The 250,506-nt window shown below is 43.4% G+C and overlaps 2 protein-coding genes across 3 annotated transcripts in view; both read right to left on the bottom strand.

Annotated features, from left to right (window-relative positions):
* Window positions 1-18,281: 18,281 nt before the first annotated feature.
* LOC134347340 (pleckstrin homology domain-containing family H member 1-like) lies at window positions 18,282-164,771 on the bottom strand. Its single transcript, XM_063049736.1, has 6 exons — window positions 164,672-164,771; window positions 26,064-26,176; window positions 23,903-24,079; window positions 23,444-23,541; window positions 19,802-19,979; window positions 18,282-18,693 (listed from the first exon to the last, which is right to left on the bottom strand). Exons 1-6 carry the CDS (start codon window positions 164,769-164,771, stop codon window positions 18,433-18,435), a joined length of 927 nt encoding a protein of 308 aa, XP_062905806.1. The 3' UTR covers window positions 18,282-18,432.
* A 72,838-nt stretch (window positions 164,772-237,609) lies between these two features.
* Window positions 237,610-250,506, bottom strand: part of lingo2 (leucine rich repeat and Ig domain containing 2) — a 798,988-nt gene continuing 786,091 nt past the window's right edge. For both annotated transcript variants that reach the window (XM_063047646.1, XM_063047647.1), the window contains one exon: window positions 237,610-239,954. In XM_063047646.1, coding sequence (XP_062903716.1) covers window positions 238,101-239,954 — 1,854 coding nt within the window. In that variant the 3' untranslated portion in view covers window positions 237,610-238,100. The remainder of the gene's footprint in view (window positions 239,955-250,506) is intronic.

The raw sequence follows: 250,506 nt of genomic DNA, 5'->3' as shown, positions 1-250,506 counted from the left end.
GTGTTTGGGTATGGAGTGAGTGTTTGTCCGTGTTTGGGTATGGAGTGAGTGTGTGTCCGTGTTTGGCTATGGAGTGAGTGTCTGTGTCTGGGTATGGAGTGAGTGTGTGTCTGTGTTTGGGTATGGAGTGAGTGTGTGTCTGTGTTTGGGTATGGAGTGAGTGTGTGTGTGTTTGGGTAAGGAGTGAGTGTGTGTGTGTTTAGGTATGGAGTGAGTGTGTGTCTGTGTTTGGGTATGGAGTGAGTGTGTGTGTGTTTGGGTAAGGAGTGAGTGTGTGTGTGTTTGGGTAAGGAGTGAGTGTGTGTGTGTTTGGGTATGGAGTGAGTGTGTGTGTTTGGGTATGGAGTGAGTGTGTGTGTGTTTGGGTATGGAGTGAGTGTGTGTGTTTGGGTATGGAGTGAGTGTGTGTGTGTTTGGGTATGGAGTGAGTGTGTGTCTGTGTTTGGGTATGGAGTGTGTGTGTGTGTGTGTGTTTGGGTATGGAGTAAGTGTGTGTGTGTTTGGGTATGGAGTGAGTGTGTGTGTGTGTTTGGGTATGAAGTGAGTGTGTGTGTTTGGGTATGCAGTGAGTGTGTGTGTTTGGGTATGGAGTGAGTGTGTGTCTGTGTTTGGGTATGGAGTGAGTGTGTGTTTGGGTATGGAGCGAGTGTGTGTCCGTGTTTGGGTATGGAGCGAGTGTTTGTCCGTGTTTGGCTATGGAGTGAGTGTCTGTGTCTGGGTATGGAGCGAGTGTGTGTCTGTGTTTGGGTGTGGAGTGAGTGTGTGTGTGTTTGGGTAAGGAGTGAGTGTGTGTCTGTGTTTGGGTATGGAGTGAGTGTGTGTCTGTGTTTGGGTATGGAGTGAGTGTGTGTGTGTTTGGGTAAGGAGTGAGTGTGTGTGTGTTTGGGTAAGGAGTGAGTGTGTGTGTGTTTGGGTATGGAGTGAGTGTGTGTGTGTTTGGGTATGGAGTGAGTGTGTGTCTGTGTTTGGGTATGGAGTGAGTGTGTGTGTGTTTGGGTAAGGAGTGAGTGTGTGTGTGTTTGGGTAAGGAGTGAGTGTGTGTTTGGGTATGGAGTGAGTGTGTGTGTGTTTGGGTATGGAGTGAGTGTGTGTCTGTGTTTGGGTATGGAGTGTGTGTGTGTGTGTTTGGGTATGGAGTAAGTGTGTGTGTGTTTGGGTATGGAGTGAGTGTGTGTGTGTTTGGGTATGGAGTGAGTGTGTGTGTTTGGGTATGCAGTGAGTGTGTGTCTGTGTTTGGGTATGGAGTGAGTGTGTGTCTGTGTTTGGGTATGGAGTAAGTGTGTGTGTGTTTGGGTATGGAGTGAGTGTGTGTGTGTTTCGGTATGGAGTGAGTGTGTGTGTTTGGGTATGCAGTGAGTGTGTGTCTGTGTTTGGGTATGGAGTGAGTGTGTGTCTGTGTTTGGGTATGGAGTGAGTGTGTGTCTGTGTTTGGGTATGGAGTGAGTGTGTGTGTGTTTGGGTATGGAGTGAGTGTGTGTTTGGGTATGGAGCGAGTGTGTGTCCGTGTTTGGCTATGGAGTGAGTGTCTGTGTCTGGGTATGGAGCGAGTGTGTGTCTGTGTTTGGGTATGGAGTGAGTGTGTGTGTGTTTGGGTAAGGAGCGAGTGTGTGTCTGTGTTTGGGTATGGAGTGAGTGTGTGTCTGTGTTTGGGTATGGAGTGAGTGTGTGTGTGTTTGGGTAAGGAGTGAGTGTGTGTGTGTTTGGGTAAGGAGTGAGTGTGTGTGTGTTTGGGTATGGAGTGAGTGTGTGTGTTTGGGTATGGAGTGAGTGTGTGTGTGTTTGGGTATGGAGTGGTGTATGGAGTAAGTGTGTGTGTGTGTTTGGGTATGGAGTGAGTGTGTGTGTGTTTGGGTATGGAGTGAGTGTGTGTGTTTGGGTATGGAGTGAGTGTGTGTCTGTGTTTGGGTATGGAGTGAGTGTGTGTTTGGGTATGGAGCGAGTGTGTGTCCGTGTTTGGGTATGGAGCGAGTGTGTGTCCGTGTTTGGCTATGGAGTGAGTGTCTGTGTCTGGGTATGGAGCGAGTGTGTGTCTGTGTTTGGGTATGGTGTGAGTGTGTGTGTGTTTGGGTAAGGAGTGAGTGTGTGTCTGTGTTTGGGTATGGAGTGAGTGTGTGTCTGTGTTTGGGTATGGAGTGAGTGTGTGTGTGTTTGGGTATGGAGTGAGTGTGTGTGTTTGGGTATGGAGTGAGTGTGTGTCTGTGTTTGGGTATGGAGTGAGTGTGTGTTTGTGTTTGGGTACGGAGTGAGTGTGTGTGTGTTTGGGTACGGAGCGAGTGTGTGTCTGTGTTTGGGTACGGAGCGAGTGTGTGTCTGTGTTTCGGTACGGAGTGAGTGTGTGTTTGGGTATGGAGCGAGTGTGTGTGTGTGTTTGGCTATGGAGTGAGTGTGTGTGTGTGGGTATGGAGCGAGTGTGTGTCTGTGTTTGGGTATGGAGTGAGTGTGTGTGTGTTTGGGTAAGGAGTGAGTGTGTGTCTGTGTTTGGGTATGGAGTGAGTGTGTGTCTGTGTTTGGGTATGGAGTGAGTGTGTGTGTTTGGGTATGGAGTGAGTGTGTGTGTGTCTGTGTTTGGAGTGGAGTGTGTGTGTGTTTGGGTATGGAGTGAGTGTGTGTTTGGGTATGGAGTGAGTGTGTGTTTGGGTATGGAGCGAGTGTGTGTCCGTGTTTGGGTATGGAGCGAGTGTGTGTCCGTGTTTGGGTATGGAGCGAGTGTGTGTCCGTGTTTGGCTATGGAGTGAGTGTCTGTGTCTGGGTATGGAGCGAGTGTGTGTCTGTGTTTGGGTATGGAGTAAGTGTGTGTGTGTTTGGGTAAGGAGTGAGTGTGTGTCTGTGTTTCGGTATGGAGTGAGTGTGTGTCTGTGTTTGGGTATGGAGTGAGTGGCTGTGTGTTTGGGTATGGAGTGAGTGTGTGTGTTTGGGTATGGAGTGCGTGTGTGTCTGTGTTTGGGTATGGAGTGAGTGTGTGTGTGTTTGGGTATGGAGTGAGTGTGTGTTTGGGTAGGAGCAAGTGTGTGTCCGTGTTTGGGTATGGAGTGAGTGTGTGTCTGTGTTTGGGTATGGAGTGAGTGTGTGTGTGTGTTTGGGTATGGAGTGAGTGTGTGTGTGTTTGGGTATGGAGTGAGTGTGTGTCTGTGTTTGGGTATGGAGTGAGTGTGTGTGTGTTTGTGTACGGAGCGAGTGTGTGTCTGTGTTTGGGTACGGAGTGAGTGTGTGTTTGGGTATGGAGCGAGTGTGTGTCTGTGTTTGGGTATGGAGTGAGTGTGTGTGTGTTTGGGTATGGAGTGAGGGTCTGAGTGTGTGTCTGTGTTTGGGTATGGAGTGAGTGTGTGTCTGTGTTTGGGTACGGAGTGAGTGTCTGTGTTTGGGTACGGAGTGAGTGTGTGTCTGTCTTTGGGTACGGAGTGAGTGTGTGTCCGTGTTTGGGTATGGAGCGAGTGTGTGTCCGTGTTTGGCTATGGAGTGAGTGTGTGTCTGTGTTTGGGTATGGAGTGAGTGTGTGTCTGTGTTTGGGTATGGAGTGAGTGTGTGTTTGTGTGTTGGGTATGGAGTGAGTGTGTGTCTGAGTGTGTGTTTGGGTATGGAGTGAGTGTGTGTTGTTTGGGTATGGAGTGAGCGTGTGTGTGTTTGGTATGGAGTGAGTGTGTGTCCGTGTTTGGGTATGGAGTGAGTGTGTGTCTGTGTTTGGGTATGGAGTGAGTGTGTGTTTGTGTTTGGGTATGGAGTGAGTGTGTGTGTTTTGGGTATGGAGTGAGTGTGTGTGTGTTTGGGTATGGAGTGAGTGTGTGTTTGGGTATGGAGTGAGTGTGTGTTTTGGGTATGGAGCGAGTGTGTGTCTGTGTTTGGGTATGGAGTGAGTGTGTGTGTGTGTTTGGGTATGGAGTGAGTGTGTGTGTGTGTTGGGTATGGAGTGAGTGTGTATCCGTGTTTGGGTATGGAGTGAGTGTGTGTCTGTGTTTGGGTATGGAGTGAGTGTCTGTGTTTGGGTACGGAGCGAGTGTGTGTCTGTGTTTGGGTATGGAGTGAGTGTGTGTGTGTTTGGGTACGGAGTGAGTGTTTGGGGGTATGGAGTGAGTGTGTGTTTGGGTACGGAGCGAGTGTGTGTCCGTGTTTGGGTATGGAGTGAGTGTGTGTCCGTGTTTGGGTATGGAGTGAGTGTGTGTCCGTGTTTGGGTATGGAGTGAGTGTGTGTCCGTGTTTGGGTATGGAGTGAGTGTCTGTGTTTGGGTATGGAGCGAGTGTGTGTCTGTGTTTGGGTATGGAGTGAGTGTGTGTGTGTTTGGGTAAGGAGTGAGTGTGTGTCTGTGTTTGGGTATGGAGTGAGTGTGTGTCTGTGTTTGGGTATGGAGTGAGTGTCTGTGTTTGGGTACGGAGCGAGTGTGTGTCTGTGTTTGGGTACGGAGTGAGTGTGTGTCCGTGTTTGGGTACGGAGTGAGTGTGTGTCCGTGTTTGGGTATGGAGTGAGTGTGTGTCCGTGTTTGGGTATGGAGCGAGTGTGTGTCCGTGTTTGGCTATGGAGTGAGTGTGTGTGTGTTTGGGTATGGAGCGAGTGTGTGTCTGTGTTTGGGTATGGAGTGAGTGTGTGTGTGTTTGGGTAAGGAGTGAGTGTGTGTCTGTGTTTGGGTATGGAGTGAGTGTGTGTCTGTGTTTGGGTATGGAGTGAGTGTGTGTGTGTTGGGTATGGAGTGTGTGTGTGTGTTTGGGTATGGAGTGAGTGTGTGTCTGTGTTTGGGTATGGAGTGAGTGTGTGTCTGTGTTTGGGTAGTGAGTGTGTGTGTGTTTGGGTACGGAGCGAGTGTGTGTCTGTGTTTGGGTATGGAGCGAGTGTGTGTCTGTGTTTGGGTATGGAGCGAGTGTGTGTGTGTTTGGGCATGGAGTTTGTGTCTGTGTTTGGGTATGGAGCGAGTGTGTGGCCGTGTTTGGGTATGGAGCGAGTGTGTGTCTGTGTTTGGCTATGGAGTGAGTGTCTGTGTCTGGGTATGGAGCGAGTGTGTGTCTGTGTTTGGGTATGGAGTGAGTGTGTGTGTGTTTGGGTAAGGAGTGAGTGTGTGTCTGTGTTTGGGTATGGAGTGAGTGTGTGTCTGTGTTTGGGTATGGAGTGAGTGTGTGTCTGTGTTTGGGTATGGAGTGAGTGTGTGTGTTTGGGTATGGAGTGAGTGTGTGTCTGTGTTTGGGTATGGAGTGAGTGTGTGTTTGGGTATGGAGTGAGTGTGTGTTTGGGTATGGAGCGAGTGTGTGTCCGTGTTTGGGTATGGAGCGAGTGTGTGTCCGTGTTTGGGTATGGAGCGAGTGTGTGTCCGTGTTTGGCTATGGAGTGAGTGTCTGTGTCTGGGTATGGAGCGAGTGTGTGTCTGTGTTTGGGTATGGAGTGAGTGTGTGTGTGTTTGGGTAAGGAGTGAGTGTGTGTCTGTGTTTGGGTATGGAGTGAGTGTGTGTCTGTGTTTGGGTATGGAGTGAGTGTGTGTGTGTTTGGGTATGGAGTGAGTGTGTGTCTGTGTTTGGGTATGGAGTGAGTGTGTGTCTGTGTTTGGGTATGGAGTGAGTGTGTGTCTGTGTATGGGTATGGAGTGAGTGTGTGTCTGTGTTTGGGTATGGAGTGAGTGTGTGTCCGTGTTTGGGTATGGAGCGAGTGTGTGTCTGTGTTTGGGTATGGAGCGAGTGTGTGTGTGTGTTTGGGTATGGAGTGAGTGTGTGTGTGTTTGGGTAAGGAGTGAGTGTGTGTCTGTGTTTGGGTATGGAGTGAGTGTGTGTCTGTGTTTGGGTATGGAGTGAGTGTGTGTCTGTGTTTGGGTATGGAGTGAGTGTGTGTGTTTGGGTATGGAGTGAGTGTGTGTCTGTGTTTGGGTATGGAGTGAGTGTGTGTGTGTTTGGGTATGGAGTGAGTGTGTGTGTGTTGGGTATGGAGTGAGTGTGTGTCTGTGTTTGGGTATGGAGCGAGTGTGTGTCTGTGTTTGGGTATGGAGCGAGTGTGTGTGTGTGTTTGGGCATGGAGTTGTGTGTCTGTGTTTGGGTATGGAGCGAGTGTGTGGCCGTGTTTGGGTATGGAGCGAGTGTGTGTCTGTGTTTGGCTATGGAGTGAGTGTCTGTCGTGTTTGGGTATGGAGCGAGTGTGTGTCTGTGTTTGGGTATGGAGTGAGTGTGTGTCTGTGTTTGGGTATGGAGTGAGTGTGTGTGTGTTTGGGTATGGAGTGAGTGTGTGTCTGTGTTTGGGTATGGAGTGAGTGTGTGTCTGTGTTTGGGTATGGAGTGAGTGTGTGTGTTTGGGTATGGAGTGAGTGTGTGTCTGTGTTTGGGTATGGAGTGAGTGTGTGTTGTTTGGGTATGGAGTGGTGTGTGTTTGGGTATGGAGCGAGTGTGTGTCCGTGTTTGGGTATGGAGCGAGTGTGTGTCCGTGTTTGGGTATGGAGCGAGTGTGTGTCCGTGTTTGGCTATGGAGTGAGTGTCTGTGTCTGGGTATGGAGCGAGTGTGTGTCTGTGTTTGGGTATGGAGTGAGTGTGTGTGTGTTTGGGTAAGGAGTGAGTGTGTGTCTGTGTTTGGGTATGGAGTGAGTGTGTGTCTGTGTTTGGGTATGGAGTGAGTGTGTGTCCGTGTTTGGGTATGGAGTGAGTGTGTGTCTGTGTTTGGGTATGGAGTGAGTGTGTGTCTGTGTTTGGGTATGGAGTGAGTGTGTGTCTGTGTTTGGGTATGGAGTGAGTGTGTGTCTGTGTTTGGGTATGGAGTGAGTGTGTGTCTGTGTTTGGGTATGGAGTGAGTGTGTGTGTGTTTGGGTATGGAGTGAGTGTGTGTGTGTTTCGGTATGGAGTGAGTGTGTGTGTGTTGGGTATGGAGTGAGTGTGTGTCTGTGTTTGGGTATGGAGTGAGTGTGTGTCTGTGTTTGGGTATGGAGTGAGTGTGTGTCTGTGTTTGGGTATGGAGTGAGTGTGTGTGTGTTTGGGTATGGAGCGAGTGTGTGTCTGTGTTTGGGTATGGAGTGAGTGTGTGTGTGTTTGGGTATGGAGTGAGTGTGTGTCTGTGTTTGTGTATGGAGTGAGTGTGTGTCTGTGTTTGGGTATGGAGTGAGGAGTGTGTGTGTGTTTGGGTATGGAGTGAGTGTGTGTGTGTTTGGGTATGGAGTGAGTGTGTGTCTGTGTTTGAGGTGTGTGTGTTTGGTATGGAGTGAGTGTGTGTCTGTGTTTGGGTAGTGTCTGTGTTTGGGTATGGAGCGAGTGTGTGTCTGTGTTTGGGTTTGAGTGTGTGTGTGTGTTTGTTTTTGTTTGGAGTGAGTGTGTGTGTGTGTTTGGGTATGGAGTGAGTGTGTGTCTGTGTTTGGGTATGGAGTGAGTGTGTGTCTGTGTTTGGGTATGGAGGAGTGTGTGTTGTGTTTGGGTATGGAGTGAGGAGTGTGTGTCCGTGTTTGGGTATGGAGTGAGTGTGTGTCTGTGTTTGGGTATGGAGTGAGTGTGTGTCTGTGTTTGGGTATGGAGCGAGTGTGTGTCTGTGTTTGGGTATGGAGTGAGTGTGTGTCTGTGTTTGGGTACGGAGTGAGTGTGTGTCGTGTTTGGGTACGGAGTGAGTGTGTGTTTGGGTATGGAGCGAGTGTGTGTCTGTGTTTGGGTATGGAGCGAGTGTGTGTCTGTGTTTGGGTATGGAGCGAGTGTGTGTCCGTGTTTGGGTATGGAGTGTGTGTCCGTGTTTGGGTATGGAGTGAGTGTCTGTGTCTGGGTATGGAGCGAGTGTGTGTCTGTGTTTGGGTATGGAGTGAGTGTGTGTGTGTGGGTAGGAGTGGGTATGGAGGAGTGAGTGTGTGTCTGTGTTTGGGTATGGAGTGAGTGTGTGTCGTGTTTGGGTATGGAGTGAGTGTGTCTGTTTGGGTATGGAGTGAGTGTGTGTTTGGGTATGAGTGTGTGTCGTGTTTGGGTAGGAGGATGGAGTGAGTGTGTGTCCGTGTTTGGGTATGGAGTGAGTGTGTGTCTGTGTTTGGGTATGGAGTGAGTGTGTGTCTGTGTTTGGGTATGGAGTGAGTGTGTGTCTGTGTTTGGGTATGGAGTGAGTGTGTGTCTGTGTTTGGGTATGGAGTGAGTGTGTGTCTGTGTTTGGGTATGGAGTGAGTGTGTGTGTGTGTTTGGGTATGGAGTGAGTGTGTGTCTGTGTTTGGGTATGGAGTGAGTGTGTGTCTGTGTTTGGGTATGGAGTGAGTGTGTGTGTGTTTGGGTATGCAGTAAATCTGTGTTTGGGTATGGAGCGAGTGTGTGTCCGTGTTTGGGTATGGAGTGAGTGTGTGTCTGTGTTTGGGTATGGAGTGAGTGTGTGTCTGTGTTTGGGTATGGAGTGAGTGTGTGTGTGTTTGGGTAAGGAGTGAGTGTGTGTCTGTGTTTGGGTATGGAGTGAGTGTGTGTCTGTGTTTGGGTATGGAGTGAGTGTGTGTCTGTGTTTGGGTATGGAGTGAGTGTGTGTGTTTGGGTATGGAGTGAGTGTGTGTCTGTGTTTGGGTATGGAGTGAGTGTGTGTCTGTGTTTGGGTATGGAGTGAGTGTGTGTCTGTGTTTGGGTATGGAGTGAGTGTGTGTGTGTTTGGGTATGGAGTGAGTGTGTGTCTGTGTTTGGGTATGGAGCGAGTGTGTGTCTGTGTTTGGGTATGGAGCGAGTGTGTGTGTGTGTTTGGGTATGGAGTGAGTGTGTGTGTGTTTGGGTATGGAGTGAGTGTGTGTGTTTGGGTATGGAGCGAGTGTGTGTCTGTGTTTGGCTATGGAGTGAGTGTCTGTGTCTGGGTATGGAGCGAGTGTGTGTCTGTGTTTGGGTATGGAGTGAGTGTGTGTGTGTTTGGGTAAGGAGTGAGTGTGTGTCTGTGTTTGGGTATGGAGTGAGTGTGTGTCTGTGTTTGGGTATGGAGTGAGTGTGTGTCTGGGTATGGAGTGAGTGTGTGTGTGTTTGGGTATGGAGTGAGTGTGTGTCTGTGTTTGGGTATGGAGTGAGTGTGTGTCTGTGTTTGGGTATGGAGCGAGTGTGTGTCCGTGTTTGGCTATGGAGTGAGTGTCTGTGTCTGGGTATGGAGCGAGTGTGTGTCTGTGTTTGGGTATGGAGTGAGTGTGTGTGTGTTTGGGTATGGAGTGAGTGTGTGTCTGTGTTTGGGTATGGAGTGAGTGTGTGTCTGTGTTTGGGTATGGAGTGAGTGTGTGTCTGTGTTTGGGTATGGAGTGAGTGTGTGTCTGTGTTTGGGTATGGAGTGAGTGTGTGTCTGTGTTTGGGTATGGAGTGAGTGTGTGTCTGTGTTTGGGTATGGAGTGAGTGTGTGTCTGTGTTTGGGTATGGAGTGAGTGTGTGTGTGTTTGGGTATGGAGTGAGTGTGTGTGTGTTTGGGTATGGAGTGAGTGTGTGTGTGTGTTTGGGTATGGAGTGAGTGTGTGTCTGTGTTTGGGTATGGAGTGAGTGTGTGTGTTTGGGTATGGAGTGAGTGTGTGTGTGTTTGGGTATGGAGTGAGTGTGTGTGTGTTTGGGTATGGAGTGAGTGTGTGTCTGTGTTTGGGTATGGAGTGAGTGTGTGTCTGTGTTTGGGTATGGAGTGAGTGTGTGTTGTGTTTGGGTATGGAGTGAGTGTGTGTCTGTGTTTGGGTATGGAGTGAGTGTGTGTCTGTGTTTGGGTATGGAGTGAGTGTGTGTCTGTGTTTGGGTATGGAGTGAGTGTCTGTGTTTGGGTATGGAGTGAGTGTGTGTGTGTGTTTGGGTATGGAGTGAGTGTGTGTCTGTGTTTGGGTATGGAGTGAGTGTGTGTGTGTTTGGGTATGGAGCGAGTGTGTGTCTGTGTTTGGGTATGGAGTGAGTGTGTGTCTGTGTTTGGGTATGGAGTGAGTGTGTGTGTGTTTGGGTATGGAGTGAGTGTGTGTCTGTGTTTGGGTATGGAGTGAGTGTGTGTCTGTGTTTGGGTATGGAGTGAGTGTGTGTCTGTGTTTGGGTATGGAGTGAGTGTCTGTGTTTGGGTATGGAGTGAGTGTGTGTCTGTGTTTGGGTATGGAGTGAGTGTGTGTCTGTGTTTGGGTATGGAGTGAGTGTGTGTGTGTTTGGGTATGGAGTGAGTGTGTGTCTGTGTTTGGGTATGGAGTGAGTGTGTGTTTGGGTACGGAGTGAGTGTGTGTCCGTGTTTGGGTATGGAGTGAGTGTGTGTCCGTGTTTGGGTATGGAGTGAGTGTGTGTCCGTGTTTGGGTACGGAGTGAGTGTCTGTGTTTGGGTACGGAGTGAGTGTGTGTCCGTGTTTGGGTATGGAGCGAGTGTGTGTCTGTGTTTGGGTATGGAGTGAGTGTGTGTGTGTTTGGGTATGGAGTGAGTGTGTGTCTGTGTTTGGGTATGGAGTGAGTGTGTGTCTGTGTTTGGGTATGGAGTGAGTGTGTGTGTGTTTGGGTATGGAGTGAGTGTGTGTGTGTTTGGGTATGGAGTGAGTGTGTGTCTGTGTTTGGGTATGGAGTGAGTGTGTGTCCGTGTTTGGGTATGGAGTGAGTGTGTGTGTGTTTGGGTATGGAGCGAGTGTGTGTCTGTGTTTGGGTACGGAGTGAGTGTGTGTGTGTGTTTGGGTAAGGAGTGAGTGTGTGTCTGTGTTTGGGTATGGAGTGAGTGTGTGTCTGTGTTTGGGTATGGAGTGAGTGTGTGTGTTTGGGTATGGAGTGAGTGTATGGAGTGAGTGTGTGTCTGTGTTTGGGTATGGAGTGAGTGTGTGTCTGTGTTGGAGTGAGGTGTGTGTGTTTGGGTATGGAGTGAGTGTGTGTCTGTGTTTGGGTATGGAGTGAGTGTGTGTCTGTGTTTGGGTATGGAGTGAGTGTGTGGTGTTTGGGTATGGAGTGAGTGTGTGTCTGTGTTTGGGTATGGAGTGAGTGTGTGTCGTGTTTGGGTACGGAGCGAGTGTGTGTGTGTTTGGGTACGGAGCGAGTGTGTGTCCGTGTTTGGGTATGGAGCGAGTGTGTGTCCGTGTTTGGGTATGGAGCGAGTGTGTGTCCGTGTTTGGGTATGGAGTGAGTGTCTGTGTTTGGGTACGGAGCGAGTGTGTGTCTGTGTTTGGGTACGGAGTGAGTGTGTGTCCGTGTTTGGGTATGGAGCGAGTGTGTGTCTGTGTTTGGGTATGGAGTGAGTGTGTGTGTGTGTTTGTGTATGGTGTGAGTGTGTGTGTGTGTTTGGGTATGGAGTGAGTGTGTGTCTGTGTTTGGGTATGGAGTGAGTGTGTGTGTGTTTGGGTATGGAGGAGTGTGTGTCTGTGTTTGGGTATGGAGTGAGTGTGTGTCGTGTTTGGGTATGGAGTGAGTGTGTGTGTGTTTGGGTATGGAGTGAGTGTGTGTGTGTGTTGGGTATGGAGTGAGTGTGTGTGTGTTTGGGTATGGAGTGAGTGTGTGTGTGTTTGGGTATGGAGTGAGTGTGTGTCTGTGTTTGGGTATGGAGTGAGTGTGTGTCTGTGTTTGGGTATGGAGTGAGTGTGTGTGTGTTTGGGTATGGAGTGAGTGTGTGTCTGTGTTTGGGTATGGAGTGAGTGTGTGTGTGTTTGGGTAAGGAGTGAGTGTGTGTGTGTTTGGGTATGGAGTGAGTGTGTGTCTGTGTTTGGGTATGGAGTGAGTGTGTGTGTGTGTGGGTATGGAGTGAGTGTGTGTCTGTGTTTGGGTATGGAGTGAGTGTGTGTTTGGGTATGGAGTGAGTGTGTGTGTGTTTGGGTATGGAGCGAGTGTGTGTCTGTGTTTGGGTATGGAGTGAGTGTGTGTGTGTTTGGGTATGGAGTGAGTGTGTGTGTGTTTGGGTATGGAGTGAGTGTGTGTGTGTTTGGGTATGGAGTGAGTGTGTGTGTGTGTTTGGGTATGGAGTGAGTGTGTGTGTGTTTGGGTATGGAGTGAGTGTGTGTCTGTGTTTGGGTATGGAGTGAGTGTGTGTGTGTTTGGGTATGGAGTGAGTGTGTGTGTGTTTGGGTATGGAGTGAGTGTCTGTGTTTGGGTATGGAGTGAGTGTGTGTCTGTGTTTGGGTATGGAGTGAGTGTGTGTGTGTGTTTGGGTATGGAGTGAGTGTGTGTCTGTGTTTGGGTATGGAGTGAGTGTGTGTGTGTGTTTGGGTATGGAGTGAGTGTGTGTGTGTTTGGGTATGGAGTGAGTGTGTGTCTGTGTTTGGGTATGGAGTGAGTGTGTGTCTGTGTTTGGGTATGGAGTGAGTGTGTGTCTGTGTTTGGGTATGGAGTGAGTGTGTGTCTGTGTTTGGGTATGGAGTGAGTGTGTGTTTGGGTATGGAGTGAGTGTGTGTTTGGGTATGGAGTGAGTGTGTGTCTGTGTTTGGGTATGGAGTGAGTGTGTGTCTGTGTTTGGGTATGGAGTGAGTGTGTGTGTGTTTGGGTATGGAGAGAGTGTGTGTCTGTGTTTGGGTATGGAGCGAGGTTGGGTATGGAGCGAGTGTGTGTGTGTGTTTGGGTATGCAGTGAGTGTGTGTGTGTTTGGGTATGGAGTGAGTGTGTGTCTGTGTTTGGGTATGGAGTGAGTGTGTGTGTGTTTGGGTACGGAGCGAGTGTGTGTCTGTGTTTGGGTATGGAGTGTGTGTCTGTGTTTGGGTATGGAGCGAGTGTGTGTCTGTGTTTGGGTATGGAGTGAGTGTGTGTCTGTGTTTGGGTATGGAGTGAGTGTGTGTTTGGGTATGGAGTGAGTGTGTGTGTTTGGGTATGGAGTGAGTGTGTGTCTGTGTTTGGGTATGGAGCGAGTGTGTGTCCGTGTTTGGGTATGGAGCGAGTGTGTGTCCGTGTTTGGCTATGGAGTGAGTGTGTGTCTGTGTTTGGAGCGAGTGTGTGTCTGTGTTTGGGTACGGAGTGAGTGTGTGTCGGTGTTTGGGTACGGAGTGAGTGTGTGTCTGTGTTTGGGTACGGAGTGTGTGTGTGTTTGGGTATGGAGTGAGTGTGTGTTTGGGTACGGAGCGAGTGTGTGTCCATGTTTGGGTACGGAGCGAGTGTGTGTCCGTGTTTGGGTATGGAGCGAGTGTGTGTCCGTGTTTGGCTATGGAGTGAGTGTGTGTCTGTGTTTGGGTATGGAGTGAGTGTGTGTGTGTTTGGGTAAGGAGTGAGTGTGTGTGTGTTTGGGTATGGAGTGAGTGTGTGTGTTTGGGTATGGAGTGAGTGAGTGTGTGTGTTTGGGTATGGAGTGAGTGTGTGTGTTTGGGTATGGAGTGAGTGTGTGTGTGTTTGGGTAAGGAGTGAGTGTGTGTCTGTGTTTGGGTATGGAGTGAGTGTGTGTGTGTTTGGGTATGGAGTGAGTGTGTGTGTGTTTGGGTATGGAGTGAGTGTGTGTGTGTTTGGGTATGGAGTGAGTGTGTGTGTTTGGGTATGGAGTGAGTGTGTGTCTGTGTTTGGGTATGGAGTGAGTGTGTGTTTGGGTATGGAGCAAGTGTGTGTCCGTGTTTGGGTATGGAGCGAGTGTGTGTCTGTGTTTGGGTATGGAGCGAGTGTGTGTGTGTGTTTGGGTATGGAGTGACTGTGTGTGTGTTTGGGTATGGAGTGAGTGTGTGTGTGTTTGGGTATGGAGTGAGTGTGTGTCTGTGTTTGGGTATGGAGTGAGTGTGTGTGTGTTTGGGTACGGAGCGAGTGTGTGTCTGTGTTTGGGTACGGAGTGAATGTGTGTTTGGGTATGGAGCGAGTGTGTGTCCGTGTTTGGGTATGGAGTGAGTGTGTGTCTGTGTTTGGGTATGGAGTGAGTGTCTGTGTTTGGGTACGGAGCGAGTGTGTGTCTGTGTTTGGGTACGGAGTGAGTGTGTGTCCGTGTTTGGGTATGGAGTGAGTGTGTGTGTGTGTTTGGGTACGGAGTGAGTGTCTGTGTTTGGGTACGGAGTGAGTGTGTGTTTGCGTACGGAGCGAGTGTGTGTCCATGTTTGCGTACGGAGCGAGTGTGTGTCCATGTTTGGGTACGGAGCGAGTGTGTGTCCATGTTTGGGTATGGAGTGAGTGTGTGTGTGTTTGGGTATGGAGTGAGTGTGTGTGTTTGGGTATGGAGTGAGTGTGTGTGTGTTTGGGTATGGAGTGAGTGTGTGTTTGGGTATGGAGTGAGTGTGTGTGTGTTTGGGTATGGAGTGAGTGTGTGTCTGTGTTTGGGTATGGAGTGAGTGTGTGTTTGGGTATGGAGTGAGTGTGTGTGTGTTTGGGTATGGAGTGAGTGTGTGTGTGTTTGGGTATGGAGTGAGTGTGTGTCTGTGTTTGGGTATGGAGTGAGTGTGTGTGTGTTTGGGTATGGAGTGAGTGTGTGTTTGGGTATGGAGCGAGTGTGTGTCTGTGTTTGGGTATGGAGCGAGTGTGTGTCTGTGTTTGGGTATGGAGCGAGTGTGTGTGTGTGTTTGGGCATGGATGAGTGGAGTTGGGTGTGTCTGTGTTTGGGTATGGAGCGAGTGTGTGTCCGTGTTTGGGTATGGAGTGAGTGTGTGTGTGTTTGGGTATGGAGTGAGTGTGTGTGTTTGGGTATGGAGTGAGTGTGTGTGTGTTTGGGTATGGAGTGAGTGTGTGTGTGTTTGGGTATGGAGTGAGTGTGTGTCTGTGTTTGGGTATGGAGTGAGTGTGTGTCTGTGTTTGGGTATGGAGTGAGTGTGTGTTTGGGTATGGAGCAAGTGTGTGTCCGTGTTTGGGTATGGAGCGAGTGTGTGTCTGTGTTTGGGTATGGAGCGAGTGTGTGTGTGTGTTTGGGTATGGAGTGAGTGTGTGTGTGTTTGGGTATGGAGTGAGTGCGTGTCTGTGTTTGGGTATGGAGTGAGTGTGTGTGTGTTTGGGTAAGGAGTGAGTGTGTGTGTGTTTGGGTATGGAGTGAGTGTGTGTGTTTGGGTATGGAGTGAGTGTGTGTGTGGGTATGGAGTGTGTGTGTGTTTGGGTATGGAGTGAGTGTGTGTGTGTTTGGGTATGGAGTGAGTGTGTGTGTGTGTTTGGGTATGGAGTGAGTGTGTGTCTGTGTTTGGGTATGGAGTGAGTGTGTGTCTGTGTTTGGGTATGGAGTGAGTGTGTGTGTTTGGGTATGGAGTGAGTGTGTGTGTGTGTGTGTGGAGTGAGTGTGTGTGTGTTTGGGTATGGAGTGAGTGTGTGTGTGTTTGGGTATGGAGTGAGTGTGTGTGTGTTTGGGTATGGAGTGAGTGTGTGTGTTTGGGTATGGAGTGAGTGTGTGTGTTTGGGTATGGAGTGAGTGTGTGTCTGTGTTTGGGTATGGAGTGAGTGTGTGTTTGGGTATGGAGCGAGTGTGTGTGTGTTTGGGTATGGAGTGAGTGTGTGTTTGGGTATGGAGTAAGTGTGTGTGTGTTTGGGTATGGAGTGAGTGTGTGTGTGTTTGGGTATGGAGTGAGTGTGTGTGTTTGGGTATGCAGTGAGTGTGTGTGTTTGGGTATGGAGTGAGTGTGTGTCTGTGTTTGGGTATGGAGTGAGTGTGTGTTTGGGTATGGAGCGAGTGTGTGTCCGTGTTTGGGTATGGAGCGAGTGTGTGTCCGTGTTTGGCTATGGAGTGAGTGTCTGTGTCTGGGTATGGAGCGAGTGTGTGTCTGTGTTTGGGTATGGAGTGAGTGTGTGTGTGTTTGGGTAAGGAGTGAGTGTGTGTCTGTGTTTGGGTATGGAGTGAGTGTGTGTCTGTGTTTGGGTATGGAGTGAGTGTGTGTGTGTTTGGGTATGGAGTGAGTGTGTGTGTTTGGGTATGGAGTGAGTGTGTGTCTGTGTTTGGGTATGGAGTGAGTGTGTGTTTGGGTATGGAGCAAGTGTGTGTCCGTGTTTGGGTATGGAGCGAGTGTGTGTCTGTGTTTGGGTATGGAGCGAGTGTGTGTGTGTGTTTGGGTATGGAGTGAGTGTGTGTGTGTTTGGGTATGGAGTGAGTGTGGGTCTGTGATTGGGTATGGAGTGAGTGTGTGTGTTTGGGTACGGAGTGAGTGTGTGTGTTTGGGTACGGAGCGAGTGTGTGTCTGTGTTTGGGTACGGAGTGAGTGTGTGTTTGGGTATGGAGCGAGTGTGTGTCCGTGTTTGGGTATGGAGTGAGTGTGTGTCTGTGTTTGGGTATGGAGTGAGTGTCTGTGTTTGGGTACGGAGCGAGTGTGTGTCTGTGTTTGGGTACGGAGTGAGTGTGTGTCCGTGTTTGGGTACGGAGTGAGTGTCTGTGTTTGGGTACGGAGTGAGTGTGTGTTTGGGTACGGAGCGAGTGTGTGTCCATGTTTGGGTACGGAGCGAGTGTGTGTCCATGTTTGGGTATGGAGCGAGTGTGTGTCCGTGTTTGGGTATGGAGCGAGTGTGTGTCCGTGTTTGGCTATGGAGTGAGTCTCTGTGTCTGGGTATGGAGCGAGTGTGTGTCTGTGTTTGGGTATGGAGTGAGTGTGTGTGTGTTTGTGTAAGGAGTGAGTGTGTGTCTGTGTTTGGGTATGGAGTGAGTGTATGTCTGTGTTTGGGTATGGAGTGAGTGTGTGTCTGTGTTTGGGTATGGAGTGAGTGTGTGTGTTTGGGTATGGAGTGAGTGTGTGTCTGTGTTTGGGTATGGAGTGAGTGTGTGTCTGTGTTTGGGTACGGAGTGAGTGTGTGTGTGTTTGGGTACGGAGCGAGTGTGTGTCTGTGTTTGGGTATGGAGCGAGTGTGTGTCTGTGTTTGGGTATGGAGCGAGTGTGTGTGTGTGTTTGGGCATGGAGTTTGTGTCTGTGTTTGGGTATGGAGCGAGTGTGTGTCCGTGTTTGGGTATGGAGCGAGTGTGTGTCCGTGTTTGGCTATGGAGTGAGTGTCTGTGTCTGGGTATGGAGCGAGTGTGTGTCTGTGTTTGGGTATGGAGTGAGTGTGTGTGTGTTTGGGTAAGGAGTGAGTGTGTGTCTGTGTTTGGGTATGGAGTGAGTGTGTGTCTGTGTTTGGGTATGGAGTGAGTGTGTGTTTGGGTATGGAGCATGTGTGTGTCCGTGTTTGGGTATGGAGCGAGTGTGTGTCTGTGTTTGGGTATGGAGCGAGTGTGTGTGTGTGTTTGGGTATGGAGTGAGTGTGTGTGTGTTTGGGTATGGAGTTGAGTGCGTGTCTGTGTTTGGGTATGGAGTGAGTGTGTGTGTGTTTGGGTAAGGAGTGAGTGTGTGTGTGTTTGGGTATGGAGTGAGTGTGTGTGTTTGGGTATGGAGTGAGTGTGTGTGTGTTTGGGTATGGAGTGAGTGTGTGTTTGGGTATGGAGTGAGTGTGTGTTTGGGTATGGAGTGAGTGTGTGTGTGTTTGGGTATGGAGTGAGTGTGTGTCTGTGTTTGGGTATGGAGTGTGTGTGTGTGTGTTTGGGTATGGAGTGAGTGTGTGTGTGTTTGGGTATGGAGTGAGTGTGTGTGTTTGGGTATGGAGTGAGTGTGTGTGTTTGGGTATGGAGTGAGTGTGTGTCTGTGTTTGGGTATGGAGTGAGTGTGTGTCCGTGTTTGGGTATGGAGTGAGTGTGTGTCTGTGTTTGGGTATGGAGTGAGTGTGTGTTTGGGTATGGAGTGAGTGTGTGTTTGGGTATGGAGCAAGTGTGTGTCCGTGTTTGAGTATGGAGTGAGTGTGTGTGTGTGTTTGGGCATGGAGTTTGTGTCTGTGTTTGGGTATGGAGCGAGTGTGTGTCTGTGTTTGGGTATGGAGCGAGTGTGTGTGTGTTTGGGTATGGAGCGAGTGTGTGTGTTTGGGTATGGAGCGAGTGTCTGTGTCTGGGTATGGAGCGAGTGTGTGTGTGTTTGGGTATGGAGCGAGTGTGTGTGTGTTTGGGTATGGAGCGAGTGTGTGTGTTTGGGTATGGAGCGAGTGTCTGTGTCTGGGTATGGAGCGAGTGTGTGTGTGTTTGGGTATGGAGTGAGTGTGTGTGTTTGGGTATGGAGTGAGTGTGTGTGTGTTTGGGTATGGAGTGAGTGTGTGTGTGTTTGGGTATGGAGCGAGAGTGTGTCTGTGTTTGGGTATGGAGTGAGTGTGTGTGTGTTTGGGCATGGAGTGTGTGTCTGTGTTTGGGTATGGAGTGAGTGTGTGTCTCTGTTTGGGTATGGAGTGAGTGTGTGTCTGTGTTTGGGTATGGAGTGAGTGTGTGTGTTTGGGCATGGAGTGAGTGTGTGTGTTTGGGTATGGAGTGAGTGTGTGTGTGTTTGGGCATGGAGTGTGTGTCTGTGTTTGGGTATGGAGTGAGTGTGTGTTTGTGTTTGGGTATGGAGTGAGTGTGTGTCTGTGTTTGGGTATGGAGTGAGTGTGTGTGTTTGGGTATGGAGTGAGTGTGTGTGTTTGGGTATGGAGTGAGTGTGTGTGTTTGGGTACGGAGTGAGTGTGTGTCTGTGTTTGGGTATGGAGTGAGTGTGTGTGTTTGGGTATGGAGCGAGAGTGTGTCTGTGTTTGGGTATGGAGCGAGTGTGTGTCTGTGTTTGTGTATGAAGCGAGAGTGTGTCTGTGTTTGGGTATCAAAGTTGCTGGTGAACGCAGCAGGCCAGGCAGCATCTCTAGGAAGAGGTGCAGTCGACGTTTCGGGCTGGAAACCTTCGTCAGGACTGTTCATCGACTGATCGTTTCCACGGATGCTGCTCGACCTGCTGAGTTCCTCCAGCGCGTTGTGAGTGTTGCTTTGACCCCAGCATCTGCAGAGTATTTTGTGTTTACCTTCACTGTGTCTTGTAGACAGTGCTCCAGATCCTTTCCAGAGGGGTCATCTGTGAAGAGCGCAAATCCCGACTGCGATGCTTTCCGCATTCCTATCTCCTGGTTCAACGTGTTCAGGAATTCCTCCACAGTGGTGGAACCGTCAAACCCCACGACCTGGATGGAAGACAGCAGGTGAGGAGGGGAGGCTATGGTTTGAACTCCCCCACCATGCGTACAGGCACACACCACCTCAACACTGGGAGCACATCTGGGGAGTACGTCACCCCAACATCGAGACCCCACAAAGCAGCTGACAGCTCGGGATGAACCAGCCGCTGAGGCACTCTCAAGGCGGACAGTGCGTCCACTTTCTCATTGGCAATCTTGTCCTAACTTCCAAAAGAAAACTCAAGCCTCTCAAATGGAACCAGATTACTCAATGAAGTCCTCAGACCTAATTCTAACCTTGACTGAACTGCCCAGCATCAAAGGTCTGCAGTACACTGTAATTTACTCCTTCAGAGACGGTCAGAATCTGACTGAAGTAGAGTCTCAGCCATTTTCCTCCCTTCCTTTAACCTGCTCATTTTCTCTGTGCAAGGGCTTTGTGACTGAATGGCACAGACACAGGCTGCCTTGTCTATTGAAAATCCCAAAGTAATGACGTGAGGCTGTAGGGGCAAGTGAAAATTCAATCCTCCCACTCCCCAAGGTACGAGCAACGTCTCTGACAATGAGCTGGCTGCTTTGCTACGGGAGGCGGCACAGAGGCACTGTAGTACAGGTGCTGCCTCTCACCTTCAGAGACCCGGTCCCGTCCTGTCGTCCGGTACTGTCCGCCTGGAGTCTGCACATTGTCAGTAGCCCCTGGTTTACAAGCCAGTCGCAGAAACTTGGTGGTGGTGGTGGGGGGGGGCGGGGTTGATGGGACTGTGGGGTGGACCAAGTGGGATTAGTGTAGGAGTAATGGGTGGTTGATGGTCAGTACAGACTCAATGGGTTGAAGGGCCTATTTCAATGCTTTATATGACTCTTCAGTGCAATGCATTTGTTATTACAGGATTCACTCTCTAATTCTGTTATTTTATTTGTTAATAGCTCATTAAGTGTATCACATTATCAGCAGTATTTATGCTAAGTACAGCTTGTTACACTTCAGCAAAAACGTTCTGAAATCTTTGCGAACGTTGACTTATTAAGGGGGTTCAGGAATGAAGCAGGGGAGCTGCTGACGAGTGACTGTCACACCTCATTGGAGCTGCATGCACCCACCACTACTAACCTGGTAAGTTCCATTCATGAAGTGGACAGGGATACTGAATGGCAGAGAGTGGTGATAAGGGTTTCGAAGGAGGATCGACATTGTCTCCATCCGCGACGGCTTGGCCTCACGGTCCCCGTTCTGCAGTGTGCGTTCCAATGACCTCTGGCAGTAGATGGAGTATTTGCCAATCTCTGTCCTGAGGAGGGAAGGGAGAGAGACCAGTGCCAAGAGATTACTGCGTGGAGCTCTGTCCAGAAGTCTCCTCCAATAACTGCAGTTACCAAATGATCCCAAGGTATTCCTTCAACAGCACGGTATCTCCTCCTTGAAAGAGGTAGATCAGAATGGGATGAAGGTGGTGGCTAACACCCAATACCTCTCTTGGAATAGGGCTCAGATCCTCCCCAGATCAAGGGGTGACTGTCCCGTCTCTTTGTCACCAACCTTTTGCATCCCAGTGAGGGTTTAAGAGCTTCAACGCAATGCCCAACCAAAATGGGTTCAAAATACCAGCCTCGATTTGAGCACAGTTCAGATTACCCCTCCCAACAAACTGGAGGTTGTATTTTTTGGAGGCCCAGAAAAGGGCAGAGTAGTGACTGGCTTTGGATAGGGCAGAACCCCTTCTGTGTCCAACTGAATGCACGTGGATCAGGGCAGAACGGTCTTAATTATTCACTTCTGACATGTGGACGTTACTGGCAAGACCAGACTTAGTTACTTAGCATTTAAAGATTGCATGGATGAACTACAACAATTGTTCATCCCAGTTTGGCAAAAGAATAAATCAAGGAAGGTAGTGCACCCGTGGCTGACAAGAGAAATTAGGGATAGTATCAATTCCAAAGAAGAAGCATACAAATTAGCCAGAAAAAGTGGCTCACCTGAGGACTGGGAGAAATTCAGAGTTCGGCAGAGGAGGACAAAGGGCTTAATTAGGAAGGGGAAAAAAGATTATGAGAGAAAACTGGCAGGGAACATAAAAACTGACTGTAAAAGCTTTTATAGATATGTAAAAAGGAAAAGACTGGTAAAGACAAATGTAGGTCCCCTACAGACAGAAACAGGTGAATTGATTATGGGGAGCAAGGACAAGGCAGACCAATTGAATAATTACTTTGGTTCTGTCTTCACTAAGGAGGACATAAATAATCTTCCAGAAATAGTAGGGGACAGAGGGTCCAGTGAGATGGAGGAACTGAGCGAAATACATGTTAGTACGGAAGTGCTGTTAGGTAAATTGAAGGGATTGAAGGCAGATAAATCCCCAGGGCCAGATGGTCTGCATCCCAGAGTGCTTAAGGAAGTAGCCCAAGAAATAGTGGATGCATTAGTGATAATTTTTCAAAACTCTTTAGATTCTGGACTAGTTCCTGAGGATTGGAGGGTGGCTAATGTAACCCCACTTTTTAAAAAAGGAGGGAGAGAGAAACCGGGGAATTATAGACCGGTTAGCCAAACGTCGGTGGTGGGGAAACTGCTGGAGTCAGTTATCAAAGATGTGATAACAGCACATTTGGAAAGCGGTGAAATCATCGGACAAAGTCAGCATGGATTTGTGAAAGGAAAATCATGTCTGACGAATCTCATAGAATTTTTTGAGGATGTAACTAGTAGAGTGGATAGGGGAGAACCAGTGGATGTGGTATATTTGGATTTTCAAAAGGCTTTTGACAAGGTCCCACACAGGAGATTAGTGTGCAAACTTAAAGCACACGGTATTGGGGGTAAGGTATTGATGTGGATAGAGAATTGGTTAGCAGACAGGAAGCAAAGAGTGGGAATAAACGGGACCTTTTCAGAATGGCAGGTGGTGACTAGTGGGGTACCGCAAGGCTCAGTGCTGGGACCCCAGTTGTTTACAATATATATTAATGACTTGGATGAGGGAATTAAATGCAGCATCTCCAAGTTTGCGGATGACACGAAGCTGGGTGGCAGTGTTAGCAGTGAGGAGGATGCTAAGAGGATGCAGGGTGACTTGGATAGGTTGGGGGAGTGGGCAAATTCATGGCAGATGCAATTTAATGTGGGTAAATGTGAAGTTATCCACTTTGGTGGCAAAAGTAGGAAAACAGATTATTATCTGAATGGTGGCCGATTAGGAAAAGGGGAGGTGCAACGAGACCTGGGTGTCATTATACACCAGTCATTGAAAGTGGGCATGCAGGTACAGCAGGCGGTGAAAAAGGCGAATGGTATGCTGGCATTTATAGCGAGAGGATTCGAGTACAGGAGCAGGGAGGTACTACTGCAGTTGTACAAGGCCTTGGTGAGACCACACCTGGAGTATTGTGTGCAGTTTTGGTCCCCTAATCTGAGGAAAGACATCCTTGCCATAGAGGGAGTACGAAGAAGGTTCACCAGATTGGGATGGCAGGACTTTCATATGAAGAAAGACTGGATGAACTGGGCTTATACTCGTTGGAATTTAGAAGATTGACGGGGGATCTGATTGAAACGTATAAAATTCTAAAGGGATTGGACAGGCTAGATGCAGGAAGATTGTTCCCGATGTTGGGGAAGTCCAGAATGAGGGGTCACAGTTTGAGGATAAAGGGGAAGCCTTTTAGGACCGAGATTAGGAAAAACTTCTTCACACAGAGAGTGGTGAATCTGTGGAATTCTCTGCCACAGGAAACAGTTGAGGCCAGTTCATTGACTATATTTAAGAGGGAGTTAGATATGGCCCTTGTGGCTACGGGGATCAGGGGGTATGGAGGGAAGGCTGGGGCAGGGTTCTGAGTTGGATGATCAGCCATGATCATAATAAATGGCGGTGCAGGCTCGAAGGGCCGAATGGCCTACTCCTGCACCTATTTTCTATGTTTCTATGTTTATGTTTAACTCCCGGAGACTTGGGAAGGTCATGATAAACCTTTCTCTTGCAAGGCTTTAAGGAATATACGCAGCCCAGAAACAGGCCATTGCTCCCGCACCACTTGATAAAACTGAGCAGCAGTTGGTTAGGCTTCTTCATTAGGGCAATTAAAGACAACCGTGATGCTGAGGTGTGGCTAGTCATAGGGTGCCTGGATTACCACCCCAGTAGCAGAACTGCTGCAGGACTGAGTTGTGTGTTATTGCCACTGAATGCACTGGTGCTTTCAATGAAGGAACACTAGTGATAGACCCGAGTTGGTGTCCTTATTGAATGTGTGGAACGCTGAGGTGAATTCCAAACTAAGCCTGGAAACCAGTGGTCTTGGTCAAGTTGCTGAGAAATGCAAGGTACACTTCGAAAGAAAATAGGAAGCAGAACAGGCCATTCAGCCCCTCGAGCCTGTCCTATGCTGACCTCAACTCTTCTTCTGCATCAGTTCCCCAAATCCCTCAATTCCTTCATCTTTCAAATAATTTTCTATCTCCACCTTAAATGTATCTACTGAGCTGCAACCTTGGGGCTGAGAATTCCAGAGCTTCACTATCGGAGAGGCAGCAATATCCCATTCTGTAGGGACGGTAGGACACAGGCATTGGAAAAGACCTTGCACATCCTTTCCTCCCTCACCGCCAGACAGTGGCAGACAACCTGTGGGAGAACAACACTTCAAAGGTATACCACGATGTTAGAAAGAGCCAACTCCACAGCACTGGGAAGCGGCTCTTGCATTTGAATCCCACCCTGCAGCTTTGCTCCCACCTTTGCAGGTCTCCTACCTGGGGTCCGCGTTGCGCTGGAGGTGAAGCTTGAGATACCACAGGAAGTGATGCTGGGGTAGGAAAAGAGCGACACACAGCGCCAGGAGCTGCCAGCACTGGACAGGGAGCAAGAAGCCATAATCATAGAGAGTCCATTGAATACTGGGCAAAAGCTACAACCTATACTGAGGCTCAGCTCAATGACATAAATTCAACAAAAAATAGCTAATAGATATCAGGGATCTCTGAGTGATGAGTGAATTCAATAATAGTGAAGATTTCCAGAATGTATGAAGTATTTTCCCACCATGTTATCTTCAATCTCATCTCACAAATGTTGACTACTGTACTGAAACGCCCAGTAAAACTCCATCCTTCAGTAGGGAAACTTTAACGCCAGATGCGGCAGCATAAAGCCAGCTCAGATAGCAATCTGTGAGGTGTCGATGAGTCTCGGCTTGCCGCGAGCGTGGTTACCTGTATGAGGGAGAAGTTGTGTGACTGCCTGTTGCTGGTCTGCTTGATGAACTGACAGTAGATTTCGTTCTGTAGCTCGGTGTGCGTCAGGCAAACCTGAAGTGCGTTCTGAGCCAACGACACGTGGTAGTCAATTGAAGGTGCTTCCACCAGCACGTTGATGAACAACTGGCATGACTGGGGAAAGAGTACAAGTGAGGTGAGGGACATTAATCAGTTCCCCGAGCACCACAACTGACCGGGAACAGAGACGTGGATGAACACGTCTGATCAAAGAACAACAACTCAACCACACTGGCGTAAGCAACCGCGGCCGGGTGAGGCTGACGAACCCCAGCTGGGTGCGTGAGTCATGCAGTTGACAACATTTGGATTGAGTGCCAACTGTGCATCAGACACAGACAGCCTTGCCAGGTGTACGCAGGGTTTACGAAACAGAGGCAACTCACGTTCATAACCATCACCCCTGCTTATCTTGGACACTTTGATGGTATGAAAAGCTTCCATCTGCCCCTGTCAACTCAGCAGAGAAGCTCAGTTAGGTATGAGATCGTGGGTTGTGAGATGGGGTAGGTGTGTGTTGCTAGCGTGGCAGGGTGAGAGGCGTGGAATGTCACTCAAAAGCGCCACATCTTTTTTGGCTGCCCCAGAGCTTCAGGACGGTGCAGGTACAAATTTGAGAAATATGCAAGCTGGCAGCTGGGAAGTTGTTCAATTAACTTGCACTACAGATACAAAAGCCAAAGAGCACGAACCTCCAGAATCATGGGAAGTTTCTGTCCCAGTTATCAGACTCCTGAATGGAGCTCTCATACACCAAGAGATGAACTTTCGATCTATCTTGCTGCGGCTTCTGCACTTTGTCTGTCTGGACTGAACTTTCGTTGTAACTGTTCTATTTTATTCTGCTTTTTAAAAAGATCTTTTATGATCTTGATAAGATTATGTTTGGTATAATCTGTTGGGGTGGCATGCAAAACAAAAGTTTTTCTACTGTATCTCGATACATTCAGCAGGAGGAGGAGGGAGGAGAAGATGGCAGTGCGAAGCAGCGCGCGCGGCCGTTCTGAATGATATCGTATGTGTAACTAGGGGCCGCGCACAATCCGGATTTGATGGGGGACAGCCGTGAAGCGCAGAGGAACATCTGGAGCAACTTCTGAAATGCCTGCTTTGCTGCGGCTGCTACTGTGTGATCGAGAATCTCTGGAGACGAAGTCCCCAAATCCTCAGCTTTGTGTATTGCCTGTTGCAGGGGCCGGGGTCGAAGTGCTCGGCAGAGATGGTGCTCGGTGTCAAATAGGTGGTCGGAGGCTCGGAGTTTTTCGGATGGACTCAGAGTTGGACTGTGGTCGGATGCTTCCGGGATGCTGCACCGGCAAGTTGGCGGCGCTGGAGGTTTACCGTCTGCGTGAGATGAAGGGACTTTCGAGAGACTCTGAGACTTTTACTGTGCCGTGGTCTGTTCTTATTAAATTACAGTATTGCTTTGCACTGTTGTAACTACATGTTATAATTATGTGGTTTTTGTTAGTTTTTAAGTCGGTTTGTCATGTGTTTTTCGTGATATCATTCTAGAAAAACATTGTATCATTTCTTAATGCATGCATTACTAAATGACAATAAAAGGGGACTGCGTGTCCTCATAATCATAATAATAGAACAAACCAGGTCTCTCTCTGCATCTCTTCCCTCCAACCTATCAGAAAAATCCCAGAGAAAGGGAGGAGAGTGGAGAATCACAAACAAGAGCTACACACAGAAGGTGCTGGAGGAACTCAGCAGACCAGGCTGCCTCTATGGGAAAAGGTACAGTCGACGTTTCGGGCCGAGAGTGGAGAATCGAAGGGTTCACTGACTGGATGAAGTGATAGACGGGGCTCGGGACTGCCCAGGAGGCCAAGTCGGGTGGGCAGCTGTTTGTCAGGAGGAGGTTAAGGACACAGGAGGGATATAGCCACAAAGACATTTGAAACTGGAGGTGATGGGGTTCTGAGGCCAACACAACTCAACAAGGGAAAGCTTGGAAGGGCATGTGAGGCAGTCACACTACACGTACTGTTCAACAAAATAAAGTATTTTGAGTGAGAAAGCTTTAGTGCTTTGCATCCTGTTAATGCCCCACGCCAATAAGAGCTAACACAGAGTACCGAGCTTTTACCTTAAAGAGTTTCAGTGCTTCTGTCTGCAGAGCGTTGGAGGGGAGGGTGGTAAGGGCATTGAGGATGCTGTCTTTACTGCAGCACAGGACTGGGTGCTTCCAGATGGGCGAGTCTGCAGGAAACAAAGCAAGAGGCAGCTGTCACGTGGTCCCTGCATTCTGAAAGCACACGGCTGCTCAGGGTCTACAGCATTCTAGGAGAGTCCAGATTCATCGTGGGGGGCTGGGGTTCTCTTTGCTTCACCAAGTTGCTGTCCAAAGGGTACTGTGTGGTTATCACCCAATATTGGCACCAAGGCTCTTCCCGCCCACCCCACCCCTACTCTGGATAGTGCCCAGACCTGGAAGGTTTGCCACCGTCTGGGGCCCCTCCTGCACTAAGTGCTCAAGTATAATTCCTGCTAAGACCAACAGGTCAACCTGTTGGATAGGGCTGGCCCCCCCAGACTGCCAGTTGTTGCGATGGAGACGGATGCTGGAGGAATAGAAGAGCCAGAGTGAATTCCAGACGATGTGAAACGATCCACTCCACTTCCGCTGAAAAGCACAATATTGGAGAAACAGGCCGTTCGGCCCTATGGCCACTGATGGTATTTATGCTCCTCAACCTTCTCAGCACATCTTCCCTTCCATTTCCATTTCATCTGCATACTCAACAGGCCCACAAATTCATCTCCAGTGTTTAATGAGCGTGAAGTAAACGGGGTCACTGTGAGTTTAAAGGGAGAGTGGGAAACGGGATCTCAGTAAGTTGAAAGGGAGAGTGGGAAACGGGGTCTCTGTGGGTTTAAAGGGAGAGTGGGAAACGGTGTCTCGCTGGGTTTAACGGGAGAGTGGGAAACGGGGTCCCGGTGCGTTTAAAGGGAGAGTGGGAAACGGGGTCTCAGTGAGTTTAAAGGGAGAGTGGGAAACGGAGTCTTGCTGAGTTTAAAGGAAGAGTGGGAAATGGGGTCTCAGTGAGTTCAAGGGAGTGTGAAACTGGGTCTCGGTGCGTTTAAAGGGAAAGTGGGAAACAGGGTCTCAGTGAGTTTAACGGGAGAGTGGGAAACGGGGTCTCAATGAGTTTAAAGGGAGAGTGGGAAACGGTGTCTCGATGGGTTTAACGGGACAGTGGGAAGCGGGGTCTCAGTGAGTTTAAAGGGAGAGTGGGAAACGGGGTCACTGTGAGTTTAAAGGAGGAGTGGGAAACGGGGTCTCAGTGAGTTTAAAGGGAGTGTGAAACTGGGTCTCGGTGCGTTTAACGGGAGAGTGGGAAACGGGGTCTCAGTGAGTTTAAAGGGAGTGTGAAACTGGGTCTCGGTGAGTTTAAAGGAAGAGTGGGAAATGGGGTCTCAGTGAGTTTAAAGAGAGAGTGGGAAACAGGGTCCCGGTGCGTTTAAAGGGAGAGTGGGAAACAGGGTCTCAGTGAGTTTAAAGGGAGAGTGGGAAACGGGGTCCCGGTGAGTTTAGAGGGAGAGTGGGAAACGGGGTCTCAATGAGTTTAAAGGAAGAGTGGGAAATGGGGTCTCAGTGAGTTCAAGGGAGTGTGAAACTGGGTCTCGGTGCGTTTAAAGGGAGAGTGGGAAACGGGGTCTCAGTGAGTTTAACGGGAGAGTGGGAAACGGGGTCTCAATGAGTTTAAAGGGAGAGTGGGAAACGGTGTCTCGATGGGTTTAACGGGACAGTGGGAAGCGGGGTCTCAGTGAGTTTAAAGGGAGAGTGGGAAACGGGGTCACTGTGAGTTTAAAGGAGGAGTGGGAAACGGGGTCTCAGTGAGTTTAAAGGGAGTGTGAAACTGGGTCTCGGTGCGTTTAACGGGAGAGTGGGAAACGGGGTCTCAGTGAGTTTAAAGGGAGTGTGAAACTGGGTCTCGGTGAGTTTAAAGGAAGAGTGGGAAATGGGGTCTCAGTGAGTTTAAGGGAGTGTGAAACTGGGTCTCGGTGCGTTTAAAGGGAGAGTGGGAAACAGGGTCTCAGTGAGTTTAAAGGGAGAGTGGGAAACGGGGTCCCGGTGAGTTTAAAGGGAGAGTGGGAAAAAGGGTCTCAATGAGTTTAAAGGGAGAGTGGGAAACGGTGTCTCGATGGGTTTAACGGGACAGTGGGAAGCGGGGTTTCAGTGAGTTTAAAGGGAGAGTGGATAACGGGGTCTCAGTGAGTTTAAAGGGAGAGTGGGAAACGGGGTCTCAGTGAGTTTAAAGGGAGAGTGGGAAACGGGGTCTCTGTGGGTTTAAAGGGAGAGTGGGAAACGGGGTCTCTGTGGGTTTAAAGGGAGAGTGGGAAATGGGGTCTCTGTGAGTTTAAAGGGAGAGTGGGAAACGGGGTCTCAGTGAGTTTAAAGGAAGAGTGGGAAATGGGGTCTCAGTGAGTTCAAGGGAGTGTGAAACTGGGTCTCGGTGCGTTTGAAGGGAAAGTGGGAAACAGGGTCCCAGTGAGTTTAACGGGAGAGTGAGAAACGGGGTCCTGGTGTGTTTAAAGGGAGAGTGGGAAACGGGGTCTCTGTGGGTTTCAAGGGAGAGTGGGAAACGGGGTCACTGTGAGTTTAAAGGGAGAGTGGGAAATGGGATCTCTGTGGGTTTAAAGGGAGAGTGGGAAACGGGGTCTCCGTGGGTTTAAAGGGAGAGTGGGAAACGGGGTCTCTGTGAGTTTAAAGGGAGAGTGGGAAACGGGGTCTCAGTGAGTTTAAAGGGAGAGTGGGAAACGGGGTCCCGGTGTGTTTAAAGAGAGAGTGTGAAACGGGGTCTCTGTGGGTTTAACGGGAGAGTGGGAAACGGGGTCTCAGTGAGTTTAAAGGGAGAGTGGGAAACGGGGTCTCGCTGAGTTTAAAGGGAGAGTGGGAAACGGGGTCCCGGTGCGTTTAAAGGGAGAGTGGGAAACGGGGTCTCGGTGAGTTTAAAGGGAGAGTGTGAAACGGTGTCTCTGTGGGTTTAACGGGAGATTGGGAAATGGGGTCCCGGTGAGTTTAAAGGGAGAGTGGGAAACGGTGTCTCAGTGGGTTTAAAGGGAGAGTGGGAAACGGGATTCCGGTGAGTTTAAAGAGAGAGTGGGAAACTGGGTCTCGGTGAGTTTAGAGGGAGAGTGGGAAACGGGGTTTCAGTGAGTTTAAAGGGAGAGTGGGAAACGGTGTCTCGGTGGGTTTAACGGGAGAGTGGGAAACGGGGACCCGGTGAGTTTAAAGGCAGAGTGGGAAACGGTGTCTTGGTGGGTTTAAAGGGAGAGTGGGAAACGGTGTCTTGGTGGGTTTAAAGGGAGAGTGGGAAACGGTGTCTTGGTGGGTTTAAAGGGAGAGTGGGAAACGGTGTCTTGGTGGGTTTAAAGGGAGAGTGGGAAACGGTGTCTTGGTGGGTTTAAAGGGAGAGTGGGAAACGGTGTCTCGGTGCGTTTAAAGGGAGAGTGGGAAACAGGCACCCGGTGAGTTTAAAGGGAGAGTGGGAAACAGGGTCTCTGTGGGTTTAACGGAAGAGTGGGAAACGGGGACCCGGTGAGTTTAAAGGGAGAGTGGGAAACGGGGTCTCGGTGAGTTTAGAGGGAGAGTGGGAAACGGTGTCCGGGTGGGTTTAAAGGGAGCGTGGGAAACGGGGTGTTAGTGGGTTTAAAGAGAGAGTGTGAAACAGGATCCCGGTGGGTTTAAAGGGAGAGTGGGAAACGGGATCACTGTGAGTTTAACGGGAGAATGGGAAACGGGGTCTCAATGAGTTTAAAGGGAGAGTGGGAAACGGGGTCTCGATGGGTTTAAAGGGAGAGTGGGAAACGGGGTCTCAGTGAGTTTAAAGGGAGAGTGGGAAACGGGGTCTCAGTGAGTTTAAAGGGAGAGTGGGAAACGGGGTCCCGGTGGGTTTAAAGGGAGAGTGGGAAACGGGGTCTCGGTGAGTTTAAAGGGAGAGTGGGAAACGGGGTCTCAATGAGTTTAAAGGGAGAGTGGGAAACGGGGTCTCTGTGAGTTTAAAGGGAGAGTGGGAAACGGGGTCTCGGTGAGTTTAAAGGGAGAGTGGGAAACGGGGTCTCGGTGGGTTTAAAGGGAGAGTGGGAAACGGGGTCTCGGTGAGTTTAAAGGGAGAGTGGGAAACGGTGTCTCGGTGGGTTTAAAGGGAGAGTGGGAAACGGGGTCCCGGTGAGTTTAAAGGGAGAGTGTGAAACTGGGTCTCGGTGAGTTTAGAGGGAGAGTGGGAAACGGGGTTTCAGTGAGTTTAAAGGGAGAGTGGGAAACGGTGTCTCGGTGGGTTTAACGGGAGAGTGGGAAACGGGGACCCGGTGAGTTTAAAGAGAGACTGGGAAACGGGGTCTTGGTGGGTTTAAAGGGAGAGTGGGAAACGGGGTCTCGGTGAGTTTAAAGGGAGAGTAGGAAACGGTCTCGGTGTGTTTAAAGAGAGAGTGTGAAACGGGGTCTCGGTGAGTTTAAAGGGAGAGTGGGAAACGGGGTCTCGGTGAGTTTAAAGGGAGAGTGGGAAACGGGGTGTTGGTGGGTTTAAAGGGAGAGTGGGAAACGGGGTCCCGGTGAGTTTAAAGGGAGAGTGGGAAACGGGGTCTCGGTGAGTTTAAAGGGAGAGTGGGAAACGGTGTCTCGGTGAGTTTAAAGGGAGAGTGGGAAACGGGGTCCGGGTGAGTTTAAAAGGAGAGTGGGAAACGGGGTCCGGGTGAGTTTAAAGGGAGAGTGGGAAACGGGTTCTCTGTGGGTTTAAAGAGAGAGTGGCAAACGGGGTCCGGGTGAGTTTAAAGGGAGAGTGGGAAACGGGGTCTCGGTGAGTTTAAAGGGAGAGTGGGAAACGGGGTCTCGGTGAGTTTAAAGGGAGAGTGGGAAACGGGGTCTCGGTGAGTTTAAAGGGAGAGTGGGAAACGGGGTCTCGGTGAGTTTAAAGGGAGAGTGGGAAACGGGGTCTCTGTGGGTTTAAAGGGAGAGTGGGAAACGGGGTCTCGGTGAGTTTAAAGGGAGAGTGGGAAACGGGGTCTCGGTGAGTTTAAAGGGAGAGTGGGAAACGGGGTCTCGGTGGGTTTAAAGGGAGAGTGGGAAACGGGGTCTCGGTGAGTTTAAAGGGAGAGTGGGAAACGGGGTCTCGGTGAGTTTAAAGGGAGAGTGGGAAACGGGGTCTCTGTGGGTTTAAAGGGAGAGTGGGAAACGGGGTCTCGGTGAGTTTAAAGGGAGAGTGGGAAACGGGGTCCGGGTGAGTTTAAAGGGAGAGTGGGAAACGGGGTCCCGGTGAGTTTAAAGGGAGAGTGGGAAACGGGGTCTCTGTGGGTTTAAAGGGAGAGTGGGAAACGGGGTCCCGGTGAGTTTAAAGGGAGAGTGGGAAACGGGGTCTCTGGTGGGTTTAAAGGGAGAGTGGGAAACGGGGTCCCGGTGAGTTTAAAGGGAGAGTGGGAAACAGGGTCTCGGTGGGTTTAAAGGGAGAGTGGGAAACGGGGTCTCAATGAGTTTAAAGGGAGAGTGGGAAACGGGGTCTTGGTGGGTTTAAAGGGAGAGTGGGAAACGGGGTCCCGGTGAGTTTAAAGAAGAGTGGGAAACGGTGTCTCGGTGGGTTTAAAGGGAGAGTGGGAAACGGGGTCCCGGTGAGTTTAAAGGGAGAGTGGGAAACGGGGTCTCGGTGAGTTTAGAGGGAGAGTGGGAAACGGGGTCTCTCGGTGAGTTTAAAGGGAGAGTGGGAAACGGGGTCTCCGGTGAGTTTAAAGGGAGAGTGGGAAACGGGGTCTCGGTGAGTTTAAAGGGAGAGTGGGAAACGGGGTCTCGGTGGTTTAAAGGGAGAGTGGGAAACGGGGTCTCGGTGAGTTTAAAGGGAGAGTGGGAAACGGGGTCTCGGTGAGTTTAAAGGGAGAGTGGGAAACGGGGTCTCGGTGAGTTTAAAGGGAGAGTGGGAAACGGGGTCTCGGTGAGTTTAAAGGGAGAGTGGGAAACGGGGTCTCGGTGAGTTTAAAGGGAGAGTGGGAAACGGGGTCTCGGTGAGTTTAAAGGGAGAGTGGGAAACGGGGTCTCGGTGAGTTTAAAGGGAGAGTGGGAAACGGGGTCTCGGTGAGTTTAAAGGGAGAGTGGGAAACGGGGTCTCGGTGAGTTTAAAGGGAGAGTGGGAAACGGGGTCCCGGTGAGTTTAAAGGGAGAGTGGGAAACGGGGTCTCGGTGAGTTTAAAGGGAGAGTGGGAAACGGGGTCTCAGTGAGTTTAAAGGGAGAGTGGGAAACGGGGTCTCGGTGGGTTTAAAGGGAGAGTGGGAAACGGGGTCTCGGTGAGTTTAAAGGGAGAGTGGGAAACGGGGTCTCGGTGAGTTTAAAGGGAGAGTGGGAAACGGGGTCTCGGTGGGTTTAAAGGGAGAGTGGGAAACGGGGTCTCTGTGAGTTTAAAGGGAGAGTGGGAAACGGGGTCTCGGTGAGTTTAAGGGAGAGTGGGAAACGGGGTCGAGTTTAAAGGGAAGTGGAAACGGGGTCTCGTGAGTTTAAAGGGAGAGTGGGAAACGGGGTCGTGAAAGGGAGAGTGGGAAACGGGGTCTCGGTGAGTTTAAAGGGAGAGTGGGAAACGGGGTCTCCGTGGGTTTAAAGGGAGAGTGGGAAACGGGGTCTCGGTGAGTTTAAAGGGAGAGTGGGAAACGGGGTCTCGGTGAGTTTAAAGGGAGAGTGGGAAACGGGGTCTCTGTGGGTTTAAAGGGAGAGTGGGAAACGGGGTCCCTGTGGGTTTAAAGGGAGAGTGGGAAACGGGGTCCCGGTGAGTTTAAAGGGAGAGTGGGAAACGGGGTCTCGGTGAGTTTAAAGGGAGAGTGGGAAACGGGGTCTCGGTGAGTTTAAAGGGAGAGTGGGAAACGGGGTCTCGGTGGTTTAAAGGGAGAGTGGGAAACGGGGTCTCGGTGAGTTTAAAGGGAGAGTGGGAAACGGGGTCTCGGTGGTTTAAAGGGAGAGTGGGAAACGGGGTCTCGGTGAGTTTAAAGGGAGAGTGGGAAACGGGGTCTCGGTGAGTTTAAAGGGAGAGTGGGAAACGGGGTCTCGGTGGGTTTAAAGGGAGAGTGGGAAACGGGGTCCGGTGAGTTTAAAGGGAGAGTGGGAAACGGGGTCTCGGTGAGTTTAAAGGGAGAGTGGGAAACGGGGTCTCGGTGAGTTTAAAGGGAGAGTGGGAAACGGGGTCTCGGTGAGTTTAAAGGGAGAGTGGGAAACGGGGTCTCGGTGGTTTAAAGGGAGAGTGGGAAACGGGGTCTCGGTGAGTTTAAAGGGAGAGTGGGAAACGGGGTCTCGGTGGGTTTAAAGGGAGAGTGGGAAACGGGGTCTCGGTGGTTTAAAGGGAGAGTGGGAAACGGGGTCTCGGTGAGTTTAAAGGGAGAGTGGGAAACGGTGTCTCGGTGGGTTTAAAGGGAGAGTGGGAAACGGGGTCCCGGTGAGTTTAAAGGGAGAGTGGGAAACGGGGTCTCGGTGAGTTTAAAGGGAGAGTGGGAAACGGGGTCCCGGTGAGTTTAAAGGGAGAGTGGGAAACGGGGTCCCGGTGAGTTTAAAGGGAGAGTGGGAAACGGGGTCTCGGTGAGTTTAAAGGGAGAGTGTGAAACGGGGTCTCGGTGAGTTTAAAGGGAGAGTGGGAAACGGGGTCTCAGTGAGTTTAAAGGGAGAGTGGGAAACGGGGTCTCGGTGGGTTTAAAGGGAGAGTGTGAAACGGGGTCTCGGTGGGTTTAAAGGGAGAGTGGGAAACGGGGTCTCGGTGAGTTTAAAGGGAGAGTGGGAAACGGGGTCTCTGTGGGTTTAAAGGGAGAGTGGGAAACGGGGTCCCGGTGAGTTTAAAGGGAGAGTGGGAAACGGGGTCTCGGTGAGTTTAAAGGGAGAGTGGGAAACGGGGTCTCGGTGAGTTTAAAGGAAGAGTGGGAAACGGGGTCTCAGTGAGTTTAAAGGGAGAGTGGATAACGGGGTCTCAGCGAGTTTAAAGGGAGAGTGGGAAACGGGGTCCCGGTGAGTTTAAAGGGAGAGTGGGAAACGGGGTCTCGGTGAGTTTAAAGGGAGAGTGGGAAACGGGGTCTCGGTGAGTTTAAAGGGAGAGTGGGAAACGGGGTCTCTGTGGGTTTAAAGGGAGAGTGGGAAACGGGGTCTCGGTGAGTTTAAAGGGAGAGTGGGAAACGGGGTCTCGGTGGGTTTAAAGGGAGAGTGGGAAACGGGGTCCCGGTGAGTTTAAAGGGAGAGTGGGAAACTGGGTCTCGGTGAGTTTAGAGGGAGAGTGGGAAACGGGGTCCCGGTGAGTTTAAAGGGAGAGTGGGAAACGGTGTCTCTGTGGGTTTAAAGGGAGAGTGGGAAACGGGGTCTCGGTGAGTTTAAAGGGAGAGTGGGAAACGGGGTCTCAGTGAGTTTAAAGGGAGAGTGGGAAACGGGGTCTCGGTGAGTTTAAAGGGAGAGTGGGAAACGGGGTCTCGGTGAGTTTAAAGGGAGAGTGGGAAACGGGGTCTCGGTGAGTTTAAAGGGAGAGTGGGAAACGGGGTCTCGGTGGGTTTAAAGGGAGAGTGGGAAACGGGGTCTCGGTGGGTTTAAAGGGAGAGTGGGAAACGGGGTCTCGGTGAGTTTAAAGGGAGAGTGGGAAACGGTGTCTCGGTGGGTTTAAAGAGAGAGTGGGAAACGGGGTCCCGGTGAGTTTAAAGGGAGAGTGGGAAACGGGGTCTCGGTGAGTTTAAAGGGAGAGTGGGAAACGGGGTCTCGGTGAGTTTAAAGGGAGAGTGGGAAACGGGGTCTCGGTGAGTTTAAAGGGAGAGTGGGAAACGGGGTCTCGGTGAGTTTAAAGGGAGAGTGGGAAACGGGGTCTCGGTGAGTTTAAAGGGAGAGTGGGAAACGGGGTCTCGGTGAGTTTAAAGGGAGAGTGGGAAACGGGGTCTCGGTGAGTTTAAAGGGAGAGTGGGAAACGGGGTCTCGGTGAGTTTAAAGGGAGAGTGGGAAACGGGGTCTCGGTGAGTTTAAAGGGAGAGTGGGAAACGGGGTCTCGGTGAGTTTAAAGGGAGAGTGGGAAACGGGGTCTCGGTGGTTTAAAGGGAGAGTGGGAAACGGGGTCTCGTGAGTTTAAAGGGAGAGTGGGAAACGGGGTCTCGGTGAGTTTAAAGGGAGAGTGGGAAACGGGGTCTCGTGAGTTTAAAGGGAGAGTGGGAAACCGGGTCCCAGTGGGTTTAAAGGGAGAGTGGGAGACGGGGTCTTGGAGTGTTTAAAGGGGGAGTGGGAAATGGGGTCCCGGCAGTTTAAAGGGAGAGTGGGAAACGGGGTCTCGGTGAGTTTAAAGGGAGAGTGGGAAACGGGGTCTCGGTGAGTTTAAAGGGAGAGTGGGAAACGGGGTCTCGGTGAGTTTAAAGGGAGAGTGGGAAACGGGGTCTCGGTGAGTTTAAAGGGAGAGTGGGAAACGGGGTCTCGTGAGTTTAAAGGGAGAGTGGGAAACGGGGTCTTGGTGAGTTTAAAGGGAGAGTGGGAAACGGGGTCTCGGTGAGTTTAAAGGGAGAGTGGGAAACGGGGTCTCGGTGAGTTTAAAGGGAGAGTGGGAAACGGGGTCTCGGTGAGTTTAAAGGGAGAGTGGGAAACGGGGTCTCGGTGAGTTTAAAGAGAGAGTGGGAAACGGGGTGTCTGTGGGTTTAAAGAGAGAGTGTGAAACAGGGTCTCAGTGAGTTTAAAGGGAGAGTGGGAAACGGGGTCTCGGTGAGTTTAAAGGGAGAGTGGGAAACGGGGTCTCGGTGGGTTTAAAGGGAGAGTGGGAAACGGGGTCTCGGTGAGTTTAAAGGGAGAGTGGGAAACGGGGTCTCGGTGGGTTTAAAGGGAGAGTGGGAAACGGGGTCTCGGTGAGTTTAAAGGGAGGAGAGTGGGAAACGGGGTCTCGGTGAGTTTAAAGGGAGAGTGGGAAACGGGGTCCCGGTGAGTTTAAAGAGAGAGTGGGAAACGGTGTCTCGGTGGGTTTAAAGGGAGAGTGGGAAACGGGGTCCCGGTGAGTTTAAAGGGAGAGTGGGAAACGGGGTCTCGGTGAGTTTAAAGGGAGAGTGGGAAACGGGGTCTCGGTGAGTTTAAAGGGAGAGTGGGAAACGGGGTCTCAGTGAGTTTAAAGGGAGAGTGGGAAACGGGGTCTCGGTGAGTTTAAAGGGAGAGTGGGAAACGGGGTCTCTGTGGGTTTAAAGGGAGAGTGTGAAACGGGGTCTCGGTGAGTTTAAAGGGAGAGTGTGAAACTGGGTCTCGGTGAGTTTAGAGGGAGAGTGTGAAACTGGGTCTCGGTGAGTTTAGAGGGAGAGTGGGAAACGGGGTCTCAGTGAGTTTAAAGGGAGAGTGGGAAACGGTGTCTCGGTGGGTTTAAAGGGAGAGTGGGAAACGGGGTCTCGGTGAGTTTAAAGGGAGAGTGGGAAACGGGGTCTCGGTGAGTTTAAAGGGAGAGTGGGAAACGGGGTCTCGGTGAGTTTAAAGGGAGAGTGGGAAACGGGGTCTCGGTGAGTTTAAAGGGAGAGTGGGAAACGGGGTCTGGTGAGTTTAAAGGGAGAGTGGGAAACGGGGTCTCGGTGAGTTTAAAGGGAGAGTGGGAAACGGGGTCTCGGTGAGTTTAAAGGGAGAGTGGGAAACGGGGTCTCGGTGAGTTTAAAGGGAGAGTGGGAAACGGGGTCTCGGTGAGTTTAAAGGGAGAGTGGGAAACGGGGTCTCGGTGAGTTTAAAGGGAGAGTGGGAAACGGGGTCCCGTGAGTTTAAAGGGAGAGTGTGAAACTGGGTCTCGGTGAGTTTAAAGGGAGAGTGGGAAACGGGGTCTCGGTGAGTTTAAAGGGAGAGTGGGAAACGGGGTCTCGGTGAGTTTAAAGGGAGAGTGGGAAACGGTGTCTCGGTGGGTTTAAAGGGAGAGTGGGAAACGGGGTCCCGGTGAGTTTAAAGGGAGAGTGTGAAACTGGGTCTCGGTGAGTTTAGAGGGAGAGTGGGAAACGGGGTCTCGGTGAGTTTAAAGGGAGAGTGGGAAACGGGGTCTCGGTGAGTTTAAAGGGAGAGTGGGAAACGGGGTCTCGGTGAGTTTAAAGGGAGAGTGGGAAACGGGGTCTCGGTGAGTTTAAAGGGAGAGTGGGAAACGGGGTCTCGGTGAGTTTAAAGGGAGAGTGGGAAACGGGGTCTCGGTGGTTTAAAGGGAGAGTGGGAAACGGGGTCTCGGTGAGTTTAAAGGGAGAGTGTGAAACGGGGTCTCGGTGAGTTTAAAGGGAGAGTGGGAAACGGGGTCCCGGTGAGTTTAAAGGGAGAGTGGGAAACGGGGTCTCTGTGGGTTTAAAGGGAGAGTGGGAAACGGGGTCTCGGTGAGTTTAAAGGGAGAGTAGGAAACGGTCTCGGTGTGTTTAAAGGGAGAGTGGGAAACGGGGTCTCGGTGAGTTTAAAGGGAGAGTGGGAAACGGGGTCTCGGTGAGTTTAAAGGGAGAGTGGGAAACGGGGTCTCGGTGAGTTTAAAGGGAGAGTGGGAAACGGGGTCTCGGTGGGTTTAAAGGGAGAGTGGGAAACGGGGTCTCGGTGAGTTTAAAGGGAGAGTGGGAAACCAGGTCTCTGTGGGTTTAAAGGGAGAGTGGGAAACGGGGTCCCGGTGCATTTAAAGGGAGAGTGGGAAACGGGGTGTTGGTGGGTTTAAAGAGAGAGTGTGAAACGGGATCCCGGTGGGTTTAAAGGGAGAGTGAGAAACGGGGTCTCGGTGAGTTTAAAGGGAGAGTGGGAAACGGGGTCTCTGTGAGTTTAAAGGGAGAGTGGGAAACGGGGTCCCGGTGGGTTTAAAGGGAGAGTGGGAAACGGGGTCTCTGTGAGTTTAGAGGGAGAGTGGGAAACGGGGTCCCGGTGGGTTTAAAGGGAGAGTGGGAAACCGGGTCTCTGTGGGTTTAAAGGGAGAGTGGGAAACGGGGTCCCGGTGAGTTTAAAGGGAGAGTGGGAAACGGGGTCTCTGTGGGTTTAAAGGGAGAGTGGGAAACGGGGTCTCGGTGAGTTTAAAGGGAGAGTGGGAAACGGGGTCTCGGTGAGTTTAAAGGGAGAGTGGGAAACGGGGTCTCGGTGAGTTTAAAGGGAGAGTGGGAAACGGGGTCTCGGTGAGTTTAAGGGAGAGTGGGAAACGGGAGTGGGTGGTTTAAAGGGAGAGTGGGAAACGGGGTCTCGGTGGGTTTAAAGGGAGAGTGGGAAACGGGGTCTCGGTGAGTTTAAAGGGAGAGTGGGAAACGGGGTCTCGGTGGGTTTAAAGGGAGAGTGGGAAACGGGGTCTCGGTGGTTTAAAGGGAGAGTGGGAAACGGGGTCTCGGTGAGTTTAAAGGGAGAGTGGGAAACGGGGTCTCGGTGAGTTTAAAGGGAGAGTGGGAAACGGGGTCTCGGTGAGTTTAAAGGGAGAGTGGGAAACGGGGTCTCCGGTGAGTTTAAAGGGAGAGTGGGAAACGGGGTCTCGGTGAGTTTAAAGGGAGAGTGGGAAACGGGGTCTCGGTGGGTTTAAAGGGAGAGTGGGAAACGGGGTCTCGGTGAGTTTAAAGGGAGAGTGGGAAACGGGGTCTCGGTGAGTTTAAAGGGAGAGTGGGAAACGGGGTCTCGGTGAGTTTAAAGGGAGAGTGGGAAACGGGGTCTCGGTGAGTTTAAAGGGAGAGTGGGAAACGGGGTCTCGGTGAGTTTAAAGGGAGAGTGGGAAACGGGGTCTCGGTGTGTTGTTTAAGGAGAGTGGGAAACGGGGTCTCGGTGAGTTTAAAGGGAGAGTGGGAAACGGGGTCTCGGTGAGTTTAAAGGGAGAGTGGGAAACGGGGTCTCGGTGAGTTTAAAGGGAGAGTGGGAAACGGGGTCTCGGTGAGTTTAAAGGGAGAGTGGGAAACGGGGTTTCAGTGAGTTTAAAGGGAGAGTGGGAAACGGTGTCTCGGTGGGTTTAAAGGGAGAGTGGGAAACGGGGACCCGGTGAGTTTAAAGGGAGAGTGTGAAACTGGGTCTCGGTGAGTTTAGAGGGAGAGTGTGAAACTGGGTCTCGGTGAGTTTAGAGGGAGAGTGGGAAACGGGGTCTCGGTGAGTTCAAAGGGAGAGTGGGAAACGGGGTCCCGGTGAGTTTAAAGGAAGAGTGGGAAACGGTGTCTCGGTGAGTTTAAAGGGAGAGTGGGAAATGGGGTCCCGGTGAGTTTAAAGGGAGAGTGGGAAACGGGGTCCCGGTGAGTTTAAAGGGAGAGTGGGAAACGGGGTCTCGGTGAGTTTAAAGAGAGAGTGGGAAACGGGGTGTCTGTGAGTTTAAAGGGAGAGTGGGAAACGGGGTCTCGGTGTGTTTAAAGGGAGAGTGGGAAACGGGGTCTCTGTGGGTTTAAAGGGAGAGTGGGAAACGGGGTCCCGGTGAGTTTAAAGGGAGAGTGGGAAACGGGGTCCCGGTGAGTTTAAAGGGAGAGTGGGAAACGGGGTCTCGGTGGGTTTAAAGGGAGAGTGGGAAACGGGGTCTCAATGAGTTTAAAGGGAGAGTGGGAAACGGGGTCTCGGTGAGTTTAAAGGGAGAGTGGGAAACGGGGTCTCGGTGAGTTTAAAGGGAGAGTGGGAAACGGGGTCTCGGTGGGTTTAAAGGGAGAGTGGGAAACGGGGTCTCGGTGAGTTTAAAGGGAGAGTGGGAAACGGGGTCTCGGTGGGTTTAAAGGGAGAGTGGGAAACTGGGTCTCGGTGGTTTTAAAGGGAGAGTGGGAAACGGGGTCTCTGTGGGTTTAAAGGGAGAGTGGGAAACGGGGTCCCGGTGAGTTTAAAGGGAGAGTGGGAAACGGGGTCTCGGTGTGTTTAAAGGGAGAGTGGGAAACGGGGTCTCGGTGCGTTTAAAGGGAGAGTGGGAAACGGGGTCTCGGTGTTTAAAGGGAGAGTGGGAAACGGGAGTGGTTTAAAGGGAGAGTGGGAAACGGGGTCGGTGGGTTTAAAGGGAGAGTGGGAAACGGGGTCTCGGTGGTTTAAAGGGAGAGTGGGAAACGGGGTCTCGGTGAGTTTAAAGGGAGAGTGGGAAACGGGGTCTCGGTGAGTTTAAAGGGAGAGTGGGAAACGGGGTCTCGGTGAGTTTAAAGGGAGAGTGGGAAACGGGGTCTCGGTGAGTTTAAAGGGAGAGTGGGAAACGGGGTCTCGGTGAGTTTAAAGGGAGAGTGGGAAACGGGGTCTCGGTGAGTTTAAAGGGAGAGTGGGAAACGGGGTCTCGGTGAGTTTAAAGGGAGAGTGGGAAACGGGGTCTCGGTGAGTTTAAAGGGAGAGTGGGAAACGGTGTATCGGTGAGTTTAAAGGGAGAGTGGGAAACGGGGTCCGGGTGAGTTTAAAAGGAGAGTGGGAAACGGGGTCCGGGTGAGTTTAAAGGGAGAGTGGGAAACGGTGTCTCAGTGGGTTTAAAGGGAGAGTGGGAAACGGGGTCTCGGTGAGTTTAAAGGGAGAGTGGGAAACGGGGTCTCGGTGGTTTAAAGGGAGAGTGGGAAACGGGATCTCGGTGAGTTTAAAGGGAGAGTGGGAAACGGGGTCTCGGTGAGTTTAAAGGGAGAGTGGGAAACGGGGTCTCGGTGAGTTTAAAGGGAGAGTGGGAAACGGGGTCTCGGTGAGTTTAAAGGGAGAGTGGGAAACGGGGTCCCGGTGAGTTTAAAGGGAGAGTGGGAAACTGGGTCTCGGTGAGTTTAGAGGGAGAGTGGGAAACGGGGTTTCAGTGAGTTTAAAGGGAGAGTAGGAAACGGTGTCTCGGTGTGTTTAAAGGGAGAGTGTGAAATGGGGTCTCTGTGGGTTTAACGGGAGAGTGGGAAACGGGGTCCCGGTGAGTTTAAAGGGAGAGTGGGAAACGGGGTCTCGGTGAGTTTAAAGGGAGAGTGGGAAACGGGGTCTCGGTGAGTTTAAAGGGAGAGTGGGAAACGGGGTCTGGTGTGAGTGGGAAACGGGGTCTCGGTGAGTTTAAGGGAGAGTGGGAAACGGGGTCTCGGTGGTTTAAAGGGAGAGTGGGAAACGGGGTCTCGGTGAGTTTAAAGGGAGAGTGGGAAACGGGGTCTCGGTGGGTTTAAAGGGAGAGTGGGAAACGGGGTCTCGGTGTGTTTAAAGGGAGAGTGGGAAACGGGGTCTCGGTGGTGAGTTTAAAGGGAGAGTGGGAAACGGGGTCTCGGTGGTTTAAAGGGAGAGTGGGAAACGGGGTCTCGGTGAGTTTAAAGGGAGAGTGGGAAACGGGGTCTCTGTGGGTTTAAAGAGAGAGTGGCAAACGGGGTCCGGGTGAGTTTAAAGGGAGAGTGGGAAACGGGGTCTTGGTGCGTTTAAAGGGAGAGTGGGAAACGGGGTCTCGTGAGTTTAAAGGGAGAGTGGGAAACGGGGTCTCGGTGGTTTAAAGGGAGAGTGGGAAACGGGGTCTCGGTGGTTTAAAGGGAGAGTGGGAAACGGGGTCTCGGTGAGTTTAAAGGGAGAGTGGGAAACGGGGTCTCGGTGAGTTTAAAGGGAGAGTGGGAAACGGGGTCTCGGTGGTTTAAAGGGAGAGTGGGAAACGGGGTCTCGGTGAGTTTAAAGGGAGAGTGGGAAACGGGGTCTCGGTGGTTTAAAGGGAGAGTGGGAAACGGGGTCTCGGTGAGTTTAAAGGGAGAGTGGGAAACGGGGTCTCGGTGGTTTAAAGGGAGAGTGGGAAACGGGGTCTCGGTGTGTTTTTAAAGGGAGAGTGGGAAACGGGGTCTCGGTGTGTAAAGGGAGAGTGGGAAACGGGGTCTCGGTGAGTTTAAAGAGAGACTGGGAAACGGGGTGTTGGTGGGTTTAAAGGGAGAGTGAGAAACGGGGTCCCGGTGAGTTTAAATGAAGAGTGGGAAACGGGGTCTCGGTGAGTTTAAAGGGAGAGTGGGAAACGGGGTCTCGGTGAGTTTAAAGGGAGAGTGGGAAACGGGGTCTCGGTGGGTTTAAAGGGAGAGTGGGAAACGGGGTCTCGGTGAGTTTAAAGGGAGAGTGGGAAACGGGGTCTCGGTGGTTTAAAGGGAGAGTGGGAAACGGGGTCTCGGTGAGTTTAAAGGGAGAGTGGGAAACGGGGTCTCGGTGGTTTAAAGGGAGAGTGGGAAACGGGGTCTCGGTGAGTTTAAAGGGAGAGTGGGAAACGGGGTCTCGGTGAGTTTAAAGGGAGAGTGGGAAACGGGGTCTCGGTGAGTTTAAAGGGAGAGTGGGAAACGGGGTCTCGGTGAGTTTAAAGGGAGAGTGGGAAACGGGGTCCCGGTGAGTTTAAAGGGAGAGTGGGAAACGGGGTCTCTGTGGGTTTAAAGGGAGAGTGGGAAACGGGGTCTCTGTGGGTTTAAAGGGAGAGTGGGAAACGGGGTCCCGGTGGGTTTAAAGGGAGAGTGGGAAACGGGGTCCCGGTGAGTTTAAAGGGAGAGTGGGAAACGGGGTCTCTGTGGGTTTAAAGGGAGAGTGGGAAACGGGGTCCCGGTGAGTTTAAAGGGAGAGTGGGAAACGGGGTCTCGGTGAGTTTAAAGGGAGAGTGGGAAACGGGGTCTCTGTGGGTTTAAAGGGAGAGTGGGAAACGGGGTCTCAGTGAGTTTAAAGGGAGAGTGGGAAACGGGGTCTCGGTGAGTTTAAAGGGAGAGTGGGAAACGGGGTCTCGGTGAGTTTAAAGAGAGAGTGGGAAACGGGGTGTCTGTGGGTTTAAAGAGAGAGTGTGAAACAGGGTCTCAGTGAGTTTAAAGGGAGAGTGGGAAACGGGGTCTCGATGAGTTTAAAGAGAGACTGGGAAACGGGGTCTCAATGAGTTTAAACGGAGAGTGGGAAACGGGGCCTCAGTGAGTTTAAAGAGAGAGTGGAAAACGGGGTCTCTGTGAGTTTAAAGGGAGAGTGGGAAACGGGGTCTCTGTGGGTTTAAAGGGAGAGTGGGAAACGGGGTCTCGGTCGGTTTAAAGGGAGAGTGGGAAACGGGGTCTCGGTGAGTTTAAAGGGAGAGTAGGAAACGGTGTCTCGGTGTGTTTAAGGGAGAGTGGGAAACGGGGTCTGGTGAGTTTAAAGGGAGAGTGGGAAACGGGGGTCTCGGTGAGTTTAAAGGGAGAGTGGGAAACGGGGTCTCGGTGGTTTAAAGGGAGAGTGGGAAACGGGAAGCTCGGTGAGTTTAAAGGGAGAGTGGGAAACGGGGTCTGGTGGGTTTAAAGGGAGAGTGGGAAACGGGGTCTCCGGTGAGTTTAAAGGGAGAGTGGGAAACGGGGTCTCGGTGAGTTTAAAGGGAGAGTGGGAAACGGGTCTGTGGTTTAAAGGGAGAGTGGGAAACGGGACTCTCTGGTGAGTTTAAAGGGAGAGTGGGAAACGGGGTCTCGGTGAGTTTAAAGGGAGAGTGGGAAACGGGGTCTCGGTGAGTTTAAAGGGAGAGTGGGAAACGGGGTCTCTGTGGGTTTAAAGGGAGAGTGGGAAACGGGGTCCCGGTGAGTTTAAAGGGAGAGTGGGAAACGGGGTCTCGGTGAGTTTAAAGAGAGAGTGGGAAACGGGGTGTCTGTGGGTTTAAAGAGAGAGTGTGAAACAGGGTCTCAGTGAGTTTAAAGGGAGAGTGGGAAACGGGGTCTCGGTGAGTTTAAAGGGAGAGTGGGAAACGGGGTCTCGGTGAGTTTAAAGGGAGAGTGGGAAACGGGGTCTGGTGTTTAAAGGGAGAGTGGGAAACGGGGTCTGGTGTTTAAAGGGAGAGTGGGAAACGGGAGTCTGGTGAGTTTAAAGGGAGAGTGGGAAACGGGGTCTGGTGTGGTTTAAAGGGAGAGTGGGAAACGGGAGTCTGGTGAGTTTAAAGGGAGAGTGGGAAACGGGGTCTCGGTGGATTAAGGGAGAGTGGGAAACGGGGAGTCTGGTGAGTTTAAAGGGAGAGTGGGAAACGGGGTCTCGGTGGGTTTAAAGGGAGAGTGGGAAACGGGAGGCCGGTGTGTTTAAAGGGAGAGTGGGAAACGGGGTCTGGTGAGTTTAGAAGGGAGAGTGGGAAACGGGAAGCTCGGTGAGTTTAAAGGGAGAGTGGGAAACGGGGTCTCGGTGTGGTTTAAAGGGAGAGTGGGAAACGGGGTCTGGTGAGTTTAAAGGGAGAGTGGGAAACGGGGTCTCGGTGGTTTAAAGGGAGAGTGGGAAACGGGGCCTGGTGTGAGTTTAAAGGGAGAGTGGGAAACGGGTCTGGTGGTTTAAAGAGGAGAGTGGGAAACGGGAGCTGGTGGGTTTAAAGGGAGAGTGGGAAACGGGCTCGGTGGTTTAAAGGGAGAGTGGGAAACGGGTCCGGTGGTTTAAAGGGAGAGTGGGAAACGGGGCTGGTGGTTTATAAGGGAGAGTGGGAAACGGGTCTGGTGGTTTAAAGGGAGAGTGGGAAACGGGGTGAGTTTAGGATGGTGAGTTTATTAAAGGGAGAGTGGGAAACGGGGTCTGGTGTGTTTAAGGGAGAGTGGGAAACGGGGTCCGGGTGAGTTTAAAGGGAGAGTGGGAAACGGGGTCTCGGTGGAGTTTAAAGGGAGAGTGGGAAATGATGTCTCTGTGAGTTTAAAGGGAGAGTGGGAAACGGGAGTCTGGTGAGTTTAAAGGGAGAGTGGGAAACGGGAGTCTCGGTGTGTTTAAAGGGAGAGTGGGAAACGGGGTCTCGGTGTTTAAAGGGAGAGTGGGAAACGGGAGGCTGGTGTGTTTAAAGGGAGAGTGGGAAACGGGGTCTCGGTGGTTTAAGTAAGGCGGAGAGTGGGAAACGGGGAACTCGGTGAGTTTAAAGGGAGAGTGGGAAACGGGGTCTCGGTGAGTTTAAAGGGAGAGTGGGAAACGGGGTCTGGTGTGTTTAAAGGGAGAGTGGGAAACGGGAGTCTGGTGTTTAAAGGGAGAGTGGGAAACGGGGTCTGGTGAGTTTAAAGGGAGAGTGGGAAACGGGAGCTCGGTGTGTTTAAAGGGAGAGTGGGAAACGGGGTCTGGTGTGTTTAAAGGGAGAGTGGGAAACGGGGTCCGTGGTGTTTAAAGGGAGAGTGGGAAACGGGAGTCTCGGTGGTTTAAAGGGAGAGTGGGAAACGGGAGGTCGGTGGTAAAGGGAGAGTGGGAAACGGGAGCTGGTGGGTTTAAAGGGAGAGTGGGAAACGGGGTCTGGTGAGTTTAAAGGGAGAGTGTGAAACTGGGTCTCGGTGAGTTTAGAGGGAGAGTGTGAAACTGAGTCTCGGTGAGTTTAGAGGGAGTGTGGGAAACGGGGTCTCAGTGAGTTTAAAGGGAGAGTGGGAAACGGGAGGCTGGTGTGTTTAAAGGGAGAGTGGGAAACGGGGTCTCGGTGTTTAAAGGGAGAGTGGGAAACGGGAGTCTCGGTGTGTTTAAAGGGAGAGTGGGAAACGGGGTCTCGTGTGGTTTAAAGGGAGAGTGGGAAACGGGAGTCTGGTGGTTTAAAGGGAGAGTGGGAAACGGGGTCTGGTGTTTAAAGGGAGAGTGGGAAACGGGGTCTGGTGTTTAAAGGGAGAGTGGGAAACGGGAGTCTGGTGTGTTTAAAGGGAGAGTGGGAAACGGGGTCTGGTGTGTTTAAAGGGAGAGTGGGAAACGGGAGGGGTGTGTTTAAAGGGAGAGTGGGAAACGGGAGTCTCGGTGAGTTTAAAGGGAGAGTGGGAAACGGGGTCTGGTGAGTTTAAAGGGAGAGTGGGAAACGGGGTCTGGTGTGTTTAAAGGGAGAGTGGGAAACGGGAGGCTGGTGGGTTTAAAGGGAGAGTGGGAAACGGGAGTCTGGTGTGTTTAAAGGGAGAGTGGGAAACGGGAGTCTGGTGTGTTAAAGGGAGAGTGGGAAACGGGAGTCTGGTGTGAGTTTAAGGGAGAGTGGGAAACGGGAGTCTGGTGTGTTTAAAGGGAGAGTGGGAAACGGGAGGCTGGTGTGTTTAAAGGGAGAGTGGGAAACGGGAGTCTGGTGTGTTTAAAGGGAGAGTGGGAAACGGGGTCTGGTGTTTAAAGGGAGAGTGGGAAACGGGAGTCTGGTGTGTTTAAAGGGAGAGTGGGAAACGGGAGTCTGGTGTGTTTAAAGGGAGAGTGGGAAACGGGAGTCTGGTGTGTTTAAAGGGAGAGTGGGAAACGGGAGGGTGGTGAGTTTAAAGGGAGAGTGGGAAACGGGGTCTGGTGGTTAAGGGAGAGTGGGAAACGGGGTGAGTTTAAAGGAGAGTGGGAAACGGTCTCGTGAGTTTAAGGAGAGTGGGAAACGGGGTCCGGTGGTTTAAAGGGAGAGTGGGAAACGGGGTCTCGGTGGTTTAAAGGGAGAGTGGGAAACGGGAGTCTCGGTGTGTAAGGGAGAGTGGGAAACGGGACGGGGTCTCGGTGGTTAGGGAGAGTGGGAAACGGGGTCGTGAGTTTAAAGGGAGAGTGGGAAACGGGGTCTCGGTGTTTAAAGGGAGAGTGGGAAACGGGGTCTGGTGTTTAAAGGGAGAGTGGGAAACGGGGTCTGGTGGTTTAAAGGGAGAGTGGGAAACGGGAGTCTGGTGTTTAAAGGGAGAGTGGGAAACGGGGCTGGTGGTTAGGGAGAGTGGGAAACGGGAGGGTGGTTAGGGAGAGTGGGAAACGGGAGGCTGGTGTGTATGAAGGGAGAGTGGGAAACGGGAGGCTGGTGTGGAATGAGGGAGAGTGGGAAACGGGAGGCTGGTGTGTATGAGGGAGAGTGGGAAACGGGAGCTGGTGTGTTTAAGGGAGAGTGGGAAACGGGGTGGTTTAGGGAGAGTGGGAAACGGGAAGCTGGTGTGTTTAAAGGGAGAGTGGGAAACGGGAGGCTGGTGTGTTAAAGGGAGAGTGGGAAACGGGAGGCTGGTGTGTTTGAAGGGAGAGTGGGAAACGGGAGGCTGGTGTGATGAGGGAGAGTGGGAAACGGGAGCTGGTGGTATAAGGGAGAGTGGGAAACGGGAGGCTGGTGTGTATGAAGGGAGAGTGGGAAACGGGAGGCTGGTGTGGATGAGGGAGAGTGGGAAACGGGAGCTGGTGTGTATGAAGGGAGAGTGGGAAACGGGAGGCTGGTGTGTATGAAGGGAGAGTGGGAAACGGGAGGCTGGTGTGGATGAGGGAGAGTGGGAAACGGGAAGCTGGTGTGTATGAAGGGAGAGTGGGAAACGGGAGGCTGGTGTGTATAAAGGGAGAGTGGGAAACGGGAGGCTGGTGTGTATGAGGGAGAGTGGGAAACGGGAGGCTGGTGTGTATGAAGGGAGAGTGGGAAACGGGAGGCTGGTGTGTATGAGGGAGAGTGGGAAACGGGAGGCTGGTGTGTATAAAGGGAGAGTGGGAAACGGGAGGCTGGTGTGTATGAGGGAGAGTGGGAAACGGGAGGCTGGTGTGTATGAGGGAGAGTGGGAAACGGGAGGGTGGTTAAAGGGAGAGTGGGAAACTGGTGTGTGGGAAACGGGGTCTGGTGGTTAAGGGAGAGTGGGAAACGGGAGCTGGTGAAAGGGAGAGTGGGAAACGGGTTGGGTTAAGGGAGAGTGGGAAACGGGAGGCTGGTGTGTTGAGGGAGAGTGGGAAACGGGGCTGGTGGTTAGGGAGAGTGGGAAACGGGAGGCTGGTGTGTATGAGGGAGAGTGGAGAGTGGGAAACGGGAGGCTGGTGTGTTAGGAGATGAAACGGGAGAGTGGGAAACGGGAGGCTGGTGTGTATAAAGGGAGAGTGGGAAACGGGAGGCTGGTGTGGGATGAGGGAGAGTGGGAAACGGGAGGCTGGTGTGTTGAGGGAGAGTGGGAAACGGGAAGGGAGAGTGGGAAACGGGAGGCTGGTGTGTATGAGGGAGAGTGGGAAACGGGAGGCTGGTGTGTATGAAGGGAGAGTGGGAAACGGGAGGCTGGTGTGTGGGAAACGGGAGCTGGTGGTTAGGGAGAGTGGGAAACGGGAGGCTGGTGTGTATGAGGGAGAGTGGGAAACGGGAGTGGTGTGTATAAGGAGAGTGGGAAACGGGAGGCTGGTGTGGATGAGGGAGAGTGGGAAACGGGAGGCTGGTGTGTATGAGGGAGAGTGGGAAACGGGAGGCTGGTGTGATGAGGGAGAGTGGGAAACGGGAGGCTGGTGTGTTGAAGGGAGAGTGGGAAACGGGAGGCTGGTGTGGATGAGGGAGAGTGGGAAACGGGAGGCTGGTGTGTATAAAGGAGAGTGGAAACGGGAGGCTGGTGTGTTAGGAGAGTGGGAAACGGGAGGCTGGTGTGGATGAGGGAGAGTGGGAAACGGGAGGCTGGTGTGGATGTAAAGGGAGAGTGGGAAACGGGAGGCTGGTGTGTATAAAGGGAGAGTGGGAAACGGGAGGCTGGTGTGTTTAAGGAGAGTGGAAACGGGAGTGGTGTAAACAGAGTGGGAAACGGGTGGTGTTATAAAGGGAGAGTGGGAAACAGGAAACTGGTGGTTTATAACTGGAGAGTGGGAAACAGGAAACTGGTGTTTATAAATGGAGAGTGGGAAACGGGAAACTGGTGTGTATAAGGAGAGTGGGAAACGGGAACTGGTGGTTTAAAGGGAGAGTGGGAAACAGGGTCCTGGTGGGTTTAAAGGGAGAGTGGGAAATGGGGTCTCTGTAGATTTAAAGGGAGAGTGGGAAACGGAAGGGAGGTGGGATGAGGGAGAGTGGGAAACGGGGCTGGGTGATAGGGAGAGTGGGAAACGGGAGGCTGGTGTTTATGAAGGGAGAGTGGGAAACGGGAACGTGGTGTGTATGAGGGAGAGTGGGAAACGGGAGGCTGGTGTGTATGAGGGAGAGTGGGAAACGGGAGGCTGGTGTGTATGAGGGAGAGTGGGAAACGGGAGGCTGGTGTGTATGAGGGAGAGTGGGAAACGGGAGGCTGGTGTGTATGAGGGAGAGTGGGAAACGGGAAGCTGGTGTGGATGAGGGAGAGTGGGAAACGGGAGGCTGGTGTGTATGAGGGAGAGTGGGAAACGGGAGGCTGGTGTATATAAAGGGTGAGTGGGAAACGGGAGGCTGGTGTGTATGAGGGAGAGTGGGAAACGGGAAGCTGGTGTGGATGAGGGAGAGTGGGAAACGGGAGGCTGGTGTGGATGAGGGAGAGTGGGAAACGGGAAGCTGGTGTGGATGAGGGAGAGTGGGAAACGGGAGGCTGGTGTGGATGAGGGAGAGTGGGAAACGGGAAGCTGGTGTGTATGAGGGAGAGTGGGAAACGGGAAGCTGGTGTGGATGAGGGAGAGTGGGAAACGGGAGGCTGGTGTGTATGAAGGGAGAGTGGGAAACGGGAACGTGGTGTGTATGAGGGAGAGTGGGAAACGGGAGGTTGGTGTGTATGAGGGAGAGTGGGAAACGGGAGGCTGGTGTGTATGAGGGAGACTGGGAAACGGGAGGCTGGTGTGTATAAAGGGAGAGTGGGAAACGGGAGGCTGGTGTGTATAAAGGGAGAGTGGGAAACGGGAGGCTGGTGTGTATAAAGGGAGAGTGGGAAACGGGAAGCTGGTGTGTATGAGGGAGAGTGGGAAACGGGAGGCTGGTGTGTATGAGGGAGAGTGGGAAACGGGAGGCTGGTGTGTATGAGGGAGAGTGGGAAACGGGAAGCTGGTGTGGATGAGGGAGAGTGGGAAACGGGAGGCTGGTGTGGATGAGGGAGAGTGGGAAACGGGAGGCTGGTGTGGATGAGGGAGAATGGGAAACGGGAGGCTGGTGTGGATGAGGGAGAGTGGGAAACGGGAGGCTGGTGTGTATGAGGGAGAGTGGGAAACGGGAAGCTGGTGTGGATGAGGGAGAGTGGGAAACGGGAGGCTGGGTGTGTATGAAGGGAGAGTGGGAAACGGGAGGCTGGTGTGTATAAAGGGAGAGTGGGAAACGGGAAGCTGGTGTGTATGAAGGGAGAGTGGGAAACGGGAGGCTGGTGTGTATGAAGGGAGAGTGGGAAACGGGAGGCTGGTGTGTATGAAGGGAGAGTGGGAAACGGGAGGCTGGTGTGGATGAGGGAGAGTGGGAAACGGGAAGCTGGTGTGTATGAGGGAGAGTGGGAAACGGGAAGCTGGTGTGGATGAGGGAGAGTGGGAAACGGGAGGCTGGTGTTTATGAAGTGAGAGTGGGAAACGGGAACGTGGTGTGTATGAGGGAGAGTGGGAAACGGGAGGCTGGTGTGTATGAAGGGAGTGTGGGAAACGGGAGGCTGGTGTGGATGAGGGAGAGTGGGAAACGGGAAGCTGGTGTGTATGAGGGAGAGTGGGAAACGGGAAGCTGGTGTGGATGAGGGAGAGTGGGAAACGGGAGGCTGGTGTTTATGAAGGGAGAGTGGGAAACGGGAACGTGGTGTGTATGAGGGAGAGTGGGAAACGGGAGGCTGGTGTGTATGAGGGAGAGTGGGAAACGGGAGGCTGGTGTGTATGAGGGAGAGTGGGAAACGGGAGGCTGGTGTGTATGAGGGAGAGTGGGAAACGGGAGGCTGGTGTGTATGAGGGAGAGTGGGAAACGGGAAGCTGGTGTGTATGAGGGAGAGTGGGAAACGGGAGGCTGGTGTGTATGAGGGAGAGTGGGAAACGGGAGGCTGGTGTGTATGAGGGAGAGTGGGAAACGGGAGGCTGGTGTGGATGAGGGAGAGTGGGAAACGGGAGGCTGGTGTGGATGAGGGAGAGTGGGAAACGGGAGGCTGGTGTGTATAAAGGGAGAGTGGGAAACGGGAGGCTGGTGTGGATGAGGGAGAGTGGGAAACGGGAGGCTGGTGTGTATGAGGGAGAGTGGGAAACGGGAGGCTGGTGTGGATGAGGGAGAGTGGGAAACGGGAGGCTGGTGTGTATGAAGAGAGAGTGGGAAACGGGAGGCTGGTGTGTATGAAGAGAGAGTGGAAAACGGGAGGCTGGTGTGGATGAGGGAGAGTGGGAAACGGGAACGTGGTGTGTGTAAAGGGAGAGTGGGAAACGGGAACGTGGTGTGTGTAAAGGGAGAGTGGGAAACAGAAAACTGGTGTTTATAACTGGAGAGTGGGAAACAGGAAACTGGTGTTTATAAATGGAGAGTGGGAAACAGGAAACTGGGGTTTATAACTGGAGAGTGGGAAACAGGAAACTGGGGTTTATAAATGGAGAGTGGGAAACAGGAAACTGGTGTTTATAACTGGAGAGTGGGAAACAGGAAACTGGTGTTTATAAATGGAGAGTGGGAAACAGAAAGCTGGTGTGTGTAAAGGGAGAGTGGGAAATGGGAACCTGGTGTGTATGAGGGAGAGTGGGAAACGGGAGGCTGGTGTGTATGAGGGAGAGTGGGAAACGGGAAGCTGGTGTGGATGAGGGAGAGTGGGAAACGGGAGGCTGGTGTGTATGAGGGAGAGTGGGAAACGGGAGGCTGGTGTATATAAAGGGAGAGTGGGAAACGGGAGGCTGGTGTGTATGAGGGAGAGTGGGAAACGGGAAGCTGGTGTGGATGAGGGAGAGTGGGAAACGGGAGGCTGGTGTGGATGAGGGAGAGTGGGAAACGGGAAGCTGGTGTGGATGAGGGAGAGTGGGAAACGGGAGGCTGGTGTGGATGAGGGAGAGTGGGAAACGGGAAGCTGGTGTGTATGAGGGAGAGTGGGAAACGGGAAGCTGGTGTGGATGAGGGAGAGTGGGAAACGGGAGGCTGGTGTGTATGAAGGGAGAGTGGGAAACGGGAACGTGGTGTGTATGAGGGAGAGTGGGAAACGGGAGGCTGGTGTGTATGAGGGAGAGTGGGAAACGGGAGGCTGGTGTGTATGAGGGAGACGGGGAAACGGGAGGCTGGTGTGTATGAGGGAGAGTGGGAAACGGGAAGCTGGTGTGGATGAGGGAGAGTGGGAAACGGGAGGCTGGTGTGTATGAGGGAGAGTGGGAAATGGGAGGCTGGTGTGTATAAAGGGAGAGTGGGAAACGGGAGGCTGGTGTGTATAAAGGGAGAGTGGGAAACGGGAGGCTGGTGTGTATGAGGGAGAGTGGGAAACGGGAGGCTGGTGTGGATGAGGGAGAGTGGGAAACGGGAGGCTGGTGTGTATGAAGGGAGAGTGGGAAACGGGAGGCTGGTGTGTATAAAGGGAGAGTGGGAAACGGGAGGCTGGTGTGTATGAGGGAGAGTGGGAAACGGGAAGCTGGTGTGGATGAGGGAGAGTGGGAAACGGGAGGGTGGTGTGGATGAGGGAGAGTGGGAAACGGGAAGCTGGTGTGGATGAGGGAGAGTGGGAAACGGGAGGCTGGTGCGTATAAAGGGAGAGTGGGAAACGGGAGGCTGGTGTGGATGAGGGAGAGTGGGAAACGGGAGGCTGGTGTGGATGAGGGAGAGTGGGAAACAGGAAGCTGGTGTGTATGAAGGGAGAGTGGGAAACGGGAGGCTGGTGTGGATGAGGGAGAGTGGGAAACGGGAAGCTGGTGTGTATGAAGGGAGAGTGGGAAACGGGAGGCTGGTGTGTATGAAGGGAGAGTGGGAAACGGGAGGCTGGTGTGTATGAGGGAGAGTGGGAAACGGGAAGCTGGTGTGTATGAAGGGAGAGTGGGAAACGGGAGGCTGGTGTGTATGAGGGAGAGTGGGAAACGGGAGGCCGGTGTGTATGAGGGAGAGTGGGAAACGGGAGGCTGGTGTGGATGAGGGAGAGTGGGAAACGGGAGGCTGGTGTGGATGAGGGAGAGTGGGAAACGGGAGGCTGGTGTGTATAAAGGGAGAGTGGGAAACGGGAGGCTGGTGTGTATGAGGGAGAGTGGGAAACGGGAGGCTGGTGTGTATGAGGGAGAGTGGGAAACGGGAGGCTGGTGTGTATGAAGGGAGAGTGGGAAACGGGAGGCTGGTGTGTATGAAGTGAGAGTGGGAAACGGGAGGCTGGTGTGTATGGGAGAGTGGGAAACGGGAGGCTGGTGTGGATGAGGGAGAGTGGGAAACGGGAGGCTGGTGTGGATGAGGGAGAGTGGGAAACGGGAGGCTGGTGTGGATGAGGGAGAGTGGGAAACGGGAGGCTGGTGTGTATAAAAGGAGAGTTGGAAACGGGAGGCTGGTGTGTATGAGGGAGAGTGGGAAACGGGAGGCTGGTGTGGATGAGGGAGAGTGGGAAACGGGAGGCTGGTGTGGATGAGGGAGAGTGGGAAACGGGAGGCTGGTGTGTATGAAGAGAGAGTGGGAAACGGGAGGCTGGTGTGTATGAAGAGAGAGTGGAAAACGGGAGGCTGGTGTGGATGAGGGAGAGTGGGAAACGGGAACGTGGTGTGTGTAAAGGGAGAGTGGGAAACGGGAACGTGGTGTGTGTAAAGGGAGAGTGGGAAACAGAAAACTGGTGTTTATAACTGGAGAGTGGGAAACAGGAAACTGGTGTTTATAAATGGAGAGTGGGAAACAGGAAACTGGGGTTTATAACTGGAGAGTGGGAAACAGGAAACTGGGGTTTATAAATGGAGAGTGGGAAACAGGAAACTGGTGTTTATAACTGGAGTGTGGGAAACAGGAAACTGGTGTTTATAAATGGAGAGTGGGAAACAGAAAGCTGGTGTGTGTAAAGGGAGAGTGGGAAATGGGAACCTGGTGTGTATGAAGGGAGAGTGGGAAACAGGAAGGGGACCTAGGGAAAGGGCCAAGTGAGCTGTAAGGGAGTTTGGTGGGTTTAGAGTGAACATGAGAAACATCACCCAATGAGTCAGATACTGAACCACAAAGATTACTAAATAATAAAATCATAGAATATCAAACTTTTGTAACATTTTGATAATGATCAGGTAGTCAGTTGTCTTTAGCAACGTTGCTTGAAGAATAAATATTAGCGCAAACTTAAGTAAGAATTCCTGTGTATTTTGTGAAACGGAATAGCTGTGTGCTTTTGTGTACACCTGAAAGAATAGATTGGAGTTTGGTGTACTGTTTCATCGGTTGCATATCTAATAATAATAACCTTCTTTGGTTTCGCATTGAACTTTGGTACTTCAGTCACTCAAGTGGGCTTGACAACATCACTCAAATTCATTTGCCCCATCATTGAAATGTTCCCACAACTAATGGACTCACTTTCAAGGACTCTTCATCTCATGTTCTTGGTCTTTATTTATTTATTTATTATTATTGTTTCTTCTTTTTGTATTTGCAGTTTGTTGTCTTCTGCACTCTGGTTGAAAACCGCAGTTTGACGGGAGACCTAGGCGAGGATAGTTAGGACCCAAGTGCAGGAGTATCTGAGACTAGAATTGAGGCATGGTACAAGACAGAAACAGAGACAGGGTTTTAAGATAGACTCTAGACCAGAATCTGGAACTGAGCTGACAATTCAGGACCAAACCACATTTCTGGTGCTCTTTAAATATTAAATCCTGGCACCAAAATGTGACTGTTAATTAGCTGGGGGGGGGGCCTGAATCTTTAAAGGGGCCATGCCAACTTTTCCTATAAAGGGAGAGTGGGAAATGGGAAGCTGGTGTGTATAAAGGGAGAGGTAGAGCATCTAGACCCTGGAAGCTGACGCAGTTGGGTGCATGTCATAACTCCCAGTTGGGCAGCCTTTCATTGATTCAGTTATAGCTATTATTCAATAGATTTGTTGAGTTTGCCCACAAGAAAATTAATATCAAGGTTCTATATGGTGACATATCTGTACTCTGATAATAAAATTTCCTTTGAACTTTTTACTTTGAGTCCACAATCTTCTAATAAAAAAGTAAAACCAATGAGCCGCAGCTATGGTTATGGATGATAAGGGCCAGGTCATGCTGCTTTCAATGTGCATCCAAGCAATGCAGGTGTGTACGACATATTACAATGAAGATCATGCTGACGTGTATTTTCAACAGAGGCCCAGAGTGTTTCATCCTCTTACATTATCAAAAAGGACTTCGTGTATATCATTGAAGAGCAGAAGGAGAAACAGGAGAACAAATAAAGCAAGTCATACACTTACTTTTGAACTGGACTGTCTGTAAATAGTTCATCTTTCCTGGGAAAGTTGAAGTTGTTTCAGAATACAGGGTGGTCCACAGCTTCATTACTTTTTAGCTGTCAAAAAAAATGTACTGGACAGAAACATAAATAGTCTTTCATAGGCTTGTTGTGAATTCAGTGGACAAGCTAACATCAAAATTCTCTACCAAGACACCTCAAAATATATCATTAAAACATTTATTAGAAAATGTGATTTAGATTATCTTTCTGGAGTCCAGTTGAACAGATCAGTATGGTCCATGAATGTAAGGCTGTGCTTACAAATATTACCGGAACTAGAGGAGAAACGTCTTTTACTCAGAGGCTGTTAGGACGTTGATTCTGCCAGCATAGAGAGCTGGGAGAGTCACATACATACCTTTAAAAAGGAAGCTTGATATGCACTTTAAGAAGCAAGTTATAAATGTTACGTTGATAGGATTAAGCATAGAGAAATGGGAAAAATATTCTGGAGAATAACCGATAAAATGAACCTCACCTGTTCTTCTTTCTGCACATGGTACCCTCAATGAAGCCTTCTCTGTATTGGCAAGACCAGACATAGATGAGGTGAACATTTTATGGAAAACCTGTGCTCTGTCTGCAACAGCCATCCTGCCATCCTGGCTACTTGCTATTTCAACTCCACTTTCCATTCCCACACCAACCTGCATGCCCTTGGCCTTCTCCACCACCAGGGTGAGGCCAAACCCAAATTAAAAGAACAAGACATCATACTCTGCCTGGATGGCCGACAACTTAATGATAGCCAGAGCCTCCTCTGCTCCTTCCCTTTCCATCGGGTTCAAACAAGTTGCCCAGCATTGTTCCCCATCGCTACATGTTTCCATCTGCCTATCAACCACAGACCTACCTCCCATCATACCACCCTTATCTAGCTTCACTTATCAAAGTTCAAAGTAAATGTTATTATCAACATAATATATATGTCACCATGTACAACCCTGAGATTCATTTTCTTGTGGGTGTACTCAACAAATCTATACAGTGACAGCTATAACAAAATCAATGAAAGACCGCCCAACTGTGGTCTTCAACCAGAGTGTAGAAAACAACAAACTGTGCAGATGAAAATATAAATAAATGGTAATAAATAATGAGAATATGAGAGGAAGAGTCCTGAAAGTGAGTCCATTGATTGTGGGAACATTTCAATAAAGGGGCAAGTGTACTTGAACGAAGTTATCACCTTTTGTTCAAGAGCCTGATGGTTGAGGGGTTGTGACTGTTCGTGAACCTGGTGGCCTCCTGAACCTGAGGCTCTTGTACCTTCTTCCTGATGGCAGCAGCAAGAAGGGAGCATGACCTGGGCAATTGACATCCCTGATGATGGATGCTGCTTTTCTGCAGCAGCATTTCATGTGGATGTGCTCAATGGTTGGGAGGTCTGAGCTGTATCCACTGCTTTTTGGAGGTTTTGCTGTTCAAGGGTACTGGTGTTCATTACTTAGTACTTATCAGAGCCTGGCATCTGCATTTATTATAATTAAATTTCAATCTCTTCAGTCACCGCTACTACCCCCATCACCTGGCTCCATCTGTCTCAATTCTCTCTCTCTGCCTGTTTCCTTGTTTTTACCTATTATCCACCAACCAGTTTCTCACAAGTCAACCCTTCGCTCCTCCACTGGCTCCATCTGTCTATCAATGCCTCATCACATGATTCTACCTGTCTAGATGGTCTCAGAATACAATTATTGTACATCGCTCAGTATTTTAATAGAAATGTATTGCTTATTAAATATTAATAATGTTGAAGTAAGTACAGCTGTCAAGTAGTGTTGGGTTGAATATTTATAATTAAATTATCAGCTATGAACTGAAATACAAATGCACAGAACCACTTTGAATTAAGGTAAGGAACATTAACTATTTCCCTTACCACAGAAATTTCCTGACCCGTTAAGTGCTCTCAGCATTTCCTGTTTTTATTTCTTATTTTCAGCTTTATTTCATTTTTACAATTCATCAATAAAAATTGCTGCTGTAATGCCTGATGCAGATCTTGCATGTGAACATGTTCATAGTGTCTTTAAATAGGTCCAGATCTCCACCATCCACTGTGTGAAGCTTTTCCTAATTATTTTAAAGCTGCTTGACCATGATTATATTTGCGAGAGAGCAGAACCTAGATTTGCACAGACATGTATGTTTCTGCTGCACAGTCTGGCAATGATCATTTAATATTTTCCTTTCTTAACTCTGTATTCTCTTTCACGTTGACGCCGTTTCAATGCCCAAGAGCTTGTGTTTGATTTCCCACACATTTTGCCCTGCTGCTTTAATTTACCACAATTAAAACATGGATAAACATTTTAATTTACAAGTTATGATAGGCCAAGTTTGAATATATATCAGTGACTTCAGATGAATACACAGCAATTCAGCATGCAAATCTTTTGAAGAATTCACCACAAAGACAAATTTCAAGGATGTATTTGTTTTTTGTCTTAAAATCCATTGAAGATCATTGTAGATATGATTGAATTTGTTTGGAGGTTTATTTAGACCAAAATATATATGCGTGGAAGGATTTGTATGCATTTTGTTGCTATTAATGTTATAAAAGTTGTATTTACTGCAGTTGACATTCAGATCTACATATATATGAGAACAGATGAAAACTGCTGTTGATATATTCATGGTTAAAAGTTTAATATTACTTTTGTTTTACCATATATGTTTTATTGATTAGTATTTTAATGTTTTGTAACATGTCAAAATTGCACAGATTTTAAATATTCTTTTTGATTGAGTGCCAATATTAATAAAAGATTAACTTTGTAATTTTTTCTCACACATTCCTTTGCTCACATCTCTTGCAGCCAATAAATATTTATCTATTTTATTAAATGCTTTGCAAGCTCTTGAAAGAAAAGTGTCTTAATTATATGGGAAACTCATATATGAGGCAATCAATGTGCCAGGTGACATACTGGATCAAAAATTCAGTTTTTTTTTCAAGTAAGAATTCAAGAGATGCTGCAGATGCTGAAAATCTTGAGCAACACCCATAAAATGTTAGAGGAACTCATCATGTCAGGCAGCTTTCATGGAGGGAAATAAATTGTTAACATTTTGGGTTGAGACCCTTCATCAGACCCTTCTCTCAACTAAGAGATAAGTTAACATTAGAAAGCTATCATCCAATAAATTGCCCAACAGCAGAGTGATAGGCAAACAAACAAGTTTAATCTCTCTGCTTCTTCCCATCAAGCAATGTATTTATAATCCATTCAAAGAAATACACAACTAAGGAAAATAACTGAATGTTCTTTCATTGTCACAGCCAGAACATTAAACAGACAACAGTGTCCAACTTGAATATGAATGTTGCTTTCATATTTATCCCAGTGCTTTGATAAGCTTCCCATTCAATTCCATTTCTTCTGCTCTGCAATCAAACGGTTACTCTCGGTATTGGATGCCTAGGATTCTTGAATGCCTTGTCCACATGGTTGTTTCTCATCACTAACTAACATCCTTAGAACACAGTCTCCAGACTATTTGAAGCAGATTGTTACACAGAAGGCAGGAGTGAGTAGAAATTGAACAGATGTTAGCAGCTTCCTTCAAATTGTTTCAATCCCTGCTTCATGGTTGCACCCCTCTGAAGCTTTGATTAAAATATTCTCATTGTCAGAAGTAGTGAGATTCAATGTATCAAACTGCAAGCTCAATATGTCTGTGTTATCCTTTGAAAGGACCACCTCTTGTTGGTCATTCACTCTTGGGCACTTTATCACTTTGGTTAAAATGGGGAATCTTTCCTATAGTGAGTGAGCTGATAGATCTTCTGACACAAGTGGCATAATGTGAGAAGGTGAAAAATCAGTTTGGGAGTGGATACATGGTTGGAAGGATTTGTAAACATAGAAATGGGCAGGATGAACTAGACCTTGCAAGATCAGATTGAGTAATTGCATATCAGTTGATTGAGATACAGAGGCTAGTTGGTGAACTAGATGAGCAGAACCTGGCACACCATAATATCTAATGAGCTGCACTGGTAACAAGTTGTGCCATGTAGACAGAGGAAGACTGGTATAGGAAGACATTGGAATAATCAGGTTTAAAAATGAGAACAGCGCAAGTTTGTCCAACCTTCGCACTAAATCATGGGGAGAAGGGCCTGTTCAGGCTGTACTGTTCGATGTCCCATGTTGTTTAAGATTATGAGAGCCATAGATTTTGTAGATAATTAAAATCTTTTCCTACGGTACTGGTATAAAAAATAAAGCAGCATATATTTAAGAAGGAGTATGAAAGTGGACATGAGAGGTAATTTATTGTATATACAGAGTTGTTGATTTGGAATATGCTTCTGGAGGAAATGGTGGAATCATATATAATGACCACATTTAAGAGGCAATTAAACAAATAGTTCTATAGTTGTGGATACCATCCCAATGTAAGCAAATGGGATAATTCTGGATGCACAACAAAGGGTCAGTCTGGATATGATGGATCAAAGAGTCCTTTTCTCTGCTGTATGATACCATGACCTTTCTGTAGCCCAACTCTCTGAGAGATAGTACTACCTTAACTGGATGCAATACACGATTTGGATACTGATCACTGATTCTGTATAAAATATTTGAATTTGGCAATCAGAGTGAATATGAAAGAAACCTGCATCGAATAAAAATGCACTAATGCGTAGTTTGAATTTACTCTATTTCCATGCCTTAATTATTGCTGTCTGTTTTGCCTTTACACCCAAATGCTAATTATATCATTAGACACAATTACCCGCTTATTATGTGAAATATCACATTAAACACTTGCTTCCTCAGATTTTTTTCCTTCTCTCTCTTGTGACTTCACTCTTTTATATAAAGACCAACTGCCTTCTCAACAAGCCACACTTCTTTTTCCCCTTAAGTTTGTCTCAATGCTCATATACGCTCATGCCAATGACTTAATGAAACATGGAAATCAAGTAGGAATCTTCAGTACTGAAAACTCCAATAGCTGAAAGCCTACGTGTGGGTGAATCTGTTAGAACCACTGACATACATCTACAGGCAGCTGGGTTTAAGCCTGCCCTATCGGGATAGAGTTGAATGGTCGCAGGAGATCCACTTTCCATCCATAGCCTAAAGACAGGTGCGTTTGCAAGTTAACTGGCCTTAATCTGGTCGAACCTGGGGAAAGTTAATGGGAACATCAAGAATAAAGTTGTGGAGTTGGTGTAAATTAGTGGTTGGTGGTCAATGAGGAGTGGTGGAGTTTTGTGTTGAATTTCTCTATGGCTCTTTCACTCCTTTCCAGGATGGTAGGCAATGAAACTGAACATTTTCATGCTGACACACACATCAGGGAATGCTGGGGCACAGTGCATAAGGCGCTCTTCTAGCAACCTACTGCCACTAATCAAAAATCCAGAGCCCTGAGTTCAAACCCCACAATGGTAAATGTAGAATTTAAATTCAGATTAACCACCTTTATTCTAATGGCGTAATTTAATTTACTGGATTGTTTCAAACACTCCTCTGGTTTAATAAATAAACTCTTCTCGGGCTTCTAGCTGGCTACAGGTATTGATTATAACTGATAAACTCTGTCACCTTCATCAGGAACGATGCTAGGCATGTCTAGTCCATAGTCCCTCCCTCTAAATTGGTTAGTCCTCATCCAATCAGATTTCCGCTCTCCCACCTTGTTTACAATCAAATTCCAGTTCTTACTTTGAGTGAGTCTTTGTCTTTGTTAAAATTCTTTTCCTCTAGCTTTATTTCAATGGCTTCCTTTACCAGGCGGTCCCAAAAGCCATTGGTGTGGCACAGTATGATTGTCTAAATACCACTGGACCAGACATGCCCAGGCATCATCCCTGATGAAGATGACAGAGTTCTGTGATTGAACTGTCGGATATAATTGATATCTGTACTCAGCTGAAAGCCCAGGAAGAGAATATTTGTCATATATGCCAGGAAAACATTAGATCCTTTTTCACTTATCCAGTTTATCTGTATTTTTAAGGACATATGAACTAAGTTTATACTTGGTCATTCAATATGGTTAGAATTGTAACATTGATTTTGGGAAGTTTGGACTACCCGTTGAAGAGCCTTCCAGTCCGCTGCAGTGCAGTTTCTGTACCAAGCAGCGACATTGTTTGTTAGGATTATCTGCATCTGTAGAATGACGTAAGTATGGATCTGCAAAGTCCAGTTCTCTTCAGAAAGGAGAGGTGTTTGTGAGCTTTCCTGACTGTGTAGGACGTGCACTGGAGCCATGAGAGGTTGTGTGTGATGCGCACTCCCAGGAGTTTGAAACTGCTTGCAATTCCCACTGCTGTGCTGCTGAAGTAAAGCGGGGTGTGAGTGGTGCGAGTTCTTCTGAAGTTAATGACCATCTCCTTTGGCACTGAGCATCGGGTTCTTCCTCCTTCTTCCTGTATGCCATTTCATCTTTGTTGGTGATGAGCCCCACCATTGTGGTGTCATCAACTTGCTTAATGATGTGATTGCTCAGGTGATTGGCTGTTAGCTGTACAGTTATGTGTGAGCAGAGTGTACAGCAATTGAGTGTACACTGGGAGGCGCCAGTGTTGGAGATGATGGCAGGGGGTGAGGAGCAGTTGTGCATCCTAACTATCTCAGGTCTGTTCATTAGGAAGTTGCCCAGTGGTATGTTTAGACTGAGGAGTAGGAGATGTTCGCCAAGGTCTGTAGGACAATTGTTGAATACAGAACTGAAATCCAGAAACAGAATTCTGACTCAACTGCCCTTGTTTTCTAGATACGTCAGGGCCAGGTGCGTAACTGATACTATGGCATCTGTCATAGACTGATTGTGTTGTCAGTATAATGGTGAGTGCCCAATGTGGTAGTAATAGAGTTTTTAGTATGTTCAAATGCCAGTACCTTTGGAAGACCAGATGGAGGAGGATTTGAATGTAAGGTCAAATACCAGGAGTTGGTAGGGCAGTGTCAGAGACAGGGATGGAGGGCATGCTGTGAGCCTGTAGAAGTGGAGTGTAGAGGTTCTGCTGGCTGTTCACTCTGCAGAACCTACTATCTCCTTTGCATAGACCATAAGACGATAAGACATAGGAGCAGAATTCGGCTACTCAGCCTATCAAGTTTGCTCCATCATTCCATCAAGGCTGATCCTGGATCCCACTCAACCCCATACACCTGCCTTCTTGCCATATCCTTTGATACCCTGACCGATCAGGAACCTATCAACTTCTGCCTTAAATATACACATGGACTTGGCATCCACCAAAGTCTGTGGTAGAACATTCCATAGATTCACTACTTCGTGACTAAAAAAATTTATCCATACCTCTGTTCTAAAAGGTCATCCCTCAATTTTGAGGCTGTGTCTTTCAGTTCTGGATGCGCACCCCCACCCCCCCCCCCCGCCATAGGAAACATTCTCTCCACATCCAACCTATCTAGTCCTTTCATCATTTCGTAGGTTTCAATGAGATCACCCGGCATTCTTCTAAATTCTAGTGAGTACAGGCCCAAAGCTGCCAAGCACTCCTCATATGTTAACCCCTTCATTCTTGGAATTATCCTCGTGAAACTCCTCTGGACTCTGTCTCCAACAACAGCACATCTTTCTGAGATATGACAATACTTCAAGTGCGGCCTGACTAGTGTCTTATAAAGCCTCGGCTTTATCCCGTTGCTTCTATTCCCCTTGAAATAAATTCCAACATTGCATTTTCCTTCTTTACCACAGACTCAAGCTGTAAATTAACCTTCTGGGAGTCTTGCACGAGGACTCCTAAGTCCCTCTGCACCTTTGATATTTGAACCTTCTCCCCATTTAGATAATAGTCTGCACTATAGTTCCTTTTACCAAAATGCTTTATCATACATTCCCCAATACTGCATTCCATTTGCAATATGGGGACTGCAAAGAGAAGAGCCGTTGAGACCATCACAGAGGCTGCTGAGCATGTTTCCAGATGGCTATGGATCAAGAGGTGTGAGCCGAGGACCAATGCTACTGGGACACAAGCCAGTGCCTGAACAACCCCTGCTGGGTCGCTTGGGTGAGGGTATCTGATGTTGAAAGACCTGAAACACTGAATGATCCCAGCTTACATCACCGATGATCTGTCCCAGCATATCCTAGAATATACCTCAGCATCATTATCAGCCGTTGAAAGCACTTCATGATGGTTGGTGGCAGTGCCGGTGGATAGTAGTCATTTAGTTTTGAAGGTGTAGAGTTCTTTGGTACAGGGATGGTGATGGCTGATTTGAAGCATGTGGGGACAGCAGCCTGGGTAAGTGAACTGTTGAAGATGTCTGTGAAGACATTAGTGAGCTGGTGTGTGCGCTCCCTGAGTACTTGTCCTGGGATGTCATCATGGCCCATCCAGCTTAAAGGGGTTGTCTCTCTGCAGGGGTTGTCTTCTAACCTCTCTGCTGTTACGACAGTGGCTGCTCACCTGGGAGGGGGGAAGGGGTAGCTTTTGTGGCTGCATGGTGTTGCATGCCCTGAAAGCGTGCATAAAAATTGTTCAGAGCATCAGGGAGGGAGGCGCTACTGGTAGAATGGACACTGTTTTTCCTTCTGTAGTCAGAAATATGGTTGATACCCAGTCACATATGTGGGGGATCGCTATCAGACAGCTCGTCCTGACTTTTTTGTGCGTAGGTGTTCTTTGTCCTCTTGGTACCTGAGATGACATTTCTCCTAGCTGCTCTGAGAGCCGTTTTGTCAGGAGACTTCATGGCAGTGTCCTGAGCTTTTAGAAGGGAGTGTTCAGCTCAGATTTCTGGTTGCATTGTGAGATGACCAATCTTGAGGTACAGATGTCATTTCATTCTTCCTGATGTTTTGTTGAAATGAACAATTTGTCTCTTTTAATACTTTTCTAAACAAATAGAATACTTAAAAATTAGATCCTTTCTTAACTTCAATCAAATTCAGACACTTAAGTCAATTTTAGGAATCAGTACACTGAATACAATTACATCTCAGTCATTGGGTGTTTGAATTTGGGTCACTTAATTACTTAATTGGTCAGGTTAATTTGGCCTTATTGCTTAAAATTTTAGATAAGATAACATTAAGAAGGAGCTTTTTAAATTGTATCACTTTGAATGCTCCTGTTGGTCAGAAAGAACTGCAGTCCACAAATCAGTGAATTTGAATGAATCAAGGATGCTAGAAGTCGACAAACTTCTGCTTTTTAAGTATACTTTACGTATATGGTTTCAATTTCGAAGATTTTTGGGTTCAATCAATTTATCCTAGCAAGCCCTATCTTGTCAAACTTTCTTTTTCAACCTTCCACGATGGATCAAGCCTACTCTGATTGGAAAATTAAAGGTATAATATCTTTTCGCGATTTATTTATGGATAATTGTTTTATGTCTTTTGATCAACTTTCTAATAAATATAACTTACCCAGATCTCACTTTTTCAGATATTTACAGATTAGGAACTTTTTAATTACTGTTTCCCCTAATTTCCCACATCCATATCCAACGGATATTTTGGAAAAAATTTTAGATTTAAATCTCTCTCAGAAAAGTGTTGTAGCAATCATATATGATATAATTTTGAATTTATGTCCTGACGCTTCTAATAAAATTAAAGCTGACTGGGAAAGAGAACTTGACATTAATATACCGACTGAAAAATGGGAAAAAAATTCTTCAGCTGATGAATTCATCCTCTGTGTGTGCTAAGCATAGGTTGATACAGTTTAAAGTAGTGCACAGGGCTCACATGTCCAAAGATAAACTATCTCGTTATTACTCTTATATTAATCCAATATGTGACAGATGTCATTCCGAGATAGCTTCTCTAACTCACACGTTTTGGTCATGTCCCCTGTTGCAGAGATATTGGAAAGATATTTTTGATATTATTTCAACGGTTTTAAATATAGACTTACAACCGCATCCAATTACTGCTATTTTTGGACTACCAATGATAGATTTAAATAATTTAACCTCTTCATCACGAAGAATGATTGCATTTCTTACTTTAATGGCCAGAAGGTCTATTTTATTGAATTGGAAAGAGATTAACCCTCCTAAGGTATTTCATTGGTTTTCACAAACTATGCTGTGTTTGAATTTGGAGAAAATTAGAAGTGCAGTTTATGACCCTTCCATCAAGTTTGAAAAAACTTGGAGGCTATTCATTCAGCATTTTCACTTAATGTAATATCTTTATTTCCAAACCTATTCTATTTCTCTGTATTGTTGTTGGAGGGGAATGGAGTCGTCGGCACTAAGGTTTTCTTCTTTTTCATTTTTAAGTTTTTAGGTTTGCCCAGGTCTTTTAGTTTAGTTGATCAATTTTGTCTTTCTTTTGGGTTGGGGTTTTTTTTTAGTTTAGTTTTTTTTTTTCTTTTTCATGTTTTTTTTAGTTTTTTTTATCTGTATTATCCATTGTTAGTTTTATGTGATTGGGAGTTTTGTCAAATTTCAATATTGGACTTTACGATTACTATTTGTAAGTGTAACAATTTATCTCCTATTATTTGTATCATTGCTATGTTTTGTTTATATATTCTAAAATTAATAAAGAGATTGAAAAAGAAAAGAAACTTCTGCTTTGTTCTTACCATGTACTTGAAGGCTGCCATTTTGCAAAGCTCCTCTGCATAATCCATTTTGTGAACTGAAGTTGCTTGGCTCATTTGTGTTTTAAAGTAGACACAATGATGCTTCAGGCAATCTGCTTCACTACAGAACATTTCCAAATAACAAGTATAATATAACATGCAGGTTTTTGAATGGTGGGGTCTGTGTCTGCCCTGTCCTTTCAGTCCATCTGGACCGGTATTTAACTTGACCCAACAACAGAACAACTTTATGCTCTAGAAAGAGGACTAAAGATTGTGGTCAGCGTGTGAAATCGGCTCTTGCCTTTGTTCTGGGCCAGTGGTTAATTTATCTAAACAGTGAATCATACCGCAGACTTAGACCCAGCTGCAACTAAAGGCTCTTGGCCAAGACCAGGTTGCTCAGCGACTCGCTCTGGGACCATATTTTGCCACCCAGCAACTTGATCTGGGTGTAGACTCCACTCCGCAGCAATTTGCTCCAGGTCCAGATTTCGTTACCGAGCCCGAAGCCGCTCTCAAGCTCTTCAAATCAGCTCGGCGACCAGAGCGATTGAACCTTGCACCCGGGCCAGTTGATCGAGCACCAAGCCTTCTCTGCCCAGGTGATGACTTCTCCATCCAGAGCGTAGAGCGATCCAATCTCACTCACGGGTCAGCAGTACTCCATTTACAATGGTTCTTCAACATACCATCCCCTCGCGCCATTGCTCACCCCTTTATTGTTTACAGCAATATTTAAACACTCTTTACCTCAGAAAAGGTATTCTTAGTGCCGTTTTTAGTTGGATTTTCTGGCTTTTTGACTACCAGAAGCTGTTGCACACATTTGGTAGCACCATCTTAACCGGAAGTGGACATAAAAGTATGTCAGTAGTGATAACTTTAAATTCTCCTTGTAGCAGGAATAAATAATTATGACAGAGATTCTAGCTAATTAGTAATTGTTTATTTAATCTATATGTCTCCAAGCTGAATGTCCTTGAGAATTAAAGTGGAGCAGTCCTTGTACTCCTTCCTCTCCTCCACTTTCATAGTCTGGCTTCTTCCGCACTTCCTTTCCATTCCCGATGAAGGCCCTCGGCCTGAAACGTTGACTGTTCATTCCTCTCCATAGAAGATGACTGACATGCTGAGTCCCTCCTGCATTTTGTATTTATTCTTTTGGACTTCCAGCATCTGCAGAATCCCCTGATTTATTGACTTACTTTGTTTTTTTTTTGTTATTTAATTCGTGCCACGATGTTTTGTGCACATAGTTCAAATACGAATATTCTGAAATCTTTAGTTTTTCCCACTTGGCTACTGAAATAGTATATCATCATTTAGCAATGTATAGCTAAATTCTTTTTGGACTTGAGGAATTTATTAGTGTCAAAAATGGATGTATCATTTTCTACCTAATAAATGAGTTTAATAACTGTTTCCGGACAACGAGGTAATCACAGTTTATATTTGGCAATTGTTTGGAAATTGTTTCCAATATATCAAAATGAATTAAAATGCAGCAATTACATTAATATATCGTAATAAAAAAGTTTGAAGTAATCAAATAGATAATACAAACTAACAAAAAATGGACACTCTAGTTCATTTTCTTAATACTATCCATTTGATTTGCTTTGGGTGGTTCAATTAAGGTACAAATATATGGACCAAAGGTCACAAAGAAGAGAAAATCTGCAGATGCTGAATATCCAAGCAATAGGCACAAAATGCTGTAAGAACTCAGCCAGCCAGGACCCGATGAAGGGTCTCGGCCTGAAATGTCGACTGTACTCTTTTCCATAGAGGCTGCCTGGCCCGCTTAGTTCCTCCAGCATTTTGTGTGTGTTGCTTGGACCAAAGATCAGGCAGATTCTGGTCATGCATGATCTTTAGGAAAGCAAATTGTCATGTAGGTTAAATGCTAAAGTTAAATACAGCCTAGCACTGCTTAAATGTGACACTGTACGAGAAGAAGACGGAAGAAAATGATTGTAGAAAATAATTGAAACACAATGATGTATTGACAGTTGCTTAGAGTCCTTGTAGTTCCTAAGCATTACCACTGGAGAAAGGAAAAGTGTGACATTCACAGGCATTAGATACTTATCTTATTATTGATGCAACATGGTAGCGTGGTTAGCGTGTCACTTTACAGAACCAGCAATCAGGAAATTGTGGTTAATTCCCTCTAATGTCTGTAATAAGCTTGCACGTGACCACGTGGGTTTCCTCTGGGTGCTTCTGTTTCCTCCAACATTCCAAAGATGAGCAGGTAAGTAAATTATAGGCATGTTATGATGGTGCCTTGAACATAGTGACAATTGGATGCCCCCCAGCACATCCCCGCACTGTGTTGGTTGTTGATGCAAACATTTCACTGTATGTTTCAATTTTTCCATGTACACGTGACAACTAAATTTGATATTCATCTTTATCTTTACATGATTTTCTTTAGATTTACCACTTTCTAATATATCATGAGCTGGGGTTCCTATAAATAATGCACACTCACTTTCAATAAGCTTGCTTGCAGCCATCTTAAGAACACAATGGCATCTTTTTTTCTTATTAGCGTGTCATTTTTCTGCTTTCCTTACTAACTCAAACTACATAATTGAATAGAGGTAGCAACGCCAACTCACAGAATGATTGATGTGAAATGCCTGCATGTCTACTGTCATAAAAGACAGTCGACTCAAGGCATCTGACATACTCGTTCAGCTTTCACATCTATACAATTATTGGGAATGCTGCAATCATCTTTTTAGAAAAGGTTTATTTACAATTCATGAACATTCAGTTGCAGTGGAATGCATTATCCATTTTTTATTTAGCATCTGGGTACATGTGTCACTAATAAGTCCCTCTTTACACATTAGCAAAGCTGACAATTGAGGCTTTAGATATAGAACATCGAATATAGAAAAGTACAGCGCAGAAGTAGGTCCTTCAGCCTCTGACGTTGTGCTGAAACCAATGAAATGAGTAATTAAATACTTAGCTAAACTAATCCCTTCTGCCTACATAATGTCCATACCCCTCCATCCTCAGCACATTCATGTGCCTGTCTCCAAGCCTTTAAAAAAACACCTCTGTTGTGTTTTCCTCCACCACCACCCCGACAGCACATTCCAAGCACCCACCATGGGGTATAAAAAAGACTTCTCCCACATAGCTCCTTTGATATGAAGCGAATAATTACATTTACTGCAGCTTCATCGGGACAAAGTTAACAAATATCCTATCATGTTTGCAAATTAACTAGACTTTGCAATTACAGGGGGTTCACCTTCATTGGATAGGATAGTTATGCTGTATACGTGGTGTTGGCACGTGGTCAAGTGGTTAAGGTGTTTGTCTAGTGATTTGAAGGTCGCTAGTTCGAGCCTTGACTGAGGCAGCGTGTGTGTCCTTGAGCAAGGCACTTAACCACACATTGCTCTGTGACGACACTGGTGCCAAGCTGTATGGGTCCTAATGTCCTTTCCATGGACAACATCAGTGGCGTGGAGAGGGGAGACTTGCAGCATGGGCAACTGCTGGTCTTCCATACAACCTTGCCCAGGCCTGCATGAAACCTTCCGAGGTGCAAATCCATGGTCTCATGAGACTAACGGATGCCTACTAAGTTAATGGATGGTGTGGTAAAGTGTAAAGCTCACAAAGCTTGGGATACTCTAATGGACTACAATAAATTACCTCAAGCAGAGAATTGTCTCACAGATCTTCATGATTTACCAGACTATTATCAGAGCTAAGGGTCATCCATCAGCTAGATAAATTGGAATGGTTCTCTACAAGTATAAAAGGTTAATAAGTAATTTACTGGCAAAATTGCATGTTTCCTTCTTGCTTGTGTTTACCTGGCATTTCCTTAAATGTGGTGCAATGGCACCACAGTTAGTGTATTCTAGCTCAGAACTTCAGTGATTGAGATTTTAAAGTTAGCATGGAATAAAATACAATTTAATTTAAAAAATATTTTGCAGAAAGGATCACAGGATTATAGCTTTAAATATATAATGCAGTTCCTTGGGAATACAGGTCTATTTCATAGAATTTGATACATATATATAAATACATAGGATTTAGATATCCTGACCCACACTCCAGTTCAGAAAGAGGCGATTTTGCATCTTACAGCTGTTTGCCAACTTCCATAACACCTCAGAAGAAGAAGAGCTCCTGTGATTGGGGTTCAATTTTGACAAGTGGTGCTCTTTACACATTATCCTTGTGACTGCATAGCTTTCCCCCAGCCGCTCTGGTTCACCCTCCTCCCAACCACATCCCAAAGACCCACTAGTTGTCAAGTGAATAGACTACTGTGTACCAAGAATATGAGAAAGTCTGCAGATGCTGGAAATCCAAAGCAATACATACAAAATGATGGGGGAGCTCAGCAGGTCAGGCAGCATCTATTGAAAAGAGTAAACAAAAGGTTCCTTCAGCATTTTGTGTGTGTTTCTTAGGATGTTGTATCCTAGTGTAAGTAGTGGTGGCAGAATTGAAGAGGGGAGTGTACTAATGGGTTGATGTGAGACAAAAGGCTAAAGGAAAATAAGTCAAGTCAAGTCACTTTTATTGTCATTTCAACCATAACTGCTGGTACAGTACACATTAAAAACGAAACAACGTTCCTTCAGGACCACGGTGCTACATGAAACAACACAAAACTACACTAGACCACGTGAAACAACACAAAGCTACATTAGACTTCAGACCTACACGGGACTACATAAAGTGCACAAAACAGTGCAAGACAGTACAATAATTAATAAACAAGACAATAGGCACAGTAAAGGACAAATTACAATATAATAATAAATGATGTAAATGTAAATGTAAACAATGTTTCAGCAGGAATTTAGAAAGAAATGAGCAAAAATTGCGAAGGGAGTGGAGTGGTGTTCAGTTGAGAGTGTGTGTGTGTGTGTAGATGTGTATGTAGGTTGGTGTCAGACTAGACTCTGGAAATTGAGGAGTCTAATTGCTTGGGGGAAGAAACTGTTGCACAGTCTGGTTGTGAGAGCCCGAATGCTTCGGTACCTTTTGCCAGATGGCAGGAGAGAGAAGAGTTTGTATGAGGGGTGCATGGGGTCCTTCACAATGCTGTTTGCTTTGCAGATGCAGCGTGTGGTGTAAATGTCTGTAATGGCGGGAAGAGAGACCCTGATGATCCCTTCAGCTGACCTCACTATCTGCTGCAGGGTCTTGCGATCCAAGATGGTGCAATTTCCGAACCAGGCAGCAATGCAGCCGCTCAAGATACTCTTGATACATCCTCTGTAGGATGTGGTGATGATGGGGGGTGGGAGATGGACTTTTCTCAGCCTTCGCAGAAAATAGAGACGCTGCTGGGCTTTCTTGGCTATGGAGCTGGTGTTGAGGGACCAGGTGAGATTCTTTGCCAGGTGAACCCCAAGAAAGTTGGTGCTGTTAACAATCTCTACTGTGAAGCTGTCGATGTTCAGTGGATAGTGGTCACTCCGTGCTCTCCTGAAGTCAACAACCATCTCTTTGGTTTTGTTCACATTCAGAGACAGGTTGTTGGCTCTGCACCAGTTGGTTAGCCGCTGCACCTCCTCTCTGTATGTTGACTCATCGTTCTTGTTGATGAGACCCACCACCGTTGTGTCATCGGCGAACTTGATGATGTGTTTCGAGCTGTGTATTGCAGCACAGTCATGGGTCAGCAGAGTGAATGCCAGTGGACTGACCACACAGCCCTGGAGGGCCCCCATGCTCAGTGTGATGCTGTTGGAGAAGCTGATCCTGATCCAGACTAACTGAGGTCTCCCAGTCAGGAAGTCGAGAATCCAGTTGCAGAGGGAGGTGTTCAGGCCCAGCAGGCTCAACTTTCCAATCAGGTGCTGAGGAATGATTGTGTTGAATGTTGAACTGAAATCTATTGACAGCATTCGAACATACGAGTGCAGGAATAAGACTGATGGGAATACTGGCAGAGCCAGCACGGGCTCCTGTGTTATAAAAAGATATGAAACAGGAGCCCGTGCTGGCTCTGCCAGTATTCCCATCAGTTCCATGCTTCCATGTTGTAATAAGCTTACAATTCTAACCACACATCTAATGAGAAACTTCTTTTGAATTCCCCAGTTTGATTTAACGAATAGCATCTTACATTTCACAGGTATGCTCTCCCCTTATAAAAAAGGAAGCTCCTCTGTGTTTCATTTAATCCTGCTGATTGACCGCTATCAGGCTGTCTCACATCTTTCCTTTCCAGAGAAAGTAGCTGCAGCCTGTTCAATATTTCCTGATAGGCATACCTCTCATTTTTGTTATCCAAAGAAGAGCTTGTTCTTCTTTGTGCAGTTTTATGTATTATGTGTTAAATGTCATGCCCAAAGGTGCAGGGTTATTGGTTTTTAAAATGTGCTGATGAATTATCTGCCTCAGTTTTGCCTCAAGACAGTCTTGATTATTTTATTTTATTTTATTTTTATAAAGTAATCAAACAGTAAGTAACAAAACACCATCAAAGTTAATTGGCATCAGTTTATGAACAGAATGAGCTTTGAAAGATGAAAGCAGAAAGCAAACAATATCGACAGAACATTTCTTTGCAGATGCAGCATGGTACTTTTTAGAACTGATATTATTTCCATCAAAGATTTTTTTCAACTTATTTCAACAGAACGTTCAAACTCAGCTGGTCAAATATTCATTGTTGTTGGATCCTGTTTATTTTGTGCCACTTGATTCTTAAGGCATTTGGAAATACAACTTCAGTCTTATTAGACAAATAGGATAGAGTTTAGGAGCCAATTAAACAGATGCACAAGAAATGAGTGAAGAAAATGCAGACAGACAGTCTCCTGTTTGCTCAAGCTGTCTAGATTCAGAGATGGTGTTTTAAAATTGGAAATGTTATTGATTTGCGTGAAATAAAAGAAACTATGTGAAAGGGAGGAACCAGTCAAATACATTGGGCAACATGGTTAGAGCATCAACTGCAAGATTCGGATTCAATTTGTGCCTGTGTATGAAAGGATTATATACATCCTCCTCTTGACTGCTGTGGTTTCCTCCAGGTGCTCCAGTTTCCACACACATTCCCAAAAAAAATGATATGTGGTTCGGGCTAGTGCGTTGTGGGAAGCTATGCTGGCATCGGAAGCGTGGCGACACTTGCGGATTCTCCCACACAATCCTTGATGATTGGATTTGATGCATACAATGCAGTCCACTGCATGTTTTGATGCAGCTGTGCCAAATAAAGCTAATCTTTAATCTTTTATTTTTTTAAATCTTCAAATCTAGACCTGTCAACTAAACGGCAAGTTTGAGTAACTGATTGCTTTCCTTCATAAGGGACAGCGTGTTTGAACACCTATAGCACCAAAAAGACCATGGGCTGATCAAAGGGAGTTAGCTTTGATTACGAGATGTAGCTAACTTCTGACTTGTCAATTGATTACTCTTCAATAAGCCACATGTATCGTGGCTGGGAGTGTCTGAATATTACCAATATGGACCAAGTTTCGGATTGAAAGTAAACAAGATGCATAAACGAGAAGTAATCATTTAGAAGATAGAATATTCTCTGATTAATAGGATCTGACAAGTGGTATTCACTTGGCACCTTCACTGGTGCCTCAGTTTTTCAAAAGACCACAAGACCATAAGACATAGGAGAAAAATTAGGCCATTTAGCCAATCAAGTATGCTCCGCCATTCAATCATGGTTGACCCTTTATTTTTCCCCTCCTCAGCCCCACATCCTGGCCTTCTCTCTCTAGCCTTTGATGCCATGGGCAGTCAAGAATCTATCAATTTCCATCTCAAATACACACAGCAGCCTGACCACCACAGCTGCCTGAAGTAACAAATTCCATAAATTCACCACTGCCTGGCAAAAAAATTTCTCCACATCTCTCTGTTTTAAATGGACGCCGCTCTATCCTGAGGCTGTGTTGTCTTATCCTAGACTCCCTTACCATGGGTAACATCCTTTCCACATCTGCTCTGTCTGGGCCTTTCAACATTTGAAAGGTTTCAATGAGATCTCCCCTCATCCTTTTAAATGTCAGTGACTACAAGCCCAGAGCTATCAAACGTTCCTCATATGCTTTAAGGCATCTGTTAGTCTTGTGAGACCATGGATCTGCACCTGCAAAGTCTTCAAGAGCCAATGCTGTAACCAGGCTAGTAACTTTCCTGTAATAGCATGGGCTCTTAACTTCGTAAGCAAGCTCACGTATGCACCTAGTCAAAGGCCTTCTGAAAATCCAAATGTACAACATCCACTACATCTCCTTCATCTATCCTTTAATCTCCTCAAAGAATTCCAACAGGTTCGTCAGGCAAGATTTTCCCTTAAGGAAACCATGCTGAATTTGTCCTATTTTGTCACTAAGTACTCCATAAACTCATCCTTAACAATTAACTCCAACATCTTCCCACCCACTGAGGTCAGGCTAACCAGTCTACAATTTTCTTTCCTCATTCCTTTCTTAAAGAGTGGAATGACAGTCAGCTTCCAACTACAACCATCTTCTGCCAGAATTCAGTGATGGCCTGACAAACTGTAAAAGCCCAAGAAGATCATCCACCTTATTTCTTATGTTCTGAGCATTGTGATACAACACTTTGAGTAATCAAACCCTTTTTGATTCTGTATCCCTAAACCGTCACGTATATTAATGCTCTCAGTGAATCTGTAGCAAGTCACATATCCACTCTTGCAGAGGAAACTAATTTATGAGGTTAGCAATCTGTGAAGCAAGAGGAAAGAGTTGGAAGGATACACTGATTAAATGAGAGCACAAAGCCACAACAAGTAGAGGGTAAAGTGGGAAGTGTGAGAACATCTGTTACAGTGATTTTTGGGTTTAGGACATACACATTTAGCAATTGACTTCGGCTACCAGTCTTCACATCTGAATACGTATTGTGGATTTAATTTGGAGTGCAGCTCTGAGCAATGGGTTTCTAAAGGCAGTGTATCCCAGAGCAGACAACGCTGATTGAAATTCATTTGGATGTCTGTGGCTTGGATGCGGATCAGAAGGAGTGAAGGTTGTATGTAGTTTCTATGAAAGCATTGTTCATACATTGTAAATATGGAATTGTCCTTTGATGTTTGGCACATAAAATATCAGAACCCATGTTGGACCAGTAGACCTTTCAACCAAAAGCCTTTCCATATGATGCCTGCTGTCGCTTGTTACGTCAAATAAAGAAGCTGCTTTTTATCTACCAGTAATTTTCTCCAGTGATTTCATTCACACAACAACACATCCATACTCTGTTTGGGGAATCTAAATTAGGATGCTTTCTTCTGACTAAAGAAATCCTCTGTGTGACAGTAGCCAAAAAACTGCAGGTTAATCAGACTATGTATGCTGAGGTCTGAATCCTTTTTGTTTGTATTTTTTGTGTGGGATGAGGGATTTGGCGGGGGGGGGTGGGTGGTTGATGTGTCTGTTCCTTTTTTTTTGTTTTTTGTGCAGGAGGAGGAATGGAGGGATTTGGGTGTTGATGTGTTTGATCCGTTTGGCTCAATTTTTGTGCGGGTGGAGGGATTTGAGGGTCGATGTGTCTGATCTGTTTTGGTTGATTTTTGTGTGGGAAGAGGAATTTGGGGAGTCGATGCACCTGATCCATTTTTTTTTGTGCATGAGGAGGGATTTGGGGGTTGATGTGTATGTTCTGTTTTTGTTTGTTTTTTTTACGGGGGGTGGGATTTGGGTGTTGATCATTGTGCTGCCTTTCTTTTCCTTTTCTTTCTTGGTTTCATGGCTACTTAGAGAACTGAAGAATTTCAGAGATGTATACTTTGATAATCAGTGAACTTTCAAACTTTGAACTAATTAATAGGAATGTTCTAGACTTTCTAGGTTACTGAAGTGTGGTGCAGATATTCAACATACATTTATGATCTAAGTTTGTATGCACTGTACAACCCTAAGGTTCATCTTCCCACAGGCAGTCATGAAGCAAAAAAAACTTGGAACCCGTTCAAACAAAAACGTCAACCCCTCCCCCCACACCACATGCACAAGGAAAACAAATCACGCAAACAGCAAAAAAATGCACGATAAACACAGAATATAAAACAACAACCTATAAAAGACATCAAAAGAGTTCAGGCTTGTTCAGTTCAATGCGGTGTGCATTATCTGCAGGCCGCCCCATTTCAAAAATCCCCCTAAATAGCAACAAAAAATGGAGCAACCAGAAGCCAGAAAAACGTCATAGCATGAACTACAGAGTCCAACCCACAAACCATATTGATTTAACCCTTGCCCAGGACCCAGAACTCCAGCACCATTTTCCGACAGCATCAAGAGAGAGAGTGACCATTCAAACACGGGGATCTTCCTTCGAGAGCAGCAGGCAAGAGGGAGAGAGAGAACATCACACACAGACACCTTCATCCGGGAGCAGGTAGCAAGAAGCTGGTAGACGACGCTCGCTTTCCACTCTTACCTCGATGATTCAATCTTCCCCGGCACATTAATCAGCAAGATCAGTAAGAAGTGGAGTCAATCATGGGCTCACACCTTGTCTCAGGGCTTTTTGGGCCTTGAGGTCACAGACTTGACTCAAAACCTTGCCAAACACCCTCAGAGACCGAGTCAGATCACTCAATCAGCCTTGAGCAGTCATCACCAAAATGTAGATCACAGGCTCCAACAGAAACAGAAACACATTTGGGGGAAAAAGAACATGTAAAAGATGTGAAAGTAGCTTTGAGAACGTCTGGAGGATGTCATCCTTGGTCATGTTGTTCGCTGGCACCATCTTCTTTTCCATTTCCAAAGACTTACAAAAGTAAAACTTGTAGGATAGCTCTTGGTGCAGTTCTAAACTGCTCCTGTTAAACTAAAGGCAACTAAGAATGCCAACAGGACTCTATGTACAGGAGTGATTGATAGTTACTAGTGCACTAACACTAATTCATGTCTTGTGATCAACCTTTGCAGTGCAGTAGAAAAACAAAATATAACAAATTCCAGAAGTCAAACAGTACGGAGGAGGGAGGAGAAGATGGCGGCACGACACAGCGCGTGTGGCCATTCCGAATGATATCATAGTGTGTTAACTAGGGGCCGTGCACAATACTGATTTGATGGAGACAGCCGTGAGAAGCACGGAGGAAAACCTGGAGAAACTTCTGAAATGCCCGCTTCGCTGCCGCTGCTACTGTGCAAACAAGGATCTTTGGAGGGAAGGCCCCAAATCCTCGGCTTTGCCTATTGCCTATTGCCGAGGCCGGGGTCGAAACGCTTGGCAGAGATGGTACTCGGTGCTCGGTGTCAGAGAGCTGGTTGGAGGCTCCGAGTTTTCGAACGGACTCGGAGTAGGACCGTGGTCGGATGCTTCCAGGATGCTGCATCGGCAAGTTTGCGGCACTGGAGGTTCACAGTCTGCGTCAGATGATGGGACTTGCGAGAGACCTTCAGACTTTTTACCGTGCCATGGTCTGTTCTTTATCAAATTACGGTATTGCTTTGCACTGTTGTAACTATATGTTATAATTATGTGGTTTTTGTCAGTTTTTCAGTCAGTTTGTCATGTGTTTCTGTGATATCATTTTGGAGAAACATTGCATCATTTCTTAATGCATGCATTACTAAATGACAATAAAAGAGGACTGCGTGTCCTCATAATCTAAGAAAAAGCAAAAAAAAACAGCTCAGAAGGTCAAGCAAGGTCATCACAGAGAGATTCAGTAACTATTTCAGGCTGATGATATTGCCTTTCAATATGTTTCCTTCCATAATTCTATACTCAATCTCACAGACAATTGATCAGATTGTTATAAGGTATAGTCCTTAATCATTTGTGATTGATCAGTCCACTTAGTGTTCCCAAGTTTTAGTGTGCAAATGCTCATATTCCAAATTTCCAAAGTTCCTACAAACCATCAAACTGACTCCTGAACGGGGAACAGACAGGAAAAGATCCTGGTGTTGTTTTGTAGCATGATCACCTCAGTCTGCTATTGGGCTTCTGGTTATTAGAATAATCACCACCTCCACTTCATGTCATGACCATTTTATTCTGGTCCTTTTCTTGACCTGAATTATGATTACTTCACCACAGGATTCCAACTTTCTTCTTTCTTCAGTTTTCTGAGGATTTTGTGGCCAGTTTTGAACATCTTCCTCTCAATGCCCATATTTAGAATACATTGAAAAAAGTGTTCCTTTTTTCTTGTCAAACTATGCTGCTAAGTTACCATTATAGTAAGTAAAATGTCCCCACCTTTAAAACAACAATAATCAAAATTAGCCTTCATATGTCAACAGATTTACGGTTTACTTCGATGCAAAGATTATCTGTGTAAACTATAGGAACACTTGTCTACCATATGAATGGAATTTTGTATAGTCTAATGCATACATTACATTGAGGAGCTTGACAGCCCAGTAACTAGATGATTAGTGAAGGACTAGGAAGTGAGGATGTAATGATTTACAAATCAGAATATTAAGCTGGGTACAAATTGTATTTGAAATGACTAAGACATGGAAAATGAAATAGGTTAATACTTTTTTGAAGTCTTGTAGCTTGAGCAAATGCAATACTCTATTTGTCATGAGGATAATAAACTGATGTTAAGCAATGAAAACAAAAAGAATTGTGCATGTTTTTCCTTTGAGTTTGTAGCATTTGCCTCTCCTTTCTTATTAGTTTAAATAAACATCAAATGTTTAAGTATAATAGTTAATAGCAATAAAAACATTATCCAGCATGAATGAGGAAATGCAATTTGTCATATTGTTTATTTTTTAAACCTCATTGCCCATTTTTGAACCAATTAAGAACTAGCAATGTGCCACAATAGAGCCAACCAAATTGCCCAAAGATGGCTGGAAGGGCCTTTCCTGCACTGATCTCCCAATAGATAAAAATAAAATAAATTATTCAAATGTGCAAATTATTAATCTCTTTGTAGGTACTTTAGAAACAAAATTAAATATACAAATAAATAAATATTGAACATTTGACAGAATTACCTTCCAATGTCAATATTTCCAAAAAAACTTTAAAAGCAAAGACAATTTGAATTTATATAGGACCTTTTAATCATCACAGGTCTTAGAAGTATTTGTCAGACCATGATGTACTTTTGAACTCTTGAACTGTATATACAATAAATATAAATATCAATTTGTACAGAATAAGCTCACAAAATCAGCAATGAGATTTTGACCAAGAAGTCTACTTTCTGATATTACTTGAGAATAAGGAATTGGTGGGGGATACATCCTCCTTAAGCAAAGGTCAAGCCTTTGGTATATTAAACCATCTGTAAGACTGACCCGAATCTCTAAAGGCGCATAGACATAAATTGCTCCTCTCTCCACCTTCTGAGTAGTTAAAGAATTCTGTTTCATTTCACATATCCCTACTTCACCAACCCCAACACTCCCTAACTTTTGCACTCAAACTGGCAGAGCAGAAATTGAACACTCATCCTCCTGACTACAAGGATGAAGTACTATCAAACAGGATACTGTTAACACATGAAACTTATGGCCTTAGTTTTGAAGCTACGGCTGTTTTGTATAATATTTTGATTAGAGAACACTTCTAGTTTCCAATGACAAATTCTGTTTTGTGCATCACATTTTCATTTCCCAGGCAACCTCAAGTTCAGCACAGCAACATAAATGACAGGTCAACAAAACACAAATAACTCAGAAAGGAAGTAATGGATGGGAAAATTTAAGAGAAACTTTTGGCAACTGATGTGAAATTCAGTGTAATGATTTCACGATAGATATTAGGGAAAATATTTCCCCATGAAACTTTGCAGAATTGTCTGCACCTTAAGTCACTGTGTAAAGTTCCTGAGCTTGTGTAATGTGAATTTTTTCCCCTTATTAAGAGAATTTTGATAGAGGCAAAGTGAATTTTTTCGGTTATTTTGATTTAAGCTCAGATTCTGCGATGGTTGAGAGTCAATCAGTCTTGGAAAAAGCAAAAAGCTATCTGCCAAAGGACGTGACAAATGAGAAAATAATTCTAAATTAGTTTTGTGATAGTTCAAGGAGGTAACAACAACAGCACTCAATTATAAGCAAAATAAATTTCTAAATTACTGAAATATCACTATTTTCTTCAGAAGAGCACAATTCAGCAAAATTTGCACCTAAAGCAATTAAAAATCATCTAATTGAATCTAATCTAATCTAAAAAGGTATTAGGGTATAGCTTAGTAATGAAGGTTGTTTTAAGGAGGACTGAAAAGGCAGAGAGAGAGAGAGGACAAAAGACTGAGAAGTTTAGGGAAGGAATTCCAGAGTTAGGATCTAGATTAAAGTGTGCATTCTACTGAGAAATGAAGGTCAGGAATACACAGTGTTGACAGATGAAGTTGCTCATGATCCTGAAAGGCTGCAAGCATGAAGAGCATCACATAGAAAGGGAGAGGACAGTTTATGAAGAAATGAAAGCAAAGATATTATTTTTAACATATGAGTGTTGTCAGATCAGAAACAAATATATTTGAGAAGAAAAAGAGGTGGAGGAGAAGAGGAAAGGACATTGGCGAATAGGATTTAACATGGGGTAAAATCAGTTTATTTTTACAAAGTATACAATGTGGTGCAAAGAATGACTGGCACATGCAAGAAATATATTTCCCTCATAACATTAGATGTTCCTAGTAGGACAGGACTCTAATGTTGAATGTTATGTGGAATACAGTTATGGAACCAGTATGTATGACAGATGCATGCCTATCTATCATCTTCTGTGAACCAAGTGTACAGTGGCGGAGTATCCAGAGATTACTGGCTAGGGACAAATTCATTTTATAGAGCAATACAGCATGGATACAGGCCCTTTGGCTCATCCAGTCCACACTGGTCATGGTGCAACCCAGCTCATCCAATTTCCTACAGTTGGCCCATATCCCTCCAAGCCCCGCCCCTTCATATACCTATCTTAAATTATGCCATTGTACTTTCCTCGATCACTTCCTCTGGCAGCTCATTCCATATACTCACCACCCTATGTGCGGAAGAGTGACCTTTCGCTTCCTTTTAAATCTTTCCTCTCTCACCCTTAATCTACACCCTTGGTTTTGGACTCTATTACCCTGGGGAACAGACTGTTACCATCCATCTTATCAATGCGTCTCATAGTTTAAAACCTTTCTACATGGTCACCCCTTATTCTCCTATGTTTCAAAGAATAAAACTAATCTGGCCAACTTCTCCCCATTATTCAGGTCCTCTGGTCCTGGCAATATAAACTTTTTTTTTGCACTCATTACAGTTGAACCACATCTTTCCTATAACAAGGTGGCCAAAACTGTATAAAATACTCCAAGTACAGCCTCACAAGTAACTGGCATAACATCTCAGCTCCTATTTTTTGTCCCTGACAGATGGTGGCAGGCATGCCAAACTCATTTTTCACCTCTCAGTCTATCAAAAGAATTATGTCCTTGTTTTCTAAGGTCCCTCTGTCCTATTGCACTCTCAGATGTCTTGTCATTCACAGTACAAGTCCTTTGCAGGCTTGACTTTCCAAGCTGCATCACCTCATTTATCTGTAGTGGAATCCATTTGCAACTCTTCAGTCCACCTCCCTAATTGATCAAGATCACCCTGTAATCTTTGATAATATTCTTCATTATCAATAATGCCTCTTAATTTATATCATCTGCAAATGTATTGATCAAGCATTGTGATTTCGCATCCAAGTAATTGACTTCAATAACAAATAACAAGATTGTTCAGTGCACGTGGAACCAAAAAATGGTGTACACCTTACCCAGAGAAGTGGCCTTAACTGGAAAATGTTTCTACATTGGTAATTACAGCACAGAAAGTAGTTGACAAGAACTGGCCATTTGGCCCAACAAAACTTACCAAGTTCCTATTCACATAGTGTGTTAAAATAACTATCGAGTTCAGATTGAAAGTCTTTAAGCTACTACTCTCAACTATACAACTTGGTAGTTTGTTCCATGTCCACAACTTGCTGTGTAATGAAATGCTTCCTGAAGTTTGTCTGAAATCTCCCCTTAATCAGTCTCCACCTATAGCCCCATGTCCTAGATGATAGAATAATTTTGAAGTAGCAGCTACATCCACTTTTTTACACCTTTAATGATTTTGAACACTTCTATCATGTCTTCTCTTATGCTACATCTACTTGGGCTAAAACATTTATAATTCTTTTAATCTTTCTTCATAGCTCATACCCTGCAGAAATGGAATAAGTCTAGTTGCCCTTCTCTGAACCCTCTCTCCAGTGCCTTCACATCCCTCACACAATATGGAGACCAAAAGTTTACACAGTGTTCAAGGTGTGGCCTCACAAGCGTATTATACATCTCAAGGAGAATGTCTCTGGACTCGAACTCCACTGAGCACATTCTATAGCCCAACATTCTATTAGACTTCCTGATCATTTCTGTGCATGGTGATGACGCCCAAATCTTTCTCATACAGTGCACGTTCTATCTCAAGACTCACCATTCTGTATTTATATCTAATATTTATACTTCCTATATGTAATACTTTACAGTTACTTAGATTAAATTTCATCTGCCATTTATCTGCCCACAAATGGACTTTGATTTGATCGAACTGTATTCATTCTGCTTCCTGAATGTTATCAGCCCATCCCCCTAATATAGTGTCATCAGCAGACTTTACAAATTTATTTGTATTATGTTTATCCAAATCATTAATGTAAATTAAAAACAAACTTATCCCTGCGGAACCCCACTTCTAACATCTTCTAGGTATGAAAATGATCCTCTCACTATAATTCATTATTTTCTGTTTTTGAGCCAATTTTGCACTCGTATCTTACCCTGAATCCCTAGGTCCTGTAAATTGTTTATTAACTTCTTGTGGGATACTTTGTCAAAACCTTCAGAACGTTCAAGTAAATGATATCAACCGCTCTATTGTTATCATAAATTTTAGTTGCCTCTTCATAGAACTCCAGCATATTAGTAAAACATAATTTCTCTTTTCTGAACCCATAATGGTTTTCTGATAACATGCCTGTTCGTATCAGCTGCTTTTCCAGCTTATTTTTTATTAATGTTTCCATCATCTTACCTACGATACATGCAAAGTTTATTGGTCTATAGTTACCAGGGTCAGTGTGGTCACCCTTCTTATATACAGAGACAACTTTAGCCCATTTCCAGTCTTTAGGAGTTACACCAGTCTTCAATAACTTCTGAAAAATGCATGTTAAGGATTTGAATATATAATCACCGACTTCTTTAAGTACCCTTGGATATACTTTATCTGGCCCTGGAGATTTATTAACTTTCAGCCTTTTCAAACAAAGCAGGACTTCACTTGCTAAGATCTCAAAGTCACTTAAAACAACCTTATTTTTCTCTACACTTACTGACGTATTGCTAACATTTTCGCAGGTGAACACTTTAGCAAAACATCAGTTAAAAGTATCCGCTACGTCCTTCTCTGCATAATTTAACACCCACTATTATTCCTATTACACTTAACTTTCTCCTTGAATTTTTTTTACTGCTAAAGTATTGAAAATATCTCTTGGGATCAACCTTAGCATTATCAGCAATATCCTTCTCAGCATCTCTTTTGGCAATCTGAATTTCACTCTTGACTATAGTGCTCATATTTTCATATGCCCTATGGCTAACATCATTACTTTTTTTCTATTTTCCTTATATAGTTGTCTTGTCTTCAATAATTTTTATGTACATCTTTATTCATCCATATTGTTGATCTGGACACCGGAGGGAAGGAAAGGTGTCGTCTAGTTCAGGAAGAGGTGAAAGCAGTAGTGGAGGAGATGAGAGCCTGCAAGGCGGTGGGAATGAAACAGCAGGGAGCTTGGACAAGATGGGAGAATGCGGTTGAGAGGAAAATGACCTGGGCTGATCTTTGGAAAGTCGAACCACACCGCATCCAATTTCTCATCCAGGCAGTGTATGATGTGCTTCCAAGCTCATCACACCTGTACACATGGGGCAAGGCAGAGTCATCTGCGTGCCCACTGTGCTCCAAGCGAGGAACTCTGGAGCACATCCTCAGCGGCTGTGCAAGGGCACTTGGTGAGGGTCGGTACAGGTGGAGGCATGATCAGGTCCTGAAGACCATCGCTGAAGCCGTCAGTGCAGGAATTGAGTGGGCGAAGCGGTCCCGACCCTCCAAGCAGACCATTGCCTTTGTCAGAGCTGGGGAGCAGCCAATACCTGCCAAAAGAACATCTGCAGGCACTCTGACCTCTGCAAGGGACTGGAAGGTGTTGGTGGACCTCGAAGGGCAGCTGAAGTTCCCCAACCATATCGCAGCCACCACCCTGCGACCAGACATTGTCCTAGTGTCTGAGTTGACTAAGCAAGTGGTGCTGCTGGAGCTGACAGTCCCATAGGAAGATAGTTTGGAAGAGGCCTTTGAAAGGAAGCTCTCCAAGTACGCAGGACTGTTATGCAACTGTCAGCAGGCTGGATGGAGAGCAAGGTGTCTCCCAGTGGAGGTTGGTTGTAGGGGATTTGTAGCCCGTTCTTTAGTTAGAGCCTTCAGCATTTTGGGCATTGAGGGAGAGAGGAAGAGGAGAGCCATCTGCAGTACCACCGATGTGGCAGAGAGGGCCTCAAGATGGCTGTGGCTCAAAAGAGGGGAGCCATGGAGTCATAAGTAGCTAGCCATCTGGACACAAGCTGGGGTCTGATCAGCCCCGGCTGGGTCACCTGGAGGAGGTTGTATGATGTTGAAAGACCCGAAACACCCGATGATGCCAGGAACATCACTGAGGATGTGTCCAGAAGCATCAATAGATGTATGTACACAGCATCTGTTGTTTTTATTGCTTCTCCCAACCTCGGGTGTGAATATTTCCTGCACTGTGTGTATTACCTCTTTAAGTTGTTTCTATTGTTTCTCAACTGATTCAAATTCAAATGGCTCCTTCCAGTTTACCCTCTGAAGCCTTTGCAATATCTGCACTTTGTCTTTCTGAAATTCAATTTAATGATGTGCTTGGTCAGTGCAGCTACAACAATATTCATTTAGAAAGGAATTAAATTAAAATTCTAAATTAAAAATGAATGTCATGAAATGTCATAGCATTATTGAGAAGAGCACAACTTGGCAAAATTTGACCCTAGTGCAATAAACAGGTATTAGGAAAAAAAAACATTTAAGAAGGTTGTTTAAGGAGGATGCTACAAGGCAGAGAGAGATCTCAAAGGATTTTGGAGTTTAAGGAAGTAAATACAGAGACTGGCACCAAGATTTTAAAAAATGCACACAACTATAAAATCTGAGGTTACGTATAATAAAGCACAGAACAGATCATTACAAGGCAGGGCCTTTGGCCCACAATGTTTTGCCTATCTTTTAACCAACTCTGAAAGCACTAACCTTTACTTCCCACATTTTCCTCCAATTTTCTCTCATCAATGTGCCTATCTAAGAGTCTCTGCAATGTCCCTAATGTATCTGCCTCTACCGTCCCCAGTGTATTCATGTATTTACCACGATGTAAAAAAAAACTACCTCTGACATTGTTACAAGGAAGCAGATTCGCGGGTTCGGTAAGTGAAACACCAAACACTGATTGAGGGTAAATACAGCAACCATTTATTCACAAGCAAGCAGTGAAACACTTTAATCACATGTAAATCGAACAAGAACTCATCCAAGTCACCCAAACTATTGAAATTACACCACTAAGCAGTCAATACACTTGTTAAATCTATCCAAGTTACACAAAAGATTAAACAGGTAATTAACATATGCTTGACTAGGTGTGCACCCAAAACATGAGCCTCTCCCTCTATTAACTGCAGCACACCTTCCGAATGATTTCTCCAGTGTTGCCACTGGCTCAGAGCTTGGAGTGAGCTTGTGATTAAGAGAGAGGGACTCGCACACGTGCATTCGTCTTTATACACCTGAGCACTGGAAGCCTGTTGCAGGTATCGCAGTAAGTGACCTGGGACCAGGAATTGGTGCCACAGCGTTCTGAAGCTAGCCAATGGGACGGTGACTACATACCTCGGCGGACCCATCATCAAATAACAACAGGAATTCTGCAGATGCTGGAAATTCAAGCAACACACACCAAAGTTGCTGGTGAACGCAGCAGGCCAAGCAGCATCTATAGGAAGAGGCGCAGTCGACGTTTCAGGCCGAGACCCTTCGTCAGGACTAACTTCCTGCGTTCACCATCATCAAATAGCTGATTGGAAGTGACTTTTGGAACAATTTTCGATCAACAAATAAGTTAACTTCCTATGTTACAGACATTCCCTCCCCCACCCCATGCATTCGCCTAATCATCCTAAATTAGGCCCTTTTATATTAGCCATTGCTACCCTGGGACAAAGGAACTGGCTATCTAGTCTATCTGTACCTCTTTTATCTTAAACTGCTCTGTCAAGTCATCTCTCATCCTCCTTCATTCCAAAGAGAAAAGTCCTAGCTCACTCAACCTTTCCTCATAAAACATTTTCTCTAATCTCATCTGCTATCATCTCTAAAGTGTCCATATCCTTCCTGCAACAAGGTGACCAGAAATGAACATAATACTCCAGGTGTGGTTGAACCAGGATTCTTTAGAGCTGCAACATTATTGTGCGGATCTTCAACTAAATCTCTCAGTAGTGAAGGACAACACACCATTCGTTTCTTAACCACCCTATCAATTTGTGCAGCAACTCTGAACAATCAATAGATGTGAACAGGAAGATCCCTCTTTTCCTCAGCACTACTAAGAATCCTGTCTTTAACCTTGAACTCTGCCTTCAAATTAGATTTAACAAGTGAATCACTTCACACTTCTCTGGATTGAATTCTTTCTACTACTTCTCAGTCCAGCTCTTCATCCCATCAATGTCCTATTGTAACAAGGAGTACAGTGAGAGGTGATCTCTTCTGGATAAGACTGAGGATGAGTGTTAGAGTGGAATTCTTTTTGGGTAGATGATTTGTTAACACTTAAATGACTTTGGCCACCAGACTTCTATTTTAACTGTTTGACAAAGGACTGTGGATTGAGTCCACCACAATGGGCTTCCTAAAAGGTGTGAATACCAGATGCTTCTTGTAGTTTGACTTGATGCTGTAGTTTCGAAGGCAGTATCACCTATACACTATGAATATTAATTGTCTTCGATGTTAGCGCGGGAAATGCCAAATAAATGTATTGTAGACTTAAATTACATTTCTAAAGGCTGTGGATACCAACCCAGACATGTTGGCGTCGGGAGTAAAGGATGGTGTGATATTTTGTATGTAGCTTCAATAGGAAGCATTGTCTATGCATTGTCTGTAACTTTTAAGTAGCGATTGCCTTTGTGTTTAGCATATAAATATCGAGCCCACATTTAGCTAGCAGACCTTTCTGTGGAAAGCGTCTTGGTACGTAGATGCCTACTGTACCTTGTTGTGTCGAATAAAGAAGCTGCTTTGTATCTACCAGTGACTGTCTCTCCGGTAATTTCATCCACGCTACAACAGATAGTCTGCTGTCTCATGTAGATGGCAAGGAGATCATTGTTGACTTCCACCTTCAATTGAAAATAACATTATTCACATATGCCCAGTCAAGCAATGTTAGTGATTCCTCCATATTAAGATCATGTGATTTATTTCATAATATAACCAGCAAGTAAGTAGCATAATGTCAATAGTCATCTGTTCTAATAATTTTTTATGGGTTTTTATATGACTTTATGATTGGTGTGGACTATTGAGTGACAATAAAATTCAGTCAGTTGCTTTATGCTGCAGCTAATTATTATGTTGTTGGGTTATGAAATGTTAGCTTTCATTTAGTAGTAGGAGTTAATTTTGGTTTTGCAATTAATTTTTGATTACAATTTGTATAGCTCTTTCGTTACTTAATAGTTTTTGCTCAGCTTGGAAAAAGGACAGTCTCTGCAGATGCCAGCAGATGTATATAACTGGTGTATATATATCATGGGGAGCTGGAGCAAGTGTGACTATCATAAAATTAACCCTTCAGCCAACTAACTGTTGCACTTGAAGACTTAGAGACTTTAGTATACAGTTAATGGTAGTCCCCCTAATCCCCTAATAGCAATGAGATACAGAAGGATCTTGGGGTCCAGGTCAATAGTTCACTGAAATTGGCTATGTAAGTGGATAAGTTATATGGCATGCACATGGTAGGAATGTTTAGTATAAGCATAAGGAAGACACACTACAGCTGTGTAAAACTTTAGTCAAATGACATTTGAAGCATTGCATACACTTTTAGTTTCCCCTTAGTCGGAAGGACATGCAAACTGTGGAGAGAGTGCAGAAGAGATTTACCAGGATGCTATCAGGATTAGAGGGTGTGAGCTATAATGAGGTATAAGGAAAGGCTGGACAAACTTGGGTTGTGCTTCATAGAGCTTCAGAAGCCGAGGGAAGACCTGAAAGAGGTTTCTAAAATTATGAGAGGAATACATAGAGTAGAGAGTCAGAATCTTTTCCCTAGAGTAGAAATGTCAAACACCAGAGGATATGGTTTTTATGTTAGAAAAGAGAAGGTTAAAGACAGCATAAGAGTAATTTTTTTGACATGGAAAATGGAAGGATCTTAGAATGAGTTACCAGGGCTAGTTGTGGAAGGAGGCAGTATGGTGGAGTTGAAGAGCCTCTTCACTCAGAGAGTGGTGGGAGTGTGGAACGAGCTGCCATCTGACGTGGTAAATGCGGGCTCACTCTTAAGTTTTAAGAACAATTTGTGCAGGTACATGGATGGGAGAGGTCTGGAGGGTTATGGACTGGGTGCAGCTCAATGGGACTAGCGGAATAATGTTTCGGCACAGACTAGAAGGGCCAAATGGTCTGTTTTCTGTGCTGTAGTGTTCCATAGTTCTATGGTTCAATTTGTGGCAAAAGTCAAATATAAGAGTGTGATAGCTGAAGGAACTGCACTCTTCTAGAAATGAGAGAGGCCGAAGAAAGGAAATTATAGGCCAGTTAGTCTGACCTCACTGGTTGGGAAGATGCTAGAGTTGGGAAGATGCAAAAGACTATTCATATGAGTAGCATTTGATGGCTCTCGGCCTTGTTTAGGATGTGGTTTTGAGGTACTTGGAGGCACATGATAACTAGGTTGTAGTCAGCATGGTTTCCTCAAGGGAAAATCTTGCCTAGAAAATTTGTTGGAATTCTTTGAAGAAATAACAAGCAGGATAGACAAAGGAGAATTGGTGGAAGTTATGTACTTGGATTTTCAGAAGGCCTTTGATAAGGTGCCACACATGAGGCTGCTTAACAAATTAAGAGCCTGTGGTATTACAGGAAAGATACTAGCATGGGTAGAGCATTGACTGATTGGCAGGAGGCAAAGAATAAAGGGATCCTCTTTCCATGTGGGTCTATGTTGGGACTACTTCTTTTTATGTCAAATATCAACGATTTGGATAATGAAATTGATGGCTTTGCGGCTGAGTTTGCAGATGATACAAAGGTAAGTGTTGAGGAAGCAGAGAGGCTACAGAAGGATTTAGACTGATGAAGAGAATGGGCAGATACAACACATTTTTTTGGTCGGGAAATGTATGGTCATGCACTTTGGTAGAAGAACTAAAAGCGTAGACTATTTTAAAAAAGGAGGGAAAATACAAAAATCCGAGATGAAAAAAGACTTGGAAGTCCTCGTGCAGGATTCCTTAAAGGTTAATTTGCAAGTTGAGTCGGTGGTGAGAAAGGAAAATGCAATTTTAGCTTTCATTTCAAGAGGACTAGAATATAAAAGCAAGGATTTAATGTTAAGGCTTTATAAAGCACTGGTGAGGCCTCACTTGGAATATTATGAGCAGTTTTGGGCCCTTTATCTAAGAAAGGATGTGATGACATTGGAGGGGGTTCAAAAGAGGCTCACAAAAATGATTCCTGGATCAAAAGTCTATTCATATGAGTAGCATTTGATGGTTCTCGGCCTGTACTCACTGGAATTCAGAAGTATGATGGGGTGGCGGGGAGAGGTATTATTGAAATCTATCTAATGTTGGAAGGCCCAGGTAGGGTGGATGTGGAGAGGATGTTTCTAATGGTGAGGAAGTCTAAGACCAGAGGACGCATCCTCAGAATAGAGGGATGTCCATTTAGAACAGAGATAAGGAAGAATTTCTTCAGCCAGAGAGTGGTGAAACTGTGGTATTCATTGCCACACGTGGCTGTGGAGGCCAAGTCATTAGGTATGATTACGGCAGAGTTTGACAGTTTCTTGATTAGTCAGGGCATGAAAGGATATGGGGAGAAGGCAGCGTGTTGGGACTGAGAGAGAATTGGATCAGCCATGATGAAATGCTGGAGCTGACTCGATGGGCCAAATGGCCAAATCTGCTCCTGTATCTTATGGTCCTATGGAACAATCAGAAGAGTAGAAATGCAATTAAAGGGAACCAAGTTAGTCTTGTGGGGAAGAAAGAAGTGAGAGGAAATGACAGTGATATCAAGACTGGTGTGGAGACTAATATTTGCTGGTACATATGGTTAACACTTATTTCATGTACATTCTATGTAAGTTTGCAGAAACAAGTAAAATGGTTTTCAGATCAAATGTATAAGAGACATCACATTTCAGGAAAATGTGTCCAGTGGCATTGACCACAGAACGATTTAATAAAAACCCTGTCACATTCACTCCTTAAGTACATCAAATAGCACATAAAATTCAGTTTCTATTTTTACTGTATGGTCTGCCTTTCCTTTTTGCAAAGAAGTTATTTGCAATCTATCAATATTTCTTTCATAAATTCCTTTTCTTCTCAGCAGTAGACATAACTCACAGTCTCAAATTAAAGGCGCAGTATTCCTTCAGCTGACCCCTCAAGGCACTATGCAAGATCAAAGCTAATTATCCTTCTTAAAATGCAAAACCCAGCTCTGAAAATTATGTATTCTTCTCAAAACAACTTCTAATCCTAACTTCTAATATATTAAAATGGAAGTGGATGAAGGGAGATTTAGCAGCTCGTTCAGCAGTAAGATATCAAAAACAGAAATGTTATAAAAAACAAGATAATAGATTGAATTGCACTGACACTAAGTACTATGAAGCCCAGATATCAAGGCAATTAAACCTGCCCCTAATTTTGAGGATATTGATTGGTATCTACTTTAACCTTCTTCTGTTATATGACCCTCTATCTGTTGAATGCTTTGTAATGGATTGAACTAAACATATTGATAAAAATTGTACCTGGTCCCTCAGCTTTACGCCAGCTATGGTCCCTCTATCAGAACTATGTCCATTGATTTGAATGGAATGACTGAGCTTTAAAAGGCAAGCAAAAGTAAATATTTCTGTTTTCCTGAACAATCACCATCAACATCATTATGTGCGGTGTCGTATAACGTGGGCAATCATGGTGCTATTGATGACCATCACAAATTGGCAAATTTTTCTACGGAAGTGGTTTGACATTGCCTTTTTCTAGGCGGTGTCTTTACAAGATGGGCGACCCCAGCCTTTACCAATGCTCTTCAGAGATTGTCTGCTTGGCATCAGTGTTCGCATGACCAGGACTTGTGATATGCACTGGCTGCTCATACAACCATCCACCACCTGCTCCCATGACTTCATGTGACCCTGATCAAGGGGTAGGGGTACAAGCAAGTGCTTCATTTTACCCAAGGGTGACCTGTAGGTTAGCGGAGGAAAGGAACATCTTAGACCATAAGATCATACGACATAGGAGCAGAATTAAGCCGTTCAGCCTAACAAGTCTACTTTGCCATTCCATCATGGCTGATCCTGGATCCCACTCAACCCCACACACCTGCCTTCTTGCCATATCTTTTGATGCCCTGACCGATCAGGAAACTATCAACTCCCACCTTAAATATGCACATGTACTTTGCCTGCTCTGCAGTCTATGGCAGAGCATTCCACAGATTTAAAACTTTCTGGCTAAAAAACTTCTTCCTTTCCTCTGTTCTAAATGGTGGCCTCTCAATTCTGAGGCTGTGCCCTCTAGTTCTCGATACCCCCACCATAGGAAGCATCCTCTCCATATCCGCCCTATCTAGTCCTTTCTAACATTCAGTAGGTTTCAATAAGATCCCCATGCATTCTTCTGAATTCCAATGAGTACAGACCCAAAGCTGCCAAATGCTTCTCATATGTTAACCCCTTCATTCCCGGAATCATCTTTGTGAAACTCCTGTGGAGTCTCTCCAATGACAACACGTCTTTGTGACAACACATCCAACTTCCCAGTCACTTTTGCTACCTTATATGCCCTTTCCTTAGCTTTTCTGCAGTCCTTAACTTCCCTTGTTAGCCACAGTTGCCTACCCCTGCTATTTGAGAACTTCTTCCTGTGCCTTGTGAACTATTCCTGGAAACTCCTGCCATTTCTGCTCTGCCATCATCCCTGCCAGTATCTTCCTCCACTTCACCGGGGCAAGCTCTTCTCTCATGCCTCTGTAATTCCATTTATTCCATTGTGATGTGAGTTATGCTTCTCCCTCTCAAATTGCAGTATGAATTCAATCATATTATGATCACTGTCTCATAAGGGTTCCTTTATGTTAGGGTTCCCTAATAAGGTTTTTCCACAACACCCAATCTTAGTTAGCCCTTCCCTGAGTAGGCTCAAGTGCAAAACTGCTCTAAAAAGTCATCTCGTAGACTTTCAACAAATTTCCTCTTTTGCGATCCAACACCAACCTAATTTTCCCAATCCCCTTGCATATTGAAGTCTCCCATTACAATTGTGTCATTACCCTTATTACATGCCTTTACCAGCTCACTTTGCAATCTCAACCCCACGTCTGGCTACTAATTGGAGGCCTACATTTGATTCCCATAATGTTTTTTTTACCCTTGCAATTTCTTAACTCTGCCCACAAAGGTTCAACGCTCTCTGACCCTGTCACCTTTTCCTAAAAATTTAATTCCACACCACTGCCCATGCCTTCCTTCCTGTCATTTTGACACAAAGTCTATCCTTTGATGTTAAGCTCCCAAATATGGCCTCCTTTCAGCTACGACTCAGTGATGCCCACAATGTCATACCAACCGATCTGTAATTGCGCCACACGTTCGTCCCCCTTATTCTGAATGCTACCTGCATTTAAGTACAGCATCTTCATTCTTTGTCCTTTTGAATTTTGCCTCTGTGGTACAATTTAACTCTTTGCTCTGTCTGCATTTGTACCCAATCATTGGCCTGTCCTTCCTTACATTCATGTTACACCCATCATCTACTTGTAAACATATTGGCTCATCCTCAGCTCTATCATCCTGGTTCCCATCCCCCTGCCATATTAGATTAAACCACTCCCAAAAGCTCTAGTAAATCTGCCCAAGGAGTATTGGCCCCCTTGGATTCAAGTGCATCCGATCCCTTTTGTACAGATCCCACCTGACCCAGAAGAGGTGCGAATTATCCAGAAATCTGAATTCTTGCCCCCCTGCTCCAATTATTCAGCCACGCATTTATCTGCAACCTCATCCTATTCCTATCCACACTGTCATATGGCACAGGCAGCAATACTGAGATTACTACCCTTGAGATCCTACTTCTCAGCTTCCTTCCTAACTCCCTAAGGAACCTCCTCCCTCTTTCTTCCTATGTCATTGGTACCAATATGTACCATGACCTCTGGCTGCTCACCCTCCCTTTTCGGGATATTGTGGACACATCCAGAAACATCTTGGACTCTGGCAACTGAGAGGCAAATTACCATCCATGTTTCTGCTATCTGACATTCCACTATCTGACATTCCCCCTTTCTTCTCTTGACAGTCACCCATTTACTTGTCTCCTGTAGCCTTGTGATGACTACCTTCCTGTAGCTCCTGTCTATCACTGCCTCACTTTCACTAAGAAGCTGAAGGACATTGAGCTGCACTTCCAGTTCCCTAACACGGTCTCTAAGGAGCTGTATCTTGATGCATCTGGTGCAGATGTGGAAATCAGGGAGGCTGGAGTCTCCTGGAAATCCCATATCTGCCATCCAGAACAGAACACTGGCTCTGTAGACATACTCCCTATTCTCTCAGCGTTGAATACGAAATAAGGAATGAACTTAACTAGACTCCACCTGTTCTCGCCAAAGCCTTTTTTGAGCCAAAGCCTTCCTACTCTGACTCAGACTACTCCAATGATGACCTCTCCCACGATGACCGCTGCGCTAGGTGGTACCTCCCTTTTATAGAGATGGGGTTTCCCGTTAAAAATCTTCATTGGACCTGCATGGGAATACTCCCGTTGTGACTGTGTTGTACTCCAACCAGCATTACACCTTCTTTGGTAGAGACATAGCTCCACCGCCACCCCTCTGAACAATATGAACGTTTTTAATGCTAAACTAATCATTTATTGGTTTGCTTTACTTATAATTATTCATATTTCAGAACAGTAGACAGAAGATTGGCTGTGGCCTAGTCTTAGCCAGTGATCCGTTCTACCTCAAGGAACCATCATAGCAGTGAAGTCCTCAGGTTGTTGGCCTTTCAAAGGGCATAAAATTCATCCACAATGGTTAGAACAATTTGCCCAACCCATTAGGTGCTGGAGCAAGAATAGTGACTGTCCATTTCCCTCTAGAGATGCTGCCTCTCCATCTGAGCTCCCCCAGGATCTTGCTTGTTGCTCTGGCTTCCAGCATCTGCAGTCTCTTCCGTCTCCTTTTATGTGTTGGTTAGGATTAATCTATCTCCCCATGACAGCTGTCACACAAAGGGTTAATATGAGAATAAAAATGAGCTAATTTATCTTTAGACATATGTGCTCTATGGACAACTTTAAATTGAATTAGGGAATGTTTAGAACAGATAGAGGAAATATTAACTTGTAAAATATGCGCCCAGTCATCCACCGGAATAATAAGACCCAATTCCTTTTCCCAATCTGACCTAATCTTATCAAATGGAGCTTTCCTGAGTTTCATAATAGTATTATAAATAATATGTTTTGGGCCTGTCCTACTCTGGAAACTTTTTGGAAGGATATTTTTAATATTATTTCAAAGGTATTGAATATAGATATTTCTCCCCATCCTATTACCGCTATCTTTGGATTACCTAAAATTTCCAGTAATCTTTCCCCTTCAGCCCGTAGATTGATTGCATTTCTTACTTTAATGGCGAAAAGATGTATTTTACAACATTGGAAGGAGATTAATGCTCCAACTACATTTTTTTTGGTTTTCCCAGACGATACTATGTTTAAATCTGGAGAAAATTAGAAGTAAACTTTATGATTCTTCAGTTAAGTTTGAACAGACTTGGAGATCTTTTATTCAACATTTTCATTTAATGTAACCATTTTTTTCTTTCTCTGGCCATATTTACATTCCCTTCTTGCTTTTTAACTGTTTTTAATGGAGGTCAGGTTTGAGGACGTGATTGTTTTAAGTTGTTTAACTCTACTTGATACCTAGTTAGCCCATTGCTTTGCTTTGCTTTTTAGTTTAGTTGCACGGTGGGTTTTTTTTTGGTTTTTTTTTCCTTATTGACATATTTGAAAATTAGTATACTATTATGTTACCTGGTTATTTTATATCTAAACTGCACTGTTTGTACTAACTTCTTTTTGTGTATTAATATCTCTTGTAAAGTTATATTGCAACTGTGTATCAGTGCCTATATGGTTTACCTTTTGTGTACTAATTCAATAAAAAGATTTAAAAAGAAAGATTAATCTATATCTTTTAGCCAAAGAGGTTGCAAGGCTCCTTGCCTTTCTTTGAGTAGTGGCACAGCAACAATGACACCCCTGAAATACCAAGTTAATCTTGGAAATAGCATTGTGCTTTCAATATAGACACCTAAATTCTTTTGTTTACTTCTTCCTCTCAGGCAGTCGCTCGGAAAAAGAATAACTTTGCTTCCACTCTGATTTTGTGGATTCTGAGTTGGCTAATGAGATCATTGCAGGAACTGCAGTCTCTCTCACAAGTGGGGCATGTGGTACCTGATGGGGTGGGAAGTGGGTGTGGTTTGTGAGGTGCTTCACTTCTTCTCAGGGCTCTGTGTGTTCCCGATATGCGGCATAGATATTTCCAGTATTACCCCAAATACTCCTTCTCCTCCTTAAAATGGATTATTTTTTTGGGGTGACACATTGATGCAACTGGTGGATCTTGACCTCCAGTGTTGTTGATGTGGAACTTATCCATTCTCTCTGTGGCCACAGAAGTTTTCTCCCACACTCTTAAAGACATGTTGGTTCATAGTCAATTAGCCACTAGAATCTAAGTGTAATTAATGGGATTACTGTAGGATTAGTGTAAATGGGTATTTAATGGTCAGTACTGATTCAGCAATCTTATGAACCTGTTTCTGGAGTAAAACTTTAGAGGTTCACAGGATTATCCTTAATTATTTGCCTAGATGATATGATCTATCATGGTGTTAGACTCTGTAGTATCCAGGACATCTTTAAAGAGTGAAGCCTCAAAAATAGGGCATCCACCATTAAGGACCCCCATTACCCAGGTCATGCCCTGTTCTCTTTGTTACCATCAGGAATGAGGTTCAGAAGCCTGAAGGCACACATTCAACGATTCGGGAATAGCTTCTTCCCCTCTGCCATCCAATTTCTGAATGGACATTGAACCCATGAACACTATCTCACTATTTTTATTATTTTTACTTTCGCACTATCTATTTATGAAGGAGCCCACGCACCCCTCATACAAACTCTTCTCCCTCCTGCCATCTGGCAAAAGGCACCAATGCATTCGGGCTCTCACGACCAGACTATGTAACAGTTTCTTCCCCCAAGCCATCAGACTCCTCAATACCCAGAGCCTGGACTGACACCAACCTACTGCCCTCTACTGTGCCCATTGTCTTGTTTATTATTTATTGTAATGCCTGCACCGTTTTGTGCACTTTATGCAGTCCTGGGTAGGTCTGTAGTCTAGAGTAGTTTTGTGTTGTTTTACGTAGTTCAGAGTAGTTTTTGTATTGTTCATGTAGCACTGTGGTCTTGAAAAACATTGTCTCGTTTTTATTGTGCACTGTACCAGCAGTTATGGTCGAAATGATAATAAAAAGTGACTTGACTTGACTTAATTTAACTATTTTATATACAGTATATACACACTGTAATTCACAGTTTTTTCCTATTATTATAGTATATTCTATTGTATTGCTGCTGTAAAGACGGCAAATTTTATGACATATGCCAGTGAAATTAAACCTAATACTAACTGTGATTCATGATTTTTTGAAGTAAAACTTCCACTCAGCAACCCCACAATAATCTGCAGAACCCCTCCTCAACTTGAATAAATGTGGACCACTTAAGCAAGGGATGCAGGAGAGGTCAAAAGTACTTGGCAGTGTGAGCTATGCAAAATAGCTTCGAACATATAGACAGGCAAAGTCAATGGTCAGCCTCATTACAGGTCATATAACATGGAAAAATGTGAGGTCATCTATTTTGAAAGAATAAGTAGAAAGTGTGAGTATTTTCTGATGAAGGGTATAGGGTATAGTTCAAAAGGACTTGAGAATCCTGGTACACAAATCACTAAAAGTTAACAGGCAGATAAAGAACGCAATGAAGAAAGAAAACAGCATGTTGGGCTTTATTGTAAGAGGATTTGTGTACAAGTGCAAAGGCATCTTGTTTTGATTATACTGGGTTCTGATGATAATGTATTTGAGGTACTATGGAAAGGGCTGATCTTCCTATGTGCGTTTTTGCAGTAGGAAGGCAATGAAGATTCACCAGATTGCTTGTTGGAGTGGTTTGTCATTTGAAGAGAAGTTAAGCAGGTTGAACATGTACTTTCCTGAATTTAGAGGAATGAGAGGTGATGCCAAAGTTCAAAGTTCAAAGTGCATTTATTATCAAAGTACTTGTATTGTATACAACTTTGAGATTCAGCTTCCTCTTGCAAGCAGCCACAAAACAAAAAAACACAAAAGAACCCATTAATCGAGCAACATACAACAACGATTGTCAAACACCCAATGTATGAAAAGAAGAAGAAATCGTGCAAACAATAAAAATGTAACAAATAATACAGAGAACATAAATGGCAGAGTTCCTGAACGTGAGTCCACAGCCAACAAGCCAGTTCAGTGCTGAGACAAGTGAAGCCGGTCCAGGAGCCTGATGACCTGACCATAGGCCATAGACATGGGGTCAGTCCAGCATTGAGCCGACTGCTGATGGTTGTAGGTCACCTTTGCGGAGTTAGTTCGGCAAGAAGTCAGTTGTTCTCATGAAATTGCTTCAGATTCTAAAGGGACTTGATAAGATAAGTGTAAAGTGAATGTTTCCCTTCGTTGTGTGGTCTAGTACCAGAGGACACAGTCTCAACAAAAAAGTTTAAGGCATTCAGGACTGAGATAGGAAGAATTTTCTTCCACTAGAAGGTGAATGTTTTTTGGAGCTCTCTACACTAGAGGGCTGAGGAAGTTCAGTCACTGAATCTTTTGAAGAGAGATTTTTACTACAAAGGGAATCAAGAATATAGGTTTGTGCAGGAGAATGACCTGATGTCGTTGCATGATGGAATGGCCACAAAGGACTAGATAGCCTACTCCTGCTTTTATCTTTTATATTCTTCTGTAAAAAAAAAGCTAGCAGTAAGGTAAAGAATTTTTAAGGTAAGGTAAAGAATTTTTACTGTGGCAAAACAGAGAGTTGAATGTTAATTCAAGACATAAATCTTCCAGTCAAATGTAAGATGAAAAGAAAATTCTTCAGTTTTGTGATATATTTCATGAACTCTCTCTGTTTCAGCTGCTTTGCAGACAACTAATGATTTATAAAGTGAAGTGCGTATTATTTGACAAATGGAGCTAATGTCTTGCAAACTGCCGTCAAACTGGTGACCTATGAGATACCTGTACCTTGAAATTCCAATAGGTGTACACACTCATCAGTAAACTCAGAGCTGATTTCTGAAACAACATGCAATTATAATAACATTTAAAATCCAGCTGAATATTTTCCTAATCTGCCCAAATACTCTCACAATGCAATTCTTCAGCAGTTACTTCATAGCACACAAAGAACTGAACTGTGCTTTACTTCTCCTTCCTGTGTCATGGTATGTTGATAATGTCAGCTTTTGTCTTTTCTTCTGTTAAATACCGCATCAATATTTCCACCCCTGTTATTTCTGGAAGGCATATGTGCATCGCAACCTTTCAAGGGACAACTGTGTCATTTGCCAACTGCCATCAACGTTGCATATTTAAAACAACTTATGGCTAAGAAATTATTGCATAGCACATTAAATTAATGCCCTTTATGCCAGAATTTCCAGCTCATGATGCGATGAGAAGATGAAGCTGCTCTGTGACTAGGGCTGGGTTTTTGAATTGGACTGCAGTTCAGAAAATGTACAGTTCTTAGGTCATTATCTCTTGGTGCGAATACACCTGCCACCTCCAGCTTCAACTTTCTGAGAGTTAAAGATTCAGTAAGTATGAAATTGCTAAATATATATGAAATACATAATTTTTAAATTGAAGTTTGCGTATTCAGGTTGGGAGCAGCCAAATGCCGTTCCAGCTCAAAACAAATTTTGAAACTTTTTATGACATTAGATTTTGATTTAGTCATAGTCATAGTCATACTTTATTAATCCCGGGGGAAATTGGTTTTCGTTACAGTTGCTCCATAAATAATAAATAGTAATAGAACCATAAATAGTTAAATAGTCATATGTAAATTATGCCAGTAAATTATGAAATAAGTCCAGGACCAGCCTATTGGCTCAGGATGTCTGACCTTAAAAGAAAGGTTTACTGTCACTTGTTGTATATGATATGTTTTTTTATTGTGGCATCTGTACAGGGCAAAGACATAAAATTACTACAACTTACAAAGAGATAAATGGTAAATGCATATGATAATGATAAATGCATATCAAATCTCCTCTTATCACTATAGTTCCCCTGTACAGGTAACAGGCTGGTGAAACTCTTCTATTGCTACACTATTGCTATTGCTACACATCCATCCTATAGGGTGGTGACCAGAACCATACACAATACTGTGACTGCTGCCGAGCCAATGCTTCATTCAGCTGCAAAACTCTTTTACTCATGTCCTCACCCAAAGGAGGCAATATCCCAGCTTACTGGGAAAGAGATTAATGCTCTATAAATGTGAAAACAGTCAGAGCATTTGTGAAAGATTTATCATCCTTTCTTTTCTTTGACCTCTGTAGTTTCTGATGATCAAATGTCACATTGCCCTCATAAAAAAGGACTCCATATGTTTAAATATTGAACCCAGGGCCTCTGGAAAGAGACACAAGCTGTTGAGTTAAAAGAAACTAATCTGAAAAACCACTTCATCTATAAAAGTAAGAGGCAATATATTGGAATCACTGTTGTGTAATTTAAAGGACTGATTTATTAACTTATGACTTTTCATATTGATAAATGGTAAACTTGTTTCAAGAAAGGAACATGGGTTGAAGTTCTTGATTTTTATTTTTTCCAACTGAAAATGTGATCGCTTTGTGAATATGTAATTCTATTAAAGCAAATTTCCTACTTGAAAAAAGCTTTTTTAAGTGTAACTGAATTGCAAATTGAAATTGTGTTTGACTACCTGGAATGTAATTCAAAATTGCGACTTCTGACATCTTAAAATAATCTCAATTAACTGAACAAATACCAAGCAAAAGAGAAGCAGGGAAATGTACTCTTGTTTGCTCAGGTCAGTAGAGGAGGAGGGCATTGATCTAAGTGTTAGATCAATGGGGGGAGCTACAATTTCAGGGTAAGACGAAGGAACACATACTAATCCTCATAGAGGGATCAGAAGAGGAGAGAGTGAGCAGCTTCAGGTTTCTGGGTGTCAAGATCTCTGAGGATCGAATCTGGTCCCAACATATCAATGTAGTTATAAAGAAAGCAAGACAGCAACTAAATTAGGAGTTTGAAGAGATTTGGCATGTCAACAAATACACTCAAAAACTTCTATAGTTGTACCATGGAAAGCATTCTGACAGGCTGCATCACTGTCTGGTATGGAGGGCCTACTGCACAGGATCGAAAGAAGCTGCAGACGGTTGTAAATCTGGTCAGCTCCATCTTGGGTACTAGCCTACAAAGTACCCAGGATATCTTTAGGGAGTGGTGTCTCAGAAAGGCAGCATCAATTATTAAGGACCTCCAGCACCCAGAGCATGCCCTTTTCTCACTGTTACTATCAGGTATGAGGCACAGAAACCTGAAGACACACACTCTGTGATTTAGGAACAGCTTCTCTCCCTCTGCTATCCGATTCCTAAAATGACATTGAATCTTTGGACACTACCTCACTTCTTTTTAAATATACAATATTTCTGTCTTTGCACGTTTTAAATAATCTATTCAATGTTCAAAATTGATTTAGTTCTTTATTTATTATTATAATTTTTTTTCCCTCTGCTAGATTATGTATTTGCATTCAACAGCTGCTGCTATGTTAACAAATTTCACGTCACATGCCGGTGATAATAGACCTGATTCTGATGCCGGGGAAAGGCTTTAATTTTACAGTAGGACTCTCAGTCATAGGGGCACTGTGGTCATGGAATTTCAGATTTCCTTCCAGGATAGGAAGTCATTCAGTCCATGCTGATTCTCAATTTCATTCACCCATTTATTTCAATGTATCCTGCAGAATCATACACAACTATAAACCACCACCCCCACCCCATTCTGATTTCCCACCAATCACTACAGTAAGGATAACTTACAGTACAAATTAACCTAGTAACATACAGAAGTTCAGAATGCGGGAGGAATCCAAAGCACCCAGAGAAAACTCATGCAGTTGCAGGAGGAGAACATGCAAATTTCATACATTATCGTAAGTTATAATCAAACCAAGGTGGTTGGAGCCATGAAGAGACAATTGAACTATCTGCAGCACCTCTGTGTTCCTCTGGAAAAAGGCTAAGCTGGTCACTCAGCAGCGAATGTCAGTATGTGAGTACAGTTGAAGAGGATGACCCAGTCAGTCACTAAAAGTTGTCATTCAATCGCACAAAATGGTTATGAATTCATCAAGCACGATTTTTAGCATGTTGAGATAGACAACATGAGAGGATTTGTTGTTGTATTAAGGATGCTGTTCACCTTTTAACCTTAAGTAAAAGTACTCCAAAAAAAAAGCAGAGATGATCCCAATCATATACAAGATTAATGTGTTTGATGATGAAAAGACACACTCTTTGAATGTACGTTTAGGATACACCTAATCCCTGTGTAATTCAAAGAGCCTATCCAGTGAATAAAGCCTCAGGCAAGAGGGTGTGTAACTAAGTTTTGATGCATTTGGACTCTGGATGGTAAGCAGCAAGTTTTCTTTGCTCTTATTATTATAAGGTTATGAAGAATGGGAGTCAAGGAGAAATCTCTTGAAAGGGTAAAGAGATTGGAGTTAAACAATAACAAAAGAAGGTGGTTGTCATTGTTAGAGGTGAATCATCCTCAGCCCCAGAACGTCACAGCTGAGTTTGTCAGGGCAGGACCCCAAGTCTAAATAAACAAATGCACAATGAGAGGCAGTGAAAAATGAGTGAGTGTGACAGAGAAACAGAGGAAAGCAGAGGATGGAAGAGTTATACTACTTTAATAGAATGCTAAAACTTTTAAGGAAATGCCCAACACAGTAAAACATAGCAAATGACTGAAACAAAAAAATATTTTCAGTTGGTAGAGGCCTACAGTTAAAATAAATGCAACACCTTTAGAATTCTTTCTGTTTACCTACTGCACGCAGTTTAAACTTCTGCCTTGACAAAAATATAAAGATTTACCTTAGGAATGCTAGTTGTTAGCCAAGTGGTTTCTAAGGAAGCAGAAGAACTGAAATCATTTTAGAATTTTAGACATATGCTGACTTTAGTTTCTGCTGTCAGCTGCTGAGCTGCTGGGCTCCCTTTCCTGCACATCTTCTGTTGCTTCAAAAATGGAGCAGATTAATGAATCTTTGCTGTTACTAGGGAAACAAGCACACACGTTGGACTTCTTTCTCTAGGGCTTTTTTTAACAATCATAATTTGATAGTGGAACAGCTTCTGTTGTATTATATGTATTTTTGGTCAATGCTTTCCCGCAGTTGTCACTCAAAATACCATGGGAGACAGAGTGCAGAAGGGAATGTGTTTGGCTCTCATTTGTTAATCTGGGTCATTTGGTAGCTGCTTCAGTATTAATGCCCTTCAAAGCAGAGCACTAGTAGCATGAGAAATATCTTCACAGGCTGCTTGCTGACAGACAGCAATTTTCACAACAGCTGCATAAAATAAAAATCCACAGGAATAGAATGGAGGTTATTTTTATTGTAGTACAGCACAAGAAATACAAATTTTCACAATTCCAGGTTGATGGCTTTAGACATGGGTGAGAACCAATGAATTGTCTGAAAACATCAGAAATCTGGATAGTTTGTCTTGCCTTGGGAGGGGGTGTTTTCTCAGGGCAAACATTCTAATGTTCATTAGTTTGTAACATGCTCTTTGCAACCTTGCTAATAGAAGATATGACTTTTAAACCATGCACAGGATATGCCTGCGTAGAAGGAAAGAGCAATTATTCCCATTTCTAACCCTCACTGAGAAGATCGTGGTGAGGACTTAATGCTGCAAACTAGTGGGTTAAAAACATGGGTTATGACCAAAGAAAAATTGGTTGAAGTCACCAAGCACCTTAGAGCAATAGTGTTTATTTGCTTTGTTAAAAATCAAACTTAAAAAAAATGAATGAAAAAAGGAATGCCAATATTTACAGAAAGATATCTACACGAAAGCACATTAATAGCTCTGTAGTTATTATTGTCCAGTGTAAACTCCTGCCAGTCCCTATCTCACTTTCATATTGAGGGTGCTGTGCTCCACTTATTAAGCACTGGGACATACCATATTTAATTAACAGCAAAGTTAACTTAAGACTACACATGAATTAGACTATAATGCACCCCATAATGCATTTGCAATTATCTTACAAAATACTAAAATGCAATGTTCTGCCACGTATGGAGGGAAAGTCACCATAAAGCCAACCTAAGTGCATCAGCTCAGTTTAGGGCCCTGCAAATGCCACATGACTGTTGGGAAATGATAGTGTGAAACAGCAGAACGCTCAACACATTTGCACACGTATGGTTAAGTGCAAATAAAGAATGAAATTAAACTAAACTTTGACGTCTGCCTCTGAGTGTATGTAACAATGCTGAGGGAAGAGAATAGGTTAATTATGAGGATATACTGGGGGAGAACATTTCGGGAGTGCAGTGTTATGTGTTTTACTGGGGCTGCACGAGGACATACCCAATCAAAGCTTTTCCATGGATGGCTTCCAGACTGTTCCGGCTGACCGGAAGTGCACTGAGAGCGGTAAGTGTAAAGGAGTTGGGGGCTTGCTGTTCTGGTTAACAACAGATGGTGCAATCCTGGTCATATTACGATCGAGGAACGTGTTTGTAGACTGTATATTGAACTTTTTGCTGTTGGACTCCGGCCATATTCCACCGAGATACAACACTGGGCGTCACGGGAGGTTGTTCCTGCCTGTGGCCATCAAACTTTGCAGCTCCTCCCGTGAAGGGTCAGACACACTGAGCCAATAGGCTGGTCCTGGATTTATTTCCATCCGGCATAGTTTGCATATTGTTGTTTGATTGTTTGTGGTTTTTGTATTGCTATATTTATGCTCTATTCCTGGTTGGTGCAGCTGTAATGAAACCCAATTTCCCTCGGGATCAATAAAGTATATCTATCTATCTATCTATATTGAAGTCTGTACACTCACTACAATGACAGCAGAATGACAAGGTAATGTTTGTGTGTGAATGAATGCGCGTGTGTAAAGAGTGTTTTTACCAAGTGCTCTCCGTCACATAGTGAAAGTGGAGAGTGGGGATTTTGACCAATTTACAGTGAAAGGACGGCAATACAATTTCAATATGATTTTGAAGGAAATAAGCACGTGAAAGCTTTCACACATGTCCGCTATGCTTAGCTATCTTGAACCTTTGGCATGTTGCAGGTGGCTCACCCTATAGAAATGTGTCATAGATGGTGAGGTGATGAACAGCATGCTGATTAAGTAGCATTGCTTTGTCCAGGGTTGTTTTTAACATTTTGTTATTTTTGGAGCCGGGTTTATCCGTGTGGAAAGTTTTTTTTTTGTGCCTCTGACTTGTGCTTTGGGAAATGTTGGTAGGGCTTTAGATTTCTGTAGGTGATTTACCACCAGAGATTATTCATCTTCTTATCTGCTCTTGTAGCCACAGGATTTATGTGGTTGTTCTAATTAAGTTTCCTGTCAGTGGTAAACCCCAAGATGTTGTGGATGTGTAATTCGGCAATGGCAATAAAAGAGACTGTTAAAATAGATAGTTGGATTCTTTCTTTTTGTAGATAGTCATTGCCTGGGCCGTATCTAAAGTAAATGGTACTTGCTGCTTATCAGGCCATACCCAAATGTTGTTTAGATCGAGTTATGTGCAGACATGGACTGCTCATTTGTTGAAGAGTAGCTAATGGAGTTGAACGTCAGCGACCATCTGACTTTATGATGAGGAAACTTACAACAGTGTGAGCAAAGGCACCATTCTAAAGAATTCCTTCAGGAAGATTATCTTATAGAGATACAGCTGAATGATCAGCCAGTCAGAGAGATTCATGGTTATACCACTATTTTAAAATAGCAAGAGATTGCAGAAGAGACAATGAACATATTTTGAAATGTATAGCTCAAAGCCCCTAACCCAGCATTGATGTTATATCTTTTAGAAGCTATGCGTAAAGATTGACCAAAGTTCCTTTCAAATAGGTAATAACATCAAGTTACTGGGGTGATGAACTTATTTGAATTTCTCCCATTCCATGTGAAAATTTGTATGACCAATTGTTTCCACATGGTGAAATAAGGATGTCTACAGTACATAGACCGTAACTGGCATAAATTTACATTCTACCAACCAGGCGTACATTATAACTCTAATGCACTTTCCCACATAAATGTTTAAATGGTTCATTTGCTTGATATTGAAATTACCTCAAATATGAATTGGGCAAGACCATTAATATGTGAGGGCAATGCTGAACTATGAGCAGGTGAAGTGGAAAATGGAGAGCTTCAATAAAGGGAAAAGGTGGGATTGATAGAGAAGCAGGAAAGTCTGGAATATCTCCATTTTCAGAGGAACTAGCATAAATCATAGGCAGTTACATTTCATAAAATCAATGGCAGATTATCAATTATTATCAAGGTTTGGGACATCTAACTGAACAATATCTGATATAGCTACATATTGCCTCATACCGCATACTCCACTTAGTGAACCTATAAAGATTCCTGAAATGAAGCAATTAACTTGTGAGAACCTTGTGTCTTGATGTCAGAACAGCCACATAGCACTTAACATTAACAAGACAAAAGCTGGTTGTTACCTAAGGGCCTATGCCATCTTGTTTTTTTAGCATCTCCTCTCTGGTGAATGTCCCTCATGATCTTATGTATCTCTGTCAGGTCACCCTTCAAGTCATGACGTCCTAGTCTATGAAACCACTCCTTTTAACTCAGATCACCAAGTTCAGGTAACATCCTGTTAAATCTTTTCTGCACTCTTTCTAGTGTAGAGAAGATTTAGTGGGATGTGGCCTGAAACTTGGCAACATCAGAAGATTTGGCATACTGTCTTCTCACGCTGACCGACTCAAATCAGATCCTGTCTTGCCAAATGTTGGTAGACTCTGCCCCTTAGAATATTCTCCAACAATTTACCCACCACCAATGCCAGATTCACTGGTCTATATTTTCTTGGTCTGTTTTCACTACCCTTTTAACAAATGATACCACATTAGCTGCTCTCCAGTCCTCCAGATACTCAAGCCACCCATCTGACACCAACAATCACTTCATGGTCAAAGTCACTTAGATCACATTTCTTCCCCATTTTGATATTTGGACTGAAGAATAACTAAACCTTTTGACCATATCGACATGGTTTTATGCATTGAGTTGCTGCCACATGATTGGCTGTGTAGATATTTGCATTAATGAGCAGGTGTACAGGAATACCTAATAAAGTGGCCACTGAGTGTATGTATAAAGAGTAAGGGGAGTTAAAGTTAAGCTGGAAAATTAACTCTGGTCCTATCAAATGATTAAGGTATTCCAAAAACCAAAATGACTTCATCTGATCTCAATACTCATGTTCTTATAATCAAGACGGTGAACAACCTGGCACTCAATGTCAGTAAGATGAAAGAGAAGAGCTGATTATGGACTTCAGGAAGGGTAAGACAAAGGAACACATACCAATCCTCATAGAGGGATCAGAAATGGAGAGAGTGAGCAGTTTCAAGTTCCTGCGTGTCAAGATCTCTGAGGATCTAACCCAGTCCCAACATATTGATGCAATTATAAAGAAGGCAAGACAGCAGTTATACTTTATTAGGAGTTTAAAGAGATTTGGTATGTCAACAAATACACTCAAAAATTTCTATAGATGTACTGTGGAGAGCATTCTGATAGGCTGCATCACTGTCTGGTATGGGGGGGGTGGGGGATGCTACTGCACAGGATTGAAAGAAGCTGCAGTGGCTTGTAAATTCAGTCAGCTGCATCTTGGGTATTAGCCCACAAAGTACCCAGGACATCTTCAAGGAGTGGTGTCTCAGAAAGGCAGCGTCCATTATTATGGTCCTCCAGCACCCAGGGCATGCCCTTTTCTCATTGTTACCATCAGGTAGGAGGTACAGGAGCCTGAAGGCACACACTCAGCGATTCAGGAACAGCTTCTTCCCCTCTGCTATCCAATTCCTAAGTGGACATTGAACCCTTGGAACTACCTCATTTAAAAAAAATATATATATAGTATTGCTGTTTTTGCACGATTTTAATCTATTGAATATATGTATACTGTATAAAGTATACTGAATAAGATTTATTTATTTATTATTATTGTTTTATTTTTTCTTGTATATTATGTATTGCATTGAACTGCTGCTGCTAAGTTAACAAATTTCATGTCACATGCCGGTGATAATAAACCTGATTCTGATTCTGATATGATTATAAGAAATGCAGGGAATTGTACTGTATGTGGAATAAGAAGCACATTTAAAGCTTCCAAATAGAGAACCTTTTTCAGAGACATAGAAAAGGGAAAAGTAATTTTGAGCATCTTTCTCTTTTTATCTCTCTTTCTCAGTCATGCCATTTCCCAGTAATATACTGTATAAGTGTACACAGTGAATGCTGGTGATAATTGACAAGCTAGGCAGCCTCTGTGAAGGCAGAAACAGGATCAACTTTCCAGTCTTGATGACCTTTCAAAAGACATTGGAAGAAGTGGAAAGTAGGCATTTTTTGAGTTGTTGATAAGGCAGACTAAGTGGGTCAGGGGGCTGGAATGAACCAGGAAAACATCCAAGATAGAGTGGAGATGCTTATTAATCATATTGATTAATCTGAAAAGGGTAATAATAGAGGAAGGTAAATGACAGATGAGAAGAAGAAGAATGCTGGAAATGTAAAAATATAGTAGTTTCTGCAACTCTGAAATAAAAGAGAATTCTGCAATTACCTAGCAGGTCAGGGAACACCTGTCAAGAAAGAAAAGCAGAATTAATTTTATGGGTGGATTATGCTTCATCCCAGCTGACTAGTTTGGACACAAGTAGAGCAGGATGGTTATCTGAAGTAGTTCAACAATATGCCAAGTTGGAAGATAAGATGTTGTTCTTCAACCTTTATTGGATCTGGAGTGGAGGAGACCGAAGATAGTGAGTTTAGACCATAAGACTATATGATACAAAAGCAGTGTTAGGCCTTTTTGCCCATTGAGTCTTCTCCAGCATTTTATCATGGCTGATCATTTCCCTCTCAGTCCCAATCTCCTGTCTTCGCCCCGTAACCCTTCATGACCTGACTAACCATGAATCTATCAACCTCTGCCTTCAATATAATGAACTTGGCCTCCACAGCCGCCTGTGGCAACAAATTCCACAAATAGAGCACTCTCTGGCTAAAGAAATTCCTCCTAACCTCCATTCTAAATGGGCATCCCTCCAATCTGAGGCTGTGTCTTCTATAATGAAAATAGGAACTACAGTTAAACTGACAGGCTTCCTTGAGGACTGAACAAAGCAAGCACAGTTATATTGGGTGGTAGCTTCGCCAAACACCTGTGCCCAGTGCATAAGTCAAGATGTTCCAACTTAATTCCTGAACTCAATCCACATGCCCTCCTCCGGCATTGTCCAGCATTTCAACTATCCCTGGGCTTTTCTAAATTCAGCTTTCTACATATCCTCAGTTTGCGTTGCACGCCTTCAGTTGCCAAGAAATTCCTGCCCTCTAATTCTAGCTCTTTTCTTTAGATTTTCACTCAGTTGTTGTAATATCTCCTTATACCACTGGGCAACAAATTTGGTTTTGTTCCACTGAAGTGTTTGCAATTGTGAATGTTTATTTCTTATTAATTTGGTTGATGTAAATGTGGCTACTAAATAAATTGTTTAAGTATTGAAGTTAGAGATAACAAAGAAAACTGCAGTCGCTGAATCAATTGACAATCATTGTAGAAGGTATGCATTTGTTCTCTATCTGTATTGAGTTGTCTGTGTGGTAAAATAAAAATGAAGGGAATAAATCATGTATTTGTGCTTTGTTCATCATAGTTAGTGGTAGCTGGGGACCGGCGGATATCATATCTTCTGCTGACAGCTCAAATATGCTTAGCTTACGCTTGGGTGTGCTTAAGTTTCATCGCTTCAAGATTGTATGTTTGCTAATTGTTAATTACAGGAGTGAGGGCACGACATGTAAGTGCAACAAACCCGTAGGGTCACTGGCAGCGGCAATTGTTTTGGCTTTGGTTTTGGTTTGGTTTGGCCACTACAATTATTATACTGCCTGTTCCCAGACTTTAAAGGGAATGGTTCTGGAGAAGCAAGAAACATGGCTAAAAATACACCTTATCATTAAATACATGGCTTCTTTCTTAAAAACAGCAAATAATCAACAATTAAAATGGGTTTCAACATATTTTGACTGATATTTTGCTATTTTTTGTAACAGTGTTATTCTGTTTTAAGTAGCTTGAAGTAGCAGCCAGATTAATTGACCATTGGCTGTAAACTCTACATGACTATTCATTATAAACATGTTTAATTGGGTTCCTTGCAAGGGGACAAGATAATTATTAAATGTGTAGCATGATTTTAAGTTTAATCATGCATATTCTATTAAGTTTTTACAAGTCACTGGAAGTCATGCCATAGAGAGTTCATATTTTTGATATGTTGTTTAAGTACCACTCCAAGGATTTGAGCACACCAGGTCAGCTGACACTAATGCAGTGCCAATGCATGCTCGCCTGTAGGAATTGATGTCTTTAAGATGAGGCACTAATTGCCTTTTCAGTTGATCAGAAATAAATGATCTTATTATTTTGAAGAAGATGGTAGTTATGCACAATGCTTATGCCTTTACCAAGATCTACAATAATGGGTGCAAAAAGACCCAACAGATTGAAGATATATGAGGCTGAAGTTGCTAGAAACTGCAGCAACAGAAAAAATTGGCCTAACAGAGTAGTTTTGCTTGTGAATCTTGGGTAGATAGAAACAGGCAATAGGGAACTGTTGGGTTGAACGCTTTGAAGGGGAGATGTGAAGTGATGAGTTTTGTGATGGTGCAGGAGACAGTGGCCTGATAATTAGTGGGGTCATGGTCTAATAAAGGTCAGAAGAGATGTCTGGAATGGGTCTATCAGTGCAGCCCTGTTTGTGAATTTTGTGTAGGAGATAGAAATGGGCAATGTGGGGTTGGAGGTCGAGAGATTTGGAATGGAACTAGTCCTCATAAAGAGAAAAAAAAGTAGACTGTGCTCTCTGGTATTTAGGTGAATGAGACATGATCTCATTGAAGTAGATAATCTCCTTCCAGAACTTGACAGGGTAGGGGATGATGTTTCTCTCAATAGGATCTCTAGAGCTAGGAGTCATGATCTCAAATTAAGTGCCAGCCATCCAGATATAGATTAGAAGACATTACTTCACCTAGGGAATGAATCTTTGCAGAGTTCTTTCTAGGAGACCTATGGAAGCTTATTTGTAGAATTTGTTTAAGGGCAATATTTATAAGCATTTTGTACATAAAAGGGATGGGAAATAATGATATAGGAAAGTGATGTGAGATTTAACATCAGCCATAATTTTATTGAACATCAGAACAAGTAATGGGAACTAAGTGGCCTTTTGCTGCTTCTATTTCTTAGGTTTACATGCTCTTCTTCCCAATATATGTAATTACTTGAATTTAACTTCCTGAGCTGCCATGGTGGAATCCTAAATCAGGTTTCCAGAACAATGGATTAGATCTCAGTATACAGTATTAATCCAATTATGGACTCAGCCAGGCAGTGCAGAAGTACTGTAGAAACACTTCCCAAACCTAATGGAATATTAACAAAAAAAAATCCATTTTGGCACAGTCAAGAACTTTGGGAACAGCTAAAATTAAAATAAAGAAATAATTATTTGGCTTTTCAAATGTAATGGGAATGACAGCAGAAAGCACACTTCACGTTAAGGGAAAAACAACATTTAATTCCAAAGATTTTTGCAGATTTTCTGACAGACATCTATGGAAAATCACGACTGTGAGATTCAGCAAAGCCTTTCTGAATTGAGACCTACAACAGAAGATTGCTGCACTGGATAGAATTTAAACTGACTGAGAGAACCAGTTTCATTATCAAAGTAACTCAACTGTTAAAGAGAGAGGTTTATTTTTTTGAACAAAGTGAATTCTGTATTCATACAGACCTTCAGTGGGGAACCGGACCTTGTGACAAGGAACTTTTCCTTTTCATTGTAAAGCAGAATTTTCACCTTTCTCATGGTAATTAGGGGAAGAAGGGAAAGAGAATAAGAGATCACTTTTATATTTAAGAATGTGCAGAGAATTGCATACATATTAGTGGATCCAACTAGATACTCATAATTTAATTGTCATCTTTTCTTGCTGATCTTTAGAAGTTTAAAACAATTTTCCTCAATTTAAGTTGCAATTATGAACAATCTTACCATAAGACACAAGATGATAATGAAGTAGTGATGTAAACTGGTAATCTCAGGGCTCGCCTAATTGTCTAGAGACAAAGCGATTTCAAATGCCAATAGAGGAGATAAGATTTAGTTAATTAAATAAATCTGGCATTGATAATTGGGGACCACATGACCACTGGACTACTGTTAAACCCCATAGAATTGGGCATTGACTTCAGAAAGGAGGGCAGTGCACATGATCCTATCTATGTCAATGGTGTTGAGGTTGAGAGAGTTGAGAGCTTCAAATTCCTCGGTGTGAACATTGCCAACGGCCTGTCCTGGTCTGAGCATGTTGATGTCACAGCCAAGAAAGCTCATCAATTTCTCTGTTGACTCAGAGCTTAAAGAAATTTGGCATGTCCCCATCAACTCTTACCAATTTTTATCAATGACCATGATAAGTATTCTAAATGGATGCATAATGGTTTGATATGGCAACTACTCTACATGTGACTGCAAGAAAATGCACAAAGTCGTGGACACAGCTCAGCATATCATGGAAACCAATCTCCACTTTATGGACTCTATCTATACTTCTTGCTACCCCATGCGAAGCAGCCAGTGTAATCAAAAAGCCCACCCACCCTGGACATTTTCTCTGCTCCTCTTCCATCGAGTAGAAGATGAAAAAGTCTTAAAGTACGTACTATTATTCTCAAGGACAGCTTCTATCTGACTGTTATCAGTGGGACTCTTGTTTGGACGTCTTGTATGATAAAACTGATTCTCTTCCTTAGAATATACTCCGTTATGATATTGAACTTTGCTGTTTACCTGCACTACCCTTTCTCTATAGCTTTTATACTCTATTTTGCATTGTTATTGTTTTATGTACCTTGTTCTATCTCAATACACTTTGTAATGATTTGATCAATTAGGGAAAGACGACAAATTCTAAATGATCGGAGTGTCTGTGTGAATTAAAGAAATTATTTGTGACTTCAGTTCATTTGCTACTGAGTGTCTTGGATGAGAAATCCTGCCTTCCTTTATGTTGAAAGAATAAATCAGAGGAGAGTCCTCAGCTGGTGATATTCCAAATTTGTCTGGCTCTCAATATTTAACCACCACTGAGTAATCTATCCAGTCTTTGCAATGCAAGGATGAGGGAAGTTCAGGCAGTGTTGCAGCAACATTTGGAAATATTCTGTTCATAGTACACCATTTGGTTGAAATTTAAAAGCAAGCTGCTCTAGTTTTGAGAAATGCTTCCGCTTTTCTGTTGAAATGTATTATCAATTTCACAGCCTTCCATGAATAAATTTACTTCAATAAAATTTCCTCATGAGCGGAAGCCCAGAATAATCTGATTTGAAAATGAGTACAAACAAGAAAACATACCCCTCCATCGACACTGCCTGACCTATTGATTCAATGAAGCATTTAGTGTGTGTTGCTCAATTTATAATTAGTGTCTGTTCAACTTAATTTTATGCAACTCACAGTGATCACAAAGGAACTACACAGAACTATTTTCTAATTGCATTGTTGTATAAAAATTAGATTCTTATTAATTAATTTAGTGCTTCTAGGCTCCGCATCACTGTTACAGCAAGGTGGGTTTAATGCTGGCCTCGCGCTTTGTGAAGAGTGCACATTCTCCCTGTGACTGACTGCGTGGGTGTCTTCCCACATCCCAAAGACTTGTAGATTGGTCAGTTAATTGGCTTCTAGTGTGCAGGAGAGATGTAGTATCTCAGAAGAGTTGTGGAGGGAAGCAAAATGGGCTCAGTATTAGGCAGTTGTGAATGGGTTCATGATGTTCAGTGTGGATTTGGTAGCCAAAGGCTTCCTGCCTGTATGTCTTCATGAAACTTAAACACAAGTATAAGTTTTTAAGTAAGCTCATTGGTGATTGTACACCCAGAAGATCCAGCCTTTTTTGTTTGGAACTGCCATACAGCCTGAAACATTTCTAGTTATGCTGAACTTCAAAAAGAGATTTATTTGACTTGAGGGTCTCAGCCGGTTTTGCAGATTGGTATAGTGGTCCTGCAGCCTCATAGTTCCAGAGATCTGGGGTCAATCTTGATCTCTCATGCTATCTATCCTCTTATCGTAATTGCATAGACTTTCTCTGGATGTTCCAATTTCCTTCCACATTCATCTGATCTGCTGGGGGATTAATTATCCATAGAGTAGATTAATGCCAGAGCAGTCAACGCGGAAATGATCAGTACATGTGAGAGAGAGTGAGGTATAGTGAAATGTGGAGAGGAAGATGCCAAGTGGAACCAGTGAGCCGATTGGCTTCAATCAAGCAAACATCCAGAAGATTCAGCAAGTCTCTGCTTTATTAGAATTGGAGAGTCATGCAGCACAAAATAAGCCCTACCGTCCACAATGTCCACTTCGACTACCATATACTAATATACTAATATATACATCATGCTAATCCCATATACATGGCAGCACCTAGTCTGTAATGTTATATGCTTTGCTATTTCATTTCATGTTTAGATATCATGTACATATTATGATAATACCTCCATCTGGTGAAATGTGAGCTTGATTTCAACATTTAAGACAAGTTTGGCCAGATACATGGATGGTATGGAGGGCTATGGGCCCAGTGCAGGTCGATGAGACGAGGCATTTTAAGTTGTTTGGCACAGACTTGATGGGCTGAAGGACCTGTTTCTCTGCTGTACTTTCCTATGATTCCACCACTCCCTCTGACAGTGTGTTCCTCTGGTGAAAAATTCTTCCTCAGATGCCCTTTAAATTCTTAACTTAAACCTAGGCCCTTATTTTTATTTGCTTGGTGGAGACATTTGTTACTATCCACCTTATTTATACCTCACACCTTTGTGTATGCCTCCATCAGGACCCCTTTCAGCCTCTCCCAGTCCAGGGAAAACTATCTTAGACTAAACAGCCTTATGTCTGAAACGTCTCATACCAGGCCGCATCCTGGTGAATCTCCTCTGCACTTTCCACAGAGCAGTCATGTCCTTACTAAAGAAAAAAATCCACTAAAAATTCTAAAACCTTTCCAAATAACTTAATTTCCTTCAGAAATTGTAATTCGGAATTTTGCAACAGCTGTGTAAAAGAAGCTACCATGAATTAGTTATAAACATTTGGAAAGTGACAGCAGTTAGAAACAAAAAAGAGCAACTGGTCTTGGGAGTTATTTACCTTCAGTGGAGGGAGGTCAGTTATGCATCACAGCTTGATGCGAATTAATTATTTCTGAGCATATGTACCTCCATCCACCATATATACTCAGTAGTACAGGAACAAAGGGTAACTTAGCTCCTTGAGTCTGTTCTTTATTGGTACATCAGGTCAAAGTATCCGTTATGGTATGTTGCTCTGAACATATTTTATTATGCAGCAACACTGGTGGAAAGATGGGCAGTAAATTAGGGTTATAGCTGACTGGAGTTGTGAGATGTCAGCACAGCTGAGAGCAGAATAAAGGAAAATTATATTAAATTTCAAGCAATTCAGGGGAAGCAAGATTTGTTTGAATAGAATTAGATACAATTTACAGAAACACAAAGAATCAGGGTAGCTCTTGTTAGTGCTTCTTTACCATTCAGTTTACTGCACTATTCAATCTTCAATGGTCTTCCTACTCTCTGTTCAAATCTCTTGATTTCCTCAATATTTAAAATCTTTCAATCTCTGTCTCAGACATAGAGGTGTTTATTGGTCATCTCTTTGCAACACTCTCAAAATGTTGGAGAAACTCAACAAGTCAAGGGTCATTTATGAGGAGAATAAGCAGTCAATGTTTTGGGCTGAGACCTTTCATCGGGACTGAAAGGGAAGGGGGAGAGAAGCCATAATAACAAACTTGGGGGGGGGTGGAGGAGGGAGTGCATGCTAGAAGGTAATAGTTGAGGTTAAGTGTCGGGGACAGCAGGTGGGTGGGAGAGGGGGATGAAGTAAGAAGCTCTGAAGGCATAGATGGAAGAGATCAGGGTCTGAGCAGAAGGAGACAAATAGGAGAGGATAGTAGACCATGCATAGAAGGGAAGAAGGATGTGAACCAGTGTGTGGTGATGGCCAGGCGAGGAGAAGTGAAAGGATGAGAGGGAGACCACAACGAAGAATGGAAAATGACTAAAGGAGAGAGGGTGGGAAGATGTCAGCAATTAGCAAAATCAATGTTCATGCCACCAGATTAGAGACTACCCTGATGGATTTGAGTTTGACCGCATCCTGGCAGTAGAGGAAGCTAGGACAGGCTTATCAGAAAGGGAATGGGAAGTGGTCAGAGCGAAGGTGCTCCACAAACAGTACTCTAATCTGTGTCAGGTCTCATGATGTAGAGGAGGCTGCACTGTGAGCAGAGGATATAAAAGATGACCCCAACACATGCACATGTGAAGGGTCACTACACCTGGAAGGTGTGTTCAGAGACCTGACTGGTGATGAGGGAAGAGTTGGAAGGGTAGGTGTAGCGTTCTTAAAATTACAATTTTATTAGATATTGCAAACCAATGTGTTTGTGAAGGGTGACTCAAAAGATTTTTGACTATAAGTTTGCAATGGAGAGAACATATGAAAGTTGGTCTCCTGGTCCCCATTGCGCTTGCCCTCTGATCTTCTCCATCTGTCTTTCATCCACACAATTCTCCCACTGGTTCCCTTCCCCACTTCTCTCAACTTTCATGTTCCACCTTCCTTTCTTATCAAATTTCATCATCTTCAGTCCTTTGTCACTTCCATCTATCACTTCCCAGCTTCTGACACCGTACTCACTCTCCACCCTCCCTCCTCTGCCTATAACACACACATTTCGATTCACTTATCAGCTGCTAGCTCTTGCTACACTCTTCCCTTCACCATTTCATACTGGCTATCCCCCTTCTACCTTTCAGTTCAGATGAAAGGTCTTGACCTGAAAAACCATCTGTCCATTTCTCTCCATAGATGCTGCCTTACCTGCTGAGTTCCTCCAGCTCACTGTGTGTTGCAATGAAAGTTCACCAGATTAATTCCGAGGAATAAGTAATAAACACAAGAAAGTTTGCAGATGCTGGAAATCCAGAGCAACGCATACAAAATGCTTCAGGAAAGCATTTCCTGCAGGCAACATCGATGAAAATTAATAACCAGTCACATTTCAGGAAGGGACCTTTCTTCAGGACCCTCTTAATGAGTGATTGAACAGAATGAGCCCATACTCTCTGGAATTAAGAAGAATAAAAGGTGATCTCATTGAACTATACAAATTTCATTTGGGCCCTGATGCATGGGGAATGTTTCTTTTATTAGATTTTCCAAAAAACCTGGTGACTTTATCTGTGGGAAATGTACAGAACTCCAGATAATGGCTCTGGTCATAGATCTATGTATGTTCCCAACAACTGGCGGCTCAAATCCCAATTACTAGCTATGACTGTATAACCATCCCACAGACCAGATTCCATGCTCTGGCTGCACGTTCTGGTGCCTAGACCAAAGGGTGAGGTTATGCCAAAGTATCAAGTGGTTGAAACAGTTGGATGTCAGATTATCAGATACTATGGCAAAATAGAATTGCCAGGCAATCTGTAGTATGTTTAAGGATCATAGAGCCTTAACAGAGAAAAGCTGTGAAATGTGCAGAAGTGAAAATCCAATGACTTAGCATTGTTTAGATTCATTATCCCAAACTTGGAGAAACAAGCCCCAGGGCCAATCCAGCGCAGTGGTAAGAGAGCTCGGCACTGTCAGAGGTGATGTCTCTGGAGTGCAAAATTCAACCAAAGCCATGTGAGCTTTCCCAAGTGTATATAAAGAATTCCATGACACTATTTTGAAGAGAATGGAGATTATTCTCAAGGTTCCTGCCAGCATTTGCTGTATATATCACTCAATATTACAGCAAATATTGCTTGGTGGGTACTTGAAATGCATAAACTATTGTTCAAATATTTTGAAACACTTGAACATTCAAAGAGCTTGAGCCAGCTCAGCTTATCAGCACAACCTAACTGGCTTTCTGTGAGCTGCTTATCAACTGCCTGCTGCTAGCAGCAACTCCCAGTCCAATAATTTGTTGCCTGGTCCCAAAATGGCCCGACTCCACCAGATCTTTTTGCAGAATTAAAGGATTGGAATATGCAAATTAAATCTTGCTTTTACAATCTGCGATCTACATTAATGCAGTGAGAAAAGATATTCAAACCTCTTTTGCAACTATGTAGTTATGAAGTAGGTTTTCAAATTTACTAACCCTATAACAGATACTTCCTGATTTTTTTAAAATCCTATTTGGTCTGCTTTCCACCTTTATATCTCATCTGGACATTCCATTTATTTTCCCAGTTTTCTGTAACTGGTTGCAAAGAGAGATATGGGCAATATAACGATGCCTCTTAAATCTTAATTCTTACTTCTGCCTGGGAATTGTTTCCAACCCTATATCATTGTTTATTCTGACTAATCTCTAACCCTGTGCTTGGCCCACCTTGCATATTATTGAAAACACCGTCTCTGCTATATATCCTCTTTCTGTGCATTGTTCTCTATCTTCACTCTCAAAACTATTTCTTTCTTGGAACACTTCCTAGAATTCTTTGTTGTATCCTTAATCAATCATATAGGGTACTGACGATTGTCCATCATGTCCAATGATCACAGGAAACCTATGCAGGAGAGTTTTTAAAGTGGAAAAGCCATTGTATTGAATTGGGGCAGTTCCACTCTCTCAATCTCAGAAGTCCAGGTCCAATGGTACGAATAAGTGTCAGAAACTGGGGTCTTCCTTGGTTGAAGTGGATGACTATGACTTCTTCTGTGCCTTGTCATGCCTTTTGCTCTCCACAGAGCTTCGCAATTCCGCCTTCCTAGTTGTTGGACTCACTTTAGATCTCATCCACCCAGTCCACCAGAGATGACTTTCCATGCCAGGACAGGCATGTCCCGATATTAATGGAATATGAGACCGTCAGCTACCCTCACCTGGTTTGGCCAGGTTATCGAAGTGGTGTACTGAGGTGTGGCCATTGTTGCATGCAGAGAGCTACTTGGAGCCATAGGAGAGAGTTGAGTGTCTGGTAGGTACCAAAGTTGAGTGAGCTATCCCAGACTGGACATAACAAGCCCTCTCACCAGAGGTACTACTCCTTCCTGGATAACCCATACATCCTAATATAGGGCTGCAAAACCACTAACCAAGGTGATGTTGGTGAAAACCTGGTACTCAAGATAATGTAGACACTTACACCTTATTTCAATGTTAAAACATTACATTATTGTGGAAGTTATAGAGGAGTTTATCATACTAGTGTGCCTTGTTACTGATAATTATATCTACACTATTAATGTTTTCTTGAAGTGAAGAAGCCCTTCATTGTCAGAGTTATTGAGTACAGAGCAGAAACAAGGCCATGTATCATGCAGTGTCTTAATCCACATTTCTGGAAGTGAGAGGAAAAGTTAATAATTTTGAGTCATAGAGGGATATTTCATGAAAATAGACCCCCTGGCTTATCAAATACCTACCAAGCATTAAAATCCTAATTTTACATAAATAATAGATTAAATTATATTCTCCGCACATTCTGAATAATTGCTTCCCACCCTTAGGTTCTGCCACTTATCTACACAACTAGGGGCAAATTACACTGGCCAATTGCCCGACAAATCTGTTTATTTTGGGGATGTGGGAAGAAACCAGGGCATCCGGTGGAAACCCACATGATCACAGGGAAAATAGGATCCTGAGGCACTGCTATTTTCTGTAGCCTGCTACACAAACCCATCTAGCTTCTAGATCAGGCAAGTAACTTTGCAAGGACATATTTTGAATCACCGCAAGAACAAGGCTGAAGATACTGAGAAAAATATCATTGATTCCTGTCCTTACACAGTTAACAGATACATGCTGCTGGGGATTAGTGACTTAGAGAGTAGCTCTCCTGTCTCCAATTCAGAAGACTGCAGTTTCAAGACCAGTCTGAAAACTTGAGTGATATACGTGGACTGATACCATTGGAGCTCTGCCTGCAAATAGCAGTGTCTGTCAGATAAAAAGTAAACTGATTTCAGCTAAACAAAACAGAAACTTATTGTACTTTTTTGTGGAGCGTTTCTCCTCATGTCTTAGTCAAATGCTATATATGGTGGTGCTGATCAATCTATTTCCCCTCAGAATCTGCCGCAATTCATGGACAGTTTTGATACCTATTTGGTGGTCTTTTAATGGGCCCAGTGGAGAGTGATGAGTATGCCCAGGTACTGCTATAAACTGATTGTTGACTATCTCATTTATTGTTCAGCCATCAGCCTCGAAATCAATTATCTGATCTTTATCACATCACATAGCTGATTGAGATGGAGTACTGTGTACATCCAGTTGCTGATTTCCTTTACTGTATCATGTTGACTCTACACAGAGAGTCACACAGCATGGAAACTGACCTTTGTCCACCGAGTCTGCACTGACTATCAATTGTACATTAAGATTAAAATCCAATTTAATTTTCTATGCATTCCCATTGACTCCCCCAAGATTTTACCACTCACCTACATATCAGTGACCAATTAATCTACCAAACATATGCCTTTATGATAGGGAATAGAGTACCCAAAGTATCACGAGGAGAAAGTGCAAATTCCATGCCGACAGCCACTCTCCTCTATCCATGCCATGGTGGCACCAGTGTAGTTGTGCTTCATTGGATGTTGTGCCATTTTGGTACTTCCAGAAACAATGAAACACACCGTAAAATTGTTGGTCTTCCCATTAATTCAAAGGGTATATCTCGTGAGATCGAGTCTAGAGCCTACATTGATGTTTTATTTGTTTTCAAACAGATATACTTACAATGAACATTGCTGCAGTCGCGAAATTTATGCTGGTGTTTATATTCCATGTGAATCACTTTTCACCATATATAATGGAATTTCTTGCGACACACCCATTAATTCTGCCAAATGTTTGCAGAAGCAAATATTCCAGCTTCAATTACATATTGCTTTGCCTTTCAACTGTTATACTGAAAACATTAATCAGTAATTGAACTGTGTTAAGTTTGGTTGTTTGTTACCAGGATTTATACTTGCTTTGGCTTACTTGAACAAAATGGTTTGCAATTAAAGAGAGTTGAGGAAGTTCCATTAGGCTTGCCTCCTCTTCATAAGATTATTGACAGACTTCCTGCCTATTTCCATCAGTTTTATTTTAATTCATAGCATTTTTTTTCCTTTTTCACAACAATAAGTACTATCGCTGAAAACCCCCTGCATTCTGCCCATCTTTTCAAAAACTGCTTATAATTCCACTACCAAAAACTTTGCAGAGTTCCAACCAGTTTGAAAATTCAAAATATGCAAATTGGATAGAGAAATTCTGGGAAATAGTTTGGGGTTAATTTGAGGGAGATTGTGTAATTCTGGCATATTTAAGAGAAATACACAACTTTCAATCAAAGAATTTTCAAAGTGCTGTAGCAATCTGAATCTCACAGCCAGGAATGCTGTGCAAACATCAGAGTAGACCATCCAGCCCTTGAGACTACTCCACTTTTGACAAGTTGATGCCCAATCTTTCACCTCACTGCCCTTTTTCTGTGCTCTCCACATATCCCTTAATGCCCAGAAATCCATCCATCTTGGTTTTGAATGAACAGAGCAACTGAGACTCCACAGCTCGGCAAAGCAGGGAATTTCAGGGTTCATTGCTCTCAGAAGACAGTTCTCCTTTTCTCAGATCTAAGCAGCCGATGCCATATTCTGTAAGTGTGCTGCTAAGTTTGAGTCTCTTTAATCAAGGAAAACTTCTTCCTGCATCCAGTCTGTTAAACCCTTGAAAAAATTGCCAGATTTGATGAGATCTCTACTTTTTCTTCTAAACTCTAGATATTACTTGCCCAGTCTGCTTAGTCTCTCCTCTTACATTAAACTGTCATCCCTGAAACCAGTCCAATAAATCTTTGTAACATTCCTGCTATGGCAAGTACAGGAAACCTGCATCATGAACTGAAATTATCTTTCACTTGTATTTAATTACTCTTGTTATCAAATGCATCATACCCTTTCTCTTCTTAAGTAATTGCTACGCTTGTATGTTGACCTTCAATACCTTGCACATCAGACTCCTTTGAAAAGCAATACTATCCTAGATTTTGCCATTTAACGAATACCTTGGTTTTCTGTTTTGTTCATCAAAATGGATGACCTCACAGATTAAATTCCATTGCTGACTCTGCTTTGATTCCGCATTTCTTCCGTAAAAGGGAGGAGAAGATGGCGGCATGACGGCAGCGCGCGTGGCCTCTACGGTGAATGATATCTGTAATCTGTCAAGTAGGGGACCGTGCACAATTCTGATTTGATGGAGATGGACATGAGAGTATGGAGAAACTTCTGAAATGCCTACTTCTCTGCCGCTGCTACTGTGTGGTAACCAGAATCTCCAGAGCAGAAGGCCCCAAATCCTCGGCTTTGCTTGTTTCAGCGGCCGGGGCAAGGTCGAAGGCGCTCAGCAAAGGATGGCGCCAGGGAGGCTGTATCGGAGGGGCTGGTCGGAGGCTCGATGTTTTCGTATGGACAGTGTTGGCTGTGGCCGGCTGCTTCCAAGGCATCGGCAAGTTGACGGTGTCTGGAGGTTTATGGCAAGGAGTTTCTCCCTTTTGCTGCCTGCTATTGGGGACTCGGGAGTCGATCGACTTGGGGACTTTGAAACTTTTTTTACCGTGCCCATGGTTTGTTTCTTATCAAATTATGGTATTGCTTTGCACTGCTGTAACGATATGTTATAATTATGTGGTTCTGTCAGTGTTAGTCTTTGATTTGTCCTGTTTTCTGTGATATCACTCTGGAAAGACATTGTATCATTTCTTAATGCATGTATGCATTTCTAAATGACAATAAAAGAGGACTGAGTGTTCTCATAATCTTCCCATTCTGATTCACTTATCTTGGTTTTATTGAGATCTTAGTATGCCTAATGAAGCCCAACAGAAATACCAGAGGCAACATCCAGTTGGCCATTTTAAAGGCCTAAGCTTCAACTATTTCAATGATTTTAGATCATAACTACTCTCCTATTTCCCCAGGTAGTTTGCATTTTTATTGGTCCTTTTGCCTTGCACCTTTTTTGCAATATAATGTCGCCTGCCCTTCATCCTCTCACAGATCTTCATGTTTCTTCTTTCATCTTCCACCCTAAAAGGACGTAAGAAAAGAGGTGCAGGAGCAGGAGCAGCAGTCGGGTGAGGAACAGGAACAGGAGAAGGAATGGAGGGATGTCTACGGAGTCTCTGTGGGTGGAAGTTAGGAACAGAAAGGAGACAATAACTATACTGGGTGTTTTTTATAGACCACCCAATAGTAACAGGGACATGAAGGAGCAGATAGGGAGTCAGATTCTGGCAAGGTGTAATAATAGGGTTGTCGTGGTGGGAGATTTTGATTTCCCAAATACCGATTGGCATGTCACTAGAGTGAGGGATTTAGATGGGATAGAGTTTGTTAGATGTATTCTTGACACAATATGTAGATAAGCCTACAAGAGGAGAGACTGTACCTGATCTTGTATTGGAAAATGAACCTGGTCAGGTGTCAGATTTCTGAGTGGGAGAGCATTTTGGAGATAGTGATCACTATTCTATCTCCTTTACCATAGCATTGGAGAGGGATAGGAACAGACAAGTAAGGGAAACGTTTAATTGGAGTAAGGGGAAATATGAAGCTATCAGGCAGGAGCTTGGAGGCATAAATTGGGAACAGATGATCTCAGGGAAATGTGCAGAAGAAATGTGGCAAATGTTCAGGAGATATTTGTGTGGGGTTCTGCATAGGTATGTTCCAATGAAACAGGGATAGGATGGTAGGGTACAGGAATCATGGTGTACAAAGGCTGTTGTAAATCTATTCAAGAAGAAAAGAAGAGCTGACAAAAGGTTCAAAAAACTAGGTAATGATAGAGATATAGAAGATTATAAGGCTAGCAGGAAGGAGCTTAAGAATGAAATTAGGAATGCCAGAACGGGCCATGAGAAGGCCTTGGTGAACAGGTTTAAGAAAAACCCCAAGACACTCTACAAGTATGTGAAGAGCAAGAGGATAAGATGTAAGGAATAGGACCAATCAGGTGTGACAGTGGAAAAGTGTGTATGGAACTGGAGGAGATAGCAGAGGTACTTAATGAGTACTTTGCTTCAGTATGGACTACAGAAAAGGACCTTGGTGATTGTAGGGATGACTTATGGGGGACTGAAAAACATGAGCATGTAGATATTAAGAAAAAGGATGTGCTGGAGCTTTTGGAAAGCATCAAGTTGGATAAGTCACAGGGACTGGATGAGATGTACTCCAGGCTACTATGGGAAGCGAGGGAGGAGATTGCTGAGCCTCTGGCAATGATCTTTGCATCATCAATGGGGATGGGAGAGGTTCCGGATGACTGGTGGGTTGTGGATGTTGTACCATCATTCAAGAAAGAGAGTAGAGATAGCCCAGGAAATTATAAACCAGTGAGTCTTACTTCAGTGGTTGGTAAATTGATGGAGAAGATCCTGAAAAGGAGGATTTATGAATATTTGGAGAGGCATAATATGATTAGGAATAGTCAGCATGGCTTTGTGAAAGGCAGGTCATGCCTTAACAGCCTGATTGAATTTTTTTGAGGATGTGACTAAACACATTGATGGAGGTAGAACAGTAGATGTGGTATATATGGATTTCAGCAAGGCATTTGACAAGGTACCCCATGCAAGGCTTATTGAGAGAGTAAGGAGACATAGGATCCAAGGGGAAATTGCTTTGTGGATCCAGAAATGGCTTGCCTACCGAAGGCAAAGAGTGGTTGTAGACAATTCATATTCTGCATGGAGGCCAGTGACCAGTGGTGTGCCTCAGGGATCTGTTCTGGGACCCCTACCATTTGTGATTTTCATAAGTGACCAGGATGAAGAAGTGGAAGGATGGGTTAGTAAATTTGCTGATGACACAAAGGTTGGGGGTGTTGTGGATAGTGTGGAGAGCTGTCAGAAGTTACAGTGGGACATTGATAGGATGTAAAACTGGGCTGAGAAGTGACAGATGCAGTTCAGTCCAGGTAAGTATGAGGTGGTTCATTTTGGTAGGTCAAATATGATGGCAGAATATAGCATTAATGGCAAAACTCTTGGCAGTGTGGAGGATCAGAAGGATCTTGGGGTCCGAGTCCATAGGACACTCAAAGCTGCTATGCAGGTTGACTCTGTGGTTAAGAAGGCATACGGAAAATTTGCCTTCATCAATTGCGGGTTTGAGTTTAAGAGCCAAGTGGTAATGTTACAGCTATGTAGGACTCTGGTCAGGCCCCACTTGGAGTACTATGCTCAGTTCTGGTCACCTCACTACATGAAGGATGTGGAAACCATAGAAAGCATGCAGAGGAGATGTACAAGGATGTTGCCTGGATTGGGGGGCATGCCTCATGAGAATAGGTTGAGTGAACTCGGCCTTTTTTCCTTGGAGCAATGGAGGATGAGAGGTGACCTGATAGAGGTGTATAAGATGATGAGAGGCATTGATTGTGTGGATAGATTTTTCCCAGAGCTGAAATGGCTAACACAAGAGGGTACAGTTTGAAGGTGCTTGGAAGTAGGTACAGAGGAGATGTCAGGGGTAAGTTTTTTACGCAGAGAGTGGTGAGTGCGTGGAATGGGCTGCCGGCGGTGGTGAAGGCAGATACGATAGGATATTTTAAGAGACTCCTGGACAGGTACATGGAGCTCAGAAAAATAGAGGGCTATGGGTAACCTTACTTAATTTCCTGGACATGTTTGGCGCAGCTTTGTGGGCCGAAGGGCCTGTATTGTGCTGTAGGTTTTCTATGATTTTATGTTTCTATGAATAGGAATAGGAGTAGGAACAGGAGTAGGAACAGGAATAGGAGTAGGAACAGGAGTAGGAACAGGACTAGGAGTAGGAACAGGAGCAGGAGTAGGTACATGGGTAGGAACCGGAACAGGAGCAGGAGTGGGAACAGGAGTAGGAACAGGAACAGGAGTAGGAACAGGAACAGGAGCAGGAATAGGAGTAGGAACAGGAACAGGAGCAGGAATAGGAACAGGAGCAAGAGCAGGAACAGAAGCAGGAGAAGGAACAGGAGTAAGAGTAGGTACATGAGTAGGAACAGGAACAGGAGCAGGAGTGGGAACAGGAGTAGGAACAGGAACAGGAGTAGGAACAGGAACAGGAGCAGGAATAGGAGTAGGAACAGGAACAGGAGCAGGAATAGGAACAGGAGCAAGAGCAGGAACAGAAGCAGGAGAAGGAACAGGAGTAAGAGTAGGTACATGAGTAGGAACAGGAGCAGGAGTAGGAACAGGAGTAGGAACAGATGTAGGAACAGGAACAGCAGTAGGAGTGGAAACAGGAGCAGAAGTAGGAACAGGAGTAAGAACAGGAGCAGGAGTAGGAACAGGAGTATTAGCAGGAGCAGGAGCAGGGCTTGGAATAGTAGTACGATCTGGAGCAGAAGCAGTAGTAGACCACTTACTCCTCAAGTCCTGCCTTGTCATTCAACAAGATTATGACAGATTTGTCTCTGGCCTTATCTCCGATTCTATGATAACTCCCAATAGCCCTCAATTCCATGATTTTTCAAAAATTTAGTTACTTCCTCTTTACGTACCCCCAACAATCTGGCTTCCACAACTCAATTCAAGAGATTTATCACCATCTGTAAGAAGAAACTCTAGCGCACCTCAACTTTAAATGACACCCTCCTATTCTTGTAACTAACACAGGAAGAAACACCTCAACACCTAACTTTTCATGCCACTTTAGGATCTATATTTTTCAATAAAGTTGTATATTATCCTTCTAAACTCCAAAGAATATAGGTCAAATTTACTTTGCTGCTCATGATGGGAGAGCCCTTTCATCCCATTAGCTGAGTGAAGCTCTTTAGAACTGCCTCCATTACATCCTTTTCGAAAGAAGGGATAAAAATTGCACAGGCTTGGCTTCACAACTATCCAATACAATTGCAATGATATTTCCTTATTTCTAAACTACAACCGGATAGCAATAAAGACCAATATGCTATATGCCTTCCATCTGCCTAATAACTTGTTGCCATTTATCCATAAGTATACCTGGATTGCTCTCTACTTCACCCACCTGAAAACATTCACAATTAACAATAGTGTGCCTGTAGATCTTTCTAACTAAAATGAATGACCTCAAATTTCAATGCATTAAACTGCATTTATCATATTTTCACTCACTCATTCAACTTATCGATATGAAGTTGCAGAATCAAAATATTTTCATCATCCTCTTTTCCCCTTTCTCTAACTATAAGATACATTTTTCTTTTCCATTTGTGCTGATCATGCCACGGTCTCGACCGTTAATTCCTTATTTGTTCCTAGTTCTCTTTGATGACGGCATACCTGGTTTCCATCAAGACCTGTAGCATAAGAACCCCAGCTTTACAACTACGAGTTGCCAGATCGTTGGTTTTGCCTGCGTGGTAATTAATGTTTTCTGGCCGCTTCGGACTGCGTGTTCTAAGTTTTGCTCCAGTACCGAGAATTACCTGTGAAACTCGGTCTCTTTGTGTGAAGATCAGTTTTCTAAGCTCTACTCCAGTTCCGAGGTTTACCTGTGAAACCCAGCCTCTCCGCGTCAAGATAAGTCTTCTAAAGTTTTACTTCAGCACCGAGGTTTGCCTGCGTAACTCTGTCTCTCCGTGCTAAGAAGAGTTTTGTCTGCCGTTTCCTTTTCTACGCTCCGTGTCAAGAGAATTCTGCCTATCTCCTGCCTTCCTGCTCTCTCTCCTGTTTGCAGTTCACATCTAAATCCTAACTAAATCCCCGTGCCTGTGTCCTGCACTTGGGTCCGCCTCATTCGTTGCAACAGATCGCTCTTCAACTGGAAACATTAACTTGCTTTCTCTACAAATGCTCCATAAAAACGTTTTTTACTTTGTTATATTTTTTTCCCATTTGGAGCTATTGAATGAGCCATTATCTGAGTCCATTTTACTTTGTATTGTGTTGCCTTATCCATCGGAGGCAGATGCTATTGAATCTCTATGCAATGCTACACAGCAGCCCCGATGCAACAGCTACACGCTGTGCAGTCAGATTGCAATGGGCTGCATCGATACAATAATAATAGGACCTAATCTTACCTTCCAAATTTCTGCAATTTGTGATATTCTGATTAGGAAACGTGGCAGAGTATCAGGTGTTATTTTTACCATACCCTGACCTCAGGAATGTCAGGAAAACATTATCTAATGGAAATATACAGAAACTATCCTGACTCATTGCATCATGATCTCGTACAGCAATTTGCATGCACAGGAACATAAAAGGGTGCAGAGAGTGGTGGACTCAGCCAGATACATCAGGGGTCCCCAACCTTTTTTGCACTGCGGACCGGTTTATTATTGACAATATTCTTGCGGACCGGCCGACGGGGTGGGGGGGTGAATAGGATTGCCAACGGACAAGAGTAGAAGTCAAATACGTTGTGTTTAACCAGAGAAAGACTATAATGACCATGAAGCCTTGTGCGGGCACCAGTGCGCGTGCGTGTACCTGCCGATTTATTTTCCTGCAAATTATTTTTGACGATTCTGGTTGGGAAGGCAGGGGTGATGTTAATCACGACTGGAATATAGGTGATAAATGGCTAATACACTCAATTTCGTTTCTAAAAGGGTTTATCTAACGAATTTAATATTAAACACACAGCGCATATTTCCCTCACATGAATATATTGAGAAGTCAATTATAAGGGGAGGACAGGGGAGCCTGAAGTAAGTGTTGAACGAACTTCCAGTAGAAGTGGTAGAGGCAGGTTCAATATTATCATTAAAGAAAAATTGGATAGCTATATGGACAGGAAAGGAATGGAGGGTTATGGGCTGAGTGCAGGTCGGTGGGACTAGGTGAGAGTAGCGTTCAGCACAGACTAGAAGGGCAGAGATGGCCTGTTTCTGTGCTGTAATTGTTATATGGTTATATAAGTCACTTATAAGTCAATAGCATCATAACATTTTAAGTAACATTTTGATATTAAACACACAGCACATATTTTCCCCGTATAAACATATAAAATAATTGCAACACACCAATATTGCTGAATCAGTGGGAGCCCTGGGCTTGTTTCCCTGCAACAACACTGTCCTATCGAGGAGTGAAGGGAGACAGCGATATTCGAAGGGGGTTCCTTATGTCCAGTCTGTTTTGCAATTTAGTTTTCGTTGCATTCATTGCAGAAAACTCTGCTTCGCAGAAAAATGTTGGAAATAAATGGAAGCAACGTTTTCAGTTCTTTCGTGGCTATCTCAGGATATTTAGCCTTGACTTTGATCCAGAATGCTGGCAGAGGTGTTATGTCAAACATACTTTTCAGCCCGCTATCATTTGCAAGCTCGAGGAGTTGATCTCCTTTCCACGCTGACATGGATGACGTTTGCGTAATAACCTCGCATGCGTTCAAGCTCAATAGTGGGCGTGACAGGGAATGAGGAAAGGTGCAGCTGACTCATATCGCCAAATCATATCGTTTCCTCGCGGCCTAGTAGCGCATTCTTTGCGGCCCGGTACCGGTCTGCGGCCCGGTGGTTGGGGACCGCTGCAATACATCATTAGCACATTCCTTCCCACTATAGTTAGTATCTACATCAGGCGCTGCTGCATGAAGGTAATAGCCATCATCAAAGATGTCCAATATGCAGCCATGGCATCTTCTTACAGCTACCATTGGGCACGAGGTACAGAAATCAGAAGACCATGCCACCAGGTTCCAGAACAGCTACTTCCCTTCAACCATTCAGCTCTTCTTTTGTTGCAATCATGTTTTTTTCTTGTAAAATGCTGTACAATTTATGTTTAATCTGTTTTACTTGTGAATGTTACTTAATGGTGCCTTATGCCTGTAGGTGCAGTTAATTCCACTGTTATGAGTGATGGAAGTGAACACCCTACGCATATTGCATCATGTTTCCTTACATACAGATTGACAGGGAGACCTTGGGGCATAAAATATTTCAATCAGTACCTGTATGGGAGATAACTTACTCTCATTACTGACTATCAACCACTAGTGACCATTTTCAATCCACAGAAGAATGTTCCACTAACAGCAGCAGCAGGAATACAGATGTAAGGGGTTTCTTCTTTTATGTTACTGCGAAGGCTAACAAAATGGCTTCTTTGTTATTTTACAATGAAAAGGCTTTTCTGTAATAATAACTGCAATGTAGGGAGTTCTCTCTCTCTCTGCTTGTTTGGGTTATATTATTGATAAGAGAAGGAAAGAACCAATTGGAATAGATGTTATTCTTTCTTGTGTGTCTGTAAGCTATTGTGTTTTGCGGGCTTTGGCACAGAAGGCACGATGGGGACAGAGGGAGGAGATGCGATGCTGTGACCCTGGGCGGCGGGACCGACCCCGAGCAGGAGTCCGAGGCCCAGGGTCTTCGGCAAGGAGAGGAGACGAAGACAACCTCTTGTGGAGCGTCTGGTCGACCACCCTGGTTGGTCCCAGGCGGCGGGTCGAGGGGGTCGGAGGGGATCGAATGGTGGAAAGAAGACTCGGTTAATTGAGCTCCAACTGTTGTGCACGAAGTGGTTGAACTTTGATAAGTATGGCACCTTTTATTTTCCTCTTATATTTTATCTCTATTAATTACATGGTTCCAGTAAGATCTATAAAGTGTAATCGTTTAATCGCATATGGTGTATTATCTGTTATTTGGCAGGGTGGGGTTCATCACACAGCATCCACCCAGACTTGATTACCCAGTTTGGCGGGGCCAAAGGCTGCTCCCCCGGACGAAAGCGAGCTGAGCGAGCCTGAGCCTTACCAGGGGCTGCACAGAGATAGGGTCTGTTTCTTGGAGGACCCAATTACAAGATGAAATTCAACAGGATGACTAATCATGGAAATGCAGGTGAATTGCCCCATTTACCCATGGAAAGAGAAAACCTGAAAAATTTACAAAAGAGGATACTCCTCTTGATGTATTCTCCCAAAGGCAAGTCCCTATTACGGAGAGATGATCCAAAGGGAAAACAGAAAAGATTCCACACCATCTCAGATCTACATGGCAGCCAAAATGGCTGGGAAAGGTCCAGCAGAAATTCCAGTTACCACATCTTTACTAGTGCTGGATGAACTTGCCCTTGACAGAGGTTGTGGGATTGAGAGCTGTTACTGAGAGCTAAAGTGTTAGAGGAGCCACGTGCTGGCCATTTAGATGTGGTCAACAAGAAAGCACTGGCTCAAAGCTTTGTCTGGTGGCTGGAGTGGAGCAGCAGATTGAGCAGCTTGCCATGCACCGTTCGGGATGTCAACATGTCCAGAAGGCGTCAAGAACAGCACCTTACCATCCCTGTAAGTGGTTTGATTGCCCTAGCAGAGTAAATTGTTAGACAAGAAATGTATCTAGAACTATGAGAACCACTTCCTGTAGCCTTAAAGTAAATTCCTGCAACCACTATGGAAGAGACCCATAACCTGCGACTATTTACAGCCACAAGTCTCACCTGCCAAGCAGAGTGACCTCCCTCGTTACCCCACAAGAGTAAGAAATCCTCTGTAGTGATTAAGTCTTTAGGCCTGAATAGGACAATTTAAAATTTACTATGCTGTGGATGTCTATTTAATAGTTGTATTATATAGTATACTCTAAAGTAAAGTAAAGCATCCGGTAGTCTTGTGAGACCATGGATCCATGTCTGGAAAGTCTTCACTCTCCAGGGCGCGGGCCTGGGCAAGGTTGTATGGAAGACCAGCAGTTGCCCATGCTGCAAGTCTCCCCTCTCTACGACACCGATGTTGTCCAAGGGAAGGGCATTAGGACCCATACAGCTTGGCACCAGTGTCGTTGCCAAGTTCTATATACCCTATATACTCTATATACATTGTATTACATGAATGGTAGACATCATTATGTCACCACGCCATATCTGTGCGGCTGACTAAAGAAGAAGCTAAATACATGGAAGTATCACAAGCTCCTATGTTTTTCCTTTCAATTAGTTTTAAACATAATAGAATGTATCTCTGTAGACTTGGTCCTGTTGAATTCCAGTGACACCTTTCGACACCAGTCCACACACCATCACTATCACAGTCTCCAATTTCATTGCAGTTCCTGTGCAAAACAGATGACAGTGTCAATAGTTTATTAAAATTTCATGGGCTGTGAAGTGCTTTGGGATGTGACGAAGTCATAAAAAGTGCACTATAGATACAAATTTATTCTCTTTTTCCAGCATTAGTTGAATGCTACAGTGCAGCTCTTCTCACTTCATTGACGTTGAACTCGCAAGGGGGTTAAGGATTGCAATCTATCTATTTGAGAAATACAGAGATTGGGAGTGTTCATTACATTTTAATGCCTCTAAAATCTGCTTTGTGCATCCCTAAGTATTCAGCATAACTAATGAAGCGACTTCTAATGGGAGAAAAGTGCTGTGAGACAGACAAAAGTCTGAGGTCAAATATTTCCGCCTAAGCTCTGGCAATGTGGTTGTGGCATTAATTCGGATTTGTGAAAAGAATCCATGTGCCTATCTAAGAGTTTCTTAAATTCCCCTAAAGTATCTGCCTCTAAACCACCCCTGGTATGGCATTCCATGCATTGATCACTCTCTGAGTAAATACCCTACCTTTGACATCACCACTATATTTTCCTCCAATCACTTTAAAATTATGCTCCCTTGTATTAGTCATTTACACCCTTGGAAAAAGTCTCTAGGCATCCACTCTATCTATGCCTCTTATCATCTCGTACATCTCTCATCTTCCTTCATTCCTAAGAGAAAAGCCCTCGTTCACTCCCTATCTTAACTAGGTATGAATTCTGGGTTTTCCATGGTTGAAAAATCTTCAGGCTTGAAATGGACCAAATTAGCACCAAAGATCAAGGAATCTTAAGGGAGGGTTATTTTTAATTGGAGCTTTAAGAAGTTCTTTTATGCGGGAAAGCTGAACTTTCCAAAATGACTAGCATAGTGAAAAGCATAGTGAGTATGGCTAATTGTACTTCCAAAGTCTTTTGTGATGAAAAGTCATTGTCTCATTCCAGTTCACCCCTTAATTGTGCTGGTATTTTGAGACAGCATATGTTGGTATACTTCAGAGTTAAGGGTAATAGTCTTGAAGGCACCATGATCTCCAGCAGTACACACCTCCTTCACCATCTTGTCCTCCTGTGTTGCTACTTTCACGGAACTATGTAGCAAGTCAGTAACACTCTGGACAGAAGACAAACTCTGTTTATTACATTCCATCTTCAAGTGTATCCTAATCAATTGGTCTATATTGATGCCGAACTTAGTGAAGACTGGCATTGAACAAGGTGAATCATAGACCCGACACTTTTCTCAATGTTTCTCGACACAGTGTTGCATCACTTAGCTGACAGTTTTCCATTTGGACTGGAACTAATCTTCTGAACTAATGGAAAACAATGTTTATACTTCAAAAACAATATATTTGAACCTCAGCCATGAAGCTGCAGTATGCAGACAATGTTTGAGTTTTTACTCAATCTAACCTTAAGCTCCAAAACTTTGTCAGCTCACTCACTGAACCATATTAGAGTCAGGAACTTCCACTCAACACCTTCAAGACTGATGTCTTCTTCCAACCATCCCCACAATTTCATCTTCTGACAATAAAAGTTCATGAAGAGACTGTGGAAACCATGGATAGATTTGCATTAATCAAGTGAAGGCAAAGATTTCAGACCTGCTGAACATCAATGTTTGACCTGGCAACAGTGATCCCTGCCCTGTATACTTCTCAGACCTAGAGTTCTTACAGCAGACTCCCCAAGGGATCTGGAAAGATATTGTAAATGCTGTCTCCAACAACGCCTCCACTTTAATTGGAAATATAAAGACATTACCAGGGTCTTCTCTCAAAACGATATCCCTACTGCTGAGATCTTTGTTACACCCTGCTATGCTAGGTGGGCTATGCAAAGTGGAATATGCTAGGTAGCCTGACACCAGATTCCTGAAATAGGCATTCTATTATGAGTTGTTGGCATTCATCAACCGTGGGATTGAGTTCAAGAGCCGTGAGGTAATGTTACAGCTATGTAAGACCTTGGTCAGACCCTACTTGGAATACTGTGTTCAGTTCTGGTCACCTCACAACTGGAAGGATGTGGATACTGTAAAGAGAGTGCAAAGGAGGTTTACAAGGATGTTGCCTGGATTGGAGGGAGTACCTTATGAGAATAGGTTTAATGTACTTGGCCTTTCTCCCTTGGAGCATTGGAGGATGAGAGGGGCATTGATTGTGTGGATAGCCAGAGGTTTTTTCCCAGGGTTGAAATGGCTAACACAAGGGGATATATTTTTAAGGTGCTTGGAAATAGGTACTGAGGGAATGTCAGAGGTAAGTTTTTCACACAAAGGAATGATGGGTGCTGGAATGCACTGCCAGCGGCTGTGGTGGAAACAGATACAATAGGTCTTTTAAGAGCTTCTTAGATAAGTACATGGAGCTTAGAAAAATAGAGGGCCATGTGCTAAGGAAATTCCAGGCAGTTCCTAGGGTAGGTTACATGGTTGGCACAATATTGTGGGCCGAAGGGCCTGTAATGTGCCGTAAGTTTTTATGTTCTATATGTTCTATGTTAGTAACATTATAAAAATAGGCAGGCAGAGAAAAGATTCAATAATGATCTCAAAGCCTATTTGTAAGGAATAGAATATCCCCAATGACTCTTGGAAATCCCTGGCCAATGACCTCATGAAATGGAGGAGGGCTATTCTGAATGTTATTGGGAATCTCAAGATCATCATTGGGAATGCACAAGAGAACTGCTTAAGTAATATACCATCTCACAAACTAACCAGCTGCCTCTCCCATCAAGCATCTCCTGCTCTATGCGAGGAAAGATTGGAGCTCCTGTATTGGCCTTGGCAGCCAACTCAAGATTTATAAAATAAATCATTTCTCACCCCGTAAGTGAAAAGAGCTTACTTAGAGTATGTTGTTCTAAAGCAGAAAATGAAGAAAATTGACAAAAAAAAAATGACATTTTACCAAACACAGGTTACAAGTAGTCCAACTGAATGACATAATGGCTTCAAGGAGCTTACCAGCTCAGTGTGCTTCGTATCTTCCAATAGTGTAAATCATGATTAATTGGTTTATTTGGTTGGCAAGAAGGCTGCAAATATTAGATAAACTCTGTAGAAATTGAAAAACAACAAAAATATAGCATATAGAAATAAAGTCTACTCTATATCTTTCACCTTCAAGCAGTATGTTGCTTAACAGACGTGGGATGAGTAAGTCAGTCTGAGGTGTGTTCCAGAGTTTCGCAGTGAAGAATGTGATGTTAGGTCACCAACCAAGGTTTCCTAACGGAGCAATGAGAAACAATCTAGTCCAACTGAAAAGCTCCTTCAAACCTCCTGCGTAAAATATTCAATCGCATCCTTTGGGTAAGTTGAACTTCAAGATTGTAGGTATGTGCTTGTTATATTACATTATTGAAACTAGCATCAATCATACATTTGGGTTCCGGTCCCATCTGGCTGAGTGATACTTTAATTAACGTGGAGGAAGTTGGAAATTTTTATCCAGAGCTGAATTTCCACCCAGACCAGATGTACAGCTGTAAGTTAATTTGTTCTTAGCTGATAAGGGAAAGTAGCTGCTATATACTCTCTGTGGACCCGGATCTAGCAAAATCCATTAGTGTATACTTGTAGTCTATAAAATCCTGCATTGATATTTACATTGCTCCTCATTATCAATTATGGCTTCATACCTGTCAACCAATGGGGAGGCACAGTTGAAGAAAAAGGTGAGAGAGGTCAGCTTGAGGCATAAAATATCTTTTTTTCTTTGAAGTATTTGTCTAATATTTCTGTCTTTCACAAACTTAATTGAAACAAATGTTGGGTATTCTAACATTTTCTATCATTACTGATTAATAGATAATATCACTCAGCTCCTTCATTCAATTTTTTTTTTCTCAAATAGAAAGGAAATTGCCAATTCTGGTATCTTGCTGGGAATGTGAAGGAATAAAGATGGGTTATGACATTCCAATTTAAAGAAGCATCTGAAATTGTGATGCTCAGCTCTTCTCTTTCCAGTTGTAAACTGACAGTTCACATTTTTAGCATATTTTAACAAGTGGCTCCTCAGTCAGATAACTCCAGAACAAGGTGGTATCTTCACATGTTGCAACCAGAGGACTCAAGAGTGAAAGCAAAAATCACACATTCACACAAATTCTACAGGAAGCTGGAACTCTCTCTCTCTGAGAAGCCAAAAGACAATTGATGCTTTCCATCTGAGGCTGGCTAGGAAAGTATGCCATGATATATCCTTCCTTATTTTGGGAAATAAAAGGCAAGATAGACTAAGGAGGGTCAGTCAATATTATTTTCTTGGATTTTCAGAAGACTTTTGACAAGGTGTCATACATGTGATTGTTTAACAAGACTAGAGCCAATGGTATTACAGGAAAGATATTAGCATGAATAAAAGATTGGCCGAGTAGCAGGAAACAAAGTTTGGGAAAAGAGGGGAGCATTTTGGTTGGCTACCGGTGACTAGTGGTGATCCACAGGGATCAGTGCTGAGACCGCCTCTTTTCACATTATATGCAAATGATATGGCTGACAGGATTAATGGCTTAATGACCAAGTTTGTAGACTATACGAAGATAGGTGGCGGGGCAAGTAGTGTTAGGGATGCAGGGAGTCTGCAGAAGGACTTGGAGAGATTGGAAGAATGGACAAAGTGACAGATGGAATATAGTGTACGGATCTGTATGGTCATGCACTTTTGTAGAAGGAATAAAGGTGTAGACTATTTTTTTTAAATGGGAAGAAAATTCAAAAAACAGAGATGCAAAGGAACTTTGGAGGGTTTCCTGAAGGTTGACTTACAAGTTGAGTCTATGGTAAGGACGACAAATGCAGTTTTAGCATTCATTTTGAGAGGATTAGAATATAAGAGCAATGATGAAATGCTAAGACTTTATAAGGTATTGGTCAGACCACAACTGGAGTATTGTGAGCAGTTTTTTGCCCCTTATCTAATAAAAGATGTGCTGGCATTGGAGAGGGTACGAAGAAGGTTCCTGAGATTGATTCCAGGAATGAAAGGGTTAACATTTGGGGAGTGTTTGATAGCTCTGGGCCTTTACTTGCTGGAGTTTAAAAGAAGGAGGGAGGATCTCATTGAAACCTATTGATTACTGAAAGGCTTGGACAAATTGGATGTGAAGAGGAGGTTTCCTATAATGGAGGAAGTCGAGGACTAGAGGGCATAGCCACCAAGTAGAGTGACATCCATTTAGAACATAGATGAGGAGGAATTTCTTAGCCAGAGGATAGTGAATCTGTGTAATTTATTGCCACAGGTGGCTGTGGAGGCCAAATCATTGGGAATATTTAAAGCAGAGGTTGATAGGTTATTGATTATTCAAGGCATCAAAGATTTTGTGGAGGAGGCAGAGGAATATGGTTGAGAAGAATAATGAATCAGCCATGTTGGAATGGTGGAACAGAGCGGATGGGCCAAATGGCCTAAATCTGCTCCTGTGTCTTGTGGTCTTATATCGATGTATTTGAGGTGATGGTAAAACCCATGAAGTATTGACCATGCTTATGCCTTGAAATAAACTTTCCCTGTTCAAGAGATTTTGCTTAGCAAATATACAAGGAAAAATGTTTAAAACTGAATATGATTAGGAAACTGTATTTTATTATTATTAGTTCATTTATCTTCTAACCATATGAGCTTCTATTGAAACCTGATCCAGGACTTGCATGCTAATTTGTTTCATATTCATGATGTTGGCAATGAGATTTAATTATCATGAATTATCCAATTAATCCATTTCCAAGATTCAGCATAACCCTTCTGTTTTGTAACAGTTGCTTGACATTAATTAAATTATTTATAGAGCAAAGTGAGAGTATTGCCTGGTGTTATCTTTTAAGAATTCTGCTCTTTATCATGGCAAATGTTACAATTTGTATTGAAGACTTGGGATAACTGAGTTCTAAAGTTAGATTAGATTAGATTATGAGGACACACAGTCCTCCTTTATTGTCATTTAGTAATACATGCATTAAGAAATGATACTATGTTCCTCCAGAATGATATCACAGAAACACAAGACAAACCAAGACTGAAAAAACTGACAAAAACCACATAATTATAACATATAGCTACAACAGTGTAAAGCAATACCGTAATTTGATAAAGAACAGACCATGGGCACGTTAAAAAAAAGTCTCAAAGTCTCTCGAAAGTCCCATCATCTCATGCAGATGGTAGAAGGGAGAAACTCTCACTGCCATGAGCTTCCAGCGCCGCAAACTTGCCGATGCAGCACCCTGGAAGCACCCGACCACAGCCGACTCGTGAGTCCGTCCGAAAACTTCGAGCCTCCGACCAGCCCTCCGACACCGAGCACCGAGCACCATCTCTGCCGAGCGCTTCGACCCCCGGACCCGGCAACAGGCAATAGGCAAAGCTGAGGATTTGGGGCCTTCCCCTCCGGAGATTCTCAATAATACAGTAGCAATGGCAGTGAAGCAGGCATTTCAGAAGTTTCTACAGATGTTTCTCTGTGCTTCTCACGTCCATCTCCATCAAATCAGGATTGTACGCGGTACCTACTTACAAATACCGATATCATTTTGGAGCGGCCGCGCGCACTGTGTCGTGCCGCCATCTTCTCCTCCCCTCCCCTTTGTAGGAGCATCCTCATCAGAAAGACTTAAAGAAGATGGCGTACCATCACCTTCTGAGGAAACTTATGAATGGGTGATAAATATGGTCTTGATACCATTCATATTCTGAAAAATTAATATGAAGAAAATAATCTTCTCTGCGGAGCAGTCGCAGTTGAATCGGTGGAGCAGTCCTCACACGGGTCCAGAAGAGAAATTTAAACCAGGCGTGTTCATGGGATTTCAGCATTCTTTTTGACAGTACAGTTGCAGTCAAAGTGGTGGAGGAGATCTCACACAGGTCCAGGAGCAAGAGTCTTATAAATGGAATTTCAGCTTTTCTCGGCAGCGTATGTCACTGTTGAATTGGTGAAGAGGCCTCATATAGGACCGGGAGAGAGATATTTAATAAGGAAGCTTTTGTGGGATTTTGGCTCTTTTTCTGCAGTGCTGTCATGATTCATTAACAAGGGCTAATAAAAATAAGGCAGAGCAGCCACTGTATGAGTGGATCAGGGATAGAGTGGGGAGGGTTTGACTCATCAGGCTTTGGTGAGAACATGCTTGGATGAGGTAAGTATCTGGTAAGTTTCTTGTTCTTTGTTCCTCCTCATCACTTTTCATCTGTTAGTGCATAGTTCGAGCAGTGAGAATGGCTCCAGGGGCTGCAATGTGTTCTTTGTGTGAAATGTGGGAGTTCTAGGAGACCTACAGACCCATGAATAATCATATCTGCACCAGGTGCACTGAGCTGCAGCTCCTCAGAATATCTGTCAAAAGACTGGAGTTGCTACCCAACAACCTTCAGCTCATACAGGAAGCTCAGGAGGAGATAGATACGAGCTCCAGAGGTGTAGTCACCTGAGTTGCAGGAAGCAGGCAAATGCGTGACTGTCAGGAAAGGGAAGGGAAATAGGCATCCAGTTCAGGGTATACCTGTGGCTATTCCCCTCAATAGTAAGTATACTGTTTTGGATAAAGTTGAGAGAGATAACCTACCGGGATGGCGGGGGGGAATGCGGGGGTGGGGGGGAAGCGGAGGCAACCGCGTCTCTGGCACTGAGTCTGGTACTGTGGCTCAGAAGGGCAGGGTGGAGAAGAGTAATGAAATAGTGATATCAGATTCCATAGTTCAAGGAGTAAACACAAGATTCTCTAGTCCCAATAGACACATTCAGAAGGTATGTGGCTTCCCAGGGCCAGGGTCAGGGAGATCTTGGAACAGGTGTATGACATTCTAAAAGGTGGAGGAGGGTGGTGAACAGCCAGAAGACTTGGCACCTATTGGCACTAGTGCAATATGTAGGAGTGAAAGTACTAAAATCATGGACTGTTTTGCAATGTCCTGAATAGTATCTACAAGCTTTGCAATCTCTGCAGTCAACTGAGAACAGGGTTTCCCAACTTTTTTGGGAAGGTGTAGCTGAATCATATCGTTTCCTCACGGCCTGGCAGCACATGCTTTGCAGCCCGGTGCCAGTCCGCGGCCCGGTGGTTGGGGACCACTGACTTAAAAAACCAGGTCAGTAATTGCTAATGACCTGTGAAGCCAATGGAGAGGTGCAGAATCTTATACTGTTCAGCAATATTTATTTGACTGCTGTGTCAGGGATTTCTACCCTAATTCCTGTTCTGTTGCTTACACCCTAGGAAGAACAAATACAGCTACTTATAACTGGTTAGAAGAAGGTAAAGAAAGTTCCATTAATAAGTAAACTTCTAAGTGTAACAGGCAGAGGCAGAGGTTTTAAGTAGAAAAGTTTCCAGTAAGTTTATTTTCTGTTGGGACATAGTGTACATGAGAATGGGTTTGCAGGCAGTGGTATATTCCGTGTGAGGTGTGAGAAATTTGGGAGACCTCTAGACTCCTCAATAGCTATATCTGCATGAAGTACATTTAGCTGCAGCTCCTTACAGACTGCGCTAAGGAAATGGAGCTGCAGCTGGACGATCTACGTCTCATATAGGAAACTGAGGAGGAGATAGATAGGAACTACACGGGCGTCATCACCCCTTGGTTGCAGGAAACAGACACCTGGGTGACTGTCAAGAGAGAGAAGGGGAATAGGCAGCCAGTGCAGATTACCCCTGTGTCCGTTCCACTCAAAAATAGGAATACAGCTTTAGATACTGTTGGAGGTGGGAGAAATGATATACCAGAGGAAAGCCAGGGCGACCAGTTCTCTGGGACAGGATCTGATTTTGTGGTGCAAGAGGAAAGGGGAGGAGAAGAGGAGTACAGTAGTGATGGGGGATTCCATAATTAAAGGAGCAGAAAGCAGATCCTGTGACTGTGAAAAATATACCTGGATCGTACACTGCTTCCTAGGTGCCAGGGCTAGGGCTGTCTCAGATCACATTGACAGAATTCTAAAGGGGAAGGTGACCAGTCGAATGTCGTGGTACATATTGGTGCCAACAACATAGGTAGGAAAAGGGAGCAGGTTCTGAAGAAAGAATTTAGGGAGTTTGGCAGAAAACAGAAAAGCAGGACTTCCAGGGTATTAATCTCTAGTTTGCCGTTTTGCCATGTGCCAGTGAGAGTAAGAATAGGATGATATGACAGATGAGTCCATGGCTGAGAAATTGGTGCAGGGGGCAAGATTTTGGATTTCTGTATCATTAGGATCTCTTCTGGGGAAGGTACTAAAAAAGGTGGGTTACATCTGAACCCAAGGGAGACCATTATCATGGCGGGCAGGTTTGCTAGAGTTGTTGGGGAGGGTTTAAGCTAACTTGGAAGGGGTATGGAAACCTGATTACAGAGGATCGGGCAGCTGGTATACAACTTGATGCAGTGTCTAGTGAGACTGTGAGGAAGGACAAGCAAATGATAGGGCAAAGTTGTAGTCAGTGGGATGAGTTAAAGTGTAACAGGTGGTCAAAATCAAAAAAGGTGATGAATACAGGAGTGAAGATGTTAAACTTGAATGCACACAGTGTATTGACTAAGGTAGATAATGATGTGGTGTAGTCAGAGATTAACAGATATGATGTTGTGGGCATCACTGAGTCATGGCTGAAAGAAGACCATAGTTGGAGGTTAACATTGAAGGATGCACATTGTATTGAAAGGATAGGAAGATAGGCAGAGGGGTGGGTGGGACTGTTGTTAAGAGAGTGAGGTAACGGGATCGGAAGGTGTTGAATCCTTTTTGGTAGAGTTAAGAAACTGCAAGGGTAAAACGATTCTGATGGGAGTTATATGCAGGCCTCCAAACAATAGTCAGTATGTGGGCTCCATGTTACAACAGGAGATGGAAAACATATATAAAAAGGGGAATGTTGTGATAATCATGGGGGATTTCAATATTCAGGTTGATTGGGAAAATTTGCTTGGGATCCAGCACCAACTAGGGGTATTTGTAAAATGCTTACGAGATAGCTTTTTAGAGCAGCTTGTGGTTGAACCCACTAGTAGATTTGCAATTCTGGATTGGGTGCTGTGTAATGACCTGGATTTGACCAGAGAGGTTAAGGTAAAGGAAAATTTAGAAGTCTGTGATCATCATATGATAGAATTCACCCTGCAGTTTGGGAAAAGAAGCTAACATCAGATATGTCTGTATTACAGTGAAGGAAAGGGAATTACAGAGGCATGAACGAAGAGCTGGCCAGAGTTGATTTGAAGGAGACACTAGTAGGGATGACAGCAGAGCAGCAATGGCTGGAATTCATAACAGCAATTTGGAAGGTGCAAGGTAGACACATCCCAAATAAGACAAAGTATTCTAAAGGCAGAATGACATAACCATGGCTGACAAGAGAAGTCAGAGCCAACATGAAAGCAAAAGAGAGGACGTATAATAGAGCAAAAATTGGTGGGAAATAAGAGGACTGAGAAACTTAAAAACCAACAGAAAGCAACTACAAAAGCCATTGTTGGGGTGGGGGGACGAGATGGAATATAAATGTAAGCTGGCCAAAAATATTAGAGGATATCATTTTTATTTCAAATATATAATGAGTAAATGAGGGGCAAGTGGTAAATGACAGATGAACTAACGAAGTATTTTGCATCAGTCTTCATGATAGAAGACATTAGCAATATACCAGGAGTTTTGAGAGTCTGAGGGGGCAGAAGTCTATAAAGTTGCCATTACTAGGGAGAAGGTGCCTGGAAAACTGAAAGGCCTGAAGGTGGATAAGTCACCAGGACCAGATGGTCTACACTCCAGGATTCTGAAGGAGGTGGGTAAAGAGATTGTGGAGGCATTAGTAATAATATTTCAAAAATCAATGGATTTTGGCATGGTTCCGGACAACTGGAAAATTGCAAGTGTCACTCTCCTAGAAGGGAAAACGGCAGAAGAAAGGACATTGTAGACCAGTTAGCCTGACCTCATTGGTTGGGAAGATGTTGGATACAATTGTTAAGGATGTGTACATGATAAAATGGGCAAAAGCCAGCATGGTTTCTTTAAGGGAAAATCTTGCCTGACAACCTGTTGGATATTGTGTACTTGGATTTTCAGAAGGTCTTTGACACATGAGGCTTCCTAACAAGATAAGGGCCTGTGATTTTACAGGAAAGATACTAGCACAGAGAGAGCATTGGCTGATTGACAGGAGGCAGAGTGGGAATAAAGGGAGCCTTTTCTGATTGGCTACTGGTGACTAGTTGTGTTCTACAGTGGTCAGTGTTGGGACCACTTCACTTTATGTTGTATATCAATTATTTAGATGCCAGAACTGATGGTGTTGTTGCCAAGTTTACAGATGATACAAAGAAAGATGGAGTGGTAGTTAGTGTTGAGGAAGCAGGGAGGCCACAGAAGGACTTGGACAGATTAGAACAGACAAAGAAGTGGCAGATGGAATACAGTGTAAGGAAGTGTATGGTCATGTACTTTGGTAGAAAGCATAAAAGCCTAGACTTTTATAAACAGTGAGAAAATTAAAAAATCTGAGGTGGAAAGGGACTTGGGAGTTCTCCTGTTGCAGTCAAAGAGTGGAAATCCCTATGTAGCATTCCATAAAGGTTAATTTGCAGGTTGAGTCAGTGGTGCAGAAGCCAAATGCAAGTGCAATGTTAACATTCAATGTGAGAGGACTAGAGTATAAAAGTAAGGATATAAAGCTGAGGCTTTATAAGGCACTGATGAGGGCTCACTTGGAGTATTGTGAGCAGTTTTGTGCCCCTTATTTAAGAAAAGATGTGCTCACATTGGAGAGGGCTCAGAGGAAGTTCACAAGAATCTCCGGGAATGAAAGGCTTATTATGAGAGGAGCAATTGACCGCTCTGGGCATTCACTTGCTGAAATTTAGAAGAATGAGGGAGGATCTCATTGAAACCTATCTAATGTTGAAAAACAATGCTGGAGAGATAGTAATAGGGACAACGAAATGTCAGCCAAACTGAATAAGTGTTTTACATCTGTTTTCATTGTGAAGTATGGTGGAAGTTCCAGGTGTCAGCGGGCATGAAGTGTGTGAAGTTACCATAAATAGAGAAAAGTCTCTTGGGAAACTGAAACGTCTGAAGTTGGTTAAGTCACCTGCACCAGATGGTGTACACCCAGAGCTCTGAAAGAGATGGCTGAAGAGATTTTGGAGGCATTAGTAATGATCTTTCAAGAATCACTAGATTTGGGAATGGTTCTGGAAGACTAAAAAACTGCAACTCCACTCTTCAAGAAGGGAGAGAGTCAGAAAAAAGGAAACTATAGGCCAGTTAGTCTGTTGTTAGTGCTTGGGAAGAAGTTGGAGATGATTATTAAGGATGAAGTCTCAGGGTGCTTGGAGGCAAATGATAAAATAGGTTGTAGTCAGCATGGTTTCCTCAAGGGAAAATCTTGCCTGACAAATCTGTTGGAATTATTTGAAGAAATAACAAGCAGGATAGACAAAGGAAATTCGGTTGATGTTGTGTACTTGGATTTTCAGAAGGCCTTTGACAAGGTGCCAGACATGAGGCTCCTTAACAAGCTACGAGACCATGGTATTTCAGGAAAGATTCTAGCATGGATAAAGCAGTCGCTGATTGGCAGGTGGAAAAGAGTGGAAATAAAAAGGGCCTTTTCTGAGTGGCTGCCGGTGACTATGGTGTTTGATGGGGGTCTGTGTTGGGATCAATTCTTTTTACGTTATATGTCAATTATTTGAATGATGGAACTGATGGCCTTGGTGCAAGGTTTGCAGACAATATGAAGATAGGTGGAGAGGCAGGTAGTTTTGAGAAGTAGAGAGGCTACAGAAGGACTTAGATTAGGAGAATGGCAAAGAAATGGCAGATAGAATACAGTATTGGGAAGTGTATGGTCATGTACTTTGGTAGAAGAAATAAAAGGATTGACTTTTTTCTAAATGGAGAGAAAATGCAAAAAATGGAGGTGTAAAGAGACTTGGGAGTCCTTGTGCAAGATTCCCTAAAGGTTAATTTGCAGGTTGAATCTGTGGTGAAGAAGGCAGATACAATGTCAGCATTCATTTCAAGAGGACTAGAGTATAAAAGCAAGGATGTAATGTTGTGACCTTATAAAAAGCATTTGTGAGGCCTTATTTGGAACATTGTAAGTAGTTTTGGATTCATTGTCTAAGAAAGGATGCATTGAAACTGTAAAGGGTTCAAAGGAGGTTCACGACAATGATTCCAGGATTGAATCGCTTGTCATATGAAGAGCGTTTGATGGTTCTGGGCTTGTATTCACTGGAATTCAAAAATATGAAGGTTAACCTTATTGAAACCTTTTGAATGGTGAAAGGCCTTGACAGAGTGGATGTAGAGAAGATGTTTACTATGGTGAGAGAGTCTAAGACCAGAGGATACAGCTTCAGAATAGTGTGCTGTCCTCTTAGAATGGAGATGAGGAGGAATTTCTTTAGCCAGAGATGGTTTATCTGTGGAATTCTATGCTACAGGCAGCTGTGGAGGCCAAGTCTTTAAGCATAGAGGTCGATAGGTTCTTGATTGTTCAGGGTATAAAGGGATACGAGGAGAAGGCAAGACATTGGAGCTGAGAGGAAAATTGGATCAGTCATGATGAAATGAAGGAGCAGACGTGATGGGCTAAATGGCCAAATTCTGCTCCTACATTTTGCGCTTTTATTGTGTTATGTAAACTCCCTTTAAGTTCTTGACAATATCTGTGGATCACAGATCAGTCAAATATAGTAATATCCCTTTAATACTCTGCCTCCATAAAACCATGCCAGATGCTTAGTTTTGCATTGAGAATGGTTATTTTTGTGCACTATTCAGAGGTTTGGCTTGCTAATCCTAGGATCTATAAGGATGAAATTCATCCTTGCTCACCGGTATTATAGTGTTGGTTACATGAAACACTGCACCTGAAATGGTTAAGGTACAGTCCAGTGAACACTAGACCTTAACCATGGAATAATAGTGTGCCTTATCATTCTTATAACCACAAAACTTTCACTGTTCTGCAACTCTGAAAAAAAGTGGCAATTGAGAAATGTCATTATTCAAAGGTAATAACCTCTATAATATAAGACTGAAAGAGTAAATGATTTTCAATTATCTCAAAATGCTGTACACAAGAGCTCATTCTTTATAGGGAACACATTCATTAATTACCTTTTTGTCAAAGTCTCCATCGAATATTATGAGGACAAAACAAATTAAACAGTCTTTTCTTTTGTGTGGAGTGGTTAGATCTGTCATGCTGTCAATGTCTCTAGTGAGGTTTTTTCCTGAGCAGTTTTAGTTTGGTAGCATTACCAATTTTGATTAAATATCTTTTACAATATGCCATTTACAAGACAAGGGCAGTCAAATAGTAATGGATTGTGAGTAACGTAAGGGATGTATAATAGTCTCAACACATTAAATCACATACAAGGCATTCAATCAACAAAACCGTTATTTGTCTCCAGTGTGCAGGTCACCAAAAGATATTGTTTACAGAGGTTAAGGAACATCAATCTCTTAATAACAACTTAAAACGTATGTGTATATTTTAAGGAGTAAGTTTTGAAAGGAACATCTGGAGAATTTCAATTATAACCAAGTACTATCCTGGACGATAGCTTGTTCTTTGTGGAGGCCTCATTTCTCATTAATTTTTGACACTGTTTATGAACGATTGTGATACACAAATGGAAATGAGCAATTGTCAAGTGGCCTTGTCAAAAGATGTGGCCGAATCAACCAGGCTTTAACGTTGAGTGGGAATATGTGTTGCTCATTAAAGGCCAGCCTGATTTAAAGAATATAATTGAAACAATTCCTCATTTAAAAGTGAGGACAAATTTGTTTTACGATTTATGAAATTTCTTCGTAACCTGAATATTAATGGATAAGGATCACTTTAGATCTTTAAAACCAATGTGTTGTTAGCCCATTTCACAGGGAGCTAACAGTCAACTTGAAGTTGGGTATGAAGTCACAAATAAACCAGATAAATGTAACGACAGCAGATTTCCTTCCCCAGAGATTGCTTGTTAGTCAGATAGGTGATTTCAGTCACTATCTTTGAAGCGTGGGTGGGAGCATTTGCTCACAGGGTGTGTGTGAAGCGTCTAGTGCAGTAGTGTAGTAGTGCTTGTAGTTAGTGCATGCTGCATGCTCTATGCTGCATAGTGCTCTCTGCTTGCGTCTCTCTGCTTACAGATATTGTCGCTGGCTAGCCTTCTTAATAGAGGGTGAAAAGAGGAGCCGAGTGTGTAAGCCTCCTCCTGCCAGTACAGAGCCTCTCCACCACCAAGACTACTGCAGTGTCTCCTCGGGGCCACACACGGAAACTGGGTGTCTTACGGTCCCAGGCTAAACCACAGGGGATCTCAAAGCAGCAGTGGGCCCCAGAGACGTGGCATGCAGGCCCACCACTGTGTGGACACGCCCTGGCGCCCACCAACCACTGTCCCAGCTATGGGCAAATAGCCCCACTGCCTTGTGGTAAGTCTGTTGAGACAAGGCTAAGGGAGCACACCCTGACAGAAAAGCAATGCACTGGCGGCGTGCAATAGGCGGGCCTTAACAGACCAAGGACCCGGCAGCCTACTGCAGCCAAGATGTGGGACTGGTTGTCCTGGGATCACCCTTGCCACCGGGATTTACCTCATCATGGTGAAGATAGCGCTACTGGAGATGGTGCACCCCTGTGGCACTTTAAAATCTTCCTTGCGCAGGTCTCCACCTCTGACCACAGTGAACAATGCCTGGACCTTATATATGGTTGAAGTCTGATGGTGATGGGGCATCTGGAAATGGAGCAGGTACGAATGGACTGGGAGCTCCTAGTCAGAACCCTGCACGGCAGCAGCACAGGGTATTTGGTCGCTAGCAGCTGGGACTGAGAGGCAGCTGTTTTCGGCAGACCCCTGTGCGACTGAGCAGCCCTATTTAGGGACTTCACTGCTCACCCCAACTGGGGAAAGGCCTAGAAAAGGTGGCCTAAAAATTGCCATTTAATCACTCATCTGGATAGGTTACTGCGCCTATCGGGTTATTCCCCTTCTGCGGTTGAAATAAGAAACAATACAACCTAAAACTGGCAACATGGAATGTAAGAACTCTCCTGGACTCATATGGCATCTCTGACAGACCTCACTGGAGAACAGCCTTGATCGCTGCTGAGCTGAAGCGTTACAACTTCGACATTGCTGCCCTGAGTGAGACCAGGCTCCTGGATGAAGGCTCTTTAACAGAGGAAGGGATGGGTTACACCTTCATCTGGAAAGGTTTCCCCCCAGGTGGACAACATCTCCACGGAGTAGGCTTGGCCACCAAAAACACCGTTATACCAAGTCTTACAGAAACACCTGTCAGCATTAGTGAAAGTCTAATGACCATCCATATTCCCCGGCAAAGAAACGTAATGCCACGCTTCTCAGTGCCTATGCACCGACTTTGCCATCTGAGAATGAGGCCAAGGAAGGCTTTTATCAGACATTGGATGAAGCTCTTTGCCGGATCTCTAAGAATCATAAGTCGCCTTTGCTTGGGGACTTCAACGCTAGGGTGCGACAGAACAACAGGATATGAAGTGAAGTGCTAGGTAGGCATGGTATTGGCAAGGTGAATGCAAATGGCATGAGACTACTTACTCTTTGCTCTGAGCATATCCTTACCATAAACAACACCATCTTCCAGCAGAAGGCAAAATATAAGACCTCGTGGATGCATCCTCGCTCTAAACATTGGCACATGATCGAATTCATCATTGTGAGATGTAGTGACATCAAGGATGTTCTTATCACCCGTGCCATGAGAGGTGCAGAATGTTTGACTGGCCACCATATGATTGTGGCCAAGCTCTATATGAAAGTGTGTCCCCCTCTGCAGGTGCAAAAACCCAATAAAAAGCGGCTCGATTGCAATGCCTGAGAAACACAGAAGCAAGAAGTGAGTTTCGACACATCCTAGCTGAGAAACTAAGGGAGTTGGAACCTTGTCTGAGCTCAGAAAATACCATGGAACAACAGTGGACCTATATCATCTCTGCGCTCTATGAGGCAGCAGCCCAATCCATCGGCCATAGGAGCAGGAACCACCAAGACTGGTTTGACGATAACTCAGACACCATCCACAACTTGCTTAAGGGCATGCACAAAGCACACCGGGCAACTTTAGACAACCCGTCATCCACCAGCATCAGACAGCATTGGCAGAGGAAAGTGCAAAAGGAATACGGGCCATACAAAATGAGCAGTGGACTGAAATGGCACGTGAAATCCAGTCCTTTGCCGATAATAATGACATGCACAATTTTTACAATGCTGTCAAAAGCATCTACGGCCCAAAAATTGATGCGTTACTCCCCTGAAAACAGCAGATGGTCTAACACTTCTGAAGAATCAGAATACCATTCTGCTGAGGTGAGCTGAGCATTTTAACACCCTGCTTAATCAGGATTCTGATGCAGACCCCACCAAACTAGACGAACTGCTTGAACTTCCTCCTATCCACTACCTCAGTCTACCACCAACCTTCCAGGAGGTTCTATCAGCTGTCCATTCCCTTAAGAACAACAAGTCCCCTGGCACTGACAATATCCCTGCTGAGTTACTAAAGAATGGAGGATACAAGTGTATGTGCACCCTCTACCAGTACATCACCAAGGCCTGAACTGATGAGAGCATCCCACAGCAATGGAGAAATGCAAACATCATTGCCATTTATAAGAACAAGGGTGACAATGCCATCTGCAGCAATAGTAGGGGCATATCACTCCTTTCCGTTGCTGGAAAGGTCCTGGCTAAAGTGGTGCTTCAGAGACTCATCAGCAAAATCACCGAGTCAATGCTGTCAGAATCGCAGTGTGGATTTAGGAAGAACAAGAGCACGATCAACATGATCTTTACAGCCCGGCAGCTTCAGGAAAAGTGCCGGGAGCAACATCAGGACTTGTTTATGGCCTTTGTCGACCTCTCCAAAGCATTCGACACTGTGCAACGAGAGCTCTTATGGGATGTCCTCCTTAGGTTTGGCCGTCCCAATAAACTTGTTAACATCCTCCGCCAGTTCCACGATGGGATGACTGCTCGGGTGACTATAGGAGGACAAGAGTCTGACCCCTTCCTTGTACACACAGGGGTGAGGCAGGGGTGTGTGCTAGCACCAGTGCTCTTTAACATCTTCCTCTTGTGTGTTCCCAAGCTTCTCCACAATGAAATTGAAGACAGCAGCGGTGTGGCAGTGGATGTCAGATTAGATGGCAACCTCTTTGACATCAGGAGGCTCCATGCAACCACCAAACTCTGTAGAGAGCGGGTCCTGGAGCTGCAGTATGCAGACGACTGTGCTCTTGTGGCCCATACTCCGGAGGATCTTCAGACTGTCCTTGCTGTGGCGGTGAGAGTGTACAGCAGGATGGGGCTGACTGTCAATACCACCAAGACAGAAGTGGTTTTCCAATGGAGTACTAGTGTCCCACCCACTCTACCTGCCTTCACTATTGGTGATGAAAAGCTGTCAGTAGTGCCATCTTTCAAATATTTTGGGAGCATTCTGTCTGAGGATAGCAGCATTGACAACAACGTCCAGAGCCACATTTAACAGGCATCAGCTGCCTTTGGGAGATTTCGGCGTAGAGTCTTTCAGAACAGGAGCCTTCGTCCGCCCACAAAGGTCACCGTATAGCAAGCCGTCTGTGTCACCACCCTCCTTTATAGCTGTGAAGCTTGAGTAACCAAAAGCCATCAGATCAAGTCCTTGGAGCGCTTCCACATAAACTGCCTCCAGTGCTTCCTGGGAATTACCTGGCATGAGTGGGTGCCTCACACGGAAATACTTGTAAAGACCAGCTGTAGAAGTATTGAGGCCATGATCACACAGCGTCAGCTGCAGTGACTGGGCCACGTGATAAGGATGCCCCCATGTCGGCTAACCCGCAGAGTGTTATACGGCCAGCTACATCATGGTCGACGCTCAGCTGGAGGGCCGAAGAAGCGCTATAAGGATCAGATGAAGAATGCTTTAAAGAAATGCATGATCAGATCCGAGGACCTGGAGGAGGTTGCTGCTGATAGTACCACTTGGCAACAGCTGTGCAGGGACGGGGTTCGTATTCTGGAGATGGAAAGAACAACCAGAAGACAGCAGAAGAGAACCAGGAGAAATGCAGCCATAGTTGCCACCACTACCACACATACATGTCCCACCTGCAATAGAGCTTGTGGGTCCAGGATAGGACTGTATAGTCATCAAAGATCTCACCGTTAAAGGAGTCATCAGATTTTGATGGACAACCGAAGAAGATCTTTGATGCTAGCCTCTTAATTGCAGATTTATGTAATTACTATAAATTAATTTCCATCATAGTCCTAAATACTCCAGGAGGTACAGAAGCTACCAGTATTTTTTTAAAATATTAACTAATCTTTAATTTGCCAGAAAAGCTAACATACATCTAAGCAGGTAACAAATGGAACAGTACAGTTTCTGATAGTTTCATTCAAAAAATCTCAAAATGGCACCAAGTTAATACATTAGCGGAGAAGAAGATCCATGAATCAATTGGAAATGGCAGATGACTGACAGATGCAATTCACTGTGAAATAAGTCCCTGCAGAGTGTGGAGAACAAGACTGCACAGTATTGTTGGATGGTATGATAGCTTGGCGGTTGATGTGTTATTATTACAGTGTGAGAATACTGGGGCTCAATTCCACCACTGTCTATGAGGAATTCATATTTCTCCACATAACCATATGGGTTTTGCTAAGGGCTCCGATTTCCTCCTATATTCCACAGATGTACGGATTAGGGTTAGTAAATTGTGGGCATGCTATACTGGCACTGGAAGCATAGCGACATGCAGGCAGCTCCCAGCACGACCTCAGAATGTGCTGGCCAGTGATACAAATGCCTCGTTTAACTGACTGTTTTGATGTTTCAATGTAGTTCAAAAGTTCAAAGTAAATTTTATTATCAAAGAACAAATATACCACCATATACAACCCTGAGATTCATTTTCCTGCAGACATCAAATCTATAGAATAGTAACTATAACAGGATCAATGAAAGAACAACTATAGTGCAGAAGACAACTAACTGTGCAAATGCAAATATAAATAAATAGCAATAAGTTATGAGAACATGAGATACTGAGATAAAGAGTCCTTAAAATGAGACTATTGGTTGTGGACATATCTCAATGGATGGGCAAGAGAGTGTAGTTATACCCTTTATTCAAGAGTCTGATGGTTGAAGGGTAGTAATTGTTCCTGAAATTGGTACTGTAATTCCACCTGATGGCAACATCAGAGCATAGCTGGGTGGTGAGAATCTCCGATGTTAGATGATGCTGCTTTCCTATGTAGCATTTCATGTAGGTGGGCTCAATGGTTGGATGGGATTTACCCATGATGTACTGGGAGAACAGAAAGCTGGCGATGCACACCAAGGATAATAGGATCATTATAATTGGTTGGAGTCAATCTCCAACACTTTCAAAGATCAAAAAGCAGGTTGAACTTGGAGAATGGCCTGAACAATGGGAAGAATCTAAGATATTGTACAAAGACTGGAATCTTTACAACAACTGAGCAGGGATTCCAAAACAAAATGTACCAATAACCTGTGGATTTTGAACTCTTGTGTATATGAGGAAGAGGTATATAGTATTTGACTATAGTACTTAAAATATAAAGGTCCAGAGATACTGTTATTCAGTCCAAATGTCAACTTTGAGAGTGAGGGACATGTTTATTAGATGATGTTCAGATGTAAGGTTATTGGAACAGATTTACCAAAGGGCTTAAATTCTTCAAAACAAAATTGGAACAGATTGTTAGATGTAGCTGCTGAAACAACAGATATGTCAATTTGATAAGCTTGTGGTTTTTTGATAAGCATGTGGTCTTCTTTGAGTTTTCTATATATTTTATATACCCACTCAATCTTAGAGCTGTTCTACGAGGTTAACTGAAATATCAACATAGATTTCCAGCCAAAATGGGAAAGCTTAGCACTAATTAAGTACCATTGTGTACACAGCCTTGCAAATTCCTCCCAGTTAACTCATATCTAGAATGACAATCAGGCTGATATTCCATTAACGCATGCCGTTGTCCTCAGGGACTGATACAAGAGAAAATATAATACAATTTTTAATCACAAGGTGCCTTTCACAGCCTCAGGGCACCCAAAAGCATAGCTCAACAAATAAAGTCATTGCATAATGCAAGGAATTTGAGTTTTGAGTAAATCAGATGTCTGTGCATTTTTAGGTATGGCTTAATATAAATGAATAAGTATTGTGCACATCATAATTGTGTAGACCCTTGGTTCTGTTCTGTCATTCAATAAGATGATGGCTGATCTTCGATACCAGGGGTTCCCACCCTGTGGTCCAAGACCCCGAAGTCAATGGTAAGGCTCCATAGCATAAAAATGGTTGGGGACCCATGTTCTATATTAATGCCATTTGCTCTCCCCATCCTCTAATATAGGGGTTCACAACCTTTTTATGCCATGGACCAATGCCATTAAGGAAAGGGTCCATAAATCCCGGGCTGGGAACCCTTGCTCTTGCATCAATAAATCTGATGACCTCAGCTGTGAAATTAATAAAAGGTACAGCCCTTGGGTGGAGAATCCCACACACTCAGAGCGAAGCAATTCTTCCTCATTTTAGAACTAAATGGATGAAAACCAATTCTGAGACTGAGGCATGATTTCTAGACTCTGCAATGTGGAAGTCACTTATCCCATGTCTAACCTGTTGAGCCCTCGTTGATTTTGTTAAGAAGGTGTGTGGTGTGGTGGCCTTCATCAACTATGGGATTGAGTTCGAGAGCCGTGAGATAATGTTAAAGCTATGTAAGACCTTAGTTAGATCCCACTTGGAGTATTATGTTCAATCTGGGCACCTCATAAGAGGAAGGATGTGGATACTATAGAGAGACTGCAGAGGAAACTAACAAGGATGTTGCCTGGATTGGAGAGCATGCCTTATGAGAATAGGTTGAGTGAACTTGTCCTTTTCTCCTTGGAGCAATGGAGGATGGGGGTGATGTGATAGAGATGTATAAGATGATGAGAGGCATTGATCATATGGATAACTAGAGGCTTTTTCCCAGCGCTGAAATGGCTAACGTAAGAGGACATATTTTTAAGGTGATTGGAAGTAGGTACAAGGGGTAAGTTTTTTTACACAAAGAGTGGTGGGTGTTTGGAATGCGCTGCCAGTGATGATGGCGGCGGATACAATAGTGTCTTTTAAGAGACTCTTAGATAGGTACATTGAGGTTAGGAAAATAGAGGGCTATGCGGTAGGGTAATTCTAGGCAGTTTCTAGAGTAAGCTAAATGGTCGGCACAACATTGTGGGCCGAAGGGCCTGTAATGTACTGTAGATTTCTATGATTCTATGCATAGAGTCTTTGCTGACTCAGTTTATTTTTCTCATATGACAGATGTGTTATACTAGGATCTAGACTGGTGAACCTGTACTGCAACGTCTACTGCACATCCTTCTTTATAGGTAAAGAGACCAAAAATCTTCACAATCTTCTATGCATGGTGTCATTAAGACCCATGTAATGGTAGTTACCTTTACTCTTGTATTCATATCCTATTACAATACAGGCAACTCACCTTTCACCTTCCCAACTGCCAGCTACATCTGAATATTATTTTTGGTGACTTATGTACAACATACACATGTTACATTGAAAGTCAATATTTTCCAATCTTACAGCATATAATCAAAACTGAACATATCTGTTTCCCTTCTGAACTGGCTGACCCCCCATTTTTCATGTTTCTCATTTACTCAGCTTGCCGGCATCCACTTGAAATCACTTTTGATCCACTTTTTAACATGTATCTCTTAAGCATGTATTGTCAGTTTCAGTAAACTTTGAAATATTATATTTGGTTCCCTCAGCTAAAGACAGGCACAATAGATGGATTGGAATGCCACCAACTGCAAGGTCCTATTCTCCTTTTGGTTTGGAAATATGTTGCCAGTCCTTTCTCGTCTCTGGGTCCAAATCCTAGAATTCACTATCCAGCAGCACTGTGGAAGGCTGCAGCAGTTCCAATAGATTGCTCACCATCAGCTCCTCTAGGGCATTGAGGGATGGGCTGCAAGCTATGCCTTGATACTGAAAAATAAGTATGTGAAAAAGTGAAGTGGATTTAATTGTGGCTTTGAAAGAGGATTGAATAGATGTTTGAGAGCTATGCGTTCCAGAGCTATAGAGAAAAGCTTGGGAACTTTGGGACTCCTGAGTCATACAAAGTGCAAGGTAAAATCAGGACTTCCTCTCCGTCTTTTGATGATTGCATTTGAGTAATGGAGCTGTAGACCTGTTGCATAAGCACATGGAATGTCACAATGATTTCTTATCTTAAATGGTGGAGTTATTTTCTAATTTTCTGGGAAGGTTCTTCTAAAGAAATGTGATTTTATTTGTGTATTTTGTGATGTTTTCTGTAATAATGTCAAATTGAAATGATGATGATTGTAACTAAGTGGATGTATTTAACACTTCAATAACAAAACTCCTTGTTTTCTGATAGCAATTAATGAAATTACCCTTTTAGAAGTCATTACAGAGCAACACATTAGAAGTGCTGTTACACCAATTAAAGCTTATTGAAGTAAATGCACACTTCATTCTTATGTTGTTCAAATTTCAAAGTTTCAAAATACATTCATTTTAAAAGACTGTATGAATTATACAACCTTGAGATTTGTTTGCTTTCAGACAGCCATAAAGCAAGGAAACCAAAAGAACCCCCCAAAAAATTAAGACCGACACCTGATGCGTAGAAAAAAGACACAAATCATGCAAACAACGGAAGCAAGCAACAACATTTTGAACCAAAATGAGTCCTTAGATCTGAACCCCGGAGCAGTCTGGAGTAGGACTAAACCCTCAGTATCAGTCCTTTATATTAGCAGGCACACAGCACAGCAGCTGGGTCAGTCTTCATAACGTCAGCGCCATGGAGAAATGAGTGAACATTGCAAGGACAGCAAGCAAAATCGGTTCTCACCTCCAATCCCGACACCCTGTCTTTTCGGTATATCTGGATATCTGGAATAGCATTTAAGCTGTCCAAACAGCGTATTGTACCTCGCACTAGGACCTGGACACCACTGCAGTGATAAGTTCTAGGCCCAGAACATGCCACCCAGTGACTCGCTCCAGGCCCAGATTTTGCCACTCAACCTAAAGCTGCTCTCAATTTCTCCAAGTTGGCTCGGTGCCCAGAGCGATCCAACTTCACACCTGGGCCAACACTACAGACATCAGAATTCCTCTCCCTCAACTTCTCTCTGAAGGACACACTCCATCGGTGTTGTTTCTGCAATGTACCAGCATTGTCATCCCTTGAGTTTGCTTCACCTTCGCTCGCCTCTTCATTGTTTACAGGGATAATTTACTACACTGGAAAAGGTATTATTAGCAATCTTTCTTACTTTTTGTTCGGTGAGATGTCACAAGCATTCAGTAGCGCTGTTTTAAACCAGAAATTGTTAAACTTGAATAAAAATATAAGAGAATAGATTATCAGTACAGTCCAATAAACAATACAGATGATAATCTATAAAACTGAAGATTAAAGATCGTTTAATGTCTTATCCTGTACACAAGTGTAAGAAGAACAAAATAATTGTTACTCTGGATCAGCAAAAGAAACTCAGAAGATGAACACAATAATAATATTAAAAACACACAATAACTATAAATTTATATGAAAGCTTATATACATAAATTGATTGTATGCCCATAAAGTGACTCTAGGCTGTTCATAAGGTAATTGGCATGAAATAATAAAGTAGTGGTGGAGTTAGTGGTCAGAAGTGTTGATCAGTCTTACTGCTTGGGGAAAGTAATGTTTTTGAATCTGGTGGTCCAGGCATGGATGCCACATAGCCTTCTCCTTCCTTTACGTTAATGTGCAATGTAATGCACATAATATTCAAATAATTATTGAATTTTCTGACCATAAGACATCGGACCAGATTAGGCATGGCCAATCAAATCTGCTGTGCCACTCATCATGCCTGTTTCATCATCCCTTTTAATCCCACTCGTCTGCTTTCTCTGTGAAGCTTTTCATACCCCGATTAATCAAGAAACTATTTACGTCCTCAGATATACCCTATAACTTGGCTTGCACAGCCGTCTGTGGTAATGAATTCTGCAGATTCGCCATCCTCTGGCCAAAGAAATTTTTCCTTATCTCTGTTCTAAATGCCGTCTCTCAATTCTGATGCTGTGTCCTCTGGTTCAAGGCTTCCCTCAACATCCTTTCCACATCCACTCTATCCGCACTGTAGCAGTTACTTTAAAACAAATCAAAACTGTTACAAGACTAAGCCAAGAGATTAAAACTGTATCACACACTTCTAAATAACACAGTTCCAAAGTCATTAAAGGTATGTTCAGTCCTTTATTGTGAAACCAGTAAAGGCGAATGATTTTGTAGTGATGAAAAACTAACAAAATTAAATTAGTGATATTATAGTCTAACTAGCTGTCTAATAGCGATATTAAGCATTCCAATTAGCAATCTAACAACGTTAGCATTCCAAGTAGCGTAGTAAGTGGTCAAACTAAATTAGCACTCGATACATATTTAAGTGTACTAATAGCAGTTAACAAAAAGTAGCATACACTGTGGTTCAAACCTTCTCCACTAGACTAAACTAAACAACCAACAAAACAATATGTAAATATACGCATTTGATTTTGTCATGCCACACCCACATGATAGAAAATAGATACATGACTCCTACATTCCAACCCCTTAATTATTAAACTACAATAATTACAACCACACACTACCAAAATTGGAGACATGACATCTTCAAGATCAAACATCTTAATATTTATACAGATGTCCTCTTTCTTCTTTCTTCTTCCAGTCAAGAGATGTAACAGTCATCTAGACCAGAGGTTACCAGCACTTAACCCAGTACAGAGTGATCTTTACTACCACTTTCACTCAAGTCAGAGCCATAAAGTTTCAAGAGCTGTAGCCCTACAAAGTTCTGACTCCTGTAGAAGACAGATCTTTGTTGTAGGCCGATCCAATTAGCTGGTCTTCTTCTGGATGCACACATACCGTGCAAATCCTCTTCTGTCTGGAAAGACTTGAATGATTCTTCCCACAATCTATGAGTTTCAAGGTGCTGTGTCAACTATAAGCACAATATCTTCTGGGAGGAAATTGCAATTTATACCTGACCATTTTTGTCATTCCTGTAACTGTGTAAATACTTCTTGGCCCACTGTGTCAAAAACAAGTTTGAGATGTATTGGACCCGCTTCCATCTACGACAAGCATGAATGTCTTCCTTTTGGTGGTATTCTCCCGACAGTAAGGATGGTGAGGTCTTCAGAAGCCATGGATAGTTGGGTGCTAGCTCTTCCAAATTATTGGGATTGGATGATGCTTTAGTAAATGGATGACCATTGATAACAATGTCTACTACACAAAGGACTGTATGGAATCCCTCTTCGTCAAGATTCTGTACCTTCATGATAGAATTAAGAACCTTTCGCACAGATGTGATCAATCTCTCTCATGTTCTTCCATGATGTAAACTGGCCAGGGGGATCACTAGGTAACGTGGCTTGAAGGGCCAGAAGGACCTATTGTGCACTATATCTCAATAAATAAAATAACTAAAGAAAAAAAATGCCACTTCATTCTTAACAAGTTATATAGCAAGATAGGTAAATATAACCCCACACCTCTTCACTGTTCTTCACTTCAACAGGTCCAAAGTAGTCTACTCCTACATGTGTAAACAGAGATTGATCTGGCATCCTGGAACAGTGTGCACCCGTCAGCAAACAACACACTTCGACAGAAATTCTTAAAGCTTTACTATCACCAGGAATCCAGCATTTTTGGTACAACCTGGATAACATGTGGTTACGACCACCAGGTCCCAAGTCTTGATGTACATGCTTCAGAATGAGATCTGAGATATGAACATCCTTTAATAGTATAACAGGATGTTTAGACTCTTCAGGCATGCCAAAGTTGGCTGTCCACCAACTCTCAAGCCACCATCTTCAAGTATAGTTTTGAGCTTGAAAATACAGCTGTTCCTTTTCATACTTTCTCCCCTTTGCGAACTTGAGAATTTATCTGGAAATCTATCTTTGGAAAAGAAATTATCTCTAATTCAGCCTTTCTGAGCTCCACTGAGAGACAATCTTGGACGATCTGACCTTTGGTCTTCTCAATCTCTTTTTCCAAAGAACACCCTCGTTGTTCTACATTCAAGTCAGAGTGAGCAAGAACAATGTTCAATAGCAGGTTCTTAAATCTAAGCATCCAGGACGTTGTCTTCCTTAATTGGGTTCAAGACAAGAAGTGATGGATTATACATGTTACCATGTCCTCTTCTACTTCAATCTGCATGGTGTTCATTGTAACATTCCTCGTCTTCCAGATCATCTAGCAGAAGTTCTCCAAAACAACTAAATTCAAGGCCATTCCATTTCAGACCGAAGAAAATACTGAAGCCCTGACAGACACCTCTCACCCTTTTGGAAAGCTTTCACCCTCAGCTCTCTAGAGGTGAGATTTACTGGGTTGTTGGAAGTGTTTACATACCTCCATTAAGATGCTTGTGAGACCTTAAGAATTTCTGAACCTATCTCTGCAATGAAGGTTCAGAACCTGGAAGTTTCATTCTCGATATACTTCAGCACAGAAGTACTATCAGTCCAAAACACTGAGTCCTGAAGCTGCATGTGCAACTCTATCCTCCGCAATGTGTCCACACAGCTTGGCATTATAGCAGTTGTGAGCTCTATACAAGGGATGGAAACTGTCTTCAACAGAGGTACCTTAGATTTTCCCAAGTTAAAAGCACTATGCATCTGAGATGACATGTTGAGAAGGCACCACTAGACTCAAGATTATTGAAGTATCATAGATGGATTTAACTGTAAAGAGGATCCCCCTTTTGGTGAGTGATCTATCTTGGATCATGATCTTAAACTTGAAAATATCAGACTGAATGCATCATTGCATACCCAGTACTCTCTCCACCGAAGGAACATCCTGATCTAAATCCAGATCCTTTATGTCTTCCACTTTGTGCTTTTCTGGTATTGCAGCTAGCACACTGTGTCTGCTATTTATCCACTTTGTGAGTCAAAAGCCACCTTTAGCACAAATGAATACAAGGTCATGATAGAGAGACACCGCTTCTTCCTCAGAGATCACTGACACAAGGCAGTCATCAACATAGAACCAATGCAAAACCTTATCCACAGTCTCTCAGCTGAACTGTTCTTCATTGTCTTCTGTACATTTCCTAAGTGTGAAATTGACACGTCTCAGTGATGAAGCTGCTCTAAAGAGATGTACCACCATTCTAAAATGCACCACATTTTGGCAGAGGTCACCATCAGGACACCAGAGAAACCTCAACAGATCTGCACCTTCTGTTGGTATGGTATTTTAACCTGATGAAACATTGATTCACTGGTTCTTTTTTGAATCTGGTTACGACTCCAATCAGTGTGCTAGTAAGATCTGGTCCTGGTAAAAGCTGACCATTAAGTGACATTCCCTGAATAATCACTCCACAATTAAACACAACACGGAGCCTCCATTTTCTGCGGTGATAAACACCATGATGTGGAATATACCAGTCTTTCCCATCACTGCATTCCAGCTGGCACTTCTGCTGGCACTCTTTTGGCATAACCTTTGAAGATGACATCCCTCCAGAAAGTTGTATAGTTAGCATGAAATGACAAATCTTTCTTAAACCTCTTCCTTAGATTTAGAGCACACTGTTAAGCAATCTTCTTATTATTTAACCTCTTTCTTTCTCGAAGGTAAACTAATCTGGTTTAGTAGTGGCCTGTCATGGAATGCTCCCTTTATGTCATGGTCCGGTCCATGAAATCCGCATTCTGGTTCATGGTCCGGTTCATCGATCATTATTCCGGGTTTTCCTGTTTTCCCTTGTTCCACTGGGTGCCTTAATTGAGGCACCTGATTCTCATTTTGGGCTGGCACATAAATACCTCTCCAAACCAAGGATTCCATGCTGGACTGTTCCCTTCCCCTCCCCATCTGAATCCCTGACAGTTTTCTCAGCGGTTTCCTCGGCAGTTACCTCGGCAGTCATCCCGGCCCTGCATCCTAGAAAGCGTCCCGGCCCTGCATCCTAGGAGGGTCCCGGCCCTGCATCCTAGGAGGGTCCCGGCCCTGCATCCTAGGAGGGTCTCAGCTCTGCATCCTAGAAAGGGTCCCAGTCCTGCGTCCTAGAAAGGATCCCGTCCCTGTGTCCAAGAAAGGGTCCTGGCTCTGCATCCTAGAAAGCATCCCGGCCCTGCATCCAAGGAGGGTCCCAGCTCCGTACCCAAGAGCCGAATCAAGCCGAGTTCAAGAACCGAGCCAAACCTAGTCCAAGAGCCACGTCCTGTGCTGGAGTTCCTCCTGCTGTGCTGGAGTAGCTCATCCAGCCCAGGAGTACCTCGCCCTGCCCAGTACTGGAGTTCCCTCGTCCAGTCCAGGAGTCCCTCGACCAAGAACCTCATCTAGTCCAAGCCGCGTCCAAGTACCTCGTCCAGTCCAAGCCACGTCCAAGAACCTCATCCTGTCCAAGTGAAGGCTTTGTGCTCTCATCCTGTCCATGTGCCTCGTCCTGTGCAGGAGTTCCACATCCAGTCCTGCAGCCACGTCTTGTCCTCGCCTAGATCCGGGGTCCGAGCTTGAGTCAAGACCCAGGTTCCAGGTCCCTGTCCAGTCTCTGGCTCGGAGTCCTAGCCCAGGCTACTAGTTCCAAGTTCCTTGTCCTGGTCCCACTTTCCTAGTCTTAGTCCTAGACCAGGCCCGATATCCTGTGTCCATGCCCAGCATCGTTTATTCCAGACTCCCCTTGATTTCTTGATAAACCTTGTCTTACTCCTAGTACTTCAGTGTCTTTGTCTTGCATTTGGGTCTGCTCCCAACGCCCCCTTATGACATTTTGTGGATGGGCATACTTTCCTGTGTATAGATGTTAGATAGTTCACAATAGTTTTCATTGTCTAAGCCAGCCATTTCTAGTCCTGAAACAATTTATGATCTTCTCTTGACCCATGGTGCGTAAGAGAAAGCATGTCCTTTTTCCTTTGAGGTTGAACTTGTTCATGTGGCCTTTTGTGCACGTCAGCAATCCTTGTTGATGTGCCCTGTATGCAAACAGCCAAAACAGACACCATTTTCTTTCAGGAGGGCAATCTTCTCACTGTGAGCCCTAGTCTCCAGCTTAGGACATGAATCCAATGTATGTTCACCCTCACAGAACAGGCAAACTCATTTGACTGATGAGACCATTTTGCTTCTATGGGTTACAAGTTTGGTTTTAGCTTTACTTCTTATGATGGCCTCAGTAGTGACTAAGCTGCTTCATTTAGCCTTAGAACGAAATTGTGGTTTAGTCTTGTTCACACCTTTGCTAATTGCAGTTGATGTAGCATCCTGCATATACCCCAATACCAGGTGTGTAGCAAACTTAACTTGCCTTTCAATAAAATCAACAATGTCACTGAAAATCTGAAAGTTGTGCCTTCCTTGCATTTCATTAACCACCACTCGCTAAGCATATGGTGCAATTTCTTTACAACAATCAACATATTAGCAGGCATGTCCAGCTCACGCATGTACTGCCCTTCTTCCATGGCATTGCAACAGCTTCTAAGAAAAAGACTGTCATCTCAAAGATCTTTCACATCTTCAGATTTGATAGGTGTCTAAGAAAAGGCCTATTGCATGTTGGCAGGTGCAATTTTCTGTTCACTGCCAAAATGTTCCTATAGTAAAACCTTAGCTCTTAGGTATCTTTTCTTCCGGCTAACATGCTGCTAACTTCTGAAAAGTTATCTAGGGCAACCCCTAATGTACTGTTCAAAGAAATAGTGGTGGTCACTATAGCTGTCAGTCTTGCCTTCACACTATTTTCAAAGGCTCTTATAAATGTATAATATTGCAATGGATCTCCATCGAAGATTTCTATCTCTCTTTTAGGCAAAGATGAAATGCGTTGTTATGTACCAATAAGGATGTTTTTTTCTCATTTTGCTTCCCATGATAGCAACAATAATATTCTGACATTTATCGATCATCTGAAACAAGAGTGTTTCCATGCTATAAGAAAATATCCCCTTGAGCTCTTTGAGTTGTTGGATATGACATAGATTCAGAATGCCTGCTTAGTGCAGGCTGAGAGTAAACAGCTTGGCTACCTCTTGGGGGTCGTGTTTCACAGACACTTGAGGAAGAAATGAATCAGCATTGAGTGCTTTGATTTTGGTCTATGCCTTATCATTCTCCTTTTTCTATACTGCTTGCTATTTCTTCAAAGAATTTTTGTCAGGCAAGATTTTTTCTTAAGGAAACCTTGCTGACTATGGCTTATTTTGTCATGTACCTCCAAGTACACCAATACCACATCCTTAGTAGTCAACTTCAACATGTTCCCAATTCAGACTAACTGGCCTATAATTTCCTTTCTTCTGCCTTCCTTACTTCTTGAAGTGTGAAGTGACATTTGCAATTTTCCATTCCTCTGCAACCATGCCAAAAACAATTGATTCTTGAAAGATAATATTATATGCCCTTTCTTTTACTTTTTTGCTGTTTTTGACTCCCCTGCTACCGCATCCTCTGTTTAAAATACATCTTTTTCTTTGGGATATATCTTTCCTGTGCCTTCCATATTTTCCCAGAAATACCAACCATTGCTGTTTGGTTGTCATCTCTACTAGTGTCCCCTTGCAACCAATTTTGGCCAGCCCCTTCCATGCCTCTGTAATCCCCCTTACTCCACTGTAGTACTGATACACCCAATGTTAGCATCTCTTTCCCAAACTGCAGGGTGAATTATATCATATTATAATCACTGGCTCCTGGAGTTTTCTTTATCTTCAGCTCCCTGATCAAATCTGGGTCATTACCAAACACCAAATCCAGAATTGCAAAACTGCTACTGGGTTCAACCACAAGCTGCTCTAAAAAGCCATCATGCAGGTATTTCAAAAATTCCCTCTCTTAGCACCAAGAGAGTTTTCCCAATCTACCTGCATATTGAAACCCCCCATGATTACCAACGTTGCCCTTTTAGCCTACCTTTTCCATCTCCCATTATAACTTGTAGCCCACGTATTGACTACTGTTTGGAGGCCTGCATATAACTCCCATCAGAATCTTTTTACCCTTCCATTTTCTTAATTCTACCCACAAGGATTCTTCATCTTCTGATCCCGTTACCTCACATGAAGGATTTGATTTCATTGTTTAGCAAGAGTCCCACCCACCCCTCTGCCTACCTTCCTATTCTTTCAATACAATGTGCATCCTTCAATGTTAAGCTCCAACTATGATCTTCTTTCAGCCATTACTCAGTGATGCCCACAACATCATACCTGCCAATCCCTGACTGCGCCACATTATCATCTATCTTCTTATGTACACTGTGTGCATTCAAATATAACATCTTCACTCCTGTATTCATCACCCTTTTTGACTTTGACCACCTGTTACACTTCAACTCGTCCCACTGACTACAATTTTGCCCTATCATTTGCTTGTCCTTCCTCGCAGTCTCACTAGACACTGCATCCAGTTGTATACCAGCTGCCCAATCCTCTGTAGTCAGGTTTCCATACCCCTGCCAAATTAGTTTAAACCCTCCCCAACAACTCTAGCAAACCTGCCCGCCATGATAATGGTCTCCCTCGGGTTCAGCTGTAACCCACCTTTTTTTTGTACAAGTCATACCTTCCCCAGAAGAGATCCTAATGATTCAGAAATCTGAAATCCTGCCCCCTCCAGCAATTTCTCAGCCATGGATTCATCTGCCATATCATCCTATCCTTACCCTCACTGGCACATGGCAAAATGACAATCTAGAGATTAATACCCTGGAAGTTCTGCTTTTCTATTTTCTGCCAAACTCCCTAAATTCTTTCTTCAGGACCTGCTCCCTTTTCCTACCTATGTTGTTAGCACCAATATGTACGACTCATTCGACTGATCACCTCCTCCTGTAGAATTCCATCAACGCGATCTGAGACAGCCCTGGTCCTGGCACCTGGGAGGCAACGTACCATCCAGGTATATTTTTCAGTCACAGGATCTGCTTTCTGCTCCTTTAATTATGGAATCCCCTGTACTCCTCTTCTCCTCCCCTTTCCTCTTGCACCACAAAATCAGACTCTGTGCAGGAGACCTGGTCGCCGTGGCTTTCCCCTGTTTGGTCATTCCCCCCACCCCCCACAGTATATAAAGATGTATTCTTATTATTGAGTAGAACAGACACACCGGTAATCTCCACTGGCTGTTCATTCCCTTTCCCTCTATTGACAGTGACCCAGGTACCTGCTACTTGCAACTTAGGCACGACTACATCTCTGTAGTTCCAATCTATCACTTCCTCAGTTTCCCATATGAGGTGCAGGTCGTCCAGCTGCAGCTCCATTTCCTTAACAAGGTCTCTACGGATGTGCAGTTCAATATACTTCATGCAAATATAGTTATCAGGAAATCTGGAGGTCTCCCAAATTTTCCACATGTCACATAGAACATATCCCTACCTGTAGACCTATTCTCAGTGCCTACATACTAACAGAAAATAAAGTTACTAGAAACTTCCTTACTTAGAACGTCTGCCTCTGCCTCTTACACTTAGAATTATACTTATTTATGGAACCTTCTTCTAACCAGTTATAAGTAGCTGTATTTGTTCTTCGTAGTGTGTAAACAACAGGGCAGGAATTAGTGTAGAAATTCTTGACACAGCAGTCAAATAAGTATTGCTGAACAGTGTAGTATTTTGCACCTCCCCATTGGCTCGGCAGTTCACGAGTAATTACTGACCTCATTTTCTGAGTTGGCAGCAGACAATGCAAAGCCTCTGGATACTATTCAGGGCATTGCAAGACAGTCCATGAATTTACTCATTTCACGCCAATCTTTGCTACTGATTGAATGCAAAACTTGAATTGCAGTCAGCTTATAGCATGCTGTGAAAAGATCCTCTTACATTTCTTTAATTCTGTACATTTGGTCACTCTCTAAGGAAGACGGTTTCAACGTTTCTGGACGGGAGTTCCACATGAGGGAATGATAAAGTAGTGGAGGGATAGCAAAGAAATCAGATACACACTCAGTGCTGGAGGAACTCAGCAGGCCAGGCAGCATCTGTGGAAAAAAGTACAGTTGATGTTTCAAGCCGAAACCCTTCAGCACAACTGGAGGAAAAAAGATGTGGAGTAGATTTAAAAGATGGGGGAGAGAGAGAGAAACGCAAGGTGTTAGGTGAAAGTGGGAGGGGGAGGGGCAGAGTAAATAGCTGGGAAGTTGATTGGTGAAAGAGATGCAGTTCTGAAGAAGGGAGAGTCTGATAGGTGAGGATAGAAGGCCATGGAAGAAAGAAAAGGGGGGAGGAGCACCCAACGGAGGCAATGGGCAGGCAACCAGATAAAGTGAGAGAGGGAAAAGGGAATGGGGAAGGGTGAAGTAGAGGGAGGGTGGGGGGCCATTACCGGAAGTTTGAGAAATCAATGTTCATGCCATCAGATTGGAGGCAACCCAGATGGAATATAAGATGTTGTTCCTCCAACCTGAGTGTGGCCTCATCACAACAGTAAAGGAGACCATGTATTGACATATTGGAATGGGAATGGGAAGTGGAATTAAAGTGGGAAGCTGCTGGGAGATCCCGCTTCTTCTGGCAGATGCAGTGTAGGTGCTCGGCGAAACGGTCTCCCAATTTACGATGAATCTCACCTATATACAGGAGGGTACACCAGGAGCACTAGGGACAGTATATGACCCCAAAAAATTCACAGGTGAAGTGTCGCCTCACCTTTAAGGACTGTTTGGGGCCCTGAATGGTAGTGAGGGAGGAGGTGTAACACTTCTTCCGCTTGCAAGGATAAGTGCCAGGAGGGAGTTCAGTGGGGAGGAACGTATGGACAAGGGAGTCATGTAGGTTGCAATCCCTGTGGGAAGGTCCCGGTGTGGCCTTCTGTATATTGGTGATATCCAATGTAGAATGGTAAACTATTTATCCGAGCACCTATGCTCTGTCTGTCAGAAGTGACAGAATCTACCAGTGGCCAAGAATTTTAATTCCACTTCCAACTCCCATTCCAATATGCCAATCCATGGCTTCCTCTGCTGTTGTGATGAAGTCACACTCAAGGTGGAGGAACAACACCTTATATTCCGTCTGGGTAGCCTCCAACTTGATGGCATGAACATCGATTTATCGAACTTCCGGTAATGGTCCCCTCCCCTTCACCAGTCCCCATCCCCTTACCCCTCTCTCACCTTATCTTCTTGCCTGCACATCACCTCCCTCTGGTGCTCCTCCCCTCTTTGCTTTCTTCCATGGCCTTCTAAACTCACCTATCAGACTCCCTCTTCTTCAGGCCTGTATCTCTTTCACCAATCACTTCCCAGCTATTTACATCATCCCTCCTCCTCCCAGTTTCACATATCAGTTTGTGTTTCTCTCTCCCCTTCCCCACCTTCTAAATCTTCTCCTCATCTTTTTTTCTCCAGTCCTGCTGAATGGTCTCGGAGTGAAACGTCAATTGTACTTTTTTCCATTGATGTTGCCTGGCCTGCTGAGTTCCTCCAGCATTTTGTGTGTGTTGCTTGGATTTCTGGCATCAGCAGATTTTATCTTGTTTGTAAAGAAATCTGATAGTTTGTTTTAAAATGCACTCATTCACAGGGAGTAGTCTGTATTAATTGTCCTTGATGGAGTGGCTGTCAGATCATTACAAAGAGCAGTTAATAGCGTTATTGTGACTCTGGAGTCACATATTGTTCAAAATAGATAAGACAGCGGCATAGACATAGAAAACATACAGCACAATACAGGCCCTTTGGCCCACAAAGCTGTGCCAAACTTGTCCCTACCTTAGAACTACCTAGGCTTTACCCATAGCCTGCTATTTTTCTAAGCTCCATGTAGTCATCCAGGAGTCTCTCAAAAGACCGTATCGTTACCGCCTCCACCACTGCCGCCAACAGCCCATTTCAAGCACTCACCACACTCTGCATAAAAAACTTACCCCTGACATCTCCTCTGTACTTACTTCCAAGCACCTTAGAGCTATGCCCCCTCATGCTAGCCATTTCAGCCCTGGGGAAAAGCCTCTGACTATCCACAAGATCAATGCCTCTCATTATCTTGTACAGCTCTATCAAGTCACCTTTCATCCTCCGTCGCTCCAAGGAGAAAAGGCCGAGTTCACTCAACGTATTCTCATAAGGCATGCTCCCCAATCCAGGCAACATCCTTGTAAATCTCCTCTGCACCCTTTCTATGGTTCCCACATCCTTCCCATAGTGAGGCGACCAGAATTGAGCACAGTACTCCAAGTGGGGTCTGACCAGGGTCCAATATAGCTGCAACATTACCTCTCGGCTCTTAAACTCAATCTCACGATTGATGAAGGCCAATGTGCCGTATGCCTTCATAACCATAGAGTCAACTTTCGTAGCAGCTTTGAGTATCCTATGGACTTGGACCCCAAGATCCCTCTGATCCTCCACACTGCCAAGAGTCTTACCATTAATACTATATTCTGCCATCATATTTGACCTACCAAAATGAACCACCTCACACTTATGTGGGTTGAATTCCATCTGCTACTTCTCAGCCCGGTTTTGCTTCCTATCAACGTCCTGTTGTAACCCCTGACAGCCCTCCACACTATCCACAACACTCCCAACCTTTGCGTCATTAGCAAATTTACTAACCCATCCCTCCACTTCTTCATCCAGTTCATTTTTAAAATTCATAACAAGTAGGGGTCCTGGAACAAATCCCTGAGTCACACCACTGATCACTGGCCTCCATGCAGAATATGACCCATCTACAACCACTCTTTCGCTTCTGTGGGCAAGCCAGTTCCCTTATGTCCCCTTAGATCCCATGCCTCCTTACTTTCTCTATAAGCCTTGCATGGGGTACCTTATCAAATGCTTTGACAAAATCCATATGCAGGTTTCCTCCGCCATCCGAAGGTAGAGTGCTCCTATGAAATGGTTCATAAGCCGAAATGTCGTAAAGTGAAGAAGCAATTACCATTTATTTATATGGGAAAATTTTGTGAGCATTCGCAGATCCAAAAATAATCTACCAAATCATGCCAAATAACACATAAAACCTAAAATAACAGTAACATATAGTAAAAGCAGGAATGATATGATAAATACACAGCCTATATAAAGTAGAAATACTTTTCCATAATCATTACTGCACTGTTCTCCATAGTGAAAATCTCACGCAAGCGCTGTTGGCAAAAACACGGCGCAAGCACTCTCCAGTAACCTTTAAGCTGTGAAGCTGCCAAATCATACCAAATAACACGTAAAAATACACAGCCGATATAAAGTAGAAATAATGTATGTACAGTGTAGTATCACTTACCAGAATTGGTTCAGCGCCGAGCACACTGATGATGGTGTGTTAGGCTGAGTCATCGCAGGTTGGAGTGGTGCAGTGGCACCCACCCTCCAGGCCGCCGACCGATACATTGCCGCGAAGCATGTAGGGGTACAGTGATAGCCGGGACGCATCCAGCACATCTTTAAGAAAAAAGCCAAAACAAACAAGCTAATTAATTAGGTGCCGCCCGGCATGTAATTGTCGGCCCAGATCAGTGCCGATTTCTGATTGCGTTGTCTCTGATCAGGGCCGACAATTACGTGTCGGGCAGCACCTAATTAATTAGCATGTTTATTTCGGCTTTTTTCTTAAAGATGTGCTGGGTGCCTTCCGGTTACCGCTGCATTCTCCACGACTCAGTAGCTGTCCGCGGCTTGGGTGTTGGGGTGGTGGGACATGGGAGTGTCATCTCGTCGTCTGTTTCCATTAGAGCAGGCAGCTCATCTTCTCCTATGACTGCCCGCCTTGATGTCGAAGGTCGAGGTTCGTCGTCTGCTGTGGCTGATGTGAAGGGCTTGCTTGACTGCTAAGTCTCGCGCATTTTTCTATCATACAGTTCTTTGTAAGGACTCAAACCATATTGCAAATATCCCCTAAACCTACGTACCCTTTCAAAATTAAAGTCGTACTTTATCATTGCAGCAATAATCTCACGTAGTTGCTTCATGTTCAGTTCGCTACTGCATTCCATTTCGATTGTTATCCTTTCTTCTTGCAATTGCATCAGCTCTTCATCTATCAGTTCTTGGTCATGGGATGCCAAAACCTCTTAAAACATCATGTTCATCAGCTTCCACAAACCAAACTCTCTTTGTCCTTGCTTTGTTCACCATGATCAAAATGCTTAGTTATGTCTAGTTTTATGCTAAGTGTAACACCCTTACGAGCTCTTTTAGGCTTTTCCGATACCATAGAATTCATCTTGCTAACAGCTGCTCACAGACACCTGTTTAAGCAATGCCGGTGAGAATGCCGTTCGGAATCCGGAGGAGAGCAGCTACTCGGGGTGCGCAGCGCGCTGCCTTTTATCGCGCTCTGATTTTTTATCGCGCGCTGCTTTTTTTTCATAACAGTGAAAACACCTTTTGAAAGCGAAAACAGGGAACTAATGTAGGTCTTTTGTAACAGTGAGGTTTCGTAAAGTGAAAGTTCGAAAAGCGGGGGACACCTGTATACTACATCTATGGCTCTACCTTCACCAGTGTGCTTATCCTCAAAAAATTCCATCAAGCTCGTAAGGCACGACCTGCCTTTGACAAAGTCACGTTGATTATTCCTAATCATATTATGCCTCTCTAAATGTTCATAAATCCTGTCTCACAGGATCTTCTCCATCAACTCACCAACCACTGATGTAAGACTCACCGGCCTATAATTTCCTGGGATATTCCTACTCCCTTTCTTGAATAAGGGAACAACATCCATAACCCTCCAATCCTCCAGAACCTCTCCTGTCCTTATTGATGATGCAAAAATCTTTGCCTGAGGCTCAGCAATCTCCTCCCTCGCTTCCCACAGTAGCCTGGGGTGCATCCCGTCTGGTCCCGGTGACTGACAGGTACCTGTCTGTGTCGGCCTGACAGAACCCTACTCCTCCTAAAACCTGCTCCCAACGGCCAAGTATGATCTGGATGGGTCCTGTGCATCTCTTTGATGAGTGATGTATCCAAGATGTAGCTGGATGGTACCCAAGACCTCCTTCAGGTCATCCACTTCCCAGTCGACAGGGAACTGCACACCCCATTCATGGTGATGTGAATCCATCAACCAGTGAACCATATTCGCTGGGTCACCTTCCTCTATCCTTGTCTCCAGAGTGCAGGCTCAGGTTGTTTGAGTGGCCGATGGAAAATGGGTTTGTATTGCAACCATGAACTCTACTGTGGTGTTTACGCACCCCTGAAGGAAGCCTGCACAACAGGTTTGACAATTGTGAGCATGCATGTTCCAGCTAATTACTGTTTCATTATGGCAGTATTTAACTCCCTTCTTTTTGTTATAGTCTTGTCGAGACTTGACTAAAAGCACAGTAACGTTTACGCTCCCTGCTTACCCTCATCTTTGTCTGGGCAAGTGGACTACTATTTTGACTGATGCTGGAAAGGAGCAGTATTCACTTAGGTATTGCTACCAGCTGCAGTGTTGGCATGCAACTTTCATTTTGAGAGTTTTTAGTTAACAACCCTATTGGTGGAGCATTTATTGTTTTCCTTTTCCTTTATTTTCTGCAACAGTTCTCATTAAATTCAGTGAATTCTCTCTCTCTTTAATGTACCTTTAGTCTCTCTGTCTCTCACTCTCCTCACTTAAGCTGTGTCCAAACATTCTGACAGCAAGTCTCAATGCAAAAATGGACCCATCAGTGACAGAACCACTGATCTTGGCCAAATAAGGGTGAAGTCACAGGCAATCGAATCTGCTTTGGGAGAAGTGATTGAAGCAATGCGAGAATAATCTTGATTCGACAATCCAAGTCTCAGCTGAAGGAACAGATGTCATACTTTGCAGCAACAGTTCAAGGAAGACAATCAGAATCAGTTGTCTGCCATTCCACTCAAAGCCGCAGTCCATGAAATCACAGAGGACAGCCAGTGTCAGCTGACAGCCATTAGCATTCTTGAAAATGCAATTCAGCAGCCTTTGATCATGTCAGTCTCATTCCCAGAATCTCGCAGACCCTCCTTTTCTGCTTCCCCAACAACTTCAGCCATTAATGCCCCAACTCCCACATCTGGACCAGATTGACTCCCATGTTTGTACACCAACTAGATATTCCCCCACCGCGTAGACACTCTGGTGACTCTGATGACTGCAGGAATTTCATTACCTAGCGTGAGCTGACTTTCCAAGCCCAGGCTGGTTGGTTTGTTGATGATGCTTGTAAACTAGCATACATGGTAAATCTCCTGGATGGTCCTCTACTCAGCCTATTCAATGTTCCATGGGGGCGAGGATTCTCCACAGCCCAGTCATTTTGACATTTTCTTGCTGACTTAAGTAGAGTTGTTGACCTTCTGTTACTGGGTCAGGAGGCTGCCCAATGACTCTTGGACTTTTGCCAAGGTAGAAAGACGATGAGGGCCTAGGCAGTTAAATTCCACACACTTGTGGTGGAAATGGGATGGAATGAGAGATCCCACATCACTGCCTTCCAGTGCTGACTGAATGCAAGAGTCCAGCACAAGATCACTGTCCATGCTGAGCAGGAAAGTCTGGATGATCTGATTAATCTGGCTATTCAACTTGATGACTGGGTAATTGAGTGGTGCAGGAGAAGAATATCTCAAGCTTTCTGTTCTTTGCATCACCATCTGTCTTACCCTGTCCATCATTATCCAGTACCCAGATAATGGAAAAGCTGGTGCGGAAAGGGTGCATGTGTTTATCTCAGGAGTAATGAGATCAGCGCAGGAGAATAGGATCACCCTGCATCTTATGTGGTGATCCAGGACACTTCCGGGCACCATGTCCCAAGCATTTAATGAAAGAGTACATCCGATAGCAGGGAGGGAAGTCCTAACAGGTCAGTTCTTCCTGCAATTCCCTTCCCCTAGGTGTGCATTACCACCAACTTCCTTCTCATGGGGGGGTCCCAAACCTATGAACGTCAGATGTCCAGAGCAGTTGGGAATCTTCTGGACATCTCTCTGACCCAAAGTTGAGGAGTTCTGACACAGAAATTGAGGGAAAAGATTAACATTACGATCCTGGATGATGGACCTCTGAACTCTGGTCAAATTGAGCTTTCCACTGAATCCCTCCAAGTTATGCTGGAAGGCTTCCATAGGGAACAACTCTCCTTCTACCTGGTTGATTCATCTGAACTGTCACTGGTGCTTGACCTCCACTGGGTATTCTGACATAACCCATGGACTGATTGATCCCTGAAAGCAGTACAAGAGTGGGGCCAGAATTCCTGTCCATCTGTCTGTGTCCAGCCCAAGCTCTGTTCTGTGAATCCCCTCCTGTGTCAACTAATGATATGGACCCGGCTGGGATTCTGGCTGAATATTCTGATCTCCTTGAGGTCTTCAGTAAAATGAAATCCATCTCCCTTCCTCCACATTGGCCAAACAACTGCATCATTGATATCTTACCCAGTATTCATCCCTCCTGGTGCCAGCTATTTTGCCTCTCTCAGCCTGAAACTTTGGCCATGGAAGAGTACATCAAAGAGGCATTGGCCTTGGAGTTTATCTGTCCAATAACCTCATCAGCAGGAGTGGGATTTTTTTTTGCGAGCAAGAAGAATGGCAAATTTCATCCCTGCATTGATTATCGGCCCTTGAATAATATCACTGTGAAAAACTGCTTCTCTTTTCCCCTGCTTGCCTCTGTGTTCAAACATCTCTGGGGGCAATCATACTTTTCAAGATAGAACTGTGCTATGCTTATAATCTGGTTTGCATTGGGGAAGGGGATGAGTGGAAAACAACTTTCAACATGGAAACAACATGGAAGTTGGACCATGAGGCAGTAGGAGTATTTAAAAGAGAGCAGTTTGTGGAAGTCGGTCATTTTCTTCCGCAGTTGAAGGGGGCACGACTGTGCAAGCGCATGGAAGTTGGACCATGAGGCAGTAGGAGTATTTAAAAGAGAGCAGTTTGTGGAAGTCGGTCATTTTCTTCAGCAGTTGAACGGGGCACGACTGTGCAAGCGCGTGTAAGTCAGACCGTGAGGTAGCAGGAGTATTTAAAAGAGAGCAGATTAACGGAGTGAGCGACATTGTAGTGGGCGACGGAGTAGAGGGAGACAGAATAGGAAGGCTTTGGCTCCTGAGGCTTCAGCGAGCAGAAGCGGAGGAAGAACTTCACTCCAAGTGAGGTAAGGTTGGGTAAATTCCTTTAACTAATCTAATTACCTTAGGAATAGGTAATGGAGGCAGCAGTTAGGGCAGTTGAATGCTCTATTTGCAGGATGTGGGAAGTCAGGGTGAGCACAATCATCCCTGATAATTACACCTGCGAAAGGTACATCCAGCTGCAGCTCCTGACAAACTGAGTTAAGGAACTGGAGCTGGAGGTGGATGAACTTCGGATCATTCTGGAGGCAGAGACAGAAATAGAGAGGGGTTACAGGGAGATAGTCACCCCTAGAGGTCAGGAAACAGGTAGCTGGGTGACTGTCAGGAAAGGGAAGGGGAATAGACAGAATGAGCAGAGCACCCCTGTGGCCGTTCCCACCAATAATAAGTACATTGTTTTGGATACTGTTGATGGGGACGACCTACCAAAGAACCGTAGAACCATAGAAACTACAGCACAGAAACAGGCCTTTTGGCCCTTCTTGGCTGTGCCGAACCATTTTCTGCCTAGTCCCACTGACCTGCACACGGACCATATGCCTCCATACACCTCCCATCCATGTATCTGTCCAATTTATTCTTAAATGTTAAAAAAGAACCTGCATTTACCACCTCGTCTGGCAGCTCAGTACCAGGGACAACTTGCAGTGGTTGCGTCTCTGGCACCAAGATGGGGCCCTCAGCTCAGAAGGGAAGAAGGGAAAAGAGGAGAGCAGCAGTGATAGGGGATTTGATAGTTAGGGGGACAGATAAGAGGTTCCATGGAAGAGATCGAGAATCCTGGATGGTCCGTTGCCTCCCTGGTGCCAACGTCCGCGATATCTCGGATCGAGTCCTCGGTATTCTCAAGAGGGAGGGTGAGCAGCCGGATGTCATGGTCCATGTAGGGACCAATGACATGGGTAGGAAGAGTGAGGAGGTCCTGAAAGGAGAGTTTAGGGAGTTAGGCGCCAAGTTAAAGGACAGGACCTCCAGGATGGCAATCTCAGGATTGCTATCAGTGCCACGTGCAGGCAGGTTTTGAAATAGTAAGACAGCGCAGATCAACGCGTGGTTGAAGTCATGGTGCAGGAGGAGGGCTTCAGATTTATAGATAATTGGACATTTTTCCAGGGAAGGTGGGACCTGTTCCGATGGGACGGTCTACATCTAAACTGGAGGGGGACAAATATTCTTGCGGGTAGGTTTGCTAGAGAGGCTCCAGTGGATTTAAACTAGATACGAGGGGTGAGGGGAACCAAAGTGTAGGAACAGATGTAGGGAAGAAGGAAGAAAAGGAAAATAATAAAATTGTTTGCACGGTTAGTGATAAAAAGAGTAAAAGGTGGAAAATTTCTTAAATGCATTTATTTTAATGCTAGGAGCATTGTAAGAAAGGTGGATGAGCTTAGAGCATGGATTGTTACCTGGAAGTATGGTGTGGTAGCTATTAGTGAAACAAGATTGCAGGAGGGGTGTGATTGGCAACTAAATATTCCTGGATTTCATTTCTTCAGGTGTGATAGAGTCTGAGGGGCAAGAGGGGGAGGGGTTGTATTGCTTGTCAGAGAAAATATTACAGCGGTGCTCTGGCAGGATAGATTAGAGGGCTCATCTAGGGAGACTATTAGGGTGGAATTGAGGAATGGGAAAGGTGCAGTAACTCTTATGGGGGTGTATTATAGACCACCAAATGGGGAGCGAGAATTAGAGAAGCAAATTTGTAAGGAGATAGCAGATATTAGTAGTAGGCACAAGGCTGTGATTGTGGGAGATTTTATTTTTCCACACATAGACTGGGAAAGGCCTGGATGGTTTGGAGTTTGTAAAATGTGTGCAAGATAGTTTTTTGCAGCAATACATCGAGGTATCAACGAGAGAAGGGGCAGTGTTGGATCTCCTGTTAGGGAATGAGATAGGTCAGGTGACAGAGGTTTGTGTTGGGGAGCACTTCTGGACCAGTGATCACAATGCTATTAGTTTCAATATAATTATGGAGAATGATAGATCTGGACCCAGGGTTGAGATTTTTGATTGGAGAAAGACTAACTTTGAGGAGATGTGAAAGGGTTTAGAAGGAGTGGATTGGGACAGTTTGTTTTATGGGAAAGATGTAATAGAGAAATGGAGATCATTTAAAGGTGAAATTTTGAGAGTACAGAATCTTTATGTTCCTATTAGGTTGAAAGGAAAGGATAAAAAATTGAGACAGCTGTGGTTTTCAAGGGATATTGGAAACTTGGTTCGAAAAAAGAGAGATATCTACAATAGATATAGGCAGCATGGAGTAAATGAGGTGCTCGAGGAATATAAAGAATGTAAAAACAATCTTAAAAAAGAAATTAGAAAGCTTAAAGAAGATATGAGGTTGCTTTGGCAAGTAAGGTGAAAATCAATCCCAAGGTTTTCTACCGTTATATCAATAGCAAAAGGATAGTGAGGGATAAAATTGGTCCCTTATAGAATCAGAGTGGACGGCTATGTGTGGAGCCAAAAGAGATGGGGGAGATTCTTAACAATTTCTTTTCTTCAGTATTCACTAAGGAGAAGGATATTGAGTTGTGTAAGATAAGGGAATCGGGTAGGGAAGTTATGGAAACTATGACGATTAAAGTAGAAGTGGTACTGGAGCTTTTAAGGAATATGAAAGTGGATAAGTCTCCAGATCCTGACAGGATATTCCCTAGGACATTGAGGGAAATTAGTGTGGAAATAGCAGGGGCTCTAACAGAAATATTTCAAATGCTCATTAGAAACGGGGATGGTGCCGGAGGATTGGCATATTGTTCATGTTTTCCATTGTTTAAAAGGGGTTCTAAGAGTAAACCTAGCAATTATCGGCCTGTGAGTTTGACGTCAGTGGTGGATAAATTGATGGAAAGTATTCTTAAAGATGGTATATATAATTATCTAGATAGACAGGGTCTGATTAGGAACAGTCAACATGGATCTGTGTGTGGAAAGTCATGTTTGGCAAATCTTTTTGAATTTTTTGAAGAGGTTACTAGGAATTTTGATGAGGGTAAAGCGGTGGATGTTGTCTATATGGACTTCAGTAAGGCCTTTGACAAGGTCCCACACGGAAGGTTAGTTAGGAAGGTTCAATCGTTAGGTATTAATATTGAAGTAGTGAAATGGATTCAACGGTGGCTGGATGGGAGATGCCAGAGAGTGGTGGTCGAAAACTGTTTGTCAGACTGCAGGCCGGTGACTATTGGTGTGCCTCAGGGATCTGTACTGGGTCCAATGTTATTTGTCATATATATTAATGATCTGGATGATGGGGTGGTAAATTGGATGAGTAAGTATGCAGATGATACTAAGATTGGTGGAGTTGTGGATAATGAAGTAGGTTTTCAAAGCTTGCAGAGAGATTTAGGCCAGTTAGGAGAGTGGGCTGAAAGATGGCAGATGGAGTTTAATGCTGATAAATGTGAGGTGCTACACTTTTGTAGGACCAATCAAAACAGGACATAACATGGTAAATGGTAGGGCATTGAAGAATGCAGTAGAACAGAGGGATCTAAGAATAATGGTGCATAGTTCCCTGAAAGTGGATAGGGTGGTGAAGAAAGCTTTTGGTATGCTGGCCTTTATAAATCAGAGCATTGAGTATAGGAGTTGGGATGTAATCTTGAAATTGTACAAGGCATTGGTGAGGCCAAATTTGGAGTATTGTGTACAGTTTTGGTCACCAAATTATAGGAAAGATGTCAACAAAATAGAGGGAGTACAGCGAAGGTTTACTAGAATGTTACCTGGGTTTCATCACCTAAGTTACAGAGAAAGGTTGAACAAGTTGGGTCTTTATTCTTTGGAGTGTAGAAGGTTGAGGGGGGTCTTGATAGAAGCATTTAAAATTATGAGAGGGATAGACAGAGTTGACGTAGATCGGCTTTTTCCATTGAAAGTGGGGGAGATACAAACAAGAGGACATAAGTTGAGAGATAAAGGGCAAATATTTAGGGGTAACATGAGGGGGAACTTCTTTACTCAGAGAGTGGTGGCTGTGCGGAACGAGCTTCCAGCAGAAGTGGTTGTGGCAGGTTTGATGTTGTCGTTTAAAGTTAAACTGGACAGCTATATAGACAGGAAAGGAATGGAGGGTTATGGACTGAGTGCAGGTCGGTGGGACTAGGTGAGAGTATGATTTCGGCACAGACTAGAAGGGCCGAGATGGCCTGTTTCCGTGCTGTAATTGTTATATGGTTATATGGTTATCTTTGTTTGTATTTGGTGAAATCCAGGAGCTGTGAATGTTTTGTGAAATTCCTCCTCGTTCAACCCGTTGTCCCAGCATACCCTGCTGTAGTCTCCCGTGATTTCACAGATCCTCAGTCTCTCTCCAGCACTCGTTGTTTGAGCATTGTTTGCCGAGAAAATAAAAATCTTAGCTCTTTTGAAAAGTGGCATGTCGCTTGCCTAAATGGGCCGTAAGGTCAGTAAGAATGAATTGCGCATTCACACAATAAAGCAGAAAGAAGCTGAAATTCGTGGAAGTGTTAGTGCTACCCCTACAATGGCAAAAATGGTCTCTGTGGTTAATGATAAAGTTCTTGCAGAGACTGAGAAAGCATTAAGTGTGTGGCTAGAGGACATGTCACAGAAGCATATTCCTGTTGATGGCACAATTATGCGTGAAGAAGCACTTAGCCTCTATGAGCACTACTGTGACAGTGTAGAGGAGAGCGAGAGGAAGGAGTTTAAAGCTAGTAAGGGATGGCTAGTTAGCTATGTAAAGTGCTGCAGACTCAAAAACTTAAAGATCACGGGAGAATCGGCAGGGCAGATGTACCAAGTATCCTATCATGGAGCTGATCAAAGTACACGCTTGAAGTCTCTCAGAAAAAAAAATTGTGATCACAAACTATCAAAAGCTCACACTGCTGCTCTAAGTGTTGAAAATATAGCTGGTGAAGATGCTCTTGGAAAATTATACGACACCATGAATGCATCGCATCTAAAGGCAACTTGTTCAATTTTTCATTCTGCATATTATTTAACTCAGAATGACAGAACCATACTCTGATCACTTTCGCTTATTGGAACTTCAAAAAGAATGGTATTGACATTGGAACTGGACTGTATTCCTGCACTAGTGCTGCAGAGATAATTAATCACATAGCCATTAATATGAAGAAGAAAATTTGCCAGCATATCAAGCAGATAAATGGGAAATTTTCTGTTCTCATTGATGAATCAACAGGCCTGAGCATTAAGACCACCCTAATAGTTTATTTGAAATGTGAGAGTGATAAGTAAGGTGATCCCCATTTTTTGTTTTTAGATCTAATTGAACTGTCTGGTCAGAAACCTGCAACTACTGCTAAGCATCTATTGAACTGTCTCAATAGCCATGGGTTTGATGACTCTTACTTGAAACAGAACCTTGTAGCATTTGCTAATGATGGGGCCAGCGTATTGCTTGGTGTCAAATCCGATGTTGCTACAATTCTCAAGGAACATTACCTTGATGTGATAATTTGGCACAGTCTTAATCACAGATTAGAACTTGCAGTAGGTCATTTGGTGAGAGAAGTTCACAGAATGAATCATTTTTGGATAAATTGTACTCTGTTTACAGTGGATTAACTCTAAATCCAAAGGAACTGTCTGAATGTGCCTCTCAACTAGAACAACAAATTTGCAAAATAGGCCGTGTTCTGGGTATGAGGTGGGTAGCTAACTCGTTTTGAACAGTTTCAGCAGTGTGGCAAAATTATGAAGCACTGTGTTTTCATTTTAAAAAAGCAATGAAGGATGAAACAAGATCTGGGAGTGACAGAAAAACCTATGAAGGTCTGTTGAAAAGACTTTCTTCAGAACAGTTTCTATTGGACTTAGCTCTAATGTATGACACGTTGCATGAACTTGGTTTACTGTCAGAGTATTTACAGAAAAGCACTACTATGATTGTTTATGCAGACAAACTGATCCAATGGAGCATAAGATCACTGCATGGACTGAAAAAGCAACCTGGTACAAAAACTCTAGAAGCTCAAGAGGCAGTTGAAAAGGGGAAGTTTGGAGAAATAACCTTAACAAGCAACAACAAAATTGTCTCCATTAATTATCTACAGTTTCTTACTAGTCGTATAAACAATTTGCAGCACAATATGTTCACGCCAACATCCTTGAAAGGTTCTTAAACTTCTAAACCTCAAAGTATGTACAAATCCCTGCTAAATGAAATGTGTGTCTTTGATAAAGATAACTGGCTTGCTGAGATACCACCTAATTATGGAGAAGCTGCAATATCATCTCTCTGTAAGAGGTTTAAGCTTTCTTCTTCTTCTATAAGAAATACCTTCGGAGATTATGTGGAGGATCGTGGATGCCGCATCCAAGATTTACACCCATTACTGAGCTGTTCACAACTTATTTCTATTAGTGCTGCTGAGTGTGAGAGAGGATTCAGTCACATGAACTTGATAATAACAACAACATGCTCAAGAATTCTCATAAATCATGTATTACCACTTACGTTTGTTAACCTACACGGACCTCCTCTAGTTCAGTGGAATCCTGATCCTTATGTCACATCACAGCTGTGATACCACAAATTAGCAGATGACACCAGGACAAGAGTTGCTTCAGACCCCTAAACACATATTACGCCTGACCATTTGTGGAAATCATTGTGAAACTTCTCATTGGTGGCATTTGGTAAGAAGGTAATTACTTTGAAATTGGTAAAATACATGATTACTGTCTTTTTCTTTACTTGATTGATAATTATATTTTATGATAATTAGTGAGTGCAACCATGTAATACTTTGTCATATTATTAAATTAAGTATTGTATGTTTTATTGTACCAGTTATATACTGAAATGTAGTGATAGGCTATAATCTTGTTAATGTCTTAACTATCACCATATTTCTGTGGAGCTCAGAATTCATATATTTCTTTCATCTTGGTTCAGTGCTGGACATTATAAGAAGCCCTATTCATATATATATATGTATGTCACACCCAATTTGTGTACTTGCTCATTACATGCCCAGTACATGAAATTAGCAGGTACACCAATTGGGTGAGACATATATACAGAGAGGATATAGGAAATGGCAAGCATTTTGTCAGCTCCAGCACCTAAAAAATTAGCACTGCACCCCTGCCATACCCCCTCTGTTTTTCAGGCCCAAGTCAATGATATGCTCAGGGACATATCGAATCAGTTCATTTTTGAGTATTTAGATGACATTTTGATCTCTTCATGCTCTCACATACAACATGTTCAGCATGTCTGGAGGGTCTTCAGATGGCTCCTTGAAAATAACATTTATGCCAAGCCTGAGAAGTGTGAGTTCCATAAAGACCAGGTGTCATTTTTGGGCGATGTACTTACCCCTTCCAGTGTTCAAATGGATCTAAGGAAAGTCAGGCGGTTATGGAGTGGTCTAAACCATCTACGGTCAACCAGGTGCGGTGCTTCACTGCTCCGACAGCATGTGGTGTAAAGTGAGTCCAAGGACGGAAGATTGGTTTGTGTGATATGCTGCGCCGTGTTCACGATCTTCTGCAGCTTCTTCTGGTCTTGGACAGGACAACTTCCATACCAGGTTATGATGCACCCTAGAAGAATGCCTTCTACAGTGCATCTATAAAAATTAGTGAGGGTTTTAGGGGACAGGCCAAATTTCTTTAGTTTTCTCAGGAAGTAAAGGCACTGGTGGGCCATCTTGACAGTGAACTCTGCTTGGTTGGTGCAAGTCAGGTCATTTGTGATATTGACCCCGAGGAACTTAAAGCTTTTGACCTGTTCCACTTGCGCACCACCAATTTAAATTGGATCATGCGGTCCGCTACTCTTTCTGAAGTCAAAACCAATTTCTTCGTCTTGCTGACGTAGAGGGATAGGTAATTGTCTTCGCACCATGCTGCCAGGTTCTTAATTTCCTCTCTGTACTCAAACTCATCATTACCCGAGATACGGCCTACAATTGTTGTGTCATCAGCAAACTTATATATTGAGTTTGATGGAAACTTGGCTACACAATCATGGGGGCTGAGTACACAGCCTTGTGGGGCATGGGTGCTCAGAGTGGTTGTAGAGGAGAGCTTGTCCTCTATTTTTACATCCTGGGTCCTGTCTGTGAGAAAGTTGAAGATCCAGCTGCAGATCTGAGTGCTAAGGCCCAGGTACCGGAGCTTAGGAATCAGTTTATTTGGAATGATGGTATTAAAGGCAGAGCTGTAGTCAATGAAAAGGAGCCTTACATATGTGCCTTTATTCTCCAGGTGTTCCAAGGAGGAATGTAGGGCCAGAGAGATGGCATCTGTCGTTGACCTGTTGCTCCGGTAGGCAAATTGCAAAGCGTCGAGGTTAACCGGTAGGCTGTAGTTGATGTGTGCCATAACCAATCGCTCGAAGCACTTCATAGCAATTGATGTCAGAGCCACAGGTCGATAGTCATTCAGGCATGCCACCTTGCTCTTCTTCGGCACTGGGATTATCGTTGCCTTCTTAAAACATGAGGGTATCTTAGACTGAAGCAAGGAGCAGTTGAAGATGTCAGCAAACCCTCCAGCTAGCTCGCTTGCACAGGCCCAGAGAACCCATCCCGGGACGCCATCTGGGCCCGTCGCCTTCCTTGGATTTATCTTCAGAAAGGCCCTTCTAACATCCTCTTTGGTGACGATGAATCTCGATGCCACCAGGTCCGGTTCATCTGGAGGGAGCGGGACGCTCCTCTTCTGTTCGAATCTTGCGTAGAATACGTTAGGTTCGTCAGGAAGAGAAGCGCCACAGTTATTGATATTCTCAGCCTTTTCTTTGCGCCCAGTGATCTCATTTAGATCCTGCCATAGTCTACTGGCATCCCTCTGGTTAGCCTGGGCTTCCAACTTGGCTCGATATTGCCTCTTGGTGCCCTTAATGGCTCTCCGGAGTTCACACCTGGATTCCGTGTAGTGACTGATATCCCCGGACCTAAAAGCCACAGCTCTAGCCTTCAAAAGGGACTTGACCTCATAAGTCATCCAAGGTTTCTGGTTCAGGAATACCTGGATTGTCTTGTGAGACACACAGTCCTCCATGCATTTCCAAATCAAGTCGAATAAGGATTCTTGGAATTAAAGTGACATTTTACCACTGCCCCAGTACTGCAAAACCCAGACCCATCCCAGCCATTCCTTGTCGAGGTGGATGCATCAGATGTCAGCTTTGAAGCTGTACTCTCTCAGTGCCCTTCTATGGATAGCTGGCTGCACCCTTCTGCGATTCTTTCCCATTGCTTAACTCTGGCCAAGAGAAATTATGGTGGTGGGAAACAAGAAATTCTGACTGCCAGAAAAGCCATGAAAAAAAGGAGACACTGGCTGGTGGGGGTAGAACATGCCTTTTTGCTTTGGATAGATCACAAGAGCCTCTTCTATATTTGGGATGCTAAGGGACTCAACCCGTGGCAAGCCCATTAGGCTCTCTTCTTCACTCAGTTTAATTTCAACCCTACCTATCATGCCAGCAGCAAGAATACCAAGGCCAAAGCTCTGTCCTGGCAGTTCCACAGGTCTGAGGACAATACCAATCCAGAGTCCATCCTTCTTCCCTTGTGCATTGCTGGTCTGATGATTTATGGTGGTGAGGAATACCCAAGAGTCAGATCCATGCCCAGGTGTGGGTCCTCCCAGCAGGCTGTTTATCCTTGCAATGGTGCAGTCCAGAAGTCGACCAAACTTGGTCAAAAGCACAGCAATGTTTGCACTCCCTGCCTATCCTCGTCCTTGTCCTGGAAAGAGGAATACCGTTTCAACTGAAGCTGTAAATGTGTGGTATTTATTTAGCATTTAGTTAATGCTTCCAGCCCCAGTGTTGGCATTTTACTTTCAGTTTGAGAGTTACAGTTAACAGCTCTGTTGGCCTTGTGTTTATTGTTTTTCGTTCCCTTTAAGTTCAGCAACAGCTCTCATTAAAGCCAGTGAATTATCGATATGCTTCAGTGTCTCTCTCTTTCCACAGTTTGGCCATATCTGAATGTTTTGCCAGCTTTAGGCGGGAAACATAGAAGGTAAGTGTAACTTTGAGGGAAGATGGCCGGCTGCAGATGGTGATTGGCTGGTTGATGCAATCGGAAATCTTAAAGGGACCAATGAACTGGGGCGAGAGCTTGCGGGAGTCAGAGCACAGGGGCAGATCTCAGGTTTATAGCCAGTCATAGTCCCCAGGCCAAAGTAATCTGGCAAGGTACTGATGGCGATTGGCCTGGATTGTGAAAGGACAACACAAACAGCTACATCATGATGCTGTTCATTGGCTGTAGCTCAGCACTGAATACCCTCATTCACACAATCCTGATTGAGAAGTTGCAGAACCTGGGCCTCTGTACCTCCCTCTGCAATTGAATCCTCAACTTCCTAACGGGAAGACCACGATCTGTGCGGATTGGTGATAACATACTCACAACATGCTGGAGGAACTCAGCAGGTTGGGCAGCATCGGTGGAAATGATGAGTCGACATTTCGGGCTAGAACCCTTCATCAGGACTGTAGAGGGAAGGGGCAGAGGCCCTATAAAGAAGGTGGGGGGACGGTGGGAAGGAGAAGGCTGGTATGTTCCAGGTGAAAAACCAGTAAGGGGAAAGACAAAGGAGTGGGGGAGGGGAAGCAGGGAGGTGATAGGCAAGAAAGGTGAAGAAGAAATAGAGTAAAACACAATGGGCAGTAGAAGGAGGCGGAACCATGAGGGAGGTGATAGGCAGCTGGGGGAGGGGGCAGAGTGAAATAGGGATAGAGGAAGGGATGGGGAGGGAATTACCAGAAGTTGGAGAAATCTGCGTCGGGTTTCACCAATGTAGAGGAGGCCGCACTGGGAGCACCGGATGCAATAGATGACCTTCATCGAGCACCTCTGCTCTGTCCGCCACATTCGTTGAGCACCTTCTCTCCATCTGCCACAGCAGAATGGGGGACAGCTTCATCGAGCACCTCCGCTCCGACCGCCACAACAGACAGGATCTCTCGGTAGCCACCCACTTCAACTCTGCTTCCCATTCCCATTCAGATGATGAGGCTAAACTCAGGTTGGAGGAGCAACACCTCATATACCATCTAGGTAGTCTCCAGCCCCTTGGTATGAACATAGAATTCTCCAACTTCCAGTAATTCCCTCCCCTTCCCTTCCTCTATCCCTATTTCACTCTGCCCCCTCCCCCAGCTGCCTATCACCTCCCTCATGGTTCTGCCTCCTTCTACTACCCATTGTGTTTTCCCCTATTCTTTCTTCACCTTTCCTGCCTATCACCTCCCTGCATCCCCTCCCCCACCCCTTTATCTTTTCCCTTACTGGTTTTTCACCTGGAACCTACCAACCTTCTCCTTCCCACCCTCCCCCCACCTTCTTTATAGGACCCCTGCCCCTTCCCTCTACAGTCCTGACGAAGGGTTCCGGCCCGAAATGTCAACTCGTTGTTTCCACCGATGCTGCCCGACCTGCTGAGTTCCTCCAGCGGGTTGTGAATGTTGCTTTGATCCCAGCATCTGCAGATTATTTTGTGCTGGTGATAACATATCCTCCTTGCTGATGATCAACACTGGCGCACCTCAGGGATGTGTGCTTAGCCCACTGCTCTACTCTCTATATGCATATGACTGTGTGGCTAGGCATAGCTCAAATACCATCCATCAATTTGCTGACGATACAACCATTATTGGTAGAATCTCAGGTGGTGAAAAGAGGGCGTACAGGAGTGAGATATGCCAACTAGTGGTGTGGTGCCACAGCACAACCTGGCACTCAACGTCAGTAAGACAGAAGAACTGATTGTGGACTTCAGGAAGGGTAAGACAAAGGAACACATACCAATCCTCATAGAGGGATCAGAGGTGGTGAGAGTGTGAAGCCTCAAGTTCCTGGGTGTCAAGATTTCTGAGGATCTAACCTGGTCCCAACATATTGATGCAGTTATAAAAAAGGCAAAACAGCGGTTATACTTTATCAAGACTTTGAAGAGATTTGGCATGTCAAATAAAAACTCAAAAACTTCTATTGTTGTACTGTGGAGAGTATTCTGACAGGCTGCATCACTCTCTGGTGTGGAGGAGCTACTGCACAGGACCGAAAGAAGTTGCAGAAGGTTATAAATCTAATCAGTGCCATCTTGGGTACTAGCCTATAAAATACCTGGGACAACTTCAGGGAGCGGTGTCACAGAAAGGCAGCGTCCATTATTGAGGACCTCCAGCACCCAGGGCATGCCCTTTTCTCACTGTTATCATCAGGTAGGGGTACAGAAGCCTGAAGGCACACACTCAGTGAATCAAGAACTGCTTCCTCCCCTCTGCCATCAGATTCCTAAATGGACATTGGATATTTGGACACTACCTCACTTTTTTATTAATATACGGTATTTCTGTTTTTTCACGTTTTTAAAAAATCTATTCAATATACGTAATTGATTTACTTGTTTCCTGATTATTATTATTTTTATTTTATTTATTATTATTATTTCTCTGCTAGATTATGTATTGCATTGAACTGCTGCTGCTATGTTAACAAATTTCACGTCACATGCCGGTGATAATAAACCTGATTCTGAAACGTGAATTTGGGACTTTAGAACTTATTAACTGCAATAGCTAACTTAAGATTAAGACAATGCTTGTGACAATATTGAATCAGCTTTGAAATTTCATTTGAAGATCTAATGTCACATAAGCAGTTTTGTACATGCCCTTTATCTAAGTGAATGCATTTAAACCACATTCAGCCTGAGTAATATAGAAGATGGATGCTCGAAGAGATTCGGGGGGGGGTAGGCACCCGGTGCTCGGCCGGGGGCTATGGTCAAGTGGTCGGCGACTTGGGCTGGCTCCCCCACCGGACTTAGTCTGGTGAAGAGGGTGTGAGGATACCCAGCAGGACTAAAAAAAAACAAGACCTGACAAACGGCGGATGAGCTCCTTGTGAGCCAACGGCCATCTTCCATGGAAAAGATTAAAGCCTCACCACATACCTTACGAATCGTATGCTATGCACCTAGTTACAAGAGACATGATGAACTTGGGCGCTGCACCGTGCGCCTGGACCTGCCCAAGGCCTCCGTCTAAGGAAGGGCCGAACTTGAAAAAGCAGCCACGGCTGGAGGCCGACACAGCCTTGGGCTCAAGTTCAGCTGGGCGACAGTGAGCGGTGTCAAGGCAGCCAGCGAGAACAAACTGGAAGAGAGGCTGTACTCAGTGCTGTCGCAAGATCGATGAAGATGGAGGTGCGTAGCCACCAACCCCGGATTCGGGACAGCGCCCACTGACTGACTGACTGACTGAATATAGAAGAAATCAAGTGCACTTCACTCAGTGTCCACTTTACTAGGTCCCTCCTGTACCTAATAATGTGGCCACTGAATGTACGTTTGTGGTGTTCTGCTGCTGCAGCACATCCACTTCAAGGATTGGTGTGTTGTGTATTTGGAGATGGTTTCCTGCACATTAATGATGTAATGCCTGGTTATTTAAGTTGCTGTTGCCTTCTTGTCTGCTTATACCAGTCTAGCCATTCTCCTCTGACCTCTCTCATTAACAAGATATTTTCACCCACAGAACTGCCACTCACTGGATTTTTCCCCTTTTTTTTTTACTATTCTCTGTTGTACGTGAAAATTCCAGAAGATCATCTGTTTCTGAAACACTTAAGCAACCCTGTATGGCAGCAGCAATCATTCCATGGTCAAAGTCAGTTAGATCTAATTTCTTCCACATTCTTATGTTTGGTCTGAACAATAACTGAACCCCTTGACCAACTCTGCATGATTTTATTAATGTTACTGCCACATGGCTGATCGGCTGATTAGATATGTACATTAATGAGCAGGTGTACAGATTCACCAAACAAAGCAGCCACTGAGTGTAAGTCCCAGCCTGTAGAAAATACAACTGGTTGGTTTAGCAGTTTACAAAATCATCTCACTGAATTGGCCCAATGTAGTTGAGACACAGACTGTAAAAGCCCTGGTGAAGGGTTTTGACCCTTAACATCGACTGTTTATTCATTTCCATAGCCTGGCCGGCTGAGTTCTTCCAGCATTTTGTGTGTGTTACTCAGGAGACTGTAGATGCTAAAATCAGAATCAACAAACAGCCTGCTGGAGGAACTCAACAGGTCATGCAGCATCTGCCGGAGAAAATAAACTGTCAATGTTTCGGGTCAATATCCAACCATCATAAAACAAGGACAACAAATATGCACCACAAAACACCCCATGAGACATGCCAAACTAGACATAAACTACATCTATTGGATTCCTTATCATCTATCACAAAATGTGGGAGCTGTTCAGCATTCTTAGAGTAAAAAAAGTTATTCTTACTAAATAATAACTTCACACAAGTAACAAAAGGGAATATTAAAAAAATAAAATGCAGTAATAAGTGGGCTATGAGTAGTTGAGTGGGATGCATTATTTTACATAGATTAATTTGATAGCTAATTGTTGTCTCCTTTGATAAAGTTAATGAAATACACAAAGAACGCTGTCTCATTCAGCTGTGTCTATGAATGGTTTGGATGATAATTAAACTTGATTTGATGAAATGCTCAAATCTGGAGCAAACAATCTGCTGGAGGAACTCAGTGGATTGAATAGCATCTTTTGCAGGAAAGGAGCTGTGAAGTTTGTGGTCAAAATGCTGCATCTGGACTGAGAGTGGGTGGGTAAAATGTCCACTAGGAGGAGAAAAAGGAGAAGGACAGTAGTGAAACAGGAATCGGAAGTAATTGGTGGACATAGGAGGGGTATAGAATAAAAAAAAATTCATCCTAGGTAGAGCTAGGGGATTATAGTCTGAAGACAGTAGAAGAAGAAGGATAGATGGAGCCAAAGAAAGAGAGGGAAAATGAGAGTCAGATGGAGCAAGGGAAGGGGAAGGTTAACATGAAGGTTGAAGACTGTGATTGGAAGGAGATAAGCAGGAACGCTATGATGCAAAGATTCAGATACATTTATTAGCAAAGTATATATGCAGTATACAACCCTGAGATTTGTCTTCCCACAGACAGCCATGAAACAAAGAAAACCATGGAGCCTGTTCAAAGAAAATCAAACACCCATCTCGTCCAACAGGAAAAATCACACAAACAACACGTAGAATAAAAAACACAAAATTGAAAGACTTCAGGCATATTCAGTTCATCTCAGATCAGTTCAATCTAGCGCTGTTGTTTGTTGTCCGCAGGCTGTCCTGATCAAATATGCCCAAAATAGCAAAAAAAAAAAGAGGCAACCGGAAACTATAAACACATCATAAAGTGAATTACAGAGTCCAATCCACAAGCCATGCTGATTAAACATTGCCCAAGAACCAGGACTCCAGTACAATCCTCCAGCAGCATTGAACAAGAGGGAAAGAGACCATTCAAATGCAGGTACCTTTCTCCAGGAGTAGCGAGAGGGAAGCTGGTAGATGGTGCTGAACACCCACTCACCTTCTCCTCTCACCTTGATGATTTGAATCTTCCCTGATGCTTCATTTGATGCCCCATCTCCAAGCTTCATGGCCTTGAGGCTGCACTTTTCACTCAAAACCTCGGAGGCAGCAAAGCACCAGATTGCTGAATTGGCCCAAAAAACATACCACCAAATTATAGATCACAGGTTCCCACAGTAGCAGAACCACATTTGAAAGAAGAATAAGATGTAAAAGAAGTTTTGTCTGGAGGAAGTCACTCTTGGTCACATTGTTTGCTGGTGCCATCTGCTCACAGTATTATCAGTTCCAAAATCTGATAAGGAAAGGAAGTGGTAATAGGAACTAAGAAGAGAGAGGTGAATGAAAGATAAACTCTAGACTCTAGTGGAAGTGCCTAGTACCACAACCTGAAGCCTCATGGCAGACACATTCCTATCTCCTAATTGGAGCTAAGCAAGGTATAACCAATAAATGAGATCAGTCTGCGATGCTACCACATCCAGCCATGAACGGAGGTGGATAATTGAATAACAAGCATGGTAAGCTGTGCTGAACCATAGCTCCAGTGCGTGCATGAGCTCCACAGTTCTTTAAGTATCATGGGGCAATGATGTCCAATACCTATCTCACTGAGACCACTCCAATGACCCACCATTTCAGCAACTTTTCTTTAAGCATCAGAAGCCTGCCCAGGATTGGCCATATCTCAGCATGTAGGTTACATCTCAGGGCAGAAAAACAGAATTGATATCTTGGAATTTTCTTCATGAATTAATGGGATGTGGGCATTGCTAGCAAAGTCAGCATTTAGTTACGGCTCCCTAATATTCTTGAGAAGCTGATGGTGACCATGAATCATTGTGGTCCTTCTGGTGAAGGCACTCTGGGAATATATTCCAATGTCATTATGAAGTACTTGGACCAAACACGTAAAGAGGTAGTGTTTCCATAACTCTGAAGCCCTTAATCTTGTGATAAAGGATGTGGGCTTATTTGGAAGTGATTTCAAGGCATACCCATTGAATTACATTGCCATGAATTTTGCAGATGGTACTCACAACTCCTGTGCGTAACTAGTGGAAATAATAAATGCTTATTCTGATTACTGGGGAGACAATCAAGCAGGCTCTTTTTCTGGCCTGAATGGTGGAGAATTTCTTGCGCCTTCAAGCAGATGGACATTATTCATTCAGACTCCTATTTTATGCATGGAAAATGGCAGAATAGGACTGGAGTGTCAGCAAATAAATCAGTAGATGCTAGATATCCAGCCTGGCATCTCCTTACATAGCCAGCAGTACTTATGATGCTGGCCCAGTTGAGTTTTGGATCAACAGTGACCCCAGGATATTGATGATGGAGGACTCAGATATGCCATAGAATAACAAGGTAGATAATTTGGTGAAAATGTAATAAGAAATATGAAATGTGAATTTGCATCCTAAAGACTTGTTGATCATTCGTCAACATAACTGGGTTAGGAAATTCACTACACCACTCATAATTAATTGAAGCTCGCACTTTATTGTCTCTGCACAAACAACAATGTAGCTATGTTGACACCAGGCCAACAGCTTAAAACATGATTTCTACTGTTACTTCTGTACCAATACTAACTCAGACCACTCTTCCAATTTATAACACTGAAATAGAGGATTTCTGTTGGCCAGATGATCGATCCTTTCTTCATCCAGCCTCTGGCATGGGGTTCTTCCTTGTAATGGTGGGTCTCTTGAGCCAGTTATCACTGATAGCACACTCGAAGTGTTCCCTTTTATACTCGTTCCTTACCAGTTCAAATATTGCATTCCAGTGTCATTGGCTGTAGGTCATCTGATTGACCATTAATACCTTTTTATTGGCTCTGCTCCAGGCCAGCATCCATTTACTGCCCTCTTCCAAGCAAGTGACAATCGGTAATTTATGGCTCTTTGTTCTCTTCAGTAACCAGCTCACATCACTCCAGGTAGGCACAAATCCCAACATTCACAAACCTGCATGTTCTGTTATATCAAAGAACACCTCACAAGTAACTTTGTATTTGGAAATGATCTCCAGTCTAACAGATTGCCTGAAACATCATTGTAACAACTTTAAAATACAGAAAGCAAACCAACTCCATCTCACAAAATGGAGGATGTAAAACAGTTCTGCAAAATGGCAGCCTCCATCTCCAAGCACATGTCAGCAACAAAGACAATCTGTCTGCTTCCAGTGTCCTAGACCCATTCAAGTTCACTGTTATCTTCCATATTTTAAATCCACCATGGCCAACATCCCCCCTCTTTTGATCCACAGAAAACCCTGAAGATCACACTATTGTTTATACGTCTGAGTGAATATAGCACAAAAGGAACACCAGTATTCATGACTACATCAAGTAATAAAGATTAAAATTTTAAAATGTTATCAATACAAAAGCATGAAAAAACATGATAAAAAATGTGCTCTTTCCTGCCACATATCAAGGCATTTAACAGTAACTAATACCACTTAAACACAACATCACAGTAGGAAATCAAACAAAATCACCAAAAAGAAATTTAGAGTGGCTTGTGGCACACAAACGCTAAACACTAGTTATAAATGTTGCCATGAAAAATAAACACTGGGGAAAGTACATTGGATAACCAATGAGTCCTATCAGTGTTGAATGGAGGGATACAAGGACAAGGAATTGAGTGGGGTGCTGGGTCTACCATGATGAAATTGAATGTGTAGGAGGCAGCTCAAGCAGTTTCTCTTTGTCCTTACATTGGAGTTTAAGGATTTTGAGCCACTGGATCATATTCATCGCACGTCCTTGTGTCCTGAGCCGCATGTGTTACCCTCACTGACCCATGCATAACCCACACTGTCCTGGACTTGCCATGTGGACAATGAATGCTGCAGTGGCTGGAAGGTGATGATGTTACCCTGTATCGAAGGTTCCGGGTTCAAAGTAATGTGAAGTCATGATTACGGAGATACCATTAGATTAGGAAGAAAGGAATGCAAAAGTGAGAACAACAAGTTTGTGGAATGGAGGGAAATACAGTGATCAATCACAGACAAGGTGACTGGCTGGGCTTAAGGAAGCTGAAATGAGGCACTAGCACTGACAAGATATAGCAAGTGCTCAGGGCTCAAACATTTCACAAAATATGTGAATGAGTTGGTTGTAGGGACTGGAGATCTGATGTACAAGTGTAGGGGTGCTGTGAAGAAGACAAAAGGAGGCTACAGAAGGATATAGATAGGGTAACCAAGAGGGCAAAAATCTGGCAAATGCAATACAACAAAGAAAACTGTGAAATTATTCATTTTATCAGGAAAAAATCAAAGGAAATTAGCACATTATTTCAGTGGTGAAAGAGTGAAGAACTTATTAACACCGAGTGAGCTGGTTATCCCCACTTAGGATTCACAACTAGTATGCAGACACAGCAAGTAATTATAAAAGAGATACAGAATCTCAAGCCAAAACATTTACCAGCCCTTTGGCTCCACAGATGCTGCCTGAACTGCTGAGTCATTTCATCATTTTTTGTGCCAGAAATTGGGTGAGGGTACGACTTGTTGCAAAAGGAAATGCATAAAGTAGTGAGCTTATCTTCATATACGTGGACCATTAGCCAGACCACAGCTGGAATACTGTGGACAATATTTGTGTTTCTATTGTACCAGCAATTTCCAGTTAGTGTACAGAGACCTCGTTGAGGGATTAAGAGAAAGTGGTCTGTATTCAGATATCCCCTTGAGAGAGAAAGACTGGGATTCATCAGAGAGTTTACAGTTATTACTCTCAGAAAAGGTCTCAGAGACACCAAGGATCAAATAATCCCCTGAGAGTGACAGACTGAAAAGTGTCCTTCACTCTCAGGAAGAGGCAATGAGAGACACCAATCTGTGTGCAGAGTTACCTCTGAGGGAGAGGGATTAAGAGAAACTACTCAGTTCACAGCTACTCTCATGAGAGAGAATTGAAAGACAGCGGTATACAGGCATTTCCATGTGAGAAAGATATCCCTCCTTCTTCAGCTTCTCTCCCTTTGCGCCCTTTGGGGCAACTCATTCCATTCTGTTCCAAGCTTCTCTTAGCTCTGGTCCACTGTTAATGAAATTAGATCCTGAAGCTCCCTATCCAATAACACTGTTGGAAAATAGTGACTCAAGGCAAGCGCTCATCGCCATTATCTGGGGAGTATTAGGAAGGCAAATAAAAACAGGCCACATCTGTACATGAATAAACAAAAATGCTTTTTTCTCCACAAGCATTGTCTAAATTGCCAGGATCTTTATTTGCAGAATCAATACTGGGCAGCCTTCTGATATTTTAAAAAAATGCTGAAACATTGGATACGTAAAGTGAACTCATTGGGATAAACACTAGATAATTTTACAACGATACTAATAAAACTGTATGTGCACCTTCTTTATGGCTCAGTGGTAGCTTTCTATATTATCATGGAACCATGCTCTACTCAAAAGACTCTAAATTAATGTAGAGGATGTGCAGTATTGGAGAAGTATAGTACTGAAGTTATTGCATCCAAATGTGCAGCATTGACAAAAACCATCACCTGATACTTCACTGTGTGTTTCTGTGGTAGCAACAAAAGATGAAATGCTGTTTGGCTATGAATTATATTTCTCATTATGAATAAATTGGAAATCATGCAATCAAATCCACTATGCGTTGAGTTTATAGACAAGAGAACTGCATTTCTCAAACAAGAGAAAATCTGAATTCCAACAGTGTTATTGGGTAGAGAGCTTCAGGATCTAAATTCAGTAACATTGGACCAGAGCTAAGAGAACCTTGGACTGGAAATCCAAGAAACACACACAAAACACTGGCGAAACTCAGCAGGCCAGGCAGCATCCATAGAAAGGAGTACTATCGACATTTTGGGTGAAGACTCTTTGGCAGGACTGAAGCCAAAATATAAGAAGTCAGCATAAGAAGGTGGGGAAAGGGAGGAAGATGTGTAAGATGGTAGTCTCAGCACGAAAAATCAAATTTACTCTTTTCCATAGATGCTGCCTGGCCTGCTGAGTTCCTCCAGCATTTTGTGTGTGTTGCTCAGATTTCCAGCATCTGCAGATTTTCTGTCATTTGTTTTCCAAGCAAAATTTTTTTTTCACTGTATTCAAAACAACTCATAGTTTATACCATAAATCATACATGGTATCTCCTTTATGCCATGTATATCGTAAAAGGAAGAACTAGAAAAAAATATGGAACTTCTCAGAAAATTGCAGACAGATATATATTATGAAAATTATATCTAGAAAACATCATTAGTTCTTTGGAGTATGTGTTTTCAATTCATAACTCTTTTTTATTCTATTGCCATTCTCCATGCATGCAAAGCATCAAAATTCCTATGATACGCTTTCAGTACATAATATAATGAAACTAACCAGCTTAAGGCATCATTGGAAAAAGTGGCAAATCTCAATTGACCAAACTACCTGACTGGGCTCAGGTGATGAGTTAAAATTTAAAAAAAAAACTCAGATTTGCTTTTGATTCCAGCTTCTTGATTCAACCAAGGAAAGGCAAGAGACTAGGTATGCAATGGGGATGGAGTTACAGTGGGGATGAATTTGCAATGTAGCATTTTTGATGGGACTATGCACATTTCAGTTAAACTGATTTGAAGGCTGAAACTCTTAAGCCTTGGGAAACCTTGTACCTGAACTAGTCCATAAAGCTATAAGACATAGGAACAAAATTAGGCAATTTGGCCCATTGCGTCTGAGCCACCAATTGATCATGGCTAATTTATTAACTCTGTCATCTTCATTCTCCTTCTTTCTCCTTGTAGCCTTTTATGCCCTTACTAAATGTAACGCCCTGGTTAGGAATTTTACCACTATACTGTAGGTATTTCTTTTTAGCAGTTCTGTAGGAGCAGTCTGTTCTGCTTTCAGCCTGTTTACGTTTGAGCTAAAGGTAAGAAGCTATGTTGTTCAGCTTAGGAATGTTGTGTCAGCCTATCGGGATAATGGAATTGGGAGAAGGTTCTAGAGAATGCTGGGCGGAGAGACTTTTGTGATGGGCACTGGTATGGGTCGAGGTTTTTTTGGCGGGAGCTGGGAAAAGACAGGAGGGAAGATGGCTGAGGATGCCATCCCTGTTGCACAAGGTGCTTTGTGCAGAGGAGTGGCTTCAAGGAGGAAGGACCAATACTTCTGTGGGACAGCCCATTTGTTTCAAGATGGATTTCTTTTTTTTAATTTTATTTTTATTTGGATAAGGAATTCACAATTATCATGTACTTTTTTCACACATATAACCTTTTCCATTTTTTTATATGTATAAAACTACAATTATTTATACATTCTTAAGTACACATTGAGATGATATAAAAGGAAAATAAGCATTTAAATAGGTAATTATGTACTGTGGTAAATCTAATCTATTAGGCTAAGTAATGAAATTAGTTGTTAAGAAAAATGGTAATAATGGTTTCCATACAACCCTTCTGGACCATTTCCACTGGTCCAAAATGTTGCATACAAGCCTATATACCAACCATTGTAGGTGTTTATATCCCAATTTGTTCGTGCTTTTTCCTGCCCGCAGACATAATTATCCAATCCCTATGTACTTATTTACTTAATTTTTTCATTTTTTTTTATCCCTTTCCCAAATCTTTCCCCTTACTTGTGTTAATTCTCTATTTTCCAAAAAAAACCAAACATTTAGACTAGGGGTGCTTACGTTAGCAATATTACTGTGTTGATGAGAAGAGCAATATAAATCATTAGGAGAGTCATCTAAAGTCTGCTCGCATTGGGGTTATATATTCAATCCATTTATTCCAGATTTGATAAAATGTTTCTTTTTGAGTTCTCAGGGAGTAAGTCAACTTTTCCATTTTAAATATATCCAAGATAATTTCGTACCAATCTTCTAATGTAGGTGGTATTGGATTTAGCCATTTTCTAGTGATTGATTTCTTACTTGCCGCTAAGAGGGCCTGCAGCAACTTTATACCTTCCTTCTGTTCAAGGAACAATACATGCCCCAAATAGAGCGTCTCAAAGTTCAGAGGTATCTGGGACCTAAGTACCTTAACTAATGTTCTATGAATACCTTCCCAAAATAGACTTAATTTAGGGCAATCCCAGAAAATATAAAAATGATTTGCCTCCCTGGAGCCGCACCTTCTCCAACACATCACATTTGTATCTTTATATTTTTCCTGATATGGGGTCTTGAAGTATCTTATAATGTTTTTCCAACAATGTTCTCTCCAAGTCAAAAAATTAGTCGAGGACCATTGAAAGCTGCAGACTTTCCCCCATGCCTCCTCTAAAAGTACCAACCCCGCTTCTTTCTCCCACTTCTCTTTAATATACAGTGTATTTACATTTTTAGCATGGGAGAGTGCATTATATAGGCGAGAAACTGATTTACTAGGTATTGAACTGCAAGCCGAATTCAGAATCTTGAAAAATTCTAATTCTACTGTTGATAGGTCTGTATATCTACGACTCTGGTTAACATAGTTTCGTATTTGAAGGTACCTAAAAAAGTCATTATGTTCTAGGCCATGTTTGTCCTGCAGGATTTGGAAACTTTGTAATACTCTTTTATCTATAAATGAGAGGTAGGTTGTAAGACCTTTCTTTATCCATAGCTCAAATCTTTTATCTCCTCTGTTGGGAAGGAATTCGGTATCGTATGCACACCATCTAAAGAGTTTTAACATGTTATTAATTCCACATGAATTAACCACCTTCTGCCATACTTTTAATGTAAGATTTATCCAAGCATTATTAAATTTTTCCAACTGGGCCATCAATCCTTTGTCAGCTATTGAGGCCTGAAGAGGAAAATTGTCAACTAATCCAAATTCTATTTCCTTCCATCTAGCCTTATATTCCCTATTACACCAATATAACAGAGGGGTTATCTGTGAGGCATAAAAATAATTTCTCAGGCAAGGAAGAACCATACCTCCTCCTTCCTTCCCTAACTGTAAGGTGTTATATTGAATTCTAGGTTTCCTTCCTTGTCAAATGAAGCGGGAAATCCATTTGTCCCATTCCCTGAATTGATTATCATCCACCTCCACTGGTAAAGTACGGAAAAGATATAATAACCGAGGAAGAATATTCATTTTTATAGTATTTATCCTTGAATTTAAACTTAAAAAGGGGATAAGATTCCATTTATGCATATCTGCTTTTATCTCTGAGATTAATGGCCCATAATTTACCTGTGACAGTGTTGAAAGATCCTTCGGCAGGGTTATTCCTAAATATTTTAATGATTTAGCTTCCCACTTAAGATCGTATGTATCCTGCAATTTTTTGGATGGTGTATAATTTAGGGACATAACCTGCGTTTTCTTTACATTTATTTTATAACCTGATATTTTCCCAAAGTCATCCAACAGTGTAAACAATCCTATAAATGATTTTTCTGGTTCACTCAGATAGACCAAAACATCATCTGCGAATAACGCCACTTTCTGTTCAATCCCTGCCACCTTGATACCTTTTACGATTTCGTTCTGTCTTATTAGTTGGGCAAGTGGTTCAATATATAGTGCAAAAAGGAGAGGAGAAATTGGGCATCCCTGTCTAGTGCCTCTCTCTAAAATGAAGGAGTCAGAGAGGTCCCCATTTATCTTAATTCGGGCTGTAGGGCTGTCATATAGAGTCTGAATTACTTTAATAAACCTTTCTTGAAAGCCGAATCTTCCTAACACTCTGTATAGGAATGCCCAACTAACCGAATCAAAAGCTTTCTCAGCGTCCAATCCTACTACCATTGTCTCTGTCTCGTTCTTATTAACCTGTTCTAATATGTGCAGAGTTCTCCTTATGTTGTCCTGTGTTTGTCTTTGTTGAATAAATCCAGTCTGGTCTAAATGGATTAGGCCAGGTAAAAGCTTTTCCAATCTGCGCGCTTATATAGATGTAAATAGTTTGTAATCTAAATTAAGAACACTAATTGGCCGATAATTGCCACATTCTAGTTTATCTTTACCCTCTTTAGGAATAACTGAAATAATCGCTTCTCTCCAGGAAGGTGGAGTTTCTCCTCTCTGCAAGATCCAATTAAAGGTGTTAAGTAGTAATGGGGCTAACTGTGTCTTCAGGGACTTGTACCACTCTGAGGTAAACCCATCAGAACCCAGGGACTTTCCAGCCTTTAACCTAGAGATGGCCACATTCAGTTCTTTGACAGTTACTGGTTCTAATAAACTTTCATTTTGTAAATCTGTAAGTTTAGGTAGATCTAAAAAATTCAATACACTGTCTATATAGGGCTCATTGGGGGCCCGGGGTTGGGAGTACAGCTCTCGATAATATATTTCAAAACTCTCTTGAATTTTCCCTATTGTACTCTCCACAAGCTTTGTCTTTGGATTCTTTATTTTATGAATTGTATTGTCTGCTTGTTGTTTTCGTAATTTATATGCTAATAATCTAGCTGATTTACCTCCTACTTCATAATTCTTTTGTCTCAGGTAAAGAAAATTTCTTTGAGTTTCCAACGTATAAATATCATCAATTTCACTTTGCAATTTCCTAATTTCCTGTTTTCGATTTGAATTACTTTTGTTGCTATCTACAACTTGAAGTTGTTTTAATTTTCCTTGAAGGTCTGCTAATTTTTGTGCATTGATTTTTTTCATGTGAGTAGTAATGGAAATAATTTTCCCTCTCAGTACAGCTTTCAATGTATCCCATAAAATCACTGGTGATGTTTCTCCCGTGTCATTAAGGTCTAGATATTCTTTGATTTCTCCCCTTAATCTCTCCATTACTTTCGGGTTATTGAGTATATGTGAGTTTAGCCTCCATAGTGTTTTCCTCATTTTTCTTTCCAGGATTAGAGACATAGAGACTGGGCTATGATCCGACAGATCAATTGTTGCAATATTACAGTTTTTTATCCTGAGTCTATCTGTATCAAAGATAAAGAAATAGTCTATCCTTGAATAGGCTGAATGAGGGAAAGAGTAATATGTATAATCTTTACTAGTAGGGTGTAATTCCCTCCAGACATCTATAATTCCCAACTCCTCCATCAATGAATTCACTTTCCGAGTCAGAGGTTTATTCTGAGTAACTATTCTTGAAGAATCTAATATAGGATTTAATCTAATATTAAAATCCCCTCCACAAATTACTACCCCTCGAGAACTGACCATTAGGTCAAAAATGTGTCTATAAAATGACCATTCACTACCTGGAGGAGCATAAACATTCAGCAATGTTATTTCTGTACCTTCTATTCTTCCTGTGATTTTTACAAACCGTCCTTCTTTGTCTCTAGTCTCTGAAATATGTTCATAATTAAGAGTACTTGATATTAAAGTAGCTACCCCTCTTTTGTGACTCAATTTATATGATGAATAAAATACATGCTTAAAGCCCATTCTTTTTAATTTTCCATGTTCAGATTGGCTCATATGTGTTTCCTGGAGGAAAGCTATTTGTGCCCTCTCTTTTTTCAATTTAGACATAATCTTATTTCTTTTAATTGGATTCAAAACCCCATTAACATTATAGGAAATTATTTTTACCAATTCAGTTTGCATTTTTCTCTAGTAGAAAAAAAGCACTCTCCTTTTCTAACCAAACAGTAAGCAATCCCTTCTCAACAGTAAACCAAGACATATAACCACACCCTAGACATTTCTGAACGTATAACATTTGAAAATTTTTCCCGACTTCCCACAGTGAGGCCTGAGCACCGACCCGCCTCAGTTCAGAGGGATAACTTCTATCTTCACCCTGTGTTAGAGGGCCCTCAGCAGTTTGAATAATCATAGAGAATTTTCTCCTATTTATGTCTCGACCATATTGCTATCATTCAAGTTATTCCGTCTAGTTTATTTTCAGTTACCAGTTTTCATTTTACTTTTAAGTCCAATTTACTCTTTTCAGTCATTTCTCTTAATTAATCTGTATTCTCTGTACATTCGTGTCTGAATATTTGCAGCTTTTCCTTGTAGTTTGACACTCTGGTTCGAGTGGAGCGTCCTCGCCCCACTAACTGCCATGACTTCTGCCGAATCCTCTCCAGTAGCGACTCCGGTTGGGTGATAACTTTAATAGGTAGTCCCCGGTCCGCCAGGTCCAATGTTGCCTCCTCCACCGTAGCGTAAGTTTTTGTCCCTTCGTCGTAAAAGACTTTCAGCCGAGCTGGATACAGGGTCTGGAATCTGATGTTGTTTTCCTTCAGGACTCTGCGTGTTTCCGTATATTCCTTCCGTCTGGCAAGAATCCCCGGTGCGTAGTCGTGGTCAAACTGATTTTGCAGTTGTTCCACATGAAACCTTTCTTTTGCCATGCTCTTTTAAGCACCTCTTCCTTCGTTCTGTAACTGAGAAATCTGATCAGAATCGATCTGGGCTGGGCGCCTGCCGGAGGCTGTGGTGCCAACGTGCGGTGAGCCCTTTCTATCTGTAGGTCTTTTGCGGCCGGTATATCAAGGTTCTCTCTAAGCAGCTTCTCCACGAAGGGAATCATCAATCCGGGTTTACCTTCGGTTCCTTCAGGAACTCCGTAGATCCTCACATTTTCCCTTCTCGAGCGGCCTTCTTGATCTATTAGTTTCCACTGGAGCTGGTCTTGTAGCTTCAGCATTTCTGCTATCACTTCCTCGGCGTTTTGTAGCTTCTCTTCAATTCCAACAATCCTCGCTTCGGCTTCATCTATCTGCGAGTTAGTTTTTACTCTTTCTCCTTTAATATCTTCCAGCTGTTTGCTGTTATCTTGTCGGAACTCGCGAATCTCTCCGAGAATCAAAGACAGAGTCACCGACTCCCCCTCATTATCTCCGTCCTGGCTTGCCGTGGGGGAGCTAGGCCCGTCGCCTTGCTGCATCTCTTTATGTTTATCAGCCTTCGAAGCAGACTTTTTATTCTTGTTCTTAGACATCATCCTTGCCCCTTTTATTAATATAGTTATGCAATATTAAGTATTTGTCTAAATTCGATTTTGGGGCAGTTTACCTTCTTTTTTGTCGAGAGACCTTTTCCTTACGCCGCCATTCCCTTGATCTCAAGATGGATTTCAAGCAACATTCAGAAGGCGATGTGTGCTTTCATGCAGACCACGACTCCAGTGCATGAGTTAAAGACAACTTCAAGATGAGCTTCAACTTTTGTGCAATTTGGATTGTGTTAACTGTAACGGGCTTTTTAAATTTTTTTTTCTTCTTTTTCCTCCAACTGTTCAACAAAGCTGATATTTGTAAATATACTTTCTTTATAACTGTATGCAGTGTGTGATCTTTTATTTCTCGCTGTGGCTTAGAGGCAGTGTTTACACAGTGTTCACACAGACTGGGATTTGGGGTTAGAGGAGGGTAGTTGAGACATCCCAACTTCCCAATTTTGATGGGACCCACTTAATACCGACCCAGACATATGGAGTTTGCGAGAAGTGTTTTTCTCACCTCTGAGACCAGTGGCTGTTAGCGAGGGGCTAACGGTCTGCATCTCTAGAGACGACTGATAAAAAGGTGTTTCATAAACAAAACCTTTCAATCTCTGCTTTAAATATACCGAATGACGTGGAATCAACAGCTACCTTGGCAATGAATTCTACTGACACACCACTTCCTAGCTAAAGAAATTCCTCATCTCTATTCTAAAGGGACATTCCTGGATTCTGAGGCTGGGCTCTCTAGTTCTTGACTTCCCCATTATAGGAAATGTCCTCTCCATGTTCACTCTATCTGTAACTTTCAATATTTCGTAGGTTTTGAGTACAGGTTCAGAACCATTAAACACTCCTCATATGCTAACAATTTATTTTAGGCATCATTCTTGTGAACCTCCTCTGCACCCTCTCCAACGCCGGGACATAATTTCTTAGATATGGGTCCTAAACTGTTTACAATGCTTCAAGTGTGGTCTGACAACTGCTTCAGTATTACATCCTTACTTTTGTATTCTAGACTTCTTGAAATGAATGCTTACATTGCATTTTCCTTCCTTGCCACTGACACAGCCTACGAGTTAACCTTTAGGGAATCCTGCACAAGGATTCCCAAGTCCTTTTGCACTTCTGATTACTGAATTTGCTCCCCATTTAGAGAATAGCCCATGCTTTTATCCCTTCTATGAACATACACTTGTCCATACTTTTCCCTACATTATATTCCATCTACTATGTTTTTGCCCATTCTTTTAATCTGCCTGTCCTTCTGCACACTCCTTGCTTCCTCAATACTATCTGCCCCTCCAGCACTTTTTAAATATTGTCCACAAAGTTGACCACAATGCCCCCAGTTCCATCATTCAAATCATTGACCTATAACGTAAAACAATGCAGTACCTTGTCAAAGGCTTCTGAAAATCCAAGAGGACAGTATCCACTGACTTTCCTTTGTCAATCTTGCCTGCTATTTCCTCAAAGAATTCTAACAGATTCGTCAGGCAATATTTCTGCACATGGAAGCCATTCTGGCATGACCTATTTTAATCATATGCCTGCAAATACCCTGAAACCCCATCTTTAATAATGGACTCCAACATCTTATCAACTACTGAGGTCAGACTAACTGGTCTATAATTTCATGTCTTTTCCCTTCTCCATTCTTAAAGAGTGGAAGGACTTGTTATTTTCTGTCCTCAGGAACCATTCAAGAATTTAATGATACTTGAAGGATCTGAGAAAGGTGGGGCAGGGATAATACTGGAGGGAAGATAAGTGGCTTGATAGCTCTGTTCATTATTCAGAGGGTGCACCACTCACCACTCTCCCAGTGCCAGACCAATCCTCACACCCATCAACCCATAATGACTCCCTGGCCTCTTCATAATGTGCTCAGAATATCCATGTCCACAATATTGTATAAGTGAGGGAAACTTCTTTTTATAACAGATTGTGTTATATCATTGCTCTAGCATATAAATTCCAGTTGGTCGGTTATCTGGTCATGATACGTATTACATTTATCGTTATTATTTATTGTAGGAGATAACACAGTCATTATTTATAGTAAGCCCCCACAAACAGCAAATTGGAAACGGATGGATGATCTTTTTTAGTGACTTCACTATCACATTCTAGAAATGGCAGTGAAGCGAAGTCAGAGCTACTTGAAGGAGAAATTTGTATTTGCTTGTTTGTTAAAATTGTGTGTATGAACTCAAAGAATCTGGATGTGCAGGAATTATAGGAATGCGCAGATGGAGTGAGCCATCTGGAGAGGAGAAGTCAAGGCAGAGGAGTTCTGATTTCCTTACAACTGACCCGGATGTGAGGTTGGGATCGCTCTGGCGCTGAACCGATTTGGAGAAATCAAGAGCGGATTTAGAGTTAGGTGGTGAAATCTGGGCTCGAAGTGACTCACTGACTGACATGCTCTAGGCTGAGAGTCTTTCGCTGCAGCGATGCCTAGGTTCTAGTTTGAGCTATGATCTGCTCTTTGGACAATTTAAATGATATAATGGAAAGACAGAGCTTCGGGATCACAGGCGAGAACCGACCTTGTTCATTCTTCCACGATGTTCACTCCTCTCTCCATGGTGCTGAGGCAATGAAGACTGTGCCTGGCTGATGTGCTGCATGCCCGCTAATATGACGGACTGATACCGAGACTTGGGCCTACTCCGGGGCTCGGATCCGAGCACTCATTTTAGTTTGGAATATCATTGCTCACTTCTATTGTTTGTATGGTTTGTGTTTATTCCCCCTTTCTCTATGCATCAGGTGTTGGTTTTTATTTTTTTAAATTGGTTTCTTTTGGGGTTCTTGCCTTGTGGCTACCTGTGAGCAAGCAAATCTCAAGTACTTTGAACTTGAACTTTGAAAATTGGTATAAATGACAGGGATTTCATTCAAATGACTAGCAATGAATTTCTCCATAGTATCGAAGTCGACATTTTGCAGCAATGCAGAGATGTGAATTGGCCAATCACATTCTGTAATATGGACCATCAGATACCAGAATTAATGCAATGCAAATATTTATGGATTGCTGTTGATTCTGATCAAAATGAACCAGGGAATATTGCCCGTTCTCTATGCAGAAGGATGACTAAGAATTTTGGATTGTCTTTTAGCCTGTTAATTTTAAACCAACCATTAAAAATAAGCAGTCAAGAATTTCTGAACTAAGTTGATTTTGATAAAACATTGTACAGTTGAGCAAAGAATCATTCAAAGTGCTTATATTTGATTAATATAGCCCAGTGACTTCTCTGAAAAATGAATCAGTAGATCTTCCATTAAGTAGTCAGTTTGCAAATCTCTTAAGGAAATAGATCAATTTGCATGTTTCGTAGAAGGAAATGGTCAGTTTGATGTTCTTAAAAGTGAAAAGTCATTTGAGATTGTCAGGGAAAAGCATAACCTAATAATTGGCTCCTGAAGTGATAAACATTTCCAGAAGTATTTGCAATTTATTTTTCAATTCAGGCAATGTTTCTGATAAGGCCGGCATTTAATGCTGAGTCCTAATTGCCACTGAAAAATAGGGAGTGGTGGGTCGCCTTCTGGAACCACCATAATCTATATGGCAAAAACACATTGGTAAAAAGTAATGGGGTTTGACCCTGTGATGGTGAATGAAGGATAATATATTTCTGATTTATGATTGTGTGAGATTTCTTTGAGCATATTCATTACTGCTACTGCCCATGTCCTTTCACAATAAAGCTGTGCATTTGGGAGATACTTTTGATCGCAAGCTATATCTTAAGTGGATAGTAGCTTGACTTGTGAATCAGAAATTTGGGGGATCTTTTGAAACAAGGAGCTTGAACTCAAAACCAAGAAAACATGATGATACTGAGGGAGTGCCGCTTTGATGGAATTTCATTGCTTTTTGTAAGATCTGGGTGGTGGAGTGGAGATACATCTCTACCAAAGGAGGTGTAAGGTGCTCCTTCCCACTGCTAGCCTGCAGATTCCCCTTGGGCAAGGTGTGGCATTTGCTTAAACCCCAGCCCTGATGAAGATCACATGAACACATGGGAGCAGGTGGTAGGTGTTCATATGCGACCACTGATGCCAGGCAGACAACATCTGATATCTAAAGACTATTGATAGGGTTGACCATCTTCTAAGACACTGCCCAGAAGAAGGCTATGGCATACTACTTCTGTAGAAAAATTTTGACAAGAACAACCATCTTCGTGGAAAGACCGTGATCACTCATGTCATACAACATGACACATAATAATGATGATGTTGGAAGATTATTGGCTCTAAGTGTTTTGATATATAGAGCTAATACTGAAATGCTGATCATCTTCAAAATTTTCTTTCTTAACCTCAGACATCCAGCATTCATTTGTATCTGGTATATTGGTGTGACCTACCTTGGAGGTAAAACAATCAATGAGGGTCCTATTTGTCTTTTTCCAGTTGTTCATACAAGGCCTACATAGCTATTTTTTCGCTCTACCAATGTACCTAGTGAGATACTTCAGTTGCCCATGTAACCTGAAACACTGTCCTCCTTTACAGGGACAGATGAAGGACAGACTGTGACTGAATTTGTAGGTAGGTCCATCTCCTGTACATTTTTTACTACCTCTATTCAAATTGACTGCTTGCCTAACTCAGCTCTCATCATTACTCTTATATTTAAGAATCAGAATATGACATTTCACAGTAATTTCGGAATGTGTCAGTTCTGTTCCAGCATGCCATCTCAAGAGCTCTCCTCTGAACCGTGTCATCTGAGGATCACACTCCAGTAAGTACACCCGTCAACATTGATGGTAGTACAATGCAGACAATTCTACTTGGGTAGTGCTCGATTTGAAAGGTCCGACACTGTTAAAAGACACTTTGCACAGTCATCCAAGTCAGCATAACTTTTGGCAAAGTACAGAATGAGCTCTGGAACAAGAGCATCTGAGCCACGTTTAAAGGCACAAGACTGTTATCTTGCTGTCCTTTCCAAAACAATATGAAACATAGCGTATTTATGTCAAACTGAGAAAATGAGCCATGATCACTTTCCCAAAGATCAGTTGACCAAAAACAAAATCTCTGACTCCAAAGTTATTTCAGTAAAGGCTGACCAGTCAGAAATAACTTGAATTCAATTGGAACGTTACAGTCAGCTCATCTACTGTTAACTGGGCTAAGCAGTAAGCTCAAATTTAACTTCCACCTACCAAAGCTCCGCCAATGGGGAACATCTGTAGCCCTGCACAATGATCAGTTGTTGCATGAATCAGGTTTAATATCATTAGCATATATTGTGAAATTACTTGCTTTGTGGCAGCAGTACATTGCAATAAGTAATAATAACTATAAATTACAATATGAAATATAGATAACAGTAAGTGCAGAAAGAGAGCAAATTTTTTTTTATACTGAGGTAGTGTCCATAGGTTCATACTTCTTTCTTAAATTTTTTTTTTAAATTTTATTTTTATTTGGATAAGGAGTTCACAATTATCATGTACTTTTTCACACATATAACCTTTTCCATTTTTTTATATGTATAAAACTACAATTATTTATACATTCTTAAGTACACATTGAGATGATATAAAAGCAAAATAAACATTTAAATAGATAATTATGTACTGTGGTAAATCTAACCTATTAGGCTAAGTAATGAAATTAGTTGTTAAGAAAAATGGTAATAATAGTTTCCATACAACCCTTCCGGACCATTTCCACTGGTCCAAAATGTTGCATACAAGCCTATATACCAACCATTGTAGGTGTTTATATCCCAATTTGTTCGTGCTTGTTCCTGCCCGCAGACATAATTATCCAATCCCTATGCACTTATTTACTTAATTTTTTCATTTTTTTTTTATCCCTTTCCCAAATCTTTCCCTTCACTTGTGATAACTCTCTATTTTCCAAAAAAAAACAACAAACATTTAGACTAGGGGTGTTTACGTTAGCAATATTACTGTGTTGATGAGAAGAGCAATATAAATCATTAGGAGAGTCATCTAAAGTCTGCTCGCATTGGGGTTATATATTCAATCCATTTATTCCAGATTTGATAAAATGTTTCTTTTTGAGTTCTCAGGGAGTAGGTCAACTTTTCCATTTTAAATATTTCCAAGATAATTTCGTACCAATCTTCTAATGTAGGTGGTATTGGATTTAGCCATTTTCTAGTGATTGATTTCTTACTTGCCGCTAAGAGGGCCTGCAGCAACTTTATATCTAATGGTGGAGCAGAAGAAGCTCCATTCTGACGGCCCAAAATCAGCAGGAGCAGGCAACAGCGAGAAGGTTTCATGAAGATCGGAAATGTTTGTTTAAAAGGAGAGCTTCACGGGCGTTCAAGCTTCATTCCGACGGCCCACTCAGTGACAGGAGGAGGCTATACTGATGAGGTTTCTCACAGGTCAACGACACTTGTTTGAAAGTACAGGGAGGACAAGCGGGGTGGCCGTTATTGGGAGTAGGCCAGTGGTAAGAGTAGGAGTGGCAGGTTTTAGATCAAAGGAAGCATTGGCTTAAAAGAGGGATTGGCTCTGGGTAAGTTTTTGTCGAGGTTGCCTTTTTTTTCCCTCTTCCTGTACCTAGTGTAGTAGACGGCTGCTGTGTGTCCTTCATGCCGGATGTTGGAGTCCTATGAGACTCAGAGTCTCCAAGGGAACTACATCTGCATGAAGTGCATCTGGCTGCTGCTCCTTGAACACCACTTTAGGGATCTGGAGCAGCAGCTGGATGACCTTCGGCTTGTATGGGATATTGAGGAGATACCTGATCAGAGCTATAGGAAAGTAGTCACCCCGAAGTTGCAGGAGATGAGTAGCCAGGTGACTGTCAGGAGAAATGGAAATGTGAATAGGCAGTTAGCACAGAGCACACCTATGGTCATTCCACTCAAAAATAAGTATACTGCTTTAGATAATGCTGTGGTGGATGACCTTCCAGGGGAATATTGTGGAGACTGGGTTACTGTCACTGAGCATAGGTCTATGGTGCAGAAAGAAAGAGGGAAAAGAGGGGAGCAATAGCGATGGGGACTCTGTGGACGTGAATGAGACACCCTGATGGTATGTGCCTCTCAGTGTTAGGGTCAAGGATGTTTCAGATCGCATCCACAACATTTTGGAGAAGGAAAGAGAGAAGTCAGATGTCTTGGTATGTATTGATACCAATGATATAAGAAGGAAAAGTAAAGAGGTCCTGGAAAGAGAAATTAAAGAGTGAGGTAGGAAGCGGAGAAACAGGACCTCCTGGATAGTAATTTCTGGACTGCTGGTTGTGCCACACACCAATGAGGGTAGAAGTAGGATGACTTGACAAATTAATGCATGGCTGAGGTGTTGGTGCAGGAGGCAGGGCTTCAGGATCTTAGATCGTTGGGATCTCTTCTGGGGGAAATATGATCTGTTCAAAAGTGATGGGTTGCATCTGAAGCCAAGGGGAACCATATAGTCTTGCAGGCAGGTTTGTTAGAGCTGCTGGGGAGGATTTAAACTAATTTGGCAGGGGGGTGAGAACCAGGATGAAGGGACTTGGGATAGGACGAATGGTAAAAAACCAAAGATACCGTACAGTCAGACTGTCAGGAAGGGCAGGCAGGTGATAGGACATAACTGCAGCCAGCAGGGTGAGTATCAGGGTATTAGGGATCCAGAATCAAAAAGTGGAGCAAATACAGTATTCAAAGTGTTATATCTCAATGAACAGAGTATAAGAAATAAGGTGGATGATATTGTTACATTATTGCAGATTGTCAGGTATGGTGTTGTGGCCATCACTGAACCATGGCTGAAGGATGGTTGTAGTTGGGAGCTGAATGTCCAAGGTTATGCGTTGTATTGGAGGGAAAGGAAGGTAAGCAGAAGGGGTGGTGTGGCTCTGCTGGTAAAGAATGGCATGAAACAGTAGAAAGATATGACATAGGATTGGAAGATGTTGAACCATTGTGGGCTGAGTTAAGAAACTGCAAGGGTAAAAATACCCTGGTGGCAGTTATTTACAGGCCTCCCAACAGTATCTGGGATGTGAACCACAGATTACAACAGGAAATAGAAAAGGTGTCTCAAAAGGGCAATGTTATGATAGTCATGGGAGATTTCAACATGTAGGTCAATTGGGAAAATCAAGTTGGAAATTAATCTCAAGAGAGTGAGTTTGTGGAATACCTATGAAATGGCTTTTTAGAGCAGTTTGTTGTTGAGCCTACTAGGGGATCAGCTATACTGGATTGTATACTATGCAATGAACTAGAGGATATCTGGGAGCTTAAGGTAAAGGAACCCTTAGGAGAAAATGATCACAATATGATTGACTTCAACTAGAAATTTTGAGAGGGAGGAGGTATGAAGTCTGATATAGCAGTATTTCAGTGGAGTAAAGGAAATTGCAGTGGCATGAGAGAGAATTTGGCCAAAATAAATTGGAAGGAGATGCTGGCAGGGATAACAGTAGTGCAGCAATGGCATGAGTTTCTGGGAAAAATGAAGAAGGTGCAGGATGGATTTATTCCAAAAACAAAGAAATACTCAAATAGCAATCGGCAGACAAGGGAAGTCAAAGCTAATGTCAAAGCAAAAGAGAGGGTATACAACAAAGCAAAAATTAGTGGGAAGACAGAGGATTGGGAAGCTTTTAAAAGCCTACAGAGAGCAACTAAAAGAATAATCAGGAGGGAACAGATTAAATATATTAAGCATGCTGGCTAATCATATCAAAGTGGATAGTTAAACCTTTTTCAAGTAGATATAAAAAAGAGAGATGAGAGTGGATATAGGACTGTTAGAAAATGAGACCGGAGTAATAATACTGGGGGACAAAGAGAGGGCAGATGAACTAAATGCATCAGTCTTCACTGTGGAAGACATCAGCAGAGTGCCAGATGTTGAAAGCTGTGAGGGAAGAGAAATGAGTGCAGTTACTGTTACAAGGGAGAGGGTGCTCAAAAAGCCAAAAGACCTAAGGATACATAGGTTACCCAGACCAGATGAACTGCACTCCACTGTTCAGAAAGAGGTAGTGGTAGAGAATGTGGAGATATTATTAATGATCTTTCGAAAATCTTTGGACTCTGGCATGGTGCCAGAGAACTGGAAAAGTGCAAATGTTATTCCACTCTTTAAGAAAGGAAGAAGGCAGCAGAAAGGAAATTATAGATTAGTTAGCCTGACATCAGTGGTTGGGAAGATGTTGGAGTCAATTGTTAAGGATGAAGTTATGGAGTATTTGGAGAGACAGAACAAGATAGGACAAAGTTAGCAAGCATTCCTTAAGGGAAAATCTTGCCTGACGAACCTGTTGGAATTCTTTGACAAGATTACACCTAGGATAGATAAAAGGGATGCAGTGGATGTTGTATATTTGGACTTTCAGAAGGCCTTTGACAAGGTGCCACACCTGCTTACCAAGTTATAGCCCACGGTATTACAGGAAAGTTACTGGCATGGTTAGAGCATTGGCTGATTAGTAGAAGGCAATGCATGGGAAAAAAAAAATCCTTTTCTGTTGGCTGCCAGTGAGTAGTGGTGTTCTGTAAGGGCTGGTGTTGGAACAGCTTCTTTTTATGTTGTATATCAATGATTTAGATGATGGAATAGATGGTTTTGCTGTAAGTTTGCAGATGATACAAAGACTGGTGGAGGGGCAGGTAGTGTTGGGGAAACAGGTAGGCTGCACAAGGATTTAGACGGATTAGGAGAATGGGCAAGAAAGTGGCAAATGAAATACAATGTTGGAAAATGCATGGTCATGCACTTTGGTAGTAGAAATAAATGTGAAGACTATTTTCTAAGTGGGGAGAACAGCCAAAAATCTACGATCCAAAGGCACTTGGGAGTTCTTGTGTGGAACAACCTAAAGGTTAACTTGCAAGCAGAGCTGGTGGTGAGGAAGGCAAATGCAATGCGAGCATTCATTTCAAGAGCTCTAGAATACAAGCAGTGATGTGATGCTAAGGCTTTATAAGGCACTGGTGAGGCCTTACCTTGGGTATTGTGAACAAATTTGGGCTCTACGTCTAAAAAAAATATGCTGGCATTAGAGAGGTTTCAGAGGAAATTCACAAGGATGATTCCAGGAATAAAAGGGTTCTCATATGAGGAATGTTTGTTAGCTCTGGGTCTGTACTTGCTAGAATTTAGAATGACGAGGGGGGATCTCATTGAAACCTTTGGAATGTTGAAAGGCCTAGACAGAGTAGATGTGGAAAGGATATCACCCATGGTCAGGGAACTTAGGACAAGAGGGCGCAGCCTTGGGATAGAGCAACGTCTGTTTAAAACAGAGATGAGGAGAAACCTCTTTCGCCAGAGGGTGGTGAATTTGTGGAATTTATTACCTCAGGCAGCTGTGGAGGCCAGGTTGTCAGGTGGTTTTAAGGGAGGGATTGCTAGGTTCTTCATTGGACATTGACATGGATTACAGGGGATTACGGGGAGTGGGGCTGAGCAGGGGAAAAAAAGTATCAGCCATGATTGGATGGTGGAGCAGACTCAATGGGCCAAATAGCCTAATTCTGTTCCTATATCCTAAGGTCTTTGGTCTAAGCTGTTCCTTAAATATTGAGAGTGTGTCTCTCCATAGAAAACCATAGAAACTACAGCACAGAAACAGGCCTTTTGGCCCTTCTTGGCTGTGCCGAACCATTTTCTGCCTAGTCCCACTGACCTGCACACGGACTATATCCCTCCATACACCTCCCATCCATGTATCTGTCCAATTTATTTTTAAATGTTACAAAGGAACCCACATTTACCACCTCGTCTGGCAGCTCGTTCCATACTCCCACCACTCTCTGTGTGAAGAAGCCCCCTCTAATGTTCCCTTTAAACTTTCCCCCCCTCACCCTTAACCCATGTCCTCTGGTTTTTTTCTCCCCTTGCCTCAGTGGAAAAAGCCTGCTTGCATTCACTCTATCTATACCCATCATAATTTTATATACCTCTATCAAATCACCCCTCATTCTTCTACGCTCCAGGGAATAAAGTCCTAACCTATTCAACCTTTCTCTGTAACTGAGTTTCTCAAGTCCCGGCAACATCCTTGTAAATCTTCTCTGCACTCTTTCAACCTTATTTATATCCTTCCTGTAATTTGGTGACCAAAACTGAACACAATACTCCAGATTCGGCCTCACCAATGCCTTGTACAACCTCATCATAACATTCCAGCTCTTATACTCAATACTTTGATTACTAAAGGCCAATGTACCAAAAGCTCTCTTTACGACCCTATCTACCTGTGACGACACTTTTAGGGAATTTTGTATCTGTATTCCCAGATCCCTCTGTTCCACTGCACTCCTCAGTGCCTTACCATTAACCCTGTATGTTCTACGTTGGTTTGTCCTTCCAACGTGCAATACCTCACACTTGTCAGTATTAAACTCCATCTGCCATTTTTCAGCCCATTTTTCCAGCTGGTACAAGTCCCTCTGCAGGCTCTGAAAACCTTCCTCACTGTCTACTACACCTCCAATTTTTGTATCATCAGCAAACTTGCTGATCCAATTTACCACATTATCATCCAGATCATTGATATAGATGACAAATAACAATGGACCCAGCACTGATCCCTGTGGCACACCACTAGTCACAGGCCTCCACTCAGAAAAGCAATTCTCTACCACCACTCTCTGGCTTCTTCCATCGAGCCAATGTCTAATCCAATTTACCACCTCTCCGTGTATACCTAGCAACTGAATTTTCCTAACTAACCTCCCATGCGGGACCTTGTCAAAGGCCTTACTGAAGTCCATGTAGACAATATCCACTGCCTTCCCTTCATCCACTTTCCTGGTAACCTCCTCGAAAAACTCCAACAGATTGGTCAAACATGACCTACCATGCACAAAGCCATGTTGACTCTCCCTAATAAGCCCCTTCTATCCAAATGCTTGTAGATTCTGTCTCTTAGTACTCCCTCCAATAACTTACCTACTACTGACGTTAAACGCACCAGCCTATAATTTCCCGGATTATTTTTCGATCCTTTTTTAAACAACGGAACAACATGAGCCGCTCTCCAGTCCTCCAGCACTTCACCCGTAGACAGCGACATTTTAAATATTTCTGCTAGGGTCCCCGCAATTTCAACATAGTCTCCTTCAAGGTCCGAGGGAACACTCTGTCAGGTCCCAGGGATTTATCCACTTTAATTTTCCTCAAGACAGCAAGCACCTCCTCCTTTTCAATCTGTACAGTTTCCATGGTCTCACTACTTGATTCCCTCAATTCCATAGATTTCATGCCAGCTTCCTTAGTAAATACAGACGCAAAAAACCTATTTAAGATCTCCCCCATTTCCTTTGGTTCCACACAAAGCCGACCACTCTGATCTTCAAGAGGACCAACTTTATCCCTTACAATCCTTTTGCTCTTAATATACTTGTAAAAGCTCTTTGGATTATCCTTCACTTTGACTGCCAAGGCAACCTCATGTCTTCTTTTAGCCCTCCTGATTTCTTTCTTAAGTATTTTCTTGCACTTCTTATACTCCTCAAGCACCTGATTTACCCCCTGTTTCCTATACATTTCATACAACTCCCTCTTCTTCTTTATCAGAGTTGCAATATCCCTTGAGAACCAAGGTTCCTTATTCCTGTTCAATTTGCCTTTAATCCTGACAGGAACATACAAACTCTGCACTCTCAAAATTTCCCCTTTGAAGGCTTCCTACCTACCAATCACATCTTTGCCAGAGAACAACCTGTCCCAATCCACGCTTTTTAGATCCTTTCTCATTTCTTCAAATTTGGCCTTCTTCCAGTTCAGAACCTCAACCCTAGGACCAGATCTATCCTTGTCCATGATCAAATTGAAACTAATGGTGTTATGATCACTGGAACCAAAGTGCTCCCCTACACAGACTTCTGTCACTTGCCCTAATTCGTTTCCTAACAGGAGATCCAATATTACATCCCCTCTAGTTGGTCCCTCTATATATTGATTTAGAAAACTTCCCTGAACACATTTTACAAACTCTAAACCATCTAGACCCCTAACAGTATGGGAGTCCCAATCAATGTATGAAAAATTAAAATCCCCTACCACCACAACTTTATGTTTCCTGCAGTTGCCTGCTATCTCTCTGCAGATTTGCTCTTCCAAGTCTCGTTGACTATTGGGTGGTCTGTAATACAATCCCACTAATGTGGCCATACCTTTCCTGTTTCTCAGCTCCACCCATAAGGACTCAGTAGACAAGCCCTCTAATCTGTCCTGCCTGAGCTCTGCTGTAATATTTTCCCTTGATGGTAGCCATGAGAAGAGGGCGTGCCCTGGGTGATGGGGCTCCTTAATAATGGAGGCTACTTTTTTGAGGCATTGCCTTTTGAAGATTCCTTGCATGTTGAGGAGGCTCGTGCCCATCATGCAGCTGGCCAAGTTTACAACTTTCTGCACCTTTTTCTGATCCTGTGCAGTTGCCCCCCCACCCCATAGCAGATGGTGAAGCAACCAGTTAGAATGCTCTCCACATTACATCTGTAGAAATTTGTGAGCTGACATACCAATTCCTCTCAATATAGCCACTGACGTACCTTCTCTGTAATTGCATCAATATGTTGGGCCCAGGCTAGTTCCTCAGAGACATTGACACCCAGGAACTTGAAATTGCTCACTCTTTCCACTCTTGATCCCTTGATGAGGACTGGAGTTTGTTCCCTCAGCTTTCCCTTCCTGAAGCCCATAATCAACTCTTTGGTCTTACTGACGTTGAGTGGAAAGTTGTTTATGCGACACCACTCACTGAGCTGTGTACATACATCTATTGATGCTTCTGGACACATCTTCAGTGATGTTCCTGGAATCATCGGGTGTTTCGGGTCTTTCAGCATCATACAACCTCCTCCAGGTGACCTAGCCAGGGCTGATCAGACCCCAGCTTGTGTCCAGATGGCTAGCTACTTATGACTCCATGGCTCCCCTCTTTTGAGCCACAGCCATCTTGAGGCCCTCTCTGCCGCATCGGTGGTACTGCGGATGGCTCTCCTCTTCCTCTCTCCCTCAATGCCTAAAATGCTGAAGGCTCTAACTATCTCACTGCTGTACGCTTCCTCATCACCATCTGGAATTTTGCCGACAATATATGTGACATTTGCAAATTTATGGATGGCGTCTTAAATGTGTCTAGCTCAGTAGTCATGGGTGTAGAAAGAGTAGAGCAATGGGCTAAGCAAACATCCTAGAGGTGGTCTTTGTTTATTGTCAGCAAGGAGGAGATGTTATTTCTAATGTACACAGACTGTGGTCTCCCAGTGATGGAGTCAAGGATCCAGTTGCAGAGGGATGTACAAAGACCCAAGTCTTGCAGCTTGTTGTTTAGAACTGAGAGTATGATTGCGATGAACACAAAGCTATAGTCAATAAACAACAGCCTGAAATGGGTATAACTATTGCCCAGAGAATCCAAGGCTGATTGGAGAGCCAGTGAGATTGAATCCCCTGTAGCACTGTGGTGGCACTAGACAAATTGCAGTGGTCCAGGTCCTTGCAGGAGTTGATTCTAGCCATAACCAACCTCTCAACGCATTTTATCACAGTCACTAGGGCAATAATCATTCAGGCAGCTCACCGTGGTCTTCTTAAGCACAGCTATGAATGTTGCCCTTTTGAAGCAGGTTGGAACTTCTGAATACAGCAGTGAAGGAATAAAAATGTTCCTAAACACTCCTGCCAGTTGGTTGGCACAGCTTTTCAGAAATACATCATTAGGGCCAGACACCTTGTGAGGGTTCTTAAAAGATATTTTGCTGTCGGCCTCTAATACAGATCACAGAGTCACCATATGCTGCAGGGATTCGCACTGGTGTAGCTTTATTCCCCATTCAAAACGTGCATAAAAGGCATTGAGCTCGTCTGGGAATGAAGCATCACTGCCATTCATGATGTTAGGTTCCACCTTGTAGGAAGAAGTGGCCAACAAACCCTACCAGAGCAGATGTGCATCAGAATCAGTCTTCAACCTCAATTGGAATTGTCTTCTCACTCTTAAGATAGTCCTCCACAGGTTGTACCAGGACTGCTTGTTTTGTTCTGGATCACTGGATTTCAATACCACAGACCCAGCCTCAGAAGACTACAAATCTCCTGGTTCATCTAGGGCTTTTGGTTTGGGTTGTTCAGTGTGTTTTTGAAGGCACACACTCATCTACACAGGTAGGTAATGGAGGTAGCAGTTGGGGCAGTTGAGTGCTCTGTTTGCAGTATGTGGGCAGTCAGGGTGAGCACAATTGCCCCTGATGATTACACCTGCAAAAGGTGCATCCAGCTGCAGCTCCTGATAAACCGAGTTAGGGAACTGGAGCTGGAGCTGGATGAACTTCGGATCATTCGGGAGGCAGAGGCAGAAATAAACAGGAGTTACAGAGAGATAGTCACCCCTAAGAATCAGGAGACAGGTAGCTGGGTGACTGTCAGGAGAGGGAAGGGGAATAGATAGAATGAGCAGAGCACCCCTGTGGCCATTCCCACCAATAATAAGTATATCATTTTGGGTATTGTTGATGGGGACAACCTACCAGGGACATGGTGCAGTGGTTGCGTCTCTGGCACCGAGACTGGACCCTCAGCTCAGAAAGGAAGGAGGGAAAAGAGGAGAGCAGTAGTGATAGGGGATTCGATAGTTAGGGGGACAGATGAGAGGTTCTGTGGAAGAGATCGAGAATCCCAGATGGCCTGTAGCCTCCCTGGTGCAAAGGTTTGCGATATCTCGGATCGAGTTCTCAGTATTCTCAAGAGGGAGGGTGAGCAGCCAGATGTTATGATCCATGCAGGGACCAATGATATGGGTAGGAAGAGTGAGGAGGTCCTGACAGGTAAGTTCAGGGAGTTAGGCACCAAGTTAAAGGACAGGACCTCCAGGATAGTAATCTCAGGATTGCTACCAGTGCCACGTTCAGGCGGGTTTAGAAATAATAAGATAGTGCAGATCAACACGTGGCTGAAGACATGGTGCAGGAGGGAGGGCTTCAGATTAATAGACAATTGGGCAGTTTTCCAGGGAAGGTGGGACCTGTTCTGGCAGGACGGTTTACATCTCAACTGGAGGGGGACAAATTTCCTTGCAAGTAGCTTTGCTAGAGAGGCTTTAGTGGATTTAACCTAGATACAAGGGGGGAGGGGAACCTGAGTGTAGGAACAGATGGAAGAAAAAGCAGATAGTTAAGTTGTTTGCACTGTTAGTGATAAACAGAGTGTAAGAGGTGGAAAATTACTTAACTGCATTTATTTTAATGCTAGGAGCATTGTAAGAAAGGTGGATGAGCTTAGAGCATGGACTGATACCTGGAAGTATAATGTTGTAGCTATTAGTGAAATATGGTTGCAGGAGGGGTGTGATTGGCAACTAAATATTCCTAGATTTTGTTGCTTCAGGTGTGATCGAATCGGCGGGACAAGAGGGGGAGATGACTTTTGAAATCCATTATTTTGTGTTTTATATTTGTAATTAACATCACTTTGTAGAGATAAAACATGAAACTTAAAAACAATAAAGCATGAAAACTTCCGGGAGGGGGTGAGCGGGTGAATACTTTTTTAAGAAAAAAAAAGGGGGAGATGTTGCATTGCTTGTCAGAGAAAATATTAAAGCGGTGCTCTGACAGGATAGATTAGAGGGCTCGTTTAGGGAGGCTATTTGGGAGGAATTGGGGAATGGGAAAGGTATAGTAACACTTATAGGGGTGTACTATAGACCACCTAACGGGGGGCGAGAATTGGAGGAGCAAATTTGTAAGGAAATAGCAGATATTTGTAGTAAGCACAAGGTTGTCATTGTGGGAGATTTTAATTTTCCACACATAGACTGGGAAGCCCACACTGTAAAAGGGCTGGATGGTTTGAAGTTTGTAAAATGTGTGCAGGATAGTTTTTTGCAGCAATACAAAAAGGTACCAACCAGAGAAGGGGCAGTGTTTGATCTCCTGTTAGGGAATGAGATAGATCAGGTGAAGGAGGTATGTGTTGGGGAGCACTTCGGGTCCAGTGATCACAATGCCATTAGTTTCAACATAATTATGGAGAAGGATAGGTCTGGACCCAGGGTTGAGATTTTTGACTGGAGAAAGGCTAGCTTTAAGGAGATGAGAAAGGACTTAGACGGAGTGGATTGGGACAAATCGTTTTATGGGAAGGATGTAATAGAAAAATGGAAGTCATTTAAAGGTGAAATTTTGAGGGTACAGAATCCTTATGTTCCTGTTAGGTTGAAAGGAAGGGTTAAAAGTTTGAGAAAGCCATGGTTTTCAAGGGATATTGGAAACTTGGTTCGGAAAAAGAGAGATAGCTACAATAAATATAGGCAGCATGGAGTAAATGAGGTGCTCGAGGAATACAAAGAATGTAAAAAGAATTTTAAGAAAGAAATTAGAAAAGCTAAAAGAAGATATGAGGTTGCTTTGGCAAGTGAGGTGAAAATAAATCCAAAGGGTTTCTACAGTTATATTAATAGCAAAAGGATAGTGAGGGATAAAATTGGTGCCTTAGAGAATCAGAGTGGACAGCTATGTATGGAACCGAAAGAGATGGGGGAGATTTTGAAGAATTTATTTTCTTCGGAATTCACTAAGGAAAAATATATTGAATTGTGTAAGATAAGGGAAACAAGTAGGGAAGTTATGGAAACTATGATGATTAAAGAAGAGGAAGTATTGACGCTTTTAAGGAATATGAAAGCGGATAAGCCTCCGGGTCCTGATAGGATATTCTCTAGGACCTTGAGGGAAGTTAGTGTAGAGATAGCAGGGGCTCTGACAGAAATATTTCAAATGTCATTAGAAACAGGGATGGTGCCGGAGGATTGGTGTATTGCTTAGGTTGTTCCATTGTTTAAAAGGGGTTCTAAGATTAAACCTAGCAATTATCGGCCTGTAAGTTTGACGTCAATGGTGGGTAAATTAATGGAAAGTATTTTTAGAGATGGTATATATAATTATCTGGATCAGAGTCTGATTAGGAACAGTCAACATGGATTTGTGCGCGGAAGGTCATGTTTGACAAATCTTATTGAATTTTTTGAAGAAGTTACTAAGAAAGTTGATGAAGGTGAAGTGGTGGATGTTGTCTATATGGACTTCAGAAAGGCCTTTGTGAAGGTATTACGTGGAAGGGTAGTTAGGAAGGTTCAATCGTTAGGTATTAATATTGAAGTGGTAAAATGGATTCAACAGTGGCTGGATGGAGACGCCAGAGAGTAGTGGTGGATGATTGTTTGTCAGGTTGGAGGCCGGTGACTAGTGGTGTACCTCAGGGATCCGTACTGGGTCCAATGTTGTTTGTCATATACATTAATGATCTGGATGATGGGGTGGTAAATTGGATTAGTAAGTATGCAGATGATACTAAGATAGGTGGCATTGTGGATAATGAAGTAGGCTTTCAAAGCTTGCAAAGAGATTTAGGCCAGTTAGAAGAGTGGGCTGAAAGATGGCAAATGGAGTTTAATGCTGTTAAGTGTGAGGTGCTACAGTTTGGTACGACTAATTAAAATAGGACATACATGGTAAATCTTAGGGCATTGAAGAATGCAGTAGAACAGAGGGATCTAAGAATAATGATGCACAGTTCCCTGAAGGTGTAATCTCATGTGGATAGGGTGGTGAAGAAAACTCTTGGTATGCTAGTCTTTATAAAACAGAGCATTGAGTATAGGAGTTGAAATGTCATGTTAAAATTGTACAAAGCATTGGTAAGGCCAACTTTGGACTATTGTGTACAGTTCTGGTCACCAAATTATAGGAAAGATGTCAACAAAGTACAGAGAGAGTACAGAGAAGATTTACTGGAATGTTACCTGGGTTTCAATACCTAAGTTACAGAGAAAGGTTGAACAAGTTGGCTATTTATTTTTTAGAGCATAGAAGGTTGAGTGGGGACGTGATAGAAGTATTTAAAATTTTGAGGTGGATAGATAGAGTTGACGTGGAAAGGCTTTTTACATTGAACGTAGGGGAGATTCAAACAAGACTTTAACTTCCCTAATATTGATTGGCACCTGATTAGTTCCAAGGGTTTAGATGGGGCAGAGTTTGTTAAGTGTGTCCAGGATGGATTCCTGTCACAATATGTGGACAGGCCGACTAGGGGGAATGTCATACTAGATCTAGTACTAGGTAATGAACCGGGTCAGGTCACAGATCTCTCAGTGGGTGTGCATCTGGGGGACAGTGACCACCGCTCCCTGGCCTTTAGCATTATCATGGAAAAGGATAGAATCAGAGAGGACAGGAAAATTTTTAATTGGGGAAGGGCAAATTATGAGGCTATAAGGCTAGAACTTGCGGGTGTGAATTGGGATGATGTTTTTGAAGGGAAATGTACTATGGACATGTGGTCGATGTTTAGAGATCTCTTGCAGGATGTTAGGGATAAATTTGTCCCGGTGTGGAAGATAAAGAATGGTAGGGTGAAGGAAGCATGGGTGACAAGTGAGGTGGAAAATCTAGTCAGGTGGAAGAAGGCAGCATACATGAGGTTTAGGAAGCAAGGATCAGATGGGTCTATTGAGGAATATAGGGAAGCAAGAAAGGAGCTTAAGAAGGGGCTGAGAAGAGCAAGCAGGGGACATGAGAAGGCCTTGGCAAGTAGGGTAAAGGAAAACCCCAAGACATACTTCAATTATTGGAAGAACAAAATGATGACAGGAGTGAAGGTAGGACCGATTAGAGATAAAGGTGGGAAGATGTGCCTGGAGGCTGTGGAAGTGAGTGAGGTCCTCAATGAATACTTCTCTTCAGTATTCACCAATGAGAGGGAACTTGATGATGGTGAGGACAATATGAGTGACGTTGATATTCTGGAACATGTTGATATTAAGGGAGAGGAGGTGTTGGAGTTGTTAAAATACATTAGGATGGATAAGTCCCCGAGGCCTGACGGAATATTCCCCAGGCTGCTCCATGAGGCGAGGGAAGAGATTGCTGAGCCTCTGGCTAGGATCTTTATGTCCTCGTTGTCCACGGGAATGGTACCGGAGGATTGGAGGGAGGCGAATGTTGTCCCCTTGTTCAAAAAAGGCAGTGGGGATAGTCCGGGTAATTATAGACCAGTGAGCCTTATGTCTGTGGTGGGAAAGCTGTTGGAAAAGATTCTTAGAGATAGGATCTGTGGGCATTTAGAGAATCATGGTCTGATCAGGGACAGTCAGCATGGCTTTGTGAAGGACAGATCGTGTCTAACAAGCCTGATAGAGTTCTTTGAGGAGGTGACCGGGCATATAGATGAGGGTAGTGCAGTGGATGTGATCTATATGGATTTTAGTAAGGCATTTGACAAGGTTCCACACGGTAGGCTTATTCAGAAAGTCAGAAGGCATGGGATCCAGGGAAGTTTGGCTAGGTGGATTCAGAATTGGCTTGCCTGCAGAAGGGAGGAGGGAGTACATTCAGATTGGAGGATTGTGACTAGTGGTGTCCCACAAGGGTCTGTTCTAGGACCTCTACTTTTCATGATTTTTATTAACGACCTGGATGTGGGGGTAGAAGTGCGGGTTGGCAAGTTTGCAGACGACACAAAGGTTGGTGGTGTTGTAGATAGTGTAGAGGATTGTCAAAGATTGCAGAGAGGCATTGATAGGATGCAGAAGTGGGCTGAGAAGTGGCAGATGGAGTTCAACCCAGAGAAGTGTGAGGTGGTACACTTTGGAAGGACAAACTCCAAGGCAGAGTACAAAGTAAATGGCAGGATACATGGTAGTGTGGAGGAGCAGAGGGATCTGGGGGTACATGTCCACAGATCCCTGAAAGTTGCCCCACAGGTGGATAGGGTAGTTAAGAAAGCTTATGGGGTGTTAGCTTTCATAAATCGAGGGACAGAGTTTAAGAGTCGCGATGTAATGATGCAGCTCTCTAAAACCCTGGTTAGGCCACACTTGGAGTACTGTGTCCAGTTCTGGTCGCCTCACTATAGGAAGAATGTGGAAGCATTGGAAAGGGTACAGAGGAAATTTACCAGGATGCTGCCTGGTTTAGAGAGTATGGATTATGATCAGAGATTAAGGGAGCTTGGGCTTTACTCTTTGCAGAGAGGGAGAATGAGAGAAGACATGATAGAGGTGTACAAGATAAAAAGAGGAATAGATAGAGTGGATAGCCAGCACCTCTTCCCCAGGGCACCACTGCTAAATACAAGAGGACATGGCTTTAAGGTAAGGGGTGGGAAGTTCAAGGGGGATATTAGAGGAAGGTTTTTTACTCAGAGAGTGGTTGGTGTGTGGAATGCACTGCCTGAGTCAGTGGTGGAGGCAGATACACTAGTGAAGTTTAAGAGACTACTAGACAGGTATATGAAGGAATTTAAGGTGGGGGTTATATGGGAGGCAGGGTTTGAGGGTCAGCACAACATTGTGGGCCGAAGGGCCTGTACTGTGCTGTACTATTTTATGTTCTAAGAGGACATGAGTTGAGAGTTAAGGGGCAAAAGTTGAGGGGTAACACGAGGGGGAACTTCTTTACTCAGAGAGTGGTAGCTGTGTGGAATGAGCTTCCAGTAGAAGTGGTAGAGGCAGGCTCAATATTGTCATTTAAAGTAAAATTGGATAGCTATATGGACAGGAAAGGAATGGAGGGTTATGGACTGAGTGCTGTTCGATGGAACTAGGTGGTAGTAAGCATTCGGCATGGACTAGAAGGGCCAAGATGGCCTGTTTCCGTGTTGTAATTGTTATATGGTTGTATGGTTATAAGCAGTCTTGTAAGTGCTTCTCTGCCTCCATTGACCATTCCTTCCTGTTCCTCACTGCTCTGCCTATATGCTAGGAGTAGAAGTACAACCAGGTGATCGGTCTTTACAAAGTGTGGGCACGGGATGGCACGTAGAGCGTACCTGATGGTAGTATATTCACATATTCTAACTGGAAGGAGGAGAAGGAAAATTTCCACCCACTGCAATTGTTTGAGGTTTAGTTGATTTTCAAGCCTGACATTCAAAGATGTATTCAAATTAACCAAAGATCTCAAAATTAAATTTAATTTAAAAAACTCAAAACACTTTAAACAATTAAAGCCATCTAAATACACACAACTATTTCCACAAGAAAGCAGGATCCATCATTAAGTATCTTCACTATCCAGGGCATCCTTTCATCTTGTTTTTCTATTGGGAAGGAGGTACAGGAGCCTCAGGTCCCATACCGCCAGGTTCAGGAACAGTTATTACCCTTCAACCATCAGGCACCTGGACCAATATGAATAATCTCAACTCTTTACTCATTCCACAAGTAATGGATTGGATTTCAAGGACTCTATAACTCATGTACTATGTGTTATTTATTTACTTATTCAATTACTACTATGTTTTGTATTTGCGCATTGACTGTTTGTCAGACTTTGTGTGTAGTTTTCAGTGATTATACTGTATTTCTTTGTTCTACTTTGAGTGCTTGCATGAAAATGAATCTTGAGGTAGTATTATGGTGACATATTTGTACTTTGAAAATAACTTCGAACTTTGAACTTACAGATACGGATGTTTCATACAGCCTTGAATCCTTGAACTCACTGAATGGGCTAATTGCCTCAGCACTGACCCTGGTTTAAATGGTACATTGCTGAGCAGAATTACAGCTAGTTTGCAGAGTGTCATTGCAGTTCATGGAAAGTAAACTTCGATAGGCAGATTGAGAACTGTCAGCGAGAAACAGCCAAGGAACATGCTCACCTGAGGTTCTGGCATGGGAATCCCAGTCTTGGTAGCACTAATACTGTGGTAGAATTGCCATTAAGTTCTAGCCCATTAACTCTGTTTCTTGCACCACAGCTGCTGCTCAGTATTTTCAGTAATTGCTTTTTAATTTTATCTCCGCTCGCCAGTCCTGTAGAATAAATGGCTGATGGATAAATTCCAATAGGTATTTACAGATGGAATGTTATTTATTTATAGACACGCAATGTGATATTAGCACTGAAAACTGCAAAATAACTGGAGTTCACTCAAGTTAAGGAAGCCTATCAAGCAATCATCCTTCAAGGCACTTCCTCTTGTAATGAACTCACTGAATGGGAACACCACTGAGGAAGGCAATTTGTAAGACAACAAAATCTTCAACTCTAAATGAAAACAAAAATAATTGAAAATTAGGGGAATTTTAAGTAAAATCAGAAGTATTCAAAACACTCAGTACGTCAGGTAAAAGATTGAGGGGTGACTTCATTGAAACCTATTGAATGGTGAAAGGCCTTGATAGAGTGGATGTGGAAAGGATGTTTCCTATGGTGGGAGCGCTTAAGACCAGAGGACACAGCCTTAGAATAGGGGAGCGTCCTTTTAGAAAGGTGATGAGCAGGAATTTCTTCAGCTAGAGAGTGGTGAATTTGTGGAATTCATTGCCACAGGCAGCTGTAGAGGCCAAGTCTTTATGTATGTATAATGCAGAGGTTGATAGGTTCTTGATTGGTCAGGGCATGAAGGGAGACGGGGAAAAGGCGGGAGATTGGGGCTGAGATGAAAATTGGATCAGCCATGATGAAATGGCCTAATCCTGCTCCTATATCTTATGGTCTAATAATTAGGAAGAAAAAAAAAATACAGAGATAGCATTTCACTTCAAAGATGATTAAAACTCGGAAAATGAGAAAACAAGTTAGTTTTAACTTGCGGGGAAGATGGGGAAGAAGGAATAGAAAGGACAATGGAATATGTCTTTTCACAGATGTTACATAGTCTGCTGAGAGCTTCCGTTTTTATTTTGTAATCCTGAAGCCACTGTGTTTTTCACTCTGCTAACTGTTCTATTTAGCAGATAGGAACTAAGCCAATTATCCCTCCATTGCCAGCTAAGTGGGCAGCAACAATCAACTCTAAAGCAGGGAATCGTTAAAAAAGACAATGTACAATTTAATGAAGAGCAATTTTCATCTGGTTCATTGAAGCTGCTTCCTGTAAAATTTCCAATGCTCTGGAGTAAATGAAAAGGAAGAGTGCAGCAAGGGAAAATGCAAGATCCTTGAAACAAATGGCTGGAACACAAAGAGAGGCAGATAATTTAAATCAGCATTTTTCATCAGTCTTGACAGCAGGGGATGCTACAAATCTCCCAAATATAACAGATGGTACCGAAGAGTTTCTATTAACCTCTTTCGTGAATGACAAGATATTGAGAAGTAAAGGGACTAAAAGTTGACAAGACACCAGAACCAGATGGCCAGCATCCAACGGTTTTAAAGGAAGTGGCTGTAGAGTTAAAATAGCCATTGGCTAAAGTTTTTCAAAACTCACTGAGTTCTGGGGAGGTTGGAGATTGCAGAACCTCCTATTTAGGAAGGAAGAGAGGCAAAGCAATGAAATTATAGGAATGTTAGCTTAACATTTGTTGTTGGCAAGATGCTGGAATCTATTATCAAGGAAAATAAAAATAGTCATTAGAGAAGTTTTATGCTATCAAACCAGGACAACATTTCATTAAAGAAGAATTATATTTGACAAGTTTGCTATAGGTCTCTGTAGGTCGTACAAGCAGAGTCAATAGAGAGAAGTCTATAGATGTAATTTATCCAGAAATCTCACATAAATGGTTGGTACACAATGCAAGAGGTAATAGAACTAGGAAACTCTGTTAGCATGGCTGGAAGTATGGTTGTGACATTAAAGAAAGAATTGGGGTAAATTAGTCTTTTTTAGACTAAAAAGATGCAACTAGTAAACAGCTCCAGGGATCAGTTGTCCCTCTATTTATTGACATCTATATTAATGATCTGGAGGAGGAGAGCAAATGCAAGGAATGCAAGTTTGTTGATGGTATGACAACAGGTAGGAGAGTATGCTGCAACGGTGATATTTAGATGCTGTAATAGGATATAGGTAGATTACTGAATGACTTGGCAAATGGACTTCAATATTGAAATGTGTGAGGTCATACAGTATTGCAAGGGAAATCAAAAGGCAGGCAGTTTTATAAGTGAAGGGGTACTATATGAGCGATATAAGAGGCATCAAAGAACTTTTATGCATGAATTTCAAGAGATTAACAGACATGTGCAATAAGTTGGACACACAAAAGACTGCACATACTGTATCCTGAAGCAAAATAAAAAGCAAACTGCTCGAAGAACGCAGCAGGGAATGCTATGTCTATGAAGACAAAGGGATAGTCAAGGTTTCGGGTTGAGACCCTGGATTAGGACAGATAATGTAGGGGAGGAAGCAAATAGTTTGGAGAGAAATTGCAGAAAATTGAAGGCTAGAAATAGTATTGTTGCAATTGTACAGGATGTTACTGAGATCACTCATGGAGCACCTGCACAGTTTTGGCCTCTTAATTTAAGCAGAGTTTCATTAATTTCTGATAAGATGGTTGTTTTCATGGCTAAAGATGCTGGATCTGTATTCTTTGGTGTTTCGAATCAAAATGGCTGGTCTTCTTGTCATGGTGTATGACAAGGTAAATGTTGAGAGTTTTCTAGAAGTTGGAAAATCTTGATTGAGGGATATAATTACAAGATAAGGATCAGTCTTTTAAAATTGAGGTGTTTAAGAATTTCTTCAAATGGAGAGTGGGTAACTGACAGGAATTCTGAAATCTAGAGAAAGATGGGAGACAGTTAAGGAAGAGAGAGATATATTTTTAAAAGATCAGATAATTGAGGGCTTTGTGCAATTTCACCTATTCATTTGGTTGCATTCAAAGCAAAGGACAGAAACAAAAATAAAACAGCTTAGTAGTTTTATGATAAAATACTATCACTTTATTTCAACATGCAGAAAACATAATGGTTCCAAAATGTTAAAAGCCCAAACACAACTGAGATTCATTGTTTTTCTGATGCTTACAACTTCAACATTCATTTCACCGGTACTGACACCACTAGAGGTGATGCATGTTTCACTGAGAAGAAACTTCCTTTGAACTCAGTTTGATTATAAAAATAATCAGTTGTTTAATAGCTTCAATTATTGTCACATCAGCAGGAAAAGTAAGATGGGTTCTTTCTGTTTCGGTGTAAGTTTATAATTCTCCCTCATTTTTAGCAAATATCAAATGCACACAATCCATGGATGTTTTCTTCAAAGAACAATAGTCACGTGCCAGACAAAACCACTGATGTATGGAGCTCATTGACAAATCATCAAGTTGAGGTACACAGTTCTATTGATTTTAGAATCATTTAATTTCATAGGACTACTTGCAAATTGGTGAGATGGGTACATAATAGATCAAACTTGTTACTTTTTATAATTACTGGATAATTATAAAAATCAGTTAAATATACTAGATTATATTTAACTGGATGTATTTGGAATTATATATATGCTCTAAACCTCCATATCTTTTGCATCTTTCAACTAATACTGCACACAGGACAAAAAACTTCACCATCAGGCCTTCCTCTTTAATCAAACTTTTGACCATTCACCACAATAATGTTAAGAATGTTATGTAGTTTGGAATCATTGATGTTGATTTTTGTTTAATCATTGTTTAAAGCAACTCTGCAGTGCTGCACTGCAAGGTTGTATTGTGTACATTAGAGAATTGTCACATGAACCAACTTTGAAAATGGCCCAACCTGTGTGAAGATATGCATCACGTATTAGTGTTAATGTTCCATGTGATAATATTATTTTTGTAAAGGGTACTATTATTTCAGTTTGATTACAGGGGCAGTTTACTTAATAAGATTAAGTATAAATTTAAATGACAAATTAACCAAGGACTGCTGAATGAGAAGATGCCATTGTCAGCTCTAAGAGTATGCTACCTGCTATCCACTTTGTTGAGGACTTTGCTTCTTTCAAGGTCACCCCTGTTTTGACAAGTTTCTTAGTTTTCTACTTTAGTTTATCTTTCTGCAATTTATCTCTTGCCAGTAGCATTTCACCTTGTCCTCTCTGCACCTAGTAGCATAGCCAACTATATCTCATTTAATTCCACCATTCATATTTTTACCAAAAATTAGTCTGTATTACTAGACCCATTAAAGCCTTAGAATGTCTTATGCCATTGTTATTTAATCTTTCCTGTTCTTTTATTGTAGAGCATTTTCATCTTTCTGCTTGCTGTGCATCTTAAATCTCAAAATTTAATGGGCTTTCCTCAGAATCGGAAAGAATTATGTTTCAACTCAGAATAAAAGCTATTAGCTTGAAACAGTATTTTTTTCTCTCCACAGATCCTGCCTGACCTGCTGAGTAATGCTATCATTTCTCTTTGTTCCTTATCACAGTCTCAGTCTGGGTTTGGCTTTATAACTTCTCAGCACAACTATAAAAAGCATAATCTATATTACCCCAACTGCTCTTCAATAATGAATCAAATTTAGTTTTATTAATAATAAACTTGTTTTCTATTGTTTTGTCTCGATAACTTTAACCTAGAGCTTCATTTTTAATTCCACTTTAGGGCCATATAACTGGTCCCACTTTGTCACACTTTCACCAAAAATTCAGCCAAGTTTCCTCTCAGCTGTCAAACCAGTCTCACTGAATTGGAACCAGAAACTCTTATCACCAGTAGGAATTCAAGTAAAAATTGCTGTATGATTTTGCTATCTTGCATCACTTTGCACCCACAGGTCCATGTCATTTTTTAGACTTTAATTATATTTGAAGGAAAGCTAGGTGACTATTTCAATCTTTTTCCAAATACCTTATCAAGCAGACTAAATCAAGAGGCATCAAGTAAATTCTCCTTTGAAAATTCAGTAGCTTGCAGTACGTTTTTAAAAAAGTATATATAAATTTTCTTCTCTGTGTGATACCCCAAGAAAATCCAGATACCTTATTAGTTCATGACTAATGACATGGATTAGTAGTTCTAGACAAATTAGTGGATTTCAAAACCCTTGACTAGGTTTGGCACTTTGGGAAGGTCAAAATAATGATGGGTATTCTTAAGCAAATTCCTAGCCCTTGCACCCATAAAAGGTAAAACATTTAGTCAGAATTCAGAATGACAACGATCATGGTACCTCACTGAAACAGCAACTGCCTTTCTGATTTTATTGCAAGGCATGTTTAATTGAATGAGAAGTAAACCCAGTACCAAAAAGTAATAAAGGAGCTTGAAATTTGGGGGATCTTTAACATGGCCAAATGTCCTTCAAGTTTTCTTAGCAGTGCTATCAAATTGAAGTTTCGTCATTAGTTTCATAAGGATATGTTACGTCGACTGTACCTCTTCCAATAGATGCTGCCTGGCCTGCTGCGTTCACCAGCAACTTTTATGTGTGTTGTTATGTTATGAAGTGTGCCTAAAAACTCAGTCAGATGAATCAGGTTACTAAGGTATTCGTAAAGCAGCGATTGTGATGAAGAACAAGACGGGTGTAAGGAGGGAACTCTGGAAGGGACCTGTGCTGCTCATGGCATGGCTGTCAGTGGCTGTGAGAGGTTGCGGGGGGGGGGGCGGGGGAGGTGGGGTTGTGATGAATGGATACATGGAAGTAGTTAAAATTTTTGGACCAGTTATAATGTCAAGGAGCAGGCCAGAAATGGACTTTGAATATTAGAAAAATGTGTGTAAATATGAGGCATTCCTAGTCAATGTTAACCTGGGAGCACAGGGATAATAGTATTCCTTATCATCCTCCAGCTATCACATCTTGGCTCACACTAAGTCTTGTTTATTGACTTGCTCTTCTCCTCTCCAAATGTTTCAGTTTGATCAACAACTCCCCTGTGATTCCCATTCAAACTCTGAATATCTGACTGCGGCCTTTTCCTTTCACATTTCATTTGGACAGAGCATTCCAACAGCCTTTTTCAACCACATCAGGACACTTGCTTTCTTACTTACTGTCTACTGCTTTACACGGTTCCTTCAAATCCATCTCCTTAACATGTTTTCGAGGTCTTCAAATATTTCTATTGGAATTAAGCAACCATTTCCCATATTTTAAGTTCCATGAATTATGGAAATATTTTGTTGAACATCTTAAATTATAAATGTCACCACTGTTAGAACAAATATAATCAGTTAGTTAGTCTGTTATCATAAGAAATATAAAATATCAAATAGAGAATGGTGCTTTACTCTCACTGATATCATATTTATAGAACATGGTTTACAAGTTTACAGTATATAGGCCCCCCATGGCTATGTCATGGCAATGCCCTTCCTTTGAGTCATTAGATTGTTGGTTTTAAATCCCACTCCAAGGTCTTATACACAAATAATCTTGGCTGACACTTCAGTGATCTGTTTATTACTATCTCATTGCCTTTTGTGGGAACATCCTGTCGATAGACTGGCAGTGGTATTCTACTCATTGCAGAGTGCACCTGAAAAATACACTAGAGGTTGTAAATAGCACCATAGTAATGTGATTTTTATTCAATTGTTCATGTAGAAGAAACCCTGTCACTGTGTGGTCCCCTGAAAAAGATATAAACAAGTTTGGTCTGGCTTCAGCATGGTATGATATCTTCATTACACTCCAACTCTTTTGTAATAATCTCATCTAGCTCATATTTTGAAGATAGTGAGAGTATAAACATTGTAACAATTGAATGGATGTAGGAATAATGTAATCTAAATTGAATCAAGTCATAGGGGTTGACTGTGCTTTGGAACATCCCACTGGAGAGTTGGGCTCCTAACATGACACGTACTGAATCTTGATATGTGGATTAATTTCATAGCAATATGAAATATGATTTCATCACACAACCATTAACAGGCATCCTAAATCTTAGACAACTTTGTAAAATAAGAGCACATCTAATGTGCTTTATCCATATTTTGTCAGCAACTTGCAATATTTTCAGTGAAGATAATCTATTTTACTGTAACAGCTCAAACATGGCCAAAGATCAACCTGCAAAATAAATCCACATGTATTTTTTGGTACGACTGGAATAATCCCTTGACAAATTAATAAATAAATTAACCAAAAAATAATGTGGGCCTCTGATCATCAATGGGAGTTTCATTTTCCATCTGAAGTACTCTTACTTCATTATTATGATATTTTAATAATTACTTAATTATTATGATATTTTAACTCCTCTCAGGAGCACAACATTCATACAACCTACAATGGGACATGGATCAAAAAACTTATGTTGATTCCTTCTGGAAGGTGACTCAGATAGAAAAAGTACAGGAGTAACAGGAACTACAAATGGCAAGTAAATGTAGATTTTACAAACCTATCTTGATAAGATTTGTTTATAATGGAATGGTGAGATGGATCTAGATTGTGCTCGGAGTTATTCCCTGTTGGGCGTTTGGGCTGATTGAGCATAACATAATGACTAAAATGGGTGATGGTTCATGAAATTAAATACAGGCAAGGAAGTCTTCCAATTTTGTGATGACTTCCTATGAGTTCTAGTGTCTTACAGCCAGTGAACACTGTTTTGAAACCTGTTCACTAGTGAGAGGATCAATGTGGCTTGAAAGCTTCCTACAGTTTACTGTAGCTGGATATTTTTGAACCCTGACCCATAATCTGGAAGTGCCTTCAGATGTTATAAAATTCTAAGATAGCCTGTCAATATCTTAAAACTGTTGGAATGTTGGAATGTTACTGACACATTAAATACATAATATATTGATCTCAATCTCTGCAATGTATTTGTTTTGTTCTCAGATAAAACTTTGAGACCATAAGACCATAAGGCATAGAGTCATAGAACAGGTCCTTTGACCTAGCTGGACTGTGCCAGACTGTTATTCTCCCTAGCCCATCAAACTGCACCTAGACTATAGCCCTTCATACCCCTCCAATCCATGTATTTATCCATGTATTTCTCTTAAGTTTTGAAATCAAACTTGTATCCACAACTTCTGCTGGCAGCCCATTACAAAGTTTCACCACCCTCTGAGTGAAGAAGTTCTCCCTCAGGTTTCCCTTAATATTTCACCTTTCACCCTTAATCTATGAACTCTACTTCTAGTCTCACCCAATCACAGTGGAAAAAACCTGCCTACATTTACCCTAGCTATACCCCTCATAACCTCTATCAAATTTCACTCTATTTTTCCTCATTCTCCTAATCTATTTAACCTTTCTCTAAAACTCGGGTCCGCAAGTTCTGGCAACATCCTTGCCGTTTTTTTCTGCACTCTTTTCATCTTATTCATTTATTTCCTGCAGGTTAGCGACCAGAACTGCACACAATATTCCAAATTTTGCCTCACCATATTCTACATAACATCCAACTCCTGTACTTAACACTGTCATTTATGAAGGCCAATATGCCAAAGTCTCCCTTTATGACACAATCTAACTGTGACACTGCTTTTAAGGAATTATGGATTTGTATTCCCAGATCCCTTTGCTGTACTGCATTCCAGAGTGCCCTACCATTCACCATGTAAGTTCTACGCCGGTTTGTCCTCCCAAAGTGCAATACCTCACACTTGATTGCATTAAATTTCGTCCGTCATTTTCCAGTCCATTTTACCTGCTGGTCCAGATCCTGCTGCAAGCTTTGATAGCCTCGCTTGTAGTCCATTCTGCACCAAACATTCTGCTCCAGCCTCCCATGCGAGACTTTGTTAAAGGCCTTGCTAAAGTCCACCTAGATAACACCCATTGCCTTTCCTTCAAAAAAATTCCTGATAAACTCTTGAAAAAATCTAAAAGATTGGTTAGACATGACCTACCACGCACAAAGCCATGTTGAATATCCCCAATAAGACCCTGTCTATCTGAACACTTATATGTATACAGTCTCTTAGAATATCTTGCAATAATTTACCCACTAAGGGCATCAGGCTTACTGGCTTATAATTTCCCAGCTTATTCTTTGAGTCTTTTATGAAAACCAGAACAACATTAGCTATCCTCCAGTCTTCTGACATTCCACCCATAGCTAAGTCCATTTTAAATATCTCTGCCAGGGTCTCTGGAATTTCTGCACTAGCCTTTTTCAAGGTCTGAGGAGTCAGTTTATCAGGTTCTAGGGACTTATCAAGGCTAATTTACCTCAAGAGAGTAAGCACCAATTCTTCTGTAACCCAGATACAGTCTATAACTTTGCTACTCTTTTGCCACAGTTCTATAAATTCTGAATTTGCATCCAATGTAAATACAGATGTAAAAAATCTTTTTAAGATCTCTCCCATCTCTTTTGGCTCCATTCATAGATAACTATGCTGATCTTAAAATGGATCAATTTTCTCCCCTACTATCCTTTTGTTTTTAATGTATCTGTAAAACCTCATTGTATTCTCCATCACCTTATCTGCCAGAATGACCTCACGCCTTCCTTTAGCCTAATTTCCCTGTTCTCTTGCAGTTCCTATACTCATTAAGCACCTTTTTTTGTTATTTGTTGCCTATATTTAGTAAGCACCTCCTACTTCTTCCTAACCTGAATATCCCTGAAAATCCAAGGTTCCAGAAATATGTTATCCTTGCCTTTTATTCTAACAGGAATACAGACTCCATACTCACAATATTTCACTTTTGAAGGCCTCCATCTGCCAGAAAACAACTTATTCCAATCCACACCTGTCAGATCCTTTCTGATGCCATCAAAATTGGCATTTCTTCAGTTTAGTCTCTCAACCTGAGGACCAAACCTATCCTTCTCCATAATTAACTTGAAGCTAAAGGATTTATCATCATTAGATCCAAAGAGTTCCCCCGCATATACTTCTGTCTCCTGCTCTGTCTTGCCCTCTAATACGAGATCCAGTATCTCCTATTATTTGGGACATTTATATATTGTTTGAGGAAACTTTCCGAAACACACTTGACAAGCTCCATCCTATCCAGTAGGGATACAGTATCCGAGTCCCAGTTAATATGTGGGAAGTTAAAATCACCTACTAACACAGCCTTATTTTTCTTGCAACTGTCTGCAATCTCTCCAAAATTTGCTCCTCTAAATCCTACTGACTATTAGTATATCTACAATATAATCCCATTAATGTGGTCATCCCTTATTTATTCCTCAGTTCCACCCATGTAGTCTCAGCAGATGAGCCCTCCAATATGTCCCATCTGAGCACGGTTGTGATATTTTCTCTGATGAGTAATGTCACCCTTCACTTTCAATACCCCCCTCCCCTCCACCACATCTAAAACAACGTAATGCTGGAATATTAAGCTGCCAATCCCACAACTAAGTCTGACTAATGGTTACAATATCACAATACTGATCCATGCTCTATGCTCATTTGCCTTTCCTACAATATTTCTTGGATTGAAATAGGCCCAACTCAGATTATTAGTCCCACCACACTCAACCTTTTGGTTCCCATCTCTGTAAGTAGGATTAACATCTTCTTTCCCTATTCACACTTCACTCGCTGCCCCAGGACTCTGGTTCTCATCCAAAGCAGTGCTAGCAAAACTTCCAGCAAGGATATTAGTCCCCATCCAGTTCAGGTGCAAAATGGTTCTGTCTGTATAGGTACCACCATTGCTGGAAGAGAGCCCAGTGATCCAAAATCTGAAGTCCTCCCTCCCACACTGTCTCCTTAACCACAAATTAAACTGTTTTCCATTTCTAGGCTCACTACTATGTAACACAGATAGCAATCCCAAGACCACCATGCTGGAGGTCATGTCCTTTAACTTGCCAACTAACTCCCTGAACTCACTTTTGAGGACATCAACATCCTTCCTGCCTATGTCATTGGTACTGATGAGGAGCATGACCTAACTGCTCACTCTTACTCTTGAGAATATTATGGACTTCATCTGATGTGTTCTTGACCCTGGCACCTGGGAAGCAACGTACCATCTGGATTTTTTTTTTTCATCCTTTGAACCTCCTTTCTGTTCCCCTAACCAATCAATTTCCTATCACCACAATTCGCCTCTTCTCTCCCTTCCTTTCTGAGTCACCGACTAGATTCAGCACCAGAGACCTGACTGCAGTGACTTCCCCCTGTTAGGCTCCTCCCCAGCACCTCCAAATAGTATCCAAAGCAAGATATTTGTTATTGAGGAGAACAGCCACAGAGATACCCTAAAGGGGTTGCCTATCCCCTTTTCTTCTTTGGACGGTCATCTGTCACCTGTGTTCTGCACCTTATGTGTAACTACCTCTCAGTGTCTCCTCTCAGTGAACCACCCTTCCCCACCCCCTGTCTCCCAAATGATCCAAAGTTCATCCAGCTCGACCTCGAGTGCCCTAATGCATTCTGTAAGAGGTTGCAGCTGGAAGTACCTCTTGCAGGTGAAGTCATCATCGATAGTGATTGTTTTTTTCCCAGTGGTAAAGACAAATGATGTCATCAGTTTCCCCGCTCTTGGAGGTGCTGAGGATCACTCACAACTTCTTAGAAAGCAGTCACAACAAAACCAAGAGCATATTGATCAAGGATTAGCAATGAGATAGTAATCAAAGGAATATGGAAGTCTAAATCCCAGCATCTCCTGGCCTTTTCAACCTTTTCATCCTTTTCAATGGGCAGCTTTAGACAATTGTCCTCTTTTGTGAAAACAATTCTGGGTAACAGGCTGTGATCGTTATCCTCTTAAACAACTGAGATATTGGGCAATCTTACAGCACTGGAGGCAAAGAACCATTTCATTGTGTGGTCATGCTGTGATGTGCATGTCAGCACCAGTGACTCCAATCCTTAGCATTTTCCTGAACTTCTGTGGTCTCCTATCTAATTGTAGTTTTGTGGCCATTGCAGGGACTAATTTCTAAACACTGCAGTGGTTTTCTGCTGATCAGTGCAGAGATCCTGACGGGAACAGAAAAAAGAAATGTACAGAAGGATGCTTGCTAAACCACAGTGCATTATCTTTAATATAATTTTTCCAATATCACTAATATTTCTGGATGTTTTGAGTGGATGTCTATGTTGCATGCTGCAGAGCTTTAATGAATGAAAAGAAGGCAGATGTGAAAAAAGAGGGCAGTGGAAATATCTCAGTGCCCAAGCTAATACTTACCTTGCAGTGTGCAAATTAGCTGGTCCATTACATACCTTATTAACAGTAGTTGCACTTTAAACGACCTCTTCAGCTGCAAAAAAAAACTTCGTGACATTTTGAAAGAAATGAAAGCTTTTCATTCTTAAAAAAAAAGGATGTCTAAGTTATGCAGAAATGGATTCATGCCTGTGATAATTAGTGTGTAGACTGAATAGGGACGATTCAGTTGTCATTTGGTATCCTTTTTGAAACACCTCAAATTTATATCTGATATGAATGTCAATGGATTACAAGGAGGTTATTTCCATTTGCAATAAAGCAATTAGGATTTTAAAATTATAAAAATAATAGCAAAAGGAAACAACTTTCCTTGCTTGAGGATTCAAGGAAAAGAAAAATTGTTACAACTGGAGCTGGTTCCTTCAAAAGTGAAATCAGGCAGTACTTTTTTTTTCCATAATATGTTGAACAGTTGAGGGACTACTTCCTCCCAAATTGCTGGGTCAATTAGAATTGGAAGGATATTTTTTTCTGTCAGGGTCATGACATGAAATGGATCACAGGAAGATAAATGAAAACCCAGCAACAGAGCTAAATGGAGAGTCTGATAGTTTGTTTTGAATTCTGAATAACACGCTTATTAATGGATGTTGAAAAAAATTGAATGCTGCCTACTTTATCAAGGAGTAAATTTATTTATTTCCTGTGTTTTCCAATGGAAAATAAATGCAACATGGGGTTTGCCTGCAACCTGGATGAAATAGACTTTCTCAATCTGGTTTGCAGTTAGGTAAATAATTTTCCAATCTCTTTCAATTTAAACCTGTTTTATGTATTGTCAGGAGCTAGCTTTTAGGAAATTCACAATCATATACCACATTTGCTATACCAAGAGAGTTGAATGCATAATACTCTTCTATTCAGCGCACAATTTGGCTGATGGATCATCTGGGAGAATATAAACCACCCTGTTTCCTTAAGCTTGTTGACATTTGGCTTCAATGCGTATGAAATCTGGAAAATATGCACGTGCCTGCTTTCAATGTTAAGACAACTTATAGGCATTATTTCTGAAGTTTAAATGCTTCCCATATTTCTTTCCTGTTCTCCGAAGATACTGATTCATACTCAGATATATTCCAAAGGTTGCCAGCAGGACATAATGAAAACTTCCCAATTGGCCATTCTTCACATGTAAGCATGAGTAGTGGCAGATCATTGTCAATAGGGAAAGGGGATAGGAGGTGGAGAGGAGTCAAGCTTAACTTGATGCTACCCAATGATACAAAATAAACTGAAAACCTATTCCTTCAGAGATGGGGTTTGAGGTTGAAACTCGCAGAGTTATGAATTCATCAAGATTCATACACTGATAATATGTAGTTGCCTTCCTAGTTGGACTCTTCCAGCATATAATCAGTCTCTACATCTAACAGCTGGTACTCAAAATTATGAAGAAAACAAATTGACATATATATGAATAATACCTGCTTTTTTAAAAACAAATGTTTTCAATCATTTCAATTTTGCATTTGACTTGATAATGAAATTAACCTCTCACATTGAAATATTGTCATTGTAAGTTAGCCTTATGAATTAAAAAGTATACAAAGCATACATTTTGGGGCATAACAAAAGCAGAAAGTGCTGGAAACATTCAGAATCTGTGAATGAAGCAACAGAGTTAATGCCTCCGGTTGTTTAAATTTGTGACAACCAAAGGGATTATAACCCATTGGCCTATAGTTTAACTTTGTTCTTCTCTCCAAGGATTATGCCTGATCTGATGAATACTTCTAGCACTTTCTGATTTTATTTGAGATTTACAGCATCTGCAGTTTTTTTTTGCTTTTCAAATACAATTTGGGCTAATGTTTCCACACTGCTTTTTAAGCCCCAAACCAATGCTGGCAAGTCTTGTATACCAATGAACACTTCATTCATATTGCTTAAAAAAATGACTTCCTCTTAAAAGGAGGTCCCCAGTCACACCATTTATAATTTTCCATTCCTAACCTCCATCCCCTCAGTACTATAGTACCATGATCCTCACTGACATGGGGTTCACTAATATCATTTTATTTTCACATGGGAAACCTGTAGGTGACTTTGTGAGGGCCTATTCCTTCCAAATCTTTCTGACTGTTAAGGTTTTGTATAAAATGTCTAATGCTTTCTCCTTCACTTGACCAAGAGGTTCAAGGGTGTGATTGGTCCTTAGAGAGATGCAATCATTAGTGCAGGAACCCAACTGTTCAATGGAAATTCCTCCATTTAAATTCAAGGCATGGGCACCATGAATGCAACTCTGAATCCCAATGGCCACTACATCCCACATCTTTTTGTACCATTAGCTGTTTTTGACTCCCTGGGACACCAGAGAACTTCAGCTATGTCTGGATTTAGCCCCATAACACGCCACTAATAGATTATCTTTCATTTTGAAAAACAGAACGATACAGCCTTTTGCTGTTGGCATTAAATCATCTTCATGTTGAACCTCCGTGCACCTCCTTGCTCATTGTCAACTGTGGCTCCATTGGTCTTGCGAGGAATGTACTCTATATCAATGTTGCTCTTGTGCTTGCCCTTGCCCCGACTCCATACGAAGAGGAGCAGGAAGCAGAACAAGACCACACCTAGAAAGGTGAAGCAGCCCATGGCCGTGGACACTAATATTGTCTTAAGGTCCAGAGACACCGTCATGGGAACATGAGTCCCATTGGAGTGGGTGTTGTTCAATTCCGTCAGGTACTGAGAGGTCCTGTTTCCACGCAAGTGCTCGGAAAGTCCCTTAACTTGCAACGTAGCTGAGGTGGTGTCGTTCCCGGCAGCGTTGCTTGCAATGCAAAGGTAGACTCCGCTGTCCAGAAACTGGGTGGAGCGGAACTTCAGGGTGCCATCTCCCTGGACAGTCACCCTACCATTTGACTTGAAGGTGATCAGTCTCCTGCGTGGGGATTGCCAGGAAATAACCGGTAGTGGGTCACCGTCGGCTTGGCACATGAACTGAGCTGTCTGACCCTCCTCTACCATCAAATTCTGTGGCTCCTTGTCTCGTATTTGGGGTCTTTGACAGGTGAAATAGCTGGGGAGGTATAGATTGTTGAAATCTGAGAACTGCTTCCCCCTCAGGCTCTCTGGCGATGCACATGTTGGAGGCTCTCCTGAGAACCTCAGCATCTTCCTCCTTTGCAGAATCCAGAGCAGCCGGCAGTCACACGCCAGCGGGTTGTGGTCTATGCACAACACCTGTAGGTTCCTGGTGCTCTGAAAGGTGCTCTCCTCCAGAGTGTCCAGCAGATTGTGCGACAAATTCAATACCCGCAGGACTTGCAGCCCCTTGAAGGCACGGGCTTCGATAGTCATCAGCTGAGCATGGACCATATGCATTTCCTGAAGGCGTGTTAGGTCCTGGAGCATGCCTGCTTCGACCACACTGATGGGGTTGAAGGACAGATTAAGATGTACGAGGTGAACCAAGTGCCTGAAGGCAACATAGGGCACAGCAGAGAGGTTGGTGTTGGTGATAGACAGGGAAGTGAGATTAAGACCATGCAAGCTGTTGGCAGGCAGTGTGTCCAGCAGTGGCCAGTGACTGATCTCCAGGTGCTTCAGCCTGAACAGCTTCTTGAAGGCATAGGCGTGGATGGCATTGATGTGTAAGTGGCAGAGCCGGAGGCGGACCAGGTTGTGGAGGTGAGACAGGGCTTCAGTGGGCACTGCAGTGAGGTTACACTTCTCCAGTGTCAGCTGCTGTAATGCTAGCAAGCCACTGAAAGCTCGGTGGGAGATGTACACCAGGTCATTGTCCCCTATCTCCAGAGACTTTAAGTTATGCAGATCCTGGAATGTGTAGTCCAGCAAAATAACAATTTTATTGTCACTGATGTCCAGCTGTGTCAAGTTAGACAAGCCAGAAAAAACACCGAGGGGTATCAACTTTAGTCGGTTGCTCTTCAGGCGTAGCGAGCGCAAGTTAAAAAGATTACTAAAGGAACCAGGTTCTAAGGATGAAATGATATTCTCACTAATGTCGATTACTTCCAACAGGGTGTAGGATGCAAACTCATCTGGATTGATTGTCTTTAGCTTGTTCTTGCTCAGGTCCAGTATTTTGGTCTCAATAGGAATGCCCTCCGGGATCACAGTCAAGCGCCTCCGATGACAGGTGACAGACTTGTTCTGGGCAGAGCATTCACAGCGAGCCGGACATCCCACTGTCGATCCTGTGAGAACGATGATCAGAACCAGACCCAGGAACGGCTGCCAACATGATATGGCCACATGAAGCATGACTTTGCTGAAGCAGTCCACCATTCTGTCAAGGGCCTGCAACAGAGGGAGACAAAAGAAAACATGCAGCTTTAGGCACATAGCATAAATCACAGCTTTGTTGAATCATCATTATGCAGTTAGGGTACAGTGCCAATTTGTGTCTCTATTAGTTGTACTAATGATTCATTAGGATTAACCTCTTCCATCAGCTGTGTGAGTATTTAACAACCCCAAGGATTTATAAGGTTAAGCTGCCTCTTTCTATGAACTGTGACTCCCTCTCCCCAAGCACAAAGGTAGCTGCCAGGATTATGACAATGAAACTCCCTTTTTAATTGGGAATGGGTCCTTTTATCACCTGAATGTACACTTCTTCTGTCTTAACACTAGGAAGAACTAAACTTAATAGCTTCAGAAGGTACAGAAATACAAGTCAGCCCAAATCCACTTGTTGCCATGGTAAAGCTTTGACTTTTGCCGTAAAACTATTAAATTAATAGCTCTGACCCACTTTGGTTTACTAGTGTAGCTTAAAAAGTATAAAACTTTCAATGTTTTTTTCATGGTGGAAGCAGCTCTCTCTATGGTTTCCTGACATACTACCTAACTGTTGATGGAATGTTTTGTTTAGAAAGTTATTTTCTCTGAACCAAATAAGTTGTGTGTATTCTATTTTTCTTTCCTTCCAGAGATTGCAATAGACACAGAGAAAGAAGAAAAGAAGTGGATTACCTGTTGTGCAGTTTGAAAGGAAAATCAGATGCAGTTAGCATAACAGTCTCTTTTTGTCTGACATCTTACTTTACACTTACCGCAACACAAGGAAAGACTTTTCAATCCATCAGGTCCCAAAGGAGCAATCCCATTACCCTCATAACTTATTTTCCTGTACCTGTGTAGTGTACTCTCTCTCATATGCTCATCATCTTTTTGATTCTTTTTGCCTCTAGCCTATAGTAAGTGGGACTTTATATATCAGCTAACTAATCTATAGGCTATATCTGGGATGTGAGGGGCAGGTAGTGTAAATGGGAACTTTGTGGAAACCCATTTGTCAGTTCACATGGTAACACTGGGAATATGCAACGTCCACACAGAAAGTATCCAAGATCAGGATTGAACCCAAGTTACTTTAGCTGTGAGGCAGTAGCACCATTTGTGGCAACTCTCTGGTACCCTCCCTCAAGAGTGTAATAGAATCAGGGATTTTTACAACACAGAAGAGAGCCAGTTAACACCAAGGATCTAACCTGGACCCAACATATTGAAGCAGCTAAACAACAGGAATTCTGCAGATGCTGGAAATTCAAGCAACATACATCAAAGTTGCTGGTGAACGCAGCAGGCCAAGCAGCATCTATAGGAAGAGGCGCAGTCGACGTTTCAGGCCGAGACCCTTCGTCAGGACTAATGTCAGGACCCTTCGTTAGTCCTGACGAAGGGTCTCGGCCTGAAACGTCGACTGCGCCTCTTCCTATAGATGCTGCTTGGCCTGCTGCGTTCACCAGCAACTTTGATGTATATTGAAGCAGCTACAAGGAAGGCATGATAGTGATTATATTTAATCAGGCGTTTGAGAAGATTTTGCATGTCAGCAAGAACACTCAAAAATTTCCACAGATGTACTGTGGAGAGCATCTTGACTGGCTGGATCAGTGTCTAGTCTGGGGGGACAGTGACTGCAAAGGATCACTGTAAGCTGCAGGGAACTGTAAACTCAGTCAGCTCCATCATGGGTACTAGTCTCCCCGGTATCCGGAACGTCGTTATGGAACGGTGCCTCAAGAAGGCAGCTTCCATCATTAAGGACCCCTATCTCTCAGGACAATGCTTTGTTCTCCTTGCTACCCAGAGAGGGGGTACAGAAGCCTGAAGACGTACACTCAGTGATTCAGAAACAGCTACTTTCCCCCTACCATCCAATTTTGAACGGACATTAAACCTATGAGCACTGCCTCACTACTTTTTTATTTCTATTTTTGCACTACATATTCAACTTAACTATTTAATATAGGTATATACTTACCATAATTCACAGTTTTTTTCCTATTATTATGCATTGCATTGTCCTGCTGACACAAAGACAACAAATTTCATGACATATGCTGCTGATGTTAAATCTGATTCTGAAGTGAATCTGCTCCCATAGAGCTATGAGACAACACCATTAACTGCCACATCACATCCAACCTTGGACTAGAAATAAAAGTAGAGTAGTAGTGAGTTGTCCTTGCCCAGACAGGGCTCTCTGCATTTCAATTCATTGATTTGCCCCAATGATCTAACATACTGTCTTGAGAAATGAACTAGCTTAAAAAATAGCTTAATAATTCATGATAAGTGGTGTCTATTTAAGTCTAATACAAGGAGGGATTTTTTTCTCATAAAGTTGTGAATCTTTGGGATTCTTTTTACACACCAGACAGTTATGAGTGCTGAGTCATTAAGTATATTAAAGAGGAAACTAGATAGACATTGAGTCGGGATAAAAAATCTTAACAATTTAGAACATTTTCTCATCTAATGTTAATCGAATACATAGAAACTGGTGAAACGTGGATACAAAAGGCAGAATACAAAATGAATACTACTGGGCCCGGGCTAGCTCATTAAGTGCAAGAGATTCTGCAGACACTGGAAATCTTGAGCGTCACACATAAAATGCTAGAGGAATTTAGCAAGTCAGGCAGCATTAAAACATTCATTTATAGATTACGGACCTGGGCAGCACCTCAGTTCATCCCTAATCGCCCCTGAACTGAGGAGGTTGTTAAGAGTCATCCATATCAGTTGGTCCAGACTACAGTATATCAAGGCAGACCAGTAAAGGATAGTAAATAGAACGTGGAAATTTACAGCACATTACAGGCCTTTCGGCCCACAATGTTATGCCGACCATGTAACCTACTCTAGAAACTGCCTAGAATTACCCTACCGCATTGCCCTTTATTTTTCTAAGTGCCACGTAACTATCCAAGAGTCTCTTAAAAGACCCCATTGTATCCGCCTCCACCATTATCACTGGCAGTGCGTTCCATACATCCACCACTCTCTGTGTGAAAAACATACCCCTGATATCCCCTCGGTACCTAATTCCAAGCACCTTAAAACTATGCCCCCTTGTGTTAGCCATTAGAGCCCCAAGGGAAAGCTTCTGCCTATCCACATGATCAATGCCTCTCATTATCTTATATACCTCTATCAGGTCACCTCTCATCCTCCATCGCCACTCAAGTTCACTCAGCCTATTTTCATAAGGCACGCTTTCCAATCCTGACAACATACCTGTAAATCTCCTCTTAACTCTCTCATTAATACCCACATCTTTCCTGTAGTGAGGTGACCAGAACTGAACACAATACTCCAATTGGGGTCTGAACAAGGTCTTATATAGCTGTAACATTACCTCACAACTTTTGAATGGTTGATGAATGCCAACACACTATATGCCTTATTAACAACACGGTCTACGTGCGCAGCAGCTTTGAGTGTCCTATGGACATGAACCCCAATATACCTCTGATTCATCACACCGCCAAGGGTCTTACCATTAATACCACATTCTGTCTTCAAATTTGACCTACCACAATGAACAACTTTACACTTATCTGGGTTGAACTGCATCTACCACTTCCCAGCCCTGTTCTGCATCCTATCAATGTCGCACTGTAAGCTCTGACAACCCTCCAGACTATCCACAACACCCACAACATTTGAGTCATCAGTGAACTTACTAACCCACCCTTCTACTTCTTCATCCTGGTCATTTATAAGAATCACAAAGAGGACAGGTCACAGAACAGATCCCTGAAGCACACCACTGGTGACCATCCTCTTAACAGAGACTTGGATGGCTCAGGGACAGGAATGGTTACTTCGAGTGCCAGGCTTTAGATATTTCAGAAAGGACAGGGAGGGAGGCAAAAGAGGTGGGGGCGTGGCACTGTTGATCGGAGATATTGTCATGGCTGCTGAAAAGGAGGAAGACATGGAGAGATTGTCTACGGAGTCTCTGTGGGTGGAAATTAGGAACAGGAAGTGGTCAATAACTCTACTGGGTGTTTTTCAAAGACCACCCAAAGGTAACAGGGACATCAAGGAGCAGATAGGGAGACAGATTCTGTAAAGGTGTAATAATAACAGGGTTGTTGTGGTGGGAGATTTTAATTTCCCAAATATCGATTGGCATGTCCCTAGAACAAGGGGTTTAGCTGGGGTGGAATTTGTTAGGTGTGTTCAAAAAGGTTTCTTGACACAAGATGTAGATAAGTCTACAAGAGGAGAGGCTGTACTTGATCTGGCATTGGGAAATGAACCTGGTCAGATCTCTCAGTGGGAGAGCATTTTGGAGATAGTGATCACAATTCTATCTCCTTTACCAGAGCATTGGACAGGGATAGGAACAGACAAGTTAGGAAATAATTAATTGGAGTAAGGGGAAATATGTGGCTATCAGGCTGGAGCTTGGGAGCATAAATTGGGAACAGATGTTCTAAGGGAAATGTATGGAAGAAATGTGGCAAATGTTCATGGGATATTTGAGTGGAGTTCTGCACAGGTACGTTCCATTGAGAAAGTGAAAGGATGGTGCACAAAGGCTGTTGTAAATCTAGTCAAGAAGAAAAGAAGAGCTTATGAAAGGGACTGGATGAGATGTACCCCAGGCTATTGTGGGAGGCGAGGGAGGAGATTGCTGTGCCTCTGATGATGATCTTTGCATCATCAATGGAGACGGGAGAGGTTCCGGAGGATTGTAGGGTTGCGGATATTCTTCTATTATTCAAGAATGGGAGTAGAAATAGTCGAGGAAACTATAGACCAGTGAGTCTTACTTCAGTGGTTGGTAAGTTATTGGAGTAGATCCTGAGAGGCAGGAGGTATAATATGATTAGGAATAGTCAGCATGGCTTTGTCAAAGGCAGGTTGTGCCTTACGAGCCTGATTGAATTTTTTGAGGATGTGACTAAACACATTGATGAAGGTAGAACAGTAGATGTAGTGTATATGGATATCAGCAAGGCATTTGACAAGGTACCCCATGCAAGGCTTACTGAGAAAGTAAGGAGGCATGGGATCCAAGGGGACATTGCTTTGTGGATCCAGAACTGGCTTGCCGACAGAAGGCAAAGAGTGGTTGTAGACAGGTCATATTCTGCATGGAGGTTAGTCACCAGTGCTATGCCTCAGTGATCTGTTCTGGGGCCCCTACTCTTTGTAATTTTCATAAATGTTCTGGATGAAGAAGTGGAGGGATGGGTTAGTAAATTTGCTGATGACACAAACGTTGGAGGTGTTGTGGATAGTGTGCAGGGCTGTCAGAGGTTACAGCGGGAGATTGATAGGATGCAAAACTAGACTGAGAAGTGGCAGATGGAGTTCAACCCAGATAAGTATGAGGTGGTTCATTTTGGTAGGAGAAATAGTATTAATATAGTATTAATGGTCAGACTATTGGCAGTGTGGAGGATCAGAGGGATCTTGGGATCCAAATCCATAGGACACTCAAAGCTGCTGTGCAGGTTGACTCTGTAGTTAAGAAAGCATACGGTGCATTGGCCTTCATCAATTGTGGGATTGACTTGAAGAGCTGGGAGGTAATGTTACAGCTATATAGGACCCTGGTCAGACCCCACTTGGAGTATTGTACTCAGTTCTGGTCGCCTCACTATCGGAAGGATGTGGAAACTATAGAAAGGGTGCAGAGGAGATTTACAAGGATGTTGCCTGGATTGGGGAGCATGCCTTATGAGAATAGGTTGGGTGAACTTGGCCTTTTTTCCTTGGAGCGATGAAGGATGAGAGGTGACCTGACAGAGGTGTACAAGATGATGAGAAGCATTGATCATGTGGATAGTCCGAGGCTTTTTTCCAGGACTGAAATGGCTAGCACAAGAGGGCACAGTTTTAAGGTTCTTGGAAGTAGGTACAGAGGAGATGTCAGGGGTAAGTTTTTTACACAGAGAATGGTGAGTGCGTGGAATGGGCTGCCAGTGATGGTAGTGGAGGTGGATACGATAGGTTCTTTTAAGTGACTCTTGGACAGGTATATGGAGCTCAGAAAAATAGTGGGCTATAGGTAACCCTAGGTAATTTCTCAGGTAAGGATATGTTCGGCACAGCTTTGTGGGCCGAAGGGCCTGTATTGGGCTGTAGGTTTTCTATGTTTCTATATTTCTAACTTCTGGAGTTGTATAAAATCATGAAAAGCAGAGACATAGTGAACACACATAGTCTTTTTCTCAAGGAAGATAAACAAAATATTAGAGGGCATGGGTTTATGTAAGATGTAATGTTAAAATTGTACAAGGCATTGGTGAGGCCAAATTTGGAGTATTGTGTACAGTTTTGGTCACTAAATTATAGGAGAGATGTCAACAAAATAGACGGAGCACAGAGAAGGTTTACTAGAATGTTACCTGGGTTTCATCACCTAAGTTACAGAGAAGGGTTGAACATCAGTCACTGAAAGCAAGCAGGTAAGTACAGCAGGCTGTGAAGAAAGCTAATGGCATGCTGGCCTTCATATCAAGGGGAATTGAGTACAAGAGCAAAGAGATCCTTCTGCAGCTGTACAAGGCCCTGGTGAGACCACACCTGGAGTACTGTGTGCAGTTTTGGTCTCCAAATTTGAGGAAGGACATTCTTGCTATTGAGGGAGTGCAGCGTAGGTTCACAAGGTTAATTCCCGGGATGGCGGGACTGTCATATGTCGAAAGATTGGAGCAACTGGGCTTGTATACTCTGGAATTTAGAAGGCTAAGAGGGGATCTTATTGAAACATATAAGATTATTAAGGGATTGGACACGCTGGAGGCAGGAAGCATGTTCCCGTTGATGGGTGAGTCCAGAAACAGAGGCCACAGTTTAAGAATAAGGGGTAGGCCATTTAGAACGGAGTTGAGGAAAAACTTTTTCACCCAGAGAGTGGTGGGTATATGGAATGCTCTGCCCCAGAATGCTGTGGAGGCCAAGTCTCTGGATGCTTTCAAGAAAGAAATGGATAGAGCTCTTAAAGATAGTGGAATCAAAGGTTATGGGTATAAGGCAGGAACTGGATACTGATTGTGGATGATCAGCCATGATCACAGTGAATGGCAGTGCTGGCTCGAAGGGCCGAATGGTCTACTCCTGTACCTATTGTCTATTGTCTAAGTTGGGTCTTTATTCTTTGGAGTGTAGAAGATTGAGGGAGGACTTGATAGAGGTATTTAAAATTATGAGAAGGATAGATAGAGTTGACGTGGATAGACTTTTTCCATTGAGAGTGGGGGAGATTCAAACAAGAGGACATGAGTTGAGAGTTAAAGAGCAAAAGTTAAGGGGTAACATGAGGGGGAACTTCCTTACTCAGAGCGTGGTGGTTGTGTGGAACGAGCTTCCAGCAGAAGTGGTTGAGGCAGTTTTGATGTTGTTTAAAGTTAAACTGGACAGCTATATGGACAGGAAAGGAATGGAGGGTTATGGGCTGAGTGCAGGTCGGTGGGACTAGGTGAAAGTAAGAGTTCGGCGTGGACTAGAAGGGCCGAGATGGCCTGTTTCCGTGCTGTAATTGTTACATGGTTATATGGTTATAAGATTTAACCTGGGTCTCAGGAGCAACTTTAGCATACAGGCAGCCATGCGTATATGGATGGAGCTGCCTGAGAGATTGACTGAAACAGGTACAATAACAATATTGAAAAGATATTCGGATAAATATGTGCATGGGAATGTTTCGAAAATATGCACAAAATGTGCTCAGATGGCACCATAATCAGCATGGGCAAATTGGGCCAATATGAATCTATTGATATAAGAAAGATGATCAACCTGTTTCTCTGTCCGCAAATGCTGCCTGACCTGCTCAGTATTTTTTCTAATTTTATGTCAAGTGTTTTGATGCTATTTCTTGAATTTAAATTCAAGCTTCCATTGTAACATGGTCCTGAAACTTAGCTGCTATTCCTGTAATTAAGCATTGATCAGGAGTCAATGTCAAAATATTTAATAAGAAGCAGGAGCTTGTTTCTGTTTGCTCTATGATTCCATATAATTTTAGCTGCTGTAAGCAGTGGTGGGAACCACACTTGGTGCTTGTTGCCCATTACTGTTGTTTTTCTGAACATTCAAAATCTATCTCAGTCTTGAATGCTCTTGATGACTCAACATCCTTGATTCACTACTCTCCGAGAAAAGACATTCTCCCGATTCCTAGTCTTAAATAGAAACTAATTTATCATGCAGCCGTGCCCCCTACTTCAAACTCTGTCAGTTGCTTCAAAAATAACAAGCCTGGACTGATTGTCAACTGAATAATATCGCTGAGCATGAGGTATAAATTTAGGGCTATAATGAGCTAAGTGCCTTAGTGTTTTGAATAATGTTAGTTTGATAAAAGTGTGAATAAACACAAAAAAATCAAAGCTATTTTTGATTTGGACATTGTACTTTTATGTGGAATCGGTTTGGGATATTATTCACACGATTTGTAACAAAGTTGAGCTTCCATTGAAGTCCTTTTGTTGCTCCTGATTTGAAATTTATAATCTTTAAAGGTTATCTTGCCCAGGATCAACTTCATCTCTTGACTTGATCACACAACAACACAGCTCCACCAGAACTGAATAAAACACAATACACTGAGAGACACATTTCAGGATAAAAGCGAAGTTAAGTGTATTACAGAAAATTAATTAATGTAAAAGCAAAATAAATTGAACAGAAGATGCATGAAAAATAGTTTGCTAAATTAAACTACAGGTTCAGCATCTCTTATCTGAAATTCCAAAATCTGAAAGCCTTCAAAATCAGAATTTTTTAAAGCACTGACATAATATTACAAATGGCACTGGGAAGGTTCCCAAGTAATGAACATGTGTCTGTGCTCCCCAGACAGTTCTGAGAAGTGACCTTACATATGTAATGAACATAAGTTAATGAAAAATAGAAAAGCACTGCATAAAGCGAAAATGAAGATATCGATTGTGTATTGAAAGAGTAGATTCATCAGCATCAGAGTGACCATATGCCACTTAATGGTATGCTGATCATGAAACAAGCAAAGGTCTATCATGACAAGCTGAAAATTGAAAATAATTGTGAATATTCAGCAGACTGGCTGCAGAAAGTTAAGGAAAGGCATGGCATTAATGTTTATTAAAGATCTGTGGTGATGAAGCAGCAGAAAAGTTCATTGATGAGTTTGCCAAGATTGTTCCCAGCAAAAGTCTAACACACTGAACAGCTGCATCAGTTTGTATGTAACAAAAAGACTGCTGACATAAATTCAGAGCCAGGAATGATGGTAATGCCAATCAGCCACTGTCTTTCCACTTATGCAGCTGAGGTAGTGAAAACTGAGCTTTTTGATTATTCAATGTAAACATTATTGTTCATGTTCAAAATTATTAAGAAATATGATATAAAACTATCTTAAGGTGTATGTATAAGCTGTATGTGTAATGTAAATAGATTTCATGTTTAGACTTGGGTCCCATCCCCAATGTATCTCAATGTATAGATGCAAATATTCCAAAATCAGAAAAAAATCCAAAATCCAAAAATTTCCAGCCCCAAGCTTTTCAGTTAAGGGGTGTTCAACCTGTAATGTTAACAGACTGACAACAAAGTAATGTCTTTTAGTTTTTTTTGTTAGTTGTTCCAGTACTGCTCCATTCATAGTGACCTTGCTCAAATGCCAGACACGATAGCCAGGGGGACATAGAAACATTGCAATTGTTCTGCAGTGCTCAGTAATAAATCATTTAAAAAAAAATTTGTGCCTGACAAAGCAACATTTATAGTTCATCCTTACTTTCCCTTAGGGCAGTAAGGATTAAGCACAGAGCAGTGCATAAGATTCAAAGTAGAGTAGAGCGTGAAAAGGTTGGAAAGTTCTTTTCCCTGAAGCATATCAGTGAGTCAAATGGGTTCAGTGCATTTGTAATCTTTATTTTTATTGGTACAAGCTAAAGTTAGCAAATTTATTGAACTTGCATTCCACTTTTATTCCCTATCATAGTGTTGCTAGAAATTTAGACAACTGAATTATCATTGGTTATCATTGATAACCCTTTATCATTGGTTGAATTTAATTACAGACTTTCATCGTTAAAAATATATAGTTAATTTATCTTACAATCAGAAATTTTGAGGCTTAGTCAGCTCTTGCATTTATCATCTCTTTTGAGCTTTGCTGCCTTTATTAACAGTGTTTCGTATAGGCACAAGTGCAAAATAATGAGATTAAATTTAGAGTAAACGACCCACAACAGATCCTGGAAATGCTAAGTATATACCTTTATGCTAGTCTTTTGACTAGAGTTAGAGAATATCATGATGTACATCAAAGACCAACCAACATTGAACCAGGGGACAAAAACTTAACAATTGACCACTTGTAGAATAAAGAAGAAAATAGTGACTGACGTGAAGATTTCAATCCGAGTATATTGTCAGTGTGAACACCTCTGAATAACATCCTCCTCAGATTTTTTTTTTGATTTGGTAACAGATCTTCTAGTGAAAAAAATATTCATGTGACTGAATTCATCGAGAGCAGTGAGAGAGCGAAACCAATGAATGAAAGATTTGTCCATTCATTGATTCAATTTAAAATTGTCCATCG

This window comes from Mobula hypostoma, chromosome 5 (assembly GCF_963921235.1).
Source record: "Mobula hypostoma chromosome 5, sMobHyp1.1, whole genome shotgun sequence".
NCBI lineage: Eukaryota > Metazoa > Chordata > Chondrichthyes > Myliobatiformes > Myliobatidae > Mobula > Mobula hypostoma.
Note: the sequence above shows the minus strand (reverse complement) of the source record. Positions and strands in the feature narration are given on the sequence as shown.

Coding starts and splice junctions, on each gene's coding strand:
- LOC134347340 (XM_063049736.1), bottom strand. CDS start 164,771: ATGGAGCTGCAGCTGGACGACCTGCACCTCATATGGGAAACTGAGGAA. Junction 23,542..23,902: donor ACAACTTCTCCCTCATACAG/GTAACCACGCTC, acceptor CTCCCTGTCCAG/TGCTGGCAGCTCCTGGCGCT. Junction 18,694..19,801: donor TCATGAATGGAACTTACCAG/GTTAGTAGTGGT, acceptor TCTTCCATCCAG/GTCGTGGGGTTTGACGGTTC.